The sequence below is a fragment of the Poecile atricapillus genome, chromosome 16 (genome assembly GCF_030490865.1).
Source record: "Poecile atricapillus isolate bPoeAtr1 chromosome 16, bPoeAtr1.hap1, whole genome shotgun sequence".
NCBI lineage: Eukaryota > Metazoa > Chordata > Aves > Passeriformes > Paridae > Poecile > Poecile atricapillus.
The window spans coordinates 9,894,230-10,135,855 of NC_081264.1; the positions used below are offsets into that span (position 1 = coordinate 9,894,230).

Sequence of the window (241,626 nt, forward strand, 5' to 3'; positions counted from 1 at the left end):
AGTGGGAGCGGGCGGCGGAGCAGAAAGGGATAGAGGGGATGGCACTGCATCCCAATTGGAAAGAGCCAGTGGCCACTGCCCAAGTAAAATTCCAACTTTATGACATAATGGGCTTTTTCTAACCAGCGCTCGCTATTAACTTCAGCACTGGCTTAAACCCCTTGGCCTCAGGCACAAGCAAAGCAGAGCTCACACACTGTAAATGTTAATACTGCTTTAGCACTGTAATAAGCTAAAAGGTGGATGCAAGATCTGGCACATTAATTCCTTTTTTCATCTTTTTAGCACATTTCAGGGTAATATGAATAATAAATATTTGAGCTCATGAAGGTTAACGGATGGATAACCCTGGAGACTGGGACTCCCCAGGTAGGAAGGCAGCAGTTCCTTTCCACATGTCAGTGTTTCCAGCAGCGAGCCAGGGAATTTGCCTCCTCCTGAGAAGTCAGAGTTTCTTCTTGGCAGGGAAGTGTTTGACATTAAAACTTATTGCCTGGCACACTTGTGCACACTTTAAATGTTTGGGCTGGGGGGTGAGTAGAGGTGGATGTTTCCAAGCATCACAGGGCAAATTTGTGGAGAGGGAAACCTTCTCCATCCCAGCACAAGCTCAGTTCCCACTGAATGAGAGCCAGATTTGGTCAGTAAAGGGCTCACAAAGCTTTGTGGGCATCTAATTCCTTAATGCAGCCAGCTCTGGGTTCACCTGGCCTGAGGCTTGGTGGCAGGGCAAGGGAGCTGAGCATGCACCTCCAGAGTTTGAAACTCCAGCTTTGGGAATGTCCTAAAGGCAGAGCACCGCATGGACCTGACCCAGCTGCCACCATCAGCCCCAGGGCTGCTGGCCTGGCCTTGTTCTGCAGGTTCTGGGTCTAAATTAGAAGGCTTTGATGTCTGTCACACAGCGCCCTAAGGAAAGCAGCTGGGTGAAAAGCTCTGCTGGAGCTGGCACAGCCCTGCACATCACCCCTGGATTACAGAAATGTGGAGAACAGGGCTCTGGGAGAAACTCACACTGCTTTGGCACCCAGACAGGTGCCACAGGAGTGCCCCAGCTCATCCCTGAGCCATGTGTGAGCCTCCAGGGAAACAGCCTAGAATGGATGAGGAAAATCTTCTAATCCCAAACAAGGACCACGTCAGGAGAGAAAGGACAGGTCTGGTGGCCCAGGGAAGGGTTGAAACTTGTGCTTAGAGAGCAAATGCTGGAATGTGAGAATTCCCATTGCTTATCTATCAACAGAGACCTGGCAGGTAGGAGCACCTCCTGGGAGAAAAGGGCTGGGGATGAACAGGAGTGTGATCCCTCGGGATGGAGGATGTGGGGCTTTCCCAGATTCCATCTGCTCTTGCAGCTTTGTCTTCTTGACCCTCACGGTACAGACAATGCCCGAGGTGCCATGTCTGACAAGCCACCTTGCTGGGAAGGCCCCAATATTCCAGCAGAAATCCTACTGCCACTTTCCTCTGTGCTGCCAGTGGGTGGGCAGGGACACTGTGGGACACTGTGGGACACTGGGCACAAACCCTTCCCGGCAGCCAGGGGTGTCAGGACGTGTCACCGGCGGTGAAGGTGCAGGAGGAAGGTCCTGGCTGTGCAACAAACGCGGTGCAGGGATGAAATCCCATCCTGCTGCAGGGGCTGCTGGGGACAGAGACCCTGCACCCTCCGCTCAGATCCCGGCTATTCCCATCCCCACCAGCGCCCCAGGAAACGGGGATAGGCAGAGAGGGCTGGGCTGGTGCTGCCCAGGGAGGAGAGCCGGGGGCTGGCAGGGCTGGAGGAGCCTCGCTGGATGGACAGGAGAGAGCCGGGAGGGCACTGGGGTGATCCGGGACCCTCGGCAGGGAGCAGCCCCTCGCAGAGCGCGGCTGGGGAGCAGGGATGGGGAGCAGGGCTGGGCTGGGGCAGGGCAGGGCTGGGGAGCAGGGCTGGGGAGCAGGGCTGGGGAGCAGGACTGGCCGAAGCAGGGCTGGCAGGAGCAGGGCTGGCAGGAGCAGGAGCAGGGCTGGCCGGGGCAGGGGCAGGGCTGGCAGGAGCAGGGCTGGCCGGAGCAGGGCAGGACTGGCAGGAGCAGGGCTGGGAGCAGGGCTGGCCGAAGCAGGGCTGGCCGAAGCAGGGCTGGCCGGAGCAGGGCAGGGCTGGCAGAAGCAGGGCTGGCCGGAGCAGGGGCAGGGCTGGCCGGGGCAGGGGCAGGGATGGCAGGAACAGGGCTGGGCTGGCCGGAGCAGGATGGCCGGAGCTGCGGTCCCTGCCCAGCCCGCTCCGTGCCCTCCGCCGGGCGCGCTCGCATTTGCGCGCTCGGCGCTCGCCAGCCACGGCTGCGCATCCGCATGCAGCGAGCCCGGAGCCGGGGAGGGGGAGCTGCCCCCGCCCTTTGGGGGTGCGTGCCTGGATGCTGTGCGAGGGCAGCCCCCCACACACACACACACCCCCCCCCGGTTTGCCTTTCGTTTTGCTCAGTGTTGCGTGACCGCCGAGCCCCCCTCCCCTGGCAATCCTTGGGGGATATCAAGGGCAAGGAAGAGAAGGGTTACCTGGAGGAAAGGGTTGCTAAGCAACCCCTCCCCCCCGACCCCCCCCAAAGCACCGCAAACCCAAAACTCGTTCCAGGCCTGCAACCAGATTAGCATATTAATGAGGCTGTAATTTCCCCGGAATTGTCTGCACGTCTATGCCCGCTCACAGCACACTGGCCCAGGAGTTTGCTATGCAAATAAACTGGTTTTACAGGCTGTGGCTTAATTAACTCATCAAGTTCATCTTCCTAACAAAAAAGGCAGACTAACTGCGGATTAATGGACCTGTGTTTGCTCTTCTTTCTCTCCCCCTCTCACCCACTCCCTCCCGGAGGCACTGCCTCCCTGCAGATCCTTCCATCCCCGGCCACTCCAGCCTCAGAGCTGGGGAGATCCTCCAGCCTCACAAGGAGATAAATCCTGGGAAAAGAGATGGGGAGGGGGGAAGGAATCTTAATACCGCTTCCAGCAGAGTCGGGGAGGTTTCCTCATCGACTTCAAGGGGAATAAGATGGATCAGGCCTCAAGGATGGTAATTACGCCTTCAGTCGGAGCTGGCAGGTGACCACTTATGAGAAGGAGGTGGCACATCGTGACACTGCCTCTTTAAAATGGTTGTCTCTGCGCGGATCAGGGGTCGGGGATTTTGGGGAGGTGGATTAAGGTGCCATTTCTAGGGGAGCTCTGGCAATCCTGCTCCTTCCCTAACGGTGCAGGGTCAGAGCAGGCGAGAGGGATGCTCTCCCTCCTGGGTTAATTAGAAAGGCCCTTCCCGCCCGCATCCCACGCTCAGAGGCAAGATGTCTTTTGAAATCGACGCCCAAAAAAAGCTAAGTATAAGGATTTGCAGAGTCACCGAGGGAAAGTTCACGTGGCCAAAAGTCTGCACTCAACAGCAAATCCCCGGGCTGGGGAGCTTCCTTTGAACATCAACATCGTTATGGTTCCACCTCCCCTTCCCTGCTTCTCTGTCACCCTCTTCCTTCCCTGGGAGGAAGGAAGGAGTTTCCTGTGGAACCTGGATGGGGCACAGATGTGTCCCCGTCACTGGCAGCCGGGCTGGAAGCAGGAGGAGCTGGCTGGGAGTGCTCAGCCCCCAGGCTGTGTGAGAAGTGACTCCAGTAGGAGATGAAATGTCTGAGCGGATCTTTTCCCTTTTAATTCCGGCTGTATTGTTAGTTAATTGTAGTTTGACCTCCAGGGAGGTTTTCCACGGCTCAGAAGGTGGCCTGGGATACTGAATTCAGAGCCTGGGGTGGGAATGGCTGCTTTGCCATTCATAGCATGGATTGTGCCAGCCCGATGCACAGAGCCCTGAGGAGTGCAGAGCCCCAGCTCTCGAAACGGGAAACAGAGGAGCACTCCAATATCTGCAGGGAGGGGTCTGAGCATGGAGCAGGCTCCTCTTGGAACTGCCAAGCAAGAGCTCAGGAGGAACGGGCAGGAACTGATGCCCAGGGAGCTCCAGCTGAACATGAGGAAGAGCTTCTTTCCAGTCACCAAACACTGGAACAGGCTGCCCAGGGAGGCTGTGGAGTTTCGCTCACTGGAGGTTCCAGAACCATCTGGACACAATCCTGTGCCCTGTGCTCTGGGATGACCCTGCTGGAGCAGAGAGCCTGGACCCCATGTCCTGACTGGTCCCTTCCAGCCTGACCCATCCTGTGGCTCTGTGGTGACCCCACGGCCACCCTGTGGTGGTCACAGCAGATCTCTGCCTTGTAGCCACACTCTCCCAGCCCTTCCCTCACTGGAATCTCCCCCAGGGCTCTGTGGGGTGGGAAGGGGCTGGTTTCCAGCCAGCTGAGCTGCCAAACACCTTCTGGCTGCTCCAGGCACTCAGCTCTGCAGCTTCTCCTCAGGAGAGCTCTGCAGAGCTCCACACCTCCCTTGAAAGTTTTGGAGCACTCAGAGGACACTCAGCTGAAGACCATCCCTCTCCCAGCCCCAGCCCTTTTAGAATGGATTTAAGTTGAAGCTTTTTTGCTAAATTTGGCTTAGACCGGACAAAGTCCTTGAAAAAATCTAACTGTACTCAGAAGCTTCTCTGCATTCACAGGAAAATGGACTGGCTGACCTAAGAGGTCTTTTCCATCTCTAATTTCTGTGGTTGTATGATTCATCCCCTCTTCTTTGAAACTGTTTCTTACACGAAACATCTCATCAGAGGGAAAAAAAAATTATACTAAATAATCTTTTTTTATTTCCTCTCCTCATTGTCAGAGCCTGGGAGAGGTGAGGGATGTGTCTGCCCCCACATGAACCGAGGAAGGGAAGGCAAAAGGGAAACCAGGATTCAGCCTAGCAGCCGAGAAGGAAGCTGTTCATGCTGGCTGGGGTAGGAGGAGTTATGCTGGAGACATCCTTCCCTGGAGCACAGCTGTTCCTCACTTCCTCAGATCAGGAGAAAACGCTGAGCTGGAGAGCATCAGCCATCTCCCAAGGACTGAGCAATGGGCACGTCCCCAGCGAGGAGAGGACATCCCTCAGACCGCTGCTCCCAGGAGATAAAATCACAGCTCCTCTGGATGCTCCTGGGAATCAGCTGTGGGCTCAGCCTTCTCAGCATCCCCCAGGAATTTCTCTCCTAAGAGCTTGCCCAGTTTCCTCTGGATCCATTTGGCTCCTGCAGCCAGGAGTTCTAGAGATAACTGCTTGCAAGGAGCACAGTTTGTGTTAAATCTTGTTTCTGCCACCTTCACCCGAGGGCACGAAATGGGGTTTGGTCCCCCACTGGCTGTTTGGAAATGCTGCCAAAGACATCCCATAACCTCAGAAAGGAAGCACAAAACCCCTGAGGTCAGCCAAGACCTTCCCCAGGAATGCACAAGTGCATCTTTCCATCCTACAGCAGCCCTACAGCATCCTACAGCATGGGCAGGGAACTGGGAATTACCCTTGGTGGGCACCAAGCCAGCCCCTGAGGCACCCCCCAGTCCTGTCCAAGCCCAGGGAAGTTGTCCCATCCCTGTATCCCTCTGTCCTCTGGATTTCTGGGGGTGTCTCTTCTCCCATGGTTCTCAGGTGACTCCATTCTCATGTGGGACAAACTGAAGATCACCAAGTTATCCCTATTTTTCCGCTGGATAATGCCTTTCAACCCAAGCCATGGCCTAATCATTCCTTTCCCACACTTTCAGCAGTAGACACCAGGTGATATTCCTGGAAAACATCTACTTTCAACTGGTTTCTGCTTTAAAATTTGAGTGCCAAGTGGGATGCAAGCTGACATCAGGTGATTTCCAGAAGGGCTGGGGAGCTGCTGTGTTTTGGGGCTGGCACCCACTGGAAGCCGCTCATCCCATGGCATCAGGATGGGGGACAGAGCTGCTGTCCCCAAAATGAGGGGCAGAGGGGAAAACAAAAGGGACAAACCCCTGCAGGAAGGCGAGCTCAGCATCTGATCCTGGCTCACTTTTCAGTGAGGTTTTGCCAGGGATTTGGGGATCAGAGGTGGTTTGAATGATAATTACCCATCTTCGGCTGTCACCCAGGACGTGTTTATGTGAAGAATTGTTGTGACCATAATATAGGACTTTCAGCTCTTTTTATTTCATTGATTTAGTGGATTTTCATTCTCTCTTTTCTTTCATTTTCTGGAAGCACTATAAACCCAAAGTCCTCCAGCATCAGCCCTCTCTGCAAAATGCAGATTTATTTTTCTTAAACAAAGAGTAAAGCTGAAGCACTTACAGTCAGGGAATCACCCAAAATTTGAACACTTGCCAGGTACCATTTCCACCCTTAAGAAGTACCAATCCTTTTTCCAGATGACATTCCAGGACATTGATTTTTTTTTTTTTCTAATTTTTTTTTTCTTTTCTCCAACATCGCTGCTACTTCAACAAAAGGGGGGAAAATGGGTTTTTTTATACAGATGAAGCAATCCAAGAGGTGGTGGAAAGCTGGACCTACACGAGCCGAGCTTTGAAATGAAAATCTGCCCTTTTTAGGATTAACGAGGAGAGTGATAAAACAAGGGAACAAATTTACAGAGGGAGACATCAACCCTCAGCTGGCAGGCGGCCGCAGGGGAGGCTGCTGCCTGCCCACAAGTTGTGGGGCAGGATGCAAAAATCACCCCCAGCTCACACTCCGTGGGAGGTCAGACTCCACGCTCGCCAGGGTCCCTTCTGGCCCTAAAATCTATGAATCTATTGATGCTCTGAGGCTTAAAAAGCAGCAGCTGCTCCTACGCAGCACCTAGTTCTCATAAGCATTTGGAATAATGGATCCATATTGTGCCAATGCATACTAATGTTAATATACATTTGCAGCACACAATGTGATGGCTTTGGAGACACCCAGGTGTCAGATGGAATCAGTGTCACTGACACACCGTACCCAGGACTCCACCACAGGTCCCTCTTGGCTTCTCCAGCGGGAAGCTTTCGCTCCTTGGAAATTATTGTGTTTATCCCTTATGTTTCTGTAGGGAAAAACAATGAAATTTATAAAGGAATTGTACCAGGCTCACCAGGGCAGGATTGGTGGCTGTGGTTTGTGCAGGGTTTGGGGTGGGGATGTGAGGGAAAACAAAGAGAGGAGCAGCACGAGGTGCAGCCTTCTGCTCTCCCCGGTGATCTCCTCTCCTGCACCCAGGGGCTGCTCCCAGCTCTGTCCCTGATGAAGTCTGGAGAAGTTGTACAGAGCCTCTGCCGGGTTTAACCCCCTCAGCTTTCAAGTGCAGGCTCAGGTTCAGACCCTGCAAAGGGAAAATGGATGTGCTTCAGGATTGTGGGGACACAGGAGGAACAGGCTCCCCCCTCCAGCCCCACTCCCTCCACAAACCATGTGTGGGTGTGCAAGTGGAGAGAAACACTCCGGGTGTCAGGGGAAGGTTTGCACCCCAGAGCTGCCCTGGGTGCTTTGAGAGGGTTTAGAGCACGTGTGGAGCACCTTCACACTCATATATGTACACACAGATACCTCATCTTCTCATAATTAGCATCAGCCTGGACTAAAATCCTTTCCCAGACTCCCCTGTCATGCTGATATGAGCCCATTTCTTTACAGGAATTTGGGACAGCAGCACAGCGCCCAGCAAGCTCTGAGCTGTTTGAATGTTCATTATTCCAGCTGTCCAATCAATCCCAGTGCTTGGGACAAGGGGATTTTGCCATCACCCAGGCTGACCCTGCTGGGGACTCACTCAGGCTGGGCTGATCCTTGCCCATCCCTGTCTCCCTTTGTGGAGAGTTACTTCCAATGGAAAAGCTAAACTTATCTTCTTCTCCTGCTGTTTTTTGCCCCTTGCTATTAAAAATAATAATAATAATAAATTAAAGCCTATTATAAATATTAAAAGAAAATAAAGAAAATAAAGAAACCAACAGCTGCCCAAGTCCCCAGGGACTCTGATCCCCTTTAAACCCTGCACGGCCCCACAGAGTTCCCTGCTTCTGGAACTCCTCTCCTGTCTTCCAGACACCCTGGCAAGCCCAAGATACCCAGATATCATTGGGATACCCCTCAATCAGAGCAGGTGGAGCTGTTTCCGCGGTCCCGACTGTGATTTAGGGAGGCAGGTGTGCATTTCCAGTGAGGACTTGTCAGCAGAAGGAAGCGGGGATGGAGGAGAGGGGACTGCGGGAGGGAGACAGCAGCGTGGCCCTGTGCCCGGGTGACAGTGACAGTCCGAGCACAGCCAGCACAAGCGCACATTAGGCAGCTGATGAGGTTAGAGAGGTCCCGTGCAGCCTTTCCCATTCCCTGAGGCAATGGAGGAATTATCCCGTCCCTGCCCAACGCGAGGCGCTTCTGCCCCGGCTTCTCACCCGGCAGTGAAGCCGCTGTTGGAGCGTTCTAGGCCAAACTCTCAGCCCCATCCCCGGTCCCAGAGCAAGCCCAGAAAGGGCTCTCTCCTCCGACCTGCACGGAGAGAAAAACCTCATCCCCTGGTAGAAGAAGACGGGGCTGAGGGCTGGTTCAGCTCCCCCGGAGCCTGGGTACGTCAGAGAAGGCAGGGCCAGGAGATGGGTGTTGCAGGGGGAATGTGCGTGTGCAGGGCTCGGTTTTGTGTGTAACGTGGCACAGGGATGTGCTCCGAGCCGCGGGGATGTGGGCAGCGGGGACTGGGGGCTGGCAGGGAGCGTGGGGCCGCGCACACGCTCGGAGGAACGCGGGGATGGGAGATGCGGGAGAGGATGAGGCAGACAAAGAGCTCAGCGGGCAGGCAGGGGACACCCCAAACCCTCCCACGGGCCTGCCCTGGTGGGGACACCCCGCAGGTGACCCCGCTCGCTGTCGCGGGGGTGCTTTGAGTGTGTAAGGACAGGAGCGTTTGCACAAATGCCCGAGCGTCGCCTCCCCCCGACACTCGGGGTTCACAGCTTCCTTTACCCCGTGGGGCTCCCCCCCAGCCCCGGCACCGCTCACGGGCTTTTTGGGGGTCGCTTTTAATCGCAGCCGCTGTGAACTGAAGAGAAAAACCGCGGCAGGGCCGATGCCATCAGCCCCAGCGGGGTCCTGGGCAGCGCAGCCCCGATCCCCCCGGGATGAAGGACCTGGGGGGGCATTGCGGGGGTCCAGGGGTGTCTGGAAATTCTATGGCGGTGCTGGCAAAATTTCCAGTCTTTATGGCCCAGGTGATTTTCTGTGGGAGAAGGGAAACGGGAAGTAATGGAAAAGCAGAGAGGGACTGAGAGATGGGAAGGGAATGTGTGGGAAATGAGAGGGGGAAACGAAAAATAGAGCAGCAGAGGGTGTGGGGAGAGAGAAAGGAAGGGAGAGAGTGGGAGAAAGAGTCGAGAGAGGAAAAGAGAAAGAATTGGGGGAGGAAAAAGAAAAGGAGTAAAATAAAAAAGAAAATGAGGGGAAACGGGGAGGAAAACAAAAGGAGAGAAACAGAAAAAATAAAATGAGAAAAACATAGGAAAAATTATGAGCGAAGTTGGTGGGAAAAAAAAGAGAAACGCAGCAACAACAACAAAAAAGAAATAAAAGAAAAAAACGGGTAAAAACACAGGCAAACAGAGAAATACGAAAAACCAGGAAAAAATAAAGAGAGAAGGGAGAAAACAAAAAGGAAAAAAGGAAAACAGATAAAAAAAAAAAAAAAAAAAGCGAAAACGGGGAGATGGAGGTGGGGAGGACGAAGGCGGTGGAGAATTGGGCAGGGTGGCGGGGGCAGCCGTGTCCGCAGGGCGAGGGGAGGGAGGGCCGGGCCCGGTGGGGCTGCGCTCTTCAGAACCCTGGAGAGCTCCGCGGCTCCGGCGGGACAGCGGGGACACCGCGGGGGACACGGCGGGGGACACGGCGGGACCGCGATCCCCGCGGGTTCCTCCATCCCGAGCCTCAGCCCTGCCGAGGGCATCGCTGTCAGATCCGTCCTGGCGCGGGACTCCTCTTCCGTGGAAGAGAACGTGGAAGGAGAGGAGCGGCGCTCCTGCTCCACTTTCTGGCTGAAAACCTCCCCCTCGCCCCTCCCGTGGAGCTGCCCCCCTCCCTTGGTGGCCCCTTTGGCTCCGCGTGGTTTGGGGTGCGCTGGGTCCCCCCGTGTGTCCCCCCGTGCCCGTCAGCAGCGAGCTGGGAGCTCTGCGCTCCCCTCATCCCTCCCGCGGTGCGGGCCCAGCGCTCCCCCCTCCCTGTTTCCCAAACAAACCCGAGGGAGGGAGGAGGACCCAGAGGGGCGCAGCCTCTGGGGGTCACCCCACGCCCCACAGCTTTGGGGGTCCCGTGTGCGGGGGGTACCCGGGGTGAGACCCCTGCCAGCTCCCTGCTCTGCCTCGACCCCCGACGGGAGCACAGGGACGAGCTCCCTTCCTCTCCCTGCCTCACCAGCAGCTCCTCGGCCCCAGCTCCAGCCCTGCCCCCCCGGGTGCCCCCCGAACCCCCCCGCTCCGGGGGCTTCTGCCCCACCAGGGCGGGCTCCCCACGCACCGGCTCGCTCCGTCCCGCCGCTGCTATGCGGAGCTCCGCGGTTGCCGCCGGCTTTTCTCATGCAGATTCCCTCTTTCACACCTCCCAAACAAAAGCAAACGGGGGCATCGCCTCGCCGTGTCAACACACACGCTCATTAGCGGGGAGGCGGCGGGGGGAGCGGCTGGGAACGGCTCGAGCAGCCCCTCCGGGGGGGCGGTCGCATCGACGGGAGCTTGTAGCGGGCCGGGGATCACCCGGGGAAATTTGGAGCGAGTTCTTAGCCGCATCCCCTCTCAAGTCACTAAGTTTCCGAAGGTCTGGGCTTGTCTCCGGCTCGTTTCTAGCAGCACACGCTGCTCACAGGCAGGCTTTGCCCACCCGCGGTTCGGCAGCTCCGCGCAGAGCGGGACCCCGAGCCAGGGCCGGCTCAGCCCCGGGGAACCTTCGGGGAGCTGGGAATGGGGGTCCCGGCATCGTGCTGGAGCCAGGAAGGGCTGGGGTGCAATTAAAGCTTCGCCAATTACCGCAACCCGCGGGGGGGAAAAAACCAGGGGCTGGTTAAAATGGCTGTGGAGAAGGTGGGGGTGACTGTGGGGAGGTCGAGGGGAGCAGGGAGAAGCGGAACCTCGCTTGGCGCTGGCTGCCCCCGGAGCCGGGAGCGGCAGCCCCGGCCGGGGTCCCGCGGGGTCTCGGGGCGCTCCGGGCACCGCGCTGAGCACCGAGCTCTCACCGACGGCTCTCCGAGCTCCGCGACCGCCGGCGGCACCCGCTTCCCTGCCCCCGCTCGAGATTTTTGTGTCTTCTCTTTGATTTGGAATTAATTTTCCTTTTTTTTTAATTTTTTTATTTTTTTTTTAAGTGGTGTGGTTTTGTTTCGCTTTTTTCCCGTTAAACCGCCTCAACAGAGCCCGCTCCACCTCTCCCGGGGCTTCTCCCTGCCGCCGGCACCGCCGCCCGTTTCGTGCCTTTTCCTCCACCGAAACCCCGTGCCGGAGCTCGGGAAGAGGGAAACAAAAATTCGTTAAAATGAAGTAAAAGGAGTAAAAACCCGAATTAAAAATGCCCCGGCTGTTGGTTTGTATTTAGGCTGAGGTGCGGCAGGAGGCTTTGGTTTGTTTGTTTTCTTTTTCACACCCCCCGGCGATTCCAGCAACACCCGTGGGGAGCGGAGAGCTGGGGCATCTCCTCTTGCCGGCGCCTTCCTCGGGCCCCTTTTGCGGGATGAGGAGGAGGAGGAGAAGGAGCCGGGGGTGGGGGGGCCCGGTTGGAGGCGTGGGGGCTGCGTGGGGCTTTGTGCGGGGCGGGGGGCCGCATTGTTCTCTGGAGCTGTGCACGCTCACACTCACACTCACACTCACACACTCACACTCACACTCACACTCACCTCGTGTGTCCCCCCCCGCCCCAATAATACGGAAATTTCCATGTCCCAGCTGCCTTCCCCTTTTAACCTTGGTATTAATTTAGGACGGATCTTTTTAAACAGCCCTATAATGCATTCAGACGCTGCTGGAGGTTTATCTTTTTTTTTTCTCCCCCCCCCCTTTTTTTTTTTTTTTTGTACCGTGGGTTATATTTACACCCAAAACAAAATAATTACACTTTTGTTGGCGAGAGAAAGCTGGTGATTAGACTGTGGCTCTTTGCAGCAAACCCTTTCTCAGTGGTACACCAGGACAATTTTTCACGGCTGGGTGAAATCAGACGCGGGAGGTAATGAATCCTGTGAGCTATTTAAATTTACAATTTGTAACGCAGTCACTCAGAAACGCCTATGGCCCGGCGAGGAGATGCTTGCTGGGTTTGTTTAATGTTAAAACCTGCCCCGTCCCCCCTCTTACCGGGGGAAAGGAGGGGAGCGCGGGGGGAGCGGCCCCGCGGAGGAGCGCGGAGCGGAGCGGAGCCGCCGCCTCCCACCGCGCCCGGGCTCCGCATCCTCGGGCCGGCCGGAGCCGCCGAGCCCGGCCCCGCTCCGCGCTCCGAGCCCGGCCTGATCGCCGCTTCCAAGCCCCAAAATAGTTGGTAATATCTACAAACTCGGCGGCGGAGCATCCGAACAGATAGATAATTAATTACAAAACACAGGGGGAATATGCAAACCGCGTATTACAAATTCTACAGGGCTTAACTGATTGGAAACAGATTATTATCTTGTTTGTCTTTTGTCTGTTTCACTTATCCCTCTGCCGTCTGTTGTGTTGTAAGTTGATACACTTTATTCTTGAAAGGGGATTTTTTTTTTCCTTTAATAATATAGTAAATTCCATCAACATCTTGTATAAGCGACGCTGCTTCTCCACGCATTACCCTGTTAAAACACAAAAGGTTTATTAGTTACATATAGGCAGTCTTATGGGCCCTGAATTACCATCTGTTACCATGGGGGAATGTGGCTGGGGGGAGTTTCTTGGGGCTCGGGGTGGTTTTTCCCCTCCTCCCTTCTTCCCCTCGGATTTATTTATTCCTTGACTTTCAAACGAAAAAGGCGAGGGCGGCGGCGGGGAGCAGGGGACGGGGCGGGGGTCCCCAGCTGGGGACAGAGGGTGGCCGGGAGGGGACCTGCGGGGGTGTGCGAGGCCACGGGAGAGCAGCGAGGCCGCGTGGGGCACAAAAACCAGCGCGGGGGCCGCTCCCGCACCTCGCACGGACCATCCCTACGGCCCAGATTATCCATAGGTTTATCCATAGGTTTATCCATAGGGTGTTTATCCATAGGTTTATCCATAGGCGCGGGACGGCGCTGAGCAGCCTGCGGTGGCTCGGGCCCCGCGTGTGCGAGCGCTCATCCCTAGGAGGGGACACGCGTGGATCTCCAGCCCCTCTCCATCCCCGCCTTCCTCCGCCGTGCCGGGGAGGCTCGGGGATCCATGCTCCCGATGCTCCGGCCCCGCTCGAGTGCTGGATCCTGCCCGAAATCCCTGGAGGCTGCGGTGGGAGCGGGCCCCGCACGTCCCCGCACCGCTCCGCGCCTCCCAAATTCCTCCCAAGCGCCCAGGGAATGCCGCAAACTTGGGCAGAGCCCTGCGGGAGCGCGGCCGCGATCGGCGGTGTCCCTCCTCTTTCCCGTGCCTTCGCCTTTCCTGCCCGTTTCTCCCCTTTTTAACTCGCTGCAGTTTTCGTTTCCTTTCTTCTCTCTTCCCTGGCTTTTTTTTTCCTTCCGTCTTTGTTTCCTTTTCTTCCTCCTCCACTTCCTTGTTCCCTCGCTCTGGGTCTTTTCCTTCACCCTTCCCTTTTGGTTTCCATTCTCTTCTATTCTCGCCGTTCTTTTTGTCTTTTTATTTCTTTCCTCCGATTTTCTTTTCCTTTTCTCTTCTTTTTCCTTCATTGTTTTCCCCGTCTTCTTCCTTGCCTTCTTTATTTCTGTGTATTTTTTCCTTTCGTTCATTTATTTCTTCTTTCTTTACTTCTTTGTATTTCTCTTATTTTTTCTTCGTTTTTCTGTGGTTTTCCTGTCTCTTCTTAGTTTCTTCCTTTTTCGTTTCCCTTAATTTATTTTTACTCACTCTCTCCCTCTTTTCCCTTTCTCTCTTTTTTTCCAGCATACATTTTCTCTTTTTCTTCCTCCGCTTTTTCTGGTTTTAGTTTCTTTTTCCTACTTTTTTATTTTTCCTCCCTGATCCTCTTAAATTTCCTTATTTCGATTCTCCCTCTTTCCACAAACATCCCTACACACAAAACTCCACTTCCCGCCGATGCCCTCGTGCCGTGGTGGGTTTGTTGGGATTTTGAGCTGGGGGGTTTTTTGATTTTTTTTGTTTTGGTTTGGATTTTTTTTTTTTGCCACTACCAGGAGCATTTCCCAGCGCCAAAATGCTCCACAGCCACGGGTTACTTCGGGCTGGAGCGAGGGAAAATAGAAAAAAAAAAGATAAATGTAATTCTTTAATATAAAAATTCAGGGATTTTGGCTAGAGGAAACGACGGGGAATGGGAAGGAAGGTTCGGCCTTCACCTGCTCCACCGCTTTCCTCCTCCCCGCACGGCCAGACCCCAGGGCCGCCTCATCCCCTCCCGAAATCTCCGGGGAACGGAGGGAGAGCCCCCGACCCCGCTGGAGCGGCAGCCCCCGGCCCCAGGCTGGATCTTCCTCCCCAAAACCCTCCCCGAGCCCAGGCCGGGGCCGCTCCTTCCCCCGCCCCTCCCGCGGGGTCTCAGCTCCGCCGCACCTGGAATTAAAGAGAAAACTCAGTGCGGGAGGGGGGAGCGGCCGCCGCCCCCGGGACGCCCCGGGCCCGCTCCCCCCGCTGGGAGCGCAGAGCGGGGAAGGGCCGAGGGGCGGCGGGGCCGGGGGACAAAAGCCGGGGGGGCTCGGGGGGGTCGCATAGCTCCGGGGGAACTTTTCATCCCGCTCCGCTGCGGGAAGGAGCCCCCGGCCTCCTCCCCATCCCCAGCAACCCCTCCCCCCTCCCAAATACACCCCCTCCCTTCTTTTTCCCACTTGTTGCTCTTCCAGACAAAAGCGTCTCTTCCCCTTGCGCAAAACAAATATAAAGCCCCCAAAAACCAGGTGATGCTGTCGCCCAGAGCAACTCGGGACCCCCCGACTCCTCCCCGAGCATCCCTTGAAAAGAAACAAACGCCAATTAAAATAAAAACGAAAGGAAAAACGGTGGGCCAGCGGTTTCTTGGCCGTGCCCCCCCGGCCCCCCAGCCAGGTGCGTACTCACTTCGCGGCCCAGGTACAAGCCACCCTCAACAATAGAGGCGCGTTGTTTTTTTCCCTCTGTGCCAAGCACAAGGCTGGAGCCAATTTAGATATGCTATAAATTAAGAGGTTGCCATGGTTACCGCCCTCCCATTGGCCGCATCCCGGGTGACGCTGCCCTCGGCGTCACCAAATCTGAATAAGGATGCGCGAATTACTAAGGCGGGGGACAAAGCTGGCGATGGGGACAGCATGAGAGTGGCGGCGCGGCGGCGGCGGAGCACAGCGAGGCACCGGGGCTGCCGGCTGCAGGGGGGGGTTCATGCACCCCTCCCGCCGCGCCCGCTGCCGCAGAGCCCGCCAGCAGCGCGGCCGCCGCTCCGCCGGCTCCCGGGCCGCTCCGCAGCCACCGGAGGGAGATTTGGGGGGGTCTTTAGTATTATTGTTATTATTATTTCTCGGGGGTGGTTTGGATTATTTTGGGGGGGGGCATCGTTTTTTCCCTCCCGTCGTCGAGGCTCCGGAGAGAAGAAGGGGAAGAACTTGACAGCCGCCCCGCCGCCCTCCCCTGAATTTTTTGTTATTCCTTCTTCTATATTTTGTTAGTTTTTGTTTTATTTCATTCGATTTTATTTTCTTTCTTTGGTTTTTATTTTTAGTTTTATTCTCCTTTCTTTTCTTCCATTTTAATTTATTTAATTTCCTTTCATTTAATTTCATTTGATTTTGTATTATTATTTTTCCTTCTTTTTTTTTTTTTTTAATTTTATTTTTGCATTATTTTTCGCTGATTTTTTTTTTTTTGTTTGGTTGTTTGGTTGGTTTTGATTTTGTTTTGGGTTTTTTTTGGTTGGGTTTTTTTGTTGTTGTTTTTTTCTCTTTTATTTTTTTTTTTTTTTTGCCGCCGCCGTGTGCCGGCGCGGGGCTGGCTTCTCCTTTTGAGCGTCTCCATCCCCCGGCGGAGGTTATGATGGTGCATTGTGCGGGCTGCGAGAGGCCGATTTTGGACCGGTTCCTACTGAACGTCTTGGACAGGGCATGGCACATCAAATGCGTCCAGTGCTGCGAGTGCAAGTGCAACCTGACCGAGAAATGCTTCTCCAGGGAAGGGAAACTCTACTGCAAAAATGACTTTTTCAGGTGAGTCCTCACCCCCACCCCGGAGGGGAGCGGAGGGTGCGGAGCTCTTCACCCCTGCCCGCCTGGGGTGTCCCCCGGGGCTTTGGGGGGCTCAAGGGGGTCCCCTCCTATTTCCCCGCTCGGGAGCCCGGGGGGGACGCGGTGGCCGCGCTGCAGCCTGAGGTGGGGGCTGTGCCCCCCTCCCACCTCCCCATCACCTTCCCCGCCAGCCCCGGGCCCCGCTCCGCCGGTGCCGCCGCCCTCCCATGGCCTCAGGCCCCGGGGGGCACCGGGGACCCCCGAGCGCCGCTCTCCGGGCCCGGCACCCCCAGCTCCCCTCCCCGCACCGCAGGCCCCGGTGAGAACGGAGCCCAAAACCTCCCCCGCACCTCAACAGCCCCTAATGAGCACCACAAAGTGCCGGGAGGAAAGCGGGGGCAAAGGGGGGGCCGTGACTTATGACTCCTAATGCTCGCACTACATCAACGTCACGGGGAGCAGCGAGGGAGGCACGAGTTGTGCCGCGGCCCGAGGGGAAAAAGGGGGGGACCCTGCGTGGGTGCCCCGGGGCCTGGCAGCCCCCAGGAACCTCGGGGACCCGGCTGCGACAGCCCCCGCTCCTTGTTCTGGGAGCAGATTTTTTTGTTTTGTGGGAATTTTTTTTGTTTTGTTTTGGACGTTGAGGGGCTTGGTTTTATTTTTGTTTGTTTTTTTTTTTCTTGTATTATTTTCTTTTTTGTTTGTTCCGTTGGTTTGGGAGGGTTTGTTGGAATTTTTTTGTTGTTGTTTTATTCTGCTGTGGGCTTTATGTTTTCTTCTTGTTGCTTTTTTGTGGGGATTTGGGTTTTGTTTTGTGGGGTTTTGTGGCAGGTTTTGGTTGTTTGGTTTTGTTTCTTTTCCTTTCTTTTTCTTTTTTTTTTTCTTTTTTTCTTTTTCTTTTTTTCCCTCCCCTTGGGAGATCGTTCCCAGCCGATTCAGATTCCCTGGATTTTTATTTTTTTTTTCTTTTAAAAAAACCAAAAGATCTCCCGGGGAAACAAAAACAAAAACTCACCTAAACCCAGACGTTCTCTGTGAAGGAAAGGAAAACGGGAAATTTACAAAGCACTCTTCCTGACCTGGAAAAATTCCCCTCGGGAGAGCGAGACGGGCTTGGGACCACGGGGAGCTTTGGGGAGCGCAGCCCCTCCTCTGCCGCCCGTTGTTCTGATCCCCGCACCCTCCGCTCCCTTTTCCCGTCTCTCTGGCCGCGATCAGCCCGGTTTTCCTCACGGGATTTTCGGGCCGGAGCCCCGCGTTCCCCTCCCGGGGGAAAAACGAAATCCTGCCCCGCCGAGTGCCGAGGGGACCCCCGGGCGCTCTCCCCTCCCTCCCGTCCCTTCTGGGGCCAAATCCGGGCGAGGATGCTCGTGTGTGACGCCCGCGGGTGGGGACACCCCAAACGCCAGGGCTGCGCGGGGATGAAGGCTCTCCTCATCCTCGCCCCGAAGGTGCGGTTCGCCCTCGGGAGATGCTGAGGAATCAGGATTTGAGGAGGGGGGTTCGGTCCAGCGCACACACACAGCCCCTGCCTCAGCCCATCTTTGCCGGGGCTCCAGCTCTCGCTTTTCTCCCCTTTCCCAGGAGGTTTGGTACCAAATGCGCCGGCTGCTCCCAAGGGATCTCTCCCAGCGACCTCGTCCGGAAAGCCCGGAATAAAGTCTTTCACCTGAACTGTTTCACCTGCATGGTCTGCAACAAGCAGCTCTCCACGGGCGAGGAACTCTATATCATCGACGAAAACAAATTTGTTTGCAAAGAGGATTATTTGAACTCTCCCAGTTTGAAGGAAGGCAGCCTCAACTCAGGTACGAGCTGCTCAGCCCGCCCACCGCTCCGTCGGTTCCTCCCGGCGGCACCTCCCGGCCGGGCAGGAGGTTCGGATTTGGGGTGAGGGGCTGCACCCCGCGGCCAGCCCGACCCCCCCGGTAATCCGTGCCACCGGCACCGGCAGGAGCGGGCAGCGCCGAGAGCGCCGGGCACGGGCCCCGAGCCGCCGGTGCCTCCCTGCGGAGGAACCTCCCGGCCGGGCAGGAGGTTCGGATTTGTGGGATGAGGGGCTGCACCCCGCAGCCAGCCGATCCGTCGGGGGAGGGAGTGATCTGGGGAGAAAGGCTTCGAACCGTGCGGAAGCCTCCGTGACACCCCCCCGCGGGACGCGGACACGCGTGGGATGAGCTCCCCGCTCCAGCCTTGGCTCCTGCTCCGCTCACGGCCCCTCCGGCAGCGGGGATGCGGGGCGGGGGGAGCCAGGATCCCCCCAAGGGCCGCCTCGGGAGCCCCTCACTCCCCAGAGCCCCCCCCGTGTGTGCCCGGTCCCCCCGCGCCGCGGGCCTGATCCTTCGCCTCCTTTCACCCAGAGGCAAAGCTCCCATTTGACTTCCTTGGAAGCTGTCTCTGCGTCAGGAGAGCAGGGCCAGGCCCCCTCCTGCTGTCCCAGCCATGCCGGGCGCCCCTGCTCACCCCCTTCCGTGGGCTCTCTCTCCGTCCAGCACCCGGGGCCGGATCCTGCCACGCCAGTCAGTGGGGCCGCTGCTGTGAGCGAGGCGAGTAGAGCTTGGCCTTGGGGGGGTGCTGGCTGCAGGGTCCCCGGGGGGAACACGGTGCCTGGGGGCGGGGGGCGAGCCAGGCTGGAGCCAGTGACCGGGGACTCCCCAGAACCCCCGACAGGGACCGGTTGCATTTTTTCCCAATGGCGCATCCCGCTTCCCGGCACGGGGGGTAGAGGGGGCCCGTGGGGGGCAGCGGCGGGGCTGGGGGATCGCCCCCTCCCCAGCTCCCCCTCACGGTGCGCAGGGCTGGAGCGGGCGGCGCTTGCCCGCAGCTCCGCGCGGTGTTGGGGGGGTGATGCTTCAGGGGAACCAGGGGGGCAGAGGCCGTCTGCACCCCTTGCTGCTCTCCAGCACCCCCCAACCCCTCTCCTGGAAAGCAGGCGGGCCGGGTGGGCCGGGGAGGACAGAGGAGAGGGGGGTCAATCTCTCCCCTAAGTCATCCACCCCCCACTTTCCTCTCTGGGTCTCCTTTACAGTGTCCTCATGTACAGACAGGAGTTTGTCCCCGGATCTCCAGGACCCCATGCAGGACGACACCAAGGAAACGGACAACTCCACCTCCTCGGACAAGGAGACCACCAACAACGAGAACGAGGAGCAGAACTCGGGCACCAAGCGGAGGGGTCCCCGCACCACCATTAAAGCCAAGCAGCTGGAGACCCTCAAAGCTGCCTTCGCCGCCACCCCCAAGCCCACCCGCCACATCCGGGAGCAGCTGGCCCAGGAGACCGGCCTCAACATGAGAGTCATCCAGGTAGGACAGGAGAAGGGGCGCCGCTAGGAGCCCAGACAGCTGGAGGCTGTGAGAGTCTCCCCCCGGTGCCGGGAAGGGGTTGGGACACCGGGGCTGGTCCCTCAGGGAACGGGAACGGGCGAACCCCGCTTGTCCCCTGCCAGCGCCACCTCAGGCCCAGCCCCGCAGCCACCCCACGCTCTGGTGGGTGAGCGGGGATCCCCCAGCCCACGGAAGGGGTGGAAATCATTCCCAAAAGGTGAGGCAGCGCGGTTCTGCGCGGCCGAGCAGGATCCCCGGCGTGCCAGGAGATGGATGCTGCAGCCTTGCGGAAGCGAGGAGCATCCGTCCGCTCTGCAGGCAGCCGGCGCTTCCTCACCGCACTGCCCCCGTGAAGAAAATCCCTGCGGAAATGCGGGGATTAATAGGCTTTAATAGAGGCATTAATAGGGGAGGACTCTCCGGCTTTGCCGGTAGCGGAGCTGCGGTTCCCGGCTCCTGGCAGAGGGAGCACAAGTCCCGCAGGAGAGTGCTGTGCTCGTACCCCTGAGCTGCCCCATCCCTGAGGGAGTGAGACAATAATCCAGACGCCCCAAGAAGCTGCTGAGGCGTGCGGCTCGGAAAAGGCAATGCCCGTGGAGAGGCGGCCACATCTCCCCTTTCCCTTTTATTCCCATCCCTAACGCCGGCTGTTCTGACTCCCTGCCTGATGCCTCAGGTGCTCATCCCCCTGCTCCCCGCTTTTTGCCTGCCATGATCCAGATTCCTATCCCCTTTTTCCTTCCCACGTCTCCTCCCTTCCTTCCCCTATCCATAGGGGAAATTTCCCCCTCCTGCATTTTCCAGCTGCAGGGACAGAGAAGCTGAGGATGTGGGGATGCAGACGGGGGAAGGAGGGGCAGGATTTTAAATAACCTGGTTATTTGTGGGCTGCGGTGTCCCCATGTACTTTTTGAGGCAGCAGCAGTAAGAAGGCGGGTCGGTGTCGGTAAAAAAAAAATTAAAAAAAATACCCAGATATCGGAAAACCCGTGCGGGTGCAAGATTTCCCCGTACAGCCTTTGGGGGACGGGATGTCGCTGACCCCGAGGGGTCCGTGCGGGCCCTTCCGCGGTGGGCGCTGACAGCAGCCCGGCCACAGGTGTGGTTCCAGAACCGTCGGTCGAAGGAGCGGCGGATGAAGCAGCTGAGCGCGCTGGGCGCCCGCCGGCACGCGTTCTTCCGCAGCCCCCGCAGGATGCGGCCCCTCGGCGGCCGCCTCGACGAGTCCGAGATGCTCGGCTCCACGCCCTACACGTACTACGGAGGTGAGGGACGACCCGCGGGGTCCCTGCCCCGTCCCCCCCTCTTCTCCTTTGTTCCTCCCATCCCGTTCTCCGCGGCTTTCCCCCTCTCCCCCCGCCCGTGCTCACACGCGTGCCCGCAGCCGCGCACACGCAGAGCCGGCTCCACGCACCCCCACGCCCCCCCCGGCATTGCGGGGCCCCTCTCCCGCGAACAAAGCCCCAGCTGCGGGGCTTTTGTCCCCCTTTCAGGCCGCATTTGTTCCCATTACCTCCCGGGCCCGCAGCATATGGAAGGTCAGCGCGGCCCGGCCGCCCCCCCTGCCCCGACGGGACGGGATGGGCGCAGCGGGGCGGCCCCGAGCGCCCCCTCCTCCCCCAGCTCCCCCCAGAGCCCCCCCAAAAAGCTGCGCTTTCAAAGCTTCCCATCTGACCAAGGGCTTTCCAGGCACCCCTTGTTGCCCTGCACTTCGTTTTTAGATCCCTTCCAAGCTGCTTTAACACATATATTAATTCCACAATATTTATATATATATTATGTATTTTCCCTATTATATATAATTCCCCCAATGTACATATATATTTTCCCATTATATAACTTTTCCCCGTTATAAATTTATTTTTGCCCATTCTTTTTATAGCTATCTTTTCCCCATTCCCTTTTCATATACGTATATGTAAATATATGCATGTTAATTTCCCCCCCATTAATTAAGCACTAAAAAGAGCCCATTTTCGCGGCCCCCTCACCCCTCCCAGCGCGGATTTCCCTCCCTCCCTCCCTCCAGGCTGGGTAAAGAGAGGGTGATGGGTACTGCAGCGCCTTTTTCTCGGGTTGGGCTCAGATCCCACCCGCCCTTTGGGAGCCAGCGGAGCGTTTTGGAGGGGACAGCGCAGGGCTGCTTTGGGGAGCAGCGGGATTTCGGGAGGTTTTTATCCCCGGCAGACCCGATCCATCCTTTTTTCTCCCCTCCCCGCAGATTACCAAGGTGACTACTACGGGCCGGGAGGCAACTATGACTTTTTTCCCCACGGGCCGCCCTCCCAAGCCCAGTCCCCGGCCGACTCCAGCTACCTTCAGAACTCAGGACCCGGCTCCACACCCCTGGGACCCTTGGAGCCCCCCCTAAGCGGACACCACTCCTCAGAAAACCAAAGGTACACGGATATGATCTCGCACCCCGACACCCCGAGCCCCGAGCCGGGGATGACGGGCTCTCTGCACCCCATCCCGGGGGAGGTTTTCAGCGGGGGGCCCAGCCCTCCCTTCTCCATGTCCAGCAATAGCGGCTACAGCGGGGCTCTGTCGCACCCCAACCCGGAGCTCAGCGAGGCGGCGGTGTGGTAGGCCCGGCGTGGGCACGCGTGTGAGTGTGTGCAGGGGAAAAAACCCCCCCTGGTCCCCCCCAGCCCACGCGTGTCCCCCCCCCCTGGCCCCACAGCAGGGCCGGATAAAGCCCCCCCCGCCCGATGCCGAACCGCATCCCGGCGTCCGCCCGTCCTCCCCATCCCCGCTCCTCCCGGGACCTCGGGGCCACCCCGCTACCTCCCCCCTGCCGCCACCTTCCCCCCGACACTTTTTGGGGGGCAATGAAAGGTGCCCAGCCCTGCGGAGCCCGCCGGAGTCGGGACCAGCGCCTCTCGGACCAAAGCTGAACTCGCCGGGACACAGGTCCCACCGGGGGAGGGGGGCTGCGGCAGGGCTCCCCCCTGCTAATTAGCATCCTTTTTAATTATCCCCTACCGCAGGAAGGGGGGGGGGATGGGGAATAGCAGGAATAATCCCCCCCCGCCACCCCGTGCCCCTCCCTGCCCTGATTTTTATTGTTCCCGTTTTACCCCCGAGGAGAGGATGGGTTTGGGCCCGGATTTTGGCGGTGGGGAGGAGGGGGCTGTGCGGGAGCCAGGGGCTGCCCCAGTGAGTGGCTGAGATTGGGCTCCCACGTGGTGGAACTGACACCAGAAAGAGGCAGAAACAGGAAAAACACAACAACAACAACAACGACAAAATAAAACCCCAAACAAACAATAAACCCCAGAACGAAACCAACCCAACCACAACAGCAGAAATTTCACCCGAGCCTCGACGCCGAGTCCCACCCCAGCGATTCCCAGAGGCTCCGCCAATTTAAGGATGTATTATAGTTTTTGCTTCTAGTTTCTTTATTTTGTATAAAGGAGAAACAAATAAAGTATGTTTTTGTGTTTACTGATTATTTATTGTACTTTAGTCATCGGAGGCTCCGAATTTTTCTATTTTGAAGGCAGGGAGGGGATGGCACCGGGGAGGGGGTGAGAGCATAGAGAAGGGGGGGAAATAAAAGGAAGGAGAATGGAAAAGGAAAGGAAAAAAAAGTTGTTTTCTGAAAGCGTCGTGGGTTTCCTGTCCCCGCTGCCTCTTGCGGAGGCTGTTAGTGTGAATGGCTCTTGTTGTTCAATGTGAATAAAAAACCTTTTAGTTACCTACTGTTCCGTCACCTGGTCCCTTTCATTTTATTTTATTTTAATTTGTTTTAACACAAGCCCGTGAGAAATGCTGGCCGGGCTCCCCCACTGTCCCCCAGCCCTGCGTGGGGTCTGGGGGAGCAGCTCCCAGCGCTGGGTGAGTGATGTGCTGCATCCCCCAGCCCAGCGCTCCCATTTCCCCCCAGTCCCGCAGCTCTGTGGCACTGGGAAAGGGGCACATTACCCAGCTCAGCCCCTTCCCCCACAATTCACATGCACAATTCCTGTCTCCTGGGTCCCAAGACCCTCCCAGAGCAGCCCGGCGGGGACCTGCAGCCCTGCTGGCAGAGCAGCCCCAAGGGGCAGCCTGGGGGGGACACCCCAAGATGGGTTCAGCAATGCCAGCAGCAGCTTTTGCCCCGTTCTCCCTGGCCTCACTGGTGGCAGGAGCGGGGGGTCTCCTCCCAGAACCCCAACTCGCTCCCCTTCTCTCTCCTGCTTTCTATTCCTTGAGACAGAAAAATAAAAAGTCCCAGGCAGGCTGCAGCTCTGAACTAATATTTAAAATGCAAAATCATGGCAGAGTTTTCATCCCCACCCCCCCACCCGCTCCTTGTCTTGCAGTAAAACGATATAAACAGAATAAATTACCTTCCCTTGCTGGCTTACGAGAGTCCCTCTCTCCTGACCTGAATTTTAAGTCCTGGCTCGGTTGTAGCACGGAGCACCGATGATTTATGGAAAGCCAGCCACTTCTCTGCATATTTTCTCTGTTCAGCCAAGTGGTGGAATTTATCCTTCCTATACCATTACTGGCATTAATAACGGGGTGGCCAACGAGGCAGGCTGAGCCCCGAGGGAGCCCTCAGCCGGGAGCCAGCAGGGACACACTGGTGTCCCCTCACCCCCCAGAAAAAACACCTTCTCCCCTTCTCACAAATGGGGAAACTGAGGCTGGAGCACAGCCGGCTGCTCCCCTGGGCTGCAGCACTTCCAGGCTGTCGGTGTTAGCAGGTGATGGGGACTTCCTATAAGGACAGGATGGTGAGCTGGTAAATAGCCCACTCACAGCATCATTTTGAGGAGAATGAAATGCTCAGTCACTGGGTGAGCACTGGTTGCTATTATTATTATTATCATCATTATTATTAATTCAAAATCCAAGGCATAGAGCTGGGGGTTGTTTTTAGGCTGCTGGGACACCCCCATGTCGGGGACCTGGGCAGAAGAGGCTGCAGGAGGGATTGGGGATGGTGCTCCAAGCTGCCACCTCGCAGGAGGATGGGGCTCAGCAGGAACAGCCATCACAGCAGGGATGATCCCAAGGAATAATCCCCTGGCACAGAGGAGCTCTGCAGCTCCGGGCTGGCTGCAGGAGCCAAACCCGGGGTGCTCATCACCCCAAAGGTCCCGGCCAGGCAGCAGCACTCAGGATTCCTGCTTGTCTCCAGCTGCAGAGCGACCAGAGGTCACCAGCTGGGGCCGTGCCACCTCCCAGGGGTGTCCCCAGCCACCCCACACCTCACATCCCTGCCGGGGACATGAGCCCAATACCCCCAGCTGGCACCCGAAGGCCTCATGAGGGCAGGGAGGGGAAAAGCTCCCTGTTGGGGCGCTTGGGGGAGTCACCCCAAACCCCACAGTCACGCCCATGTCACCACCAGCACTGACCCTTGTGTGGGACCGTGCTGAGGAATCACCATCGTGAGCTCCTGGCCCACCCCTGAGCAGAATCGCGGGAATAAATTCCTTTTTAAAAGCTGTTGGGCAAACACCAGCGCTATTCCTTTTTTTGTTTGCTGGCTTTTTTTGTTTTTTCTTTTCCTGACCTTCTTGCCTTTTTATTTTTCCAGAATGGGAAGGTCTGCAGAAGGTGGAAAGTAATCAGGTTTTGGACCTGGGATAAAAAATAGCTGGAGTAGGCTGGGCTGACTCCTTATAATTAATAGTGTGCCTCGTAATAGGATTCTCCAGCCTTCGGTGCTCCCTGGAAACACCTTTTTACATAAGGTATTGCTCACGATGGAGTGGCAGAGTTTTGATTTATGGGGGTTTGGCCTCCTCCAAGCACCTGGGGAGGGGGCCTGGCCGGTGGGGGGCTTAGGGCAGGGAGAGGTTCCAGCCAGCTCAGGGAAAGGGTTTTGTGCAGGGATGGGGGTGAGCTGGTCCTGGGGCTGACGCCCTTCTGCTCAAAAAAAGAGGCTGAGAGGGGTTTGGGGACAGCAAGGGGCTTCTCTCCCTGCGCACAGGCTCACAGGGGAACCGGGTGGGGCTGGGGAGCACCAGCAGGAGCAAAACCCCGCATCACCCGGAGTGGGAGGAAGGAGAGGGGAGAAATGTTGGGAGGATACAGAAAAACCCCAGGAGGCGCCACAGCAAAGGGCTAAAAGCAAACACAGAGCTGCAGAATGGAAATGTAGGAGAGCAGGAAAGCCTGGGGGAAAGGGAGAATGGGGAAAAGAGTGGGATGGGGGCCGAAAAAAAGGGATCCTCGGGGGTCTGGGAAGGGGTAGCACCTCGGAGCCCGCAGGTGCTAAACCCGGCCGGGGATCCCCGCGGATAAATCACTGTAACAAGAGTGGTGTTCTCGTCTGGCCACAGCCAATGTGGCAGGAACGGGAGAAGATTGTATTAATTAATAATCATTACAATAATAATGCATAAAGCCAGTAGTAAAGTAATTAGTCAGAGAGGGAGCGTTTGCTAATTGAGGTGGGGAGCTGCAGCCCAAACAGCCCGGGGAGGAGCAGGGGGAGGGAGGAGAGGGGGGGCGGATGGTTGTAGGGAGGATAAAAGTGGGACGTGTGGACCCCAGTCCCGCCCTCAGCACGGGCACCACCCTGCCTCAGTTTCCCCATCCCTGCATGGGTGCCTTGTGCTGGAAAAGGCTGCGTGAGGAGCCCGGCCCCGCGTCCCCGGGCTTTATTTCTGTTCTTTGGGAAGGAAAGCGAGCAGAGCGCGGCAGCCGGGCTCTGTCACATCCCGTGCCCGGGCCGGGTGTCACTGCATCCCCAGCTGGCTCTTCAGGTCCCGCAGCTGGCCAGTGTGGATGTTGCTGCCGCCGCACACCACGAGCAGCACGGAGCCCAGCGGGGTCCGCAGCCTCCCCTGGCTCTGCAGCCGCTGCAGCCGGCCCGAGTAGAGCACGGCCAGCGGGGCCCCGCACGCCGGCTCCACCAGCATCCTCTCGTCATCTGCGGGGACCGCGCACGCACTGAGAGCTCGCCCCGCAGCCCCAGAGAGCCCCAAGGTCACCCCCGCTCACCCAGGAACTGCTCCACGGCCCGCACAGCCTCCGTGTCCTCCACCACCTGCGAGATCACCTGGCACTCCCGGGCACACTCCAGCGCCCGCGCCGCCACCGTCTTGGCTCCCAGGCAGGTGGCCACGCTGGCACAGGAGGGGACGGGGCGGTCAGGGCGAGCACGGCTCCGTGAGCCCTGCCAGCTCGCCGCTCGCCCGGCTGCTCACCTGGTGATGTCGGGCAGGGTGACGAGCCGGCCGGCTTTGAGCGCCTCGTGGAAGCTGTGAGCTCCCTGGGTCTCGGCGGCGATGATGGGGACATCCTGCCAGCCCACCTGCTGCAGGCCGGCCACGACACCGGCCAGCAGCCCCCCGCCACCCACCGCCACCACGATGGCGCCTGGTTTGGCCTCCAGAGAGTCCTTCAGCTCCCGGACCAGGCTGGCGTGGCCCTCCCTGCAGGGTGAGGGGCAGCGGGATGCAGCCTGGGGGGGCTCCCCGGGCCAGCCTGGATCCCGGGGATGGGGACCGGGGGCAGGAGCCGAGTCCTGGCTGCACTCACCACACCAAGGGGTGATCGAAGGGGTGGATGCTGACCCAGCCCTCTGTCTCAGCCAGCTCCTGGGCTCGCCTGTTGGCATCATCCCACACCTGCGTGGGGACGAGGGGGGGCTCGGCAGGGCTCCACAGAGCCCTCAGAACCCCGGGATGGGTCCCTTGTCACTGCGGGGGACACCAGAACGGGTGAGGGCTCCCAGGGTAACCCTGCCGCGCAGGGGATGCGGGAGAGGGGACGTTTCGGGATGGGGTTTTTGCCAAGCACCAATGAGCAGGTGAGGTCAGGCTCAGCCTCCTCTGGACCCCCTAGACCCCACTTTTGGGGGTACCTTGCCATAGACCTCGACTGTGGCCCCCAGTTGCTCCAGTTTGCGGGCGGGGGTGGGGCCGCTGCTGCTGGGGAGCACCACGGTGATGGGCAGCCCCAGCTGCCGGGCCGCGTACGCTGCCGCCAGACCCGCGTTTCCTCCTGCCGAAAGTGGGGGGTCAGGCAGGGCTCGAGCCCCTGTACATCCCCAGATTCCTCAGGAGCATCCCCCAGCTCGCGATGGATTTACCTGAGGAGATGACGAAGCGGCGGCAGCCCTTCCTGGCAGCCTGAAAGGCAGGAGAGAAAGAGGGGAGGGGGCGGCCGTGTCCCCCCCACTGTGACCCCCCCAGGAGAGCAGGAGCAGCCCCCTGCGCACACCGTGCCCACACTCACATCCTGGCACCGATGCCCGATGCCCCGGATCTTGAAGGATCCCGAGGGCTGGACGTTCTCCAGTTTCATGAAGACCTTGGTGCCCACGGCCTTGGAGAGGGGCAGGCTCTCCAGCACGGGCGAAACGACGTGGAAGGGCTTCTGGCCCCCGACAGGCTGGGCTGCCATGACCTGACCAGGATGTTCTGCTGGGGAGAGGCGCTGGAGTCAGCAGCTGCTCCCCACGGGTCCCTCCGCAGCCCCGATGCCCTCCCCGGGCTCGGTGCGGAGCACAGGAGGCTCTCGGGAGGGACAGGGCTGTCCCCAGTGTCCCCTCCCATCTCTAAGATGCAGCAGATGGAAGATCCCAGGACAGGCCACCCCCTCCTCCATCGCCACAGCCGCCCCTGGTGTCGCCAGGTGTCCGGTGCTCACCCTGTCCTGTGTCCCGGGGTGGCGATTACCTGCTGTCCCCCGGGACCTCGCTGCGTGTCCTCACCCACCGCCGAGCCTGCGGGACACGAGGGGGAGAGCGAGGGGCAGTGCCGGTGTCCCCAGCTCCCCCGGGTCACGGAGCAGGACAAGGGGCAGGGCTCAGACATTGCCCCGGCGCCGCTGTTTGCTCAGCCCTGGGCGGCTTTTACAGGCACTGGAGCGGTGCCGAAGGCATGGCCGGGCACGATCCCGGGTGACACGGCGGGGACAAACACGTGTGGCCCCGCCAGCCAGATCCCGGCAGCTTTCACATGCCCGGGAGATGGGCTGTGGGCTCCCAGGAGATGGGGGAAGAGGAAAGGCGACTCGTAAATTGTTCAAGGGTTTGCTCCGGGTATTATCAGGTCTGGGCAGAAACACGGAGCAGCAGACTTTAGGATTTTGCCCCTGAACCCCTGGTGGAGCCAGGGCAGCCTGCACATCCCAACCCCCCAGCCGAGACACCTCTCATTGCCTCCAAACGAGCCATCACGCCCCTCTGCTCACCCTGCCAAGCCCCCACCCCACAGCAGCCCTTGAATCGTCTCCAAGCTTCACATCCCAGGGGGGCTCAGCCACATCCAGCCCGGGATGAGCCCCCCCAGCTCCAGCTGGCCGTGCCAGGCACCCCATGGACCAGGATCACCCCTTAGAGAGGGACTGGCCCAGCCCCAAGGTCCAGCAGCCCCCAGACAAAGCAGGGAGAGCCCCCTCCTTTCCTCTGGGAGCCCTCCTTGTCATCCAGCCCCGGTGACACCCCCAGGGTAAAAGTCCTACCTCTGCTTTGAGGGGCTGGTTGTGTCCACAGCAAGCAAGGAGGAGGAAGTTGGGATCTGGAGGAAGGCCCAGCCCTGGCCCGCAGCCCCGCAGCCGCAGAAGGTTCCTCTGCTCCTCTGGCCAAGCTGAAGCGGCCTGGAAGCAAAGGGCACAAGGAGTCCCGAGGGGGGGACACTGCATTGGAACAAACACACCCCAAACAGGGTGCACTGGGAACCCCACACCGTGCCCGGTTCTGCCCCAGTGCCAGGCAGACAGCAGTGAAACCAGAACATGGGATTTTGGTCCCCTGACCCAAACTGTGCCCCAAACCCCCACAGCTGGAAGGCAGCGAGCAGGGGGAGAGCTCTGGAGCAGCCCTGCTCCTGGTGGAGCTAAGCTTTGGTGCTAACAAAACATCCCTGCTTCCCACACCACCCTTGGGCTCCCGAGTGACCAACACAGAGCACAGCCCTGCACCAGAGCCACGCTGCTTCTGGGACACGGGGGCCTGGGAAGGAGGGGAATGAGGAGGGTTTCTTGAACGGGGGCATCACAGGGAGGCACAGCTTCAGTCCCTCTGGGGGGGGCCCTTTGGAGTGATCCCCCCATCACCTCACAGTAGCCAGAGACTGCAGCCACTCCCACAAGGGTGGGACAGGAGCAGGAGCTGGGAAAGGGGTGCAAGAAGCCTCACAGGGCTGAGGTTGGAGACCCCCTTGGGGAAGACACCACATTTCAGCTCAGGGGTCCCTTTCCACCCCATACCCCCCTCCCTGTCCCTCTTCTGCTCCCCTTTGGCTCCATCCCTGCCGTGAGGAAGGCATGCCAGGCTGGCACCTGGTCATTTCCCTTGGCCAGGGTCCCTGGCTGACACTGTGCCAGCAGCTGGGATGATATTTAACAACTTTTTGTTTTTCCACTTTCAAGGAAACAAAACAAGGGAACCAGCAACACTGCGGTATTTCCAGCGTGCCCTGCTCCTTCTTGCTGCTCCCTCACACAGTGACAGTGATCTGCCAGGGGAAACTGAGGCACGGGGGCCCCAAAATCAGCCCTCCCCCCTTCCACAGTAGCCCACATACCATGGGGGCACAAGGAGACACAGGCTCTGCCATCCCCAACTTACCTGCAGTGTGTACAGACACCCCACCTTCCCCAGAGCACCCATCCCAACTTTTGGGGTGTCAGCACCCCAACAGCCCAGCCCTGCTCCCTCCCACCCCTCCACAGCCTCCAGAGGCCCCTAGTCCCGGTGGGAACCTGGCACCTTCAAAGCGCTGCCGAGCCGCAGCTCATTAATCCCCCGGTAATGACCTCGTTATTCCTAACGAGGCAGAGCGGATCAAGAGAGCTGCCTAAGAGGATTTTGCACCGCGGGTTTTGGGGACGGGGGGCACACAGGTGCCAGAGGAAAGGAAGACAAAAGGCATGAGGATGGTCTCCCACTCCCAGGGGCTGAGCGGTGGGGCTCCCCCATTCCAGCAGCAGAGAACCCATCACAGCCTGCACCCCAAAAGCCCCGGCCTCACTGGCCACACACCCTCCCACCTGCAGAGATGCAGCTCGTCCTGTTAATGGGGAGGGGGCGAGACCCCTGCATGAGCCCAACCCTAACAGAAGCCACCAGAGAACCTCAGCAGAGAGCAAAGCACAGCCACCAGCACAGAACACTTTATTTACCACAGCCAAACCAGCTCACTGCCCTCCTGTCTGCGCCGAGGTGAGCCCCAGCCTCCCAGGACACCCCTTTTCTGGGAAAAGCCCCCCCAAACCAGGCATCAGCACCCAGGGAAAGGTGCAGGGATTGGAGAGCCCCACGGCAGGGAGGGGACACGCTGGGCTCAGCCCCTTGTGCAGCACAGCCAGGACCCTGAGAAGCAGGAAGAACAGGGAGGGTGTACTCCAGAGCTGAGACCCCCCCACACCCCACTGCCCCCACAGAGGGATCCCCCATGGGACAGACGCCCACGGATGGACAGATGGACAGACAGGACCAACGCCTGCTCAGTCCCAGTGGACCTTGACTGGGGGGAAGGTCCAGAGGTCGGGATGGCCCATGTGGAGCAGGGAGCTGCAGGGGGATGTGCTCCAGCGGAAGGGGGGCACATCGTCCCAGGCGGGGCCGCTGACTGCCACCAGCCCGAAGGTGGGGACCATGCCCGAGGAGGTGACCTGCAGGTAGGGACACAAAACAGCGAGTCAGCCCCGGGGATGGGCTGCACAGCCTGAGAGCTGCTGGGGGAGCACCCCAAGGAGGGAGGAGCCCCTCCAGGGCTGCCTGCTCCCACACCTTCATGTCGATGCCGCCGTGGCAACGCTGGCGCAGGGCAGGGAAGGGGTAGGTGCCGTTGGAAGGGTTGAGGTCGGAGCGGGCGGAGATGGCGTTCTCGGCGTTCTGGGGGGGGTCGCAGCCCCTGCACCGCGACAGGGGGTCCTGCAGGTAGTTGTTGGACCTGCAGAAGGGCCAGGAGAGAGCCACAGTGAAGACAAGGAAAAAGCCCCTGGATGACAGAAAATTCCTCAGAGGAACAGGCGGGTTTGGGAGTTCCTGGCACACACCGCATCAGGCGGATCATGGAGTCCAGGTCGTGCACCAGCGACTGGTTCCGGCGGAAGATCTGGGCACGCGGGTTCTTGTCATAGGTGAACCAGTCACCGTATTTCCTCACCAGCTCCTGGTTCCCACTGGCGTTGAAGATCTCCTCAAAGTACCTGGGGTGGGGGAACCCAGCACGTTGGCAACTGCTGCCCCTCTTTCCAGGGCAGGCCATGGGGAAGGGATGGCACTCACGGCACGTTGTAGCTGGCCCAGTAGCCCTGCTGGTACAGCAGCTCTGTCTGATCAGCCACCACCACCAGGCCCCTGTGCTGGGAGGAAGAACACTGGTCAGAGCAGAAGGGGAAAAAGCCACTGGGGATAGTGGGGGACATACTGGGCTGTGGGGAACCCACACTGGGGTCCCCATTGGGGTTCCCACCCCAGCCAGAGGCGCTGGGCACCCATCACCTCACTACCAGCATCCCCAGAGCCACAGACACACCCCACCGCCCTGTGACCACCCACTGGGCTGGGCAGGCACCACCCTCAGGGCTTTCCCAAAGCCACAGGGATGGGAGAGGAGACAGCAGGGGCTCAGGGAGGAATGGAGCCACTCACGGGATCTGCTCCAGCACCGTCAGCAGGCCCAGCGCCGGGCTCGCCCTGCCCGGTGTGAAGGCGTTGTAGTCCACCACCATCCACTGGTTGTTGTACCTGGCACAGAGAGCAAGGAACGCGTCCCTCTGGCAGCCTGGGCACCCTCCATCCGATCCCACAGCTCCAGGGCCAATTCCCAGGCCCCATCCCACCCCACTCACGTGCCGCTGTTGAAGCGTCGGAAGACCGTGGCCCACTCGGGCCCGCTGCGGGCCAGCCGGTTGGCCACAATGTTCCTCAGCCACTCCAGGACACTCCCCCGGGGCTCCAGGTACTTCCACAGGGCCGGGTTGTTGTTCCCAATGGTGGTTTCCAGCGCGACCTGCAGGGCAGGGAGTGAAGGGGAGGGCAGCAGGGCCGGGGAGAGGTCCCTGAGGACCAGACCCACTCACCAACCCACTGCTGAGGATGTAGAAGTCATCCACGGAGAAGATGGTGCCAGGGTAGGAGGAGAACACCTGGACGCTCCCAGGGATCTGAGACTTGCCTGGAGGGGGGGATGCAGAGCATCAGAAGGGGGGTGTGAGGCGCAGCCCCCCCAGCCCAGCGCACGCACCGCCGGCCGAGGTGCGGAAGGGCAGCGTGTATTTCTTGATGATGCGCAGCATGGCCTGGTAGGAGCTCCAGGTGTCGTGGGCCACCAGCAGGTCCCGGTGGCCTGGCAGCAGCTTCACGAGAGCCGAGCAGGAGCCCGAGCCCAGGACACGCTGCGGGGAGGAGCGGTTCAGGGCAGACTCCAGGTCCTCCAGGTCACCCCCCAGCTGCAGCAGCCTGGGGGGAAGCAAGGCGTAAGATGTCAGGTGAGGGATGCCCCAGCCAAGCTGAGCTGGCTCAGAGCTCTCTGTCTGTCTGTCCATCTCTACCACACCCCAGTGCAGGCACTTGTGCTGGGAGCACCCTGGTGGCATGAGCAGGGAGGAAAAGGGGAGCACAGCAGTGGGGAAACTGAGGCAGGGGCTGTAGGGGGGAACCCACCACCCAGCCCATGGGGTGGGGAAGAGGACAACCTGCCTTGGCTCCGTCCTGCCCCAGCAGAAGAAGACAAGAGGCCAGAAAAGGTGGACAAAGTGGGCTGGGAGTAGAACTGGCTGTTCCTGGACAAGCAGGGATTGCCCCCAAACCCTGGGATTACCATCCCCCAATCCCCAGCACCTCTGAGAAGGAGCTTACAGGAAGCCAAAGGGTGCCAGGTTGATCCTGTCCCTGGGGAAGTCCAGGTGCTTGTTGTAGCTGTCCTCCAGCCCCTTCAGCTGCAGCAGGGCCAGGCGCACCTGGGGACAGGGGACACAGCTGGCACCTGGCTCTTGTGAGGAGGTGGGCTGAGAAGTTTTGGGGGACAGGCTCCCTCATTCCCCCAGGGGACAGAGCAGATCAGCTGGGTCTCAGTGCTGCTGCAGAGGCACAGGGGGGAAGTGTCACTGCCAGCAAGGTCATGACTCAGCACCCATGGTGAGGGTGACAAAGCCACTTCCTGTGCACCCCAGCTGCAGCACGCGAGGCTCTGGCAAGGAGAAGCCACCAGTCGCCTCTACTCACCCCAGGAAGGAGTGAGCACATCCCTGTCATCCTGCCCGGAGCTCAGCCAGGACAGCTCGCTGCCCAGCACTGACCTCTGGATTAAAGGCCCAGGAGGATCCAGGACGGGTCCCTGGGTGGGGGGTCCCTATCCTCACCTGGTGCCAGTACTCGGGGTCCTGCCCTTTCGCCATCTGCTCCTCCATCCAGGCCAGGTTGGCCTCCAGGTAGTTGCGCAGTTTCTGGCAGTACTCGCTCTCGTACTTGAAGGGGCCGCAGTAGCCCACCATGGTGTTCATCCAGTGCATGTACATCAGCTGGGGGACAGGGCCGCGCTGTCACCGCCGGGGGACAGCCCGGGGAGGGAGCACGGCACGCATTTCTGGAGGGGTCCCTCCTTACCTGCTCGGTGACGGCAGCCTCGGCCAGCCCAGCAGCGTAGGCCTGCAGGCTGTCATTGTACGAGGCGTTGGTGGTCACCTCCAGGAAGGCCCAGCTGTGGGGACACGGTCACGGTGGGTCACGGACGAGTCACTCCCCCGCGGCCACCGTGTCCCGGCTCGGCTGCATGAGGCGCCCGTCCCGTCCCACCCGCGCCGTACCCGACGTGAGGGATGCGGTCATCGAGGCTGGCCCAGGCGACGGCGGCGGGGTGGCGGCCGGGGAGGACGCGCAGCCGCTCGGAGCCGGGCTCCAGCAGCACGGAGACATTGCGGGGCACCGGGGACGCGGCTGTGCCGGCCGGGACGGCGGAGAGGAGCGGGGACAGCAGCGGGGACAGGAGCGCAGCCACCAGCAGCGCCCGCGGGGCCGCCATGGCGGGGACACCGAGGGGCGGGGCTAGGCCAGGGCCACGCCCCCATTGGCGCCTGCGCGCGTGAGTGGGCGGGGTTTGGGCGGGGCTTCATTGTGGCCACGCCCCAAGGCGCCCTGTTGCATTAATGGGGCGGGGCACATTGAGGGCGGAGCGTGTGTGAGACCACGCCCCCAGTGGAGCTGCGTATACCAATGGGATGAGCCCTGCCTGGGGGCGGGGCGTGCGTTGGCCACGCCCCCACAGGCTGCCTGTGTTAACGCCTCACATGGGGCGGGGCTTTGGCGTGGCCACGCCCCCCGCTCTGTGGCCGTGGGGACCCCTCGGGCCCCCCCACATCAGCCCCCGTCCCCCATGTGCTGCCCCACCGCCCCACGCTCATATCCACGCTCCCATCCCGCCTCTCCCAGCGCCACGCCCGCAGGAGATGTGCGCAGCTTCCCTCGCCCTGCCCCAGCCGTGCCCCGCTTTTGGGGGAACACGCGGGGACCCCTCGCGGGAGCAGCCCGGCCCCCGGCGTGTCCCCGTGTTCGGGGCAGGGGGAGCACGGCGGGTGCTGCCGCTTCCCTTGCGCCCCACAGCCGCGGCAGCCCCGGCCTTGTGCACCTCCTTTCACCTCTCTCCGGGGAGAGGGGCAGAATGCAGCTCCAGCAAGGAACTGGCCAGGGTGGGAAATGGATCTCTGAATCCCATTAGGATCCTGCGGCTCCGGCCAGGGGGGCCGACCGGCACCCCACAAACAGGACATGGCGCCTGCACGGGGCACGGTTGAGGCTGGGCTGTCCTGGAGCTGGGGGCACGCGTGCGGAGAGGGGGACCGGCTCCTCCGTGGGGTGTCGGGCCACCGGCACGGGGGTCTGTACAGCCCCCGAGGCCGCCCCATCACGGGACACCATCCCCGGGCACGCCGGCGCTGGGCCCGCTGGTTCTCAGAGGGTCACCCCAAAGCGGGGCTGTGGGTGGGCGCAGCACGCAGGGTGGGTGTCCCGGCCTGAAGGGACGGCACGGGGCAGAGAGCCGCGTGTGTCCCCTCTCCGCCGCCAGCCGCGTGGGAAAGCGTGGCTGTCGCTTTAAGGGCGGAGGGTGGCGGCCCCTTTAAGGCGGGGGGGCGCTGGGGATCAGCTGCCCGCGCACGGCAGCGGGGCCGCGCCGACACGGTGGGGCCGCGCCGCGGCTGGGGTCCCCGGGTACCCCCATCCATCCCCGCACCCCCGCCCGGGATCCCCCACACCCTCCCCGGGGTCCCCGTCCCCACCCGCACCGCCGCCCCTCTGTCCCCGCTCTGCCCTCGGGGGTGCCCCCGGGTCCCCCGCTCCTTCTCCGTGGGGTGCGGGTGCCATTCCCCCTCCCTGCCATCGGGGTGGTCCCGGGCTGAACCCCCCGGCGGGGACGCGGCGCGGCGGCCGGGGCTCAACCTGCCCGCTGGGGGCTTTGCTTTTTATCCGTTTTATTATTTTTAGCATTAATTATAATTTCCAATTTTATTATTAATTTTTAACCCCTCCTCGCCCCGGCCGGGGAGCGCGGGATGGGGGCCCGGGGACAGCCCCCGCTCTCGGCCCCCGGGGACCGCTGCCGGTGGTAGGTGTCCCCCGGGGCTGTCCCCGCCAGGGCCAGGGGACCATGGGGCAGGGGGCCACGGGGCTGGCCGGGATGCTCAGCCTGGCCGGGGCACTGCCAGCCGGGCCCCCGCTGCTGCTGGACGTGGGGCACACGATTCCTCCCGGGGGGGATGCTCTGAGCCACGGACGGGGCCTGGATGTAAGTCTGGGGGCTGCGGTGGGATTTGGGGGGGACGCCGGGAGGGATTTGGGTGCTGCCGGGGTGCTGCTGTCCCGTCCCGTCCCTGCTTCCACGACCCCGCCATCGCAGCAGGGATCTCACCAGGATTTCCTCCGCTGCTGGTTTTCTCTTCCAAAAACCTCACTGCTTGCCAGGCCGGCGCCTTCCCATGGCCCGGGGTGGGTGTGGGCTGTGTGGGGACAAGGACAGGGTGGGGACAAAGGTTTCCACCTCTGCTGGCCCTGGCACAGCCCTCGACCCACGCACATGTAGCACAGGTGGGGAAACTGAGGCAGGGTTAACAGTGACCTGCCAAAAGCAGCCCCGTCCGGCCCTTGTGGGGGCGGTGGGAGCTCGGGGAGGGCGGTGGGAGCTCGGGGGCCCGGCCAAGCAGCGTCCCCTGTGCCCCGCAGTGCTGGGAGGTTCGGAAGCACAACAGCTCCGAGTGGTGCCACTTCATCCGGAGCAACCCCGACTGCCGGCTGGACGGGGGCTTCCTCGACTACCTCGATGGGGTCTTCTGTGTCTTCCCGCCCCGGCTGCTGCCCCTGGCTGTCACCCTCTATGTAAGGACGGGAAAGGGCGGTGCTGGGGATGCTTTGCTGTGGGGGGTGTGCTGGGGACCCCAGTGACCCCTCTCTGTGCCACCCCTGACCCCACAGGCTCTCTGGCTCCTGTACCTGTTCATCATCCTCGGCGTGACGGCAGAGAAATTGTGAGTGGCCCAGCAGAGGAGGGGACTGTCCCCAGAGTGACCAGGAGCCCCGTGGTCCCCAAGCAGCCCCATCACCTCTCTCTGTCTCCTCTGCCCTTCCAGCTTCTGCCCCAATTTATCAGCCATCTCCACCAACCTGAAGCTGTCCCACAACGTGGCAGTATCCTTGGCAAATCACAGGGGCTCTCAGCCAGGAGGGATGTGGGGACAGGGCAGGGGAGGTGGCCGTGACAGGGCCACTTTGAGTCCCCTCAGCATCATGCCAGGGGCAACCAGTTCTGAGGGTGAGCTGGAGGTGACAGCGGGACAAGTGGTCATGTGCTGGCACTGGACAGGAGTACACGGGGAGGAGGACACCAGGCCTTTTCCTTGACATCCCCTCTCCATGGTGTCACATTCCTGGCCTTTGGAAACGGGGCACCTGATGTCTTCAGTGCTATGGTGGCCTTCTCCGACCCCCGGACAGCGGGGCTGGCCATCGGGGCCATCTTTGGTAAGGAGACCCCACTGCCATGTCCTCGTGGGGTGGCACTTGGGAGCTGTGGGATGTTCCCGTGTGCCCAGAGTCCCGCTGTGCTGGCAGGTGCCGGTGTGTTTGTGACCACGGTGGTGGCCGGGGGCATCGCCCTGGTCAAGCCCTTCACGGCTGCCTCCAGGCCCTTCCTCAGGGACGTCATCTTCTACATGGTGGCCGTCTTCCTCACCTTCGTGGTCCTCTACTTGGGCAGGATCAGGCTGGGAGAGGCTCTGGGTGAGCGCTGTGGGAGTTGGGGATGGTGGGAGCAGCCTGGGGGTGATGGGGGTGCCGTGACCCCCCCATGACTCCCCCATCTCAGGATACCTGGGGCTCTACGTGTTCTACGTGCTCACCGTGGTGCTCTGCACCTGGATCCACCGGCGGCAGCGGGGGGACGGGCTGGCCCCTCCCGGACCCTGGGAGCCAGGTAAGGCCTGCCCAGCTGGGATGGGACCCCTGGTGTGTTGGGGTCCCCTTCCAGTGCCCCTGCCCGCTCCTCTTCCCCACAGAGATGCCGACAGATGTGGAAGAGCCGGAGCCCTCGGGCACAAACAGTGGGGACTATGGTACGCTGTTCCCTGTGGGCTCAGGGCTGCCTCCGCTCAGTCCTCGGGGGTCCCAGAGCCCCCCAGGCTGCTGCAGGCGTGACAGAGCCTGTGGGGCAGGGGGAGCTCCCTGGGGACACACAGGGAACTGCAGCCCCATGCTGGAAGGGCTGGGGAGGACAGGGAGCCCCCACCCCGCTGAGTCCCCGTGGCCCCTCACAGGGGAGGAGTACCGGCCCCTGCTGCCCTCCCAGGAGACCTCCCTGCGCATCCTCACCACGGCCCTCAGCCCCTTGGACTACCGCAAGTGGAGGAGGAAGCCCTGGTACTGGAGGCTCTTCAAGGCTTTCAAGGTGAGCAGGGGGGAACACGAGCCAGGAGGAGCCCCCCAAGGGGCATCCCCATCCCTGCTGGCCCCTGGGGGCTCTGTCCCCCTGGGGATTTGCAGTGGGGATGGTGGCACAGGGGCAGTGGGGTCGGGAGCAGGTCATGGGGCACCTCGCAGGGTGTCCCAGATGGGTGTCCCCTGTGCCAGGTGCCCGTGGAGCTGGTGCTGCTGCTCACCGTTCCCGTTGTGGACCCCGACAAGGATGACCTGAACTGGAGGAGACCCCTCAACTGCCTGCACATCCTCACCAGCCCTCTGCTCTGCGTCCTCACCCTGAAGTCAGGCGCCTGTAAGAGCCTGGGGCAGTCCCAGCTTCCAGAAGGGGACAGGGCTGAGATGGCCACCAAAGCCCTGGGGACTGCAGGAGCCTGTCAGAGCTGGCTCCCATTGTGGGGAGGAGGGATGGGCAGGGAAGAGCCAAGCTGTGTTTGCAGCTGGATATACCCTCACAAGGGTGGGGGGCTGGGACCCCCCAGCACCCTGGGGGAAAATGGAGCAGGCCTGGCCTGCCTAGGGAAAGCCTCAAGCCTGGTGGGATTGATCATGTCCCAGCCTCTCTGATGCCTCCTCTCCCCACCCTGTGCAGATGGGCTGTACCAGATCCAGGGCATCTTCCCAGTCTGGGGACTGGTCACACTGGTTGCCTCTGCCCTGGCCCTCATCGTCTTCATCACCACAAGCAATGAGGAGCCACCCAAGTATCACTGTGTAAGGTGTCCCCCTGCCCTGAATACCCACCAGGGACCAGCACAGCCTGCTCCAGACTGGGCTGAGGGTGCTGGGGCACAGCAGGAAGCTGGACCTCTCTCCCAGTTGCCAAGTCTCCAAGAGGGATGCCAGGAGGGGTGCAGGGTCCTGGGTGATGCACACAGGGACCAGCCTGTTCCTCTTCTTGTCAGGTGTTTGCCTTCCTTGGGTTTTTGGCCAGTGCCATGTGGATCAACGCCGCAGCCACAGAGCTGGTGAACATCCTGCGAACCCTGGGCATCATCTTCCAGCTCAGCAACACCGTGCTGGGCCTGACACTGCTGGCCTGGGGCAACAGCATCGGTGGTGAGAGGGCTCTGCTGCTCCCCAGTGCCCCCCTGGCACACCCTGGGGTCCCCCTGCCATCCTCAAGGTCTCCTTTTCTCCCTCCACAGACACCTTCTCCGACCTCACCATGGCCCGGCAGGGCTATCCCCGCATGGCCTTCTCCGCCTGCTTCGGGGGCATCATCTTCAGTATCCTGAGCATGCCCGGGTGGTGGCACATGGGGCAGGAGCAGCCTGAGTTTCCCTGCCTACAGCCCAGGAAGAGCTCCTCATGCTGCAGAATCCCTGGGGAGGAGCTGGGCAGGACCATCCCGGAGTGCCCCCAGCACTGGCACACCCCGCAGTGTTCCCACAGTGCAAGGGGACACTGAGGGATTTGGGGGTGGCAGGGACAGAGCCAGCAGCATCCCCCTGTCCCCACAGCTGCCCCAGCAGGGCAGGAGTTTGGGATGGAGGTTTGGGATGTGCCAAAGGGAAGGAGGGGAGGGGGCCGTGCCTCGCTCCAGTGGGTTTTGGGTGGTGCTCAGAGCGGGCTGAAGCCTCTCCTGGAGTGCTCAGGGTTGTATTCAGCACAGAGAGAGAACGCTTTAGCCATGAGGTGCAGGAAGGAGGAGGATGTGGGGCAGAGGGCTGTGCTCCCTGGAGCTCTGCTGTGCTGTGTGTCCATCCTGAACGTGCTCCAGACATCCTGGTGGGCGTGGGCCTGGGCTGCCTGCTGCAGATGACCAGCAGCCAGCCGCTGGTGAAGGTAGGGCTGCGGTGACACGGTGACACAGGCGGGGCTGGCAGCAGGACACCGGTGTCACCCCACATCACCCTCATCTCCCCACAGCTGGAGCCTGACAGCCCCCTGGTGTGGGTGCTGGCCGGGGCGCTGGGGCTGAGCCTGGTGTTCTCCTTCGTGACGGTGCCAGCGCAGTGCTTCCAGCTGGGAAAGGCCTATGGCGTCTGCCTCATCGCCTACTACCTGCTGTTCCTGTGCGTGGCCCTGCTCACCGAGTTCAGGGTGATCCACTTCTCCACGCCGTGAGCTGCCCCGGCAGATCCAGCCCTGGATCTGCCTCCCCACCCCACTGGGGTCGCGCTGTCCCCTCCCGGCCCTGGCAGGGGGACAAGGGCACCTCACCGTGCTGGAGGTGCCAGCCCAGCCCTCGGCCCCTGCTGTCCTTTGGGGAAGGAGCTGTTGGTGCCCACAGCCTCTCCTCGCTCTCTAATCCCTGTAGTTTAAGGAACTCTGGGTGGGAGCCACGTCAAAACCTCAGCTGTGTCTGGTGGCAGTGGCAGGAGCAGAGGGTGGGGAGGCTCCAGCTCAGGGGCACAGCAGCAGTTTTGCCTCCTCAGCTGCTCCACCTTCCCCTGGTGAGCTCCACGCCGTGCTGTGGGACACAGCTGGGGCAGCTGTGCTGCACAGGGGACTGCCAAGGTCCAGGCACACTTTTGTCCTTGGGAAGGACTGTCCCCGTTGGCACCGTGGCCTGGAACAGCAGACAGGGCACAGCCAGACAGGGTTAAGGGCACACAGTGCTCCAGGGCCACACTGGGTTCAGTGCAAGCAAAGCCTGAGGGAAAAACAAACACCAAACCAAGGGAGGCTGGTTTCCCCTGCCTTTTTTAGTCATGTTTTTAAACCTGAGTTTCAGATCCTACTTTTCACCTCCTTCTGGGGTGGGCAGAGCTGTAGGAAAGGATTTGGAGGTTTCCACACATAGTGTTGACCTCTGGCAGGACTAGATTTAGGCACTGTAAAAAAGTTGCAATAAAAAAATAAATAAAAAACCCCCACAAACCCAACCTTGACTTTTGCCTGCTGCAAGGGCTGTTCCTCCTGCTCTGTGCTGGTGTGACACAGCCCTTACTCAGCACAGACCCTTTGGAGGGGAGAGGGAACAGCCAGGAGCCTGGGACACCCAGAGCTGTTTTTCCCGAGGGGGTGGGAAGTGGTTTCCAGTAGCTGATGTCCCAAGAGCAGTCACATGTTGTCACACTGGGAACGGCCACAGCACGGGCTCAGTCCCTGGGGACAGGGAATCCTGCACAGTGCCAGGACAATGGAATGGGTGGGATGGTTCTGCTCCCAGCTGGAGGGTTCACAGGACACAGGCTGGAAAGCAAATTGTCACTCCAGAGGGACAGCCACATCCCTGCCCCATGGGAGAGGGGGGTGTTGGGCAAGCACCACAACTGTTAGACCTGGTTCCTCCTCCTCCTTTCCTCCTGGGCCTGGAGCATTTCTCCTTTTTCTAACAGATACCAGCAGCTTTCACAAAAAATAACACTCCCTTGTGCCTGCAGCCATTGGCTCTGTCCAGAACTTGCTCCGGGCCACAACGCCCACTTCCTGCCACAAGTAGGGCTAAAGCAATCAAAAAACCCTGGCCCATGTCCCAGGACAGAGGTACAGGGTCAAACACCCCTTGTGGCCTCAACACTGCACCGGGGCAGCTCTAGAAAACACAACTTTGAAAGTGTTTTCTTGATGTTTCCCCCTGGCAGGGGGAAGGCAGAAGGGAAGGCTCTGTAATGTCCTGGGACAGGAATGCAGAGCAGCTCAGCAGGGCATGCAGGCAAAATATTCCCAACACAAGCACTTGCCACCGGAGAGGGCGGGCAGGCTCCTCTTCAAACACTGGAAATGCTCCAGCCTGGCCAAACCCCACCTCTGGAACAACACGGGAAGGAGGAAAGGAAGCCGCTGCCTTTACGAAGCCGAGGATGCTCTTTATTAGTGCGCCTGAAAAAAATCTAGAGAACATCTGACAGACACATCCATAAAATTGGGGTTTTTTTTATAAACAAAACACCAGCATACAAAATCCTGCAGTGCTTCCTCCCGTGCTCCCTACAAAATGATTGTCTCCATCGTCAGTCTGTGTGTCGGGGGAGGGAGAGGAGGATAAATAGAAGGGGATGCCCCGTACTCAAACTTTAGTTTCCTTCCAAAGTCATATGGAAGAAGCTAACTCCTGCCACCCTCCTTGGTTTTACAAAAATAATGAACAGAGTGGGTATGTGGGGGAGGATCAACACCTTGGAGGCAGCACCCTGACCCCCAGCCCTCCAGGGAGCCCTTTATTGCGTGATCAGCAGCCAGTGCCCTCCTCACCACAGCTTAAAGCCACAGCTCCTTTCACACCCAGAAAACACCCAAAACAAAAATGAAAATGTCACTGACAGCTCTGCCAGCAGAAGATGGCTGTAGGGGAATGTGGAGATTAAACACAGCCACATTTTTTTCCCCCCACTGACCTTCATAATGCTCATTCTTCCTGCCCACAACTTAAAGCACAATAAACACCATCTCCTGCAGCCCCAGGACTAATCTGGATCAACCTCCCGGGCTGCGACTCCACGCAGAGCAACTGCAAGAGCAACAACTGCACTGCTTGTTAACCTGTGGGTGAATTTATGGTTTGGAAAACAGCCCTTTAAAGTCCTTCACGGGTCAGCTCAGAAGTAGTTTCATACCTGTAAGTATCCAGAAAGGAAACAACGAGTTACCCATGAGGAACCCAGGGAATTTGGCAAAGGTTGGGAGCAGCCACTGGTGCGTGTGTGCTGCCTGGAAAGCTTCCAAGTGCTCCCACCGTGCCATGGAGAGAGAGATTTCCAGAAGCAGCTCTGTCTTGCCTCCCTCTGAAAGTCTCACCCACCCAGGAAATGCTCCTGAGCTGCCCAGGTAGGATCAGCCCTCTCCTGCTGTCCTTGTGCCATGAGGTGAGGCCACCAAGGAGAAGACAGGCATGAGGGACAAAGGGAATGGGGACACATCTCCCACTGCCTGGTGCACCTGGAGGAGGGAGGAAGCCTTCCCAGGAAGCTCCACTCTTAGTCTGAACCCGAGGGAAGATCAAACAGCAAGAGGTGAGGGAACCTGCCAGCTGCCAGGGACTTCCAGCCCTCAGACCTTCCAGTGCTGACAGGGAAAAGAGGGACCTGGAGAGACAAATGTTAATGATTGATGACACGAGTGCCACAATCCCACAAACATGGCACAGCTGGGAAGGGATCCCTTTTACCTCCCTTCCTCCTCATCCCTCAGCTCTCAGGTGCAGAAAAGCAGACAGGTGAGAAGAATCCTTGTCTTCCACACTTCTCCTGCATCCAAAATCCAGGGGAAGAGCAGAGCTCTTCAGTGGATCTTCCCAAGATCTGACTGAGAAACATCCCTGCAAGGGAGGAGCCCCACTCTGAGCTGGGACTCGCTCAGCTGGACTGAGGACTGACCAGCAGGACTGTGCAATGCCCAGGAGCTCTCCTTAACCCAGAGCCAGCCAGAAAAAAAGCCAAACTTGGAGCTGCAAAACCTTCCACTATTCCCAGCCATTTATCCAAGCTAAGGACCAGCCAGGGAGGTTTTACAGGGCAGGTGGCAGAGCCCAACAGCCACGTCACCCTGCAGAATCCCCCTCCCTGAACACAGCCAGGAGCTCTGGGGTTTGCAGAGGTGACCCCAAGCCCAGGCAGTGCCACGGGCAGGGCTGACCAGCAGCGATGCAGATACAGCAGAGAGAGTCTCCAAAGCCCTGTCCCACCTGTGGTCATAACATGAGGTGCTGGCCCTCAGTTCTGCCTCAGAACTGCTCCGGGACAGCAAAATTCACTAATCAGAGCTGCAGCTACTACGGGGAGTACATCTAGGTGTGCCAAAAAGGAGGGGGAGGGCAGGCTGCCCTTCCAAAGTGCTGAGATCTCACACCACCTCCCCTTTCTTTGCGTAAGGAAGGTGGAGAAGAAACAAAAACTCACTCCCTGATCTTTTGTCCCTAGGTTAATGGTACCCTTTGAGCAGCAGGGGTCTTCCAAAAGGGCCGAAGTTTTACTGTTAAGCAGGTGACTTCAGCGAACTCCCTGCTGTTAATGGATTACACATCCCTTTCCCCAAGGTCTGTTAGTGGTAAGACAAGCAGCAGGAGCTGGAGCCTGGGAAAGGGCTCACAGGGACAAGGGCTCTGTTCTGCCCAGATGTGCTGAGCATGGCATCACGCTCCATCTGTGTGCAGCAGCCTTCCCCAGAGCCCCCCAGGCCTCTGGCTTCTCAGCAACCACTGCTGGGGGCGAGATTTGATCCCTACACTGGTACACTGACAGATCTATATACACCCTCCCAAAATACAGCCTAGGGAGGAATACTCTAGGTTATTGCATAGAAGGTGGCTCGCGTTAGCTAGGCCTAAATGACAGTCTGGGAGCGTTGTCGGAGGCTCAGGGGCTTCAGAGAGCTGCTGGAAGCAGATGCAGGCTCTTGCAGTGGTGTTTGAGATTCCTCTTTCCTGGAGTGCTCCTCGTACCACTCCTGCAGCAGGGGAGTAAACAGGCAGGGATCAGGCTGTGCCTCACACACCCCAAAAGGGCAGAGCCTCCTGTCTCTGCCATGTGAGGGCACCTGTTTTCAGGCACAGACGGCTCTTTCCAAAGCCCTGGATAGATCCTGAACTCCTGGAACAACCCAGCTAACTGCAGCATGGCTGTGGTGGGTGCACCGAGACCTCGCCACCCACAGCCCAAGCAAGCATCCCTCCCCTCAGGATGTCCCTCCTGAACACACAGGGCTTGAGTACAGCTGCTCCCATGATGTCTGGGACTGCTCCTGATGCTGGGCAGCACCAGGGTGTGCCAGGATGTCCCATCCCTCAGGACCAGACCAAGCAGAACAGGCAGGGAGTTTCTCTGCAGGTGACCCAGTAAATAATGTAAATGGTAAATAATGTAAATGGTAAATAATGTAAATGGTAAATAATGTAAATGGTAAGTAATGTGCATTTTCCTCAGGGGGGCTCAAGACTCATCCCCAATCTGTTTGCTCTGGGAACAAAGGGCAGACTCAAATGGTTACAAGGCTGATTCTTTCAGCACTGATCATTACATTAGCCCATGACCTTCAACTGCCTTTGGCAGGACAGTGACCAAACCCATGGCAGGAAGCTCCTGACCACGGATGGCACTGGCAGGAAGGTGCTAAAAATCCAGGGAATCTGCTGATTTACTTGTCTCCCATCTTGCTCAGTCTGCAAACCAGGCAGCCCTGCCTGGGACAAGCCCTGGTTTCTGTGTCAGACTGACACACCCAAGCTCAAGCACATTCCAGAGGTTTAAGAGCTCTGTGCTCAGCAGCCCTGCCCCAGCAGACACCCGGGGAGCCCAGGGCAGCTCAGCAAAGCACAAGTGCCTGTGCACACCCCCAGCATGGTTACTGTGCCTGGCCTGACACACCTGCACACACTGAGGAGCTCTGATGTGCTCTGTGGTTTCACAAACCCCTGGCCTCAGAGGAAAGCAGTCCCCAGTGCTTGAAAGGATGGGTTGTTATTCCAGGGAATGTTCTCACCACAGACTTGGTGGCACAGCTCCAGCTCAGGCTCACATACCTGTATCTCCTCCTCATACATCTTCATACTCAGATCACTCTTGGTCCTCGACCTGCGTCCCAGAAACACCATTGACATTTGCTAAAGAGTTGGGACAAGAAGGAGGAAACACCAAAAAAGACATTCAGCAGCTGGATCTGTCCTGGAACTTCAGGCATGCTTCCTCTGGACACCCATCACCCATTGATGAGCTCAGACTACCCCAGGCTCCTCCTGTTGTCACCTGAGAGGCTGCAGCACCTCCCTGCGTCATGGTGACACAGGGGTACAATGGTCATTATTAAAACAACCACTTCAGCTCCTCCCAGATGCATGAGACAACAGTTCTGAGACAAGAGCTCATTTCCCATGTTTTAGAATGGAAGCATAAACAGTGCCATGGAGAAAGGAAAGACCTGGGATCAATGCCATCATGCTGCTGCATAATGCCTCAGGACTGTCCAAGCCTCAGTGCATGATGGCACAGAGAGAGGCAGGAGAATTATGAGATAGTGGCTTCCTTAGAGGAAAAATAAATATGCTTTTTTTCAGTCAGCATGGGGCCAGGACAGCTCTAAGGGAAGTTTGTAGGCAGCAGGGATGAGCCTTTGTCAAGGCTAAGCAAGGAGCAGCTGCTGCTTTTCTAGAGCAGCAACATTTTGTGGTGCTGCAGAGTCACTCCAGCAACTCAGCCCTCAACACTGCAGAGGCAGGTGGATCTTCTGCCTCCAGACAGACAAAGTGGCCTGGCACACCTCCCTCTCCTGAAGGTGAGACCTTGCAGTGCTCTTACCCCATATTTGTCCATCTGCAACACGATCTTCTGCAGCTGAGCTGTTTCAGTGGCAGCTGAAGTCCTCTTGTACAGCTCAATTATGCCAATCACCTCCTCCTTGGAGATCTCCTTCTCCAGCACAATGCCATTATCTTCTGGAGTGGGAAGAAACAGAGAGACAAAAAAAAAAGTCTCCAAGATGAGCATTGCTTCAACAGCTGCTGCAATAACCTTGGAAGGCAAAGCCTAAAGCACACAGGGCCAAGCCAGAGGTCAGGTACAGTCTGTACCTGCTTTTGGGACTGGAACATGGATATGCTCAACCCCCAATAAGGCAGGGAGAAAGTTAACTGGTGTGTAGGGCTAGAAGACCTTCTGACTCAAACTATTCTCATCAGGCTCCTTGGTATCTTAAAAAAAACCCCAAACTTGTAGCTTTTTGCTAACCTGTAAATTAAGAAATCAAATAATCACACAAGAGTTGCTGCCTTTTGACTTTCACCTGCCTAAGAGGGCTTGGGAGTCCAGGGCTGACCAATGCCCTTCACTGCTCCCTTCAAACTGGGTGCAGGAAGGATCACAAGTGTTTCCCTAATTAACAGCTCCTGGGCCACACAGATTTGATCTTCTGGCACCTGAAAAAATGGGGGGTTGTGGCCTTCAGGTGAAGGAATAGCAGGAGAAGGGCTGTAAGCCATTAGTGTGGCATTGGCACCTGAATTAGCAGGTCAGGAAGGTACCTGCAGTTCCAGACCCCCCAGCTCAGGAGAAAAAGGACAGTGAGTGATGAGGGGGATGGAGAGCCCAGTCACTGCCAGTTCCTAGAGGAGAAGGCATGTCCAAAACCAGCACAGAGTCAGCAGCCTAAGTACAATCAGAAAATGTGGGAAGAATGGACAGGCAGTGTCTGTAGTCCTCCAGGTCATGGCAAAAAGTCCAAATCACCTTGGAGACACATCCTGCCATCAGTGACTGTATTAGTGAGGAAGGGAAATTGGTTTAAAAAATATTATTGAGCTTTGCTACATCATTGTTGCAAGGTTTCCTAGAAATCTTGCATGAAATGCACACAGACTTCCTATTTTCAAAGAATTTGGTTGAAATGGCTCAAGTGGTTTAAGTTTGTATGTGTGTGCATACAAACATATGGACATATATAAAACCCACATAAATACACCCACACATGCTTTTTGGGGAACTCTGGGGGAGAGATGAGGGGCAGAGCAGAGAGACCAGACAGGAATATCACACAAAAGCAAAAGAATTAGCTCAGAATGTCAGGCTTAAAAGGAAAAAAAAAAATTAAAAATCTGTTTTTTCCTGGCCAATCCCATTCTCTCCTAGAGACCAAGTTCCAGGGAGAGAAGACACAACGTTGTAGGTCGGCCAGGCCTCAGTTCTGACCTTCTGAATCCTGGTTCTTCCGAGTGTAGTTCATGCGGAAGACAAAAGCGTCCAGGATGAAAGCCACGATGATTGTCATCACCACCATGGTCACAATGTAGAAGATCATGAAGTACAGACGGCTCCAGTGAGTGGTTTGGGATGTCACCCCTTCCTAAAGAGGAGAGGGAAGAAGTGAGCAGTGCACAAAAGAAGGGAGAGGCACTGTTACCTGCTTGTCAACAGGCACAAAGCAGCACAAACACTCGGGCCCAAGGGACTGCTTGTGCAATTCTCAATTCCCAAACAGGTCCTTGCAGCTAAAAAGAGATGTTCCTACAGGCAAACACACAGAACATCCAAAGCTGGTGGCTGTAAGAGCCACTGTGCTACGAGAACACAGCTTGGACAGCAGGGTGACAAACTGGAGCACAGGGTGACTTCGTTTGTCCAGCCTGTGAAGGCTGAAAAGGTGCCCAGCAGCATGGCAGGGGCCAAATGCCTCCCAACAGCCAGGACCAAAAGTCACCATGGGAAGAAAAGCAGTGGTGGTGTGGAAGGTGTGCCTGAGCTGACAGTCTGTGCTGCCTGCAGGGCTCACTCACCATGATGATGTACCAGTCATTGACCACCGTCAGCTCAAACAGTGTCACTGCACAGAAGAGGGAGAAAACACACACAGCTAATTGTTTTATCCATCCTGACCTGTTTCACAGTGACTTTTAGATAAAGTGTCTAACAGGGAAGACTGAAACAAGACAGCAAAGTCTGAATAAAGAGAGCAAATCCAGAGAGAACGCAGACCCTCCCCACTGCAATTACTTCAGACAAAGGGGGTCAGACCCACGGAACCTGCAGCACGGCTTCATCTCTGTTTCTTAAAGAAACCAGACCTGACTCTTCACCAGAGAGCTCTGAAATCTCCAGGAGATAAGCATTCTGCTCACACATTAAGAAAAATCATGGAGAGTAATCAACACATTCAAACTATTCCTCATCAGAGGGTTTACAGAGAGGCACTGCTGCTGGTTCTTAAGAAGGGCAGTGATTTAATGCCCTCCTTACACACCTCAGGTCTGACCAGCAGCCAGAACAGATCTGCTGGCTTCCAGCTGGCTCTGAGAGACCTCTGCTTACCCTGCAGAGCAGGGCTGGCACAATCAGTCAGCTGGAGCTCTCCAGACAGAAGGAGCAGGATGCTGAGTGAGGTGCATTAGCAGGACTCCCTGGGAGAGTCCCGGGCTCACATCAGCATTACAGCATTACAGAGCCATCCAGCTCTGCAGGAACACAGGATAAGCTTTCCTAGGGACAAAAGTGCCCTTACCAAAGCTGTTCAGAATGTTGTCAAAGTTGTTGAGATAGTAATAACCTTCTTCCACAACTGTTTTGTTGCCAACTGTGTGGTTCACCCAGCGGTAGGAGTCTGCGACTGTGCTTGTGCTGGTCAGAGAAAACAGGCCAAAGAATCAGCAGAGACTGGAAAAGCAAGGGAAATCTAAAAAGATATAAATACCAGCCCCTCTAGAAGGTGGAAATAAGACTGGCAATTTCTGCAATTTCTGCCTCTTGGCCAACACTCGTCCTGTCCTCTGGAAGGAATCCTCGCTCTTTCACAGCTCAGGGAGCACATGGAGTCTTTCAAATCATTCAGCAAGTGTTATACCAGAGAAACTGCAAGTTTGAGCTCCTGGGCTCACACCCTTCAAGCTTGGCATTTCCAAGTGGCCTGCCATCATTAAAAGTGAAAAGGGAACAGGACAGCTCAGAGTCCAGGACCAGGTGAATTTATTCTGGGTGAATTTGTTGCTGGACAAGCAACTCTGGCATTATAGAAACAGAATGGTTTGGGTAGGAAAGGGCCTTAAAGCTCATCCAGCTCCACCCCCTGCCACGGGCAGGGACACCTCCCACCATTCCAGGTTGCTCCAAGCCCCATCCAACCTGGCCTTGGACACTTCCAGTCATGGGGCAAGAGAAATGAAGTATCCCCTGGATTTTTGCCACGTGTTGCCTTAGCTACAAAACCCCATTCAGTCCCATCCTCTGGCCACTTCTCCACAGAGAAATGGAGCTGCCAGAGCTCCCTGCTGCTGGCTGAGCACCAAAAGTGCTGTTGAGGAGCTGGATTTGAGCTACTCACTTGCAGCAGTTCGGGTAGACCACGCCAGCAAAGAACTCCATGCCAACGATGGCAAAGCAGTAGTAGAAGATCAGCAGGGTTAAACCCAGGCTGGAGGCAGAAACAGAAAGAGCACTGTGCTGCTGGAGAGTTGCTTAGGCAGGGAAACACAAAATCCTAGGCTGGTTGCTCTGGGAGGAACTTCCAAGGGATGGGAAGCAGCACTGGAAACCCCAGCCCACCCTCCCTGCTGCTGTGGCTCTGCAGCTCTTGGCCTGCTCTCATTCAGGGAGCCCTTGGACAAGGAGCTTGCCACTCGCTGAAGAGAAACCAAAGAGCAGCCTGGACTCCCTCCCAGCCTGTCCTTTGCTGTTAAATAAACTTTTCTCCACAGCTCCTTTCATAAAGAACACCACACACTGTTTCTGCCCTCTCCACATCCTTGGACTTGGCAGGGACTGTGCCAAGAGCAGGGCTCTGCAGCCAACTCGGGCCTCCTGCAAGGGCAGCAGGGCTGAGGAGGCCTCACTCCAGCCCCAGGCTCCCTCTGCCCCACCATTTCACAATACTGCTCCCCAGGGGCCCTGCTGAGCACAGGGGAACACCTGGGGCCGAGGGGATTCGTTCTTCCCACATGGGCTTCATGTCTCAGCAAGAGCTGGGATGGGGGAGATAAATTAAAACAAGCAGGGACTCGGTTATCCTCCCAACACAAAAGCAGGAGGAGGCCCAGGGTGCTGGGGTGTTGCTGCTCCAAGGAATTGGAGGATGAGCACTCCACTGGTTAAGAAGAATCAGTAACTACCCACTGACAGATCAGAGCAAAAATCCCTTCAAGCAGGTTGGCCAGGTCCCTATCCTGACCCCAAACCTTCACTCCCCTCTCCCTGCCATCACCCAAAGAGCAGAAGTTGGTACCTGGCCATGCGAGGGAACAACTCAAACATGGTGTCCAGGACGTTCCTGTAGCGTTTCTTCAGTTTAAACAGCCTGAAAGGAGAGGCCAGGAGTTACCCACACCCTGCAGCATTCCTGGTGTTGGGGAAAGAGCTAAAAGGAGAATCCCAGCTCTCTCTACCTCCCAGGTCAATGGCAGTGAGGTTTCCTGACAGCTCACTGCTCTTGCTCAAGTGGTCTCTGCTCACCTTCCTGCTGTCCCACTGGAATGTTCCTGACACATTCAACTGTTCACAGGACTGAGGATCCCAGGGGGGAAAAGGCTGTCATTTTACATGGCATGATGCAAAAACAGCTATTTAAAACTCCTAAAAACTGTAAGAACTTACACTAGTCCCATGTACAGGGTCAGGATTCATTCCTGCTTCCCCCAGACAGAAGCTTTTCTGTGTTTCCACCATGACCCAATAAAAATTGATGAAAGAAAAGTACACTGTGCCTGCTAATTTAAGATTTGGCAACCCCATCAGCCTTTACAGAGAAACACAGCTGCCAAACAGGCTTTGGCAGGGGAGGAACAGAGAAAACATTATTTTTTTTTTCCCCTCTTGAGTGTCATGAAGTGTTTTTAAAATCCTCAGTGAAGAGCTAAATTACATTAGCTTGTTTTTAATGAAACATTTTGCCTCAAATCCCTTCCCCCTGTGGCTCTGGAGGTGTTTGTGAAGGGGAGTGTACCTCGACATGAGAGGGTTAATCAGCCCCAGCTCCCTGAACTGCAGAGAGGCTACAGGCCATGGTCCTGCTCTGAGTGTGAGATGCAGCTAGAGCAGGGCAGTACTTCACCCTAGAAAGCAGCATCCTTTGAAAACTGTAATTTCTGGTAATTCAATGGAAATTATTAAACTGGCTCAGACCATCTCACCCTGACAGAAAAAGCTTTTCTCTGAACAGCATCAGACAATTTAGAGGAGGTGTAAGAACCCCACGAAGGCAGGCACAGGATAATCTGCCCCCAGTAAATCCCTTGATCTCTATTAGAGATCAGCTTAAGCTCCAAAGCACGGGGTTTTCATATCCCATCCCAAGTTTTTGTTATCGTTCGTTTTGATAACTCGGGCTAATCTCATTACCCCACGCAATTCCTGTTTGCCACGGTCACATTCCCACAGAGCAGTCCTTGCCCTCTCCTGCTGAGGAGCTCAGTCCCCAGTGGGACTGATGGAAAACAAGGCTGTTTCCTCCCACCTGCTCTCTGGAATCCCCCCCTTCCCAGCCCTTCCCACCTCACCTCAGCAGCTGGAGGGGTCGCAGGACCACGATGAAGTAAAAGGGCTCCATGTCAAAGGCCAGTGCCATGAGCCCCAAAAATGCAAACAGGGTGACTGAGAAGTCAAAGCTGGAAAGAAAAATGAAATAAAATAGATGTAAGCAATGATTCAGCAGCAGTGCTTCGGCAGAGAAGAGGGATCGGTGCTGCTCCAGCCTGAGAAGATGCACGAGGCCAGGGGCAGAAGAATTGTAAGAGCTGGCTGATGGCCTTCTCTCTACAGGCTTGGCTCAGAAGTTGGTGTTTCCAGCCCAAAAAGATGAGTGTGTACTCACAGATTCCAGCCTGAGGACAGGTACTCCACAGGCCCCAGCCCAGTGGTCTTCAGGAGCAGCTCCACGCCATAGACTGCAAACCAAGAGGGATCAGGAATGAGCAGCACCACAGGAAAGGCTCATGGAAAGGTCTGTCCTTGTAAATGTGTGGGGATTTTAAAGGATTTCTGAACAGGGGTTTAACAGACCCCACCCATCCTCCTCATTCTCAGTGAGGTGCCAAAGAGACTTTTCCCCTCCCAATCAACACATTTTCCTGTGTTCACAGAGATTTCTCTCCAATAAAGTCTACAAAGCAATGCCTGCCAGGCACACCATTGTTCTGGATGGAGGCTCTACAGCCATGGTTAAGTTACAACTTCAACTCCCTTCCCAGCTCCTCAGGAAATGACACAGCTCTGTTGGGAGGCATCAGCTTACTTGTGAGGAAGACTATGTAGCTCCACGGGACATTCCTGGAGAAGAAATTCCCTCCTGCAAGACACAAGAACAGCTTTCTCAAGCCTTCCCTTTTTTACAATCCCCCAGCACCACAGTCAAGGAACAAGCTGTGATGTTTCCTACCTTGCAACATGAAGGTTTCAACAAGAATCCAAATTCCATTGACAGCCACCACAGTGTCTGGAAAACAAATACCCATAGCAAAATCACTCCTGGATATCTATTTCTTAAGCTAACAAAAAGAATACAATATAGGACAAGTGGGCGGGGTCACTGGTTCCAACTCAATGAATAAATTGAACTCATAAATTGGGAGTCTTCCCCCATGTCTTTCTCCAGGCCTTTAACAGATGCAGTGCCCTTATGTTAAAAAAGAACCAAAACTAAAAAAATCCAAACCCAATCCCAAATTACTGAGTTGGAATAGATGATTTAGAAGCCAGCAGGTAGCACCAGGAGGAAGCACTTTCTCCTCTAGAGAAGAGAAGCACAGACTCCTCACAGGCAGCTCTGTTGCCAAACAATCCCTCCAGCAGTGAGGACGCTCACAGCTCCTCAAGAGCAAACAGAATGTGGCTGAGTGGCAAGGCCCTTCCTTATCCAGCATCCTTCAGCTGCAAGATAAACCCCCCAAGGTTTGGGAAAGCTGATCACCAACCCACCTAAATGCAACAAGCTGACTCCTCCAGCACCAGCCCCACAGGGCATTGTGCAGTGAGCCAGGGAGCCTCTCCAGAATGAGAGCTGAGAGCCCAGGCTGCTGGTACAATGAAGAACTTCCCTCCCTCTCCACCAAAACTCCAAAATTTGTCCATGAACCACGGCTCAGGCCACACCAAGTCCTTGGAGGGCTGGCAGGCACAGCACACCAGACCCACATGAGCAAGGGAGCCAGGCAGAGACGTTGCTCCTACTCACACATAGTGTACTGGAACACACGGGACTTCACCAGGATGTTGATGCCTGTGTGAAGGAAAGGATGACCAAAATGTTTACACCACCCTCCACACCACAGATCCCTCTATCTTCTCCTTAGAGACATTTTCCATACCAATCCTCAGCACAGAAGCTAAACAGATCAGCAGATGATTAACTTCCACTTTTTGGGAACATATATCCTTAATCCTTATATCATATATCCTTATCCATAGATCATATAAATTCTTAAATATCCTTTAGAATTTTAGCAGCAATGAAGTAATTCTCCTTAGCCCCCAGGATGTTTGGTGTCTATGTGCTAACTGTGGGGTGTGGACAGAAGTAAATGCTCTGACTGTGTTTGGAACAACAGGGAGGGTTGGGAGCATCAGCAAAGCTCTGAGGGCTCCCTGTGGCAGCTGGGTTTGGATCACAAGGTGTCAACTGCTCCCCAGGAGCACAAAACACCTCAGAAGAGCTGCAGGTTCTTAATTCTGAATGGCTGCATCCAGTCAGGAGACTTGGGACACAGGAGGTAAATTGGCAAGGCATTACTCTGATGGGGGCTCCAGGCCTCTTTTCCTTTCCCAAACTGCAGTTCTTGAACTGGATGGAAGCTGCAACTATATCCTGGGACCAGGCAGCCTAACAGCTTTTGTGACAACCCAAATCCCAGTCCACAGTCACTGCAGGAATATTTACAGGACAGAAATCTTCCCTGGAGACTCTGAATCCAAGTCTCTGGCCTCGGAGGCTCTGGACACACAGGGAGTTGGTTAGAAGGCCTTCCCTCAGGTGTTTGCCAGGGACATAAGAGGAAGTCCCTTCAGAGTGTCCTGCCTTCGTAAAGAAATACTCCTCCTGCCAGCTGAACACAGGCTGCCATGAAAACAGTGTGTTACCTTTAAAAATAAGGAAGGCAGTCCGTGGAAGGTCATCAAACCAGTGCTCGCGGTTCCGTTTCGCCTGCGAGCAGAACAGCCACGGTCAGCAGCAGCCAGAGCCACATCCATGCAGACAAAAGGGCAGGCATGGACACCCACCTTACCCCCATCACCTCCTTCTCTTGGGCTGCCTTTGTTTCTTACCCAGCTCCTCTCTAACAGCTCCTTTTCTCTCCCTCCCACACAGAGCTCCCTTCTTCTCCACCCAACAAACTCTTACCTTCCATTTTAAGCCAACAACTTCATAGAAATTGTAAAAATCCTTTAGACTGCAAAACAGAAAGAAAGATCTGATCAGAGCCTTGAGGGTGACCGGATCTTTAATTGTCCTTGTCAGACATCACTGGTGGAGAGCCCCTGGAAGTGATTAACTCCTTATCAGAACTGCAGCCACAGCCGACAGAACTCAACAGTGACCTCTTCCCAGCCTGGCCAAAGGCTCCTGACTGACAATAGCCAGCATCTCCTCTCTGTAATGCTTCAGCCCTTAGGGGAAACTCTGACTCTACTGAACTCCAGAATTTTACCACTGAGAGGAAAGACCTGAGGCTTAGATGCCAACCCCAAGGGATGGAGATTGCACTGCTCTTCATGAAGAAGTCCTGGACTGGCTTAATTACTCATATGGTTCTTTTCTAACATCTTTGCACATTTTCTTTTCAAGCTAAAAATGAAGTTTGAAAAAGGACATGAAAGCAAAGAAACTCATAGGACATGAGTGCCTGGTTAGGTGCTCGGGGTCAGGCCTGTAACAGCTTTTATGTGTCTGAAAGTGAGGACACTGAACTTCTCAGACTCTTACTGGTGACATCGGTGCCTGAATTTCACAACTCAGTCTTTCTCCCTGTGCCATTTTCAATACTTCTCTGTGGCACTTGACTTCAAGGAGAAGCATCAGCACCAGTTTCATAGGAGAGTCACTTGGAACCTGTCTGTGGCCAGAACAAAGGAAAAGGAAGAGAAGATCTCCTGCTCTAATTCCCTCTGCTCCCTTGCTGGTTGGAGTTAGCTGCACCCACCCCCAACAGAATGGCAATTCTCTGCCTCATAACACAGGATGGCAGCCCTGAAAGCACCAGCAGAACCAAATTTTAATTAACAAAACCCTGGGGGTAAGGGGAACGACAGCCAGCTGCTGGAAAAAAGCAGAAACTTGCTAAGCTGTGAGGCTGCAGCGTGTGAGGAAATGCCCCTCACAGGCCCCAGCGCTGCTCCCCAGCTCCTGGCTCTGTTCTGGCAGGGGAGTGGGAAGCAGATCCTGCCTGTGAGTGCCAGCACAGCGCTGTATCCACAAGAGGGCATGCAGGAACTCCAGCACCTCCCAAGGAAAACCTCAGCTCTCAGGGTACCCACCGCTCCCAGCTTCCCAGAAAAACCCTTCCTATTCCCACCTGTCACACAAGGCTGGTCCCATAAACCCAGCCATCCTCTCCAAAGCACAGCCCCAGCTGCAGGGAGTGCAGCAGCAGGACCATCCTACCTGACTAAAGGGGTATTGCTCTGATTCAGTGCTTTGAAGGTGAGATATCTCTCCCTGGCACACATCCGAGGCTTGTAGAACCGCAGCAGCCCTTCGAAGTGCTTGAAGGAAATTCCAGACGGCCTCTGGCAACAAAGGAATGCTGTTAGAAGCAGCAGGATCAGGCAGGAACGCACAGAGGCTTTTAATTCTCACTCTGGATTTGTTTTAAGCAGGATTTCATACATTATAATTGAGCCCCCTAAGTACCCTGAGCTATTACTTGAACACAGCAAGCTCATCCCAGGACACAGAGATCAGAAAGCCTTCCTGGCAATCGGTCCCTCCAGCAAATGCAGAACTGCTCCCTGTTGCCCCATCACCTGAAAATTGTCAAACCAGAAACCCCAAGCAGAGTTCAACCCCTCTTCTTGGGAAATTAACAGGCAGCCTAACAGATCCCATCATGGCACTTCTTTAAAACCATCTAAACATGAATTAATTTACTAGAAGTGGGTTAGTTATTTTTGGGTCTTATTTCTCTTGCTGCTCTGACAAATTAAGCAAGAAATCAACCTTCTCCCCACAGCTCTTGTCCCTGTAAAAAGTTGTTTGTAGGTGAATTCCTTCCGTTTCTGCACTGTTCATTTGTGCAGGATCTAGAAAATGGATTCTACCTTCAATTGTATGACCCATCCCTCCTCTCAATAGTGATGCTTGGCAAGCCAAACAAGTCCTCAAGTGACCCAAACTCAATCAGAGAGGAATCAATGATCACATGCACTCCAGAACAAATTTCCCTCATTTTACCAAGCCATAACCTCACGCAGGGCTGAACTTCAGAGCACTCTGCTTTTTCTCCAGAAACAGAGGTGAACAAGTTACCTGAATGAAAAACCCACCAGCCCGTGGTGAGTCTGATAACAATCAAGAGTGATAAATGCCCTTTATTTGGAGGTGCTGTTTAGGCAGCCCAGCCCAGGGTGCTGCTGCCACAGCCGTACCTGCTTGGTGACCAGCAGCCGGTACGCGTGCTGGATGGCCGTGCGCTTGTGCAGCAGCAGGGACTTGAACTTCCTCTTCTCAATGTCATTGAAAGTGTCAAACACAACAGCCAGAAGCTGAGGAGACAGGGGAAAAAAGTGCTGTTTTGACCTTTACACTCTGCAGGGTTTCAGGGAAGCAGGGAGAGGCACTGCCTGCAGCAGGAACGCTGATGGAGGCGGGATGGAGTGGGTGAGATCCCACAAAGGGATCCCCAAGCTCACAGCTCTGATCCACTTTTTGGAGGAGGTCCAAATGTTTCTGGCCTCTCAACACTTGCTAGTGAGTTTTAACAGCCACAGCTAAACCACACAAATGCCAACAGAAAACCGTATCAAAAGATTAATTCAAATGCCCTGATCTGTTCCTGGAAAGCAGGGTTGGAGGGCTGCTCTCTGGATTCACCCTTCCTGGGAGCTTTGGCTAACACACTGCAAAGCTAACCCTCCATCTGGGAAGGCAGTGGAATCCAACCACAAGCATCAAATCCCTCACCTTGGGCTGCAGAATTCCTCAGCTCCTTCAGCAAGCCCTTTTCCAGCACTCACATCCTCCCCTGGGCAGCCGTGCTCTCACTCTGCAGTGATCAGCACTGCAGTCCTGCCATACTGAGTAATTCCATCCCCTTCAAACTGATTTACAAAGTATTTCGGGCAAGTCCAGATAATAAAATGCCATTTTATGATAAATAATTAAGACAGAGAAGGATAATAAATTTCATGCAACCGAGTGTGTCACTCCAAGCAGGATATTAATGGGAAAGTAGTTGAAAGATGCTCATATAATTTGGTTTTCTGTGATTTAGTTCAATTCCTCATGGTTAGACATTAAAAGAGTTCTATCTGTAGCCAAGCTGCCACTTTTAGAAGTGTTCTGCCAAAGGGTCTGAGCTGATTGCAGAGCAGTTCTGGGAATGGGGAAGGCTCTGCTGAGCAATGAGCTCCAAACCCAGGCAGAGGGAAGCCAAGTGCTCCCCTGGGGACTCACCAAGTTCATGATGAAGTAGAGCTCAATGGAGAGGTACACGATGAAGAAGACGCAGGACCAGGGGTTCCGGGCGTAGGACGGCATCATCACATCAGGGAAACTGCATCCCAAAGGACACCAGGGTAAACACCAAATAACTCATGGTACCCATCCCACTGCACAGGCAAGAGCCACAGGGGATGTGTGTGTGTGTACAAACTCACATCTAAAGATCTGCACAGTTGTACAAAACTCGTGGAAAAAAAGAAATCAACACGGCAAGCACACTGCTGACACATCCCAAACTCCAAATGGGGTTTGTGATGTGGTTAAGGGCTATGCTTTGATACTTCACAACAGCAGTACAGCCTCGGTGCAGGTGTTACAACCTCAGATTTATTCCACCCTTTGCTAATTTCCTAATCCTCAGGGCTCTCCCTGACAGCAGATCAATATTTACTCACTGCTGTTATCCCAATTTCCTAGCAGGCAGGTGAACTGCAGCACAGGAATAGGAAGTTACTTCTCAACAGCAAGCTGTTGGCTGACAAAGAAGCACAAACACAAATTTTCCCTTCTTGGAACAAGGCCTGACAAAGCTGTTTCCTCCCCTCACTGCCCTCACAGTGATGAAGATGTCTGGGTCCTTAGAGATAACTCTACAGCTGAGGTCACAGTGTCCTAAAGTAAAATGAAATACCAATTCTTCCCATGCAGGCTGACCCTGGACATCTCTCAGGCAGAGGGAAGGGGTCACCCATTTGGAGACACAGCATTTCTGCAGATAAACTCTTGGCTCTGCCAGACTCCTTTGGGACAAAGGGAAAGACTGAGATAGAAGAGCATGAACTTACTTTGAAGTGGTCAAAAGCACAAAGAGATTCACCAGGCTGTTCTCTAAGGTATTGAAGTACTGCAATAAAAAAAATCCCATGACAAAATGCAAGCAGGAACTCATAGGGACATTTTGTTCAAAGAAACAACCAGTCCCCCCACCCCTCTGGATACAGGCACTCCCACAAATCCCTGATGCCTTCCCTAGGGAGAAGAACTTCAGCACTGCTCCTTTTTAAAGCTCCCTGAGAAATGGTGTGTGAAGGGTTAAACCAAAAGCACATTTTTCTGAGTACTTTCTCCCAGCCAGCCACAGCCTGGGCAGCAGCAGGAACCAGTGGCTGCTGGACTCTGACCACAGCACTGGAAGTGGCCGAGCTTTGCCCCAACACCTCCTCCCCTGGGGACAGAGGAAGATGGCTCTTTTGGCTGAATGAAGGCATCAAGAACAAGGAACAACTCTGAGAATGTTCCTTTGGGACATCCTGTCTCAGAGGAAGTTCCTTCCACACTCTTCCTCCCCAGCAGAGGGTAAAGCAGGGTGACACTGCCAGGCCTGTGCGTGGTCTCACATGGAATAAACTGTGACTGCACTGTAATGTTGGACTCTCAATGAAAGAATCAAGGTACTCACCGGATCCGAGTGGTTAGGAGAAAACAAGTAAAAACCTAAAGAAGCAGCAGAGAAAATAGAGGAGGAGAGAAAGGAGAAAGAACAAACAAAAAGAAAGTCAGTTCAATGTCGAGCAGTGGAGCAGTTCCCAAAGGAAGGTCCCACTGACAGTAAATCCTCTCTGACACCCTGAAGATGGACTATCGAGAAGACTTTCTCCACAGAGATTTGCCAAGAGATGCCATTGGCATTTCACTGCTCCTTTTGGAAAATAAAATTTCTGGGGATGGTTTGGACTGCAGCAGGAACACTCCAGACACATTTGTGGGGATGCAGATTAAACTGTCAATGTTGAGGAAGGGCTGGTGGAAGCAGAGCTTGAAAACACAGGCCACTGATTGTGGTCTGGCAGAGGTCAAAAGGACTTTTGTCTCAAAATCAAATACCCAGATTTCAGATTTTTTGGATGTTTTAACTCTGCATTCCAGATGACTGCAGATGAAATGGGATAACTGGAAGATCCTGGCAACACTTTGAATCTGATCAGCTTTACATTCATCCAGGCTGTTCATGTTGCTTTTGGACAATCACTGGTTAAGAGCATCACTTCTCCATCCATAAATACAACTCACCCAGAATAGCAAATATCACCATGAAAAAAAGCAGGAGGAGAAGGATGTCAATAAATGGTGGGAGGGACTGGAAGATCTGTCGCAGATTTCTGAAAAAAAAGGAAAACATTAATAAACTAAAATTTGCACATTTACTCCTCCGGGTTGTCAGGGGAAAGAAAAAAACCCACCACCAAAACCCCACACTCGAGGGCTCTCTTCCCACTCCCTCCAAGGATTAAAAGTAGAAAGCTTGCTAAATTAAGATCATTTCCAAGCTACCCATCTGTCCCTTGCAGTCAGCTCTCAGGTACTGCAAACAACACTAATGTCACGTTGTCAACTCTCCTTCCCCAAAGACCAGCTCTGATTCACTGTGCAGTTTCCAGGCAAGGCAAGAAGCAGAACCAATGCAGCCACACCCCTGTGCTGGTTTATACACCCAAGCCCTGTGTACCAACAGCACATCCACACTTAGGTCACAACGGAACCATCTCCAACACAAATGCCACTGAAAGACGCTGATTTTCCCAGGATGCCTGTAGGAGATTTGAGTGTTTTCCCTCCAGCCCAGCCCTAGGAATGAGGGCAGAACCCCCAGGCAGCCCAGCATCACCTTCTGACGGCCCCACAGTAGCGACAGTCCACGAGGAAGATGCAGCGCAGGGCGCGGGTGATGCGCACATGCGAGGTCTGGCGCACCAGCACCACGATGGCCTCGATGAACTGCACCAACAGCACACATGTCTGCAAGAAAGGGGGGAATCAGAGGCAGAGCTCTGGCTGACCACCTGTTTATTTGGACATTTGAAGGATGGGAGGTGTCCCTGAGAGTTCAGGGATTTAGCATGAATCATTTGGCAGCTGGGATGTAGTGGCTGCATCATCCCTGCTGCGGTGCTGGCCGATGTTTAACCTGGCTCTTTGGTTCTTGGAGGTGCTAAAGGAGAAACCCTGACAATCAAGCAGACAACTCACCTTGACCATAGTCCTTTTGTGCCTGATAAAGGTTTGGAAGCCCAGCCACCTCATCTTCATTGAGAGTTCAAAGACGACCACGATTAACGCGAACAGCTCCAGGGTTGCGTGGACCTGCCACAGCACGGGTTTGGTGAGAACAGCGGTCCAGGAGAGCCCACACTCCTGCCCCTCCTTTTTCAAGGAGCAGGTGGGTTTGACAGCAGTCTTAGCATCACCTTGAGGCATGCAGGAAAACCCCAAGGCACTCTTTTGCAGCTAACATCGCACTGTTTTTCAAAATTTCTATATCTAATGCTTTGTACGGTGTCCTCTAAGCAGTAGCAGGTCAGAATTTCCTGAAATCCATGTCCCTTCTGGGCTTGAGCAATACAGAAACAAACTTACTGATACATTTGAAACAAAAGGTCAAGATATCAACAACTTGAGCAGAAACACTTAGAAAAAGGATTGAGACTGCAATTTTTTTTGGTGAAACACGGGAAGGAGAGCTGCTGGCCAGAGAGGTTTTACACAGAGAAGGGTTTTCTCTTGAATTAGACATTCTGGACAATCACAGGAAAGGTCCTGATCTGTGTTCTAGGAACCAGTGGTGGTGCTGGGGTAATGGCATCAGCCCTGACAACAACTTTGAAACCACTGCATCAAAGCACATAGATTGCTGAGTTATCTCATGAAAAAGGGAAAAAAACACCCATTTCTGTTACAAAATGAAGAACTGCACAAATCTATAACACCAAATGAGTGCCACTTTCACTGTGCTCTGCCTAGATCAGATGGAAAAAGGAAGTTTTGCTGTCTGGCCTATCTGCTGTCAACCATTTACAGAAGAAGCCAGGTGGATTTTTTTTCCTCTTACTGCCTCCTCCTTCCTCTCTGTCTGGCCATCGTTTTCCTCTTACCCACACTGCAGAGCAAGCAGCCTGTCTCACTGAGCCCCCAGGTACTTACAAAGATGCCCAGACGGAGCATGGGGACCGCTGGAGCCTCGCAGAGGGACAGCAGCAGGAGCAGCAGGGCTGTGCTCAGCTCCATCAGGTAGAAAAGGTGGTTGTGTGCAAAGAGGTAGGCAGCGAGTGCTTTGGCATTTTTGGGGTGAGTGAAGAACTTGTCATTATTTTCTCCTTCCTAGGGCAGCAGGAATAAAGAAGGGAATAGTATTAGTCATTCTTAGTACTATAAAAGAGTGAAGAATGTAGACTTTGATAGGGATTAGATACAATTCCCAACAGACTGTTCCCATTTCCAGCCTGCTGTTGACGTGTTTATTGAGGAATGGACTCTACACACACGGGACATCCCCTTCTGTTCATAACCACATCTCAGTAATGAAACTCCTTAATATCCACAAACCCCTGAGCCTTTTCACAATGAGGCAGAGAGCTGGGAGAATTTATAAAGGCAGGCAAAGAAACTTCAGAAACGTTCAGAAACATCCCAACATAAACACAGCCCCTCATTTACTTGCAACCACTTCCACATGTTTACAGGCTTATTTGATTAAACTTCTCTAGGACAGAACACGAAAACACCCAGATAAGCTCCAGGGCACCTGGCTGACAGTTGTTCCTCCTTATCTTGGCCTTGCAAAATGTCTGGGAGAAAACATTGGAGCACACACAGTGTTTTCTGCTTCAGGAATGTAAGACAGACTCCATGAAAAATTAACAAGTCTCTATGCTGATCTGTTACTCCCTCTTAACTAGAAAGCTTAATTAACATTAAAAGGTCAGATACTCCATCTTAACACTTTGCCTACAACTGATTTTCAAACAGCTACATCGTGACTATTTTTACTTCTAGGATGAAACTTAGTTTGGGGAGATTTTAGAGGGTTTTCATGCAGAACCACCCAACAGCTTCTTCTCTTTCTCAAGTCAACAGTTTTGGCAAGGGAGCTTTTGTCACTCATAGGAAACTTGCAGCCTCTTGGGAACTGTCATAAGAGATCACTTTTCCCCAGCAGGGCCACATGAATGTACGAGAAGCGGTGAGGTTTTATTTAAATTAACATCTTTCCAGGCAGGCAATTACTGCAAGGACAGTCAAGCTATTACTATCAAAGCAGAATAGCTGTGTTTGCAGATGGGTAACGAGGTCAGGGAACTCTCTCTCCTTTAGGAAGTGAAGCATTCTCCAGACTCGCTCAGGAGAGGGCTCCCAGTGTTTCTCACTTAGTGCAGCTCACGCTGGGTTTCAGAACAAACCCTGCTGGGTTGGTGAGCCAGGCTGGAGCAGCACAGAGCCAGCCCTGCAAAGAGCCCAGGCTGAGATCAGCAGGGTCATTCCCATCCACGCCTGGCAGAGCACACTTGTGGAATTACAAACAGCCTAAATCCTGCCTCTTGGGAGCCAAACAATTCCAAACCTGGCTGGACAGCAAAGCCCTCTTATCCAGACCTGACAGCTGCCTGCAGCCACTGCTCACAAAACTCTCTTGAAGTGATTCTACCTCATCTCAAGGACAGTGTCATCGTGGGCATTGGTCAAGGCAGCAGCAGCAATCATCCCCATCTGAAGGGCCAGGCCTGCTGTGCCCATTACCATCAGAGCTGCAGCAGCCCAATGACCCTTTCCAGAGCTGCTCCAATAATCAGGAGTTTAAACAAAAGCCTGGGAGGGAGGCTGGAGCCACCCTGCCATTGCCAGGGCTGCTCCAGCACACCACAGAGCGCTCAAGTGTTGCCGAGGTCCAACCTACACTGTTTTAAATATCTGAGAAGTGAGATTTCTCTGTCCTGTGGGGTCAAAGCAGGGAGGAACAGTTTTTGTCACCTTGCAGTGGCTTAAACAAAAAAAAAAAAAAGCCCAACTGGGTCCAAAGCACCTCAGAGTTTTGAAAGGGAAAGAAGAGAAGGAAGGACAGACAGTAATGGAACCAGCAACTATTTCAGACTGGACAGCTCTGGGAGAAGCTCAGTTTCGGTGGCTAATTCCTCACACCAGATTACAGCAACCTTAAAAAACACCAACTGCAAACCTTGTTGCAGTCAGGATGGTGTTTCTGGTTGCTGAAGCATGGGTGGGGTTTCATTCTCTGTTTTTTTAAGTATTATAAATTTTGCTCCTGGGCTGATCCTAATCCAAACATCCCTTAATCCTGTAGAAATCAAGACCTCTGCTTTCTCTCCTGCCTCACATCTCCTGCAGGACTTGACTGACACTAGCTGGGCCACACACCCACCCCATGGCCAAGGCAGGACTGGGAGCTGCACTTCCAGAACAGGAGACACCCCCAGGGGTCTCTGGTCATGCTGGCCACTGACCATTCTCCCCGGAGTGACTGTAGAGATGGGATGACAATCTGTGACCAGCTACAAAAATTTCCATTTGCCAAGCTGGCAGAACTGTGCATGTGCTGAACCCCCCAACCCCTGCAGTCCTTGGGAGAGGGTGGGTATTTTGTTGTCCAGATGCTCCAAATGATTTCCAAAGCCTATCTGGAGGTGCCTCCAGCACCGCCTCACTCCTGAAGCAGAATCCTCGGCAAAACACCAAATTTCCAGCCTCAAAACGGAAGCTGTTTGCTTCCCACAAGCAAGAACCACTGTAGCTCCTGCAGACCATTCCCCCAGCTCCAGCAGGGCTCACCTGGAGGTAGATGGCTGCCTCTTGGTAGTTCATCTCCCAGTTGTGCCGGGCAGAGCTCTGCTGGGCGCAGCACTCCCTGGCCGCGGGGCTGGAGGCATCGTTGACAACGTCGTAGCTGCCTCCATCTGCATCAGAGAAACAGGGATTGACCATTAGGATAGCTGGGATGGAGCAGGAGGCTCTGGGATCAACAGGGATTGACCATTAGGGAAGCTGGGATGGAGCAGGAGGCTCTGGGATCACAGACAGGCAGAGTAGCCAGGAAAGTGGCAGCTTGTACACTGACAAATGGACTCTTGGCAGGTAAGAGCTTAAAAGAGACACTCAAACCCAGCACTTCCACACGGGAATGCTCCTGGAAGATCATCAAAAGAGACAGTTTCTTATTCCATACAGCAAGCAGCTCTCCTGGCTCAGAGGTGTGTGCTGTCATGCCTGAAGCTGGCTATCAGCATCAGGAACTATAACCAGGCAGGTAACAGCCAGCAGCCTCCCAGGACAGCCAGCCCAGGGAAGAAAAGAGGGTTTGCTGAAGGAGAAAGAAGTTTTTGCACATGTCCATGGAGCAGAGGCTGTGGAAGGATGGACACAGCACTGCCCCTGCCACGAGGCACCAGTGTGAGGAGAGAAGCTGTCAGCTCTTTGTGTGGAAGGCCCCATTTCTCACAGCACTTCAGAGTCACTAAATAACACATTTTATTTAACACTAAATAACTAAATTTCACAACGCTCTGAGGTGCTGCTAAGTACCGACACCCCCAAGATGCAAACAAACTGCAAGATGAATTTTCTGTTCACACTCCACCCATTAATTCTGACATTTCTGAGCACCTGTCCTTCTCACCAGCAAAGAGCTATAAACAAGGCCATATTGAGCATTTGAATCAGATTTTGTAAATAAAGATTTAGTTAAAAAAAAAACCCAAAACAATTCAATTGTAAAAAAGCAACTCCCAAGCAGAGTTACACATGCACAGTGCCCTTACCATGGGAGAGTTATACAGGGCATGTATATAAACTCCAAAATAATTGCCACTTTTGCATTCTGCAGCCTCAGTATGAAAACTAAGCAAGAAAATAATTACTGCACAAAAAGGGAATGACTCTTGGTCTCTTCTTCTGGGACTGGGGGTTTTATTTTACCTTTGACAAAGAATACTGAGCAGAGAACCCACAGCAATGAGACCTGCTTAGGGCCTGTGGTGGAGCTAGCCACACTCTCAGTTCTCCAGAGTTTCAAACATTTCCCACATCACATGGCTGTTCCTGCTCTCAGAAGAGACTTCCCTCCTCCAGTGCCTCATGTTCCTGAAGTGGGTACATGTAAAATTGAGCTTGCCAGCACAGCAGTGCTGATTTCCCCCTTTTTTTATGAGCACAGGAGCTGTGGTGTGGCAGCTCGTTCTCTCTGTGTTCGAAGTTGTTATCTGAGAGTGGGCAAAAAAGCACCACGAGGTTCTTTTCCCCTCTCATGACAGCCTGCTGAAGATTTGCTGTGACAAAATAATCCTCGATGAATTACTGATTCAGTCTCTCCAGAACACCCTCTGGAGTGGAGAGGGAGCCCATGCCAAAAACTCTACACCTGCCAAGAGAAATGGCACCATGTGCTCCTGGCAGAGGCAGGGAGTGGGAAGGAATCAGAACCCCTTCACCAGTGCACAGCCACAGCTGCCTCTCCCACCCCCAAATCAAATTAAGATAACATTTCTCTGGTTTGTGAAGACCTTCCAGATTGCACACTCAGGTTGCTGAGCATTCAGCAGCACGAAGCCTGTTTCTCTTCCTTGCTTCCCCCACACCCTTAAAATACCACTCAAAATCTGGACAAATGTTTGAATGAGGCCGGTTCCTCCCCCGCACCCCTTGATTTAGCACAGCTCTTGAAAAAAAACTGAATGATGGAGTTTTTATTTATCCACGGAGCTGGAATGGCAGCCTTCTGGTTTGTCTGCTTTTTAACTAAGAGATGACAGCCATATGCAAAAATCAGAAGCGTTATATTGCAAGCTCTAAAAAGTTCTTAAATCTTGTTATTTACAAAGCTTTTGCTGGGGATGTGTCTCAAAAAAGACAGACTCCCTCAAACTGCAGCCTGAGAGCAAAACCTTTTCATATTTGATGCTTAGCAAAGGAGGAGCATACCTTCATCAGAACCTGGACTTTACGTTACAGAATATACAAAATTTAAGAGGATCAAAACACGCTGTGGCCAAACCAGCAAAGGTTTGTAGCATTAACCTAAACACCATCACACTGCACTCTGCCAAAAGATGCCAAAATCACCTTTAACCCTGAAGCAGCTCTTTTGCAAACATTAACCTCTCAGGGAAGGATCGACACTAGGAAAAGACACATCCCAGCAAAAACCCCAGGACAGGAGCCTGCTCTGTGCTTCCCACAGAAGCTGAAAACAGAAGAGCTGTCCCAGCTCTGAGACCAAGGCTGCAAATACAAAACAGTGCTCAGAGATGCAAATCAGAACCGAAAAGCAGCTCTAGAAATCAAGATGCTTTCCTGCTGTCTACAGCAGGCACAGACAACAGAAAATGCACTGAAGTGTTCCGGTGGGGAGCTGCATTTTGTGGATCAGCTCCTTTCCCATCAGGTACCAGAAGGTTGATCTAGCATCCCCGAGGCAACAGCATCATCTGGGTCATAAATAATAATAAAAATAATAATAAATTTGAAGAGCAGCCCTCTGACTGAGTGCTTGGCAGCCCTCCAGCGAGCTAATTTCCTCAGCTGCTCCCAAGATAACAATGACACAGACTAATGCAAGCTCGGCTCCGCTCGTGCTGCACAACATCCCCGACGGCGTTTACCATCAGTATGGAGCTGAATGAGATAGGAGGATCTCTCCACAGGGCTCCCGGAATCCTCGAAGTAGATGGCAGGCAGCTCTCTCCACTGCATGGCAGCCGCTGGTGCTCGCACAGCCCCAGTTCCTCCCTCCCTGCCGAAAGCTGCTCCTCGATTTCGCAGCTTCCTCAAGGGAAAGCTCCGCACAAAAGATTCTGCTCTGCTGCCTGCAGAACTGAACGGTTTCTCCCCTCCCCTCTGAGGAAGGTGGCTCAGACCTCAGTGAGATCCTTTCCCTGGGTGTTTCCGAGGGCGAGATTTTGGAAGGCTTGGCTGCAGGACGAAGAGCTGCCAGGCACAAGCGTGCTGGCGGAGCGGGGATTTGTGTGCTGCGCTCTCGTGTTTTGGCATTTAGCACAACTTGCTCACCAGCAAGCACGATGAGCTAACGGGAGAGGAGTCAAAGTGATGAGCAGGCACAGCAAGGAATCTCCAGACAAAAAAAAAAAAAGAAAACAGGTATTTTGTGAAGTTATCAGCGCAAGGGCCGCGCCAGAGGAAGTGAACTGAGCTGGTCACAGGTGGCAAAGCTTCCTTCCTTACACTTGTGTAACTTATCCCAGTTGTTCCCTGAAAAGAGAGAGAGGGAGGGGAAAAAAAGAAAAGACGGGGGGGGAAAAAAAAGCCCACAAAAAGGAAAAGCAAAACCAGCTGGCTGCTTACACAAGGCATCCGGAACGAGACTGCCGGGACTCCAGCATTTCCATTCAGTGCAGCCGAGCATGCTCCTGTGTAAATAGTTTCCATATGTCATCATTACAATAAAAAACAAAAAAACAAGGAAGAAAGAGAAGGAGCATAAACTTTCCAGAGCCCAAACCTCTCCCTCTGCAAAACAAATTCCCTGCTTAGGGGAAGGAAAAACTCTCCATGGGCTGAGAGCAAACAAACTTTTCTCATTCAGAGGAGCTCATGCAGCCATGGGGGATCTCCAGGGCAGAGCTGAGAGGGGAATAAGGGACAGAAAACATCCACGGGAGGCTGGGATAAATCATCCTTCCCAGCCAGCTATTATATACCAAACTGAAGTCACTCTGGAATTCCATGGTCTTTGGTGTCTGCACTTCTTTAAATAAATAGTAATTTTTTTTTAAATTCCAACAAACTAGTAACCTCCTACAAATTCAAAGAGTTATAAACCAACCCTACAGGGCAGCTCTTCCATTTGCCTTGGAGCTCCCCTCATCTGGATCTCATTAGCCAGTTTGCCAGATGTTCTGCTTTCCAGATAGCACACATTTTTTATGGCCTTGCACTGAAACAGAGATTCCCTAACTGGCTCGCTGCCTGGCTCCCAAAGCCTTTACTCCACTTATCAGGACTTTCTCCTAAGTGGCTGAGGATGGTTTGGATGCTAGTTTCCATCCTGTCCAGATATTGCTATTTTAGCAAGTACACCTGTGATGACAGAACATCTGAAGGCAGAAGTGACTTAAATCAGCAAAAAATATCCTTATTCTGTCATTCATACTGCTCACACATCACGTGTGCAGTCAATGTAAGATGCAATATGTGAGTCTCTCCAGTGAGTTCCATGAATGAGTAACATTTCTCTTGACAGGCAAAAAGAAGAAATGCCAAGGACACAACTTCAGAGACAGGACACACCTTCATTCACGTGGCCTTGCAAGGTCCCTGATTCAGCAAAGGAGGGAAGAGGAAGGAAGGCATCACCTCCTGCAGCTGGGAAAGGTCAGACTGTCCAGGGCACGTGGTCTGGGCAGCTCCAGTCACCAGTGTGTTCAAGGCTGGATGGGGCTTGGAGCAGCCTGTCCTGGTGGAATGTGTCTGTTCCTTCCAATCCAAAGTATTCTATGATTTCACCATTCTACCATTCAGTTGGAGCCATTTCTTTTCAGGCTGTGCATTCCTCACTGCCATAACCCCCCCTCCATTCCTCACACCCTCCATCTTCACTGGACCTGTAATTCCCAAACTCAGCCACAGAGCCCAAACTTTTTGTTTAATACAAACGTAACCAGGCATCCCACAGCACTCAACATGAGCCCATGGAAAGAGGCAGATCCCAGCAGGATCTAAGGTTCTCTTGGTGCTCCTGGATCTCCTGAGCTCGCATCCAAGACCTGTCCCAGTGCAGGATCCCTGTGCTGGCAGAGGATTCTGGCTCTCTCAGTGACATTGCTCCCTGAGGCTGTGCTGAGGATGGACAAGGAGAAGGAGAGCACTCCAGAAGCACTCCTCTCTTCTGGAAAGCTCTCATCAGCTGAGCCACAGGGAACACTCACTACAGCAGGTGAAAAATCCATAAAAAAACATGGAAACAAGCTAGATGCCCACCCTTCCCCAACACAATCTGTGCAGGCATCTTCAGTCCCAAGGCCAAGATTTTAGTCAAGTATTGGAGTTGCCCCAGCACCAATGATGGCATTTTCCATTCCAAGGGCTCACAGGACACACAGCTTCACCTCCAGAGGATTAATCTTCCCTCCTTGGTAAGAAACTGCTCGTTCCAAGCACTGAGGCACAAACACACGTGAGCTCATCTCTTCAAGGCCAGGCTCACCTACCCGGGAGAAGAAAAGCTGGAAGCTGCCTGGAAAGCACAGCTGGTCTGGCACTTGGCCACACATCTCAGAGGTGAACCAGCCAGCCAGGGAAATCACTGCCTGATTGCCAGTTCAGCACCGTGCCAACAGGAGCATCGCAGGACTGGTCTTCGGGGCCCAAAATGTCTTAGTGCCTGTCCCTGTTTCAGGGGACATTGTGGCAAGGAATAGAACAGCCATGGGGAAGTCTAAACAATTTGCTGTCAGTTTGTTGCCTAGGAAAAAAAGGGCATCTCCAACAGAGAGCAGCGCCAAGCCCTTCTGCTACAAGAGAAATAATCTACTTCAGAATATTTTGAGCCAGTGTAACTGAGTCATGCTCCTCCTTGGAGACAACAGCACAGCAGAAACAAATGCAAAGGCCTCGGGGCTTACTGTATTCTCACAGCACTCACCTGCTGTGCAGCTCAACAAATAAAGTCATTTCAGTTTCCTATTTAACACAGGAACGTTTCTTAAAAAAATACGGATGTTGCCACTTCCTGTTAGTGGTAAAAGGCGACTCGAGCCGACTGTCCTCGCCTTGACTCGAGGATGCAGCGAGTTCCTCCAGCACCAACACAAGCTCACATCGTGCCTTCATCACCACAGGGAGCTGAATCCTCGTGAAGGAGGAGCAGATGTCCCTCAGCATGGTAAGTCACATTTTATATATCATTGCCTCTTCTCAGTCGTGCTGCCGAGCTTCTTCTACGGAAGACAGCTTATGCCCAGCACTGTTTAATTAGGGGACCGCTGTATCCTTGCTAACATCTGCACTGCACACATGTAAAACCCCTGGTGCACAAGCTGAACACCATGCCAGAAGAGCTAAAGCATGGTAGGAAATGGTTTAGTCCCAGCAGAAACCTCAGCTCCATCCAGCTCCTGCTCTGAGTGAGGCAGAGCCAGTTAACTCTTTGCTCTGTGGCTCGGGAGAAGAGCCATGATGATTCACTTGGATATTCACTTCCTGCACCACCCTCCTGGGAACAGAGACATTTGTAAAGAAGAATAAAAAAAAATAAAAAAAAAATAAAATAAATTAAAGACTTCCAGGAAAATAAGGATGAGGATAATTTTACCCATCTACAGCAGCCAAGCTCGGTTGGTTGGAGATCCTCATCTGTGCAGTTCACTGCCTCATCTCCCCAGGACACCTGCTCTCCTCTGATCTCATCCCTGAGTCACTCTGACTTATTTTTTTTCCTCTTGAAATGTTATGTGGGAAGTTTTAGCCAGGAACTGTTTGATCCTGGGACAACTTTCACTCCTGAATACATAGCAGCAAGAGGCAGAGGGGCAGAGCCCTTCCTTTTGGGGTGTTTGGGATCCATAATTAGGTGAGCAAGACTTCAGCAGCTGAAGATGAACTGACAGATGCAAACCACCCCCAGTCTAAGCCCTGTTCCACAAAGCTGCCTCCTGACAGATGTGGGATTAAATGCTCCTCCATCTGAGAGTCCATGAAATATCACAGGGAGACCTGGAACCAGGCACTCCTTCAATATCAAACTGAAACACAGGAGTTCCTGCTTCTTAACAGAGCTGCAAAGTCAAATCCAAAGCATTTTTATTCAGTAAAAGTCCCACAAAATAAAAGGTTGCATTAGGAAGCTGTAATTAAGAATCTCACCTGCGTCAAGCCAAATTGCTGGTGGTTTCATATCCTTTCTTATCTTAACAAATGAACCACAAAAAGGAGAAGCCAAAGCCACAACAGAAGGATCACCTACAACTCACATTATCCATCCTTTCAGCAGCCAATATGCTCCATAATCTCATCAGTCTGATCGTATCACAGCAACAAAGGCTTTACACACACTGAGATAAAATTATACCATAACTGGAATTAAATATCTGAGTCATTGAGGGGCTCTTAGGAACAACTAATGAATGGAAAAAACAATTGGAAATAGTTAAGCTTTTGCTGAACCGAACCAAAAGGGAAAAATAGAAGTGACAACTCTGCCTAAGGCAGAGAGAGAGGCCAGACGTGAAATACACACACACACATTTCCAATTCATGATTTTTGAGGAAGTAAGGGAAAGAGACAATATCAGAGTCCCTCAGCTATAGCATTGCTTTAACATATCCTGTTACATGAAGGAATTTCCTCTTTTTGTTCCAAAAAGGGAAACCAGTATCTACTGCTTTAAACACATTAAAGATCTGCTTTGGCTTTGGTAACAGCACAATGTCAGCAGTTTAAGAGCACGTTCCTCATTCCAATTCTCCAAAGCAGAGCCTTTGGATTTCCCTGATGCAGTTTGGAAAGATGTTTGATTAAGCTGCAATCTGGCCTTTTTAACGAGAGCAGTGTGCTGCCAGGACTGACTGCCAGCTCCAGCGGCTCTCCAGGGAAGTCACAAAGTTAGCAGGGGGAAGCAGAGAGGAAGCTCTTCCTTCCCTTTGGGAGAAGCCAGGATTAATCTGGGTAACAAACCCCCAGCATGGCCAAAGCAGCACTAGAGTGAAGAAAGCAGTAATAAGGTATGTGCCTTACTGACCTTTTCTCCCTGAAGAAAGAGGGATAGCAGGAAAAATAAATTTAAACATAAATTTAAAAGTTAAGTAACAAACTCTCAACATCTTAGCGTGACAGGTGGAGACCAATTACAGTTATTTGTTGTGGTGCAGCAATGATAAGGAGGTAATTGTGTTTTGTAGTGTTAAAACATGACTCCTCCACACTGATGCCTTTGAAATACAACACTGCCACATCTCCTCTGCCTTGTCCTTCAGACAGGCAAGAGAAGCTGCCAACTTCAGAGGAAGACAGAAGTAAAGGAGCAGGGAAAACCCCAGCCCCAGGTGCTGGAGAACTGTTCTCCATTAAGAAAAAAGGTTTCTGCACATTTGGTGGAAACTACTGCTGGCAGGAACTGGAGGTTGCATTTAATGGCAGGAGAGGAAGGAAGGAGTTCAACCATTAATGTGACATCTGCTAAGCAGCTGATTTTCCTTCAACTGGTCCTTACTTCAAGTCCCTCACACAGAACCACATCTTCAGCAAATAGACAGCTTTGACTTCAAAAGTCTTCCACACACAAAAAAACAACATATCCTTTGAATACAGATTTTAGAAGAGCTGCTGGTGGTTTCCCAGTGTTTTGCCTGGGAAATCTTGGCTGGCTGGCCTGCAGCCTCCTGCCTGGTGCAAAACACCTTCACTCTCACAGCAATGTACAGACTGCCTCAGCTGCAGCCTTAGAAATCAAAAGTCATCTGCTGATTTTTAAATGCCAACCTTTAGAATCAGCTGTTTAATCTCTATTTACTGTGGGGATGGAAGAATAGGTCATAACAATGACTGTGTCATCTGGCTTTTCAGCAAATATAGAATACATTCAGTATTTCTTGAGATTCCCTGTAGCACTACTGGAGTGTTAAACCCTGAACTCCTGACAGGCTGGAATCATTCAATATGCTTTTTTATTTCTCAGGTCCTTTAGAGCACCTTAAACTCTGCTGACCACATTTGTCTTCAGGATTTTCTTCCACTCCCAGGTGCTATTTCTTCATTTGATATACATTTATCTACATATCTGTATATCTTCTGTGTTAGCCAGCCCAGGCATGCTGGTACTGTGACTTTTTGCTGCCTCTCCAACAGCTTTAAAGCTCCCATGAACATTTCTGTTCTCTATGCATTGAATGCAAACAGTTTTGAATGTTTAAGTCTTCTCCTTTGCAATCACTAGAGATAAGGTCCTGCCACCAGCCTTGTATTTGAAAGGAAAGGGCTTTGACTTGGTCACTTCACCCCCCTGACCCAAAAGTCAAAATTTCCCTCAGCACTCCCACTTCCAGGATTGATCACTGAGTCTTAATTCTACAGGCATTTCTTCATTTGGTTAACGAAGACCAGGAACATATTTGCACATTGTAGTGAAATCCACTTTGCTTTTGTGCCATAAACTTTCCCAGCTCTGTGGAGGACAGTGAAACCGCTCTCTGTCTGCAAAACAGTTATAGCTGGAATAAAACACAGGAATTCCCACGTGGCAATACAGAAACACACATGTTATGTGGGAAACACAAGTGCTGCTGAGATGTCCAGCCCCACAGAATCAGGGGGTTTAACATGGCTGTGCAAAGAGATACATCCTAAATCTTCTTCCCCCACGCATAAGCAGGACAAGAAAATCCTTTTGTTCCAAACAGACATCACCAGATCGTGATGGTAAAAGCAGCACAGGATGGAAAACCAGCACAGCATGATTCAAACCACATCAGTGTCCTCTTGCCACGCTCAGGATCTGTCCCCAAGGGCTGAACAGCAGCTCACCTCTGTGTCCCCCAGGTGAGGCACAGGTGCCCCAGCTTCCCATGGAGCCGCTCACCAGATGGCCCAAACCCTAACGCTGCTCCTGCAGCTCCCCATAATCAAAGCAGCCATGTGGAAAGCAGCCTTCTTCTCCACATGCAAGAAGCAATTATGTTAAAGACACAGAGAGAGCCCTGCGAGGTCCAGATCAAAAGCCAGAGACACGGGAGGCAGGAGAAAAGACCGATCAAATTCGCTGCACTTTTCCCAGCTTAAGGATCAGAAATGGAGCGTTCTGGCTCATAAATTCTACTTCCAGCAAATTCAAGCCTAAATCCCCTGAAGGCAATAAGGAAAAGGCAATCAACAACAACTCTAACCACTTCACAGATGCTCCTGTTTAGTTTATACAGCACTTCTTACAGCATTGAAATGGGTAAAATGGGATTTCAACGCAGGGGGGCTGACGGCAGCAGGCAGGATTCCTCAGTGAAGATACCAAGGGCAAAGGAAGTTCTGAGAAGCATCATATTGGTTATGATGAGTGAACTCAGCGTGCTCAGCCTTTGCTCATTTTAATCTGCCAGTACGCAGGCTTGGCTAAACTGAGCATCCTGCATCTACAGTGCCTTAAAAATCCACAGGAACCACAAAATGAGGGGGGAAACGAACAAACTGATGCGTTCCCTGGGAAGCCATGAAAAAACTAATCGCTATTTGTTTCCAACTGTTGTTCCGCTTCCTGAGCCAAATGTTTCCAAGTCAGCTGTGGTGGCTGAGGAGTGACCGGTTCGAGCCGGAAAGTTGTCAGTTTAAAATTGCAGCTCCAACACTTTCAAACTCCTGAACATCTTTTATAATTCCAGGACCACCTGTTCAAAAACAGCAGAGCCCTCTGATGACACGACACATGCCCTTAGCCCACATTTTCCAAAGAAAGCAATCAGCTCAGGGGGGAAACACCTAAGAGTACAGTGTTCTTCTGCTCTCACCCCAAAAAGATGGGAGCTGTGCTGGAGAAGAGCCACACAAAGGGCAGGGACTCCTTCCCTCAAAGCATCAAGGTCATCACTCCCATCTTCAAGAAGGGAGTGTGGAGCTTCCAGACTCCTTGTCCCCCTCTGCAGCATCCCCTCTGGATTTACAGTGTGAGGTGATCTCCATCCCCAGTGCTCCAGGAGATGACAAAGGAGAAAGAGCCATTTGACTCCAGGATAATGGAACACTAACCCAAGTCTTCTCTACCTTGTAGATGCAGCCACCAGCTCAGATTTGAACAGCATGGGGCATTCAAGACAAAAATCACTGGGATTTTTATTTTTTTATTTTTTTTTCGCTGTGTGAAAGAGTCAACAGTGCAGAGATTCTGTTTGACAGAGCATCCTACTGTGAGACACAACGTGTGCTTTGTGCAAACCGCTCTCCTGCAGAGCTCAGAAAACAAGGAAGGCTTGGAAAAAATACCCACAATGACTGTAGCCCTCGATACCTCCTGGTACATTACTGTGCTGGGGGTTCTTCCTCTGCAGGCACCACAGTGAGAATGTCTCCACACAAATGCTTTTGAGTTTTGGACAGCACAGGGCTCTTTCTCATGAAAGAAAGGCACCAGCTCTATCCAAGTATTTAAGCACAGCCTTAAAACCTGAATTGTCAGGACAAGTGAGATTCCAGAGGATGGTTCAGGGCAGAAATGTATTTTTCACTATTTCTAACATCATAGCAAAAGATCCCAAACATCTTCTAAAATGCAGCATTTCCCTCCTTCCTCTGAGCTTACAGAGCTCATCACCCAGGGAAACGAATTGTACTGAAGGAGAAAACAATAATCTCCTTATGGTTTGGGTGTTCGTTTCCCTTTCCAAGTTTTTCACCCCTCACTCATCTCAGAGGCAATTTTGCTTCGCTTTGCTTGCTTAAAACATTCATTTTAAGTCATCTAGGCCAGGAAAGGATTAGAGGAGCCCTGGCAGAAGTTGCAGAATGCAAGGCTGTTAGGTCAGAGAAATGAGACTTTCAGAGGCATAACCAACAATCCACCACAAAACCACCACTCATGCTTTGGAAAGAATTCCTCTCTATATAAACTTAAAGCAGGTGCAAATTAAGAAAAATGAATCATGCACAGCAATGCAAAACAGCAACTCCTCATAACAAAGAAATGAAGCCTACCTGTCCACTCCCACCCCAGGTATAATCAGCACTTTCCAGGTGAGATTTCGACCCACAGTGGCATCACCTGACTTACCCTAGTGCAAGGAGGAGCTGCTCCAGCAGCAGAACCAGACTGCTTCCCAAAATGAGATCCCAGTCCTGTGCTCTGGCCATGTTTCACCTCTAAAGGCAGCAGCAGCAGAAGCGCTGCTGCTGGAACTAATTAAAGGCAAATTGGTAGAACTAGGGGCCATGACGTGAGAAAATATCCTGCATTGCATCCAAGAAAGCCACCAGATAATCCAAAAGGCTGTTTTAGAGTCTGGCTGTCAGAAATCTTGGAGTCTGCCAGGTCCAGTGCAAGCAGTTGCTTGTCCCCTCATCCCCTTCATTCCTTCACCTTAATTAGCTACAGCATTTCATTCCCAGTGCCTCAGCCCAGCCAGCCTCTGAAACCCTTGCTTCCACACAAGGATCAAAACCTACAGATCCTAAAGGATTTATTAAATCCACCAGGTGGCTGACATTTGAAATGCCTCTTTTCCTCCAAAGCCAGAATGCCTCCACAGCAGTTCAAGTGATTCCACAAGAAGCAAGAGCTTCCCAAGAGTTTGCGTGGTTGCAGCATTTTCCCAAAGGTCAGGTGTTTATTCTCTGCTTCCTCTGCCCTCTAGGAATTGTTTTACACCTGGAAATCTCACCCATGGCAGGATGGTGGAACTGAAGTTTTGGGGCCCCTTCAACCCAAACCACTCTGGGATTCTCTGAGATGATTCCATGACCAGATGGGCTGAAGCTGTGGACTACATGGACAGACTTAACTCTCTCACTGCCAACACAAACGTGCTCTGGAACCAGACCCAACACAGAAGAGATTTCTTGTCACTTCAGGCTGCATTGGCTACCAAACACATCAAAATCTAGGTAATTCACATGCCTCAAAAAGAACATTAACTGCCCCAAATCCCAGGCATCTACCTGGGGCTTAGTAAAGGATTTTTTTATTTTTTTTAAAGACAGGTTTGGTGTCTACAACATCCATTAATGCTGTAATTGGACTCTGTGTTCAGAACCACCACCTGAGTCTCCACCAGCCAGTTACAAAAGGAACAGATTTGCTGAAAGCCCCTTCCCACATTTCACCAGGGAGCTGTCCCAGTGCAAGGACAGAGGGTCCCTTCCAGCCCTCTGGGAACACCCACACACTGTTCTAGAGGCACAAACAACAAGGCTTTCCTTACCCACATCCCTCACCAAGCATGCCTGCGACAGCCCCTCCAACCTCACCAACACAGAAATCTCATTTTCTTCACACACCTCGGGCCACCTGCTCTTTCCCAGCAGTGCCAGGCATATATTCACCTTCCCAAATAATTCATCTTCCCAAAAGGTCAGGCTGGCTCTGGTTTTCCTGACAACTCACTTCTCAGGCAGCAGAAAGTGAGATCGCAAAGGCACCTCACTCAAAGTTATAACTTCCTATTTTCCAACAATCTTTCTAGAAAACACCACTCTTGGCTGTTGCAGTTGCTCCCCCACCTCCCTAATAATTAGTTTTTACCTCAATAGCAGATGCAGCTGCCTTCTTGTAAAAACCCAGAGTTGAAAGATGACTTTTTTCCCCCCTGCCATCACCCACTGTGTGGGAAAACAGACAATATCCCATTGTTCCGTGTACAACACTCCGAGCTGTACTTTCTGCTCTGAACACACTGAAACTCTACTTGAGGCTACAGCAATTTCCATGCAGGAGGCAAAGGAGAATCTCCTATCTGATCTAATACAGGATAAATCAATGTGCACTCATTTATTGTTTATAGCTCCCATCAGCTCAAGAAGAGACACTGTCCCAGAGTTTCAAGGCTATCCACACTGCCTTTGTGGATGGAAAACAGACACTGCACTTAGGGGATATTTCGAGAGCCTTGTTCAAACATTTCCCAGGAGTTCAGGAGGGATGGGAAACCACTAAACCCTGGCAGGTTCTCATCACTCTCAGGACAGGATTTTGGGAAAGGCCAGGCCAGGTTCACATCTCCCTTCTTGCCTTCTGTAGAAATCCAGTTTCCTATTAGTCATTGCCCTCAGGCAGGGGCTGGGGAGCTTAAGTGCAGTTTGTGTGGAGATGCTCAGATAAGATGTGCCAGGGAAGGGCAGCATCACATTCCTTACTGTGGATCCAGGTGATGCAAAAGCTTCTCCTTGTCTCCTTCAGCTGCTGAAGCTGCAAAGAAAAATTATCCAGCCCCCACACGGTGCAGACAGAAAACCACCAGCACCACAGGGACCACATTTTTTCTGGATCTGGTCTGAATTCCCGTCAGCTTTGCAGGATTCTGACCCTCTGTGGTGGCTGCAGATGGGAGCTCCCTGGAAGCCCTGCATCCCAGCACAAGCCAAGCAAGGCAGAGTTTAATATTCCTCCCCATGCAAGTATTTTCTCTCATTAAATGCTTAAGAGCTGGAGGATTTGGGAGATTAATTTTTGCAGCTGGACATTTTCTTTAAGAATGCAATTTTCCACACAATTTTCTCCTTTAGCTTTCTTTTATTCTAATCCCAAGACACCCACTTCCCCAGGAGAGGACCCTCCTGCAAGGTTTGGAAAGGAATTCACCCCTGCACTTCAATCCTTTCTTTTTACATCTGCTACTGGCTTGCTTTCAGAAAACCCTGTTTCTATTTATTTCAACCCAGAAACTTGTCTCCAGATCCAGGCAATCAACACCAAGAATCCACAACTACAAATTCATTTATCCAAAGACCTGACTGGAACAAAGCCAGACCACAGATAGGATTTTTTTTAATTTAAAAGCACAAGAAGTTCCTTAAAAAACACGAGAGCTGATACACTGAAGCACACAGGTAGACAGCACTCAGTGACATGGTTGTGACAGGCTGGAGAATGGACTAACATTTAGAGGAGTTTGTGCACACAGGAACACAAAGCAAGAGTGAGATTTAATTATCAGCAACCTCAAACATGGGATTGAACAAGGGGCAGCTACACCACTTTGTCTTTCCCCAAGTGTCACCTGGAAGAGGATGGTGGGTCCTTCACTGCAAACAGTCCCAGCCTGGAGACACAGCTCAGTAAAGCTTTGTGTTTAACCTGTCATTGAATCCCCTGGAGCTGATGATGGCCAGGAACAGTAACAAGGGAGCTGTTCCTCCAAATTCTGGCTGAATACTCAATTATGAGAGTTTAGGCAAAGAGAAGACAAAGCCAGAAGGGAAGAGCCTGCTGACCTTCCCTGTCCCCATGTCCTCACCTTCACCCTGGCAGGCTCCCTCTCCCCTGACAAGGACTTCTGACACATTTTTTCCCCTGGAAAAGAAAAGCTTCTGACTGAAGAAGTGACATCTCACAGTTCTGTTAATGCCATTTCAGTCCTCAGCAGCCAAGGACAGGCAGAGCAGAGGGGCCACATTGGATTCCTCACAGCCTCCACGAGACAACTTTGCTGCATTTCACAGCAGATTTTCTGTGTAGGCAAAGAGCAAAAGCTGGACTGCACGTCCTGGTTTTTAAACAAGCTTACTTTTGCCAGGGCTGGTGTCAGTGTGCTCACTCCCTGATTTAAGCTTCCCACTTCCCAAAGATAAAGGTGCCTTTCAAGTTGTTGATGCCAGCCTTCCCTCTTAATCCTTCATCCCAGCCTGACTTCAGAAGGCTCTGTATCATTCCCTATCACTCCCATAGCATGAGCTTTATATTTCTGCAGCAAATCCAACTTTAACAGTGATTAAAACATACAAATAAGAGACATTTCATTTGAAGGATCCCAGGAAATGAGTTCTCAAAAACCACACAGCGATCCTGTAAGAAGCACAAAATTGGTCCCTAAAGAATTTCCCTGTATTTCAACGTGGAGAATTTTATTTATTAATACATTCATTCTCATGCCTGTGCTTTAACACAGTCATGCTGGCTTCAAGCAATTGTTAAGCCTCACACAACTTCTTCTTTGAAGGGATGGGAGGCGGGGGAAAGAAAGAGGGAAGAGTGATTAAAATTAGTCACAAGGAATCCTATAAATACACCCGTGGACGGAGGAAGAAATCTCTCTTCTATTTAACTTAAAAATAGAGGGCTAAACTTTAAAAGACACACAGATGGGATGAAGCAAGGATAAAAGAGAGCTTAGAGAAAGTCAACTGGGCAATTTAGTCAGGGATCTGTATTGTGGGGTGGCAGAGGAGGAGGAGGATGGAGGAAGAATCTTGATTATCCAAAATTAATTCCTGAGTTGGAAAGTCAAGAATGAGAAAATTAAAGGAACCCATCTTATTGCAAGAGGAATCAAATCTCAGAGGCAGTAAGGCACAGAGGTATAATGTGGAAAATAAAGGAATGCCTGGCCAGGAAATGATGCATTTGTTCAGCCTGTGGCAGGAACAAGATCACGAGACCCGTGTGTGTGCACCTGCCACTGGAAATCCCAGGAATGTACTGGACAGAACTGCACAGATACATGCAGTGAGGTGTAACACCAACCAGAAACTCTCTGAACACACATCTGCTGGCCACATCCAACCTGCTGCACGGTGAGGGCTTTAATAAAGACACACTGAGGAGAAAAGCAATGCTTCTGAGGGATGGTGGCTGTTGTTTTCCCCCCTCCCAGTGCTCACAGGCTGGCTATGCCCCACTAAACAGCCAGGGCCAACATGAATGTATTGTCTAAAAGTACTCCAAGTTCTTTGATAAGAACACAATAAAGATGTGTAAGGGATTTAGCAACACTTCCCTTCCTGGAAAAATCAGAATGTAAACTAGAAACAGACAAAACAAGCCTCACAAAGCGCAGATGTTTGTGGCACTAGGAAAACACCACATGGGAACTGCAGTGGGACAGTGCCAAGGGAAGGAAGGAGATGCTCTGGGACAACGTGCAGGAAAGGGTTTGAGATCACGGCTTGCTACGGGAAAGCCACAGAACTGCGTGTGAGGAACAGCAGCGGCAGGTCCTGCCCGGCCCCCGCGGTGTCACACGGAGCTGAGAGCCAGCAGCAGCACAAGGAGCAGCTCCTGACCTGCTGCTGAGCGCAGACACCGAGCGACAGCCCCGGGAGCTGAGCGGGAAGAGACCCGCAGGGACGAACACCGGGCAGGCAATGCCAAAGGGCTCTTACTTTCGTTCGGCAGCTCCTCCCGGTCCAGCTCATCCAGAGGGGCTGAGGCGCTGCTCCCGCTGTCGTCCAGGGTGAGGATCAGGGGAACATCATCGTCCATGCTCACCGCCATGCCGTCCCTTCTGCTCACGGAGCTTTCAAGAAGGCTTTTTGCAGTTCCACTGGGGAAGCGCTTGTGTCAGAAGCTCTGCCGGGACAGTCCTCCCCCGGGGCTGTGTGCTGGACACCGGGACACAGCAGGGCGCGCACCCATCTCCGGACAGCACCGAGCCGCTCGCTTCCCAAAGCGGCGCAGGACACGGGACTCGATGGATTTGTGCCAAGGGCCGGCTCACAAGGCCAGGCCGGGCCCGCCTATCCCGGCCGGGGCACGGCTCGCAGGGCAGCGGGGCCGCAGCACGGAGCGCTCCTCGGCCAACTCTCCGGGAGCAGCGGCCGGGGCGCAGCCGGGGCCGGCATGGCTCACGTGTGCCGCTCACACATGGCTCTGTCCCCCGCCGTGCCCGCACCGCAGCCGGGGCAGCGAACGCGGGAGCGCCGGAGGCCGCCTGGAGCCCGCACGCATCAACTTCCCGGAGGGCTTGCTTTCTTTTTTTTAAACTGCGCGATGCCACAAGGTCACGGATTTCTCTAAAAGGTGATGGAAAAGGGAAATGAAGCGGGCCCAGGACAGCGCCACGGGGACGATTCGCAGCCGCCGTCCCTGTCCAGCCAGAGGGACACCGCCACGGCGCTGTCACCGCGCTGGGGAGGCCCGGCCCGGCGCCCTCCCCGCGCCCTCCCCACAGCCCTGGGTGATCCTGCTCCTCACCAGCCCCCCGTGCCCGCGGCCCCGGAACTCCCCGGACCCTCCAAACCCTCCCGGGACCGCCCGGCCCGTCCCGAGACCCCCCGCGCCCCCCGGCCCGGCCCGGCCCCTCCGAACCGGCGCCCGCAGCGACGCCGCTCCTCCGCGCCCCGCCCCTCGCCTCCCATTGGCTGCTACAGAGAGGGCCCCGCCCCAAAAGGCGGGGCCACCCCGCTCCCGCCAATCCGCGCGCCGTGCCTGCCCCCACCCTCTGCCAGAGGCTCCGCGTTATTCCCGCCTCCCCACCCCACCTCACGCACTTCGCCTCGCCATTGGATAGGAGCGCTGTCACTCAAGGCAGACAGGGGTGCTGATTGGCCCGAGCTGGCGGGGGTGGGCTCTGGGGAGGGGAAAGAAGAAGCGCGAGTTGTCATTGGCTGCGCCGAGGCCCCGCCCCCGGGTCAGGGAGGAGAGGAGCGGTCACCGGGTAACGGCGGAACGCGGGCGGGAGCGGCTCCGGGCCCTGAGGGGACCAGGCCCGGGACCCCGACCCGGGACCCCGACCCGCTCCCGGGCTGGGACACCCGCCCGTCCCCGCTCCCAATGGACACGTCCCTGTTCGCAGGCCCCGCTGGCCGAGGAAAGAGTCGGGCCCTGAGTGCAGCCCAGGGCAATAGGTGCTGTGAGGGGTATCCAGGAGCACTGGCCCTCAAAAAGGTCCTGCAGGAGATGAGGCCTGTTAAGGGCAGGCTGCTGCCTCTGTCCGTCAAGTTATCACCTGGCTCCTGCCAGCTATGGGTTTTGGAGTGTACCTGCTCCGTCCCAATGCTCTGCTGATTTCAGTGGAAAGCAGCCCTGCAGCAACACAACTTCAACCCCCGGGTAAGCAACAAGGCAAGGATCAGGGTGGAGTCAAAGGTGGAGAGTGAGATTTATGTCAGTGCTGAGCAGGCAGAAAAATGAGAGCAGCAGCAGCAGGGAGGATCCCCAGCTTGACTGAGGCCTCTGTATCAACAACCCTGGCCTGAGCTGAGCACCAGTGACACCAGACAGGCTGGATCTGGAGGGAGGAAACAACTGAACATTTCCCCCACCTCATTTTATTCAGATTTAATGTGGGTTTTTTCCATGTGAGCACTAGTTCCAGCAGTAACAGAGCACGTTTTGCTCTCATGCTTGGGCTGCACAGCTCTGGCAGAATGACAGGGCAACAGTAAAGCACCAATGTGAGTGACAATCATGGAACAAAATGCAAATAACTCATTTATACTTAACCAACATTGTCCTCATGTGTAAATAGCAAGGAAGTGTCAGTTCTGACCTCCTGGAAGCCCTTGGTGACAACGGGGGCCAGTGTGGGACAGGAAGTGCGGCTGATGAGATGGGCTCTAGTTTCCCCCACTGATTCCTTGGACCGTGAGCAATGGCCAATCCTGGCCACACAGGCCACTGCCAACTTGATTTTCAGATAAAATCTCTCCTTATTTTAAGAGGCTTCATCTTTCAAGGACTCCAGCTCTCCAAGATTGCACTGGTTGAGCTCTCTGCTTAGATTCCAGGGCAGTTCCCCCATTTGCTGACGACTTGCCTCGCTGGATCTCCCAGCTGCTGCTGGGGAACAGCGTTCCTGCTCCTCTGTCAATCCTCAACCCTCTTGTCTCCATCTAGTGTCCAAATCACATCTGGATTCTCTCCCAGCCCAGTGAGACCTGCAGCCTTCACAGCTTGCAAGTCACTGTGCCCACATCCAAAACACAGCTGATCAGGCTTGGATTGAAACCAGCACTCCCAACCCCTGCTCTGAGAAGGCCACAATTGTTCCATGTCCCTCCAATTTCATCCCAGGTGGAGAAGAGCTGCTGGGAAGCATAGGGAGAGATCCAAGAGCGTGGAGCTAATCAAAAGGATCCTCACTCACCTTCTCAGGCTTTAATAGCATCAGGTTTTTCTTGCTTCCTATCAGGCCAAAAAATGAGCATAAATTCCACTCAGTGCAGGCTCTTGGCCGGCTCCAGCTCCATGTGCTGGAGTGCGTCATGGCCCTATCCTGCTGCTGCTCAAGGTGAAATAAAATCTTTTCTGAGGGCAGAATGATGCTCTTAACCTGGCTTGGTGTGTCCTTGGGTGAATTTGAGTGCTTCCCTTGGCATGGGAGTTACCAAAGTGCCAGCAAACCTCAGCAGCTCCTCACCACAGCCTCCCTCCCCAGGGAGCAGTGACTGCAAACCCCAAGTCACCCACCCCGTGTCCTTTATCCACCTCCATACAGACAGAGCTGCTCATTCCCAGCTCAGCAAAGGAAGTGGAGGAGCTTTGGAGGTGCCCAGATCACTCAGCAGCATCCCACAGATCCCAGATTTGTCTCAAGAGCGCCGACTTGGTGACACCCTGGCACTGCTGTGAGCACCTCACAAGCCTCGGCACCAGCCACACCATTATGGATCTACTCAGCACCTCCTCATCACCACAAGCTGCAAAAATCCCTGCGTGGATCCTTCTCTGTCACAAACCCCATCCAGTGTGGGACCACCCCACTGCCAGCAGGATGCAGGACAATGCTTTCCTCACCTCTGTGCTCATCCTCCCTCGTCCTGCTTTGTCAGAGGAGTCCATCAGGCATTGGCGACACAAAGCAAGGACAGCAGGGAGACACCAAGGCACATCCTGTGCACAGAGGCAGAAGCTCACTTCCTGGAGAAGGGAACCTCTTGGGGTGCCTCAGAGCAGCCTCTCAGCACCTGCAAAGAGGAGGTGGCTATGAGGGTTGGGCCAAGGTTTGTGCTCAGGTGCAGAATGAGAACAGACACAAAATCAAACTAGAAAGGCTCTGACTGGATAAAGGGAGAATTTTCACCCTGAGGACAGTGAGCAGTGAGAAGGAGGCCAGAGAGGCTGTGCAGCCTCTATTCCTAATGGTTTCCACCACCTGACTGGACCTGCCTTGAGCAGGTCGGACTAGGGACGTCCTGCATTCCCACAGGGGGGATGGAGCAGGATTCCTCTGACCATACGTGGTGAGCAAAGGTCCCTCTAAGGGCTCTCAGACCTCAAGTGCCCCAGCTGGACTCACCTGGGACCCCACCCCAGCAGCACACCCTGTTCTGGGAGCTCCACAGAGCTCATCCCCTGCCTGTCCCCACTACATTTTCCATGTACCTGTGCCTGGACAGGCCCTGGACTGCACTGTGGGCACTCCTGTCTCCTGCTGCTCCAACCTCCCAGCTGGATTTCCCAGACAGCAGGAACCTCCTCTGACAGCCACTGGACATCACGGGAAGCAGCTGTTCCCACCAAGGCTATCCTGCTCTGGTGCCGTGGGGTTGTGCCCTGAACAAGGAGGTCACTGCTCCCAGCACTGTGGTCACCTCTGGCTCCTGGTTTGTCTTCCAGCACGGAACAGCCCCATCCTTCCCTTCCAGCCACAGAAAAGCCCAGGGTCCTCATGGGCTTGATCACAGGGAGGCCTCAGTTAGACTAAGGCTGAATGTGCATCCAGAGACGCTTGGCATCACTTCCAGGGGGGTCTGGCTTTGCAGCCACCTGCTGCCTTGGCACTCTTGAGCACAGGAGATCCGGACACGCTGTTGGACCGACCCCTCACCAGAGGGCTCTGGGGGGCAGCCGGGGTTGTTGGAGCGCTCTGGTTCTTCCACCTTTCTGTGCCGAGGTTGGAAGACAGGCGAATCCCGTCCGGGGCTGTGCTCAGCCGGCTGACAGACTGGGAACGTCCCCTGCCAGGAGCAGCCCAGCCTTTGGAGCAAGCATCGCTCCTGGGATGCCTCCAGCCACACAACTTCTCCTGGTGGCCGGGCTCAGAGGGGGCCGGAGGCGCGGAGGCCGGTGGGTGGACAGCTCGCAGGGGAGTCCCCCTGCAGTGCGGGGAAAGGCCAGGCTGGTTTCGGGGGGCAGGCGGGGGGCTCCAGAGCAGCGAATGGAGCTTGGCCACATCTTCTTTCCTCATGCGCGGAGCTGCCCAGGCAGCACCCTGCGGCTTGGCACCAAACAGGGACTCATCACAGAAGGACGGAGCGTGGCTTCGGGACCTTGGAGGGCGACAAGCGGAGAAACACGTGTTGGTTACAGCGGGGGAAACCAGAGGGGGAGTGACCGAGAGCCGGCGGGGCACCCGAGCCGGGCTGGGGGAGTCGAGGGGCTCCGCAGGGCGCCCCGGGGATACCGACGCGGAGCGAGCCCCGAAACCCGGGGCGGCGGAGATCCGATGGAGAGCCCCGAGCTCACCTGCACTGACTCCCGGGCCGGGAGCCGCCGGCTGAGGGAACCGCCGGAGCCGCCCAGGGCGGCGGGAAGGCGGGCGGCGGCGGGCGGGCCCCCGCGGGGCGGCCGAACAGCGACTCGTCCACGAAGGACGGCCGCACCCGGCGGCGGCCCCGGGGACCCCGCGGAGGGCGGGCGGCGGTGGCAGCGCAGCCACCGGACGGGGCCGGAGCCGCCGCCCGCATGGCCGCGGCCCCGGGGCGGGCACGGCACCGCCCCGCCCCTTCCGGGCCCGCCCCGACACGTGGATCCGCCGCCGGGACCGACATGGCGCCGCGCGCCCGCCGCCAGCCCCGGGCCGCGCCGGTACGGGAACGGGGGACGGGAACGGGAGCGGGAACGGGATGGGTACGGGAACGGATCGGAACGGAAGGGAAACGGAGCGGAACGGGAACGGGAGGGGAGCGGGGCGGCCCGATCCCGACCCGAGCGAGGCGTGTCCCTGCACCCCCTGCCGCCGCGCCCGGTACTGGGGCCTCAGTCTCCATGTACCCGTGCCCACAGTACCGCTGTCCTTAGTGCCCATGTCCCCAGTGCCCGTACTCCTGGCACGTGTGTCCCCTGTATCCGTGTCCCCAGTGCCCGTGTCCCCAGAGCCCGTGTCCCCAGTGCCAGTGTCCCCAGTGCCCCTGTCCCCAGTGCCAGTGTCCCCAGTGCCCCTGTCCCCAGTGCCCGTGTCCCCAGTACCCCTGTCCCCAGTGCCCGTGTCCCCAGTGCCAGTGTCCCCAGTGCCAGTGTCCCCAGTACCCGTGTCCCCAGTGCCAGTGTCCCCAGTGCCAGTGTCCCCAGTACCCGTGTCCCCTATACCCACAGTCACCAGCACTGCTGCAGAGCTGCAGTGACCCTGACACCCATGACCACAGCTCCCCCACTGTCCCCAGGTCCCTGTGACCCCACTGCCTGCCTTCCCTACCGCCACCGAGGAGGACGATGGCGCTGAAGCTGAGCTGGACACTCAGGCCATGGTGCGGGCCCAGAACCAGAAGAAGAAGAAATCAGGGGGCTTCCAGTCCATGGGTGCGTATGAGGCAGGGGACAACTATCTTTGGGACAGGGATTGTCCCCTCCTGCCCATACTCCCTCACTTGTCCCTGTTTCCCTAGGCCTCAGCTACCCTGTCTTCAAGGGTATCATGAAGAAGGGCTACAAGGTGCCCACGCCCATCCAGAGGAAGGTGAGCATGGGGAGCAGTGGCTCCCTGCCCCAGGGGGTGGCAGTGGGACAGTGATAGTGATGGTGATGGTGGTGTCCCACAGACCATCCCCGCCATCCTGCGTGGCCGGGACGTGGTGGCGATGGCACGGACGGGCAGTGGGAAGACAGCCTGTTTCCTCATCCCCATGTTCGAGCGGCTGAAGGCACCCAGCCAGGCCGGGGCACGCGCCCTCATCCTCTCACCCACCCGGGAGCTGGCCCTGCAGACCCTCAAGTTCACCAAGGAGGTACAGGGGACATGGGGGTGAGTGGGAACAACAGGGGCAGTGGGTTTGGTTCTATATTGCACCAATATGTTTCTTCCTTACCCTGCAGCTGGGCAAGTTCACCGGTTTGAAGACAGCCGTGATCCTGGGAGGAGACAAGTAAGCTGTCCCTATGTCCCCTCCAGTCCCTGCTTCCCTGAGCCTCCTCAAAACCTGGTGAGGGGCTGAGCTGCCCAGTGCCACCCCAGTCTCTCCCCTCTCTCACAGGATGGAGGACCAGTTTGCTGCTCTGCATGAGAACCCCGACATGTGAGTTGGGCACAGGAAGGGGACCCAGTGGGGAAATGGCCACCGGCCATCTGGAGCCATCACTGGTGTTTAGAGCCAGTGTGCCTGATGGGCATTCCTGGAGTTCCCTTGGAGCAGCTTCCCGTGGGACAACAGGGCCTCTGTTCTGTCACCTTTGGGTTGGATTTGTAACTTGCTCCCAGGATGGCGTGGGGACACTGTCTCCCCCTCAGCCTGGTCCTGTCACCACCTCTGTCCCCACAGAATCATAGCCACCCCTGGGCGCCTGGTGCACGTGGCAGTGGAGATGAAGCTGAAGCTGCACACCGTGGAGTACGTGGTGTTCGACGAGGCCGACAGGTCAGCAGGGCACGGGACACCCCCAGGGCTGGCAGTGTCCCCACGTGTGTGAGAGGCCCAGGGAGGGACCTGCCATGTCCCATATCCCCTCCCCTGCAGGCTCTTTGAGATGGGCTTTGCTGAGCAGCTCCAGGAGATCATTGCCCGGCTCCCAGATGGCCACCAGACCGTGCTGTTCTCTGCCACGCTGCCCAAGCTGCTCGTCGAGTTTGCCCGGGCTGGTGAGGAGCTGGGGGCAGGTGGCACTGGGGACGGGGACATGGCACAGTCCCGCAGCCAGGCCAAGCCCAGCACTGGGAAAACCAAGCTGGATTAGTGCTGGGCCGGGTGGGTGTTCCCGTCAGCATGTCCCCTGTGTGACCCATGTCCTGTGTGCCACCACAGGCCTCACTGAGCCGATGCTGATCCGCCTGGATGTGGAGTCCAAGCTGAGTGAGCAGCTCAAGGTGAGATGGGCTGGGGGAGTTCAGGATGGGCTTTGTGCCCCCTACCCCCTGCAAGCCACCTGCTCCTGAGGAGGGGACAAGGGTGGCAGTGGTGGCACAGGGCTGAGCACTGTCCCCGTGCTGCAGCTGGTGTTCTTCCACGTGCGCGGGGACGACAAACCGGCCGTGCTGCTCCACCTGCTGCGCAGCGTGGTGAAGCCCCAGGACCAGACAGTTGTCTTTGTGGCCACCAAGCACCACACAGAGTATCTGAGGGAGGTAAGTGGCATTTGGGGGATGCCCATGTGGGGCCTGCAGCTGTGGCAGGTCCCTGATGGAATCTCTCCCTCTGTTTCGCTGGGTTGAAGGAGAAATCCCAGAATATGTGATCATGGAGGTGATGTATCCCATTCACCCCTCAGAGAGAGGAGGGAGCACAGTGGGGTTTGGAGGCCCAGGTGGCCACTCTGGAGTTTCTGGCACTGTCTCTCTGCTGAAGCTACATCCATCCAATCTCTTTTTCTCCCCTTCCCAGCTGCTGACAGCACAGGGCATCCACTGTACCCACATCTACAGCTCTCTGGACCAGACTGCCCGCAAGATCAACATTGCCAAGTTCTCCCAGGGCAAGTGCCCAGTGCTGCTGGTCACTGACGTGGCTGCCCGGGGGCTGGACATCCCCATGCTGGACAACGTCATCAACTTCAGCTTCCCCGCCAAGGGCAAGCTGTTCCTGCATCGTGTCGGTGGGTGCCAGCACCCTCACTCTGATGTCCCAGCAGGACTGTAGGGCTTCCCCTTGCCCCTTCCCCAGCCACCCACAGCCCCTTGCCAGCCATGCCCCAGTGGTAAATGTCATGTGTGTAGACTGCCAAGGACACCAGGGAGTCCCTTGCCAGGCTGGGGCCAGGCTGGGCTGGCTGGGTATGGTTTCCCATTCTCCTCTTGCCCTTGCCAGGCCGCGTGGCCCGAGCTGGCCGGAGTGGCACTGCCTACTCGCTGGTGGCTCCTGATGAGATGCCCTACGTGTTTGACCTCCACCTCTTCCTGGGGCGCCCGCTCGTCCTCGCTGGAGCACAGGAGATGCCTGCTGGTGAGCGGTGGCTGTGTGGCCACTGGGGTGTTATCCTTGGCCAGTGCTGCAGTTTGTGGACTTGTGGGCCCTCACACAGAGGGGTGATGGGGAAAATGGGGTGTTGGTGGCTATAATACACCCTGTGTATCATACACCCTGTGTGTGGGGGATGCCGGCTGGGTGCCGAGCTCCCTGGAGCTGTCAGCTCTGCTCTGGTAAATCCAGGATGGGTGCTGGGGAGGTGACACGGTGTCCCCTGGGCTGCAGATGCTGGCGGGGTCCTGGGCCGTGTCCCCCAGAGCCTGGTGGATGATGAGGAATGCCTGCTGCTGACGGACCACGAGGGCTCCCTGGAGCTGCGCAGCCTCCGCCGCATCGCGGACAACGCCCACAAGCAGTACCTGCGCTCCCGGCCCGGCCCCTCGCCAGAGTCCATCAAGAGGGCCAAGGACCTGGATGTGTCCCAGCTGGGCATGCACCCCCTCTTCAGTGAGTGCTGAGGGGCTGCTGAGGGAGGGGACCCCACTGCCCTCCCCAGGAAACTGATCTGTGCCCCTCTCCCTGCCTGCCTTCCCCAGGAGCTCGCTTCGAAGACACCGAGCTGCAGAGGCTGAAGTTGGTGGATAGCATTAAAACCTACAAGTCCAAGGCAGTGAGTTGAGACTCCTGGGGTGGGGTGGAATGGGATGGGATGGGCCCATGTGGCTCAGTGGGAATCATGCTCCTGCCCTGGGAACAGACCATCTTTGAGATCAACGCCACATCCCGGACACCGGCCAGCACCGTGATGCGATCGAAGCGGCGCCACGACCGTGCCCTGATCGAGAAGTTCCAGCGTGGGCAGCAGGAGAAGCGGGCAGCAGCACTTAAAGGGCAGGGGCTGTGCCCGGCCCCTCCTGAGCCCCAGGATGGGGAAGGAGAGCAGGAGGACCTCCAGGTAATGGGGTCATGGATGCAGGAACTGCTGCAGAGCTGCCTTGGCCCAGTGCTGGCTGCACCAGGCCCCCAGATTTTGCTTGGGGGTTGATGCAGAGACTTGGGGGGATGTGGCTCCCAAACCCCTTCACTGTCCCCATCCAGGATGTGTTCTCCAATGTGGGGGGCCAGAAGCGAAAACGGGGCAATGGAGAAGAGGGTCCTAGGAAAAAGCCACAGCAGCCAGCACAGCAGGATGAGGACTTCTACATCCCATACCGGCCCAAGGACTTTGAGAGTGAGCGGGGGTAAGTCTGGGGGAGTTCCTGCTGCTGTCCCATCCCTGCTGTGTGGGGGCTGCTCTCATCACCCCCCTTTGCAGGCTGAGCGTGGGCGGCGAGGGCAGCGCCTTCGAGCAGCAGGCGGCCGGGGCCGTGCTGGATCTCATGGGCGACGAAAACCACAACCTCAACAAGAGCAAGCAGCTGCTCAAGTGGTGAGCGGGGTTTGCCCATGGGCTGGAGGGAGAATCAGGGCTGGGGGTGGCACTGCTCGATCCCACCCTTGTGTGTCTTTGCAGGGACCGCAAGAAGAAGCGGTTTGTGGGGCAGACGGGCCAGGAGGACAAGAAGAAAGTGCGGACAGAGAGCGGGCGCTACATCAGCAGCTCCTACAAGAACAACCTGTATCCTACCACGGGCACTGCGGGAGCAGGGCTGGACCCATGTGCCAGGGCTCCATCCCCAGCCAGGGGGAGGGAGCACAGTCAGACAGAGTACAGGGTCAAGTGAGGAGTCCCCACCTGTTCCCTTAACCCGCCCGTCCCAGCTATGAGAAGTGGAAGCAGAAGTACAAGGTTGACGAGCGGGATGAGGATGAGGAAGGGCCACGCAGCAGGGAGCAGTTCAGAGGGAAGCACAGGCGTGGGCACGGTGAGTACCTGAAGCGAGCAGCAGAGCCCTGCGTTGTTCCCCTCAGCCTGGCCCTGTCCCCTGCCCTGAGCACAGCCGTGTCCCCGTGCAGGGCCCACGCAGCCCCCGGCGCAGGGCAGGGTGCGCTCGGAGCTGAGGAACAAGCAGCAGATCCTGAAGCAGCGCAAGAAGGCGGCCAAGCAGCGCTTCCTGCAGAGCGGGGGCCTGAAGCGCCTCAAGGCACGGAACCGACAGCGGGTGCAGGAGCTGCGGCAAATGGCCTTTGGGCGCCGGGCGGGCCCTGCCAAGAAGGGCAAGCTGAGGAAGAGGATGTAAAGGACACATCCCCTAAGCCTGGGCTGGGAGATGGAAAAGGGGACAGTAAACGTTGGCTGGTTTTGCATCCCAGCTCCTCTCTGTCCTTGCTCCAAGCATCGTGCCCCTGTGCCTGGGGTAATTCTTTCCCTAGAGACACAAGAACAAGCAGGTGCTGCAGCTGCAGTGGGATGTATTTTGATGTGAAATACCTTCAGAGATGCCAACAGCAGCTCCCTCCTCCTCCTCCCTCTGCCTCAAGTGCTCTGTGCAGGAGGGAACCTCAGGAGTGCCCTGGCCCTGCCTGGGTGTGGTGCCTCTCCAGTGTGCCTGTGCCACTGCCATCCGTGTTGCCTCTTGACATGGGCTTTCCAGACTTGCAGGGAATTACCTCCATCCCCAGGGGTCCTGTGGCACCGTGCTGGCCCTGGCAGGTTCTCCCCAGCCCCAGGAGCAGGCAGGTGTCCCCAGGGGCTATCCCTGGTCCTGAAGCAGCCTGGCAGTGGTGTGGTGCTGTGGGTGTGTGCTAGTGGCACAGATGTCAGCCAGGCCCTGCATGCAGAGCAGCACCTGTGGAGACAGGAGTCTGATGCCACAGCCAGCCATGGATGTAAATGTCCCCGTGTCCCCAGCCTCACTGTCCCGAGGAGACAGTTGTGCAGACCATGTCCAGCTGGGCCTTCGTGTCTTCCTGGCCTTGATCCATGGGGATCTTGAGCTCTGCAGTGATTTGCTGGAAGAGGTTCAGCACAGCCAGCCTGATCTGCCCCAGTAGCAGGGTCTTCTGCATGGCTGTGCTCTGGATGTGGGTCCAGCAGGACTCCTGAGGGACAGAGTGAACCCCTGGCCACTGCCCTGTGTCCTTTTGCACCCCAGGCCAGGCCAGGGGGACCCAGGAATCCTGGCTGTGTATACTCCCCATTGCAGAGCTGTTGTTTCTTGGGCATGTGGGGATCCTCAGCTCAGCCCAGAGGCTGCAGCCCAACCCGGTCCCTCTGCCTGGGGCTCTTTGGGCACCCCACATCCCCCTTACCCACTGCAGCACGTCTTGGCGGGCAGCCTCCAGGCGTGTGTGGAGCCGGGCCAGCTCATCCCTGGTGCTCTGGAGCTGGGTGCTGGCCTCCTGACGGTACCGCTGGAGCCGTGCCCTGCCCTGGGCCAGCAGCTCCTGCCCGGCTTCTGCCTCCCGTGCCAGGGCTGCCCGCACCCCCGCCAGCACCCCAAAATGCTCCAGCATGGCCGGCACGTCCTGGAACTGGGCAGTGGGTGACAGCTGAGAGGCCGCAGGGCCGGAGGAACGACCCTTCCAAGGGGCTCTTGGGGACACGCAGGGTGCGCAGGACCCCACGCTCACCTGCCCCATCGTGGCCAGCACGTCCCGCAGGTAGTCCCCGAAGGGCCGGAGGCTCCGCAGTCGGCGGGCCAGGCGCTCCCTGCGCCGCAGCAGCTGCTCCAGCTCCCGCCGCAGCCGGGCAGCCTCAGCCCGCTCCGCCGCCGCCCGCTCCCGCTCCTCGCCCGCCCGGCGCTCCGCCCGCTCCCGCCTGGCCGCCACCGCCTGCGCCGCGGGCACGGGCTCAGCGGCCACCCTGCGGCCAGCCCGGGCCCGGGCCCGGGCCCCAGCCCCGCACCTTGAGCAAGGACTCAAAGCTGAGCACGGCGTCGCGGTGCTGCTCTCGCCTCCGGGCCAGCTGCTGCCGGCGCTGCGCCAGGCGCTGCATCCGCTGCTCGAACTCCTGTGGGATGGATTGCAGGGTGCCCAGAGCATCGCCCCACGCTCGGGCAGCCCGGGTTGCGGCCCGTGGGTAGCTGGGGACGGCCCTGCCGGCAGCCTTGTCCCCGTGGCACACCTGCAGCGCCCGGGGAGGGGACGCTCGGGGGGCTGGGGCCGCCCTCACCTGCCGCTGGTTCTGCAGCTCCCGCTCCGCCTTCGCCACCTCCCGTCTCTTGAGGAGCACACGAGTGGAGGGCGGGAGCGTGGCGGGCTCCCGTGTCCTGCCACGGGCTGCCTGCAGCTCGGCGGGGCTGGGGAGAGAAAGCCTGGGCAGAGCATCCACCACGGGCAGGACTCCCACGGGCCACCGCTGCCCCCGGGGCTCGGCCCGGGGAGCCCGACCCGCTCCCCCGTGTGTGCAGGGATTGTCAGGAGCCACACAGCGTTACCCTGCCTGCATTCATGTTCTTGTGCCCACCCTCGTTCCTGCCCACCCCTCCCACTTCAGCCTCCCCCACTTGGAGACCCCCAGCATCAGTGCTGGTCCCCAGGGAAGGACAAGTCACACCACAATCTCAGCTTTCCTCTTAGAACCCGGGGAATCCCCCTGCCTCCCCCCAGCCCATGGCTGAAGTGCCCTCTCCTCCCTGGGAGCCTCAGATGGGGAAGGACACTGTTCCCACCCACTGGGGACAGTGACACCCATCCTGGCAGTGGCGCCCGGAGGTGGGAACACAAAGGAGATCACGGGGCACGCAGGACATGGTTGCCAACCCTTCGGTCACTTGCCGGGGGAGGGCAGAGGGGTCTCACTCACAGCAGCCGCAGCTTGTCCCGAAAAGCCACTCGGAACCGCTCCTCCAGCTCCGAGTCCATCTCGGCCGGTGCCTCCTCCCCACCCAGGGGCCTGCGGAGGAGCTGGGAGCGGGACAGCCGAGCTGCTGGCAGCACAACAGAGTTGCCAGGGGCAGCCAGAGGCTCCCGCAGCTCCCTGGGGTTTTCCTGGCTGGGCTCCGAGCGCCGCTGCGAGGGCGCGGTGCTGGGCACAGGGAACGCACCAGTGCTGCTTGCAGGGAGGCTCCCACTCTCAGCCCTCAAGCCATCCCATCCTTCCACCCACACTCCGTTCCCTCCAGCCCTCAGACCCAGCTCCAGCCCCTCAGAACCCTCCATTCAAGCTCCATGGCCCTTCAGAGACCGCTGTCCCCACCCCTCCCTGTCCCACTCAGCCTGCCCCAGCTCCCCCTGTTCTGACACCCCAGGGATGGCTCAGCCCCCCAGACTTCACCCACAGTGCAGATCCTGTTTCTCTCTGTGTATCCCAGGAGTGCTTCCCTTCCACTGCATGGGCCATCAGGCCCCCCTGCCACCCCCTGTGTGCTGGCAGGTCCCCTTTGTCCCCCCACATGTGTGCTCATGACCCCATTACCCTACACCCACACTTGACAAGGAACAGATTTAACTCCTGACTTGGACACACAGCAACATCGCATAAGGAATAGGGGAAAAATATTTATAATACAAATAATTCAGCCTCTCCAGAGTGAGTGTCACTCATGTCCTGCCCACACACCCCTTGCTTCTTCCCTTGCCCCAGGACCACTGCAGCCCCATGGTGATTTTCTCCATCCCACAGCTGCTCATGGGGACTGAGCCAGAATCCCACATGGGAACTCGAGTTCATCACAGGCATAAAGTGAGGGGGGTTCCCATTCTGCCTGTGCTGGGTGTCACCTTGTTTTAGGGACACCAACGACAAGAAGGAAAATGGAAGAGGAGAGAAAAATGGAGAAACATGGCTGGGGAAGGATGGAGTGAAACTGTGGAAGGGGCAGGTGGAGAGAGAGGTGGGAAGGCTCTGCCTGAAGTGTCCTGGGACAGGACACTGACAGCCTGTGCTCAGCCACACACAGTGAGGGGCCTGCTTGATGCTGGATTCCAGCTGGAGCTCCGTGTGCTTCCTCAAGGAGGAATAGAAGCTACGAGCCTCGTGTCTCTTGTCTCACTTCCTATGGAGAGACCCCGCCATGGAGCTCGTCATCGTCACCTACACAGGGGACAGAGCAGCAGCATCTCAGCTACAACAGCCATCAGGAATTCCTCCCTCCCTGGCAGCTGCTCTGGGAAAACCCACAGCTCAGCAGGGAGCAGGTGGCTCCTCACCTTCCATGAGGTGGTTCAGGTGAGCAGCCGGGGCCCTGCTCCCACCGACCAGTGCCATGGCCTCGTGCTCGGTGCAGCTGCTCAGGGCCTCCTCAGAGCCCTTCCCCTCCTCATCATCTTCAGAGTCCACCAGCACTAGGACATCCCCTGAGTCTGCATTCCTGGGAACAGCAGAGCAAGCTGGATGAAAGGCTGAGGGGAGCCTGTTCCCTGCCCTACAGCAAGACTGAGTAGTGATGCCATAAGGGACTGGGCTGAGGAATGTCAACTCACCTGAATGCAGCACCTGAACAGGAGAGAAAAGAGAGACAGCATTAGAAACTGCCCCTCTGGGAGTGCCACTGGTTTTACTGGATTGGACAACCCCTGCCAATCCTGCCTCCACCACATCTGTGCCTCCCCTAGACGGTCACTGGCAGTCCCATGCAGAGGCACAGACACGGAGATGACCTGCCCAGACACGGCACAGGCAACCCTGGCTGACTCCAGCACAGGGTTAGGGATAAAGCTCCAGGAAGGAAGAACCAATCCCTACCTCTGAGGCACAGGAGGGGATTGTAGTACAACACAACCCCAGTGATGGTGAGAACAGCCAGGAGGGACAGGACCACCACAGCACCCACGACCCCAACGATGTTCACTGGCTCTGCAGAGAGGGGACACAGCTGGATGAGGAATTCTCAGTGCAAGCCAAAGAGCAGGTGTGCTGTGTCCCCAGGCCCTCCTGCCACTGCCCCACTCACGCTTCACCGTGAGGCAGACGAAGAGCTCCCTGAGCCCCACGGGGTTCTGGGCCTTGCAGACGTAGCAGCCGCCGTCAGTGGCCTGGGAGCAGTTCTGGATGGTGAGCCAGGACACGTTGCCCTCCTGGGCGATGAGGAACCTCCCCCCAGGCTGGATCTCCACCTCGGGCTGGCTGATGTCCCGGAGCCAGCTGAGCCGAGCTGCCGGGGTGCTCTCGGTCACCCGGCACGTCAGGGTCACATTGTCACCCACAAAGCAGGTCTGGGGGGGCTCAGATTCCAGGGAAGGGAGTTCTGAACAGCCCCGGGGGAAAAGAAAACAAAAACAGCAGTCAAGGAGGGAATGGAGGCAATTAACATAACGAGCAATCAAGCTTCTGGCTGATTAATAATCATTAACAGAAGGGAGGCAGGCAGGAGTCTGGGAGTTGAGCTCCATGGGTTTGGCATTTGGCTCACTCAGGAGCCTCCCAAGGAGTGACCTGAGCAGCTTTCATGGTGCTCAGTCCCTTCTGACACCTGCCTTCATATCCCCAGGGAAAAATGGTCTGAGGGCAGCCAGCAGGCAGAGAGAAGAGCAGCCCAGGCATTATTTTCCTTGGGATCAGCAGAGCTCTTGTGAAGTCTTGACAAGCCTTGGAGGATAAATACAGCCCAGATTTTCATCACCCACTCAGATGCCTGAATGGAACACACAACCCTTAAACCCAACCCTACCAAACCTCATCTGCCCACAGCCCCCAAACCACCTCTCACTTTCACACTGGAGTGTGGAAGCTTTCCACAGGTGAAAACACTGCTGGGGTGAAATTTGTTGGGTCCTGAAGATGGGCCCAAAACACAGCTCACATAAAACTCTGCTGTGATGGGTCTCAGCTGCAGGTCATCTGTGCCTCGTGCTGCACATGTGCCCTGCCATGCTACCCCCTGGTTTCCTTGACCTCCTCAGTGCTCTGGAGAGCAGGGAATGACCAGGGTACCCACCTGCCCCATGTTCACCAGCTTCATTAACAGTTTATGGGGCAGCAAATCCACTCACTTATCTCCACAGTGCAGGCAGGCTGCTCCTGCTTCACCACGTGGCTGCCCACACACTTGAAGACCTTTCGGTGGGAGAGGTGGGAGCTGTTCAGCGTCTCCACGTGGGTGTCCGAGGAGCTAGTGGAGCTGATGACCCAGCTGGAGTTCTCCAAATCCTGCCCCTCTTCTCTCCAGTGCAGGGTGGGGTGGGGGTACCCCCCAGGCCAGCTGCAGAACAGCTGCAGCATCAGCCCCGATGAGGAGGTCTCAGCCCAGCACTTTGGGGCTGCCTGTGGTGGATCTGCCAGCAAGGACAGCACGAGGTCAGAAACACTTGCAGGGCTGGAATTCATTTGTCATCATTCCCCTTGAAAAATCTTCCCTGTTTCCCTGCAAGTCTTGCTCCCTGACCTGCATCCCACAGGCGTGCACAGCTGTAAGTGACAGCCAGCAGGGACCAAGAGGGGCTGTCACAGTCCCCATAGCCAAGCCTTGAGGGAGGGAAAATATTATTGCCACAGCTTTATCCAATGAAAATGAGAAAAACACAGCGGGAGAATGAAATCCCACTGCCCTGGTCCTTATGGCACAGTTCAGGGAGGGACACTGAGTCATCACTTGAGAACAAGGCACAGTCCTGGCTCTCTCCCAGCTGCTCTTTCCACACACGTGCTGATTTAACAGCCAGAGGGATTCTGGACTCTGATCCAGGCAGAATTAACAGGCCATGCCCCTGTGTGTGCCTAATGCTGAACAAGACCCCACCAGGAGATCAAACCAAAGCAAGCCCCACACCAGAGGTGTCAGAGGGATGTCTTAGGCTTATTTGGGGGAGCATTTATTCAGGGGACTTTGAAATCACTTGAATTAATTAAAGAAACATCATGGCAAACTCTCATGTGAGCTGCAAGAACACACCTTCCTTCCCAGGGCTTGGCTCTCCAGAAACTGTACACACACCTCAGGTGATCTTTGAAACCACCCAGCTCTGGCAAGAAAGCTCTCTGCAACACTCCCTGTGTCCCACCTCTGGGGAGGATCAAACTGCTCCCAAATCCTGCCTGTGGTTAATAGGGCATCCTGTCAGCCTGAACCGGCAGAAACTGCCCCACGTGGATGGGGCACAGCCCCTGCAGGATGGCCAGCCAGAGCTGTGCTTTCTGTGCTGACCTCAGGAACCGTCTCCTGAAGCCATCAGCTTTACATCCTGAACTCCCAGGCTCTCCCAGCACAACTCTGCCTAAATAAATCTGCTCCCACAAAGTTAACAAACCAAAAGCCTAAGAATGTCCACCCTCCCAACCTCACAAACAACAGCAAAAAGGACCTGTTGTGGTTTGACCCACAGAAGAGCCAACAGTGCTTGCATCAATCCACACACAGATGTGCCAAGGAACCCCTGGAGGTGTGGAACTGCAGTCTCCTTCACAGGTGCTTCCCATCCAAAACAAACACAGAATCACAGCCCAAGGCAGGGCTGCACCTTTGTCCTGTCACTAGAATGTTTACTCTACTGCTTGTGGGGTTTTCAAAGTGCACTTTTGCAAACAAAAAGAGAACTTTTTGGTACCACCCATGGGATGCGTTGAAGACTGTCAGCTGGTTATCCCCACACAAAACCTCTACACATCCTGGGAGGCTCTTCCACAGCAGTGCCAAGTCTGTGTCCAAAATTTGCCCCAGGATTAAATGTTCCACCAACAGAGACTGGTGAAAAAACAGGGCCCTGCTACAGGTCAGAGGTTAAACTTCTAACATTTGCTGATGCTCCTCCTGCTGACCTAAAGCATTTCCAGAAGTCTCCTTCTCACCTATCAAAGGGTATGCCCACATCACCTTTGTCGTATTTAGAAATTAGTTGACACAATTAATTCCAGACTAACAAATGAAGTTCAGAGTGCAGCACCAACACTTGGCACCCTGAGTGTTCTGCCCCAGTGCCCCAGATTTGGGGCTCCCCACTCCTGAGCCCAGTGCCTACATATCTATTCCCTGAAGCAGCCCGGGGTTCAATCCTTCCACACCCCATCTGCACATTCCTTGCTGCAGGAAAAGAATTTTTATTCCTGTAAACTTTGAAGAGGTTAATCTGTACAAAACAGGTGCAGTGTTTACACACAGGTAGAAGGAAGGAACACCCTGAAGGCAAACAGGTCTCATACATGGGAAGAGCAGCAAGGAAGGAAGGGGCCAAGGGAGTACCGAGGGTTAAAATGGAAAAAGCAGCGGATTGTCCCTCTTCTCAGTCCTGAAGGAACCAAGAGTGGCACCAAGCACAGGACCTGTGCTCCCTGCTAATCTGGAGGGAGCTGTTCCCATGGAATACATGAGGCATCAGGGCAAATAATGGTGCAGCAGGAAGGATTAATTGGCTTGAGCAGTTTCCAGCCCAAACTTCCACCTGTGTTCTGAACATTTCTAAGGGAATGAATGGATTAAATAGGGATGGAGAAAGCACCAGAAGACACAGAAGGGCTAAAAGAAGTGGCCTGTGCTGATAGCAGGTGTGCTCTCAGGACACTGCTCCCACATAAAGCTGAGGAATTCCATGCTTCCATCAGTGTAAGACTCCTCAGCTGGTAAGAGTTCTCCCACTAAAAGGATGGCACCGAAGAATAGCACAGCACATCTATCCCATCATCCAAGGGAAAGCAGACAGTGAGCAGCAGCCCCTACCCCAAGGTTTATGGAGACTCTAATCAGCCAGATTTTGAGGCAAAGGGTTCCCATGGAATAGCTACAGAGAATGGAAGATGTGCCCAAAAACTTGTTTATCACCAGCAATGAGGAAGAGACACAGCAAAGACTTGACAGCTGGTAAAAGCTCAGATCTTTTTCCCCTGCAAAAGCCAGATCTGCAACAGACCATTCGGACACACACTGTGGTGCTTGTGAGCAGATGTGAGAGAGATTCCGCACAATAGAGCCGTTTTCACTTTCTAAATATTATTTTTCCACCGAATGAATCTGGGGATGTGGAAGGCTGAGAGGAGGAAGCTCAGCTGTGGGGATGACTTACTGGCCACCACGAGCTGCACCCTGTGCTCGTGGTCCGTCCTGTTCAGCACTTCTCTGCAGGTGTAGTTGCCCTGGTCCTGCACACGCAGCTCCGTGATGCTCAGGGAGCTGTTGTCCACCAGGGAGAAGCGAACGTCCGGGGGGAAGGAGACCCTCGAGGAGAAGAGAGGTGGGAAGAAATGTGGATCCCCTTGGTACCAGACCACCTCGGTGGCTTCCTTGGACACGTTGCGGCATAAAAGGAGGATGCTTCCTCCCACCTGCCCAAAGACCACTTCATCTGTTCCTGGAAGAGAGAAAGGACGGCGTTAGGGATGTAGGGAATGGGCAAAGCCGCCTTCTGCCAGCAAAGACCTGGATATCTGATCTATATCAGCCTTCTGAAGTGCTTGTTAGGGGGCTGCTGAGGGATCTCTGAGATGATTAAAAACATCCAGCGCAGACCAGGATCAGGAAAAGGGACACAGCTCCCTGCTCCCCTCCCCTCAGCCCGCGCTACCTGCGGCCTCCCGGCGCGGCACCAGCCTCCAGACGCACAGGGCGAGGAAGAGCCGCGCGGGCGGCATCCCGCCGCGGAGCTGCATGGCTGTGCGCCGCCGCCACAGCCCCGCGGAGGCGGTACTGCCCGGCCGCCGCCCCGGCGAGAGGCCTGGGGAGGGCGGGCGTGCCCGGCCGGGGGAACCCGCCCGCCGGCGCCGTGAGGGGCCCGTGATGGGGTCGTCCAGCGGGTCCCGCCGCCCCAGAGCCGCCGTCTGGGGCCGCCGCCATCTTGGGACCCCCCCCACCCGCCATCTTGGGGTCACCTCACTCCCCCCTCGGCCGTGTGGGGCAGAGCGGGGCCGGCGCTGCCGCCCGGTGCCAACCATGGATCGGGAGCGTTTGACACCGCTTGAGGAGAGCGGTGTCCCCTGAGCGGTGTCCCCTGAGTGGTGACCCCCACGTCCAGAGAGCTGCTCTAACCCACCCACTTAGAGACACCCCACAAGCAGCGCAGCGAGAAGAGCAGAGATAAAGGGTTATTCCTCTGTGTGACCCCGCAGCAAGAGCCGTAACCACGCAACTATCCTCGGGTTTCTCCAGTACACCTTACACACGGCAGCTTGCAAGCACCAAGCCGTGCGTGAAGCAGAGCGCTGGGACCCACAGGGCTGCCCCACTGGGCCCTGACACATGAATTATTAATTAACCTAATTAGGTAGGGGCGACAGTGCTGGCCCAGGTAACCGGAGCTCGGCCGGCCCCCCTCGGCTCCGCCTGGGGGCGCCATAGTGCTGGCGCAGGGGAGGCCAGCGGTGCGTCTCGGCCAATGGGAGAGGAGCATAGCGGCGTCTCCACCAATGGGAGCGGAGCATAGCGGCGTCTCCACCAATGGGAGCGGAGCGGGGCGGTGCCTCCGCCAAGGGGTACGGAGAGAGAGGCAGCCCCGAGCCGCCGCCGCAGCCACAAGCGTCGCCATGCCGGTGGACCTGGCGAAATGGGACGGGCCGCTGAGCCTCGCCGAGGTGGAGCAGAAGCCGGCGCACCCACTGAGGGTCAAGTATGGCTCCGTGGAGATCGACGAGCTGGGCAAAGTGCTCACGCCCACTCAGGTGAGCAGCGCCCGGCCCTGCGCGCGGGGCTTGGCGCGGCAAAATGGCGGGATGCGGTCGGGCCTCTTGCGCTGTCGCTCCGGCAGCCGCCGCCGCAGCTTCACCCGGTGCGGGGACAGAGAGGAGCGGAGCTTTGGGGGCAGCCTTGCTGCGGGGGCGGCCGTGCCGGAGGAGAGAAGGCCCGTGGCTCTCGCAGCCAGGGCGAGCTGGCACGAATGGCCTTGAACCCGTCGGGTGTCGCTGGCAGCGCGGGTCATGCTGGCCCTGTGTGCAGGGCAGTGGCTGGCGCTGACAGCGGGGCCGGTGCTAACGCGGTCACCCCTGCAGGTCCAGCATCGCCCCACCAGCATCGAGTGGGACGGCTGCGATCCCCAGAAGCTTTACACCCTGGTTCTGACAGACCCTGATGCGCCCAGTCGGAAGGACCCAAAGTTCAGGTAATGGGGATGGACAGCTCCGTGTCTTGTGCGGGGAAAAAGGAGCATCTCTCCTGGGCTGAGGAGCTGGGACTGTGTTCTGCCTAAGGTGCAGCTGTGGGGCTGTGGCTTGTCACAGAAATTGTGTCCCTGCATCTCTCCTTGAGCCAGGGACAGCATGGGGAGGAGCAGCTGCTCTTATTAGGGGTATTCAAAGATCTGTTGTAACTGGAGCAGTGCAGCATTTACTGCTTGCTCTAATTTAGCACATATGTGAGTTGGAATTAGGTCTTGCTGGTGGCAGAATCTTAAATCTGGGACCAGCTCGCCTTCCTCAAGTCAGCCTCAGCAGTGTGTGGAATGAATACCCACTCTCAGAGGTCAGGCTCTGGGTTTCCTGCAGCCACATGGAGCTGGTTTTGGCAGGCTGTGTATCCCAATGAAGCAGTGCCTGCTCTGGGACTGGTGCTGTTTGGGTTTTACAAACCAGCAGTGGCAGCTGTTTGTTTACCCCATGCTGGCAGCCTCATGGAAGAAGCAGCAGCTTGTTATAACAAGGGTCTTGTTATCTGCAGTTCTGCCAGTCTGATTGTTCTTTGCCCTCTCCTTTCAGGGAGTGGCATCACTTCCTGGTGACCAACATGAAAGGCAACAATGTGGGCAGCGGGACCGTGATGTCGGATTATGTTGGCTCCGGTCCTCCCAAGGGAACAGGTCGGTACCTGCAGCAATTCCTCCGTGATGCTGCACGGATCACACCCAGTGCAGAAGGGTGGGGAGGGAAGCCTGCAGGAGCAGGGATCAAGCTTATCCTTCCCTAAGCTCATCATCCTTGTCCAGCTGCGGGGGTCAGCTGGGGGCGCAGGTGGTGACGCTGTCCCTCCCCGCAGGGCTGCACCGCTACGTGTGGCTGGTGTACGAGCAGCCCCAGCAGCTGGCCTGCAACGAGCCCGTCCTGTCCAACCGCTCCGGGGACAAGCGTGGCAAGTTCAAGGTGGCCGCCTTCCGCAGCAAGTACGGGCTGGGGGCGCCGGTGGCGGGCACCTGCTACCAGGCTGAGTGGGATGACTACGTGCCCAAGCTGTACGAGCAGCTCTCGGGGAAGTAGGGCTGGGGCCCGTGGGGCACTGCAGCACCCGTGGCTGGGGCTGGCACAGCGCTGTAGTTCTGTTTTGTTAATGAGTTGAACCCAACTGTCCCGCTCTGACCGCTGGAAATGTCGCTCTGTCGCTGTCCCTGCTGTGTCCAGGCCTGTGCTGATGCCCGTGGGATCCTAGCTAGAGAGCTGCTGATGGGTGTCCCTGGAAGGGCTGCTCCCTCCAAACTGACCTGCTTAAGGGAATCAAAAGCCTTTGTGAAGTAGTGTCAATTCAGGGGGTCTCTGCTGTCTTGGGAGGGCTTGAGGTGGCAGGGCTGTGGGTACACAACCACTTTGGGGTGGGTGCTGGCTGTGGAGACTCCCTTTACCAAGAGAGGAAAGGGCAGTCAAAGGGAAACTTCCTCCCCTTTTGTTTTCTTTCCCCCTTCTACCTTTGGCCAGTGCCTCCACATCACCACTACAGTAGTGAAGGTGCAGCTCTGGGGGGAGGCAGGAGCTGGCCTAGAACACTTCCTTCTGTTCTCTGCTGCCACTCAAAGCTGAGACCACTTTGTTTTGTTCAGTCCTGTGGTGCCCTGCCCTGTGCTCACAGTGCAATTAAAAGCTTCCCAAGGTACTTGGTGTGCTTGGTTGTCTTCTTGGGGGGACGAGGGCAGTGCTCAAGGAGCAGTGGGGTGGTGTTGTGTTCCTGGGATGGGGCTGGACCCTGTGCCTGCAGCTCTCCTGGGACTCCCTGATGCTGGAGGGACACAGCTCAAAGCCATCTTATCTATGTTAAAAACATTCCCACCCTTAGCTCCTTCCCAAGGAATCTCCCCATATTCCCAGACCCATGGAGGCTCCTTCCTTCCAGAGGAGCCCTCATGTAACCCCAGCAGTCAGTCTGGGCACCACCAGCTTTACTGACCTGAAGCCATTTCCCAGCCCAGCTGCAGGTCCCAGGTGTTTCCTGCTCCTCCAGCAGCTCTGCAGTGTGGCCTGGGGGTGCTTCCTAAGTGCCTAGAGCAGAAATGAGCCTTTGGCTGAACCTGATGGCTATAAAAAGGTAAAAAAGGTGAAGCCAATGCATTTCAACTTCATGGAATCAGGAGCCTTCCCTCTGTTTTTTTAAGCTTCTGTATCAAAGTTCTGCAGTGATGTGGTCTGACAAACAGGAATCAGCAACATCCCTGTGAAAACTGGGGATTCCAGAACTCAGGTGGATGCTGCTCCCCCAGGGCAGTTTTATCAGCCCAGCAGTTAAACCATTTCAACAGGATCAATGTTTTTCCAGGAAAACATCTCCAGCTCCTCCAGACCAAGGCCCAGCAGAGTTAAGGTTGGAGCAGTGCTCACAAGGCTGATCCATCCTGGGACTGCTCAGGCTGGGAGGAAGATGTAAAGTAAAAAAATCCATTTCCTGAAAAACCTGCAGTGTCAGGAAACCAAGCCCTGAGCTTCCTGAGGGACACCTGTGGAATGGGACACCTGTGGAATATGTCCCCTCCCCATCCCCACCCTGCACCTGTGCTGGGCCACGAGCCTCCCCTCCCACAATGACACAGCCAGGCATTGTGATGAACACTTTTATTTACAAATATAATTAAAAGCTCTGACAGTTATTCATGCTCTTCCCTGGAACCTGAAAAATGTTTTTGTTGTTTTGTTGGTTTTTTTGTCCTTTTTTTTTTTGTTGGTTTTTTTTTTTAAAGTGCATGCAAAAGAAGTAAAGCCTTTTTTTTTCCTCTTTTTATTGTAAGAAAATACACAGTTTGAAAGTGTGAATAATGCAATATTTATGACCAAGATCATGGGGTTGGGGGTGGACTTGGGGGAGGAACAAAACAAAAAAAAAAACAAACCCCAAAAAACAAATAAAAAGAAAAACTGAAAAGGGCTGGGATGATCTAACAGACAGTGTTGAGCTCCGGAACGGAACTGGAGAGTGGGGGGTGGCTGGAGCAGGGAGGGACGGGGGGAAAGAAGTAAAAAAATTTTTGATCAGAGAAACAGTTAAAATACAATATGAAAATAAGTAAAAGCTCTCCTTAAATTCCTTCTATACACAAAATACACGATTTGACAAAGCCCAATTTGTGCTACTGGGATCCTGTGGGCTCATTTAAGTGTATTCACATTCTCTGCGACAGCAGAAAATGATTTATGATACAATCAAGAATATGCCCAGGGGCCAGGGCTCGTCCCTGCTGCCCCTGGCATGGTTCTCCTAAAAATCACCACGTCGTCGCCCGCCCCTCCCCACCCCCAAAAAAGTAATAATATGTCACCACTGATATGTACAGCACGATTAAGTTCTTTTTTTTTTTCTGTAAAATGTATCAAATTTTTTTTTTTCAATCTTTAATAAAATTTTTTTTTATTATTTAATTATTCCTGATGAATAAATACCAAAAAAATAAAAATAAAATAAAATTATGCAGCAGCTAGTTAAGGTAAGGCTGCGGATTCAGTCTCTCTCCCCCTGGGATCGTAGATATCTTTTAATTATTAATATTTTTTTGCTTGTACTTTCATTGATTGGTGGTAAAATGAATGATTGCTCAGAAGCAACATACATCCACTTGGTGGTTTTTTTATGTTTTTTTTTTTTTGTTTTTTTTTTTCTCCATTAAAATTGTCTCCAAAGTTTTCACTGAAACATTTTTAATCATTGCACAGAGACATCAATACTGTGACATACTATGAAAAGACTGCCAGGAGCTGTCCTGCACCGGGACGTGACGGGGGAAAGGGGCCCCTGATGGATAAGAATATACAGGCACTGGTCCGACACGATGTCAGTAAGAGAGACAGAAAGAGAGAGAGCACGCCCGTCAACATGGGGAATGTTGGGTTTGCAAGTTTTATCCTTACTTTGTTTGCTTTTTGTGGTTTTGTTTTTTTTTTTTTAAATGGCAAAGAAATTTAACCTCATCTATAGTCCTCCTTGGGATATTCTAATGTGACCAAATTCCCAAAGCCCATCCGCAGGCTCTCCATGTCAAATGTCTCAATCTCTCGCTCCTGCCTTTCCAACAGAAACTTGATCCTCTCGCTGCGTTCCTTCTGGAGGGCGGCGAGCTCCTCTTCGATCTGCAACGAGCACAGTCAGCACCCCCAGCACAGCCCCACCCTGCCCGCCTGCCCAGATCCCTCTGGAATGTACCTTCTGTTCCAGGTGTGCCCTGCGCAGCGACACCCGTTGCTCCAGCTTCTGGAGCTCCCTTTCGTGCTGTGCTTCTGTCTGCATCTTAATTTTGCTCTGGTACGCGTTGAGCAGCTCCATCTCCTGCTGGAGTTGCAGTCTCAGGGCTTGGCATTCTGCTTCCTGGGCCTCGTCCAGCCGGAGCTGTGAGAGCATCGGGAAAACAACACTCAGATCCCTGCTGGGAATTCCTCTGCTCCCACACAAGTCACACATGACTCTTTCTTCCCAAAGCTGCTGGTGTTGGTGGCAGAGGGAGAAAGCAGGAAAGGCTTCATCAACAGCAGCTCTGCTCACACTGAGGCAGAGCCTCAGAGATCCAGTCCTAAACCCCAGCACGCGAGGGGAGCAGGGGAAGGACATGTGTTCTGCAGCTCACTTATTCCAAGAGGAGAAGTGCCACCTGATGTGTTACTTGAACAGTTTTTGTAACTCAGGGGCTGGAGAACTCCCCCCAGGGTAATGCCAGGCCCCAGAGCCCCCTGCACGTACCGCCTGCGAGGCCATCATCTCATTGATGCTCTGCTCGTACTGCTCGGCCAGGATGGCGAGCTTCCGTGTCTGCTCGTCCTTCAGGCTCTTCAGAATTGTCTTGTGCTCACTCTTTGGAGTTACTTCCAGCTGGTGATTCTTCAGTGCTTTGTACTGCTTAGTTTGCACTTTGCATGTGTCCTGGAACTGCTTTTTGATCTGCATTTCCATAGCCTGCCAAGGAAGGAACGACGTGAAGAGCGTGAAGGCTTTGGGAATGGAGAGGCTGTGGTACGTCCACATGGGTGGGGTGGTGGGAACCACAGCTCCCCTGTGCAGGCTTCCCACAGGGATTAACCAGCAGCAGCAGCTCAGGCCCTGCTGCAGCCTGGCCAGGAACAGCATCCACTGAGCCCTCCTAGCCCAGGGCACTTCCATCCTCTGTCCCTGCTTCCTGCAGATCACCCAGGCCATCACCTGCCTCCCAAAACACATTTGCTTTTTCACAGCATCATTCCCCTTCCACATCCTTTCCACCTCAACCTTTCACTATGTGGAGGCTACAGATCTGAGAACTAGCAAGGGTGTGACAGTGACAGCAATGTCCCCTCTGGTGACCAGTGACCACAGGGAAAGGCTGGAGCTGTGCCAACCAGGGAGGCTGAAGTTTGGTATCATAAAAATAAATATTTTTATTATTTTTATAATTTTATTATTATTTTATTTTTAGGAAAATAAATACTCTTTCCCCCAGAGGTGCTGGCACTGCCCAGGCTCCCCAGGGAATGGCACCAAGGCTACGAGAGCTCCAGGGGCATTTGGTCAACGCTCCCAGGGATGCCCAGGGTGGGATTGCTGGGGTGTCTGTGCAGGAACAGGGGCTGGACCCCATGATCCCTGTGGGGCCCTTCCCACTCAGGATATTCTGTGACAGTGGGAGAAGGAACATGCCTTTTCCACAGAGAGCAGCTCAGAGGTCTATAAGCACACTGGGGGTGTGCACAGAGCTCACTCAGAGCGCTCTGTGCACTCTCGGGACTCTGAAAGCACCACCCAACCCCTCTCCTCGTCATTCTAAGCTGACACCAGCGAGGGCCTGAACAACACACAGCTCATCAGAAACAAGTTCTGTAACACTTTGCTTAGGACTGGACTATTTTACTTAATAGCTTCAATTAGCACAGCACTTCAAAAACCCTCTGTGAGCTCTGGGCTATCCCAGCCCACAGCTGCCCTTAGCCAGAGCTGCTCTGTGCAAAGCAGGGGATGCAAGGGAGAACACAGGGTGTGGAGAGCAGCGGTCCCACAGCACAGGTGCTGTGTGGAGGAGGCACAGACAGGACAGAGGCTGGAGGAGGAGGAGGAAGGAAAGCTTGCAGCACCTTCAGATTCTTTGGTTGCTGCCGGAGCTCCATGAAATGCTTCCTGTGCAGCTCCCGCTCGCGCCGCTTGTTGTATTCCAGCTGGTTCTCGAGCTCAGTCTGGTGCTGCAGCCGGATGAGGTCCATGCGCAGCTTCTGCAACGTGTGCAGCTGCCGGTACTCCAGCTCCCGCGTGGACTCGTCGTGCCGGATCAGCATCGCGTGCTCCATCTCCTTCTGCGTCCGCTTCTTGTTCAGCTCCTGCACACACACACACGCGGCTCAGCGGGGGAATCCTGGCTGCACAGCCCCAGCTCACGAGGCTGAGGCTCCTGCTCACTGCTCTACACAACAGAGGGACTTCACGTGTCACAGGAAAACACAAACCCAGCAGCACCATGGGGATGCTAAGAGTGACCACCTAATGACCGACCATCCATCCATCCATCCATCCATCCATCCATCCATCCATCCATCCATCATCCATCCATCCATCCATCATCCATCCCTCCCTCCATCCCTCCCTCCATCCCCAGGAGTCCCCAGCAGGTGGCACCAGGACCCCACACAAGCCCTCTGTGCCTGCAGAAATTCTCAGCAGCTTTCAATGAACACATCCCAGGGTGCTCAGGGCTGGGGTGACAGAATTGAGGCTCCTGTCTGCTTTAAATTTCCCTGTGCCCCTGGTGGGTACTGGGAATAAGCTCCCCTCCCCATCACCTGCACTAGAGTGGCCAAAGCAGAGGTCAATGGCTCTAACACCACCTCAGGTGAGAAAATGAACTGCCCAGGTGGGATTTGGCCCAAGGTGCAGCAGGTTTTTAGAATGAGGCTGGAGCCCAAGGCTCAGGGGGTTGTGCAGTGTTCACCAAGAGCTCCTGCACAGGGTGTCCACAGTCCGGGGTTACCTTCCCCAGTCTACAAGCCCAGGAAGGGGAAGACACCAGTTCCCTCCCTGATTCCTGCCAGAATCTGTGTCTGGAGGTGTCAGCCACGCTGTGCAGCACGGAGCTGCCTCCAGCTGTTCCCCTTCAGAGCTGCAGGTGCATCCCTGCTGCAGGCTCAGGTTCCAGCCTCAGCGCTGTGCTGCATCAGCACAGCAGGGCTGCCCCACCCCACACCGTGCCCAGCACAGGAGAGCCCAGTGCTGCCTCAGCCTCACCAGTTTCTGCAGGAGAAGCAAAACCAGGTAATTATTCTGAGCTGCTGCTCACACGTGCTAATCCTGTTGTAACTCTCAACGGGAGCACCTGCAAACCTCAGTCCCTGTGGCTGCTACACCCAGCACAGGTTTGAGCTGAGAGGATGGGGAAGGAAACAGGGCCAGGGTTTCCCTCTGCCCTCTTGGCCCTAAGGGTGTAGCACGTGTTTACACTTAAGCAAAACTCGACCACTGACAGCCAAGATTTAAAATTACATTACAAAATTACTGGTGTGCCAAAATGCCTTCCCACTGGCACAAAGGCAGGTGGGGCACTGAGCAGGCAGGAGGGAGCTGTGGCACGTGTGCCTTCATCCCAGGACAGATCAGCCAACCTCTCCCAAGCCCATTCCACACCTGATTTCAGCTCACACAGCATAATCACACACTGTCCTTCCACTTCCCTCAAACACTTTCCCATTTGCACACAAACAACATCCATGGTTAGTTAAAATATGGAAAACACATTTTGGAAGTGTTATTTACTTCAGGTGATCCAGGTAGTTAGTAATGGCACATTTGAATTAGTAGGGATGTAATTTTCAGGGAATAAAAACTCAGACTATTCTGAAAGTTAGGTCTCTCATAAGAGCTTAAATGCAGGAGGTCAGAGGTGTGTTCCTGGTTAAATGCCATGCTAGGTAACTCAACTCTCTCATCCCTGCCCACAGAGCTGACATGACCTAATAAAGGTGCTCAGATCTGAATTTTTGGAGTCAATTGTTTTCAGGGTGCCTGGGTTGAGATACCTGGATCTCAGCAAAGCAGCTTAGCAGCTCCAGGCACATCTGGACCCAAGGGCAGCAAAGCTCTGAACAAGTACAAAATATACTGGAAAACCTGAGGGTAGCAGGCCAAGCACAACTGGAAACTTTTGACCACTCTTCAGTCAGTTCTCACTAAAACACCCTCTTCATCTGACAGTTTTTAATCCAAAAATAACATCAATGAAGAACTCAGATACCACAGTGATGGCCACAGGAACATCTCCAAGTGGAAATACTTTCTCCAAAGTGGTGTTTGACCACAGGCAGCCTTGAGGCAACGGGCAAAAACCAACGAGGGGAAGCAGGATGTGAAAAGTTGCTCCTTGACATCCCAAATATCCCCACCCCACAGCTCTCCCTGACCCTCCCCACAGCCCTGACTGGGGCAGGACCCCCAAACCCAACACTCAGGAGCTGGGATGAAGCATCAGGCACAGAGGAGGGGCCCACAGGGTGTTTCTGTCTGCAGTCAACACTGCCATCCCTCAACTGGGGATGACTTTGCAACTTTGACTGCATCAAAGCAGCCCCAGCTGCATGGAAAACCATTCCTAAAACTTTCTTACATTTTTCTCAGCTCTATTTAGCAGCTAGAAACATGAAGACCTAATTTCAGCCAAGACACAAAGCTAAGGCAGTTAAGGAAACGCTGGGAGAGAAGTGAGGAGTGCCATACTTCCCGAATGTTCTGCTGCTCCATCTCGTGCCTCTTGATCATCGTTTTTCTCTTGAAGAAACGGCAGTTTTTGTCGTAGTAGAGTCTCTGCTGGCTGAGAAGCTGGGCCTCCTCTTCAGCCTGTGTGTGCTGCAGGTTCTCTTTGTGTTTGGATATCCTTTCTTGCTTCTCTTTCTTGGGCGTGCTGTGGTCCTCATTCATTTCCTGCAGGGTCAAAACAAGGCTTCCCTTAGCACCACAGTGACACAGGACCTGGGGGACCTTCCTGGCTCCTCCTCTGCCATTCAGTTCATGGAAGGACACCAAAATCCTACTACAAAACCAACAGAACCAGACCTATCACCTGGCCATGCTCAGCCCTGCTGCCCCTACAGCTGTACCAGGACCCACACCGAGAGTAGGAGGAAAAGTGGCCACCAAGCTCCTTGATAAACATTTTCTGACCTTTACCTTGACAGCAAATTATTTTTGCAATGTGGTGGAGACACCATTTAAATAATGCATTTTGACACAAATAAGCTACATATGAAGTTACTTCTCTTCCTAATTTATGTAAGTGATCACAGGGCTTTTAGTCAAGGGACATTGAATGGCTGCTCTGATTACTTGGAAAAAAAAAAAAAAGATGAGGAGAAAGGGGAAGAAGAACTCACTGTGAAGTCCCATTTTCCCTCATCACCCTTGGTTTCAAAGATTCTGCTCTACAGCAAATTGTGAAGGCACCTGTAGCCACCCTCACAAATTGTTCTGGAAATGCTGCCAGATGCTCCCAGTTCCTGAAAATTCACTTGCTGAGAATCCAAATTTGCTTCCAAGCCTGACAATATCCCTTAAACCCGTGGGCTGGCCCAGGTCTATCAAAAGGAAAAGGTTTATCAAAAGGAAAGACTGGTTTGTGTTCATTCCACACCCCTTCAGCCCCAGAAATGAGGGTTTCTTGCCTCTTTAATCTTTTCCTTGCAAAGCTTGTATTGTTTCTTCTGACTTTCTAAAAAGGTCGCCAGGTCTTTCTTTTGCTGAGCCAAAATCTGTTGCTGGAATTTCTTTTCATCTGCTGCAGCTGCCTTTGCCTGCAATGTACAGAGAGGGGGGAAAAAAAAAAAAAAAAAAAAAAAAAATAGAGGTGAGTGAGCAGGTGCAGAACCCAGCACAAATCAGTGTTGTGGTTCTTGGTCAGTCATTTTGGTGACTGTGCTAGACAAAGCCACGAGTACTCAGCCACAGGAAAGCTGCTTGCACAGAAAATGCTCAGGTAAGTCTGAGGGCCTCCCTGTGCTCCTCATCTCCCCACCAAAACCACCCCAGAGGGCACAACCACATCAGTTTATTATGTGGATTAATGTGCTGTTTATAGACTGAGTGACAGTTTTGTCACCCCCTCAGCTGAGGTAAAGCTCCCCCCAAGGTCCCCACAGCCCCTTTTCTGCAGCTGTGGCACTGGTGGATGCCAACAGAGTGCCCATCAGCCAGAAAGGTGACTCAAGGCTGCTTCACTAGGGGCACAAGGTCACAGAATCACCAGCTTGGAAGAGATCTCCAAAATCATCGAGTCTAATCCATGCCCTAACACCCCACTGAGTACCACATCCAATCCTTTTTTAAACACATCCAGGGATGGTGACTCCACCACCTCCCTGGGCAGATCATTCCATTACTTTATCACCCTTTCTGTAAAAAACTTTTTCCTAATATCCAACCTAAATTTCCCTTGGCACAGCTTAAGCCTGTCCTCTCATTCTGCACCTCAGGCCACGCGTTTGAGCAGCAACTCCCACAGCCCCCTCTGGAGACCTGGATTCTCCTGTCCCTCAGATCCTCAGCTCCCTGCACTCACCTCCTTCTCCATCACAGCCACTTGCTTCTTGGCCAGCTTCTCCAGCTCAATGGACGAGTTGTTGGCGTGTGTCTCCACCTCCTTCTGCAGCTTGAGGCGGTGCTCGTCCATCTCGGCCTTCAACTTGTTCTCCAGGGCGATCAGCTGCTTCTGGTGCTGGCGCCGCATCCGCTTATATCCTGACATCTGTTCCCGCAGCTCGTTCTCCTGCTCATGCTCATGGATCTGTCTTGTAACCTGGGGTTGGGAACAGGGCAACAAATGCTCCATGGCCTTGCTTCCCACACAAGCTGCTGCCATGCTGGCTGCTCACTGGAACCCAGGCCCTGCTCTGCTGTGCTCTCAGAAATCAACAGGGTTCAGAGGTGCCACAAGGTTTCTCTCTCATAACTTTTAGCCCCTGTCTTTTCCTGAGACTTTTATGTGTTTTCAGTAACACAGCAGAAAATGCCATATTGCAAAAGAAGGAAGGGACTGGTTACTTATCACTCCAGGACACACTGGAGGAGATCTGGAAACAAAGGTGGCTGGTGGACAACGTTCTTCAGACACCAGGGACAACCTTATTGAGACACAGGGCTCAGAACCTGAGGGTGGCCTGGACTCCCAAGATACAGTCAGAAACCCCCCCAAGCCACCAGTTCTTTCCTTCCTCCTCAAGTCAACCCCATGCCAATTCAATCCTTCAACATCTATTTTCTGCTAGGAGGAGCCTCCTTCAAAATTTCCCCTTAAAATCCAAGATGATGACAGACTGAGCTCATTCCTTCCCAGAATTGAAAGTTTTCTAACAAGGGAATGCTGTTCTGGAACTGTGTGCTCTTAACAAGATTGATCAGATGGTCTAAGCAGATTTTAAACCCTGCTCAGCTGAAACAAACTCCCAAGTTCCACATTCATTTCCATGCCCAAGTGTATCCATGTGAAAGGAAGAAAAAAAACAAAACCCAACAGGCTGTGCCAAAAATGTTCAGAAGAAAATGCAAATGATGATGCTTCCATTTCAAAAGAAGAAAAGTGTCCAAGACTGGTTATTTTGTTGAAGACAGTCTCAGGAACTTCACTTATGAAAATCTGCTGATCGTTTATATGACCTGAGAACCAAAAACTTGGTATGTGTGTGGAACTGCAGCCCCTGATTCTGTACAAGGAGACCGAAGTGTGAAGAGCTCAGTCCTTTGAAGGTGATCACTGAAACTTTATGAACCAAGAGTCCCTCCTGCAGCCTGCCTTCCTGATGGATTCCTCCACAGCAGCCCAAAAAACTGGCCCCTACTACAGCGCTGTTGTCATTTGAAGGCAGTTTTGTGGAGGTTTCTGAAGTTCAGACAAAGGATGGGATACACCTAGAGAGCTGGGAAGGCTCACAAGGACAGAAGAGCAGCTGCTTCAGGGAGCTGCCATCCCAGTGCACTTGCTGGCTCCAGGGCTGGGAGGTGACAGGAAGCCACATCAGAGCTCCAAAATGAACAGGTGAACACCCTGACTGAGGTCACCCGAGGCAGGCAGCAAGTGCCACCTGTCTCACTTCAAGTGACTCCCAACACCTGGGAGGAGTGTGAAGAGGAACTTAGGAAGAGCCTCCCAAAGACTGCAGAGCCAGAGAACCAGCCTGAGCACAGCACTGTCAGACTCAGCTTGATCACTTCAGTGAGGCCGAGTATCCACCACGAGCTGATGATGATGGACAAACCACCTCCTTCCTACAGGAAATTACAGAATGCCATTTTGGAATGGGCTGGATTAAAAGTACACTGACACCTCAGCAACTGCTGTAACAGAGCAGCCTGTAAATGCTTGAGACCCAAACAGATCTAAGGCAGGCACCAGGATTAGGTGGGACTGTAGGAATGACCACAGAAACACAAACACCGTGTGAGCCCTGACTTCTGCTACAGCTCAAAAAGCTTTTGGTTTTTCCAAGTGTACCAAGGACAGCCACACTTGGAAGAAGTTGGGAAGTGTTCATAGGAACTTGCACATTTCAGTCAAGTCCAGCAAGAATAAGATCTCTGCCAGAAGCAGGTAAGGAAGATTTCTCTGAGAATCCAAGTTAAGGGGAAGAGGCAGATGCCAGGTAAGACAGGCAGACCACCAACACTTCACACATGCCACTGACAACGTTCAGTGACATCCAGCTGGGAGAGAACAGCCTTGGTCAGGCACTTGAAGAGAAACGGAGATCTGGGAGCCACCAGCAGTACAAGATCTTCCTGGATGTGCTATTTTTGGGGCCCAGCCCTTTTGTGAGCAATGGGAGGTTCTGCACGGCACACTCCGTTCCCAGACGTTGGCAGAACAAAGCAAGCAGCAAAAGCCTAAGAAAAAATGGATCTAAAGATCCTCCAGCAACTTTGCCAATCTCCTCTGGTCTGATCTCTAATGAGATGTAGAATGTGCACTTGTTTTATTTACAGAAAAACTCATTAACTTTCATCCTTCTTTTTTTCCCTGCTCCTCTGCACCCCATTTCCAATTTTGCTCAGCTTTATCATGACAAGAATTCCATCTTGGAAAGATTTCCCATGAAATCTAGGATATTTATCCCTAACAATAGGATGCAATTGCTAATTACAAGCCTAGCTGATAAAGCCTTCCAGTCACAACAGAAGATGAGACATTAAAAAGTCAGAAGAACACGAAAGCAGTGCCTCATGCTAAAGATGAGAGAGGAGAGCAGCAGACTTGGTGGACATCTCGTGGATTTAATGTCCCCATTCAGCAAGCTCATGACAGACTTCATTTATCACCTTCATCTCCAGTCAAGTCCAACACTCCTCAGGACACTCTTCAAAGACAAAGCCTGCACATGGTGATCTCAGGGATGGGAGAATGTGGAAGAAATGAACATGAGTTACTGTACATGCCCAGTTCAGTACCAGAGAAGTCCTTCAGACTATGAATGAATAAAGGATTATGGTTTTAAAGATTAAGCCCCTAATGAATGAACAGCTCCAGCAACCATTTTAACAAGAAAATTTGGGGATGTTCCAGTAATCACCTTTCTGGTGCTCTTAGACAAAGACTCTTGGGACTCCATGCACTATTTGGAATATCCTGAGTGGGAAGGGCCCCACAGGGATCATGGGGTCCAGCCCCTGTTCCTGCACAGACATCCCAGCAATCCCACCCTGGGCATCCCTGCCAGCGCTGTCCAAACACTCCTGGAGCTCTGGCAGCCTCGGGGCCATTCCCTGGGGAGCCTGGGCAGTGCCAGCACCCTCTGGGGAAGAACCTTTCCTGATATCCGAGCTCAACCTCCCTGGCACAGCCCCAGCCTTTCCCTGGGTCCTGTTCCTGCTCACAGGGAGCAGAGATTGGAGCTGCCCCTCAGGAAGAAGTCCACAAACATAACCCCACAGATTATCATGAGGCAAAAGGTGCTAACTACAAAATAAATTTGTTCTCCATATAACCAGGAAACATCAGGATGCTTCACACCAGAAAGCTGCAGTTTCCTGGAGCTCTCCCTGCAGCACACAACAATCAATCATGTCATCAGGAGAACCAATAACCTGTATAAACCAGAACAGCTTTTATTAAGGTATGACATTTTCTCAGTTTCTTATCACTCTGCATCTTTGGCACACACAGAACTGAGAACAGAGATGTCTTTTCCAACCTACTCCCACAGGCAGTTCATTTGCCATAAAATCCAAACTTTCTTTCACCCCTCCAAGATTTTAGCTTTACGTAAGGAAGTTGAGCTCACAACTTCTCCTCCAAACCAGCAGCTGTTTAGAGTTCCCTTTTCTACACTGTTTATCCAAGATAGTGAGCCCTCTCCTAAAGGACAGCAATTCTCACCTATCGACAACCAAAATTCTGAGCTCCTCAGTGCTGGAGGAAGCAGAGCTCTGAGTAAAACACTGCCAGCTGCTTCTCACAGCAAGAGGAGATGAGAAAGAACAAGTCCAAAATTTTAGAGGAAAGGTTTACAAAGGCAGCAGCCAGATGAGTCCATTGGGAGAAACTCAGCCCTTTGGAATAAAACATCAGTGCTTCAGCAGAAGAGGGTGCAAAGTACCTGGTTCTGGAGCCAGGCTGCCCTGGTGCCATTTTCCTGGCCACATCCAGGGAATCCTGCTCACATGGACACAGACACTTGGCTCTGCAGGCCTCAGATGAGATCACATCGTTCTTTTGCTGGCATTTGGATTTCAAAGAGAACACCAAGGCCCTTGATAGAGTCTTCACTGTCTGATCTTTCTATGAAATGAGATGTCAGATGTGAGGGAGGAATCCTTCCCTGAGAAGGTGGGCAGGCCCTGGCACAGGGTGCCCAGAGAAGCTGTGGCTGCCCCTGGATCCCTGGAAGTGCCCAGGGCCAGGCTGGATGGGGCTGGGAGCCACCTGGGATAGTGGGAGGTGTCCCTGGCCATGGCAGGGGTGGAATGAGATGAGCTTTAAGATCCTTTCCAACCCAACCCATTCTGGGATTCTATGAAGTTTTAACTACTTGATCATTGCCTTTGAAAACTGTAAAAGCAGCTGTTGAGGAGATGCACGAGGCAGGGAGGACCTAAGGGGTCAAGCTTAAAAGACACCCACAAGTGCAGATCAATGCATCTCTGAGAGATTCAAAAAACAGCTTTCCCTTGAAATGTGGAGAGGTGCAGTCTCATCAACATGCAGAACCTCTGCCCTTCTTTTCAAACAACAGCTTGCTGTGTTTCAAGAGATTTCTGGTTGTAACTTTTAATTTATGGATCACTGATAATCTGTGAAATAATATGGAGATGTAGGCACCCAGCCTCCATTTCAGATGGCAACTTCTACTCCAACAGCAGAAATATGCAGGTCATTTTCCACCACTGTTCCAGGTGAGTGATGGTTACTGTTACCACACAAAACTGATCAAAGAGAAAAGTGGTGCAGAAGAAAATGACTACTAAAATTGCTGATTGAATTATGACCGAAGTTAAGCTCCTTCATCTTTCTTACCCACATTTGCTCATTTTCATTATTTTCTTTAATCTGAGCAATATTAAAACACTACTGCAAGACTCAAAAGGGGATATCCACAGCCTGTTTCTTTGAGGACAGTTCATTTGACTATTTTCTCGGGAGGTCTGTCCAGTTTCCTTCATATGCACATGATGCTTTTGCAGAGTAACAGGGCAAGAGAATCATTCTTCAAACCACTGGGTCACCTGGAGTGTTGAGCTATCTAATACAAGTTCCTCTGTGACCTCTGCACTCCCTGAAACTGCTTCAGCTTGTTTTTGGAAAGAGATCCAACTTGTACACTGGAGTACTTTTAGGGATGCCAGTCTTACCTCCATCTGCAATACCTATGGGGAGAAATAGCAAGGACCTGAGGGCCTCAGATCCTGGACTGCACCAGCAGGAACAGCTGTGGAATGATCAGCCCCAGACTTGGTGCTTTTCTTCTAAAAACACTGCCCTGGTCTCATGTTCAGGGGTAGTTTTCAACAAATCCCATAAAAGGAAGTTTTTACACCCAAATATCATTCCACATCATTGAATTTGGGGCCAGAACTCCCGTTTTTGATTCTCTGCAATACAGGCAACCTGATGCTCCCAACTGCACAACCTGTGCCCAGGAAGATGTTCCCAGCTGCTGAGAAGTGGACAGCAGCCAGGAGGTAGGGAACCATCAAAGCTTGCTGGTTTGCTTGTTTTCAGCCACTGTGGGACCTTGAGCACCCATTCACACAGCAAAAATCTTTTCCAGCTGCCATTGAAAGAGTAAATTAACACAGAGAGATGACTAAAGCCTGAATTTCTGGGTTCACACTACAAATTCCAGGCATGTTTAGGTCTTTCTCCTTCTATCAGCTCCATGACTGACCTTGCCCTCCCCACAAATACTGGACAGGGAAGAAGGAAGAAGTTCTCCCTTGGCCAGAGGAGCAGCAGCATCCAGCACCTGTCCTCACTGACACCATCCAGGCACTGACTGGTCACAGTGGTAAAAAGTGCTCCAACACAAGCACTGGCACCCAGATTCTGTGCAAGGGGTTTAAACTTTTATTTTCTCACCCTGGATTTCCATTTTGGAACATGAAGAGGTGGGAATGGAAGATTATTAAAGGGAAAATTCATCACCATGAAATATTTCTGTGGCAAACACAAGGACAGTTCTGCCCCGCCACACAACCTCAGAAGTAAGGACACACCAACACCTCCTGGAGTGCCCAGGTGGTGTGTTGGGAACTTCCCTCTACACTGGGAACGGGAGATGTGTGTGTGAGAAGGGGACAACAGAGCATGTTCCACAGAAAACCCAAAAAAGAGAAGCTCTCCAAAAAAGTTTTCCATCTTCCCCACCCAAAATTAATTTTATCTTTATCATCATTTGGTCACCAAAGCAGAGAGATTCAGCAAATCTGAATTTCTGATGGAATTAAAAGGAATTTAGACAGACACAATCCCAGCCCCACAGGAGGCTGCCATGGGATTTAGGAATGACCTTGGGATATCAGCTGCCCTCCCCAGAGCTCAGGGATCTGGGAATTCCTCACAGCCCACATTTTCATTAGCTCCCAAAGGGAGCTATCCCATGCTATCCCTTCAAGCCACCCAGGTAGCCCAGGGGTGACATTTCCAAGGAAGACAGGAGTTGTGGGCTCTGCTGCTGAAGGCAGGCCACAAGGTGCAGCAGCTTTGCACAGGGAGTAAAAGAACATGAATATATTCATCACACATATCAATTTATCAATGAAATTGTATGTCTGGAGTATGATACATGAGTCATTCATCATTTCTGCCCTCCAGCCAACCTAACTGGGTCCTGCTTTTATCTGCTCAGTGCAGGCAGTAGAAGAGCTGGCACTACACTGGGTGCAAACACACACACACACAAAAAGGAAAAATTCCCAGGGCAGAGGGTCTCCAGGAGAGCAGGGATCCTGCCCCTGTCAGGTGTGCTGCATGAAGTCCTCTAACACAGTACACACACATTTCTAGGTCACTCTAAACTGGGGGGAGCAGGGGACACCAGCCTGGGGGGCACTCAGGGTATGGGCACCCAGAAATACACCTGCAAAAGATGGGATTCAGATGCTCCCAGGAAACACCTGGGCAGATGCCTGAACGCCACAGCATCATTTTAGGTTTAAACAGCAGCAACAATCACACAGAAAAATTTGGGCTGCTGGCTCTGCTGCTGCTTCCCACCTGTCACAATCTTTAGCTGTGGTCAGACACACACACACACACACACCCTGTGCCTTGTGCATGCAGGAATGGGAAGCGATTCTGGGGATCCAGAAATGGTGGTCTGGAAGGAGAACCCCCATGGTGGAGGCAGGAGAAAGCGGGAAGGGGAGGGCTCACTGGTGTAATTTCGGGGTTGGTCCAGGATGATGTCATAGCACTGAGCAAGTGCCATGGCCAAACCGTGGGGACTTTCTAATGCTTCCCGTCCATCTGACCTCTAATACCAGCGGGCTGAAATATTTAATAGGACATTCATTTTACCTCTGAAGGGCCATTTTTCAGTGCTTTCCCTGGAAAAGGCTGCTCCCAGCCCGGGTGGATGCGGGTGGGGGAGGCGGCACACAACTAACTCTTCCGGCACACACCCCTTTCCCTACTACAAAGGCATCCACAGCAATCACATTTGCAATAGTACAAATCTTGATGGATTCATCCCATCCCCCTCCCCTTTGTAAGCCCACAGCCCGCTGTAAGCCCTCTCTCCGTTATCGCAGCCCAGCAATCCTTCCAAGAGATCGGGCTGGAAAATGCAGTCACGGTACAGTTGTTTGAAATAAATGAATGAATGAAAAAAAAAACCAAAAAAAAAACAACAACCAGGCATCAGCTCAGGGCGGGCAGCAGCGATCTTATTGTTCCCAAAACCATCTGCATCTGCATCTCCACGGCGTTCCAGCAGCTCTCACACACCTCACACACACTTTATGCACAAGCAGATAAATATATTAACAAAAGGGACAGGTGGGAAATGGAGGCGGAGGGGGGAGAGGATGAGACGATATTAACTTCACCCGGGAAGCTGGGTTATCTCACACTGGAAATGCACACAGAAATTCAACATATTTCACATTTCCATCTCTCTCTCTCTCTCTCTCTCACACACACACACACAGAGGTAAAATCTCTTTCAGTGCAATATCCAGTTGCTATGCCAACAGCACCAGCAGCAGGGGAGGCGATGGCAGCGAGGGGAGTGGGGTGGGATGGGGTGGGGTGGGATGGGGGCTCTTACCAAAGATGCTGATTTGATTGTGGCAAAGCGCTCTCGGTTCCGGTAGTGGAGGGCCTGATTCTGCACTGACTGGGTAGGCCGCACCTCAGGCCTGCGATCCCTGTGGCCCACCTCATCCCTTATAAATACATGATCCTGCAGAAATGGATAAAAACAAGGAGAAAGTCCGGCTGTGCTCTTCCCGCGGCGGCTGCCTCTCTCTCACCCCTCTGTCTGCACAAGCGCGGCTGTAGGAGAGGCATAGTTCAGCTCTCTGCTTAGCCCCGGCAGCTCCCACCGTACAAAATGAATAAGCAACACATTGCAGCTCGGCGCGTCAGCTGATCGCTAGCAGGATGCCTCCGAATCCCTGGATCGGGCTGCCTTTTTTTTTTTTTTTTTTTTTTAAATCTCTTTTTTTTTTTTTTTTTAAACCTCCAGTATTACATATGTGCCAGAAAAAAGCCAGCCGGGAGCAGAAAGCAGAGCAGGGCGATCGGAGTCCTCGGGAAGGTCGGGTTCAAGCACTGCAACCCAGCGATCCTGGTGAAAACGTGATTCCCATGTCTAGCCACGGAGATCCTGTTCCCTTTTAACACCACAGCAACATTCTGCCTCATTCCCTTTGCCGAGCCGTGTGTCCTCGATAGGCTTTCTTTGTCCCTCGTTTGCTATCTGCTGTGGGGGACGAGCATCCTGGCTAAATCCACGGCAGGCTGGAGAGGACCAGGAAAGCCTCCGTGACCACTCAGGGATCCTGCTTTCCAGTCATGATCCTGCACAGTTCTAGCACTTTCTCTCCACAGCCCACAAAGGATTTTTTTTTTTTTTTTTTTTTTTTCCTCCTCTCTTCCCTTTTTAAAGCAACAGCTCCCAGGTTTTAGCAGGAATGGTTCCCGGTGCTGCTTCCCTCCTGCTCCCTGGCAAGGCTTCGCCAGGAGCAGCTGTGCCTTTTCCAAACGGCACGGGCAAATTTGGGAGTGGAACAAAGCTCCGGGAGAAACCCTCCTCAGAAAGACCAGCAAAAAACCCACACCACCACGGTTTTCCCAACTGGAATGGTGAGTGCCAAAATGAGCGCACCTGCAGGGATGTGCAGCACACCTCGGGGATGGAGCAGCCTTTGGACACAGCACACCCCACCAGCCTCGGCTCTGCAGGGCCACGCTGTCACCCACCAGGGTCATGACTCCCATCCTCAACCTCCAGCTCATAAAACCTCACCAGAGGACTGAGATTCTTCCTGAATTAAATCAGGTTTCCAGTTCTGTGGGGTGCAAAACAACGGCTGCCAGTGCCCAGGAAGCCCTTGCAGGGAAGAGCTGCCTCCAGGAGCAGGACCAGCTCTGCCACTGTGCCATGCCTCAGGGCAGCCCCAGAGTGAGACAGCAGCCACCATGGAATGGGGTCTCCATCAGGACACTGCTGTCATCCCCATGCTCCTTCCCCACCCCACAGACACCTGGTTTTCCCCTCTGCTGGCCTCCATTTCCAGCTGCTTCTCACCCAGACCCACACACCCTCAGACCTTTTCAACAGGATTCTGGAAATGAGCTCAAGCAAAAGCCAGTTAGGTGCAGAAATGCTGATACCAAGAGCTGAACATCGCATTGATTACAAGTGCTTTAGCCCCAAAACCTTTCCTTATCCTTCCTTTGGAGTGTTCCCAGTCCATGCTCACCTTTCCCCTGCCTTTGCACAGTGCCCAAGGCCACCACAGAGCCAAGTCTGCACCAACTCCTCTACACCCACACAAGGGTCACAGAATGAGCCAAAACAGCTAAAAAAGACAGTTCTCCACAGAGATACAGAGTGTTACAAAAAGTTGCAGTTTCATTTTGTTTTGCTCATCCTTATACCGGGCATTTGTGGCACTGTCTGACAGGAAAGGCAGTGAGACCACAGGAGAAATCACTGAGAATTGGGCTGATCACAGATCTCCAACTTGTGCATGTTGGTGTGATGGGCAGGGCTCTTGGACCTGCCCATATTCCTGAGAATGAGCCACATCTGAGGCTCTAGAACAGCCAACCCCAAAAAATCCTAATTCAACATTTTAAATCCAACAGCATCCCTCAGCTTCATCTGACCCACATCCTCACCAGAGTGATCTCAAAGCCTGTAGTGAAGATCCACACCAGACTCACCCACCTGAACCACAGACGAAACATCAGCACCCAGGAGCCACCAGGGCTGTATCCCAGCCACGAAATGAAGGTGGGGACAGGACAAACATCACCCCTGGTCACACACTGAGCCTGCAGCAGCACCTGTGAGTGCACAGGGTTCCCAGGGCCTGCTAAGCAATACCCCAATCCCTGGATCATCTCCCTTCTCTCCATTACGTTGGTATGGCAGGGGGAATGGGAAATATTAAATCCAGAGAAGCTGCAAATCGCTGAAAAAACCCTGACTTTTTAAATGGGCATTCAGACTTTTCAGAATGCTCCAAAACACCACCCAAAAAAACAAGTTTAAGGTGCAATTGCTTTTTATGATGGAAAATTAATCTGTAATTTACTTTTTGCTATCCAAGAGATGTATTTTTAGAGAGCAGAGTGTCACTCTGGCCTTGTTTTATGTGATCTCTGGTTACCTCAGTGCACACGAGAAGCTCAGAGCAGAATTAAACTGCGCTTCAGGAACGTGAATTAACCACATTCTGCATTTCAAACTCAGCTGGGCAAGGAATGGGAAAATTCCTTTGCAACTGAGCAAGCCAAAGGACCAATTTCAAGGGGACAAAAAACTCTGTGGTTGTTCTTAGCACCCTTTAATCAGGGGTGTGAGCATTCTGCAGCAGACAGACACCCACCAGCTCTCAGCTAAGTACAGGGAACCTTCATAGGCACAATATTTTTTTGGAAAAGCTGTCCCACTACCAAAAATAAAAACATTTGGCATGAAGAGTTACCAAATCTAACAGGTTCCACTGCCCTAGGGACAGCTGGTAAGAGAAATAAACCTAGGAGGAGCCACATCTCCACCAGCCTTCCTCAGATGAGGCGACTGATGGCAAAGACAAACACCTCCCTACAAACCCAGGAAAATAGAATTTTGCTACTTTTATTTTAAAATAGAATTCTTCTTCTCCCAAAAACTTGCTAAGAGATGCTGCAGTTGTAACTGTTGGCACAGATAAGGAAATTTTATTTCCACTTTTAGCTTCAGATGCATGGGAAACAAAGACCCAAAACTGTTACCTCAGCTCAAGGCACCCAGAAAGTAGAATCTGACTGAAAGCACCCCAGAAACTCATCAAGTTTGAGTCAGGGTACCTCTCAGCCCCAAATCTGCACTTCTAACCTTGGTTTGTTTTTAAAGTAACATATCTTCTGTATACACTTCATTTTCTACCTGTTTTCTTTGGTTTTTTGCAATATTTGCCTTAAAGATGCAACTTTGGGCATGCTCAGCTCACAACTCACTCATTAAAATCTTTTAATTCAGGGCCAACAATCCAGAATCTTCAACTTCCTACTCAAGGAAAAATTTGTTCTGACTGTATCATCCCCATAAACAGTTTTCAGGTTGACCAGAACAAAGAGGGGATTTGGCTGGGACATTGTCAGGCAAAAACCTTTCTCAAATATTCCCACAGCATTATCTGAGCAGAGCTGGTAGAATTTCCAGTGGTTTAAGTGGTGCTTCCAGCTGGATCTGAATGGCTGCTCCTGGTGTATTGCCTGAGCACCTCACAATGAGTTTGTGTCAAACCACGAGTTCAAAACCCACCACAGAGTGGATTTCCCTCTGAGTCCCACACCAGTTCTACCACACACTCTCTCTTCATCCTTCTCCTCACTGAAAAAAGGCCTTTACCATCCAAATTCTGCCCAGCCCAAAGCTGGGACACCTCCACCTTCTCCCTTTCACACGGGGGTGTTTTGCTATGCACACCAAATGAAACCTCCACAGACACAGGAGGACTCCAACTGCAAGGGCTGCCAGTCTCCTACACAAACAGGAAAGGCAATTTCCAAGCCACACTAAGGACTTCTATGGAATTGCAGCAAATCCCTGCTTTCTAGGAATTTAAAGAGCAAGGAAAAAAACAACAATGTGGCACCGTTTGTCTTAATGCACTGCATTAAGTGCCTCGATAATTGACAGACAGGTTTAAGCTCTCTCCATGCACAAAATTCCCCACAAATGCTGAAATTAATTGGAGCAGCAACAGGAGATGTGCACAGGTTACTTTCCAGGATCTGGGAAGTCACTCAAGTTGCAGCAGTTATTGCAAAGGCACTTTATTATTACAGACACTGGGTGAGAATTTGTGATGATCAACTACAAACATCCTCTTTTTCCTCTTTTTATTATAAATCAGATCTTAATCACAAGATTTCCCTGACATTTTACTGCCCAAATTTCAGAAAGCACCGAAGATTTTAAGATTGAAGCAAGAAACAGCTACAACTGATACTGCAGTTGAAACAAACCAATATTGTACTGGCTTTTTTTGTTTAGATTAAAAGATTACAATACCTTATTATAGTTTTGCAGAAATAAAATAATAATAAATGCATTGAGGACAATGAAATAATATTTCTGAGAAGCCACCTGTGCTCACACTGCCATTTACCAGCAGCTGAACAAAACAGGTGACAAAACATCTCTGATGCACCAGCTGATGCCTATACTCACTTTATTGTCTTCCTCTGGGAGCCAAAAATCTTTGCCCTCATTTTTAAGATGAATTAACTGATTTTTAAGATGAATTTATCTGATTTTAAAATCTGGGTTATGCATCTTTGAAGCACAATGCATTTGGAGTTTAACTCCCTGCCGTGTTTTGTTGTTTTTTGGGGCTCTCAGGTACAACTGTGTTTGTATCAGAGCTGTAATTTACTCTTCAGCTCTCAACCTGTGCAGCTGAACAACTCCTAAAGGGAGATGGATGTGAGAATGTGTATCCATGGGCAAGATGACCCTTGGATGGAGTAGCAGAGTTATTTAACCATTATCAGAAGAGACCCAGAGCTCTTACACTGAACATGCTGACATGCACATGGAGGAGCTCACCAACCTGCAAAAGGGCAAGGAAAACTTCCTCATCCAAACCAGACATCTGAATTTCCTGAACAGAATATGCTGGTGATCAAGGTGTCCTCCTGAGGGAGCAGGGTTTGATCCCAAGGATGGGTTTCCTGCCTGAGTAGCTCACATGATTGCCATTTTTTTTTCCTCCCAGGAGCTCAGGACACAGCTATAAACTAAATAACACAAAAAGCTCCACATTCAATTATGGCTTGTCATCATTTCCAATATTGATTCCTGTTTGGTGGTTTTTCTTCCAGCCTAACAGGTGTATTCTGCCAGGTGGGAGTCACCCTTGTTCTAAGCACAAGTGTGAAACCACAGAGCTCTGCTGTGTTGTGGAAGGGATAAGACTGTGCCTGTTTTCCACAGAGGATTCATCCCAAATGCAGCAAACCCCAAGCACCTTGGCTGCCGTGAACTAGCATAGCCAGTGACAATTAACCAGATCAGAGCAGGTCATTTCACTTACCCTGTGACCACAAAACATTTTTGGAAGTTACAGCCAACTAGCAGCTGTTAAAAAAAAGAAAGAGAATGAGTTGTTTACAAGTGCTTTTACTCCATCAGCCTCTTCCCTAAGCCTCTGCCTCAGGGTAGCTGGTCACAGGACAGATGCCAGGAGTGTTCCTTGGGATGCTGGTGGCTTCTCCCAGCCAAGCACCACACAGGGATGGGCTGCTCCTGATTTCCTCCAGGCCAAGGCCACCCCAGCCTGGCTCTCCACAGCAGGCAGCAGCTGGAAGCGCTGAAGGCTGAGAGCTGCATCTCACACCACCACAGACTCCTTTCCTCCATCCTACATTTTACTTGAACATGATGTTCTGGGGCTGTGGCCCAAAACACCAAAAGGCCTCTGGCACTTCAGAGCTTTGAGCCATAGCAAAACCCAACACTCCAGGCCATTCTGCCATCTTGGACCCCTTCCACAATCTGGAGGTCGTTAATTAACACTTTTGTGGAATACCACAATTTTACACAACACTTTTGACTTCACCCATGTCAAAGCCATCTCGTATGTGACCCTATACCCACAAAATGCTGCTTATGTTCATCAGTATTTTCTTTCTAGCCTTTAAAGGCTGATTAAATATTTGCAAAACAAGAGCTTAAATTAAACTTGAACCCAAGGTTCTTTCCATTGTGTCTGTGAGGGGCTCCAGAGTGATACCCAAAACTCAGCTTCATCCCAGTTTCCAGAAACACAGTTAAAGCACAAAGACAAACTGATATCTTGGCAGAACAAAGAACTTTACCTTGAAAATAAAGTAGGATGTATGTGGATGTAAACCCCCCTGAAATGTCCAACTCCAGTTTTAGTCTCTTCACATGTATTAATACACACATGAAGCAGTTTTCCATTTAAAACTGCATTCCCCAAAGTGACAAAGAATAAAAAAATAGTGTGCTAAATTAAAACAATGTATTTGCAGACTGGAGTATGTCCTGCTACACCAAGTCCAAATCTGCTTTATGAATTACATGCAGCAGAAAGGGAACATTTTCCAATGGAGAAGGAATCTACTCCAAGGATCAGCACTCCTAGCCAACCATTAACTGTTTTGTGAAGACCATTGGTGCAGACCTGGGCTTTCTGCTCCCAGAACTACCCTAAAACTCCTGTGTTAAGTGATCTAGAGATGATTTCTTTTGTAATACTTCAGGTGCAAGACACCCTGGGTTTTTTTCAAGCCAGATAAAAACTTTCATGTGGTGTCCTGTTTGTGCATCCTACTCAACTGAACAGCTACACACAAGTTTAAGAGGACTGAATTTACAGCATCAGAAATCCTGTATCTGTACTTCACAAGTGTCACACAGCCTTTATAAAACATAATATTAGTCTTGAAACAAGCAGGAATTCTACTCCCTTCACAAATGCCATTCATGTCTGGTGGGAGCAGCTCATGTTTTGTTTTTATCAACTCTGAGTAATGACTCTGAGCAGTCATTATAACCAGTGAACTCTGTGTAAAACAGTCCCTCAAACTTCCATCTTAATGCACAAGTAAATATGGCTATTTAACAACATGAAAGTTAAGTTAACACACATTTTGAATGCCCATACAAAATAAGAAAGAGCTCCAATCATAACCACCCAGAACATCCATCAGTGGTGCTGCTCTTCATGCAGGACATTTCCATGGGCTGGCATTTGGTACCTTACATCTTATTTTCATCTTTCTGAATAAACAATCTTCTCTAAAGATGCTGTCAAGTGTCTTTAGGAAAGAGGCAAACTCCTAAAACCTTTGCAACTTCTCTGCCAGTATCTTTAAATATGCAAGACCGTGTTTTGTTGAAAACAAAATTTTTCAATAGTTCTTAATGTTCAATGACACAAACCCTGCACTTCAGGAGGAAAAACTGCTTACAAATATTTAGTTAGCTACAACCAAGCTTTGCTGCAACCTTACAGACAAGAAACTCATACTTTTCATGCTGCTGCAATGTTTTAGCTCCTCTGGCAAAAAGCAAATGTACACTTTGAAGTTCCTTGCAAATGAAACCAACACAACCAACCTACATTTTGCTGCCCACTAGCAAATGACACTACTAAGGCCAAGCCAAAACTATTTTAGTCAGACAAACAGTGGAGATGAGATGCTGGCTTACAGCTAGACAATCTTAGCTTGATATCAGAAAATGAAAGGCATCGGATCACAGCATGCAGCAAAGGAGCAGGAAAGCATCAAGTGGAACCTGACTCCAAACGTACCTCGTGGGAAGGGTCCAAAGTTCTGCACATTTCCACTCCTCACAAGGGAAATCCAAGTGCAGGCAGGTTTTAATCACACACTGTGCCTGGCAGAGGGTTAGCTTGGCTGCCAGGACCAGCACAGGACAGGCATTCCCAAGGAAAGAAGGATGTCTCAAGCAGAGAGGAAGAGGTGCACGTGCAGGGCTGGGCATGCGGGGAGTCTGGGTAACCCTGCCTGGGTACTGACAGCTCCTTCTGTAGCAACCTCTTTTCATGGGCAGAGGTTCTTTAGATGCTTTTAAAGACAAAAACCCCACGGAACTTGACTCTGGCAAGCCCAGCAGCAGCTCCTGCTCTGAGCACAGAGCACCAGGGCACACGTACCTTCTTGTGAACAACGGAGGAGGTGGAATTAATGGTGCTCTCGTCACTATGCATCATGACCAGCTCAGGGCTGCTCTCATCCAGGACCTCCTGCATGCTGCTCACACTGCTGCTCTGGCTGCCTGTGCTCACAGACATGCTGGGGATGGAATGGTTGCTGCCCAGACTGTCCATCTTCCTACTCAGGTTTGATCCATGCTCACTGTCCTATAAAACAAGGGGCATCAGTTACAGATCCCGCAGGACATCACCTGCCTGGCACGCGCCTGCAACGCCCAGAGGCTGTTTTAAAGGTGACTCTGCAGACTTCAAGGGTCTCTGGGCATTCTTTTGCCAACTGCACATCTCAAAGGGCTGTTTGGATTCTGGAATGTTCCATATCGGGCAGACAGCTTCTGCCTTTTCCCCTGCAATCTGATTACATCAGGTTTCAAGCCAGTTTATTTCCGCATATCCTTAAGTTTAGGCATGGATCTTGGCTTGATAGGAGACATCCAGGAATACTGGACGGCTGGTGGAAGCAGCCTCATAATTTAGAGAAATGATCCAGGTTTGAATTAAAATGATGCTTCAAGTCAGGATCTGCTTTAACACATTTCCTGAATCAGAAAATATGTAAGACAATGAACCCGTTTATTATTTGAGATATTCCACATGGTGTAGAGGTTTTAACCTCCATGTCCCAAGCAGTCAGCAATTTGACTTTATCAAGCTAAAAACCCCTTGAACTTTGTGTTTTCAGCCAAGATAAAGGTGAGTGAAGAATCTGACTCAGACGAGCCTGCATTATTGTAGGGGTTAAAACTTGGATATACATAAAGATCCCTCATATAAGAGGTATTTTTGATTCTAAAGACAAATATCAGGAGTTAGCAGCCTTTTTTCTTCTTCAGTACCCATAGGAGTACAGTAATGCCAGAGTATGCACTTAGTCTGGACTGATTTCGAGAATTTATGGAGTCCTTTGTAATTAACTACTGGCACCAAAGAGGCTCACAAGGAGCTCACAATGAGGACAGAACTCTGAACATCCTTCAGCTCCTGGGGTGAAGCAGCCTTGACTCACTAAAATGAGCAGCCTGCTGCTGCATCCAGTTTGCCCTGGCCTCTGAAGGGAGCTTGGGGAGAATTCCATTACAAATCAATTAATGGGGAACTCATTTTGTTGGAGACCGACAGAAAGATAAAATTGAGACTTGACAGATTTGCCTTTGATTGTGTGATTATTTTTTAAGCAATCAGCAGATCATTCAGAGCCTGCATGAAAGCACTTAAAATCCAGAATAATACTATTTTACAGAGAACATAGGCACAGGGGAATTAAAATATTTTCAGGATGCTTATACAGAGCTGCAGAAGAAATCACATAATGAAGGATCTGAGGCTGTGTAATTAATGAATGTTTATGCAGGAAGAACAGAGGTGAGATTGCATATGCAACCTTAGCACTGACTTCAACTTTCACCTTTTTGGAAGGGCTCTGAGGAAAGCATTAGTAATATTTTGCATGTTAAAGATTTTTAAGGCTCATCTTCCACCTTAGAAAGGCCAAGGTAGAAGGAGGAAGTGCCTGGTGGCATTTCCATTGGGGCAGGTTCTGTCCCCGGTTCAGCAGGAACTGCAGCACGTGCTGGGCCTGCTTTCCCTGCCCAGTTAGTGACACACACGAGCAGTGACACCTCCTGTGGTGGGACAGGGCTCAGGGTCAGTGCAGAGCATGCTGTGCACATGCAGAGTGTCAGCTGCATCCCTGCCATCCCTGCAGGTACAACAGCTCTTCTCCCTGCTTTCTTCAGGAGCAGGGACAGGAGGAACAGAACACACCTTGGAGCCAAACACTACCACGTGTTTCCTGTTGAGCTTGGAAGTGGGAAACCCAATCCCTGGCTGACATTCTCTGCTGACAGCTTGTCACATATGGGGAGAGAAACTGGAAGGTTTCAGTGCACAGGTCTGACAATGCCCCAGTCCCCAGATAAGCTCCAGGTCTGGAAGCTGGAGGGGACCTTTAATCACAGCAATTGCTGCTCTTGCTCCTTTGGGGAATCTTCACAGAGAGGGAGGGGCACAAAGTGCCAGTCCCCTCCTCCTGCAGCTCCACCTGAGACCCACATGCCCATTTCATTAACCATTTAGCTTTAAAGGAGCATTTGACACTCCCAAATCTCAAACCCAAGGCCCTGAAGATCCTCTGAGCTTGGGCACCTTGCTGTGTTTTATTGCCTCACTCCACTGGAGCAAAAGGAGCACAGACATCAATTTGTCTGTCAGTGTTTTTCATTGGGAAGCAGTCACAGATTTATTTATGCATTGTGCCTGCACCAAGAGACATTAATTTCCACCTAAGCTCATCAATTGAAAAATGACTGGTTTCCTTCTCTCAACCACAGTTAGGGTCAATTATCATATGCTGATTAAGTGGGTTGTTTATTACAAGATTTAAACTGAAGCTGCATTTTAGGTCTTTAACCTTTTTCTTCTTTAACATTAAAGAATTTTAAAAAAATAAGTCTTACTAATTCAGTGATTTGCTTTTCAGCTCATGAGAGGCCAATTACTTTACAGTAAAGTTATGGTAATTGAAAAAATATTAACATTAATGGAGTTGTTTTGACTGTGCAGATGAGAAAGAAAAGCTTGGGCTGTCAAAGACCCTCCTCCACACAGGCTGGGAGCCACTTCTCATAGAGAACCTCCCTCAGAATGAGTTTCTTCCCTAAGGCTTCCAGAAGAAAGGGCAGTGCTGGAAAAAAATCCCAAGTTTCACATGTACAGTAATTGGCAGCTTTAACACTGAGCAAGGACTATCACTCATTATCCTGTCCTGTCTCCCTGCTGATGCAGATGATATTCCAACAACATTCCTCACCTGGGCTGTGCTTGTTCTGCCACCCTAAGGACAGGAACATCTCCCTGGCCCTAAAATTAAATTACTTGTAGCAGTGTAAACGGGGTAACAAATCCCCAGTACCTCCTCCTCCTCCTGGGACTCGTTCAGGGGGCCGTTGCGTGTCTCCTGGAACAGGATTTTCTTCATTTTCCGGTACTGCAGGTTGTCCAGCTCCCTCACTGCATCCTTGGTCCTCTGGATGAGGTCTATGAGCACCCTGGGCGGTCGGTCCCGGCGGACAAAATCGTGCTGGGTTAAAGGAAATAGAACACCTTGTTTCAGACTCTGGGGTTAAACCAGGGGCAGTGGGGGACTTCTCAGAGCCCTGAAGTGACAGCTCCCATTCTGCAGTTTATCTGTTCATATTCAATAACTGGTAACACCCTTTCTCAAAGACTCCAAACACACTGAGCTCGTGCTGGGGTCAGCTTTTCTGAGCTCTCCAGGCTACGCAGATGACTTGTCCCTTCCTGAGCTGGTTCACACTTCAAACCTTGGAGGCAAAGGAATGAACAAAATACATCCAGAACAAAGAAGAATCAACCTGCAAAGATTTATCCTGCATCCATCTATTCCAATTTGCACATAAAGCTAGCAAGGAGACCACAAAGTTTATTTATACCTAAAGCTTTTGTAGCCAGAGTTGAAATCAAATCAGGCTCTTGCCAACTCCTGCACAGGTTTTAAGTGCAGACTTAATAAATTCTTTAATGGTATTTAAGAACATGATTAAAGCCTCCTCTCTGATTTATCAGATACATTCTGCAGCTGGCAGTGGATATAGAAGTCTCCAGCTTTCCCATTTAACCTTGGCTAAAGCAGAAAACCTGAGTGTACACTTGCCAATGCTCTATATGGGATCCTACAGCTGCTTAGCAGTTCCCAAGGGGGATGGCTTTAGGGCACAAACATCCTCTGCATGCTTGTAGAAAAATCTACAGTGAAAACAGAAAAAATTGCAATGGAAAAAAAAAAAGAAATCTGGGTGAAAAAACATGAATTGCAAATGCCACAAGGGGCTTTTGTTAGAGCCTCAACAGCTGGACCCACCTGCAAGGAAATTCTCAGGAGGGTCACCTTTGCCTGCTTGGCCTCCCAGCTCTCCTGTGGGCTCAGCTCCAGAGTGAATTCATGCCCTGGAGCTGGAGTAACCAGCACATGGAGCCTCAGCCCGCTCTAAAATGAGAGCCTTCAACAAAAGAGCTGAAAGGATGAGCTAATCATCTTTTAATGATTTGTAAATAAACAAGGAAAGCACCATGCCACAAGCTAGTTTCTCGTTTTTAATTGAATTCAAACTGTTGTGCATTTGAGTTTTGCTAGTGGGGACAGCCAGTCATTTCAGTACCCATTTTTTGCTTGTAGTGATGGTGTTTATTTTTGAATCAGAGCTAAAAGTTCTCAACATCATTTCACACAGAAACAAAATGAATCATTTCTGCTCCTCAATGCAGATAACCACCATTTATTTCTCTGTGAACAGTAACAATCTGCAGCTTATTTATGATTAGGAAAAAAAGGAACCCATTTTTATCTCATTGTAGTTAATTTTTAGAAAGCAGCAAAGCATTTGGAACCATGATCCTGAACCTAAATCCATTCTATGTGTGCACTCAAATATTAAAACATGACCATGTGAAAAGTGTAGGGCAGAGAGAAATATGAATAAAACATAAATATAAAATATGGAATATACAGGATTTTGGGCTCAGATCTCAGCTCTAATTGTTTGTACAGACTCCAACCTAAGGTACTCCTGAAATCACATCCTTCAATGAACTCAGCCTGTTCCTAGAAAGCAGCAAGGCTGCCAATCCCCAGGAATGAATCACTCCAAAACCCACAACATAAACCTATTAGCTGGTCAGGGTGCTACAAGTAGAACCAGGGATCAAAACACTGATTATTTGCCACAGCACAAATGTACCACAGGAAATAAAAAAAATATACCAGGTGCCAAAGGGAGCACAAACAGCTCCTTCATCATTTACCTGGAGAGGTCATTGGCACCAGCAGCCAGAGGGAGAGCAGGGCTAATAATCAGTTTTAAAGAAAGGCAACACTTAAAAGAAAAGCCAAAGCCTGATGGAAAAGGGGCTGGACAGGATTTCACATCCCCCTACCTTCTAATAGAAGGCTGCTGCTGAATTTCCCAAAAGCAAAGCCCTTGGAGCTGTAAACAATTCCTGAATTTCCCAGGTAAACTGAACCCAAATGACTTAAACTGGAACTGATTTATGATTCACTGACAAAACCTTGGCAAACTCTACACACATCACTCCCAGGTCCCCCTCCTACAGGCTCTTGGCAATTGTGGACCTGTAAAAACCCCTTCCAAAATGATCCACTTATTTCCAAAACAAGTTTAATTAATTGGGTTCAGTACAGAAACCATGAAAGGGATTTAAACACCTTTTGGGTCTGGTGGTTTGGGTCTGCTACTTTTAACTGCTGAGTGTGATGCATGAATGGAGGGAAAAAGAAAACAAAAAAACCAACCAAAGAGTGGATTTTTGTAAGGGCAAATTTGTTCACCACCTTTAAAATTATTTTGGTAGACAAACAGATTTCCCCCAGATTTCTGGAGAGGATTTGATAAATTACCCGTAACAAATCTGTTGATGATGGCCTTTCCTGAGGTATTTTCTGTAAGCAGTAATCAACAAATCCCCTAAAGGAGTCTGACCTGAAAAAAAAAAAAAAAAAAAATTAAAATAAAATTTAAAAAAAAATTAAAAATCTAAAAGAAAAAAAAAACACCTCAGTATCTGGAATACATTCAAACTTAGCAGTGCAAAGCAAAACAAAAACGATGACTAATTTGTTCTTAAGTTCTAAGGAAGAGAAAGTAACTGGGTTTTTCCAAATTCCAAGTTGATCTCATCAATTCTTTCCCACTTAAAGGTTGTTGAAAGAACAGGGACACACAACTATCCCTCAGCACAAACTGAAAACCAAGTTACAACTACATGTACCAGTCACTATTTATGATTTTACTTCAACTGCTTAAAAACAAATGACAGTGGAATTATTGGGACTGATCTCTGGGAGGTTACAGAGGGAACCCTGCCTCACTAAAGCCCCTCAATGCTCAGTTCAACACTTGGGGCTTTTTATTTGAGGTTTTATCCCAAAAAAAAAGAAGGAAACTGATCTTTCTAGTGCCACTGGAGTTAAAAGGAGCACAAAAGGCACCTTGGTGACTCCAAGAGAGCAAACAGGGTGCTGTAAACAAGTGCTTGCAAGAACTCTGAGGTGGTGCTGTGTTTATCCACAGCTGTCTCTGCTCTGCAAATCCTGCACAGAACGTGGGGACCAGGCTGCAGGCAGCAGAGCAAGCTCCTGGAACCTTGAAAAATGGGCAAAACAGAGGATGAAAGAAGGAAACTGGATTGATAGAACAATCAGCAATTAAACAGTTGTGCTGCTCAAATGCCCAGCAGAGAAATGGGGGAACTTTACACCTCAGCAGGAGCTTTTGTTTCAAGCTTTCTGCAGACTCTGCCCAGCATCACCCCACAGCAACATTCCAATCTTGGGAACTTTGCTCCCACAGAATAACAAAGTGTTCTTGTGGCCAAGCTCAGACCCTGGAACTAGCCCGGAGCACAGGGAGTGTTCACTGGCCACAGAGCTCTGAGGGCTTTTGGAGTCACCCACTGCAAAAATATCCAATTACCTCCACATTCTCCTCCCTTTCTCCACATTTCAGCTGCACAGCAATGCTAACAACTCTTCTGCCAACAGGGATCTTTGGCAGCTGGAAACTTTGCTGATGCTGAGCCATGGCTGGTTTAACACATCTGAGAATATTTTAATTCCTGCAGCAGCTACACCCCAGAATTAACACCTCCACACTTTTAGATTGTAGAACAGCCAGAGTGACAGGTCAAAACTGAGCCAGCCTACACAAGATTTGAGAACACACACAGATCACTGCACTGCAACCAACACATTCATTGTCAGGCTTGAACTGTGCAGTGTCACAGGCATTTTCAGGGAAATAAACAACAAAAATCAGCTGTTAATGGTTCTCTTACCATTCATTTGATTGTAACCTAGGGGAATCGTTCTGGGCTATGTGATATAAGGCACTCATTGCATTCATGTTGAAAAGTGGAGGCTTCCTTTCAGCTGGAAAGAGAAAAGAACAGAAAGGTGTGATAAGGCTGTCTGGAAAAAAAGAAATGTATGGAAGTACGAGCAGGGTATCACTGCTAAATCAATACTCAGTGCTGTTGTAATCACACTTAGGCCAATTATTTTAATATTCCAAGTTAAACCCAGACACCCACCCAAGGAAAGCTGCAATTCACTTGGAGACGGATGACAAAATCCAGAGAGAGCAGGATAAAAGTTATAATGAAGAGTTTGCAGTAAATTTTACTTTCCCTGTAACATCTCACACCTGATCTGCTGTGGCAAAATCAGCTGAAACTGAATAAAACTAATCTTAAGCACGCTTCAGGGCCAGGACATGCTGTATCAGTCCCTACAGACCTTTGATGCACTGCTGGAACATGTGGATTGCAGGAAAAAGTGGCTGCCTGCCTCACCTGTCAGTCCAAGTGGGACACATCACCAAATTCACTTTCCAGATGTGCCATGAACTCCCTCTCACTGAAATGCTTCCCACTCCTTGCACCAAGAGGGCACCTGCCCAGCAGCCCCTGACCTCTCAGGAGGGCAGAACTCAGTTCTAGGGGAGGCTGGTTCTCACCAAGGTCATGGTGCCAGGATTTCTCAGCTCTTTCAGGCCAGAGCAGTCCCTTGCAAACCACATTTGCTTTTCCTTAATCACTACTTACTTCAGCTACACTAGGAATTAAGACATCAGCATTCAAAGAAAGCCAAGTGCTGCTCAACAGGAGATTTCCTCCCACTGCTGCCTAACCTCCTGTTCAGACAGGGAATCATGCAAAGTCTGAAGTTTAAAAAAGTTAAATGCTTCTCAAAAAGGTATTTTTAAAGAAAGCAAATCCATCATCTCTTTAAAGTGACTTTGAGGTTTCTGAGTAAAAAGCTCCACAGAAATTCTGGTACCACAGCCTCTCTCCTACTGCTGTGATTTACTCCTTGAGAAGCTGTGACACACCTGGACTCTATACAAACAAAAATCACTGGCCATGCACAACAACAGAAGGCTAAAACTTCCAGTTCTGGCATTCTTTGTATCAAAATACAGACTGTGTCAGCATGCTGGCACATGAAATACAGCCATGTTAGTTACTGGTTATCTACACCATCTCAATTCAGAGATAACATTTCTTCTGCACATCCCCCTCTTTGTTATCTCATACATTTCTGATGATTAAACATTCACCAATGACATTTTCAGTGAACTCACCCACACAAGTTATTAGTGCTGTTAAGCAGAATCCATATCAAGACTGATTTTTGAAAATAATCTACTCAGCACATGCAGTGTCAATACTCAAATTTGAAACACACACTTAGAGTCTGTTCTGTGTACCTGCCATCACATCCACCTCTCCTCCAGGCTCTGTGGATGTGTATCATCTGCCCTTTGCAGTGCAAACCCTTTTCTTCCTGTAAAGAACCTGTCCACGATGATTCATGGCACAAACTTTTCAGCTGAGACTGAAGATTTTTGTTTCAGAGAGCAGGGAAGTAAGAAGAATTGAAAATTAAATGTAGGTCCTTTCTGACACACAATCCTTAGGACACCAGTTCCCTTGACACGACAGCTGGGACAACTTTCTCAGAGTGCAGCTTTGAAAACACAGATGACAAACCATAGTTTCCTCTCACTCAAGAGCAAAATGCTCTGGTTCTCCAGGGAATAACTGAGCACACCAGACTAACATGAAAGCACAGTGCATTAGTGGCTTACTCTTGATTTGCCAGCAAAAAAAAAAAGATTTAACTCAATGTCAGTTTTCCAAGTCAGACATTTTAAAGGGGAAAACTGCTGAGGAATAATGATCTTCCCTTTCTGCAGGAGTTCCCAACACACTGCAGAGTTAATTAGCCACCTCAGCTGCTGTGTGTTCACTCACCTAACTCGATGCATGTGATCCCCAGAGACCAAACATCCACCTTCCCGTCGTACTGCCCCTCGTCCATAGCAAGGATCACCTCTGGTGCCATCCTGCCAACCACAGAGCAAAGGCTGCCTTAAGGGACACACAGGGTCACTCCAAGCACATCAGCTGAGCTGCTTTTCATCCCCTTTAGCAAAGCCACAGATCAGGAGAGACAGCAGGGAGCTGAGGAAAAGCGTGCTGGAATGGAACAGGGACTGACCACACCAGCAACTGCTCAGAGGAAGGGGGGAAAGCAAAAGAGGAAAGGGAAAGGGGAAAAAGAGAAAAGGGGAGAAGAGGAAAAAAGTGGAAAGGGGAGGAAGAGGAAAAAAGGGGAAAGGGGGGGAAGAGAAAAAAAGGGGAAAGGGGGGGAAGAGGAAAAAAGGGGAAAGGGGGGGAAGAGGAAAAAAGGGGAAAGGGGGGGAAGAGGAAAAAAGGGGAAAGGGGGGGAAGAGGAAAAAAGGGGAAAGGGGGGGAAGAGGAAAAAAAGGGGAAAGGGGGAAGGAAAAGGGTCAACCCAATCATCCTCCTGTTAGCAGAATATGCTGGCACATGGGAGACCCCCCTATTTCCAAGGGCATTGTAGCTGCAGGCTGACAAGGGCTGGGAGAGCCCTGAAGACACCCCTTGCACCCTCCCCCAGGCTTCCCCTTGGCACATGAGGAGCATTTCCAGCAGACAAATGCAGCCTGTGAGTGCAGCTATGAAAGGAACAGGGAAATCAGGAACAGCAGGGACACGTGGTGGTCCAGGCTAAAGGGATAGAGTGGGGACAGAGAAGCAGCAGGCTCAGCCTGCAAAAATTCAGCCTCTTAAATTGTGCTCTTCCAAAAAAAAGGCTTCCTGCCAAACGGCCTCATTCCAAGGCTGGGCCATGGTGACCTCCCAGCACTGCCTGGGGCCTCTGCCACAGAATCAGTGGAGCGGAGAGCTGTGCTGGTCCTCGGTGCTGGGAATGCCAAGGAACTCGGGTGACCCTTCAGCAATTCCTTCAAAACAGGATTTAAGTAGCTGTGTGACTTCCAGTCAGACTAACAGGATCCCCTTTCTCCGTGAATGTCTCAGTCCCATCACCTGTGGTAAGTGTGAGTTATTTTTAAGCCAATGGCATTGCAAGAGCATTTCCAAGCACTGCACAGCCTAAACCTCTCCTTTCATGACCCTTACGGACACTCTTCCTGAAGATCTGGACACGGGGACATCAGGAAAATTTCTTGGCTAATGAAGATTCTATCCAGGTATTATTAGTGTATTGTGAAGCACTGGAAAGGGAAGAGAGCAGTTTTATAAAGGACTAAAGCACTGCAGGCTTCACTCACCAGTAAGGCGTTCCCACAAAAGAGTTGGCAGGGGAGACTATAGATGCAGACCCAAAATCAGCGAGTTTCACTTGACCTGGTTCTGTTAGAAGAATATTTCCAGCTTTAATATCCCTTTAACAGAGAAAAAAAAAAGGAGAAACAAAAAAAGAAAGTAATTTAGCATGATGCAAACTCTGTGAGATGCCTTTGTCTGCAAAGGGCAAGCACGGGATATCCTGTCACACACATGGCAGGTAATGCTGGGACAGAGACACAGAGAGGAATTCACTGACAGTATTTCAGCAGCAAGTCCAGAGTAACCTCTGTCCCCTCATTCCCCACACAGCACTGCTTCAAAAGTAATACTATGGAATATTTCATCCACAAGTATTACTTGTACATCCCAACACTTCTGCTGCAGGACAAGTGCTGAAGTCTTGCCTGTGCAAGAATGAACACCTCGAAAGTACAAAGAGCACAGGCTGTCCCCTTCACTGTACAACAGCCAAAGGGATGGAGCACCTCTCCCTGAAATGAAAGGCTGAGAGAACTGGAATTGTTTAGCCTGGAAAAAAAAAAGGCTGCAGGATGACCTAACTGTGGCCTTCCAGTACCTGAAGGGAGCCTGCAATAAAGATGGAGAGGGATTTATTCCCGATTTACAAGGAATGGACTAACAGGACAAGAGGGAATGGCTTCCCACTGACAGAGAACAGGGTTAGATGGAAATTAGGAAGGAATATGACAAGGCACAGGTATCCAGAGAAGAGGTGGCTTTCCCTGGATCCCTGGGAGCGTCCCAGGCTTGGAGCCCCCTGGGATAGTGGAATATGTCCCTGTCCATGGCAGCGGGTGGCACTGGATGATCTTTACAGTCCCTTCCAAGCCGAACCACGCTGTGATTCTATAACCGCGGCTTAACAGCCACATCAGGTATCAGCAAAATATATCTGCCAGCATTGTGCCTGCAATTAAATAATAAAAACAAGAATTCCCTCCGTTTCCATCCGCAGCGCGACGCGGGACGGGCGGCGCGGGGCCTGCAGTGCCGCCCCCTCGCCACCAGGTGGCGGCCCCGAGCCAGGACCCCGCGCGGGGCCGGACACGCTCCAAAACTGGGTCCCCAACCCCAAAACTGGGACCCCAACCCCAAAACTGGGACCCTAACCCCAAAACTGGGACCCCAGCCCCAAAACTGTGACCCCCAGCCCCAAAACTGTGACCCTCAGCCCCAAAACTGGGACCCCAACCCCAAAACTGGGACCCTCAGCCCCAAAACTGGGACCCCAACCCCAAAACTGGGACCCTAACCCCAAAACTGGGACCCTCAGCCCCAAAACTGGGTCCCCAACCCCAAAACTGGGACCCTCAGCCCCAAAACTGGGACCCCAGCCCCAAAACTGCGACCCCAACCCCAAAACTGCGACCCCAACCCCAAAACTGCGACCCCCAGCCCCAAAACTGCGACCCCAACCCCAAAACTGCGACCCCAACCCCAAAACTGCGACCCCAACCCCAAAACTGCGACCCCAACCCCAAAACTGCGACCCCAACCCCAAAACTGCGACCCCAACCCCAAAACTGGGACCCTCAGCCCCAAAACTGGGACCCTCAGCCCCAAAACTGGGTCTCCCAGCCCCAAAACTGGGACCCCAACCCCAAAACTGGGACCCTCAGCCCCAAAACTGGGTCCCCAACCCCGAAACTGGGACCCTCAGCCCCGAAACTGGGACCCCAATCCCAAAACTGGGACCCCAACCCCAAAACTGCGACCCCCAGCCCCAAAACTGGGTCCCCAACCCCAAAACTGGGACCCTAACCCCAAAACTGGGACCCTCAGCCCCAAAACTGGGACCCCCAGCCCCAAAACTGGGACCCTCAGGCCCAAAACTGGGACCCCAACCCCAAAACTGGGACCCCAACCCCAAAACTGGGACCCTCAGCCCCAAAACTGGGACCCCAGCCCCAAAACTGGGACCCCAACCCCAAAACTGGGACCCCCAGCCCCAAAACTGGGACCCTCAGCCCCAAAACTGGGACCCCCAGCCCCAAAACTGGGACCCCAACCCCAAAACTGGGACCCTCAGCCCCAAAACTGGGACCCCAACCCCAAAACTGGGACCCTCAGCCCCAAAACTGGGACCCTCAGCCCCAAAACTGGGACCCTCAGCCCCAAAACTGCGACCCCCAGCCCCAAAACTGCGACCCCCAGCCCCAAAACTGCGACCCCCAGCCCCAAAACTGCGACCCCAACCCCAAAACTGGGACCCTCAGCCCCAAAACTTGGACCCTCAGCCCCAAAACTGGGACCCCCAACCCCAAAACTGCGACCCCAACCCCAAAACTGGGACCCCCAGCCCCAAAACTGGGACCCCAATCCCAAAACTGGGACCCCCAGCCCCAAAACTGGGACCCTCAGCCCCAAAACTGGGACCCCAGCCCCAAAACTGGGACCCTCAGCCCCAAAACTGGGACCCCAGCCCCAAAACTGGGTCCCCAACCCCAAAACTGGGACCCCAACCCCAAAACTGGGACCCTCAGCCCCAAAACTGGGACCCCAACCCCAAAACTGCGACCCCAACCCCAAAACTGGGACCCCAACCCCAAAACTGGGACCCCAACCCCAAAACTGGGACCCCAACCCCAAAACTGGGACCCCAACCCCAAAACTGCGACCCCAACCCCAAAACTGCGACCCCAACCCCAAAACTGCGACCCCCGGCCCCAAAACTGCGACCCCCGGCCCCAAAACTGCGACCCCCAACCCCAAAACTGGGTCTTCAGCCCCAAAAACTGGGACCCTCAGCCCCAAAACTGGGACCCTCAGCCCCAAAACTGGGACCCTCAGCCCCAAAAACTGGGACCTCAACCCCAAAACTGTCCCCCAGCCCTAAAACTGGGTCCCTCAGCCCCAAAACTGGGTCCCTCAGCCCCAAAATTCTGCCCCTTCTTCCCCTCAGCCTCGCCCCTGCCGCTGGCAGAGCATCTTCTCCCAGGGGCTGTGCCCAGCGGCACAGCTCAGCTCCCCGCCCAGGCAGGGCTCGCACTCTCGCCTCTCCTTTTCTGCCACAGCAGCCCCAAAACAGAAATGTGTCGCTGCTCCTCATTTCTGAGGGAGCAGAGTGGCCTTCCCACCTCAGCAGATAAAAGGTGGAATACCCCTTGGATGAATTCAGGTCACAGCAGCACAGGAGAGTTGGGGTTGGAAGGGAGCTCTGGAGATCACCCAGTCCAAGCCCCCTGGAGCAGTGACACAGGAACGCGTCCAGGTGGGTTTGGAATATCTCCAGAGAGGGAAAACCCACACCCTCCCTGGGCAGCTGCTCCAGTGCTCTGCCACCTTCTGTAGAAAAGTGCTTTGATTTGTCCTCAGGTAGTTTTATCCTTGACTTACACTTCCATCACCTGACTGTGATTCCATCTCATCTCTGTGGCCCCACTGCTCCCAAAAAGCAGGCTGTGCAAAACCAATACAGTTTTACCTATTCAGGTGTAAATATGAAAATATATCTAGCCTTAGAAATAGTCTAGCTCAGTGAACTCCAATTTATTTGGCACATTTAGAGTGATATTCTTCTATTAGTGTTTAGTGCAACATTCCTGCATAGCCTGTTACCAGGGTCAGCATAGAACAATCGTCAACAAGGCAGAGAAAATGTTGGCAGAATAACTTTTTCCAAAGCTGTTTACAGCCAGTGAAGAAGCTTTGAGACTCCAGGGAGCAGCAGGTGGAAGAGCAGCAGCTGCAGCCTCACCTGTGGATCCTACAGTGGGAGTGCAGGTAGGCCAGCCCCTGCAAGGCACCGTGGGTGATGGCAGCAATCTCCACTTCCTGGAGTGGTTTCTTGTGAACTACAGGGGAAAAAAAAATCAAGAAAATAAAACAAAACAGAAGAAAATAAATGGGATATTTTCCTGAGAAAGTGTTTCTTAAAGGAAGGAATCCCACCAATCTACTACTAAGAGAAATCAGGGAAGAATTCTTGTGAGGGTTTTAAGGTCCCTCCCAACCCAAACCACTCTGTGATCCTATGATCTTGGCCCCCAAGGAACACTAGTTTCTGTAAACTTTGGCTTTGATTCCCTGTTTTGACTTAGATTCCCCTATTTCTTTGCAGGTGCTGTTCCAGTCTTGAGGACCCATAATCCTCCTGTTCTAAAACCCATCTGTAATTATTCCTCCATGCTACAAGGCAAGGACAAAGGTGATGTCTGCAGGATTTTATTATGGCTACTCTGGAAACAGGCAGCCTAAGAAGGCACAGATTACAGGAACACACCTGTACACTTTTATACCTTCATTTGACAAAATTACAACATGCATGCCAACTATCTGTAGCACTGGAAAAGCCTTAAATTCTTCCTAGAGAATGGAGCAGGACAGGCAGACCACCTGCACCATCTGTAAAACCCCACTCTGTGAAACAGCCTCCCATCAAACTCAGGTGGGGGGTCCTGGTACTAGCAAAAAGAAAATCCAAAATATATCAAACTTACCTTCTAGCAAATCAGAAGCTGATCCTAAACAGTATTCCATAACCAACTGCAAAAAAAGAGAACATCATGCCTTCAAGTATCTCTGGAAGCATTTTGAAATTAGAAAACTTCTTTACATTCCAAATTTAAATCACATGGTGGCTTTAACGCCCTGATTAAGGGAAAAAAAAAAAAGTAAGTAGTAGGTTTTGTTAGTTTTCCATCAAAAGATGAAAAATTTGACTTTATTTTAGTACTGTTCACCACAAACCCAAAGCTATTTCAGTGCCTGTGCTGAGGATTTGAGTGCTGCAGTGTCCATTTGCTCTAAATGCCCCTCACTCACCCATGCTGTGTGCTCCTTCAGGTAACAGCCCTTGTATTCTATGGTGTTGGGGTGCTTCAGCTGTTGGAGAAACTTGACTTCTTTGATGATATCCTGCCATTTCTAACGAAAAAACAAAGCAAAAAGTATAAATACATTCCTCTTCTTTATTCTCTACATCCTTTCACGCACCACACACCGTAGGACAGTCTGAGAAGTGACCATAAAACTATTTTACAATAAGATGGAAAGTGCAGCAAAAGCACAGCTGTAAATCAGTTGCCTGGGTCCCTACTACACTGAGATACCCCCAAGATACATTTAACAGCTTGAGGACTGCCAAAATACTTTTTTCTTCATTTTAACTGCAATACATTTTACTTAAATGCTGCTGCTTTGCAAATTAAAGTGTTCAGTAGCCTCAAAGTTTGTAAGAAACTATAGAGAGTAGCAGTGAGCTGCTCAACAAAACCACTGACATTTGGGAGAGCAACAAGCAACCAAAGGAAAATGAGTTTAAACCACCCCTGCTGGCTCTTAACAAACAAATACACCCTGCACATCCACACACCTGTCCAAAGGAACAGTGGGTCCAAGTTCCACACAAAAATAAGAGGAACAATTAACAAGCAACAACTGAAATGAGACTGAGATTAGCAGGTCTTTGCAATTGGATAGATCCTCAAAAGTTTCAGAGATGTGCTCCAGTGGCCAGAGTGCTCTTAACACACTTTTTAATAAAATTATTTCTGAAACAAGCCCCATCCAGGCATTCTGAATCCCCACTCACCTCCTTAAACTGAACTATTTGTCAAAATTTGCATAAGCTCATTTTCTCTCCCCAAACCTCCACAGTTCCCATGGAAGGGAGCAGCAGCTCCTGCATTAAAAGCTGTTCTGGTGGGGTCAAACCAGAGCTGCAGCTCATTTCACTGCTCAGATTTCCACTGGAGCTGCCACAGCTCCTGAATGCACAATTGCCTTTATTCCTCTTACCTCATTCGTTTGCTTTCCACTATAGGACATCTTCTTGACTGCCACCACCTCATTAGTGTGGGAATTCGTAGCCTGGTGTAGGGAAAGAGAAACATTGACAAAAGCAAGAAATAGATTGAAAAACCTTCATTTTCCCCCCACTCCCCATGGAGTGAGCTGTGCCCGTGGCAAATGCAGCCTTTTTTCTCCTATATTCTTGCAAGCTCCTACACCTCAGAGACATCTTCCTCAGGATAAGATTTCTCACACAACTATTAGGACACTTCTCCCTGATTTTATCTGTCCATATCCACTGTTCCTCCCTCACACTTTGTGCTGCTTCTCTATTGATTTGTAAAAGGCCCAATATTGCACTTACTGAGACCCCACAAAATACAGTTTTATTGGTATTGCAGTAGAAACCATTTTAGATAAACCTTTGGCAAAGTGTTTGACAAAGCCACAAATAAAGAAGTGTATCAGAATCGCCATTCTTTCATCCCAAAACTCCATACAGCACTGACATTTTTAAGCAGCTATTTCAATTTCCAGCTTCAAGAAGATGATTCAACCTGGAATTTATCAAAATTAAAAAGCTTTCCTTTCACTGCACAAGATCTTAGTTTTGTGATGAAGATTATACAGCCATCAAAACTGTACTTTTCTGCAGCCTGGATGATGTAAGGATGGTAATTGGAGGCTAAAATCTCAGGTTTGGAAAGATCTCTCCTTGTCTGGACTGGCACTGCCCTCATTTCTGCATGTTAAGGGTAAAAAACATCAAGCTTTTGGTCTTAAAACAGTTGCTGAAATCTCTGTACCTCCAACCATTTTTGGGACAAAAAAAAAGAAAATTAGTGACAGTGAAAAGCTTAAACTATAATAGGAGCTAAATGTGGTAAATCTTCCTTTCAAGTAAAGTATTAACTAATGACATTTTTTGAGGCATGTGGGGACTTCAAAGAAAAACTGTGTTGAGTGAACCAGTGGAGCACAGGAATTACTGAAGGGAGGTGACACAAGCCACTCACAGCACACACTCCTCAAATGAGACAGAGAAAGCTGAAAATGAGTAACTGGGATAAGGCAAAGCCCTTCCCCACCACTTGCCACTCTGATTCAGCACCGAGACAATCAAGAGTGTTTTACTCAGATGTATTAATGCTTTCTGCCTGTCACATTAATTCCAAGCAGCTCCACCTGACCATGGTATCTGTCCTTCCAGCTGGGATTTGTCACTGAAGGACACACTGCCACATTCCCAGAGCTGTGGGGAAAGTTCTGGCTGCAGCAAGGGCTTGGGATGCTCTTGGCTGAGGCAAGTCCCAGGGCTCTATGAGCACACCTGGGGAAAAGCCACTTGCTGAAGCAGTTTTGGGCCTATTTGAGATGATACCTTGAGAAACTATATTGTTATCCTTCAAAATACATCTTAAATACTTATATGACATAAAATCTAAGGTTCCTCACCTTACAACAGTTCCACCAACACCTCCATCACTTCACACAACTCCAAACAGTGAATTGGAATGCTTAAAATAACTCATGCTACCTATGGCCAGCTAGAGGTGTCAGGGATCTTATCTTAATACTTTACTGTCTGATACCCAGAAACCCAGTCCCAGTGGACCTGATCCTCCTGAGTGGCTGACCATGGTTCCAAGCAGCTTTAATTTGGCTTTAACTGATTTGTTCAATATTGATTCTATTTCAGGCTCACTAATACCAACCAGATTATAATTATTTCCAATTGCAGTATTGTGGATTTGGCTTTGTTTGATACCAACTGTAAAAGCACCATTTTTCTCATTTCCAGATTAAATTCTCTTGCCTGTATCAATGAATGCCATACATCCTTCCTGCTTGAATGCCCATTCCTCTGAGGACTCTCTCTTTGCCATAAAGGAATTTGCAGTGATTTCCATGTGTATGAACTCCAAGTGTCTTGAAATTCCAGTTTGGCAAATTAAATTTTAGCTGTTTAAATTTAACTTTCAGCATCAAACAGCACAAAACACTGTATATTTGACCTGGATAGTTGGGTGCACTATTAAGAATACAGTAAACTGCTACTATAAATACTGCTGGAACATGGAAGAGATCAAGAGTGGTTTGGAAACACTTATTTTTGAGATGTATTATCACAAAACTAATGCAACACAAAGCACTGAAAATTCAAGGAACACCTCCTTCTACAATTGCTCAAAAACCTCCAAAACATCACCTGAAATGATTCCATTTTCCAAAACAAGAAAGAACTCTACTTACAAAGTAAACTGCTCCAAAACTTCCATGTCCAATTTCATGCAAACCCACGAATATTTCCTCAGGATCATCTTTGTAGAACAGGTCAGCTATTTCTGGGTCCTTTGGCACCCCTTTGCGCATGTTGAATCGTGTTAGGAACTGCTTTGTGCTCTCAAGTCCCAACCAATTTCTTCCTTCATCGACAAAGCCGTTTGCAGACAGCTCTCAGCACCTGGTGGGAAAGTTCATCTTTAATCTGCTTCCCTTGCACGTGTTTCTGTTCACACTTCTCTGGCAGCAAAATGAGAGGAAACACTTCCAGCAGCAATAGGCCTCACCATCGCTTCCTCCCTCCAGCTAATTCTTTTTAATTATTAGTCCTATTTAGATAGAGAGATTAAAATGCATTCAGGATACAACAGCTCTTTATCTCACACAGGAAGCAAGTGCTGCAGTGACACTGAAGTCCACTTGAATTCAAGAGTCCTGTTGCTATGCAAAACATCCTGTGACAGGAGTTTGTTATTCTTCACACTGGGCTCCCAATGTGACAGTTTTTAGTCTCTCTCTGTTGTTCCTCCTACTTTCCTGGGCTGTTTGCTTTCTCTACTCCTGATTGCCAGCTGGTGCTGGTGGAAAAGTCAGCTGCTATTCCACAGCAACACTTTGCAGCCATGTAATTGTTATTTCTCTATTTATTTGCTCAGAGCTGCATGACAGCCAGGGCTGCTGGATCATGATCACTCCCAGCACATGGAATTGCTTTTGAAGAATCCTAAACTCCACGATATAAGGCAGATCTTTGCCTCCTTAAACTCTTCCCTTAGCATAGAACTGAGCTGTATCTAAATGAAGACTTCCAGTATTGATCCCCAAAATTTTATTTGTGTGGAAAGGGAAAAAAAAAAAAGGAAGAAACATCCTAGTATCAGGAAGTTTTCCATTTCTTAACAAAACATCTTGAAAAATCTGCATGGACTCATTAAATACTGGTATGCAAAGCACTGATGGGGGCCTTTGCCCATCTGCTTTTGGCTTGTGAAATGCAGCAGAGGAGCTGCAGCTGAGTCACCTGGAGCAGTCTGGAGCAAGTCTCAGAGCTACTTTCACACCTGTGGTTCAGCACCTCATTTACTGAGGCCACATCTTGTCTGTGCCCAAGAGACTCCTGCAAACACACACCAGAACCTTCATCCTACACCATGATATAACCCATATAATTGGAGACCAGCTGAAATGTAGTAGTTGGATAAATTTTAAATTAAAACACACATAGAAAAGGCTTCAGAAGGTTTTGGACTTCAAGTGCCATCTGGATGAATGCAGAATTTTGGCCTGGTGTTGAGACAGCCTCGCTGGCTCAGGGTCAGTGATGGAGCAAGGAGAGGTGCAGTGAGAGGAGCCCACCTGGATAACTGTGGCACCAACCATGCTCTGTGGCTCATATTCCTTCCAGCAGCATTGTCCTGTGCTCCCAGCCCTCCAGACTCTCCTACTCTGCAAAGAAAAACAAGGAACTGTATTTAGAAAAATGATTCTGAAGTTTTACACCTTATTCTGACACACAAGAACACCACATCCAGTAAAGGCCAGTGACTACAGGGCCCTCCTGGCAAGCACAAGGAGAATTGGCTGAGAATGCTAATGGTGTGTCTCTGGGTGAGGATAAGCACTTCCTGTGCTCCAAAGCCCTTGGACCATATATCATTGCAAGACAGAAAACCAGGAAAAGAGGTTAAATGCCAAGTTCTTTGGCTTTTATAAAGACTTTTAAGCTTGCTAGGGCACATGTAGTTCCCTCTCAGACCCTGCTTTTTAGATCATCTCTAGAAAGGACAAAGCTCAGGAAAAAATCCCCATCCCTGGAAGTGTCCAAGGCCAGGCTGGACAGGGCTTGGAGCAACCTGGGACAGTGGAAGGTGTCCCTGGCCATGGCAGGGGAGTGGAACTGGCTGGGCTTTGAGGTCCCTTCCAACCCAAACCATTCCAGGACTCCATGGGAAGCTGACAGGGCTGCATCCATTACTTGACTCTGTGTTCTACCTGATGACACACAAGATTCCAGGGAAAGTCCTGAGTATTAGTAAGCCAAACACTCTTGAATTCCACCAGGGAGAGGATGAGCAATGAAAAGATGGAAAAGGAGTGGCAGCCAGTGAGCCCCATCAGGTCACAGTGAGAGATGGCACCCACTGCAGCCACCCACTCCCATGGATGTGGGAACACCCCCAAAGAGCCACTGCTGTCCCCTTGGGGGAGTGGGACACAGGGAGAGCTGAGAAACAGCCTGAACTCATGGAAAATATTATCATGTAGCTACATGCACAGCAGAAATGCTTCCAAGTTAAGCATAGTGCAGTTGTTACACTGCCAAAATCTGAATTAATAGGCACCTGATTTAATGACACACTAACTCATGCTCTCCTTTATTAGGGGAAAAAAATAAATGAGCAGAAATCTTCCTGCTAATAGCTAACATTACCAAAAATGTTATTTTTGCTACTTTATCTCACCACAGGCCAATACTACTGAGCTGTTAAAAGGCTATTTGAAGAGCACAAAAAAAGGTTCTGCAATGTTTTGCTTTTTTTAAAAAAAAATAAAAATCTCAAGTATAAACAAAAGCCAGATGAATGAAATGATTATTCATTTTCAGCTGATTTGCCTCACCCAAAGGTGCTATATTTACTACAGCCCTGCAGACAGGGAAAAGAATGCAGTATTTCAGGTCTGGCATTCTTCAGCCAACAGAAAAATCCATTTGGCTTTAAAAAAATAAAAACAAACTGATGGAGAAAACAATTTATCCATCTCCAGTCAAATGAACCTCTCTGCCATTAAGAAAGCCTGTGCAGCTCCAGTATTCAAGGTATTTAAAATGGGAGGCTAAATGTCAATACTTAGAGTTAAGTCCTAAGTAATAATGTAATTTTCCAATTAGAGCAGACATGAGTAGTGAGGCAAGTAAATCTTCCTGGTTAAGCTGCTCAGCAGGACTATTATTTCCCAGTAATGAATATAAAAAAACTTAGAATGGGAAGTGCATCAACAACAACCCGAGTCCTGTTGACTGAACATGATCACAGAGTGATCCACACGATCCCACAAATGCTGAGAGCCCCCTGCACTGACACCAGCACAGCACCACATCCACAGTTTGGGTCTTGGACAGTGTAAAACACCACAGATACAAATCACACCTCTTCTGTTTAGGCTGGCAAGATCACAAATCTTTAACATCACAACTCTCTTCTAGAGACATTGAAATAAAAATGGTTTCAATCAAGGCAGAGCACTGTAAGAGTTGAGCACCATTAATAGAAAAAACTTAAATTCCAGGTATGGGCGATTTGAGCAGGTTCTTTTCATTACCAAAGTGCTGAATTAACACACCAAGAAATAATTCCTATTAGAAGCCTGATTTCTGCTTTTCATCCTTGTTTTTCATCCACGTTTGAGACTCTGCACGTGCTGGAGACCTCAAAAGGAAACATCATTAATCACAGCAGCAGTGACTTAGGGGAGTGAAAAGTGACTCCAAATTTTGAGGGTTTGGGAGATCAGCATTTTGTTCAGACAGCAGAGTTTCCTCAATGCTAAGCAACCCTCCCATTTAAAAACCATGAATGAACTGCTTTTGCTACAGGTGGCTGCACAGAGGTTCTCTCCTACCACTTACAACTGTATTAATAACAACAGAAAACACCTTGACCTGAATATGAAGAACAAAGCACAACTGGAAGCACCTTTAAGAGGAGCTAAATCACCGATATTTCCAAATAATCCATGGATCTAAAATTACGTTTGTCAGTAAGATAAACTTGAGAACTCGAAGTGTGTGGCTTGTGAAAACACAGTTTGAATTGCATCTCAAAGCACCATAGGGCTGTTTCAAATGTGCTCAGAAACGCACAAAATTAATTTTAGTTCCTAACTACACCAGGGTACTTCCCAAAACAAGGACAAAGTTTTCCATTTCATGCAGAAAAACAAACTACAGGAAACAGGGTGGACCAGCAGCAGATTCCACTCAGAGGAGGAGCAGCATGACATGGCTCATGCACCCATTTTTAGATGCCTATTTTGAGGGGAATAAATTCACACCAGAATTATTTTCCCAAGAATGGCAAACACAGAGCCCCATTTCATCACTTCAGTCTCTCCAAAACCTGGAATACAATGTAAAGAAGGAAATTCTGAGATAAATTCAGCTGATAACTGTCCTGAGTAAGAAACCTTTTGAGTTTGAAATAAGGAAGGTGCCCAAGTTCCCCTGCAGTCCTCACACATAAACTGTTTTGTTGGTTTGATTTGGGCAGTTTTTGTGTTGTTTTTAAGAAGCTGGAGCTCTTCCCCTTTCCTTTAATTGGTACATATGGCTGGCTGGCCAGGCCAAACACAAACACTTCATCCTGGGCTGTCTCCCTCACATGAGGGCCACAGTCTTGGATGAACAGCCCATTATTTTAGAGAAGCCTTTTGGAGAACACTCTGGAACCTCAACGTTTTAAGCTGTTCAGTGTCATTTCTTTGATTGTTAAGAATTATTTTCCCAGCTAATTCAATGTAAGCGAATACAACACTCATGTTTTCTCCATGCACTTCACTCATTTTAATGCTTAAAGCAGTCAGATTCACATACCTGGCACAGAAACTCAAGCCACTGACAGGGCATATAAAAAGCACCTTGTCTACAACTATTGTTTGCTTAAATTAATCACCAATTCCAAGACACTCAGGAAAGATTTCTCTCTGGTCTAGAAGCAGCAAGTCCTCTCACGTCCTTCCCTCAGATTTCTCTGAAGCGAAATGATTCACTCGGCATGGAACCCGAACAGAAGGTACCCAGTGACCTTCAGCAGGAAACACAAATATTCCTGAGCATTTGGGGCTCTGCAGATATCAGGGCAGTGTTCCTGAGGGCACACAGCAGGAGGAGCAGACTCGGGAAATCGGGATACAGTCTGCCAGGAGAGCTGGATAACGTGAACAGAACCACACAGTGGTACCAGCAGCAGCTCCCCAAACACCACCTCTATTGCTCAGCTTTCTCAAGGAATAACTTCTCCCAGAACATCCATGTCAATGTCACACACCATTCCTTATCAACATCTGGGTGCAACCACAGCTCTTCATCACCTTCACTTCTGAGGAGAGGTGCAGGAATTTCCCTTTGGAGAGTTTGGCTCCACAGTGTACCTGGAATTCCATCCTGGCCCCGGGCTCGGGGGTCAGGGCTGTCCAGAGCTCGCGTGTGCACCAGGTCATGTGGAGTTCACACATTACTCATGCTAATAAAACCCTGAATCACAACTCTTCTGACCCAGGCCATCGCTGCACACTGCCCCTGGGGTATGAAATCCAGCTAATAACTTGCAGGGCTTGTTGTAGAGAAATATCTTCACAAAAACAGCTTTTTTTCCTGATGAGGAACAGTAGTTTTAAAGGAAATATTCAATTTATAACTCACCCTACGACCGCTATGTATGCAGCAAAAGACAATAAATTTATTAAAAAATTAAAATATAAGACAACCTTATTAAAAAAAAAATAAAATCAGTGGGCTTAAAGTCAAGAAACAATCAGTTTTAGTCATCGGGAATGTTTCAACAAATATGAAATGAAGCCACAGGCCAGCCCTCCCCAAAGGAATAGTCCCAGTTGTGCTCTAGAATTCCACTGCTTTGCTAAATATGTATAATCACAGCTACCCAAAATCATGGGGTACAGCCTGGGCTGTAGTGTAAAAGTCAAACAGCATCATTCTCACAATAGATATGTAATGAAAAAGCAAGAGGCACTGGGTGTAGCTTCCCAATAGTTCTCCTGTTGAATTTAAAACAATTTAATGAAAAATGTATGCCCTTGTTAAGTTTAAGGGTAATTAACATGTCTTGGATTAGAACCTTTATTTTACCATAAAATCTAGAGAGCGTTGTTAGAGCTTCTCACATTTATTTAACAAGATTAAACACTTTCAGTCATGAAATAAACCTTGCCTAATTAAAAATAAAGGGAAGAAAAAAGGCTTCCTGCTCCCAGCAACAACATTTCGTAATATTTCATCATGGCACACTTGAAATAATTCAGCAGTACATCTGGAAGGGATGAAAGATCCGTGAATCATTTTAAGCCCAAATAGCATCATACACAGAAATACAGATTTCATCAGATCCTCTCACCAAAACATCTCTAAAAAGCATCACAGATGGGTCATGAAATTGAGAAAACTGCCTCCCCATTTTCAGCATTTTTTTCTTCTCTTTAGTGTTTTTATCAGGCTCTTCATCATGTTGCTTAAAACTCCAGACCATTATAAATTGATGAGTATTATGCTGCGTGTGCTACTCAGAGGCACAAATAAGTCATCGGATTTGTTTGTGGAAGCCTCAAGAGACACCAGCTCACTCAGAGTTTCCTACCTATTAATGTAATGGCTTCCAAAGAGCTGGATCCATTTTGTGGTTAAAAGCTATTTTTAGGTACTTTTTACAAAGAGTTTATATTTTGACCATCACATAATCAAGAAAAACAAAACAAAACAAAGTCCAGCAACTGACAAATCTATTCCCAGAGTTTTCCAGAGTGTCCAGGGTGATGCTGCAGCGAGATCTGAGCTGCTCCTGCCCACCTGCATTACAACTCAGAGCTGTAGGATCCCCAAGGGGGACACTGAAGCCACCACAGTGGCCACCAGAGGTCATTTAAATAGCAAACGAGGCTGAAACCTCATCTCCAGCTCAAGTTTTCCTGAAGTGTAAGAAGTGACTGCCACAATAATTCTGAACACAACAAAATTCTTTGTATTTTAGAAGTAGTTTCCTTACCATGACTTAGATGGCCTGACTTCTGATTTGTCCATTAAAGCCAGAAACTGCAGGGACTGTTAGATTTAACTACTGGAGGTCAACAAATAATTGTGTTACTGGACAGTTTCTGTGTGCTAGTCAAGGAAAACGTGTGTTTTAGGAGAGGCACGTGAACATATTCATGTAAGTAAATCCTGTGATGCCATTTGGGGCAAAATGTGATTTCATGATGTAAGTGCAGGGCAGTGAGTGACAGTTCTGGTGTAGCTACATGGATTTTGTCATAACATTAGCTGACTTTGAAAAAGGAGTTTTCTATTTAAAAATCCTGTTTATTCTCTTTGTGCAAGAAAACGTAAACTCAGGTACTGATTTTCTGGAAGCTGCATCACAGTAAAACTGGCCAGAAGGAATCATGCAGGAGGTCCTTACACAAAGTAAGGAAACAGATACAGGCTGTGTGCATGAAGGAGGAAAAGACAAGACATTCCCTGGTCCTGCAGGGTGAGAGCACCTCTCATGACAACACAAATTGCAGGGTTTGAACTTTTTTCTTCTCTTTGAAGGGGAAGGTATGTGTGAAGCATGTGCTTCTTCATTCTAAGAAAATCCAGGAATCTTCACCATGACTGACTGTTAATAAAACAACCCCAAACAGGAATTTTACAGAAGCTGAGTTGCACTGTTCTGTGTATGTTGTTCCTTCTCTCCATGGATAAAAAGGGGAAAGTTTCTCATCCTGACCTCTTGTACTGCTGCTGGTTTATGAAGCACAGAAAGCCACAGCACTCCAACACATTTCCACAACATTCCCAACCTGCCTTTCCAGGTGGATGTCTCCCAAGACACCTCGTTTGTGTTGTACTTCCTCCTTTCTTTGCCCCCTGAATCTCTCCCTGCTACAACTTCTCCTTTGGCAACCCTCCTTCCTTCCTGCCTGCTCGGTGCCAGCCAGAGATAAGACTTTAGGAAACAGCCTTTTGGACTGCTTCAGTTTATAATTTCTGCTCTGCCTGTGCCTCCAGCACATCCAGCTCTCCTCCTGACCTATTTATAGGCACAACTGCAACCATTAACATAAATAACAGGAATTTGTTCCATGCTGGTACCATTAGAAATGGCTACACCTGTTTCATTCCGGTGCCAAAGTCTGCTTCAGGAGTGGAGTTAAAGGAGAAAAAGCTTATTTGGGAAAACCCAAAAACCTCCAGTTCACTTGGGAATATTATTATTAAAGGATGATAGACTTAGTACAGCAGGTACCAGCCAAGGAAATATCAGTCATTAATATTATGTGACTTACCCACTGGCTTTGTAAGTTTATTCTTTTGTAACCTCCAATTTTTATGGCCATTAGTAAAAGACACAGATAGAAGTGAAACATGAGTGGCTAACATCCAAAATCTCATTATTATCATCTAATAACTGTGTCCAGGAAGAGAGTGTTTATTCTCTATGAAAAGAGCACTGGATGGCTGAAAGTCTGGAAAGAAGAAAGATCACGTGCAGCTTTTATTCACAAAGAATTCACAAAGTTTGCTGCATCAGTCATCATATGGTTTTTTAATCCAGCCCCCTCAAGGATCCCTCTTCTTCAGATCATTTTAACACCCTCATGACAATTACAGCTCCTAACTGCACACACAAGTTAGCACAGCTATCATGAAAATACCAAAGTATCATAATTAAGAAAGTAATAAATAGATTTTTTTCCTGCCACAATACAGCAAACCACCCCTGAACAGCATGACAGAGACTGTTGAGATGGAAAAAAAACCCCACAGTGAACGATGCCAGTTTTCAGGCAGGGGTATAACATGGAAAAATGAATGGTTCCTTCCAGGTAGGAGGCTATAATGGGGATCACACGTGATGGGGGGGGAGGGAAAGAAAATTTAAAAAGAAAATTAAGGAAAAAAAAAAAAAAAGAAGAAAAACTTATTATATTGTCAAATATACCCACTACAAGTTCCAAAATAAAGCTAAGAAAGAATATCAACAAAAAAAATCTCAAAGAACCCCAAAACCACAAACAAACAAACAAAAAAAACCCAAACCAAAATCCTGCAGAATTCTAAACTGAAACAACTACTCTGCTTTAGCAGATAAAAAAATTCTGAGTTAAGACTGAAATTGCAGCTACCACACCATGTCATTATTCCCATTAAATGAGAATATACAGCACCCAGAGACTCTTTAAATAACTGGATAACTGAGAGGTCTAGGTCTGTGATTTCAGCCTGAAGTTTTGTCATCGTGGGTTTCATCAGGTCAGAAAAGCCCCTTAATGTTGCTTTAATGCAGAAAAATTACAATTTTAAATAAGAACTGGAAGGCAAACAAAAATTTGCTTCACTGAGCACTAGAATCAGATGTGTAAAATGAACTAAAATTTGCAGCTCAAGTCAGAGCCTTCCTCAGGCAAATACAGGGTTTTTTTTCCACCAAAGAGAGGTTGGTAGAAGCAGGGACAAGGAGAAAGTCACCTGGATTAGGATGTGTCACCTGGCAGGTACCTGTCCCCTCAGCATTCTCTCTTCCCTATTTTTTTAATTAGAATTGCAGCACTGAAGAATCTCTACACAGTTTTAACTGTGACTTTAATTCTCATTTTAAATAATCTATGCTTAAATTTCATTTTTCCACTCGAAATTCCAAATGCAAGTTTCAGCGCTGCATCCTCGTGCACAGGGGCATCCTCAGATGAGCTTTAATGTGCTGAGATTTAATATTTCAGAATGTTAAAGGCAGAGAAAAAAAAAAGGATCAGTAAACTCAAACTACTTGGTGTAAAGAAAACAAGGCAGAGCTAAGGGGAAAATAAGGGATGTGACTAATCTTCTCACAGGCAAAGAAAGTAGTCTGTCTCCCAGGACCTAGTGGGTCCTTTTAGGAAAAGTGGAAGGTAAATCACCATGGAAACAGAGAATTTTATGAGGTACTTCAGCAGAGCAATTTGCTATGATATGAACATAAGCAGGCAAGCAGCATTTCCCTTCCAACCAACTAGAAAAGCTTTTAGCACAAACAGTGAGTGCATTCCTGTCTGCTGGAATTCCCAAAAAATGAAAAACGGATGCTGCAAAAGACACCGCAGATATCACTTGGAGAAAACATTATCAAAGCTTCAGTTGAATTTTCTGGTCACTGATGGAGACATCTGAAGAGTCACAGAGCCCAGGAGAGGAAGCCATCAGGAGGGGAGGGTCAAACTTCCTCACTGCTGGCCCAGCTTCTGTGTCAAGTCCCCAAATCACATCAGATGGCTGCACAAAAATACCAAGTGACAGCGTTTGGGAGGGGGGCTGTGGGCACAACAGGACCTTCTGTGGGTGCCAGGGATGGACACTTATGGCATTTGAGGGCAAGAGACATTCAGGTCAGAAACATCATTAAAACAAGAAAATCTAATGAAAAGGATAGCAAAGCAAAATGAAAGGCCACCATAATTTAGAAACATTTCTATTTCTGCATGAGAAGCCAAGGAACTGGCAGCTGATGTTGGAATGTGTGTCCAATGGCTAACAAAAATCCAGGCTTATTGGCAAACACTGCACAGGAAGAACCATGTGGAGATTGCTCTAAGATATGACTGAGCTTTATTTTTGCTCTAATGATAATTTACTATATTGAATCACCACCAAGAAAGCCATTGAGCAGTTTTCTATTTTTGAGGCGGCTGCTGGAGTAATGACACAGATTTGTGTATATTGAATTAGCACCACCAAAAGGGTTTCAGTCACTTATCTTGTAGATAATATTAATTCATAGCAGTGGGGATCAATCATTATGTTAAAAACATACACAGCCAGGTCCACCTTGAGTGGCTGAGACTTGAGAGACCTCAGCAGCAGAACAGGGGCTGCTGAAATGCATTTGATACAAAAATAGGCTAACAGACAGCAGTAGTAATATTTTCAGCTACTCTACACATTGCTGAATTTTAAATTAATTGTAACCACATAGGAAAAAGACCTGGGGGTTGCTGCAGACAGCTCTCTGAAAACATCTGCTCAGCAGGCAGAGGCAGTCAAAAATAGGCAAATGGAGTGTTGGGAAAAACGCAATGACAAGAAGCCACGGCCAAAAGCATGGATGGACATAAAAATGTTACATGTTTCTATGCTGATTATAGCAACAAAACCTTCTCAATCAATGAATTCACCCATTTGCAATACTGAGTGCAAGGCTCAGAATGAAGAGCTCACTGATAACTGAGCCCACACGGGCTGCCCCAGCCCAGGACCGACCATGGCAGAATCCCAGCAGCTCCTCCCGGGGTTTTGTCCCCATCCCTCAGGAGATCCAGTTCAGCATCCTCCTCAATCACACACAGGTGCAGCACACACCATTTCCCTTTGCATTTACTTCAGGAGTTCTCTCTCGATCCAGAATTTCACAGTAAATCCCTGGCAGACTCCCACAGCAATCCAGCACGTTCCCTCCTCACTTCCCTCTTTTCTCTCCTTCCCATACACCTGCTCAAACCATCTGACTCCAAACCTGCTGATACCCTGACAAGTAACAAAAATCCTGTTTTAAGCCATGTTTATTGTTCCTGGAAAAAAATTATCCTTGCCAAATATTATAGTTCTACTTGAAATGGCACTTCAGTGTATTCTAATGTCTAGAGTGACAGCTGAAGATAATGAATAAAAACTCTTGATCTATTTCATATCTCTGTGGCAATTTTCTGCAGCAAGGAAAGGAAAAACCTCTTTTTCCTCTCTGTAGATTTGTTTTCATCTAACAGACAAATTCCAGTTATAATTTCTAGGGCTCCCTGGAACTGTCAAACTTATTCCAAGGATGTTCTGGGAATCAGAGCCATTTGAAGTATGGTTACTGTAGATAAAACACTGATCAAAACCTCAAGCAGTATTCCCTGGATCCTGCCACCACCAAGGCTGGCTCAGGAGTGGTCCCCGCTGACAAACAACTACATTTGACCATGGCCAGAGGTAAAACATTACAAATACTGCCACGAAGCATCCCAGTGTCCCACAATTTCCTAATTTGATCTAAACAACTTTCTCAGAGCCACTTGAGCAGCTAAAGCCCAGTGCTTTCCATAGAGAGACGTTCAGGCATCACTTGACCACTTAAAGCTTTGTTTATTTGGACAGATATGGAGATAAAATAGCTCCAAGCCACCATGACTGTGTGAGCAAGGCCCTGGTTACACAAGTTCTTATTTACATCCTCTGCTCTAGCAAGGCTGTCTTTGCAGGGGAAAAACCCAGAGCTCAAGACCACCAGATAAGGCTGGGCATCCTTGATTTTCAGTCTTGACTTTTGACAAAAATTCCCCATTTTCTATTAAAAAAAACAAAGCTCCACTGCATTTCTTTCCTGCAAACCTTGCCTTGAAAGCAATGCTAAACAAAGCAGGCTTTGAAGGCTGCAGTAGAATTTCAGTATCATAATCTTATATCTCATGCAATTAAGCAATTAAACTTTTCTAAGAGAAACCAAAATGGTCTTTTGGCTGAATAAAACATCTACAGTGTTCATTCATTGATATGATCTTGATGCCCTACTTGTTACCTTTTTAACCAGGGGAAAAAAAAAAAAAAAAAAAGCCTGAATGGATATTAAATAAAACATGAGGTTTTTGTCTAAAGACAACTAATCTTAACTGCTACAGTAAAGCTTTCATCACCGGGAATGCCTCTGCCAACAGTGTTTTCCCCTGCAGGCAATGTTGTTGGACTTAAATCAGAAAAAAATCAGTCATTTACGTCAGTCTATTCCAGTTCTGCTTTCTATTAAGATAGACTGATGTCCCTCCCCAGCAGCAGGGCTGGATAAATCTCCTGTATTCCCAATTTTCATTCCCCTCTCAGTTCATGGTGAGAACCTCACCTGTTCAGGGGATGGATACTCAGCTTTAATTCCTCTAAGGAATGTATTTATGTGAGATACAGGGTTCTAAACCACAAAAATTCACCCTTCAGAGCATTAAAGGCAAATTCTTCTGAAATAATCCAACTTTCCCCCCCCCGGTTAAAAATATACAAAGATCTAATCAACCATTACTGCCTTGTGATTACAGTTTCTTTTCCATTTACCTTTTGTAACTTAGATTTTGGGGAAGTGTGTGTTGAGGAAGAAGAGCAGGGAAATGAGGTTTGAGGGGTTTGATGCCTTTGTTAAACAACATATCAATAGATGAAGCCAATTTTCTCCTGATAAAAAATATCACCCAACCCCACAGTAGCCCCAGAAGCACCAGACATGCCCATAGGATAAAGGTTTTCTGCTGTTTGATGATGATATTCTACACGGCCCTGAAGATATTTGTGCAGGGACATGTCAGTGCTTATGAGAAAATACTCATTTTTGGATCCATAACAAGTTTATGTACAAGAAAAAGATGTGCAGTTTCCCAGTGAAATGGTCCCCTCACTTGACCCTTCAGAGAATATAAATATTTTTTTTCTGCAGATGGGAGAAATTAAAGTGTTTTGCCTGACAGTGAACATTTTCAGAACCATTTTATCAGGCTTAGCCATCCTCATACCATAGAAAAGAGCCTTCTTTTTTGTGACAGTTATGTACTTTAAGTAAGGCCATTCTGGTTTGTTTTTTTATAACCTAGAATTGCTTTTAAATATCTAAAACAAAGTCCATGTGAAGGATTCTGTATACACACCTGTCAATTCAACACCACAAATAACGGTAATTCTCTACAAACTGCAGAAAGGGTATTTTTAAGTGAGAGAATAGACAGAAACTTACTCAAATGCTGGTACAATCCTTTGGCTTCAGGGAGTGGGAAGGCAAATTCCCACCTGCCTCCCCATGCTCCCTCAGAAGAGCTTCCCTTTTCATGACATGTTCTGTACAAGAGTCTTAAACATTAATTAAGCCTAACAGTCCTCAGAGATGTTAGCACAGCTATAAAAAGGTTTCTGGATCGAGTGGCTACTGAAGGAACTGGCATCTGATCAAAATTTCAAGAGTTATGCTCCCTGCTTTATGAATAAATTAAGGAATTACCAGTTTTTGAAAGTCTCCAGCACTACACTTGGTGCCTCGTATACATATTAACAGCCTTATTTTATGGATTCAGCATCCAAGGCATAATGAGCCTAAGGGGATATTTGTAGTAAAACTATGAAAGAATCCAATCCCATCGTCTAAGTGAGGAATATTTTTAGTTGGGGACAGCTTCTCAATTGCAGGGCTCATTATTTTGTTCTGGTTAATTTTAAGCACAGCTGAGACACTCTGTGAATGAAATATGTTTTTCTGCAGACTGAAGCGTATTGCCACTAATCAAAGGAATGAAAAATTCTAGTATTAACTAATGAATTCATGACAATTTTCAGTCTTTTTACTTTATGGTCATGTCAACTGAAAATGCTGAAGGAGCTCAGGGGACTTTGGAAAATCACCTGGCTCAGGGTCATTACTGTACAGGAGCTTCTAGGCTCCTAGAAAAGAATATTCTAGACAGGAAGAATAGGGAAAAAACTCCTTTATGAGTCTTCCTAACTAACCAGTACCTAGTACAAATGCATAACCAAATCTAATATGACAACAAGAATGGTCTTAGAAGAGCTACCTCGAGTTTTACACATATAATTTTAAAGCTGCTGCCTCCAAGGATGGAAAGCCCTTAGGGGAAGCTGCACTGAACTCTTCTGCTAAAGCTTTTTGTACTAAATAACTATACATTTTGGTGATCTTTCTTTATAATGCTGAAAAGAATCAACACCTTCAAAAGCATAACTACAGGGGAAAACCATTGAATATTTGTATACAAACAAAACACACCAGATATGAATGCTTCTCACCCAGCCAAATTTAAGCATTATGTGATTTTGGAAAAAATAAATATCAGAAAAAAACCACAGAATTTATCTTGCAAACTCAAACACAGAAACTTCCAACCATTTTAGGGGATGCTGTTGGAAAAACTCAGTTCCTTTGGTGAGAAGCAAACTTTCCCAGAGAATATGAGGAGTACAGCAAGGTTACAGAGCAAGCCTATACTGTGCTTAAGCTCTCCATTAATCATAGATGAAGCCCAGCAGAGGAACTGCCTCTCCTCATCTTGCTCTCTAGGGAAGTGCAGCTCGGTGAGATTCAGCTCCAGGCTTCCTCTTTTCCAGGCTGGGGCAGGGAACCATCAGCTGGGCCTGGCTTTGCAGAACCAGCTCCTTGGCCAAAGTGGCTCCAGTGCTGCAGTTTCCCACTGGGAGCTGCTGCTGGCTCCTGCACCACTACAGCAAAAACCCATTTCTGCAATCCAGAGCAGGCACTGCTCCCTGTGATCCCGAATAAGAAAAGCATTCAAGGACTCACCCTTCTGCCAGGAAAACCTCAAGTAACAATGTAATTCCATCCTTTCTCAGATATTTCACTGCTTGCCCAGGAAGATAAGGCACACATTGCCCATTTCGTGTTTCTGAACAAAGGAACTGCCACCCAAAATCCAGGGCTGAGAAACCAGGCCAGCGTTTTTCTGTTCAGTTCCAGATTAGCTCCCAACACCATGATGGGAGACCTCCCCAACCTGATGAGCCCCACCTTAAAATAGAGTCATAAGACTGTATTTTAAAATTTTGATTAAGAAATTTTAATTAAGACTATATTTTAAATTTTTCACCAAGGAAGGGACTGCAAAGAGGGTCACAAGCCCTGGGTTTGAGGACAAAAAACTCTGCTATCCCAATAAAGGGATAAATCCAGAAGCGAGAGTTTGATTTTACTGAGAATGACTCCCCAAGACTCCTAAGACACATCAGGAAGATAAATACTACACATCCTGGGCAGCCAAAGGAGTAAATTCAGGGAATATTCCCCAAGCATGAGATGATCCTGTGTTTCCAGGTCCTACAGCTTCTACACAAAGGACGTGGGTAAGGGCATCCCACAGAGCCCTGTACACGAACAGCCTGGCATTCCACTGCTTCCCAAAGCTTTACACTTTATTCTCAGCAAGCCAGCCCTCACTTGGCTATGGAAAAGGACAAACCATAAGGATCTTTGGATTTTGAAGTCTTTGGGTCTGGACACGACAGCACTCCACTGACGCTCTGGGGCTCCTCTGGAGCACCATGTGCCTCCAGGCAAGATCCATCCCTGCGTGGGAATCCACACTTCCACACGGGAAGAAACAGGCACATCAGCTGCTGAAGCAGCAGGTTGGGTTTATTTGGATAATGCTGAAATGAGAACTGATCCTGAGACTCCACCAGCCAGAGCTGGGTATCTCATCTGGCACGTTCAGCTTGCAGGAGAGCCACTCCCTTCCATATCCCTTCAAACCGCCTCTGTCCTCGCCTCCTCCACCCTCCTCATGGCAGGAGGGAGCTGTGTTCCATGCCAGGCACCTCCAGCCCAGCAGCTCCTTGTCTCTTCAATCCCCAGCACGCTGGACATCCCAGCAGGGCAGTTCTAATGTTTAATCCCATCCTCCTTGTGCTGCTGCACATCCCAGTGTGACCCCACTGAAGGCAAACCCACGAGGCCCATGTGAGCCTGCTGGCTGTGGCACAGCATCCCACACTCATCTCCATATCTGGGATCAGCAGGTACCCAACAACTCCCCAGCAGCACAGACCCACCACCAGCAACACAATCTGCTGCTGCTCAGGGACTGGAACTGCTTGTGAGTGACATGTGGCTCAGAGGTCACTTTCAAGAGCGTAAAAACAAAAAAAAAAAAAAAGAAAAAATATGGGGAAGGTTTCTTGGAATTATAAAATACTAAAAACAGAGTCACCCCTCAGTAACAGCAGGGTAAAACTGAAATTTCAAAGCAGAAACACGTTTTCAAATGCAGTGCCACAGGACAGAAAGGGAAGAAAGCACTATCACCTTTATAAAGATTCTGCTTAAGCATCCTCATTAAAAAGGGATAAATAGTAGCAGTGTGTAATCATTACAGTAATCCAATATATTTTTGTGTCCCCAACACTCAATTAAATTTATTGAGACTCCAGAGCTACCATACACAGCTTGAGAGCGTGCAGCATCTGCTACTTCCAAGATGAGTCATGGTAGGAAATTCCCCTGTATTTTCTAGGAACCAGTCAGGCAGCCAGTGATTGAAACAGTGATGTGACTGTATATAACACCCACACAAATAAGAAATAACTTCCATCAATAAATGTACATTATATTTAACCTACTAGCTGCAGATTTCAAGTAAGAGATTACAATTAGAAAGATGGTTTTGGGAAAATATTCCCCAGCTTAATTTGAATGCAACGTAAATTTTGCCAGGAAACATTAAAGGTCAGAACAGACTGGAAGAAGAGAAACTAATTCAAATAAGTTGCAGGAATTTGAGGACATTTTAAAGAAAATAAGTAAATATGCAACAAAGCAACACCCCACAGCACTTGCCTCCATTTTCAAGTGCTGCATCATTAACTCTACAATCTCTTATCACATCTGTCCCTCCCCAAACCTTAAATAATCTCAACTGTCCCCCTGCACCTTCTGTTTTAGACAGAACTACAGAGGACCAAACTCCTTCTCACCCTCTGACTTCACTCCAAAACACCAGACTAGAATTGCCTCATTTCCAACAGCCACGCTGTTTCCTGCATCCCCAGATGTTCCCAATCACAGAGGTGCTTTGTGTCACTCTGCCAACAGCTGGATCTGTCGCTGTCCCCTCACTCAGATGTGTGGCAGCCCCACAAAAGCCTCTCAGAGGACACATCCACAGCAGTGCTGCCTCTAAACTGGCCTCTGGAGTAAACCCTCAACTTAAAAGCATCCTGGTCATGTCCACCTCTCACTTCCAAACAAGTTACTATTGCGATGTGAAAAATTTAAACTTACCTGAGGTTTGAGGTAAGCCAGAATAATCTGGATTTTGAGCGTCAGGTCATGTTACCACATGGCCTCCAAGGAAGGAATGCAGCCTCACTGACAGCACAGAACAAGTTCCTACTTAGCAGGTACTGAGTCTTTTGCTAGGCCAAAAAAATTCAAGGTCCAACACAAATTTAGGAAGTTATTTTGTACTGTGTTGATCAATTTCAGTATTTTTCGTCCATGATCAAAACAGCTGCAAAGAAAGTGAATGGATGTAGGACTGCAATTCAGGTGGTTTTGGAGCACTGGTTATGTATTTCAAGCTAAAGACAAATTTTTGGGTTTGACTTCTAATCTGATGAGAGCTCGGACATTTGTGTGCAAGCAGCCAACTAATAACCCTTCCAGATAAGGCCTGGGGCTCCTAGAATTACCAAACAGCAGCAGTCTCACCTTCAGAGAGTACACCATGGCCTTCTTGAGTTACCAGGACTCTTGATAAAAATCCAGTAGGACAAAAGAGAAATTCCACCTCACTTTTGAATACCTGAAAGTCACATCCTCATTCATCAATGGAGAGAGCCTAAAACAAATCCACCACAAACCAGAAACTGGAAGGATATCTGCTTACACAAGACCATGGACACAGAACAGCAAGAGTCACTAATTTTCACCAAGGAAGGGACTGCAAAGAGGGTCACAAGCCCTGGGTTTGAGGACAAAAAACTATTTGCTATTCCAATAAAGGGATAAATCCAGAAGTGAGAGTTTGGTTTTACTGAGAATGAATCCCCAAACTCATGCAGGCTCCCTCTGCAACCCTAGCCCAGTCCTCAGCTCTCTAAAGACAAAACTTTAGGTGAATTGTGACACCACCCAATTATCTGCAATATTTATACTGACAATCAATTTCTCCAAGCATGAACCTAAATCCACATTTCCACCTAGGTTAGCTAAATGTGGCACCTGTTTCTGCCATGTTATTATAATGAATTAGCAGCAGTATGTCAAGAGAAGAGAATTACTAATACACAGTTTTCCCCAGCACTCACAGAACCCTTTCCCCTTGCCAGCATCAGACATCACCTAAACTCAATTTTTTTCCCCAGACATTGAATTTTCTTTAGAAGAGTTCTGGTCAAGGGCTTTTCAGAAAACACCTGGTATAAAGTAAAGCTGGATTCTTTGCAAATATTTACACTAAATTAATGGTTTGTTCTGAAGTATCAGATCATTCCATTTAGCAGCAATAAAGTAAGGCACAGACCAGGCTGCAAGAATCCATAGCTGGTTTTAGTTCTGCAGGAAAGTATCAATTTTATCAGAATGTGTTGCTTTTCAGACTGGCCTTCAATTGCACAGCAGCACTCATCCAGTACCGAATTCACAGACGTGGATCCACACAATCATATTAATATAGTGTCTTGTTTCTATCTGCAATCAGTGCTACAAAGAGGAGATGAAGATACAAAATCAGAGTATTATAACCAAAACTTCTATGTTCACAAGTCTACTCAATTCCCAGGTCCCTCCTGCTTTCCCAAAAACACAAACCCAAATTCCCTGAAGCAACAGGAAAGAGCATAGACAGACCTGTGCATACAATGGCCTCCATTTGCCCTTATGCATTTTAAGTTATCCTACAGGAAGCGCTACTGAAACACAAACCAAACCAGATTTGTCAGAGACCTCCAGGAGTCTGAAGAGCAGCTCATGGGCAGCTGTTACAGGAAACCTGCTCAGCAAAATGGCCATAACCCATTTGTCATGTGTCATCTTTCTGGGGAAGTGCCAGCTGCATGCCCAGGAGTTGGTACCAGTACGAGGAGTGTGGGTAATGTCAGTAATTATGTGCATTATATAAGGTGTGCTTGCAACACTCCCATTTCCTTCTCCATAAAGATTAAAACTGTGGCTTCTAAATAGCTTAACTGTTTGATGGAGACAAGCACAGCAGTGCTGCTCCCAAGAACTGCAGGAACTGATGTTCCAAACCAAGGTTAAGATCCAGCAGTGTCTCCAAGCAATAAGGGCTGCTGGGCACACGAGGTCAGTCGTGGCCAGAAGCTCCACCTTGGGAACATCTGCAGAATCCGTGCAGTGACCTGGCTGCCCCAGTTTGAGTTTCAGCTGCCAGTGCCCATGAAGCACAGCATCCCTGAGGGGCCCTGATGGGATGCAGGAACAGCTCAGTTCTCAGCACAGCATTGCACAGCCTGAATTATTCTCACAGGAATCCTACATTGCACCTCGGCACTCACCTAGCCTGGATAAAAGGAGGACCCAAAGATTTTACCTGTGCTGGCGCTGAATGAATACATAGATTTAAAATGCTCTTTTCCACAGAGTATGATTCAGCTACCCCACTATACACACACAAAACATGTACAGCTTCAAAATGCTTCTTAAACACCACAGCAGCCCACCCAGAAATGCATCTGCATGAACCCTTCAATGTACAGACCACCAGCTCTCAGCACTGCATCATTCATAGCTCTGGTAAAGAACTGAATGTGAGCACTGCCACTTCTATATTGTGTTTTAAAACCCATTTTATGTCCATTACTGCTGTGTGAGTGTTATTCAGGAAGACACAACAATTCCCACAGCGTGTGCAGAATAGCACACAGGCAAACACCCCCCAGCCTGCCATGGGGATATGAACCAACCACTACACTGTAAATATGACCTCTGACTTCTGTGTCTGCAGTGTGAAACAACTTCCAAACCGGGAAGTGAAATGTCAATATCAAGCTTAAAAATTAATAAATGAGCTGAGGAAGCCCCTTTGCCATGCAAGGGCAGGACAAGGAGTGTTTTGTCACCAAAGATTAGCCAATACACAGGAACACATAGGGAAGTACAAGCAGAAAGGACATTTCACATCTCAATGATTAAGACATTTAAGCATTTCATTCATTTCCACCATCACAGTACCTTTACAGCTCTTTCAATCATAGAATCTACTCCAAGGCTAAGGAAAAGAATCCAAGCATGCACCCTGAAGCACAGCACTCCGAACATAGGCTCCCAGAACTTCCTCATCCTCCCCTCCTATCACCCATGGCCAGAAGAGACTGGACTTACTGAGAAAGTGAGATAAAGTAACAGTCAAAACAAATACAAACCACCCTGTAAATCTCTCGAAGGGTAACCCAAGGCAAACACTCAACAAACCCGAGAGATTTTAAAGGCGGCACAGAAAATGTGTCCTTCAAAAGGCTGCACTATCTTCCCTAACAGGGACACACAGAGCCCAGGCACTTTAAGGACAAAGAACAAGATGACCAGCACATAAAGAGAAGGGCACTGTATTCATCTGAAGCACGTTTTTGACAGCAAATTAAAATGTATCATCATTAAAATTAAATACAAGCCAGGAAAAGCTTTTCAAACTAATTCCACAGCAAAATTTGATTTGTGTTCTGGTATGGGATCTGGGTTTAAGTCAGGCCCAACACAGGCAGCAGAGCTCTTTCACTCCGAGTTCCACACCTCAGCAGATAAATTTGGCAGCCTTACACATGGGCTCAAGATTTCCATTTGAACCATCAGAGGTTTCTTGCTTCAATTCAGTAAATGCATTATTTGGCATCTAATTTAGGAGGGAGGATAGCATTTTAAAGCTGCTTCTGAAAACAGTGGAATATTCCCCAATTACTGTAGAAATATCCTGGAAAAGCTACAAGAAATTCAGAAGGTTGAAGGTACATCTGCCACAATCAGCCTGGAAATGCCTTTTAGCCCTGTCCTTCCTCCCAGCATGGATTTATTGAAGCCATAATTAAAAGCATTTACCATCAGGTCTGTCTGATTTCAGATCAGATACTCTAGACTTCATTGCAGCTTCTTCAACAGAAAATGTGAAAGGACCACCATCAACACTGGCAAAGAGACTGATCCCAAAGCTCAGCAAGTGAAATGGTATTTGAGGAAAGCAGATCCTTCAAAATCAACATAAAAAAAATGTTCTGGTCATAGAGAAAAACTGATCTCCAGCACACACCAGTTCTACCAGCAGGAAAAAAAAACTTCCTCTAGATGACAAGACTTCAGCCTTTTACAGCCAAACTGAGTCAGCATGAGACAGTTTAAAGCAGTATGAAAATAACCTCAAAATTCTATACCTTGGTACATAAACTGCTTGTGTGGTACTTAGTATGGCAAGCAGAAGACTTCCATTTAGGAACACACCTTTAACTTTCTTTGAGGAAAATGGAATAACCACTATTAATGCTACAACAAATGCACGTGGCTATGCACTCGACCTAAGGATTGCTGAGTTTTGGTGGCATTTAATCACATCAATATGGGGGGGAAGAGGCAGAGAGCCAGGAAAACATCATAGTTAGCCTTCAGAAAACTTGTTATTTTTAACAGTAAAGTTTAAGATCAGCAACCCTGAAGCAAAATGGTCAGAACATTTTCTTCCACCGATGTTGACAGCACACCAAGAGCTTTCAGAGGGTGAGTATTTTAGGCCAGCACAGCAAAACAGAGATCCCAGGAAGGAAAGTTCACCCACTGTGGTAAAAACCAGCCTAGGAAGGGTGAATTTATTCATCCATTATGCTGAAGAGCTTAAAATAGAAACATTCTATATGTCTCACCTCAGGCCAGGATGAACAACTGAACAGAAGTGAATCACTGTTACAGCAAATGACTGGAAAATACTGATGGAAACTGAGGCTATCTTCTGCCTCTCCCTCCAACACAGGAAAAAGTCCTTATTGCTGCATGTTTTTACAAGGGGAGAACAAAATCAGATGTGTTATTTTTCCTTTTTTTTTCTTTAATTAAACTGGAGAAACAGAGGTTGATCTATAAAGCCTCACCTCTCCCTGCAATCCCTCTTATGCCTCTGTCCTTACCCATGGATGCACAGCTGCAAAAACCAACAGAAAATAGAGACACTTGGGAAATATATCACACCCAGTCCTGCAGCTTTGGAGGTTTAAAAAAACCTTCAAATCTTTAATGAATAAAATTGGGGTGAAGAACTCACGTGTTTAGTGTATTTTGGTACGAAAAAAACCCCAAAACTCTTTAAAACAGTAACTGAGAGCTTAATTTACCAAACACTCTGATTAACAAGAAAAAAACCAAAATTCACATTCAAAATTAGGTATTCCAAAGCCAAAAATACCCAGCTAGCTGCAATTCCCACCTTATGCAGGCAGGCAGGAGTGCTTTGCACTCCCCTCCCCAAGCAGACACACGTTCACTTCCTTCTTCATTGCAACATCAGAAGCTCAACCCGATGCTAACAAGCCACAAGGTTCTGCCCAGAACTTAAAGTCACGCCCCAGTAATTACATAAAATAAGCTCTAAGTACAAGTGGTTAAAAAAAAAAAAAAATCAATTTACTCAGCTTCTGTTTTGCTTTTAATTTCAAAATATTTTGACTGTAGTAAAACAGAAAAGCAATTTTCATTTGAGGTTTGCTCCCTCCACCCAGATCTCTCATTAACTCTTTTTTTATCCAATCTCACTTTAGAATATTAGCACATTCATTTGTCTTAATGCTATGCCAATACAGGGATCAAACCCCTGAATATGGAACCTCTTTAGGAGGACATTTTAAGGCATAGCTGATCTTTACTTTTAGTACATAGAACACAAAGGATGATAGCAATAGTGGGGGGAGGAGAGGAAAAAAAAAAGGAAATGTAGGATAATGTAAAACTAAAACTCAGTTGTGCGGATGTCCCACTCAAAGGTGGTCCAAGACATTAGAGTAACCTACAAAAGCAGCAAAGATCCCCCAAAATCTTTGCAAGCTCCCAATAAAAAGGCAAAGTGTTCTCCCCTGACCTGACCAAAAAACAAGGCAGCACACAAATGCCTGGACAAGAAAACCCCTGTTTGGCATAAAGATAATCCCCCGAGAAGGCACAACACACCACGTAACAGTTTATGGAATCAAAATTTTAAAACCAGTCATTTTTGTTCTACTGATGCCCTGACACCAAAAAGTCCAACAAACCCCCACACAGCCCAGGAGAAGGATCCAGGTCACGGAGCCGGCACCATCCTGCTCCAGAGGGAACGGTACCTGCTGGGCACAGCAGCCTGGGCAGGGTGTGGACATCCCCAAACAGGAACCAAAACCTTCCCCACTGCACACACAGCTCCCTGGCCACCTCCTAGCACCAGCCTTTGCCCTTTGCTGGTTAAATCCCCTGCTTTTTAGCTCAGTTGGTCAGAGCATGGTGCTAATATCATTAAGAAAATGAGCTTTGGGAGGTTTCTTCACTCACTGCTCAACTGGGGGGGCAGATTTTGCCCCACATCCCCCTGCTACAAACACAGCAGCAAACCCTGGTGCTTCTGTGGCATCAGCACTGGGAAGTTCCTCCTGCCAGGGTGAGTGGGAACTCCTCACCTCCACAATCCCATCTCCCAAACAATTTCCAAGCTGCTGGAATACAAAGGCACAGGACACAGAGGGGGTTTCACCCTGCCCCTCAGCCTTTCAGCTCTGCTCTGCAAGAGTTCCTAATTTATGAATGATGACACCAATTAAGCGTCCCCTTTGTTCAGAGACAGAGATCATAAACATGAAAGTTTTCTGACTTCCTCTCTCCACGCCCTCGAGGCTCTCACCCACAGCTTCACTGACAGGCAGCTGCAAACGCTCTCTGGATGGGGAGGCCCTGTCACCAGGAGCCAAACGCTTTTTAAACTGAAATCTTTTCTTTTTTAAACACCCACCACAAATTCCCTGGATGGCTTTGGAAGCCAGGTGCTCAGAAAGGCTTCTCTTGTGCTGCTCTGTTTACTCAAAATAATGATCTTCCTGAAGAAAAAAACAAACAAACTCTCCTCCATTTGTGTTAATGAAACAGTCTATTTGTAGACAATGAATATAAACTGGTGCTTCCTTTTCTAACTTTAGGATCTTGGTTATACCCTGCAAGTAATTCTCACACTTAAACAATAAACAAGATTTCATATTATGAAGTAACTTTTTACCTTCACGTGATTTCTGTCATATGGGGCCATGGCCTAACATTTAAAAAATCCACTGTATACCTGAAATATGAAACACCATTTTATGTTTCGGAATACCTATATCATCATCTAGTCAATATTGTCAGTGCCTCAATACAAACCTTCTGCTTGGGATTTTCCCCCACTTTTTAAGGCAGGGATACTTATCCATGTAGATTATAAAACACTGAACAATGAACATACAGCAAATTGTGTCAGCCTTTTAGAAAAGCCTTTCCTCAGTTAAATCTGAATACAAAACCTTAAAAAAAAAATAAAAATTGTTCCATTTACAAAGAAAAAGCAGGGCAAATTCCGAGTTAGGCAGACACACAGGAAAAACTCAGCTGATTATATAGCATTTCTTTTGGCATGAAGGTGCTAAGGGCTCACTAGTGGCAGAATAAGTCATCATCAAGATGCTGAACTGCCAAAATTCACTGAGGCTACGGCATGACCTGCATGCAAAGCCAGCCGTGAAATCGCAGCGAACGCTCAAGGCAGGCTCGAACATCCCTGCATATGCTCCAGTTCTGCTCCAGACCACTCCAGAGCTCTGGAATTGCAGCAGCATGGATCTACCCAGGGTAATTGCAGGTGAAGCCAGGGAACAGCCACTATCAGAGCTGTTAAGGCTCCCTAATGAATGGTCTAACAATAACCCAGGCTTAACCAGTTCTCTCACTGCAGGACCTTAACCATAATAAGCCCCTTGAAAATTCCTACAGTGTTTTCCAAAGATCTTACAGCATGAGGCTGCTAACTGTGCTCTCACAGCCTGTGAGGCAAGTATTAGTCAAGCTTTATTTTTTTTTTTTGTTTAAGTAGAGATAAAAAAGTGAGGCAGAAAGCTGGCAAACAACTTCCCTGTGGATACACAGTGACTAGAGGCATACAGAATCCAGATCTTCCAGATTCCAGCCCTGTCATCAACCAAAAGGCCATCATTAGGAGGAAAGAAATTAGTCTGGTCTTATAAATAGCATTTGAATATAAGCCTTGCTAAAATATTTGCAAGGAGTTGACCTTAAACACCAGCAGAGCTGCACTGGTAGCCTGGGGCTCTGAGCACCAGCTTGCACAGCACTGGGACTGAGATCCCATCCCTCTGCCTCCCTGATGTCCCCAGAGCCTGGATCCAGCACAAACTGCCCAACAGATCAGTCTCGTTCTACCTCCTCTGGTTTGGGCTCAGCATATCAAAAAATATGAGACTGCTCTAAAAATATAAACAGCATTGCTGTAAAATACTCAGGTAGGCAGGAAAAAGTAAATTAACAACAAGCCTGAGTCAGCAACTTTCTGCTGCTTTAAGGTACCAAGTGAGACTGGCAGAAATCTCCCTGTGACACAAGAACTGTAATGTAGAAAAGGTGCCCAACACACCTAAAATCTGGAGCATTTGTCCAAGTTAATCATTCAAACTGCTCAGACTGTATTATCACCCATTTACCTACAGGTAATTTCTGCAGGTCTCAAATGCCTAAGTGAGATATATTTTGATTTATGGCATTTCCATATGGCACTACAAAGCAGCAGATCTTTTTCTGCACTACAGTTTCAATACCTGCAGCAGATCTAACTCCTGGGCTACAATTCCTGCCACAGAATACTAAGGCAAATACTGACTTTTGCAACAAAAACTCCTCTTATTCTGTCTCATTCTGTAAGAGTCTAAATTAATTTGAAGTAATGTACTTCTAGTAAGGCAACCCTATGATACTAAGTGGAAAACTACAAAAGCAGAGTTAAAGCAAACACAAGAAAAATAAGACTTTGTGTAGCACAATAAGTACTCATTTATTCTGGTTTAGGTGCCTGTGCTTCTCCCTCCCACCCATGTGGGCCATGCCCAAGTGCTGAACACACAACCTCTAAACCACAACAGGAGCTCTCAGTCCAAGGGAAGAGCTGGAAATGGAAAACTTGTTATCTTCTGTGGGGATCCTCCACAGAGGAAAAACACCACAGATAAAAAGCACACAAGAAATTTTGAGAAAAAGCTGCCTGGGCGGAACAACAAATTGGAATGTTTTTTATTTCTATTCCTCACTTTAGCAGCTAACTGTTGTTACAGGCAGGAGAGCCATAAAATCCTATTTTTGGCTGTCTGTTTCCCAAATGACAGCAAACTCCTGACTCTGGGAACGTGAACATCCCACACTGCAACTAAAGGCTCGTGTCTCTTAATGAAAAAGCAGCAGAGATAAAATTCTCTGTGTCCTGCCCAGGAAGACCAAACTCCCTGGATTATTATGCATTAAAGCACCACTGGACTGTGGCACAGCGGATGAGACCTGACTCTCAACAGAGCCTGTTTCCATCCCAGCTCACATTTAGGGCTCAATTATCTTATCTGCTCTGCCACTCGCATACTTTCCAGATAAGAAATGTTTTTCCCCTCTTCTGAAGAGCTAAAACTGACAGCACTACCAGTGTTGAGATTAGAAATGCTAGAAATTAGAATTCATTTGGGCTAATGCTTTTTAAAAAATATTTCATGTGCAGGCTAAGGCTGGGAATTGGAGCTAATTGAGATGCTGTGTGAGGTTTAACACCAGCAGGATGTTCCACAAGGGGAAAGGGAGTGTGGTCCCCACTTCAGTGTCCTCACAGGGTTTAGGTCAACCATCAGTTCATCTCCAGTTGAGAAACTGCTCAAGAGCTGGGAGGGAGGGAAAAAAGCCTGTTTTCCTCTTCCAATCTATGACTAAGGATGAGGCAAGCGAAGGGAGGATCTAAGATCCTGAAGGCGATGGTTAACAAGAGGTCATTAGTTAATTCCCTCAAGGGTAGATATGACTTCCTTTTATTAAATAACAGCAGTTTTTAATGATGTCAAATACTTGTTGCCATTCTAAAGGACACAGCATATTCAAACTTTACCTGAACCAGGAAGAATAAGCAGAGACACACAAACCCTGAACTGAGAGGCAGATTGTCACTAATCAAGGAGGAAAAAAGGTTCCTCTGATTTTTACCCCAAAAATTTACAATATATATTCTTTCTTAATTATGTACTTTTGGCCTAACAAAAGCAAATTTAGCATAAAATCTGTTTGAATCAGTACTTTAAGACGTACAAATAAATTGAATCATTAGAAAAAAAGACAACCACAAGCACCATTCTAAGGTTTAAATGAAGACTCTTGCTTAAATAATTTCTGAAAAAGCTTAATCAATGAACATTTATGACTAGCCATTAATTACCTGTATGACCACAGTACCTGGGAGCTTCAGTTACCCTGCAGCAAAGCCCTACAGAGCCAGAGCAGAAGCAATGCCTGCTCTGGAGAGATTACAATCATCCAAATATGAATAGTTAAGAAACACAGGTGAGCACAAGGAAATAGGTGACTGGAATTTATGTTCTCTGCAGCTGCACCTTAGTCCACTTTCCCTTGTGCACTGCAAGGACGAAGGTGTGTGTTTGTTTCCTCTCCCTGACTCAGTAAAAAAAAAAAAACAACAAAACAACCCTGCAGAAGTCACATAAAGACAAAAAAAACCTCCTAAAAAGACACAGAAAGAAGGTGTTTTGGCTAGTAAGACTGGAAGAAAACTATTTACACATTTTAATACCTCTGCTTCCCATCTGAGAGAAAAAGGATTTTTAATATTTTTTCTGTTTTTTTTAAGCTGTCATCCCACAGGGCAAGACTGTACCATAGTAAAAGGGCAGACACACAACTTTTGAAAGCATTCTGCTGCCATTTAAAAGAATCCTTTGAAATTACCACACAACACAGTAGTGCACCCAATACAAACCAACAGCCAGAGCTGTTTACAAGTTTTCTGCTCAGTGTTAGACTGAAAACCCCAACCCTTTTTGCTGTGTAATAAATCAATGCTCCACGTTTAACAATTTTCAGTGGTACCATATGCTACGTAGTCCCATATGTTCCATTACAAGGGAGAAAAACATCATCTCAACATGAATCATCACTGACTGTGTTCCTGTAAATCTGGCTTAAATGCTCACAATGTTCAAGGGCAACCCTAAATAAATCTGCTCAATATTATGCCAGATTCTGTGCAACAGAATCACAGCTCACATATAAAAATTAGAGGAGAATGAGGTTTAATGTAGGAAGTGAACACAGTCTGCATCTCTCTAAAAACAGACTTGCCACAACGTTTGGCACACATTCACCAGTTCCAGTCTAATAATGACATCCTGCTCACAAAATGTTGATGGTATCTGGTAGTCCCAACCCCTTTCATCCTAAACTGCTTGATATATGTGGAAATACATGCATTGAATACAAGATTCATTCCTCCCAGTGCCAGGTCCTGCACCACAGCATCCTGGGGAGTAGTTTGTAGAAAAGTAAGAAATACAAAACAAACGCATGTACGTGTTTTAGACTCCAGGGGAATGCAGCTGGAAGTGGATGGTTTATCCAGGATTTTGGGTTAACATCTCCACTCTCACAGTGACAATTTTCTTAGGGAGGTACCAACAGCTTTTTCTCTCTCTTCCCAAAGACTGTCACCTGCAGCACAAAACCTGCTCATCCCAAATCAAACTCGTGGAACACCAAGGTCATCATTTGCCCTTCTTTTGAGGAATTTCTTGGGCTCTCATTAATCCAGCATCATAATTAACAGTGACAGCAGGAAGAGGTGCAAATGGAGGCCATGCTGGGAGAATGTCCCTATTTGAAAGCCTTTAGTAGCCAAGGAGGGACCACAAGTGACCACACGCTCCCATGGAATGACTGGCTTCATTAAATTCTAAATCAACCAGAGTCCAGTTTGACCTAATATTCAGGGTGGGGAAAAAAAGTAATTACATCAACATCAAGCTATTACCTGTCCAAGGGCATAAGTGCCTAGTTCATTAGCAACTCAGACAAACTTGTTTTGTAAGCTCCCTATATTAAATTTGAAATTTCCCTGCCCTTACAAATTAAACTAACGATTTGTGACACAAACATGAGTATATAAACAAGGAATCTTCCAACCTACTCAAATCCAACATGCTCATTGCCATCCTGAATAAGAACAAACTTATTAGCCAGACTAATTTCAGTATTTAATTCATTTAAATAAATTAAAAAATAATTTAAAAACAAATATTAGCAGTACTCCAGATTTCTTGAATCTTAGAGCAAAATCTACTGATCCTTAAAAATACGTATTTTTCATATTTCCAACAGGATGTTAGAAGTGAATTCTCATGGTTTAGTTCTACAGAATAAGGGCAACATGTCATGTTAGGAACACTGCTCTTTAATGCTGGAAGTGGGGCTTTAGAACAATTGAGAAGCTGCCACAGTGCCATTAATAATGCAGATATCCAACATCCTTCAGTAGCTCAAGAGATGGATGACCACACCCAATTAATTTAATTTCTATTTCAACTTTCCTCCTCATTAATGAGGAGCTGAGGCTCTCACAGATGAGAGTTCCCAGCACACAATTCCAGTGATGACTTTCAAGTGATGCCCACTACATCATCACAATGAAGTCACAACCTGTGCTACCCACGTAAAAACCAGAGGGGAGACTTCCTTCTTCTTACCCAGAGAGAACCTTAAATTTACCAGATCAATACCTTCCAAAACACACTTCACTCAGAAAATCAAAGCTGCCAAAGTGATTTCAGGGAGTGATAAAAAGACTGTCAGGGAAACTCACTGAGCTGCCCCTGGAAGAACTGATGACCAAGCAGGCACCAGGCAATTGCATCACATTTATTACACAGCCAAGGGCAATCAGATCCTTCTGGCTTAATCAATGGCCTTCAAATGAGGAAGTAGATTGAAAATAATAAGCATAAAACAAAATACTCTTTTGGGTTCACTTTTTGAATTTTTTTCTGATGCGTGAAAGCACGTCTATTAACAAAGCTGAGTACATGCTGAAACAGAATTTTATAGAAATCTACTTTTTCAATACCTTTGATGCTAAAATTGCACTTTTACTCCAAGTTAGTTTGCTGTAAATGCTGTGACTGAACTGTAGAGGGGTCCTGTTAAAAGACTTTGAGCTCTGTCTTAAAACATGTATTTTCTATTAAAAAACATTAACCTTCGACACCTTTTTTTGTGCAAAAAGCAACAAATAAATAAAATTTAAAGTGTTCCACAAACACCTCGTTCCCTGGCATTTCTCATAACCTGGATGTTGCAGCATCTCACAAGGCTGCAGAACAACCTGGAACAAAAACCTGTAAGAGGAGAAAACAACGAGTCTGTGTTCCTGGTCCAAACTCACTGACCACTGCCCTGTCCCTGCTCCTCCTCTGCTCCCTAGCAGTCCAGTAAACTCCAGCCCTGATCCATACAAACAGGGTTTTTCCTTTAAAAGAAGACAGCAGGTTACTCAGAAGGAACAGAACTCATTTCTGCTGAAAGTTTCCCCCATCCAGCAACACATTACGGAAAAGAAATCTAACAGTAAAACCCTGTTGATGCAAGAGCCACATTTAGAATGCACACAAGTAGAAATATCTCATCTTTAAAAGCTTTGACTTGCTAAGATCCTTTTTAACTGATAATGATGCAACAATGGAAAAGGGAAGCACTTACAGAGAATCAGTGTAAGGAATGCACACACACGAACAAGAATTAGTTTGCAATCTGAAAGGCCTCGTACAGAAAAGGGTGGATGGAAACAACCCAGCTCAAGGTTTCCTCAAATCAGATGCCAGAGGAAGTTATATGATGAGCTGGACAGCAAATAAGAAATCTGGATTTGATAAATGAGGCATTTATCTAGACAGGAACAGTTTGCAGCCTCACTGTGGGTGCATGAAAGAATCATCCAACATCTGTACGAAGCTCAGTGTTAAAAGAGATTGCAGAGAGGTGTTTACATTTAAAACATGCCCTATATTGTTATACTAGCCCTGAGAATGCAAAAATAGCTACCTACCAGAAATAGCCCAATTTTAAGCTCATAGAGAGGACTAGCATGGTGTATTATCTCTCTTCACAAACAATCCACTCTCAACACAGAAACAACAACACGTGTCCTCTGGTAAATCTGGTATGGGATGCATCAAAATAATGACCACTGGCAAAACAAGCTGCATCACTCCCAGCACTGCAGCATTTTAAACATTTGCTAAAATATGTCAACAGACCTTGGGGAACAGACTGGAGCCCACTTATTCTCAAAAAACATAAGCACCACAAACCACGGCCAGCACTGCTGTACCCAGTAACTTTAAATCACCCTGTGTTCTGCGGAACAGTATCCACATGGATCCAGAACCCTGACTGCTTCCACCTTCTTATGTGGATCACCAGCCACAAAGATGGGCAGGGGGATTCAAAATCCTTCTGGCACAACCAGGGCCAGAATCAGCACCGCCTGCTTTGCTGTTTTTAAACAAACACGGAGCTGCTGCTGGACTGTGTAAGCCCAGCATTCCACACACCTCCCAGAGCAGTGTCCCACCGGCTTCTCCTCCATCCTGGGGAGAACAGCCCAGCTGGGGACAGCAAACCCAGCACAGAGCTGCTCAATTCTGCCCAGGCTCAGGAAGTGACCAGGGAAAACCAGGATGCGACCAGGGCTGCTCGGTGGCTACTGAAGTTTAGAACTGCCACAGTTGTAGGATTAGGGAATACATTCCACTCACGTTCCTGGGGAAGGGGGGTGAGGAGACACGAGGAGATGTATTTATAAAACAAAATTCTGAAGGCTTAGTACTTGCCTCGTGTCCTCCTTCCTTCTCCTTCCCACGCAAGTACGAGTGCTGCTCGATGGCATCCAGCACCTACAGCAAATCATTTCCCCGTGTCATTAAAAGGACAGAGACATCTGCTCGCACCAGACCTACGTCATTGCTTCCAACTCCGCTCAAAGCTGACAGAAACGCAGCTCCCTGTTCTCCTGAATTCCCCAGGTCACATTCCAGCTCACAGAGGGATCTCGGGGTAATCCCAGCGGAGCAGCGCCCGAGCCGTGCCCGGCTCCAGGTGACGGCGGGCGGCCGCTCTCCCTCCTCTCCTCACGCTCCAGCCGGGGCGTTCCCGTCCGCTCGGGGCTGCTCTGCCGGAGCTCCGACTTCCAGAGAGCTCGCGGGGACAGCTCCCGGCACACGGGAGAGAGGCAAGGAACGAGGGAGCGAAGGAAGAAGGGCAAGAAGGAGCGGCTGTTCCCGGTCCCCCGGCACGAGGTGCGGGGCAGCTGCCCTCGTCCTGCCCCCGGCCGGGCTCTCTCAGACCCCTACACCCCACACTCGCAGCCCCGCGGGAGCTGCCCCGACCCCGAGCAGCCCTGGGCGGACCCCCCATGAGACACCCCGGGACACCCGGCACCGAGCGCTCCGCAAAGTGCCTCTTTTAGCCCCAAACGCGCTGCCAGCCCCAGCGCTGCCCCCTGCCCTCCGCGCCCCGGCGGGACCCGCCTGTCAGCGGCGCCGCTCCCACTGCCGGTGCCTCACCTGGTGCCGGCCGGCGGCAACGAGCCACGTCCGCGGGGCCCGGGCGGGGAGGGACGAGGAGAGGAGGAGAAGAAGGAGGAGGAGAAGGAGAGGGGGACGGAGCGTGTCCGCCGGGCCGTGCCCGTCACCGTCGCTTCCTGCCCGGCCCCGCTCGGCGCTCGGCTACTCCGCCTGGCAGCTCAGGCCGGGCCGCTGAGCGGCGCCGCCTCACGGAGCGCGCCGCCCGCGCCATCGGCGCTCGATTGAGCCGGCTGCGCGGCCCCGCGGCGGGAGCGGGGGCTCTGAGGGAGGGGGAATGGCGGGATCGCGGTGTGGGGTCGGCGAGATCAGGGTGTGCGTGTGGGGCTGTTAGCGGCTGCAGCTGCCTCGGCTGGGGGTGTTTGTGTCGGGGCTCAGGTGTGCGTGAGGGGTGTTAGGGCCCATAGTGCTCTCAGGTGTGTATGGGGGTGGTTGGGCCCACAGCGGGTTCAGGTGTGTGTGTGAGGGACTTGCGGACCAACAGTGGTTTCAGGGGGCCGAGGGACCGAGCGCTGTAGTAACCTCAGGTGTAGGGAGGGGAGCGGGATGATGAGGTCTACAGTGGTCTCAAGTATGAGGAATGGATGTTGGGGTCCATATCAGGCTCAGGTGTGTGTGTGTAGAGGGGTGTCAGGGGCCATAATTAGTTCTGAGGTGTTTGTGTACACTGTTAGGGTCTGTAGTGGTCTCAGATGTTCGTGTGTTGGGGCCCACAACCAGCTCCTGTGCGAGGGGACAATGTTTGGGCGCAGTAAAAAGGCAGCTCTGGGTCTTCAATCTGGTGCTGAGGTGCTGGGGGAGCCCTGACAGGGACTGTGTGTCCTGTGGCACGTCCCAGCAGGAAGAGGCCCCTGGTACCCAAACAGGAGCAGCTGTGATTTGGCAGCAAAACCCCAAAGGAAAAGGAACTGTAGCAGGGGTTGAGAGCTCTGGGTTAGGAGTTGCTCAGAGCAGAGGCAGGGTAAGGTGAGTTCATGCTGTTTCTGCCACGCTTGGTGGTTCCCCACAGCCTCTAAACCTAAGCACTTCATAGCTGTAGAGGCTTATTTGACGGGGGGGGTTAATTACTTTATTTTTGTAAATAAAACTGAAGGAGCAGAGCTTTATCTGCCAGTACCTGGTGCAGCCTCATTCTGCCAACCTGCTCCTGACAGCTGTTCCCCTTCTTGGGCTTCTAGAAGCATCCTCAGAGAGCTGTGTGAAACCACAGATACAGAAACCTGAGAGCCCCGAGTCCCAGGTGAGGGGTGTTGGTGTGTCCTGTGCCTCAGAGGCCAAGGTACAATACCAGCTGTCCTCATTGTAGTCGAATAATTTCACACAGTGAGTTTCCTGTTTATAAGCTGAGCTTCACAATCTCATTTTTGCCCTCCGTTTCTTAAAAGTGGAAAGAAGAGCACAGTGAGCACGACTCATCTGTCAGCAGCTCTGTGAAAAGCTGATGCTGAGCAAGCAGGAGGCAGAGATCTCTCCCCAAACCCAGCGCGTACAAAGCACTGAGTGAGTTGTGACGAGAACAACAGCTCCGATGGAAGCACGAGCCAAGAACAACAGCTCGACAGGGAACTTTACACTTTCCCTGACAGCTCCTTGGGGCGGAGACAGTTAAGTTTCTGCGTTTGTAAGGGAAACATAGCATTCCTTAAAGCTGAGCCTCCTCCCTCGGGTTCCCACTGAATGCCTGAGAGATGACAGCAGAGGGTGTCTCCAGCAGGCTCCTATTAAACAGGAGGAATTAGCACGGACGGAGCAAGAGCGAGATCCCAGTTTTGACCACAGAGTGAGCAAAAAAGCTTTGCATCAGCAGCAGTTTGCAGTTTTTTTACCCACTGACTGTACACAGCTCCTCTTCAGGGGGTTCCTGTGCCCTCGTGTTGGTGCCTGCACCTGTCCGATGTGCGAAGGGCTGTGCTGGGAGGGCAGATCAGCTCCAAACAGAAAGTGCTGAGGCAGCAGTGAGGCAGGACAGATGATCCTTGGGAGGGCAGTTGTGGTTCAGACATACTGGGAACTGGTTTGATATCCCCAGCAGCACAAACCCGGCTGGCCGGGGAGCTGGTGAGCCGAGTATGTGGACAGATGGAATAGATACAGACAGGAAATGGGGGGGAAAGGGGAAATATTAGTGTTTGTACAGCTCCGAGGAGGCTCTGGTTAGTTCTGGAGTCCTGCAGTCCCATTTATATTTTTAGCTCAGTAACTGGATGGCTTTTGGGGAGTGACTGGAGGAGCTCGAGCCAGGTGTGAGTGTGGGGAGAGGACAAACCTCTGGGCACCAGGCAGCTCATGCGATGTGGCAGCCGCCACCACGCCCTTTCCTGTTCACCCCGGGGCCCCGGGCAGCCGTGCCAGCCACACTGCCTGAGTGGGGAGAAGGGAAAAGGAGGGGTTTCCAAAGTGCTGATAACCCGCAGCATTCCTCGGGAAAGGAGAGGTGGCGAGCAGCTCTGGTGGTGTCTCTCCCCTGAAACAAAAGCTCACAGAAGTTCTGGAAGCTGCTTTGGGCGGGGGTGCCGACTTCTGGCCGAGCCTCAGCCTCGTGCCCTGTTAGAGGCAATATTGACTTAAAGAAAGAGGCATGGAGCATGCTTGGCATGGGTGTTCCGAGTTAAAAATTGTCAGTCTGGGCAAACAGACCTTTGGGGTGATCGGCAGGAAAGCCGAGTGGCTGCGCTGCATTATTACTGCTCCTTTCAGAGCACGGGGTGACCTGGTGCTGCTCTGGGCGCTGAGCACCCGGCTCGGCGGGTTTGGAGAAGCGCTGCAGGTTTTGGAGCTCAGTGCTTCAGATCAAACCCATTTCCTTCCCCTCGGTGAGGTGTTTGTACTGCCTCAGTGAGTCAATAAGCATGTGAGGAATGCATCTCACAGCTGAAGGTGAGCGATTAGTGTGGCTGTGCTGGAGGTGATGAGATTAATTAGTCCTTCCCAGGTGAATCGGAGCTGCAGAAATAAGATATATGAGATATTTAGTCTGAAATACCACTGTGAGGCATTTTCAGAGGGAAGTGGGATCCTGCATATGACTCTCACCACAGGATATTTATCTTGATCCTTAATTTTGTAGCAGTGCCTCGTCAGGAGAAGAACCAGTACCTGGCAGATGGGAGGCACGTGTTCTAAAAGCTGCTGTTCAGTGGCAGGAGGCACCTGATTCTCTGGGTGAGATCACAGTGCTGTCTGCGGTGGGGCTCTGCTGAGATTGTGAAGGAACAGGGAAGTAATTTCTCTATTAAATATAAGAAAAATCGAAACAGTATAAATGTCCTCATGAGTCCATCCCCACCGAGGCCCTGTCTGGGGAACAGCTCTGCTCTATGTATCACAGAATTGTAGAACGGGCCAGGTTGGAAGGGATCACAGTAGCATCATCTACTCCAGCAAGGTCTCCCCAGAGCATGTGGCACAGGATTGTGTCCAGACGGACTCTGGAATATCCCCAGTGAGGGAGACTCCACAGCCTCTCTGGTCTCAGTTCCGCTGCTGAGTGACTGCACAGTGAAGAAGCTCTTCCTCATCTCTAGGTGGAACTTCCTGTCCGTGTTTCTGCCCGTTGCTCTTGTCTTGTCTCTTGGCACCTCTGAGCAGAGCCTGGTCCACGCACAGGAGCCCAGGTGGCCACAACCGGCTGAGGAGTTAAACCCCACGTCCAGCACAGTATCCCCGTGCACCGCACTGGGCAGGGCCGGGGCTCGAACCCGCAACCCTCTGAGCGCAGGGCCCGCGTTGGCCGGACGGGGGCGCGGCGGCCCCGGCGCCGCCCGGAAGCGGAAGCGCGGCCGCGGTTCCCGCCGCGGTTGCCGAGCGGCGGCCGCTCCGTCCCGTCCCGCCCGCGGCCATGAGCGCGGCCGGGCTCGTGTCCGCGCCGCCCGCAGCCCCGCCGGGGCCGCCCGCCCCCGCCATGGCCCCCGCGCCCGACTACTACGAGGAGGAGGAGCTGGAGAGCGCCGAGGAGGAGGACGGCGAGCGGAGCGCCCGGGCCCGCGACTCCGATGAGGGTGTGTGCGAAGGGGGCGGGTTGGTGCCCGGGGGCGGGGTGGGACGGGGACATGGAGCGGGGGCTCTCCCGGGGCTGTGGGGTGGAGGGGACCGCTCCGCACGGGGTTTGGGGAAGGGTTGGGGGCTTAAAGGGTTCGGAGCGGCGAGAAGAGGCGAAGGAAACGAGGAGCTGTCAGGTTGCAGCGGTTCCCGCTGGAGAGGTGGAGTTGTGGCTTTCCAGGTGAGCGGGAGGCGGTGGGACACGGGAGACCGCTGAGCAGGGGGGTTGAGTGGGACAGCCGAGTGGAAACGGTGGAGAAATCCAGTGTATTGGTTCTATTTCCGTGGTGTGAAGGGGGAAGAACGCAGCTGAGGGAGGAGAAGGTGTGGACAGAAGTGTGGCAGTGCAGGAGGATGTGACAGTACAACGACCAGGGAGCAGGGGAGAAGAGGAGATTCAGTAAAACCCAGAGTAGCCAGGAGTGTAGAGAACACACAATTATTGATGAGGGAAATCTAGAAGGACTCTGGGAGAGTGGCTGTTGCTGGCAGCAGAGCCCTCTATCCCCTCTGTCCTGGTTTTACATGGGATGATGTTAAAGATGCAGAGGGTGACAGGGTCACTGAGGGCTCTCCCAACAGACTATGGAAGTCCTTCATTTAAGTATATTTTTAGCAGTTAAAAAACCTTTTGGTTTATCTTTGGTATGTTAAATTTTATCTTAAGTTTAAACTGTAGTTTAAGAAAAAAATCTGAGAAGGGTTTGATTTAAGACACGTGGGCCCCTCTTCCGCGTGTAGGGAATTAGCTGTGGTTTAGGTTTCTCAGCTGTACCCTGTAAAGTCTGGAGGCACTGAGCCTTCTTTGGACACCTAATGGCTTCTTGGCTACCCATGTGTTACAAATAGAACCCTGAAAAGTCTTAGCAGAAAACTAGCCATCCCACAGTGATTTATTTACAGCTTATACTGTTTATAAAATGCAGCTGTCTTTATGGCAGTGCTGGTATTTGAACATTGAAGCACTAAGTGAAATATAGCTGAGAAGTTCAGATCCCAGCCAGTCACTGCTCTCTTTACTGAGACCTTTGTGGTCAACCCCAGCGGCACCGAGTGGATGGAACACCAGTAACAAGTTTGGAAATGTCTTTCAGAGTCTTTAGGCTGTTTGTGTCTCACCTGTGTGTGAATATTAATGTAGAGCCCCTTGTTCTTACACGGGAAGAAATTCCCAGGCTCTCTGAAGTTGTTCATGTAAAGCTGCACTGCAAAACTCAGAGTTGCAGGAAGATGTTTCATTTTCCTCCTGAATTCATCTCTCGGGTTGTCTTTGATGCTAAATTGCCTGAGGTTTGGGGATTTCTTTTTTGTTTGCCTGTTTGTTTTTAAATAATTTACTACTTAGTTTGAGGTGTTTTTATAAATACTTCTTTAAATTTAGCAAGTTGTTTTTTGCCTCATTTAGACACTGAGGATGCCAGTGAAACAGACCTGGCAAAGCATGAGGAGGAGGACTTTGTAGAAATGAAAGAACAGTAAGTAACCCATTCCAAATACAAGTAAGGTGATGTTCTATTTATTTGTGGGTTTAGGGGTGTTTATTGCCTAAAACTTGTCAAAGTTTTGGACCAAGATTGGGAGTTTTAAGTGCTTACCCCAATGGACTAGCTCGTGAGTCCATACACTTGTATTTCTGCTCTCCCCAGTTACTTTCTCTGTTCTATATAAATTTAAGGAACTAAGGGCTGCTGCTGTTTTGTGCAAAGAAATAATTTTGAGTTCTGTGAGCAGCTGCAAATGGATCCTGCTGCAGGCAGATTCTTCAAATAAAATAAAGGCTCTGCTTTAGATAAGCTAAGGAAAAGTAAGATGCCTATTGAAATGCCTTAAACATTTGAATTCTAGTCCTGAACTAGAAATGGACTTTTGGGAGACTTGAAATAGTTTCCCCGTGGTGTTTAGGAGCATTTGCAGTGAGTTGTCTACTGGCAGAGATGTGTTTTAATAGAGGTCAAGAAGACTTGGCCAGTCTTAAACCACAGATGTATGGTAAAAGAAAAGCAGGTTTGTAGCAGCACCAGGAATAGACTTTGATGGGTTTTTAAAATAATGTGGGGAGCTAATACACAGCTAATAAAACTTGACATAGTGGAAGAATGATTCTGCTGTAAAGTTTCTGATGTTTGTAGATCTAAATGTCATTTTAGATTTTAAAATTAAAAAAAAAAAATCCTATTTTATCCCAGATTTTAAACCCATTGTAGGACCAAAGAAGTGCCAAGAGTTTTTAAGGCAGAATAAGAACCTTTAATTGGAATAAAAGTATTTTAGTTTGTAGTTCATTTGTTGAAGTTCTAAAAAGTTTTTGGTTCTGTGTGAACATGTAACTTCAAGAGATGGTGGAATAAACTATGTGTGCTTGGTGTTTAAAGTTTCCTTCTGTGTTTGCAGGATGTATCAGGACAAACTGGCATCTCTGAAGAGGCAGTTACAGCAGTTGCAGGAAGGTAATCTTTGAAGAGTACCTTTGGTTCTTATTTTCAGCACTTTTCGGTGAAGTCAGAGAAGGATGAAGATTTTGAAAGATGGGAGCAGCATCTTCCACTGTGTGCTGGCTCTCAGCTGTGCTGCAGAGTTAAAAATGTCAGCTGCTTCCCATCTTTCCTCCATCTTAACTCCATTTGTAGTTAAGCCTGTCTGCTAAAACACTTCTTAAAAGGAGTAATCCACTTTTTACAAAAGCAGGGAATGTGCTTTGAGTGGTGTATGATTCCTTGAGGAAAAAAACCACAATGGGAATCTACAATTTATTTCCACTAGGTACTCTTCAGGAATATCAGAAAAGGATGAAAAAGTTGGACCAGCAGTACAAAGAAAGGATACGAAATGCAGGTAAGTGGAATTTCTCTCTAAGACACTGCAAATAACTTAATTGTGTGTTTTGTATAACACCCAAAGTAGAAAAGAAGTAATTATGTCCTTTAAAGAAAAGGAACTTGCTGGAGGAAAGGGATCTTTGGGTACATTGTAAGGTTTTTTTCAGAGTCCACCAAACATGACAGGATCTACCTTGATTATGTTGTCCCTTTGATCAGCACTGTTTCCTGACTAATAAACAGTTTTAGTCTTCATTTGTATGAAGCAGAACAAGTAAAAAGATGATTTCATTTATATCTGCCTAAAACACAGTGTCCCACTTCAGTTTTTGTTTTGTGGCCCTTGCTGAAGCCTTTGGGTGCTCTGTCCCGTTCAGTTTGCAGGAGTGGGAGGTTAGGAGCACATTTTTGCTTTCCCAAAGATCTGTTTGTGAACAATAAATACAGAGGATTTGCTGCTGGAACTGTTGTTCTGCATGGCTGTGGCATGGAATGGGCTGCCTGGACTTTGTGTACTGCTCTGTTTCAAGAAGCAGAAGCCCAAGTTAATTTTTAAAGTGCCCAGTGCTCTTCCTTCTGGGTGGTTTTTCTGTGTTGCTGCAGAGGAAGGGCCTGGTAATCAGATCCAGCTGCTTGCCTTCCCTCTCTTTCGTTCCCTTTCAAGTAGTTTCTTACCCTGGATATTAAAGCAGGGCTTTTAATAGAAGGTATTATGTGGATGTAGGAAATACATCCAGTCTCCTCCTCCTTTAGCAAAAGAAAGCAATTCTGTATTTCTGAAAGTGCTTGGGAAGGTAAAGGATTTGCTTGAGGAACTGAAGTGGTTTGAAAAACTTATTTTTAACAGGAATCTGTCTTCTGAGATGAATTTCACTAATGGTTTAGGTTGGAAAAGACCTCCAGAAAGACCTTTCACATGCACTAGAGCTGCATTCTGGCAATCCTGGACTGTTTGATAAAGTTAAGCCTGAGTGCAAACTGGCATTGCTGGCTGGCCACGAGCAGGGCTGCAGCAGCAGAGTTCTTCCACAGGAGGGCAGGTGGTGATCACTTGGAATTTTATGATTAAAATCCAACTGCCTTGTACTACAGGAATAAGGGTCTTTTATGTTTGTCCTTGCCATGCTGAGGTTTATTAAAACAAAAGTTTAGATTTACCTGCATTTGATTATCCACATAATGCTGCTTTCATGCTTTGCAAATAGCAAGTTTGATTTTTATTGCAGCATTCTTATATTTGGTGTATATCTATTACTGTTTTTTAAATTTTTGTTAAATAACAGAGTGGTACAGTGTTGCTACTACAGCCTTCTTCAAACTGAACTGAATAGTGTGGAATAGTGGAAGATTTTCAGTGAGGTGACAACCTGTAAAAAAACCTCTAGTAACAGTGTGTTTTTGTGGAACTTTTTCATAGTCACTTTATTTTCAGCATAAAGCTGTGAAGTCAGAGCAGAGGTTGGATAAGTACATGCATTATTTGCTTCACTGCCTGTCTTGGCTGCAGTATTCAATGGCTTAAAATGTTAAGGAGGCAATTTTGTGCAGCTTTGAAGGTAGTAAATTAAGTCTTTTCTTGTGTTTCAGAGCTGTTCCTGCAGTTGGAAGTAAGTACTCTTAATTTATCAAAAATATGCATTAATTAGTTGGAAGAGGCATAAACCTTGTTTCATCAGCCAGTATTTGGGCTTGTTTTCCCAGAAGGCTTAAAAGAAATTTTCTTCCTCTAGCTGGCTTATTACACTTGAGGTGTAGTAGAGCTTACTCTGGTTACCTCAAGTAACTTCTGCACTTTGTTATTAAAATAGAATTAACTGTTTGCTATTGGTCTCTTGTATCTGTCTGTGCACTGGGCTGGTCAAAAAAGGGTGTTTAAGGTGATAAGTGCTGTTTATAAGTCAGCAGAGCTCTCTGCTAAGGACTTGATTTGTTATGCAACATTATAATGTCTTTTTACAAATAATTTTTTTGCCAATATAATAGCACTAAGTCATATTTAGATGTTTTTCTGTAGATTGTGAATATTGATAATCTTTAGAACTTGGACCAGTGGTGAACTGAAAAGCTGATCAATAAAGCATTTGAAAAGCTGTTGTGATATCATTAACTGGAGTCATTAATTAACCTTCTTGTTCCTTGGGTTTGCATTAGACAGATCAGGTGGAGAAAAATTATGTGAAGGAAAAGAAAGCAGCAGCAAAGGAGTTTGAAGATAAGAAAATTGAGCTTAAGGAAAATCTGATAGCAGAGTTGGAAGAGAAGAAGAAGATGATTGAGAATGAAAAGCTAACCATGGAATTAACAGGAGGTAAAGAAGATAAGCACCTGTCATTTGTGTTATCCACTGTGCTCCTGCTTAGGGAAGGAGCTGTAAAGGTGGCAGTGCTGGTTTACACAGACAGCTGGTGGGAAATGCCAACAGGGCAGAGCACAAACTGATGGCCTTTTAATGGAAAAAGCAGCTTAAAATTCAGTGAATTGTAAACAGGTGAATCAAGCAGTGCCAGTGGAGCAGCAGAGAGGATTATGGGCTTGCTTATATGCAGGGGAAGAGGCTGCTTTGGTTCCTTGATCTAGCAGTGAAACCACTGAGAAATGTCACAATATTGACCTAACCAGCAATGCCAGGATGTAAAGCTGTGTCCTTTTCTTTCTGCAGGAGTGGCTGGTCAAGTAGTTGAAGAAAGCCAAACAATAAAAGGTTTTCTGGCTTAAAGCCAGAAAAAAAATATATTTGTGGGTTATGCTTGTGCCCAGGCTCTAGGAAATTTATATTAAATGGACAGATTTTTTGGACAGTTGGTACCCCTGGTGCCTTGCAGTGCTCTGTGGTAATGGACACAGGGGAGCTAAGTCAGGGCTTAATTATTCCTGCAGAATTCTGTTGCTGTGGTACTGAACCAAAAGTCTGATTTGATGCTCTTTCTGAGAGCAGCTCCCTCACTTCATGGACTGATAGTGTGGTTTTGTTGCTGAGGCTGTCCATAAGTTACACCCTTCATATATTTTTTGCATAGCATCTGCAGGTTTTATATAAACTAATAATTTAATTAATACTCAGAAGTGAGAAATAAGCCCTGGGTTTGGTGTTCTTAGTACAACTCCTAGGCCTGATGTGGACTGGGAAGCATCTTGAATTAAGCAACATGCCTTCATGAATTAAGGAATGGGTTGTGAGAGTTTCAGTGGAGTTGTTCAGTAAAGGTTACCTCTATGCATTTGGACAAACTAAGTTCAGATAATTACTTGGTGATGAGACTGGTGTTTCAGTTTTTAACAGACTTTATTCTTTTTCCCCAGTGCATATGCTGCAGTTTACTTCCTGTCAACTGCTGCTCTGTGTGTTATTAATTAGGCTCATTTCATTAATCATTTTTAGATAATCTGAATTTAAATACTGTTTGTTTGAAATCACTCCAGCAGACTTGTATCAGTCTTCAATGCAGAAATTTCCTCTAATCTTTTGACAAAGCTGTTTTTCTGCCTTGAAGATGAGAGAGCAATTGATTTGTAGCTGATGTTTTACATGCTATTAATGATCCCAGTTGGGTTGGGAAAGAACTCCATGAGCTTGGCCTTTTAAATCTGCTCCCAAGCAGATAGCATGAGCATGAAAGGAATTTGCCTTGAATCCTTGTAGCATCATTGTGCAGCTTATCTGTACCTGGAGCAGCTGTAACCATGGCATTGCAGCACTGGCACTGAACAGTGACCTGATGGGAGAGAGAACTTGGATTCACTGTCAGCACTTCCATGCTGGAAGCTAGCACACACACACACACACACACACAAAAAAAAAAAAAATCCAATTTGCTGTATGAAAGAGGAAAGATTATTTTCCTTGTGCCTTGTGTAGAAAGCTGCTGCTGCTTGCTCCTTTCTCTCTGGTCTTATCAGCTCTCCAACTTCATTATTCTACAGATTCAATGGAAGTGAAGCCTATTATGACAAGGAAGCTGAGACGGCGACCAAATGATCCAGTTCCTATCCCAGACAAGAGGAGGAAACCTGCCCCTGATATCCTTTCATGGAGTCACTGTTGGGTTTGCAGCCCCTGTGCTACCCACACCTTTGTTGTTTTATACAGCAAGGAAAAGGAAATTAAATGCCAGCATCAGATTTTAACCTGGGAAATGCTGAAGCACAATTGTCATGTATAATGTGTGCTAAAGCAATACAGCAGTTACACAATGCATATATAGAAACCAGTGTTTGGAGTTCCCTTGGTGTCCTAACTTAATCCTTACATGGGATAAGTTTTTTTTTTTGGTCAGTGAGAATAGTTTGAATTCTACAGGCAATTTATTTCACAAAATAAAAACTTTAAAAGAACATTATATATATATATACACACCAAGATAATTGATTCCATAGATAGTAAATGGCTTTTTACATGAGCCAGAGCTTTTCTCATTTCAAGACGTGACAAAGCATTTACCAGAAAGATCATATTTGTCATATCAAAATAGTTTTTCCATTTCCGATAAAAGCTTCTGATCTCTAATCCAGAGATGCATAGCAAAAGCAAGGATGGTAGATTTGTTCTTTGAATAAGAAAAGATGAAGATTCATCTTATTTTCATGTCTCACAAGAGACAGAAAAACTTGTCTGTGTAATCCTTAGGATCTGCCTTGCTGCATGTCTAGGAATTAAAATGTTCCTTGGCTTCTGGAAATATGTTTTTGGCTCCTTTGTGATGATAGGCACTTTTTCTATTTGTGTATTAAATTCACCTGGAGAGGAAGGCAAGGATATTTGATTTGCAAGGGCTTCTTATTAGATTCTAAACTTGTATGTCTTTAGATTTAAAAAACGTACCTGAGTGATTCTCATTTTCTGAAGGCAATATCAAACCTTGAACTTTTGGAGTTCATGCAGGATGGTCATGAGCATCTCCAGTTTCAATTAACCTCTTTCTGATTGGAGATTCTGTCCACTCTTTCAGGAAAAAAAAAAAGTCATTTATTAGTGCCCCTATCTCATCCAAAATAAATTAGTTTCATAGTGAACATGACCTGCTAATTGAGCATGATACAGCAACCACACCATGAAAACCTCTGCCTTTGCTCGCTGGGAGAGGATTAAAGTCCATCAGAACCAAAATCCTTGAAATGCAGCCCAGCAATTGTTAACTTTAGTTTAATACTTTGAATACTTTTGGCTAAACACTTGTTATGCAGAAACAAAGTACAGCAGAGCTCTAATAAGACTGTAATGCACTAATTTCTGTTTTCAAAGGATTTGGGGTTGTTTTCAGGTGCATTGTAGGCTCTTAATTATCCCCAGCCACGCAGGTTTTATTTAACTAGGTGTAGGTGGGATTTAGCTTCATGGTAAAAAACCTGAAGTGAGTCTGTTGGTTCAGCTCACAGATTCTTCTCCACACAAATAGAAGATGAAAAACACTGAAAATGCTGCTGCTTGATGCTTCCATGAAGTAATTTTCAGTGCACTAAAGGTTTTTCATTGATGGTCGTGTCTGAATAAGTTAAAATGATTTTGCACTCTGCTGCTAAGATGCTGGGGACGGACTTGTATTAATTCCTCTGACCACAAAAAAACTCAAGTAAGACATTTATTGAAATCCTGGAAACCTTTTGGCTTACATTTACTCAAGTGAAATGTTATTGACCTTTAATTGTTAGCCTTGCTTGTCAAGAGCTTATGGAAACCTTAATTCCAGATACCTCAGCTAAATTATTTGTTGACTGATGAGCAAATAATGGAGGACCTAAGAACGCTGAATAAGGTAGGGATTGTTGCTTGACTGTATTTCTTCATTTTAAAGAGAAGGTAAATGCTTTCTCCTGAGGAGAACAGAGCTCTCTTTCATGTTAATTTTTGAGATGTGGGACTGTTTCATCCCTGTAGGCTTTCTGAAGTAGCACAATAAAAGATTTAGCAAGATGGTATCTCCTCTTTTTTATTGAGGTTTAATTAACCTCATTTGAATGACTGTCATCTAAAAATGTTACCTTTTGTGTGAACCAAGGGATGAGCTATGTTAAGGAGTTTCTTCCTCATGGCTGAACAGATGTCAGTGTGTTTTTTGGGAGATCACAGGCTGCCTTTGGTTTAGGCCTTAGTGTGGGGTAGGATTTTTTTATAATTTTTTTTTTTTTTCTCCCTGCTGTTACAAGGTTTCAGCAAGCTGGATGGTGGGGGGGAAAGGCAGTGTACATGTTTATAGTTTTTTAGTTTTGATTAGCATACTGTTTTCTTGCTGAACACTTGAAGGCTTATCTAACTTCTTAGAATATAAGCTGCTCATTAAGGCATCTTAAGGATGGTAGTGGAACACTGGTTTTGTGCCAGCTGTTGAGGTTTCTCTAATGATTTATCTCCTGTATTTTGTGTACCCTGAGAAATGTTGTATCACATCAAAAAATAGCATGTGAGATGGGTTTGACTCATTGGAATGGGTCATCTGAGTGCTCTCAAGTTCAGTTTTTTGGCCTTTTGGATCATTATACTGATCCACACCTTTGGCTGTTTAGAGCACACTGCTCTGGTTATGTGTTATGCCACTTAACAGAGCATTTAAAATAGAAATATTCAGAGTGTGGAGAGTAAGATACCTGAAGGTATCACTGCAGCTTCTGTGGCTCCTGTCAGATCTCTAACACTGCTTTGCTCTTTTCCCATGTAGCTTAAATCACCCAAGAGACCAGGTGAGTTACAGATGCGTGCTGTTCTGAACAGAGGATGGTACTGTGGATGCTTGGCTGTACAATTTGGCTGTGGAATTGCTGTTCTTTGTGTGGTGTTGATGTTTGTCAGGGATGGGAAGGGGGGCATGAGCATCTTTGTAATTCTGAAACACTTGGGCATGGGACAATCCAACTGGGCAATGAGGTTTTTCATTTTATTTATGTGTCTGCTTGCCAGCTCCACAGAGGGATTGACCACTTATTGACCAGTTTTATGCCTCCAGCTCTCTGGATGTGCCTATGCACTTCCTTTCAAGACAGAGTGGGACTAACTTGCCTCAGTAATTTTAACCATATTTAACTAATTAACTGTGGATTATAACTAAAACAAAATCAAGGACATATTGTCCATCACTTACCCATGAATGTTTTTTCAGATAAATGCTGTATTTCAGTGAATATTTTAATTCAAGGCAGAGGTCGAGTTACTCATCACAATATATATTTTCCTGATGGATATTTGAGCTTGCAGCTTTCTCTGCTTGTTATTTCTGACCTTATGAGCTGCATTTTTGCAGTCAGATGTGCTGCTGTGAGATGGGCACGTGCTGGTCTTTAACCAGAGTGTCTCTCCTGTCCCCAGCCTCCCCCTCCTCTCCCGAGCACCTCCCAGCTACACCAGCAGAGTCTCCGGCACAGCGATTTGAAGCTCGGATAGAAGATGGCAAACTCTACTATGACAAGAGATGGTGAGGCCTGGGGAATTTCTGTTTCCATCAGTCTGTGTGTTGGGTAGTGAGGAGGCAGAGGCTGCAGAGAGAAATGGCTTTGATCAAAGAATTGGTGGACAAAAGGCTTTTGGGCAGAGGTTTGCTGCTCCCTCCACAAGCTTATCATGGATCCAGTGTAGCAGGGGTGATGATGGAATGTTCACAGCCTGTAGGCTTTCAGAGATAACTGGTGGCTCCAATAAAGGGAGACTCAAATATTTTCCGTGGCCCACTGTGGCACTTAGGAAGTCAAACCTAATATGAGGTAAGAGAGGCAGCAGCAGCCACAGGGGATGTGGCTGAAGCTGCCCTGGATACAGACACTCCATGATTTGCTGTCAGCAACACTCCCATTCCTGAGGTTCAGTTTTGTGGAACACGAGCCCAGCATTCCACAAGGTGGCAGAAGAAATGTCGTCCACCAGCTGCTCAGGATGAAAAATGCTTCTAATAAATCCAAATAACCTTTAAAGATCAAACCCACATGGGAGAGGCAACTTCAGAATTGCTGATTGGATTTATCTCTGTTGAGTTTTATGGCCATACAGCTGTACAAGCCTCACAAAACACAAGGAAAATATTAAATTCTGCAGAGTAGATCTTAATCCACAAGACTTGCAATCCTGGATAATCAAGGGGGAAATCTTGAACTCCTTGAGCATAAAACACTTTGCTTTCAAAAAGACATCTGCTTATTTGTAGCCTACTAGAGTGTTCTGGTGGCTCAAAACAACAAGTGATGAGGCTGTAATTTTATCACAAAAGTAGGTGTGAAGCTGTTTTTTTTACACAGCAATCCCCTTGGCCAGTTGGTCAATTTTTCCTTCTGACTGAAGTTTAATTGAGAGTTCAGTGTACACTTCTCTCATAAAAGCTGCTCCCCCAGTAAACGTCCATGAAGTGTAAAACAGGTAAGAACTGAACAGGCTACTTATTTCACAGATCCGTGAAGTTTTGTTTTTTCTTTTTGGCTTTCATAGTTTTTTTTTGTATGTGTAAAGTGACTATCCCCAGGATATATTTGGATGAATAAACTCTACTTCAGAATTTTGAAGCATATGGAGTACTTTGAAAAGTGTTCATGAGTAAAAAAAGAAAGAAAATAAAAAAAAAAAGGCATCTGAAGTAATCTGTCAGTAAAGCTCAAAACTTCCCATTAAATTTAAACCTGGAAGAGCTTCAGTGAGCCCAGAATCTCACCAAAGCACCAGCTCTCTCTGAAGGGTGAAGCTGTGGCATAAAGAACTTAACAGATATTTTCATCTTGCTGTCAGGAATTGCAGCTGTTGTCTTTCCTGGCTGCCTTGTTCTTATGTTGTTTTAAGATCAGTATTTTATTTTTTTTTTTGGTTGTAATAATCCTGCTTACTTTTTTTTGATTGATAGTCATGGTACTTGTGCAAAGTAGCTGGTGTTCTAAAATAATGAAGTAACTCCTGGTAGTGGGAGGGTAATTCTTCCTAAGGTGCATAAAGAGTGCTGGCATGCACAGAAATCCTAAACCTGACAGCCCAGGAATGACTTCTCTGTTTCCTGATGCAGCCCTGCATGACAATTACCTGAAAACAGGAAATTTTTAAGGCCAGTAATGAACCCCCTGAAGTCTTGAAGAGACATTTCACAGAGTGGAGTGTCTCAGATGAAAGTGGAATTAGACTCCGCTTTTTATCCTCAGAGCTCTGTGCTTCCCCCATCAAATCCTAAACCACAGTTCACTATAAAGCAACCATCTTTTTGCTCTTAGCTTTGCTGCATACAATAATGCAGAGGGATTTCTTTCAATCTTCTGATGGAGTTGCAGTTGGATCTTGGCCTTTCAGTAAAACATTTTGTAGCAGGAAATGGAATTATTTCTGCTTGCCTCACTTGGTGTGTTTTGCCTACTGCAACAGCAAGAGTTGTTTGGCTCTTTGCTTTCTTGAAAGCCAACTTAAAACCCCATTGCATTTTTCTTCAGAGGTAATTTCCTCAATCCTATCCCTCTCTGGATATATAAACTTGACAAAAGGGTGAGACATGAGCAGGTAACTGATGCACCAGGGTGCTGTGCCTTCAGCTGCCCTGTCTCTGCGAGCGTGGAGCGTGAGACAGCTGAGACAACTCTTCAGTGAAACACTGCTGACTTGGTTCTTTGCCTTTTCTGGGCACAATTAGCATTAATTTACTGATGGAGAGTCATTCATGATGTGAAATCTAAGGGCTGAATGAAGCCCCTGACACGTGTGTCATCAGCTTTGGCATTCACTGGGAATCAAAAATTGAAAGTGGGGAAAAAAATATTTCCTTGTCTGTGTGGGCACAGCTAACACTTGAGAGCTGCTGTTTGCGCTGGTATCTCCTGCACTCCTGCTGACTGTATCAAGATCAAAACTCTTGCCTAAGTACTCACAGCATGGCATGGTAGGGCACTGCTGGACTGAGATTTTTGTCTCATCAAGGCCTGGGGTTTGTAGTAGCTTACTGAGTTCCTTTGTAACATTTAATGACATCTCCACTCGCTAAACAGATTTTTTTAGCTCAAATCATTGTTGCTGTTGCACTGCCCTGGAACCCACTGACCTTGTTTGTGTCACAATGAAGGAGAAAGACACCTGTGCCCAGTCATTGTTTTAAAGGTTGCAGGATTTGGGGATTTTTGGGGGTTTTTTTTATTCCCTCACCCCCCCCCTCCATGGGTAATTAGTATGTTTGGAAGGCTCAAAGCTGACACTCATTCCAGTTACTGGCAAGCACTTTGAAAATTCTGAATGCATAAGCCAGTAGGAAGAGATTGTGGAATAAACCATTGGAAGACTTCCACATGTACAGTATGGTTACTGTAGAAATAACTGTAAAGTTTAAATAAATCCATGCATTTTGCAAATGGCAGTCAGGCTGCAGGGGTTTGCACTGGGTAGCTGCTGAGGGAATGTCTGTGCAGGGATTCTGCAGCTTGGATTGCCCAGATAAAATCATGATTAGGGGAAAGGTGGAAATACAGTCATGCTTTTATAACTGTAAAGTATTTTGGTGCTTGCTTGATTAAGATGATTTACTTACAAATCACCTGTTCCAGTGTAATTAGTTCTGCCTATGGAACAGAATGAGGCAGAATGAACAGAAGGTGGGGTTTTGGGGCTGGCACACTGCAGCACTTGGAGAAATGTGGGCTGTGAAAGAGGCGAGTCCACAGAACCAAACAATTCAGAGTTATGAATTTCAAAGCCTTTGTTTTATACACAACACATTAAGAACAATAGAGGGCTTAAAATATGATCTAAAATGGGATGAAATGGATATGTTTAGTCATGGCCTCCTTATGGCAGATATTTACAGCTCATTACAGAGTTAGTTACCCATTAATTACCATTTTGGGTATTTTGACAAAATATGGCAGCATTAGAAATTTGAGGTCTCATTAAACAATGCACAGACTGCATTGATTGAGGGTAATTCACTTCTGGTGGTGGTGGTGCTCTAGTAATTCTGTATTGGGGAATATCTTGAATATCTGTGATTTGCTTTATCATATTTTGTCAGGCAGAATAGGGAGTTGCCTTCTGAAATCCATCCTGTGTCTGAAATGGGAAAGGCTGCTTGAATTAACCCTTGGAGCCTGGGTGTGTTATCAATCACTGTTCCCCTGGGCTGTGGCTGGGGCTCTGCCTCTCCCCCTTGGAGTTGTGAAATCTGTTTTCAGTCACCTTCAGTGCAGGTGAATTCAGAATGTGAATTAAAACGTCCTGCATTTCAAAATATCATTTAAAGCAGAGTGTGTTTGTGAGATCAGATCGCCCACTACCTTGCAAAGATGGAGAAAGGAGTGTGGAAGGAAAGGCAGACTTCAAATTTACTCTCTCCAGCTTTATCAATAATGGATTCATGCATTTCCTTTTTTTTTTTTTTTTTCTTTTGGCAGGTACCACAAGAGCCAAGCTATTTACCTGGAGTCTAAAGAGAACACGAAGATCAGCTGTGTGATCAGTTCTGTGGGCGCCAACGAGGTTGTGGCTGCTTTTATTTTTCAGCAGAGGGGGGAAAGACATGGGTTTAGGAAGGGCTAAAGATGGATACTGTCTGGTGTGTAAAGAAGCTGAAGCCAAGATAAAACTGACTTGAGAAATCTCTTTTTGATAAGGGAAGAGACTTGCTCTGTTTCTGAAGGATAACCCTGTGTTTTGCAAGCTCCTGCAGCAGTTGGGCAAGGGGAGCACTTTGTTCTTTGCTTGCAGATTCCAGACACTTCAGGGAAAGAAATAATAGACTTGAGTGCACTTCTCCTCAATCAGCCAATAAAGGAACTTTAATTTGTTGTGGCAGCTAAGGGAAAACACTTTATTTTCCCCAGGATGAGTTGCATGTGGGATGTGTTTGTGTCACAGCTGTTCCCTTGCAGTGGCAGTTGTGGCACTCAGTTCTTCAACTAAAAGCAGTGGTAGTCAGCTCATGGATGCATTAAAATTTGTTGAAAGTTATTACTTTAATTTAGCAAAACTAATGTATCATTCCATCATACTGTGGTAGAATATAAAATTGTACATATTTGGTTCCTACAGTTGCTCAATGTTTATGGATTTTTGAATTCTTTTGGCAAGCAAAACAGGCCAAATCCTGGGAAATGTTGCAGTTGGGAGATGATTATCAATGAATGTTGATTTTAATTTCTCTGGAGAAATAGTTGAAGTAGAAATCCAGGCAGATACTAAATTTATTTTATATTGTGGGGTCCTGTTAATAAAGTTAATTTATAATTACCATAATAAAGTTAAATCAATTTACTTGCCAAGCCTGCAGCTCATATATGAAAAAACTCAAAAAGTTTAGGGTAAATCACAAGCCAACATAACTTCATAATCCTTTGCAGTAGGAGATACTGGACTTCCCTCCTGAAATACTACAGTACTAAGGAGTGGATAATTCTTCACATATTTATTTAAATATGTTGAAATGCCTTAGAAGGATCTAGTGCAGAGGAAATTGCTCAGATTTGATTTTTAAAGTACAGGTTTTTGGATCTAAACACCTTGAAGGTGATTTCAAAAACTCTGGAGTGACTGCCTCGGTGGCAGCAATTTGTCCTCTGGAGCACATGGAGTGAATCCTTCCATGCAGGTCTTTAAAATTTAGAGAGGCCCTTTTATCTCCAGACACAATTTCTGTGGTACATTGTGGGAAATGCTTCATGGAACAGAATCAGAATAAGCTTTTCATTTGACTAATAGTTACTTGTCTAGGCAAATCCCAGGACAGATAATTTTATGATCTGTGGATCTAGAGAGACTTAGTCTTGATTAGGCAAAGCTCAGTGCCACGGTTCTGTTGTGAATTGGCACAGGAGGAACCTGCTCTCCTCATGGTGCTTGAAAGAGTAATTTTTCTTGAGGACTGTTATGAGTAGGAAGTTAAGGAGGTGAAGTTAGACACCTTATTTCATTTTCTACTCAGGTTGCAAATGGCTCATGTGGGGAGGGAGAGAGGATTAACCTCATTGATCTGTGCCCCCTGAGGTGTTCAGCTCCAACACTAAGAAACAGTTGATTTGTCTGTGTATTGCTTGCTGTGAGTTTTCCCCTTTTCTCCCCTAATTCACCTCCCTGCCCCATTCTTTTTGCCCTTCCTCTCCTGCAGATCTGGGTGAGGAAAACCAGCGACAGCACCAAGATGAGGATCTACCTGGGGCAGCTGCAGCGGGGCGTGTTCGTGATCCGCCGGCGATCGGCCACCTGACTCTGCTCCGCCCTGTCCTGGTTTTTATCGCATCACCAAACTCTGCCAGGGGCTCACAGGCTGCTCACTCCCTCCAGCAGCAGGGAACAGTCCTGACCTCTGACGAGACACTTTGTGGCTGGCCACATAATCCCCAGTAGTCCTTAAACCTTTAGTGATGCCCAAGCACTGCCCTGGACTATTTCTGGATTTTGCATCAAGCTTCTGTACGCTCTCTTTGTATTTTGGGTGACTGTTTGAGACGACTTTGCCTCATCCTCCTTTTCATCGTTGTTTTGTGGTGCACAGACGGGACTCGTGTGTCAAAACCATCATCATCATGTTTCTGTTGGGAGTCAGACCAGTGGAAGAAGCTTTGCTTGTCGAGGCCTGAGGTTATTTGTGCTTTTTGGCCTTGTTTTACTGCAAGGCTTAGGATTTTGGACAAAAGATGAATCCTGCCAGGTTTCAGCCACAGCTGAGAGATGCCTCCAGAATACCTGGTGCACAACGTCAACTTTATTGGATGGACTGTTGAAAGACTGGGGACTTTTTTTAGGATGGTGTGAACAGCTCAAACTGCTGAAAATACAGTGATTTTAATGTAGCTCAGAGTCACGCGTGGTTAGTCAGAAGCTTCAGTTTCTCTTCACATTAAAAAACCCTTCAATGAACAAGCAGAGTATGTCTGTTTGCTGATACAATTACCTGGGATAGGTGAATGACTAAATTAAAGGAATAATTACCCGGATTTTGCAGATAGCAAGGCTGTATGAACTCTGTGTGTGGCTGTAATCACTCACAGATGTAGAAAGGCAAAAGATCAATTTCACTTTTCCCACTGATGCTCAGAATCACAGGTTATGGTGGGGTCCTGCTGCTAGGAGATCTGTAGTATCCTCCCAAGGAGCCTGGTACAGAGTAGGAAGTGGCCTTGACATGCTGTTAGCTGGAACTTTCATTCCCTGAAATGTTCTGCAAAGAGTTCTCCTTGAAGGCTGGTTTAATTGCTGGAAGTAACGCTGGCTTTCTACACTTGCCCTCCTGCAGCACAAGTGAAAATGCCCAAATAATTGCATTAAGGTGCTCCCCAGGTGTTTACAGATCTGCCTCTGGCATTCCTTTATTATTCCCAGTCATTTGTTGATGGCTGGAAGCACCAATGCCACGTGTGACTGCCTTGGCAGGAGCCACATGGTGCCCTGGCAGCGCTGTCACATCTCTGCCTTCTGCGCAGAACATCTTCGTGCTCCTTTTGATTAATAGTCAAAAAGTTGTAAATTCTGTCTTTCTCAATATCTGTCACTTGGAGGCATCTTCTGGTTTTGCTTTTGAGCTGCCTTCTTGTTAACATCCATCCAGCCTTTCTTTGGTGTCTGGATAAAAGGAGGCCAGGGAGGAGAGCTGCAATGGCTGTGCCCATTCCTTTCCTGCAGGTGGGTGGCAGTCACATCTCAAAAACTGATGCCTGTGTGTGGGTCTGGAGTGTGGTTGCCAAGTTCCTGATGTGACTGAGACACCTGACTTGATTTTTTGCTGTGTTTGGAGTTCTGAGTGGATCTGGAGCTCTGGCAAGGAAGGAGAGGGTGTTTCCCACCCCTTGACAATGTGCCATCTCTGCTGCAGCTTAGGCAGGCAGAACACAGCAGGCTGGATTTTGTCAAGTTAACAGCTTACTTAATATAACTTAACATTCTCTGCACATGTCACAGGTTTTTGATAAGGTGATGATGTACCAGACAGGATTTGTCACTGAGTCTTTAAATGAACATCGTTATAATAATAAAAAGTGCTAAGGAAGTAGCAGGATTTATTTCCTGTCTGTATCACTTTATCAATAGATATATTTGTGGGAATAGCAGATGACTTGTGTTCAGTCCATCTGCTGCTGTGATGTTCCCTGCTCTGGGGTAATTTTGGGAGTTCATACAAGTGTGGCTGGGTTTCAGTGTGTGTTGGACAGGGAGAGGGGGGTGCCATGAGCTGGTGGTGAATCAGGGCGCTGCATCCTCATGGAAGTTGGCAAACCCTGATCTCAAACTCTTCCACACCAATCTTCTGCCTCCAGGAAGGATGTGTGAGGTCTGTACATCTTCCTTCTGTCAGAATTCCTTGCCAGTTTCCCCAGTGCCCCTGGGTCAGCCTTGGAACTGTTCATTTCTGCTTTTGGCAGCCCTGAGTAGGGGTTGTACTGCTGTAAATGGCTCAAACTGCTACATTGAAGGAATTTTGTTTATAGGCTACTTCATCCTCAGTTTGTAAATGAAATGAAAGTCTGCCTTGCCTCTGTCGATCACCATAAAGAGTAGATGTGTCTCACAGAGTACATGAATATTGTATCCTGTTTTTTTTTTTATCCTGGCAGGCTGTTCTGTAATGGCCTGAGCCATTTGTGAGGCTGGAAGTGATAAAGTGCAGTGCCTTGCTGTGCACTCAGGGAAGCAAATGCATTTTTTTCATTTTATTTTTTTAATCCTAAAAGGATGCACAAGTAGTTCTGTGGTGAGGATGAGGCATGTGGAGATCAGGAGTGGAGACATCAGCTGTAGAACTGAAGATTTCCTGCCATGGGTTGGAAAAATAGAGACAAGTTACTCAAGGAGATGGACAAGGTCTTGCTTGAATCCTAGGAGAAAATTGGCTTTTCTGTCTGCTCTTTGCCTGCTTATCATCAGTCTTGAAGGATCCCAACCCTCTGAACAGAAACAGCTTTGCTGCAGGTATGAAACAATTTAATCCTCATTATGAACAGCATTCAGAGTAAATTTAGGAAATGGCTTTAACTCATCGTCACAGTAATTTTAAAGAAAGGTGAACCTTCTGCCAAAAACAGACTTTTATTGAGGGTTAAATTACAGTTGGCTGAGTCATATTAAGCATTTTTTTTTTTATTGCCTTGAGAAATGAACTGTGATGTTGATATGTGTAAAATAAAAAAGACATTTCTCCCCCCCACAGCCATTAGATGTTCCAATGGAAGGGAGCCAACTTCCAGGGGTTTTTTGACATCCTTCTCAACACAAAGATTTCCAAAGAGGCTTTTTCCAAGGACAAATGCTAATACACAAAATTGGCTTTTTTTAATTGATGTGCTCTGCCTGGAATTTTGTAAAGAGACAAAGGGATTTAATGACAGACATTTTTAATTGTTTGCCTTGGGTTTTTTTTGTAAATTTTTGGGGAACTTAAAGAAAATAAAGCCTAAAAGAACAAGAAACAGCTTTGTGAATAAGTGAGGTTCTTCTTCAGATAAAAGAAAAAGCAGCATTTGTGTTCTTGTTCCACAGAAACAAACACTGAAATATTCAGAAAATCTGAATGGGTGTTTAAGGTTTGCTGTTACTATTTTTAGCTTGCCCGATTCTAAAACTTAAGAATTTAATATACAGTGGCGTATTTCGAAAACAAAATGCACATTTCTGTTTTTCTATGATTTATTGAAAACCTGTTGTCACTGTAATTTCAAATTTCATAGACTTAAAGAATTCCGCCATTTTAATGTTTTGCTGGATGTGGAGAACCCCTTTAATATTTAACATCAGCTCAAACTTTGGGGATGCCAAAACATAATTAAATGCCTATCACTTTAGAGTGGAGTAATTCTGTTTATTTAGATTCCTCCTTTTTATACAAGAATGTTTTTCTGTAAAATATTGGTTTTCATTTTTAAATAGGCATGAATAACAGCTTGTGTTTGTGAAAACCAGACTCCCCCACCCCAAAATATTTGGTGTTTTTTTCCCCTCCAATGTGATGCTAATAAATGAGCAGAAGGGGAAGAGTGGCTCAAAGAAGCCTCAGGACCAACATTTAAATAACATATAGGTGACAAAAGAAATGCAAAATATTCTCTGTGGTGTATATCTAAACAGGATGGGTGCCTCAACTCCCCTCACATAATTAAAATGCTGAACAGCAGCACAGGAAGAGTTACTTGAGCCTTTGGTTCTAAAATAGCAATGCTCTGAGCAAAGCCAGGCATTTGTAGGGCTTTGGAACTGAGAGCTGTAACCCACGGGAAGCAGCTGCTGATTTATTCCATCAATCTCACATTTGAAAGCTATCAGTTCTCTGGATGCCTCAGGTAGCTTTGTCATATTTCATTTGGTTCTAATTTGCATCCCCATGTTCTGCCCCGAATCTGGAGAGGGGGAAAAAAGGCAGAATAGAGATGAAATGTACGTTTTTTTCATTTCACTTTATTAACACTCCTTATTTTTATTGAGTTTAGGATTCTTTGGAGGGTGGTCACTGCCTGCAGATCTCTGCAGGTTTAATGGCCAGCCCAGGTCATGAGAGCAAACAATCTTTAACCAAAAATAAATACAAATGCAAATCCAGGGGGAAAATTGGTGTCTTCAGTCAAGGTTTCTGCTTGATGGTTTCCATCCTGTCTGGAATTGGTGGCTGAAGGGTTTTAAAGTGAACAGACTGGTGGCACTGGCTGCCATAGGTTTGGAGGACAGACTCAGGACACATGGATGGAGCTCCACATCTGCTTCCATCATTAAATGGGGAGGTAAGTCAAGTTTTTTTTTGTTTGTTTTGGGCTTTTTCCTTTTTTTTTTTCCTCAGGGTGTCTGATAAACAGTTAATTTATTTCTGTCAGACAGTTGAAGCTGATCATGTCAAGTTGCTGTTAACACTGAATAACTACTCATTTTGGAGAAGAAATAGCCTTTTGCCCATGATCTAAACTTTAGTTACACTGCCTAATGGCCACAGGAATATTTTTCTTTTGTGGTGTGATTAGAGAATAAACATTCCAAACCTTGCACATCATGAGGCATCACGTAATGAGGAAGGCTCTGAATACTGATGATACTAAATCATGTAAAGCAGTTGTAGAAAATGAGCAGAAAAGCAGGAGGCAGAGATTCTGTTGGAAAGGATTTCTGGGGTGGTAAAAATCTCCTCCATTGGAATTGGGAATTGCTAAAACAATTGCTTCAAGACTGTCTGGAAAGCTGAGACATGAAGGAGAGTTTGACCTGGAGCCTGGGATGCTCAGTCTGTGAAGGGATCTCAGCTTTAGAATATTGATTAGGTCTCCTTTTGGGCCAAGCCTGGAGTTTTGCAGTTCAGGACAGGGAAATAAAACATGGCAGGGTTGTTACCAGCCCTGCCTCAGCCTCTTGGTCTCATTCTCCCCTGAGAGAATTCAAAACTATTGATTTTTTTCCTCTTCCATTGAAATAATGATTTTGGGAAGAGCTTTCAAAGTCTGGATGAAATACAGAAATGCAGTGTCTGTCCCCTGAAGATGGATAAACCCTGTTCCAAGGAAGGGACAATTGGTGGCAATCCTGCTCTGCCACAGCTGGGCTTTGCTCCTGGAGGATTTCATCCATCTGAGTGTGCTGCTCTGCCATTTCCAGGTGCTGTGGAGTATTTAGCAGTTATTTTGGGCTGCAAAGCCGCAGTGCTGGTGCTCTGGTACCTGGGCTGCCTGTGTGGTGTGTCTGGGAAAGGGAGGTGGGGTGTGGAAGGCAGATCCTGGATTACCCTTGGGGAGAATCATGGAATCACAGAATGGGTGGGGTTGGAAGGGACCCTAAAGATCATCTCCCACTCCCTGCCACGGGCAGGGACACGTTCCACTATCCAGGGTGCTCCAAGCCCTGTCCAACCTGGCCTGGGACACTGCCAGGGATCCAGGGGCAGCCACAGCTGCTCTGGGCACCTCTGCCAGGGCACAGTGAGGAGTCCCTGGAGCAGTGAGCAAGGCTGGGCACCTCTCAGTGCTAATCTGGCTTTCTCAGAGAAGTCTGAAGGTTCTGTTTGCTCTGAAATCCCACAAGGGCCAAAGGGAGCATGAAGGATCCAGCAGGATGTGCTGGGCTGGCTCATGCCAGTGCCCAGTGCTTGAGGGCCTTGTGGGGAGCCTCATCCACGTGCCTTGTAATGGATGTGAACAGCCTCAAACACTGGCTGTGGCCTTCCTGAGGCCTGCAGTGCCTCTTTATCTTGTCACCCAACCAAAGGTATCAATAACCTGCACAGCCTCCCAGCAGAGGGGTTTCTCCCCATCCATCCTGCCTGGCAGGTGCTCCATCTCGATTATGCCTCAGCTCTGCTCTATCTGTCATGTTCCTGGGCTAAATGACAGAGCAGGAAGGTGCTGCTGGTGAGAGCATTTCCTGCCTTCCTAATGGGGATGTAATTAATGGATGCAGGCAGCCAGCCGAGCAGAGGCACGAGCCCTCTCCTTCAGCCACCCAACCGTGCCGTGTTACACACCCTGCTCAGGGCTGGTGTTGCATATTCACTTAAATTCTGAGGCATTGCTACATTTAATGAATGTGTTATTGTAAACCTTTTCAGTGCTTCTGCAGCCCTTTATTGCCAAGGAGCTGGCTGGATGGATGTGGTGCCTCAGATGAGGAGGAATGTGGTGCAGGGCCAGGCGGGCTCTGACTACGTGGTTTGTCACTGGGGTGATGCTTCTGACCCGGGAGGTGTCCCTGTCCTCGACCCTGCCTGTCACTTGTTCCCTCAGTGAGCTGAGTGTGCTGCAAAGGGGCTGCCAGGTCAATCACAAAAATGGGACTGCTCAAAGGGATTCTTTGGCTCTCACCCTGCTTCCCCCACGGTCTCCTTTAGGGAGCAGACGTGTCCCGAGTTCCTGCTGGAAGGGGCAGCTGAGAAGGCCAGCGGTGAGGGTGAGTTTTGCTGCCTGGGTGTTTAACCCAGCCATCATCATCATCAGAGCACATGGAGAGCCTTGCTGTTCATCCAAAAATGGGATTTTTACCTTCTGTGTTGTTTGGGATGTGCTGCCTGCTCTCACCCCCGGCACAGCTCAATGCCTGAGGTGTCCCTCTGTTCTCCAGCCAAATTCTCCAGCCCTTTGGGGCGTTGTTACAAATGGAATTCCACACCATGGTGTCAGTGCTGCTCCTGCACCATTAACTGGTTTAATGAGCCTCTCAGATGGTTTTTGGGGCTGAGCAGAGGCTCCTGCTCCACCTTCCTGCCCCTGTTTGCTGTCTGGTTACACGTCTGGGCTGACAGTGGGGTTGGAACTCCAGCACTGGGGTCTTATTTGGGGAAGGTCATTGTAGGCCAGCCCTGTGGTGGAGTCTGGGGACAGAGGGGGTGAGCAGCCACAGCTCTGTGTGCATTAGGGACAAGGTTTCCCGAGTGCTGAGGCTCCACAGGCCTCTGGATCCACACCTGGCTCAGGTGTTCCATCCCCTCACCCCCCCATTGCTCACCGAGCCAAACTCCGCTCACGTTTCCAATTTCACACCGACCTGCTCTTGACATTTACAAACAAACTCTCCTATGTTCATCCACTTAAAAGCAACCGAATCCGTTCTGGAGAAATACTTTTCTCCTCTTTCCCGTTGCTGTGGCGATGGTGGCTGCTGAGCAGAGGAGGAGCCAGCCCAGCAGCAGCGCAGAGCATCCTCCCTTCCTGCTTGGGCACTGCTGTGAAGGGCATCCAGTGCCTGCTGCTGCCTGTCTCGCCACTCATTTTACCCCCAGAGTGGTGTTGAAACACAAAATCTCAAAGGTTTCTACAGAGAGAAGTAAATGAGAACCAACTTGATGACTCAGGCTGAGAGCAATGATCAGCCAAAGGCTGAGAGCTGGCTCTGTAACTCAGCTAGAAGTTACTTTCTCCTTCCTCAACATAGCTTTTACTCTGGGTTGAGGGCAATTTAACTTTCTTTAAGGGTTTGCTGTAGGTTTTTGGCTATGTCAGAACTTCACCTACACCTCTGAGCTCATCATCTCTTCAGTGTCACGCTCTTGCCCCTCCTCACCCAGTCGGACAGGCCAAGGCTCCCTCTGGAGCAGGTGACTGGCTGATTTCTGGATTCCCAGCCACCTTTGGTAGCTGGGTGTGAGAAGCTGCTTGCACAGACCATGGGAAGAGAGCACATTTCCCTTGGCAGTGGGTGGAGATCACGGGGATGTTCTGTTAATCAGATCCATCCGCAGATGCCTGGGGATAATTAATCATTTGTTTATTAATAATTTTATAATTAATTTGTTTATTAATAATTTGATAATTAATCATTTGTTTATTAATAATTTGATAATTAATCATTTGTTTGTCCAGGATGCTGAGTGTGGAATGGCAATGTCCATACAGATTCTAGGTGATGCTCAGAGAGGATCTGTGGCCTCTGGAAAGGAAGATCTTGCTCTCCAAGGTGGAACTCATTAGCTAAAGACAATAAAAGTCATCCTGAAGGGATCATGGGATTTCTCCTTGCCACTTTTGGCTCCCCCAGGGCAGGATCGAGCAGCTGAAGGATAGCAAAAGGAGAGGAAGGGAAAACTATCTGATATCTGTGGGCTTTGATCTGCTGTGGAAGATTTCTCCCCTCAGCTTGGGGAGAGAGGAGAATGTATCCAAAACCAGAAAGCAAATGCTCCTAGGTGGGGTCTGTAAGGAGCAATACCCTCAGTGGAATTTTCTCCTGGGGAAGGAGCAGCAGCAGAGTGACAAAGCTCTGCTGGTCATTGTCACAGGGGAGCTGAGCATCCTCTGCCACAGGCCCTGCCAGGGGGACACGTGGCACAGGTGCCATTTACAGACAGCATTGCTCTCCCAGCACACCTCCAGCCCCAGCAGGGAGGGGAGAGGTCAGGCAACCTCCCTGTCCTGTGGGGGCTCTTGTGGCCTTTTTCATTGTTGTTTTTTGTTTGTTTTGTTTTGTTTTTGGAAGGCTTTCCTCTGGGTATCTTCTCCAAATCCTCTTTTCCAAAGGCAGCTGTCCCAGCAGGGAGCTGGAAGCACAGGCAGGATGGGGATGATCAATGAGGGGAACCCCCTCCCTTCCTCTGAACTCTGAGGCCTCTGTGTGCAATTTAAAGTGGGGAAAGGAAGAAATCTGTACCAAACATTTGTCAGGCTTGCTCCTGGCAGATAAGCTGGTCTTACTGAGTGGCTTGACATGTAATTCCACACAGCGTGTAGATGTTTGTCTTATGTTTACCTAGAAGAAGAGATTTTCTATCAATCCTAAAAAAATTAACCTTGTGTAATGGTGCATTTCCTTGGTGAAGAGGAGTGTGGAGATCTGTCAAAATGTCCAGCTTGCCTGGAATGAGGGTCCTGCAGAAGACAAGTGGCATTAATGTCTTTGAAGATGTTTCATTTAGGAGTAATGAAGTCCCCAGGCTTTTGGGGGCCCATTAATTGAACTGAAGAGGCTATAAAGCCTGGAAGGGAAATGCTGTTCAGAGCTGGGCAGGCAGAGACACTTTCAGAGGGAGAGGGTCAGATAGGTTATTTCTGCTGTAAAACAGCATCAGAAGGATGAGAAGAATTGTTCTTAAATTACACTCCTCTGCCTGGATCATTTTAGGGAAGTCAGTAAGACCTGGAGGTCTGCTTCTAAGGGAAAGAAGGGCTCGGGTCTGAGTTTTAGTTTAATAGTGTTCATGGAAAGAAACACAGCCCTCCCTTTGCTTTCTGAATCATCAGGCAGGTTTGCAGGACCACAGGAATGAGTAATAATAAAAAAGTCAGGAAACTTCTTGAAGCTTCCATGTTTGTAATGCTGCAAGTCAGCACACAGCGTCTCCCCTCTGAGGAAAAACTCATGTTCAGAAAGTGCCTCCTTTCAGAACCTGAAAATGGATTTTTACAATGAATATTTTTCCCACCAAGGACAGAGTGTTTGGATGGAGATGTGTTTTCTGCCTGAGACACTGAGCAGAGTGTTCCTCTTGACAACTTCCTGTCTGTTTTAAGATGTATTTTGAAATAATGCCCTTTCTCTTCTGAAGGCTCTCAAGCTCTCACAAAAGTGGGTAAATTACCCTGTTTGTGAGGAAACAGGCCCAGAGCTGTGGTGCCTGCACTGCTGGCAGGTTCTCGCTGTTTGCCCCAACTTGCCAATTACCAAATAAAACAACATCTGCTAATTGCCCTTTCTTTGTAAAAGCCACTTATTTAATAAGCACCAGGGACTGGGAGGGTGAGTCTGTGTTGCTCACGTTGAGGTTTGACCTTGTAAAAATCCAGGTTTCTCGCTGGGGACCTGCTGCTGGTGCCAGGGGTCAGTGCAAACACGGTTTAGAGTTTGCTGTTTCTTGGGAGGAGCCTGCTGCTGTTGGAGATGTTATTTTGGCCTTGGACACCTCCTCTTAACAAGCTCCTTTGTCCTTCTCCAGGGAAGCTTTCAAACTTGCCTGAGGTTTGGAATTGGCTCTGAATAAAAGGTGTTGTGTGTCTCAAGTGCCCTCTGAAGTGGCCGGCCCAAGGGCTCTCCAGCAGCCCAAACAGCCAGCACACAAAGCCATTAAACATCAAGAGCCTGCCCATGGTTACCTGGAGATGGTTTGCAGCTGAGTCCCGCAGGAACCGGCTTTGTCTGAAAAACCACCCCCGGCAGGTGGGAAAAGTCCAGGTAGGTCTTGTTGATTCATCAGGGTGGGTGGTTCAGTCCTTCAGCTCAAGGTGAGTGGGGAGGAGCAGAAATGAGGTGTGGGAGATGTTGCAAAGGGAGTTCTGTGCTCTGCCCCTCTGCTGAGCCCCTGGGTGTCCAGCTCACAGGAATAATGACCCTGGAGTCTCATGTCCTGAAAGCAGAGCCAGGCCTGACCTCCTCAGCTCCATTTGAACACCAGAAGTTCAACTCCTGAACTGCCCTGGAGCTCCTGCCACCTCTTCCAGGAGGAACATGCAGCTTTATTTTACCTCTTGGTAATAAAGTCCTGTGTACACCCAGTGCTGAGCCCTGTGCTGGGCCAGGAGACTGCTTGGAGCTGAACTGGAGCTTCCCTCCTGTGGCTCAGAAGGCTCTATCTACATTTTTTGGGATTTTTTTCCCCCCCTCCAACTTATTGAGGTATGAAGGGAAGATTATGGCACTTGATGATTTAATCAACATAATCTCTAGATAAAACATGCTTATGTTATACTACTGGGAGATATTAATTTATGCTGGTGTGCTTCTCCAGAGGTAAATTAAATCATTAGTTTTAAGACTGGATTAGCTGCACATGTGCCCTGCCTCTTAAAAAGGCAGTTCAGGAGTTCTTAAAAGCTTCTTGTGTTGGCATTTCTCAGGAGTCATCAAATCCCTCCAGTGCAGCTGCCATGAAAAGTGGAACTGTGGTGCAGCCCCTGAAGGTGGGACACGGCTCTTGCCCAGGAGCAGAATTTTACCATCATTAATTCAGAGAGAAGGCTTTGCCCCAGCTCTGGGAAAGCAGAACTGCTCCCCAACTCAACCCTTGAGCACCTGAGCTGGTTCAGGGGGTGCCTGGAGCAGTGTCCACACCCATCTCCCACTGGGGAGAGGCTGGGACACCCAGGGTGTGTCAAGGAGCCAAGGCCAGGTTGGGTGGCTTGGAGCACCCTGGTCTGGTGGAAGGTGTCCCTGGAACGAGAGGAGCTCTAAGGTGCCTCCCAACCCAAACCATTCTGGGTTGATGTGCTTGGCTGACCTTGGAAATTCAGTCAGCACCTCTGAACACCCTGAAAATCCTCCCAAATGTATCACCGAAGCTCCAGGACAAGAATTAAGAGCAGGAGATACCCACCGAGGTGAGTGGAAGGTGTCACAGCTCTTCTGTACAGGCAGGGAAACTGAGGCAGAGGGCAGCAGCAGCGTGCAGCAGTAGAATCTGGGTGCTTGGTGCCAGCGGCTCCTCCCGGAATCATTGGATGTGGAGCAGATGAGCTGAGCCAGTGCCGCTCCCTTGGGAATGCCCCTGTGGAGGTGCCCTGACAAGGGCTCCCCCCGACCCAGAGGGAGGAGAGCTGCCAGAGGCCCTCACAGCAATTTCAGGGCTATTAAGGATGTGCTAATGAGCTTTCTGCATCATTTCCCAGCACTTCACTCCCCCAGCTCTGCCCATGCATTAACACCTCCATCCCGGGAGGATGGCGAACACTCCGCTGATGCTCTAACTCCATTTCTCATGGATCTGGGCATCGGCAGGGCTGGAGGAGCTGAGGAGAGGACTTCTCTCAGCCCTCCATCAACAGAGAGAGCAGGTGCTGTCAGAGGAGCAGTTCCTGGTCCCCCAGATCTGGGGCAAAGAGCTCAGTGAGTTAATGAGCTGGTGAAATCCGGGTGAAGGGAGAGGCAGAAGGTGCTGCTGCAGGATGCTCTCAGCCATGCTCGGGCTCTGTGCTTGTGGAGGATCCTGTGTGGGATGGTCTCCATGCACCCAGGAAAGGCCACATCCATATGCTGTTTGCCATGAGTTCCTGGTGCTATTTTCCCTGGAACACTCAGTCCTTGGGGCTGGCTCTGCTCGGCGCATCCCTGCGATGCTGGGAGCTTCCCCCACGCTGCTCTGCCTCTCTAGAGCCCGGGGCCATCTGCTCCTGGCTGGGGTGGGTGTGCTGGGGGCTGCTCCAAATGTGGGGTTTTGGCTCTGGCACAGCCAGGATTGCTGTTCCCTATGGGACAGAGCCAGAGCTGGGGGAAGGAAACTTCCATGTCTCCATGGAGGTCAGGATAGGGATGAATTCACGAGGTTATCCATCACACAAAGGGTGGGCAGCAGGTGTGGAGCTTCCCTGAAGCTTTTCCTGCTTCTGAGGCTCTCCCCATTGTGCTGCTGGGCCTGGGGTGCCTGAGCAAAGAGCACAGAGGGCCCTTCTTGCTTCACAACCTCATTTTTCCCATTTGAATGTTCAGAGGCATTTTTTCTGCTTGACTGTTTAGAGACTCCTGTGCATGGTACTTTTGCACCTGATTTATTGTGGGATGCTGTGGGATTAATTGTTAATACAGGAGGGTTGATCCAACCTGCTCTGACCTGGGCACCTCCTGGAGCTCCAGAGGTATTTTGGGACTGAAATCAGCCAATATGGCCCTTTGCCACCCTAGAGATGTGCCTGGTGGTGTGTTCAGCTCTTCTCCAGCCCCACCCTGGCCACAGGCACCTTTGAGAAGCATCCCTGGGGCTGAGCTCTTGCCCTACACGTGGAGTCCCCTCTGTTCCTGTGTGATTGTGTGTGTGTGTTCAGCTCCTCAGGGGCTGAGCTCTGGGGCTCTGCCTTTCCCCTGGGTGATGCCCAGGCAGGGAATGCCCACAGGAGGTGGGAATCACCTCCCTGCTGCCACATGGGTGGCTGTCTTACCAGGAGAGGAGATGGAAAGGTGCCCAGCTGGTCCTTGTCACTTGTGACTGCAGGCATCAAGGATGTGTCACCGGCAGAGCAAAAGGGGAGCAATGTTATTTTTTGTCTGGATCAGGCAGTTTCCTCTCTCCAAGTACCACAGGCTGACACGAGGTGCTGCTGAACACTCACTCTGCTTTATCTTTGCCTAGGTAAACAAGGGGAAAAGTACTTTTTCTAATTATAAAGAAAATATTTGTAGTCTTTCATGCTGGCAGAGCCTTGGCAACAAAGCTGGTGTGCAAGGTGTGTTTTGGTTTAATGTCTCTTTCAGGCTGCTGATCTCCCTGCATCTCCCATCCAGCCATCCAAGACTTGTCCTGCAGCCACAGAGGATCCCGGCCAGTGTTGGGGGGCAGGGACTGCACTGCCACAGGGATCTCCAGACCTCAGTCCTGGGAGAGAGACAGAGCCAAGAAGAGCAGGAGCGGAGGGAATTCCTGGCTCCCAGGAGGGCAGGCCCAGGGAAGCAGGAGAGGGGGGATCCCACTGATGCTGAACCACCCGTGCCACCACCTGACACAGAGAGATCAAACCTGAGACAGAGGGATTACTTATTGAGGTGTTTGTTTGAATGGACAGGAATCACATCTCAAAACCGTAAAGAATGAGCTTTTTAGCCCTTTTCCTTTCCACAAAACAGCAGCAACGTCTCGGCAGGGATGTCAGGGCGAATCTGTTTCACTGACAACAAGATTGTTCTGTCTAGACGGGGAAGCGCCGCCAAACCGAGGGAGGCTGCGGAATAATTTAAAGCCAAAATACTTTACAGACATTAAATTCAAAAATAAAAGCTGGCTTGACACAGACGATGCTTGATGGATAGCTGGTGTGAGGGTGGGCTGGCGGCTGGCTCTGACACGGAGCGTGGTGGCAGGGATTGGCAGCGTCACTCGGGGTGAGCCGGTGCCTGCTGACCCATCACCTTTCCCAGATAAGTTTCCACCAGAATTGGGCCATGGAGGCATCTGAGTGGCCTGTGGAGCTCAGTGCAGGGATTCTGTGCAATATCTTGAATTCTGAGGCAGCTGGCCAGCCCTCCCTGCCCCCTCAGTGCCACCTCCCGACTGGCACCAGGGAATGTCAGAGCAGAAAGGTTTGGGTGGGTGGGAGATGAGCCTTGCACTCCCCGTCTGCCTGGAGGGGCTGGCAGCCAGGGCTGGCTGAGGCTCAGGGCTGTGCTGGTGAGGTTGCAGCCCAGCCAGCATAAGGAATTTCCTTTCTTCTGACAGAAAAAGATGAAATATTAAAAGCATGGCTCAAAGGCTGCTGTATATATATATATATATGTATATATATAATCTTTTCTGCTCAGCACTGCTTTGGTGTTGCTCAGAGACAGCAGCCAGTCAGAGCAGGAGGGATGCCAGACTTCAGGAGAGAGCAGGGAGTGGGGCTGAAGCAAGGGAGAAAGAGGAGGATTGTCTCAGGTGGGTTGATTTCAGGGCTCAGGGTGAATGCTGACACTTCAACTCCACCACAGCCTTTAGGACTTTAGTTTTCTGTTCAGCATCAGGAAACAAAACCTGTTTTTTTTGTCTCTGTCTGTACAGGTGAGGGCAGTGCCCTCTGAAGCAGGAGGACACATCCATGTGGGCCACTGTCCTTGGATGTGGGAGGATGGGAGGAGAAGAGGGCCAAGGCATCTGCCTTGGAGATGGAGAAGTGCTGCAGGCTCCCAGCTTGCCATTTGTGCCATCCTGGTGAGTTGAAGGGCCCCTGATGACTTTCTGGAGTGCTGGTGGTGTGAGGTTGATGTGAGGTTTCTCCCAGGGCCAGGCTATTCCATTTGCTTCTGCTGCTGGCCTTGGGACCCGGCTGTGGGGTGTGTGACCTGTGCTGTGTCCTGCACTCGGGAAAAGCTTCCCAAGCAATCCCAGAGACTCAGCTGCTGCCTGGGAGCAGGAGCCAGCACCCAAAGAGCTTTCACAGGAGTGCAGTGAAGAGAAGGAGAGGCTGCAGGAGGGAGAGCTCAGGGCTGTTGTCTGCCAAGGGAGGAGTTGGAGGGATCCAATTCAGGGTGTTGAAAGCTCTTCTTTCCTCCTCTGCTCCTGCTCTGTGGCAGCAGGTCTTGGTCCTCAGGAATGTGGGAAAGGGAAGATGCAGGGAGGGAGTGGGCTTGGAGCAGGATTAACTTCACACCTCTGCAGGCACTGGCAGCAAGGGCTGTTTATTTGCTGATCAAGGATGAAGCAGGCTGGGGCAGTCACTGCCCAGAGCTCACAGATTGGGATGAGCTGTGGAACAGAGCCTGACCTCGACTCCAGCTGCTGCCTGCCCTCAGCTCCTCTGTCGCCTCTGGCAGGGCAGGGTGGGGACACGCAGGAGAGGGGGGACCTGATGTCCCTTTTCCCACAGCCTTGTGCATTCCCCTGCCTCCTGCTGCCTGTAAAACACCCTGTGATTAATTACACCACTCTGCAGCCGCCGAAAATTTATTTAGAGTGTTGTGTTTGCTGCTGCTGCCACTTACACAATGGCAAATGTGCCGTGGCTGCTAATGGGTCACTGAAGGGGATCACAGCACTGGAGCTGCTCTGAGAGCAGGGCAGGGACAGGGAACACTGCCAGGAAGGTGAGACAGATCTGTTCTAGTAGAATGGGCTATGGTGCTTGCAGGAAATTGCTTGCTTCCCTGATAGCATCCAACTATTTAATAAATCAATTTTTCCACTAGTTTGTTTAGCCTAAGCTTTCTCCTCCCTGCATCCTAAAAATTAGTCTAATAGGACTTTTTTTTAATCTCTGAGAGGTTTGGCAATTATTTTCCTTCAAGGATTTTGCTTTCCTTGGGGTGCTCAGAAAAAGAGGGGCTGAGGGAGTTGTCAGCTGAATAAAAAAGCCTCAGAAAAAACCTCCCTAAAAATGCTACCTAAAGGCATGCAGAAATCAGTCCAGCCTGAACCAGCTGACATCCCTGCTGTTGAATTTTAATGTTTCTGTGGGGCTGGCTTGTGTGAACTGAAGCAGGCTGTGTTTATTCTATAGAACTCTGTGGGTATCATGCACTGCATGTCACTCCCCCAGTGCACTGAGAGCAATTCAGCTCGAGGAACCATCAGCAACACAGTTATCTTTTCTGCCAGTCCTGCCTGATAAATCTGCTCCCTCCAGGATGGCTGAGCCCAGTGAGTAGCCCAGACCTGTGTGTGTGTTCAGGAGAAAGCAAAGCTCGTGCTCAGGAGCTGCTTGCAGGGATCCCACCAGCAGGCGCTTCACACAGCCCCAAGGGCTGCTCTAAAACCATGGCATTTGCAGAGCTCTGCACAAGCAGTCCCTGGGTTTTTCCAGCATGTTGGGATTCAGGTGGGTCTCAGCTTGGAGGGGCAGAAATGTGCTGTAATTCCATGAGCCCTGCTGTCCTTCCCAACCTTACACTGCAGATCCATTGCAAAACTCAGCCTGGAGTCAGTGACTTGTGCTGGGCTTTGGCTTTCTGAGCCCAGGGCTGCCTTGCTGAGCTGTGTCCCAAGTGTCTGGCATTTGATGTCCTGCAGGGCAGAGCCCCTGGCCCAGGGTGAAGCTGGGCTGGGAGCCTCGGTTCCCAGATCCCTGTCCATGGTGGCAATTTCCCTGGATCTCAGCTGGCTGTGGGAGCCAGGAGCTCTTGTCTCACCCATGCCAGCGTCCTGGCTGCCTGTGCCATTCCCTTCCCTCCTGCTGAACTGCTGGTACCACTTTTCCCCTCCATTTCAGCCTTCACAAGGACATCCCCAACTCTGGGAGCCACTGGATCACAGCTGGCTCCAGCAGCTCCCCTGGATTTTCTCTGCCCTGCCTGAGCTGTCCAGAGCCACCCTGGTGCCGTGGATGCAGCTGGGAAAGGGAGCACTCCTGGCCTGGAGCATCTGAGGAGAAACAAGTGGGATGACTTGTCTTCAATGACTGCACCTGCGGCTCTGGCTCTTGCTGGGGGATGGAAGCTGTTGGAGAAGGTCCCCCTTTGTCCCCCTCTCTGGGCAGAAGGGGCTGGAGGAGCCTGGCAGGGGCAGAGGAGCTCTCTGGGGAGCTGGGGTGTCCCTGAGCTCCTGGCCCTGCCCCAGCAGTGCCCTGGAGCAGAGGGGCACAGGGCAGGCACTGGGGAATGCAGAGAGCTGCCTCCCTGCTCCCTGCTGAGGCCAGGGGATGTGGGAGAGAAAAGTGACTTTTACAGAAATAAAGGAGACTTCCTTTTGGGTCAAGTGCTCTGGAAGGGAGCGATTTTGAGATGAAAGGCTTTTTGCTCTGGTAATACAGATTCACATTGCCTAGAGGGAAGTCTGCCTTATGCCGGGGTGTTTTTCCCTCTGGGGGCATTGCCATTGCAATTGAAGATGAATTTTCAACATACAAAAGAGAAGAAGAAAGCTGAGAGAAGGCTTTAAAACATATCAGGGATTCTCGTGGTCTGTTTTAATTTGTCAGCTTGTCTCTCTTGCTTGTAACATCCCTGTTGGGTGCAGGGATTGTTCCTCCTCTTCCCTTTGTGACTTTGCTCCTTCCCTCTGGCATCTTCATCAATCCCAGGCTCTGCTTTTAATATTTTTCAGGTTTTTTCTTTTTTTCTTTTTCTTTTTTTTTTCCTTTTCTTGCACTCAGGGCTGGTTGACAGAGCAGCAGGAGCTCCTGTGTGCTGCCCTGGGTGATCCCTGGGCTGGAAGAGGTCAGAGAATCACAGGATGGTTGGGATTGACCTTAAAAGCCATTTAGTTCCAACCCCCTGCCACGGGCAGGAACGTCACCCACTGGATCAGGGTCTTGGTTAGCAGGGCTGAGGAGAGACCAGCCCTCAGCCTCAGGAGCAGCCAGGTGAAGCCCCCTGAGAGGTCTGCCAGGGACCCTTTCCCTTCAGTTTATAATCTGAATGGTCTCTTTTGAAAACATGTTACATTTGGCTTTGGTAAGGCCATGGGAAGCATCAGAGTGTTTAATTTCTCTGCTTTCTGCTGGTTTCTGCCCCCCTGCCCTGCAGGGATGAGGCACACGCTGGGCTCTGCTGCTGCTTAGTGTGAAGTGCTGTAAAACCCCAGCATTGATTTCTCAATCAAAGGTGTCTGTTTGCTCCTCGGTCTGTGCTTTAATGCCTGAAAATCCATTTTTCACTCCCCAACAGTTTGCTGTAAGGTTTTTAAATCAACTGTTGTGCTTCAGGGCTCTGGGAAGGGAACGGATTCAGTCGAGCTGGCTCACCAGTGAGTTTTGAACCAGACAGAAAACAGCCAGAGCCTGTGGGGGCTCTCCAGTCTCAGGTGAGACCTTTGCCTGTGCATCACTGTGCTTGGTGCAGGACAGTGTTCTCCTTGTTCATCTTTCTCTCTTTGGGAAGCTGTGGGTCTCCCTCCTGCCCCAGCAGTTCAGCAGCTCTCTGCTCCCCAGCCTTTGGGGGTTGAGGTTTCAGGGTGTCCTGGAAACAGACGCCAGAAAAGCCTCCAGACTTTGATATGAGATTAAAAAGGAACACCATGTTCCCACCTGCACTTCCCATATTGTCCTGGCAATCCCAGCTCTTGCTCACTGTTTCCAGAGCGCTGTGCTCTGCTGCTCTTCAGGGCTGCACAGCTGCCCCAAGCCTTGCTGAAATCCAGCTGCTGTGGGGAGGAACAGAGCGGCCTGGGGGGCAGCAGGGAATGCTCCTGCAGGAATTGCAGCTGGGAAAGCTGCAGCAGCTCCTGCCGTGGCCTCTGCCCCCTCCATCAGCTCTCCTTGATTACAGTGAGGTAGTAAAGATCTTTAACCCCATCTTTCCCCTTGCTAGAGGAGGGCAAATGCCATGGAAAATCCTTTCCAAAGGTGGGAGTGGGGTTGCTCTGCAGCCCTGGGAGGTGCTGGGGGAGGCTGGTGAAATGCAGGTGACTCCTGGTGCTAATTGTATGCAGCAGATTTATCTGGAAGGAGCTGAAGGATGTGCATCAAGGATGTCTCAGCTATTCAAGTGAGAAATCAAATTAAACTTTGCATCAAACAGTGGAGCTGCTCTGTGCTGGGAGTTGTGTCGGATCCATTAAGGTTTCTCTGTGCTGGGCCCCCAGGAGTTAGTGGAGAGGAAAACCTCAGTGTCAGGGGTGTGTTTGCTGCTCACCTGGATGTGCTAATGATGTGGGCAGGAGAAAAGGGGATTGGTGCTTTAACCTTCAGGATACCTGTGTGAGGAGAGGGACGGTGGCTCCACAGCAATGCCTGTTCTGTGTGCCCATCAGCAGGCACTGAGGGATCCTCAGGGATCAGCCCAGGGAGATGGAGGTCTGGAAAATGCTCTTGTCCCAGTTACCAGCCTCCTGATCTCCCAGAAATAGGCCGGGACACGGAGCCCCTTGGGAAGGATGGGGTGTCTGGGAGGCAGCCAGGAGAAATTTGAAGGAAAGCAAAACTATCAGCATCACACACAAGTGCAGCTCTGATTTGCTTCTCGTCAGGCTCAAGTCCACGTGTGCTGCAGGCAAGGGAAAGATCTGGACAGCACATTGCTGCCTGCACAGGGACAGATTGCTGGGAGGCTGGATGGAGCAGACTTGGCATGGGAGAGGTGGCAGCCCAGAGGAAGCTGCCAGCCTGGTGCCAGGGGAATCGTCTGCTGGGAATCTGTGCAGGATTTTGGCTGCAAAATGATTTCCCCACACAGCACCAGAGGCTCTGAGTGCTCCCAGGTAACCAAAGCTCATGCAGCTCTCACCATGGTGATGGTGGGATGCACCAAAGAGCTGGCAGGAGGAGGAGAGGAACACTGAGCTTCCTCCAGTGCAAATGCAGAACGCCAAAGGCTTCTCTGCCTCATGTACAAAGGCCCAGCTTGGCAGCTGCTCTCTGGTTTGGTCTCTCTTCATCCCTGATGCTCTGACCTGGAAGCTCTAGCTTGGTATTTAAAAGCCATTTGCAGCACTGCTGCTCTGGAGCCAGGAGTTAAATTGGTCTGGGTAAAGTTGGTAAAACTGGACCTGGGATGTACGGACAAACCCTGGTGCTGGAGCACAACAACCCCTGACAGGCAGGGCTGAGTCTCCTTGGGGGTCCTGCCTACTGCTGGGGCTGGATTAGGGCTCTCCAGCCAAGTGAATATCTTCCTGTCTTCCTTTTCTGTCATCTTACAAGGATTTTCAGGAATTTAAGATGCTAAACCCCAATTAGGCAACGCTTATTAATTTCCGAGATGTAATTTATTTACAGAGCGTTGCCGTTCGCAGCAGCAAGAGCCGGTAATTGCTGCAGTTTGCTTTCCAGGCTGGGATCTGAGAGGCTTGAAAAGCCTGAGTGTGGCAGCCAGGGCTGGCTCTGGGTGGATTCTGCCTTCCAGGGATACAAGGAGCTGAGGAAGGAGCTGATTCTCACCCAGACACCCCAGTTTTTGCTCAAGGCAGCCCTGTCCTGGGGCATGGAAGCAGGCCAGGGGCAGGAATGCCATCCTCTCCTCATGGCTGTGTTACCCACGGTGCCTTTGCTGTCTCAGCTGTTCTCTTTGGTTTGTCCTGGAAGGATGTGAGTGTCCTCATCCTGCTCCTGAGCTCCTGCAAGGCCGGATGAGCCACCTCACTGTGGGTCTGAGGGCAGAGCTGCAGGAAATCAGTGAGGCCAAAGCACGTGAGGCCCCACACGCTCGTCCTTCAGGCCAGGGGATGGCATCAGGCAGCGTGATGGCTTCAGGATGTGCTTCTCCCTCCTCTCCCTGCCACAGGCTGCTGCTCAGAGGCTGCACCAAAGCTCTGCTGCCATAGCCCTGTGACCAGTTCCTCTAGAGCTGCCTGAGCTCTTTGTCTGGCTCCTCTGGGATGAGCTGGGATGTGGGGCAGAGCCCTCCAGCCCCTTCCAATTCTATCTTCATTTTTTCTCCAGCTGGGGCCGGGTTGAGAGAAGGGAGCAGCCTCCTGTGTTTTGGGTGTGGAGAAGCTCTCCCTTCTCCAGGACCACTGGGCTGTGTCTGGCCATCTACACCAGCAGCACCTTCAGGAGAGTCTCCCCGATGGCTCTTTAGGGGAAATAAGCTGAGGGTTCATCAAAGCACCAAACCACTGCCTCCACCTTGCTGTGCCTGCCAAGGACCACTGGAAAATGGGGAAACAGAGCTGCTCCCCTTCCCCTCACAGGGGATGGGGTCTGCTGGGGGTGAGTGTGTGTGTGTACCACTGTGAGGTCCTGGTTTTGGTTTGGCTCCAGAGGCACTGCCAAAACTCCACTATTTCCTGCAGACTGTGACAAATAATTGCAAAATATTCTGGTTTTATCTTCTGGCATCCTCCTGAGAGGCTCCTCCTCCTCTTCCTCAGCCCCGCTGAGCCTGCCAAGGAAGCAGTTGTACCCAGCCACCATCCTATTCCTGTTTGTGGGCACAGGAAGTTTTGCAGGCTCTCAGGAGCGGGTAGGGATGGAAGCCTGGATGGATTGGCCATCTGGAATGCTCCTGGGCCATTTGGTACGGAGGATCTTGGAGGAAGAGCCTCTGGTGCTGCAGTGAGCTCTGTGCTGTTGGGATAATTTCTGGAAGCTCATGCAGGCAAGTCCTGGCTTCTGAAACGCCTGAACCCAGTGAGTTTGGACCACTGCCTGCTGCTGTGATGATCCTCTTTAATATCCTTGTCCAAGTATCCATGGAGAAGCGTGACCTGCTTCTCCCTGGGCTGAGCATGCCAGGATGCTGCCAGAGGGTTTCTGGTTCTGTTTCTTGATCCTCACCTCTTCCTTGTGCACTTGGTGATGCCTCACGATGTGGTGAGCAGGGGCTGCAGGGAGCATGCCTTCTCTGCACGGCTGACCTGCAGGAATCTGGCCCTGGAGCATCCCCTGCCCTTTGTAGGGCTTGAGTTCGGCAGTCCCAGACTTACAATGCAAATGAAATGGAAATCCGAGGGGCAAAGGGGCTGCTGGCTCCTCCACTGCTGGGCTCTGCTGCCTGCAGGAGAGTGTTGCTCGTGTTCTCCTTCCCCAGCTAGCCTGGCCAAGGACTGGCAGGATCGAGGGAGGCAATTTCCTCAGCTCGTGCTGAGATCTTATCGTGCGTTTCCATTGAGGCAGAGAAGAGGAGGCAGCAACCCAAGCTTTCTGGAGCTGTGGAGTTGTGCAGCACCACAGCCCTGCCAGCCCTGGGGGAGGCTGGAGTGGGCTGAGGAAGGGTTAGCCAGTCACAAGGAATCAGGTTAATGTCTTGGAGCCGGGATCTTGGCTCTCTGCCGGCTCCTGGAGCGTGCGGGCAGCTGAGGAGCAGAGGCTGTGGATGCAGATGAGTTGGTGGGGAGATCAGGTCAGACAGGGTCTGCACAGGGCTGGAGAGCAGGGTTTTCTCTTCCTTCTCCCTGGATTGAGTTGTTTTCAGTGTCTTCTGAAGGGCAGGGTCTCCTGAAGGGTGGCAGTGAGGGGTGATGAAGGTGGATGCTGCCAAGGGGTGACAGGGGAAAATGTCTGTGTTCCCATGCTCCAGGGCTTTTTTCAGAGAGCCTTGGAGGTGGCTGGATAAGGTCTGTACTGTCCCTTAGGTGGAGATCTACCCAACTCCCTCTCCATCACCCCCCTCCATCCCAGCCTCACCTGATCCCAAATCCTTCAGCCCAGTTTTGTCCTGACCTCAGTCCCTGCTACATCTCCCAGCCCTGAGAGCTGCTTTTGGGCTCCAGGATCCTCTGGAATCATGCAGGAATAACTTCAGCCAGGAGCTGTTTCCTGGCTGGGGCTGAGGGTTGTGCTGCCTGTTCCAGTGAGGGGATATTTCCCTGGCAAAGAGCTGATCACGGAGCTCGGTTTTGCTGTGCTGCTTTGGAGCTCAGCTTTAAATGTGGGTCACTAATGAAAAAGCTCTTCTGCATCTCATTGCACTTTACAGGAGAAAATGCCTGTGCTGTTGGGGTGGCTTTTACAGCCTCTGACCATTGTGACCATTGTGTTCTTCAGCAGCTTGAGCCACAGGCATGGTAAACCCCTGAAATTGAGTCGGGCTCTTGGGATAACAGGGAAGGGTGAGGTTGGAACAGACTGAGATGGGAGATGCTGGGGGGCTGGTTCCTCCCAGTGCTGACAGAGTGGTTCTTTCCCCAGGCAGATGGGCTGGTGGGAGCTCTTGGCTTGGCTAAAGAGTGAGGGCTGGGGTGGGGGTGATTCGTGTTTTACAGCTGTGACCTTATCCTGGGGCTGGTCAATGGGAATGTCAGTCTGATCTGAAATGATTCCAAGTGCCCAGAGACCTCTGGCACTGGCCAATGAGGACAAGTCCATCATTTCTGCTGTGGGGCACACGGATGCATGAGGCAGCAGATTCCATGGATGCCACCCCCAGTGCCCACCTCCCTTCGCACTGTGCCAGGAGATCAGAAGGGATGTGTGGCTGGAGAGCTGGTCACTCCCTGGCAGACCCATGGAGACATTCCTGGCCTTCAGCAAGGCATGGACAGGCAAGGCAGACCCTTCCCTGGGCACATCCCTGGCAGCATCCGAGGCCCAGGTGGCCCTGGATATTTCTTTTTCCTCTGCACTAATCCCATTCAGGCCTTGTCCTGCACTTCCCCCCGACAAGGCTGCAGCTGGCAGAGAGTGACTGCTTCGTTTGGGGCTGCCTAGATTAGCCCTGGCCCTGGGAGCAGTGCCTCAGCTTGCTCTGGAGATAAAGGATGCTGTGTCCTGCCAGCTCCTCACCTGCAGGGCTGGGATTGCCCTCAGCCCATTCAGGCTGGGAACCAAGCACCTGCAAGGACCAGGAATGGTGATACCGTGGGATTTTTGCAAGCAAATAGCCCTGTTGTGCTACACAGAGAATGCTGTCCTTTTTTTCTGTTGTGTGTGGTGCCTCAGAGCTCTGAGGCATCTCCAGACCCTGTGGAATGTGTCGGGCTTGCAGCCAGAGGTGCTGCTGTGACTCCAATACCATGAACTGTTCATGCAGCTCTGGGCACGAGCACGCTTGGACTCTGGGGCTGCTGCTCGAGCTGACAACTTCTAAACCTGTTCAGCTCTTATTTCTTTCTCTGCTGCTCGTGTTCTCTGCAGCTCACCCCTGATGTGCTGCAGCAGAGTCCCAGGTACAGGCAGCAGTGCCACGGGGGCACCGCGACGTCGAGACCTGTCAGAGGGTTAAAAAAGGAATAAACACAGAGGAAAGGAAACCCTGCTCTGCCAGAGACATTGTTGGAGAAGCTTATCTAATTAACCTCGGATTGCCCACAGTGTGGTGGTGTGCCTGCAAAGAAGGCAGGAATTGTCTCCATTGGGTGTCTGTCCCCTTGGAAGTGCTGGCCAGACCTGCAGACAAGAAGGGCTGGAGCAGAGCAAGGCTGTGGGGGCATTCCCCATCCAGATTCTGACTCAAACTGCAGAGAAGCTCTTGCACGGCTCCAGGTCCCTTTCCTGAGTTTGCAAAGCCTCCTCACAACTCCCTCAAAGTGCTTCTTCAATGGATCCAAGCGCCTCAGCTTCTCCAGACCCCTGATCCCTGCCCTCTGTGGGTTTGTGTGAGGAGCCCCAGGCAGGGCTGTGGGGCTCTGGCTGGCTCCTCTTGCAGGTGATCCCTGCTGTGGCTGCCAGAGCAAACACCTGCTGTGTGTGAGCATCTCCAGCCCAGCTCTGCAGCGAGGAACAAAGGGCTTCTGTGTCCCAGCCGATGAAGGAGAGATGTGGCTGCACATCCCACACGTGGCTGTGCCCAGGGACAGCACTGCTGGGCCATGGTCCTCACCAGCATCCTCCCTTCCCACAGAGCACCCTCCCAGCCCCAGCTGCTGACAGGAGCAGGATTCTCCTCTGCAGAGCTCAATGGAAACACCCAGCCTCAAGGATTTCTGGAGGGAAAATCATCTGGGCTCATGATAAGGCTTTTTTTTTTTCCTTTCTTCTGAGGTGTAGCAATTACATTAAATAAGGAGCTGTCACTGCAATGCCTGTCTTGCCTTCTGACAACCTGCTCTTCTCAGGAGCTTAGGTGGAAAAAACACATACATCAGATGTGCTTTTCCTCTTGTTTACACTCCTGCCTCGCCTTGACTCACCTGAAGGGAAGACTCCAGGTTCATCCCACTGCTGAGGGTTCCCTGGAGCTGTCAGGTGCATCCCCAGCAGCTCCCCATTTCCACACACCCTCGGGTGGCTTCTGCAGGGAAACACTTCTGATTAAATCTTGCTTGTCCGAGGGAGAAAACCAGGGAGAAATGGGTTGGGAAGCCTGTTGTGACAGAGAGCTGTCAGAGAAGGGAATGGCATTCCGAGGCTGCTGCTCTGCCCCGTGGGAGGAAAGGCTTCAAACAGCAATTAGCCTGCGCTGCCATTTCCAGGGAAACAGCTCTTGGTGCGCCGGACAATGGGCTGCAGGAGGCAGGCAGGTTAAAAGCTCTAATTCTAGGAGGATATATTTAGGTGGGCTTTTTTCCTTTCAAAGGAAGGTGGGTTAGAAAGGCTCTGACTCCTTTAAATAGACGCTCCTGCCATAAGCAGCTCGGAGCTGCGTCAGCGGCACTGGCTGTTCCCTTCCAGCCCAGCTGGGGTGTCTGGGAACCTGCCCTGGCTCACAGCACAGGGGCTGAAGGAAAAGGGTCTGGGTTCCCTCGGCAGCTGTCACAGGGAGAGGTTCTCTGCTGCCGCTCACCAGCTGTGTTATTTATTCTGTTAGCTGGAAAAGAGCGGTGTAAATGATAATTTAGTCTGGGGGAGTGCAGCACAGCGCAAAACTCGGCACCCAAGCCAGAGCTGTGTCCTGCTGCTGCTGTCCCTGGATCCCTGAATGTCCCTGATCCCCTCTGGGGGCATGTGCTGGGGTATGGGGACAGCTGAGGGCCTGCAGAGGGGAGCTCATGGCAATAGGGCAGGTCTGTTTGACCCAAAGGAGCTTCCTCTGGCATGCAGACGTGCCTGGGTGAGCATGGGGAGTCCAGCAGGAGCAGGGCTGCTCCGTCATGCTGAGAAGCTCAAGGAATTCGCTCCAGCTCTAGGAGGTTGTTCCTCAGGGCAGGTTGGCCTGGTTGTCTGGGAGCTGTCCTGGTGGTGTTTGGGCTGTCACCCTCGGAGCCACAAGCTGCTGACACACTTTGCTGGACGTGCTGTGCTTTCCCAGAAATGTGTTTTCCCCCGTGTGGCTGGGCAGGCTGTGATCCCAGACAAGGAGCTCCCAGACTGGTGTTTACAGAGGGTAAGAGGAGCTGACAGAAGCTTTTTCCCCTCCTTTGCTTTACCTGAGCCTGCTCATTTCCCCAAATATTGCTGCTCTTGGTTAACTTGTGGTGTCCCTGCTCGTGATGGGGGCGTTGGAAGTAGATGATCCTTAAGGTCCCTTCCCAGCCAATCCATTGTTTTTGTGAACTCCTGGCAGTCCCTTCTGTCTCCCTCAAGTGCTCCTTCCTCCAGACTCCTTCCACTGATGCTTGTGTCCATTCCCTGCTGCTGTGCTTGGCCCGTTGTGCTCCCTCAGGTGTCTCCAGCTCAGCCATCCTCTCCCCAGCTCTCCTGGCCAGCACAGCTCGTTCCCAAGCTGGGCAGCTTCTCCTGGAGCAGAGTTCCAGGCTCTGTGCCCGGCTGTGGGGGCTCTGTGTTCATCCCCCTTCCCCAGAGCAGTGGGAAGGGCAGATGCTGTGCAGGGGAGGCTGAGGTGGGAGGTGGCACCAAGGTCCCTGTGACTCAGGAATTGCCATCAGCTGCCTGCTGTGCACTGCCTTTTTCCAGTGGTCCTGCTGAGGAGCTGCATCCTCTCTGCCTTCCCAGGGGGGCTCAGAGCAGGCTCCTGCACACCTGCCCTGCCCTTTGAAGGGTGGGGACAATTTACTGAGGTTATTCACGTGGGTTTTGTGGTGTTTAGTCTGACAAGAAGACGGCTGTCGCTGCTTGGCTGTTGTTTGCTCCTGTCTGTGCCCCCACAGCATCAGTGAGGCTCTTGCTGCCCTCCAAACCCCCTTTGCCAAACTGCTGCAGGGACAGAGTGAGCTTTGGCTGGCAGAAAGGAGCCTCTGGCACTGGGTCCTTCCCCCCAGGGCTCCTCTTGGCCGTGTCCAGCACGAGTGGTGTTTGTTGGCAGGGATCCCTCCCTGCACTGCTGCCTGCCTCGTGCTCGCTCCTGAGAGGAACCAGCAGCACGTGGTGGTTTCAGAGACAAATCGGGCTCCCAGGTGTCAGGGCAGAAGTTAAAGCATCTGGAAATCTGACCTTCACCTGCCTGCAACTCATTCTGCTCACAGGTGGGAGCAAACCTTGGCAAATAACCGTGCTCCTCCTGGGGAAGCAGCACGGGCTGGGAAAACGCTGGGGCATGGCAGGGCTGGGCTGCAGGGCTGGGAGGTGCTGCCATGGCTGTCCAGGAGCTGTTCCTGTCCCCTGTGTCCCTGGAGGAGTGGGGGACAGGCAGGTTCAAACCCCAGCCCTGGGCAGCAGGGCCGGCAGTGCTGAGCGCTCCAGCGCTGGCCAGCTCCGAGCTGCCACGGGCTGAGCCATCACCAGGGGCTCTGGCCAGCCCTGGGGCCAGTGAGGTCCCTTGGAGAGGGGACAGCCTCCCCTTGCTCCCTGCCCCACAGCCCCTCTCACCCTGCTGGCTGGATTTGTCCGCGTTGGCCGAGGATGAAGCCCCAGATGTCTCTGGGCAGCGATAGGATCTGGCCAGCCAGCTCTGCTTTAACGAGATCCCAGGCACTGGAGCTGCCCCCTGCCCTTATCCCCCCTGTGCAGATGCACAGTGCCCCCCTCTCCCTCCAGGAGGAAGAGCTGGACCCCTGCCACAGCCCCTTCCCTACCCATAAATAACAGCGGGGGTGGATGCCAAAGGAAGGCACCAACACAGCGCTGCCCAAGTGGCTCCCAGGGCTTCCTGGAGGCTGGCTGATGAAAAGAGAACGCTCCTAGCCAGGGAAATGAGTGCCAGAGCATGTCTCCTGGCCAGAGTGGCCACCAAGAGCCAAAAATGTGGAAAAATAAGTAGAAAGAGGATATAGACAACACCCAGTACAGAGCCTGGAAAATGCAGAAATTGGGAGGGGAACAATGGGATGAGGAACTTCAGTGGAATTACTGGCAGTGAGGAGGAGGAATTGATTTTCAGCATATGGAGAAAAAAAGAGGGGGGGGAAGAAAAAAAAGCTCTCAGCAATGCTACTGGACTTGGAAAAGCTGAGTGTGTGGTGTTCTCTGTGGAGAAGGGATGATGCCTTCAGCTCATTTAACAGTGACCCTGTGGGAATCTGTCCCTGTTCCTGCCCTGGCCCACGTTTGGGAGTGTGGGGGGCTCAGGGCACCTGAATCACCATTTTTGAAGAGTTAAGATTTTAGCTAAGAGTTAGAAGCAACTTAAAATGATCAAGATGTAAGTCAGATAAGCCAATGGTATGTAAATGATTACTAGATGCTTAAGCCAGAGCTAATTGTTGTGTTGTTTGCTGTTATGAGCTTGTTTATAGGAGAAAGTGAAGTGAATAAGAACAGATTGAAACCAGTGAGAACAATGACCTGGACTCTGCAGCAATCAATCACCAAGCCTTGGATCGTGCCAAAGGGTCACAGAGACCTGATGAAGACCTCCTGACTTCTAACTTTGAAGACCACTGACCCAATTCGAGACCACCGACTCAAACCAAGAGAAGAATTGTGCACACATGAAGGACTAACAGCCTCATGTTAATACTGAATGGGGATGGGAGGTGCTGGGGTTATGCATATGGATTGTATGGAAGATCTTGGGAAATAAATAGAAGGAAAAGAACCTCGTTCAGGGCGGTCACACCTTTTGGGAATGACCCCTGTGCTGCCCACTGGTGAATAAACACATCACTTTTTAACTTTCATTAGTTAGAGGGTCTTTGTCCGTGATCATATTGGGGTTTTTAATGATTCACAGGCAGGTTCCCCAGCTCCTGCTGGGCTGGAGCAGAGAGGAGTGAGGAACAGCTCTCTGGATGAGCCCAGAGCCTGGCTGCTCTGCGGGCTGGGCTCCTGGGAAGCGCTGGATGCAGGTTTGGTGGGAGGTTCTGCAATGACTGACCCGGCAGGAGCGGGTCTGATTGAGGCAAGGAGCCAGCTCAGCTCCCAGCCGGGCCAGCCCGTGGTGCTGATACCATCAGTGCTTAGAAATGGAGTTTTCTTTCATCAGCAAGTCCTGAACGTGGCACCCTGCTGTGGAACGTGGTTGGGGTCATCCCCAGTGCCCAGGCCAGGCTGAGCTGCTGGAACAGCAGCTGCATTTGGGGTTTGCCCACTCGTGTCAGACAGTGCCACCTGCTGTGAACCAGAGGAGCCCCTGGTCCCCAGGTCCCTCGGGGGGCTGTGCAGATGAGCCCACACCCAATTGCTGTTAGAATTCCCTGTTGCTATGGTGACTCCCCAAGAGTGATGCTCTCTCCCCTGCCAGGTCTTGCATCCCCAGCAGAGAGCTGTGTGTGCACCTCAGGCCATCCACGTGCTTTATCCCAGCTTTCTGAGGTGCTTCCTAATCCCCCTGGAGCGTGAGCAGAGTCCTGAGCTGGTGAAGGGTTTATTTGTGAGGTCTGATAAGAAGGTTAAGGAGAGGCCAGCAGTGCTCACCCCACTGCTGAGAGCTCCACAGCTAAACTTAGCCCCTGAGTCACTCATGAATCAGCAATTCGGGGGCAGGGAATCTTAATTTCTCTTTTCTTCCCTTTTTTATTTTCCCTTTAACAATGATGCACCCAAGGTAGGCTCCAGATTGGATTGATTTTGTTCCTAATCCAGCAGGTTGCCTGCCTGCATCCCTGAGCCGCTCCAGAAGAGTGAGCTCCATCCTCAGATGCCGCCCATGGCCATGGTCTGTCTGCAGCTGAGCAGCTCCTTGCCCATCATTAGTGGCCCCAGATGTGGAAAGCTCTGCCTGGCCAGCCAGCTCTCGTGCTGGGAAAGCTGGCCCAGGCTGTGGGCAAGGAGAGCATCATTGGAGCTGCTTGGAAGCACCAAGAGCAGCTGCTCTTATCCCAGCGTGGTGCACGAGCACTGCAGCACTGCCAGCAGTGGCAGAAGTGCTCTGAAAAACCCACCTGAGGGTTAAATTAAGGAGCACACCGGGGGATGCAGATGTGCTGGGCCTCCAGAGCTGCTCTGTGCCATGCTCAAGCCTCCTCCAGACCAGTCTGTCCCTGAGCTGTGCGTGCCAGCAGCCAGCCCTCCCCAGAGGAGCTCCCTGGGGGCTGTGATGGAGCAGAGCTCTGTGCTGAACACCCTTTCCCAGGATGGAACAGGCTGGCCAGGCAGCTTCTCAGAGTGCCCAGGAAGTAAATCCTGGGAGCAGAGTCCCCACTGTCAGCCGCTGTATCCATTAGTGCCAGATCCCACTGAGTGTGTTTTGCATAATTTGTTTCCCAGAATGAAGTGTTTTACAAGTGCAGCGTTTAATCACCTTGCAAAAAGGGGATGAAAAACCATCCCCGTGCCTGGGGCTGGGGAATCGCTGGAGAGGAACCTGGAGAAGGGACCATGTGCTCACCCCACCAGAGGACTGGGTGTGTGCAGGCAGAGAGCCCGGGGCTGGGCAGGAGAGCTGGAAACACCAGAGAGATCTGCAAGGAGCCAAGCCCCAGCATCCTGCCCAGGAGCTGGATCTGCTCCCCAGCCCGCCGTGCCTGCCCTCCTGGCTGGAGGAGGGGGTGCTGTGGATGCTGTGCACCCCAATGGAGCAAACCAGCTCCATTTCAGCTCCTGAAACACAGCTCTGCCCTGGGGCCCTGGCACTCCTCCACTTCTGTTCTCAGTAGAGACACCCCAAAACTTGGCAACCCCTGTATCTTCTCAGCTGAGTGTTGCGTTTCTGGCAACAAGGTGAATCCAAGCAAGGCTGACAACACCTGAGCCAGGAAACTGCTTCTGGTTCCTGCACAGAACCTGCCTCTTCCTCGAGGCCAATCTATTTTGATTAAGGATTGCTGGCCAGCTTCCTTGGTTTTGGCACCTGGGGATGAATAGAAGCCTGTTGGACCGTGTAGGGCACGGTGAGCAGTGGGTGCTCCTGGCCCTGCCCGGGGGTGACGGTGGGTGGGTGTTGGTCTGGGGGCTGCTGCTCTCACTGTCAGTTTTTCTTTCATTCACAGCAGGTGAAGGGTGAAAAATCAAAGTAATGGCCAAGGATCCAGCATCCACTTGACTTCTCTTGCCCATGGCAGAGCGATAAATCCAGTGAAGGCGTTGCAGCGGGCGAGACCTCAAGGTTACCCCGCACGGAGCCCCCGCGCTGCAGGAGCTGAGGATGATGCTGGCCCAGCAGCCTCAAGGTGTGCTCCCCCTGCCTGTCCCTGCCTCACCAGCGGTCCTCTGCTGCTGGGGGAGTGGTTCAGCTGGGCTGGCAGAGCAGCAGGAGCCTCCCTGTGACCAGTGAGCCGTGGTGGGGGCTCTGGTGCTGATAAACCCAGTGCCTGCAGGCCTGTCCCCATTCCCTCCCATCCAAAGGATCTCTCCTCTGAGCTCTGCTCCTGCCTCTTCCACAGCAAGCAAGCTGCTGAGGTCTGGTCCTGCTGCTGGGCACTGGAAACTGGGGGTGGATCTGAGCTCAGAGCAGGGCAAGGGGCTCCAGGAGGCTTCTGGCCCACCCTGTGGCAAAGGCTGTGGCTGTCAGCTTTGTGGAGAGGCTCTGAGCTTTGAACCTCAGTTCAAAGGGAAGGAAAGGAAGGAAGCCTTGGGAACACAACCTCCTGTCCCTCAGCCATGTGTGTGGAGATGACATGCAGGCAGGAAAGCTGCAGGGCTGTGGGAGCCCCACGAGCAGCGGGGTGCAGAGGGGATGGGTGCCTGCCTCTCCCCCCTTATTTACTGTGCCATAAAATCCAAGGCAAGGAGCAGCAGTGAAGGGTTCCACAGGAGCCAGCTCTGTGTGTGTGATGGAGAAGATGCTCCTCCGAGCCCAGGGGCTCTGTGAGTGATGGGGCAGCCTTCAGCTGCCTGTGCTGGGACAGCAGGGACCCTTCAGGGGCAGTGAGGGCAGCTCTGTGGCTGGTGCCATCCCAGGGAGGCAGGGACCTCTGGGGGGTTTTCTTTGAGGAGCCGAGGCTCCCACTGGCTGATTTCCCAGGAAACAAGAGGTGTGCCATGGCACTCTGTCCATGGGACATCTCCTGAGCCCCTCAGACATTCCCAGGAGCTGTCACTGGTGCTGGCAGCAGCTGCTCCTGCATGGAGCTGCTCCTGTGGAACTGCAGCCAGCTGGGACAGGGAGAGCACACAAACCCCAGGGCCACCCGTGGGTGAAAGCCTGAGCAGGCACTGACAAGCTGGACATCAAACCTGGGTCAGCCAGGAGACATAAATCCTGGCATTTGGGATTAGTGCAGGTAATTTGTTTTAAAGACAGACAAATCCCTTCCCTGGAGGTGCCTGCTTGTCACGGGAGACGTTCCTTGTCTCCAGAAGAGTTACTCCAGTTGAACAGCTCCTGCTCTTTGAAGGGAAATGGACTCTGGAGTTGCTAATCACTGGGCTGGAGGATTTTTTTCCCCTAACACTTGTTGGTGATTGCTTCCTCCTCCTCCCTTTTGTGTTTCTGCAACACCCCAGGATTGGGAAGAACCATCTGCTGATTTGATTAATGGCCCTTTTCTGAAAAAGCAACAGAGACAAATGTCCTCCTGAACATGGCAGAGAGAAATGGAGAAACAGGCTGGCTAATTTTCAGCCATTATTTTGGAACCCAAACTCCTTCCCAGTATCAATTTAGCTATTATTTCAAAAACTAATTAATCTTTACTCAGGCAGCTCCAAGAGACCTCAGTTTAGATAATTAACAGCCCAGAGATTATAAAAATTCCTTCTTTTGGATCCCACTGCAATGCTTGCCTTCAACAACACTCCCGCTATCGTCCTGCTTACCAACTCCTTTCATCAATCCATCTTTTTTTTTCTTTTTGACAATCAAGAGTAAATAATTACCTATGATGGATTTTGCTTGCTTTCTTGCAGCTCCATTCCATTTTTATTTTTTTTAGTCCTTAAATGTTCCTCAACCAGGCAATTCTTGAGGTGGTTTTGCAGCTAATTACAGCCAAGCAGAGCAAATTGCTGCTGCTGCCTGGAAGAGCTGGAGATAGGTTGGATTTGGCTTATGGAAAAGCTGGGAGATGAGGTATGAGAAAGGAGATCCTAAAAAGTTAGGGATAAGATTATTTTTCCCTTTTTCAGTCTTACATGACGTAACCTGAACTGGAAACATGAATTTCTGGGCTGGGGCTGGGCTGACCTCCCACCCTGGCCTCTCGCTTGCAGTCACAGCTCTGATCCTCGTGGACACCCAGTCCCTGGGAGATTTATCTCACCTTTCCAGGGTAAGAGGGATCTATTTCCCAGGCATTCCCCTGGAAGTGTGCCACGGGGAGAGGGCTTTGGGTGTGGTGAGGGCAGAGGTGAGGCTGTGAGAGGGGAGGATGCTTCTCCCTCACCCTCCTCCCGGGTTTAACAAGGCCCTGCCTAGGGGAGATGGCTAACGATTCCATTTCCAGCGTGCTGTCAATCAGGAGCCAGCCTGCACAACAACGCCGAGCAGGAACAGCTAATTACTGTCCCCACGCTGCTGCCCGGGCCCCTAATTGCTCCCTGTCCTGATTGCATTTCGCTGCTGCTGGTGGCTCATCCACAGCTCTTGCCTGGCTCTCAGCGGCGGCTGCTGCTCGCTCTGCCTGCCCCCACCTCCGTCAAGTTTATTAATGAAAACCTTATCTGTCTGCACAGATAATGCTGGGAATAATTAGTACTCAGTGAGCTCTGTCGGGCTCCTCAGCTCTGCCACCCCCCTGCCCTCATCTCCTTCCTCTTTGTGGCTTCCCAGGTGCTTGGTTAGTGCTGGGGATGGTTTGGGGGGGTTTTGTTGGAGGGGGGAAGAGTTCAGATCTTCCTCACCCTGTGCAGTTTTCAGTTTTCCTGGCTGCATCCACAATCCCTGCTTGAAATCTGTGACAGTGGGACTGGTGTTCCCCACCCAGTGCACCCGGGACCTTAAGCAAAAGCAGCCCCATGGTGGGGTGGAATTGGGTGATCCTTTGGGTCCTTTCCAACCCATTCTGTGATTCTGTGAAAATCATCTGAGTTTTTCTCGCTCAGGGCACGCCTGGTGCATGTGAGGAGCTGCAGCTGGATGGGTTCAGTCCCAAGAGACCTGGCTGGGTTACAGCTCCCCCCGAGTCCCATCCCTGCAGGGAACCAAAGGGGACAGCTCCACCTCTGCATCGGGGTCCTGTCCCAGCTCTGCTCCAGCTCTTTTTATTTTTTATTACTGTGTTTATATTCGTTGTTTCTTGGCTCAAATCTTTCAGCCTGATAAAGGATGACAGCGCTTCTCGAGTGCCTGGGATGGCATAAATAATTCCAGTGCTGAGAGCGAGATTTACAGTGATATAAATGTCAGGAGCGAGCCCACTTTGTATTAATGGCCTTATTAGTTATGTTGCTGTAAAATACTGATACTCCAGTTGTTAAGCAGCCATGGCTTTGCTCTGCAGCATTAATTCAATAAATTGGGCCTTTTTGATATAAATCTTAGAGTCTGCTGAGCCCCATTAGAAAATCCTTCATGACGTGTCAGAGATCTTCAAATGGCTTTGGCTGAGGCACACCTGGGAATAAAAAAGCTGCTTGGTGTGCAGGTGTGGGGTGAAGACACTGAACTCTGTGCCTGGGCCGCAGCTCAGCACCTGCTGTGGGCTGGGGATGTGGCACAGGGTGTCACACAAGCACCTCGGGGGCAGCCCCGGAGGTTTTCAGCCATCTCCAGCTGCATCCCAGAGGTCAGGGCTGGGCGACTCCTGACAGCCAAAGAGTGACTCGGAGCTCTGGCTCAGCCAGGCATTGAGAGCAGGTCCCTGGAGGAAAGGAGAGGAGGCTGGGGCTGGCAGGGTGACACTAGAGGGAGGAGATGCCCCTGGCACTGCTCTCATCCCTCTTTGTGCCCTCCCTTGCCATGTCACTGTCACCTCCTGCGTTAGTCCAGAGGTGACACCTCTCCTGGTCTGACCCCCAGCCCCGAGGTGGCCCTCCTGCCCTGCCTCCTCCTGGCCCCTGGCAGAGGTGCCAGTGCTGTCCCCATCCTGTCTGTCCCTTCTGGAGCCGCTGCTCCTGCCAAGGCTCCTCTGTAACTCCACAAACTTTCCACCAGCGAGATGCGCAGGGGAGAGCGCCACGATAATTGAAAATAAATGATGCATTCTGTGAAATAAATGTTCTGGTGCAGCCAGCTTGCTGCAGAGGGTTGTTTGTTTGTTTGTTTATGTAGTTAGATAGTTAGTTTGTTTTTCTTCCTAGAGTTCAGAGGTGCCTGGGAGAAGGGGCTTGGTAGGAAAGGAATGGCACTGCCAGGCTGGTGGGGATTGGCTTCCACTTGTGGTTTGGGCTGTGGGCTGCAGTGAGGGCCTCTGGAGTGGGATGGGAGAGTCAGGTGGGGGCTCCAGAGCAGGAAAGACGTCGTTCTGGGCCGTGGCAGAGGTGCCTGGGCTCAGTGCCCACATCAGGATGAGGGAATGGCTGTCCTTTCTTCTCTTGCCACTGTGAGGATGTCCCAGGTCTGGCACAGTGTCCCTCCCTCTGTTTAATGTCCATCCTCAGGCCATGGCCACACCTCTGCTGAGCCTCCTGCAGCTCTGAGCCACCAGGATCTGTCCTCTGGTGGGAATTTGGGCTGGCCCTCAGTGACCAGAGCCCTGCTGCTGCCCTGCTGAGGCTAACACAGGTGAAGCAAACAGCCCCTCTGCCCCAGGTGAGTTTGCTTTGAAACGTTCCTCTGGTGAGGATTGACTCTTGACACAGCTGTTTGTTATGGGAAGAGGCTGCATTTTCCTGGGAGATGTTGGATTTAACCAGGAACATGAAACTTTCTCCTGCCTTGGATCCCACACATCACTGGCTGACCATCTCGTGGTTCTCATGCCTTGATAAGACTTATCCTGGATTATTATTTAGCTGCTAATTAATCTTGAGAGTGATGTAAAGGCTTTGAACTGCTGTTTGAAGATTTGAGCGGATGGTTTTTGCTCTTGTCAGAGAAGGAGGGATTTGGAGCTGAGATCCCAGCTCTGAATGACATTAAGATGCTGTGCCCTGACAGGTCGGAACAGCTCCTGCCTGCCTCTCCTGCCAGCACCTGCGGGGGCCCTGCAGGACAAATCCCCTCGGGAATCAGGAGCACAATGGTGCGTGGGGAGGGACACCAGCCAGGTGACACTGCCTGGGGACGGGACACCAGCCAGGTGACACTGCCTGGGGAGGGACACCAGCCAGGTGGCACTGCCTGGGGACCGGACACCAGCCAGGTGACACTGCCTAGGGATGGGACACCAGCCAGGTGACACTGCCTGGGGATGGGACACCAGCCAGGTGACACTGCCTGGGGAGGGACACCAGCCAGGTGACACTGCCTGGGGAGGGACACCAGCCAGGTGACACTGCCTGGGGATGGGAACACTCCCTGTCCCAGAGTCAGACACCAACAGGAGCCTCTGGGTGAGGTTTGGAGTTACCAGCCCAGCCCATTCCTTCTCCCACAGGCATTTTCCCTGATACCCCCTGGTGCTGAAGGACAGCTCAGACGTCTCATCAATCACTGCTGATGATGGAGCTGTGGCACCAAGCTCCCCGTGGCTGCTGCTTCCCCAGCCAGGGATATTTTTCCGATGCTGCTCCCTGAAAACTGGGAAAAAATTGTGTCCCCCTCGGAGCTGTAGCTTGTGAAAGATGCTCCTTCTCTGTTCCAGCCTCCCATTCCTGCCCATGTGGCACACACTGAGCTGTGCCCCCGCAAACCTGCACCTTTTTAAAATACATTTTTCCTTTCTCCGTGCTTGTCAGGACCGAGGGCAGCTCCATGGTGGGTTGATCTGCTGCTGCATTGATCCGGCAGAGGCTGGGGGTGAAAACCCCACAGCCTCCAGACGAGGCCATAGAGCTTTTAGGATGCAGTTTTCCCAAACTCTTGTCCATCACAAAGCAAACAAACACCCCCAGCCGGGAGGCAGCTGGCTCAGGGGTGAGCATCGATCTCTGGCTGCTGGGTGAGACCCAGCCAGAGCCCCAGCAGTGTCAGGAGGCAGCTCCAGCCCTCCCAGTTTCCAGTCACGGGGCTGGGAAGGAAACTCAGCCTGCTCAGGAATCAATCGTTTGACATCTGCTGTCAGCCTTCTGACACCCAGCCCCGCCGGTGAGGACCCCAGCAGGAAGCCTGGTGGATCTCAGCTTGTTTTGGTCTTAATCTGACCTGGTTTTGTGATAATGTCATCATCCATCACTGCCTGGGGTTGTGGGGAGGGGAGGTTAAACTCCTCCCTCACGCTCCACCGCTCCCCTGCCACTGCTTTATCTCTGCAGAAGCTGCATTCCAGTGCAATTCACTTTGTTATTAATTTCTTTTACACAGAGGCTTTTCAAGTGCCTGGGAGCGGGGCTGGTGTCACGGGAGAGGCTGCACAGCCCGGCAGCAGCAGTGCTCGAGTGCAGTTTGAACAGCCAGCTCCTCCAAGGGCAGCAGGCAGGGAGCTGAGAGCCTGCACGGTGAAACAGCCCCGTGGAGATGGCTCTGGGCTGCAGGACTTCTTCCTCAGCAGCTGCCAGGGCTGGATCAGGGATGGGATTGCACCCCACGGAGATGTGCTGCCCCAGGGACTCGGTGCAGCCTGCTCCAGCTCGGTGGTGGCAGCTCAGGGCTGGGTGTCCCTTCAGCAGGTGATGTGGTGTGAGCCCAGCACTGGAGGAGCACCCGCAATGCTGTGCTGGCCCTTTCTCAGCTGAAATCCCCAGGGAATCCACCCACACGGGGCTGGAGAAAAGCTGGTGGAGAGCCAGCAGCCTGGGGGGGCCTGGGAGGGGGTCCTGAGGTACCCCAAGGTACCACTGTCCCCCCAAGCCCACCCTGCCATGGCTGGTGCCAGCTCTGGGTGTGCTGGGACCCTTCCTGTGGGTTTTACGTGCTTTTAATCTGCTAGCAAAACTAGATTGCAAAACGTAATAAATGGGAGGTTTAATCAAACCCAGCCAGCCAGCACTGATGGAAACTTGGTGGTGGAAGAAAATATCGCATTTTTGTTTGTTTATCTCCCCCTGTGCTCCTGGGGTGATATCCTGACTCTCCTGGGGGGGCTCCTCGTGCTTGGTGGCACCAGGGGGCACAGGCTGGATGTGGGGCCACTGCAGTGGGGTCACTGCCAGCCACCGGCCCCCAGCCCCAGCCCTCGGCCAGGATTCCCAGCAGTGGGATCTTCCTGCTGCCCCTGTTCTCCTCAGGAGGAGGGTCTCACATGGTTCCCCAGTTCCAGGAGCTGGTGTGGGGCTCAAGCCCTCCATCCCACATTTCCTATCACCAATGAAAGCACCAGGATCTGGTCTTAGGGTGTCTCCAGGTCCTGTCTGCCTGAATCTTGGGCATCACGTGGGAAGGTTGAGCATCTCCCCAGGCTGGGAACAGCCCTGCCAAGGGTGGGAGTGAGGATAAAACCACCAGTTTTCACTGGCTCTGGATGAGGGGCAAAGCATTCCAGTGTCCAGCTGGTTGATGTGGCTGGGAATGAGGAGAGACTCCGCATTTTCCCCGTGCATCAAAGCCCTGGGAAGGCACTGGATCAGCAGCAGGGCCAGCTGCTCCCGGAGCTGCAGCTCCGCTGCCGCCTCTCTCCAGATGGCTTTTCTCAATGAAACCTCTCCCAGAAATAGCTGCGCACTCGGCTCTGCAAATAGCTCCTCTCCTGAGCAGAGGAGCAGCGTCCTCCGTGTCCCTTCCACCCTCCCGAGTGCCTCGGCACTGACTCTGCTTCCCCCGGAGCTCCTCTGCCTCCAGGGAAACGGGGATGCGCTGCCTTTGAGGAGCTGGCAGGCTGCTCTGGCAGCCCCACCGGCAGGGATGGCTGGTGGCTTCCAGGGCAGGGCAGGTGGCCCGGGGGACACAGCACATGGCCCCTCTGCCACGCTGGCCAGGCATCACCACCCGCAGCTGCTGTGCTGCCTTAAGGCCCTTTTTATATGCTTGTTGTGCCATCGTAAAATGGGGGAATACAATCTTCTCTGTAGGTTTAACCGATTTATTAATAGTCTGTAATGTCAGTAATAGCTCATCCATAAATCTGATCTTAAGAATTTATGGGGCAAATATTCCGGCGCCGTATTAAAGACACAATTCATAAATGCCTGTAAGTACCAGCTCGGCGGCAGCAGGAGAGAGTTATCCTGGGGGAGGGAAAGGTGGTGAGCTCAGCCCGCCACACAGAGCCTCCACAATCTTTGGGAAGTAAATTACGTGAAGGACGGGCTCCTCCAGCCGGGAGATGCCCGTGGTCCCCGAGGGTCCCATCCCTGCAGGCTCCCGGCCCCCCCAGCCCTCTCCCCGGGGACCCCAAAATCTGCCATCACCTCGTGCCCAGCCCAGGGTGAAGGTATTTGCCTCTGGAGTGCGCCGGGTGTAATTGCTAATCAGATACAGGCAATCAATCCACGCCGCTGGGGAGGGGCTGCTTCCCTGCTGAAGGTGACTCCTGCGGGAATTCAGATTTAAAAATAAAGGCGATAGTCATCAGCGGTTCATTAAATTGGCATCAGGCTCATTTGCACTCAGTGAGGGGATGAGGAAGAGGTGGCTCTGTCGCCTCCCCTGCCCTCGCTCTGGGGTGTCCGCAGGAGACGCTTCCAGTGGGATGAGGCTCCTGGGAGCCCTCCCTGATTTATTCCTCCTGTCCCGGTGTTGCTGCAGTCATGAGTCAACAGTGCGGTGCATTTAAATGCAGACCATCCTTATCCGTCATTAAAGCTCTGTCGGCAGCCGGGCTGCCCGGAGAGTCAGGGTGCCATCCCGGGACACACGGGACATCCTGGCACATCTCTGGGCCAGGCGCTGACAGCCCATTGTCCCTCGGGGTGGCCTCAGAGCTGGGAGGGGAGCGCAGGAGGAGCAGGCCTGGAGGGCACGGGGGTGCAGCCGGGATGCGGGGACAGGAACCACACGTGCCAAGGATGCTCGAGGGCGGGCTGAGATCCCGGAGCCTGCAGGGATCCTTTATGGACTCACAGCCCATCGTTCCCAAAGATGGACCATCCCAGCAGGGCACAAGTGCTGCTCCCAGCAGGGTTTCCCATCCCTGGGAGTGGGCAGTGATGCCTCTCCAGCTGCCCCATGTCCTCCATCACATGCCAGGCACAAGAGTGGCTGTAAAATCATCCCACAACACCTCTCCCTGCTCCACACCCG

At 50.8% G+C, this 241,626-nt stretch overlaps 12 protein-coding genes across 26 annotated transcripts; 5 read left to right on the forward strand and 7 right to left on the reverse strand.

Annotated features, from left to right (window-relative positions):
- Positions 1-15,995: 15,995 nt before the first annotated feature.
- LHX5 (LIM homeobox 5) lies at positions 15,996-22,102 on the forward strand. Its single transcript, XM_058851974.1, has 5 exons — positions 15,996-16,168; positions 17,771-17,994; positions 19,215-19,492; positions 20,613-20,778; positions 21,735-22,102. Exons 1-5 carry the CDS (start codon positions 15,996-15,998, stop codon positions 22,100-22,102), a joined length of 1,209 nt encoding a protein of 402 aa, XP_058707957.1.
- Positions 22,103-23,810: 1,708 nt separating this feature from the next.
- SDSL (serine dehydratase like) lies at positions 23,811-29,035 on the reverse strand. Of its 3 annotated transcripts, none has more exons than XM_058851977.1 (9): positions 28,934-29,035; positions 28,118-28,193; positions 27,704-27,888; positions 27,558-27,597; positions 27,330-27,469; positions 27,005-27,093; positions 26,671-26,898; positions 26,465-26,589; positions 23,811-26,393 (listed from the first exon to the last, which is right to left on the reverse strand). In XM_058851977.1, the coding sequence occupies exons 3-9, from the start codon at positions 27,869-27,871 to the stop codon at positions 26,200-26,202; spliced, it is 984 nt and encodes a 327-aa protein (XP_058707960.1). In that variant the 5' UTR covers positions 27,872-27,888; positions 28,118-28,193; positions 28,934-29,035; the 3' UTR covers positions 23,811-26,199. The 3 variants fall into 3 exon arrangements, with proteins under 3 accessions (XP_058707960.1, XP_058707962.1, XP_058707961.1); XM_058851979.1 differs by having other exon boundaries at positions 28,147-28,193; positions 28,934-28,951; XM_058851978.1 differs by lacking the exon at positions 28,934-29,035 and having other exon boundaries at positions 28,147-28,632.
- A 1,535-nt stretch (positions 29,036-30,570) lies between these two features.
- On the reverse strand, positions 30,571-34,480 carry PLBD2 (phospholipase B domain containing 2). The gene is made up of 12 exons (XM_058851972.1): positions 34,229-34,480; positions 34,029-34,122; positions 33,785-33,943; positions 33,282-33,382; positions 32,668-32,882; positions 32,504-32,598; positions 32,273-32,433; positions 32,073-32,168; positions 31,707-31,778; positions 31,475-31,627; positions 31,206-31,368; positions 30,571-31,087 (listed from the first exon to the last, which is right to left on the reverse strand). The coding sequence occupies exons 1-12, from the start codon at positions 34,441-34,443 to the stop codon at positions 30,920-30,922; spliced, it is 1,692 nt and encodes a 563-aa protein (XP_058707955.1). The 5' UTR covers positions 34,444-34,480; the 3' UTR covers positions 30,571-30,919.
- Positions 34,481-35,616: 1,136 nt separating this feature from the next.
- SLC8B1 (solute carrier family 8 member B1) lies at positions 35,617-41,226 on the forward strand. Its single transcript, XM_058851982.1, has 15 exons — positions 35,617-36,201; positions 36,636-36,788; positions 36,885-36,937; positions 37,040-37,097; positions 37,298-37,430; positions 37,521-37,688; positions 37,774-37,881; positions 37,964-38,020; positions 38,222-38,352; positions 38,535-38,676; positions 38,974-39,095; positions 39,287-39,440; positions 39,530-39,610; positions 40,105-40,169; positions 40,254-41,226. The coding sequence occupies exons 1-15, from the start codon at positions 36,064-36,066 to the stop codon at positions 40,449-40,451; spliced, it is 1,761 nt and encodes a 586-aa protein (XP_058707965.1). The 5' UTR covers positions 35,617-36,063; the 3' UTR covers positions 40,452-41,226.
- An 888-nt stretch (positions 41,227-42,114) lies between these two features.
- On the reverse strand, positions 42,115-86,210 carry TPCN1 (two pore segment channel 1). 6 transcript variants are annotated; one of them, XM_058851966.1, is made up of 28 exons: positions 86,068-86,210; positions 83,014-85,440; positions 81,916-82,545; positions 64,947-65,071; positions 62,307-62,483; positions 61,356-61,469; positions 60,994-61,124; positions 60,399-60,487; positions 59,788-59,822; positions 59,174-59,232; positions 58,341-58,440; positions 57,314-57,430; positions 56,331-56,455; positions 55,071-55,119; positions 54,809-54,872; positions 53,907-53,951; positions 53,112-53,168; positions 52,968-53,021; positions 52,548-52,620; positions 52,234-52,341; positions 50,964-51,035; positions 50,067-50,156; positions 49,251-49,366; positions 48,529-48,575; positions 47,945-48,098; positions 46,559-46,695; positions 45,787-45,867; positions 42,115-44,714 (listed from the first exon to the last, which is right to left on the reverse strand). In XM_058851966.1, exons 3-28 carry the CDS (start codon positions 82,025-82,027, stop codon positions 44,592-44,594), a joined length of 2,454 nt encoding a protein of 817 aa, XP_058707949.1. In that variant the 5' UTR covers positions 82,028-82,545; positions 83,014-85,440; positions 86,068-86,210; the 3' UTR covers positions 42,115-44,591. The 6 variants fall into 6 exon arrangements, with proteins under 6 accessions (XP_058707949.1, XP_058707948.1, XP_058707951.1 ...); XM_058851965.1 differs by having other exon boundaries at positions 85,859-86,210; XM_058851968.1 differs by lacking the exons at positions 83,014-85,440; positions 86,068-86,210 and adding an exon at positions 82,841-82,902.
- Positions 86,211-87,162, reverse strand: RITA1 (RBPJ interacting and tubulin associated 1). The gene is made up of 2 exons (XM_058851779.1): positions 86,942-87,162; positions 86,211-86,745 (listed from the first exon to the last, which is right to left on the reverse strand). Exons 1-2 carry the CDS (start codon positions 87,160-87,162, stop codon positions 86,211-86,213), a joined length of 756 nt encoding a protein of 251 aa, XP_058707762.1.
- On the forward strand, positions 87,014-92,780 carry DDX54 (DEAD-box helicase 54). The gene is made up of 20 exons (XM_058851964.1): positions 87,014-87,283; positions 87,859-87,994; positions 88,081-88,151; positions 88,234-88,419; positions 88,508-88,557; positions 88,666-88,707; positions 88,951-89,046; positions 89,146-89,267; positions 89,431-89,492; positions 89,619-89,750; positions 90,007-90,217; positions 90,430-90,564; positions 90,814-91,035; positions 91,125-91,198; positions 91,286-91,483; positions 91,627-91,769; positions 91,844-91,957; positions 92,042-92,146; positions 92,290-92,393; positions 92,485-92,780. The coding sequence occupies exons 1-20, from the start codon at positions 87,161-87,163 to the stop codon at positions 92,706-92,708; spliced, it is 2,550 nt and encodes an 849-aa protein (XP_058707947.1). The 5' UTR covers positions 87,014-87,160; the 3' UTR covers positions 92,709-92,780.
- A 144-nt stretch (positions 92,781-92,924) lies between these two features.
- Positions 92,925-95,638, reverse strand: CFAP73 (cilia and flagella associated protein 73). The gene is made up of 7 exons (XM_058851780.1): positions 95,216-95,638; positions 94,583-94,709; positions 94,316-94,420; positions 94,042-94,242; positions 93,721-93,942; positions 93,352-93,510; positions 92,925-93,257 (listed from the first exon to the last, which is right to left on the reverse strand). The coding sequence occupies exons 1-7, from the start codon at positions 95,569-95,571 to the stop codon at positions 93,162-93,164; spliced, it is 1,266 nt and encodes a 421-aa protein (XP_058707763.1). The 5' UTR covers positions 95,572-95,638; the 3' UTR covers positions 92,925-93,161.
- On the reverse strand, positions 95,633-102,223 carry VSIG10 (V-set and immunoglobulin domain containing 10). Its single transcript, XM_058851973.1, has 8 exons — positions 101,842-102,223; positions 101,344-101,628; positions 98,344-98,625; positions 97,305-97,598; positions 97,097-97,207; positions 96,835-96,847; positions 96,562-96,722; positions 95,633-96,445 (listed from the first exon to the last, which is right to left on the reverse strand). Exons 1-8 carry the CDS (start codon positions 102,206-102,208, stop codon positions 96,408-96,410), a joined length of 1,551 nt encoding a protein of 516 aa, XP_058707956.1. The 5' UTR covers positions 102,209-102,223; the 3' UTR covers positions 95,633-96,407.
- Positions 102,224-102,727: 504 nt separating this feature from the next.
- PEBP1 (phosphatidylethanolamine binding protein 1) lies at positions 102,728-105,062 on the forward strand. The gene is made up of 4 exons (XM_058851981.1): positions 102,728-102,931; positions 103,259-103,368; positions 103,961-104,061; positions 104,238-105,062. Exons 1-4 carry the CDS (start codon positions 102,797-102,799, stop codon positions 104,453-104,455), a joined length of 564 nt encoding a protein of 187 aa, XP_058707964.1. The 5' UTR covers positions 102,728-102,796; the 3' UTR covers positions 104,456-105,062.
- Positions 105,063-105,997: 935 nt separating this feature from the next.
- Positions 105,998-181,647, reverse strand: TAOK3 (TAO kinase 3). 7 transcript variants are annotated; one of them, XM_058851956.1, is made up of 21 exons: positions 181,489-181,647; positions 149,910-149,999; positions 148,524-148,734; positions 146,277-146,348; positions 145,302-145,403; positions 144,977-145,022; positions 144,235-144,331; positions 140,498-140,611; positions 139,152-139,243; positions 137,172-137,265; positions 135,736-135,817; positions 133,213-133,380; positions 130,242-130,448; positions 122,138-122,272; positions 113,941-114,177; positions 113,048-113,176; positions 112,107-112,310; positions 109,484-109,723; positions 108,123-108,335; positions 107,592-107,774; positions 105,998-107,518 (listed from the first exon to the last, which is right to left on the reverse strand). In XM_058851956.1, exons 3-21 carry the CDS (start codon positions 148,641-148,643, stop codon positions 107,357-107,359), a joined length of 2,697 nt encoding a protein of 898 aa, XP_058707939.1. In that variant the 5' UTR covers positions 148,644-148,734; positions 149,910-149,999; positions 181,489-181,647; the 3' UTR covers positions 105,998-107,356. The 7 variants fall into 7 exon arrangements, with proteins under 7 accessions (XP_058707939.1, XP_058707942.1, XP_058707940.1 ...); XM_058851959.1 differs by lacking the exon at positions 181,489-181,647 and adding an exon at positions 171,261-171,275; XM_058851957.1 differs by lacking the exon at positions 181,489-181,647 and adding an exon at positions 170,704-170,823.
- A 3,609-nt stretch (positions 181,648-185,256) lies between these two features.
- SUDS3 (SDS3 homolog, SIN3A corepressor complex component) lies at positions 185,257-202,140 on the forward strand. Of its 2 annotated transcripts, none has more exons than XM_058851975.1 (12): positions 185,257-185,504; positions 186,950-187,019; positions 187,936-187,991; positions 188,305-188,376; positions 189,948-189,967; positions 190,512-190,668; positions 192,282-192,377; positions 194,049-194,110; positions 195,011-195,032; positions 195,655-195,760; positions 199,680-199,764; positions 201,389-202,140. In XM_058851975.1, exons 1-12 carry the CDS (start codon positions 185,345-185,347, stop codon positions 201,485-201,487), a joined length of 1,005 nt encoding a protein of 334 aa, XP_058707958.1. In that variant the 5' UTR covers positions 185,257-185,344; the 3' UTR covers positions 201,488-202,140. The 2 variants fall into 2 exon arrangements, with proteins under 2 accessions (XP_058707958.1, XP_058707959.1); XM_058851976.1 differs by lacking the exon at positions 185,257-185,504 and adding an exon at positions 185,644-185,705.
- The last annotated feature ends 39,486 nt before the right edge of the window (positions 202,141-241,626 follow it).

Coding starts and splice junctions, on each gene's coding strand:
- LHX5 (XM_058851974.1), top strand. CDS start 15,996: ATGATGGTGCATTGTGCGGGCTGCGAGAGGCCGATTTTGGACCGGTTC. Junction 19,493..20,612: donor TCAACATGAGAGTCATCCAG/GTAGGACAGGAG, acceptor GCCCGGCCACAG/GTGTGGTTCCAGAACCGTCG. Junction 20,779..21,734: donor GCCCTACACGTACTACGGAG/GTGAGGGACGAC, acceptor CCCTCCCCGCAG/ATTACCAAGGTGACTACTAC.
- SDSL (XM_058851977.1), bottom strand. CDS start 27,871: ATGGCAGCCCAGCCTGTCGGGGGCCAGAAGCCCTTCCACGTCGTTTCG. Junction 26,899..27,004: donor TTCGATCACCCCTTGGTGTG/GTGAGTGCAGCC, acceptor CTCACCCTGCAG/GGAGGGCCACGCCAGCCTGG. Junction 26,394..26,464: donor GGCCGTGGAGCAGTTCCTGG/GTGAGCGGGGGT, acceptor CGGTCCCCGCAG/ATGACGAGAGGATGCTGGTG.
- PLBD2 (XM_058851972.1), bottom strand. CDS start 34,443: ATGGCGGCCCCGCGGGCGCTGCTGGTGGCTGCGCTCCTGTCCCCGCTG. Junction 33,944..34,028: donor AGGCTGCCGTCACCGAGCAG/GTAAGGAGGGAC, acceptor CCTGTCCCCCAG/CTGATGTACATGCACTGGAT. Junction 31,628..31,706: donor TGGGCCAGCTACAACGTGCC/GTGAGTGCCATC, acceptor CCCCCACCCCAG/GTACTTTGAGGAGATCTTCA.
- SLC8B1 (XM_058851982.1), top strand. CDS start 36,064: ATGGGGCAGGGGGCCACGGGGCTGGCCGGGATGCTCAGCCTGGCCGGG. Junction 36,202..36,635: donor GCCACGGACGGGGCCTGGAT/GTAAGTCTGGGG, acceptor TGTGCCCCGCAG/TGCTGGGAGGTTCGGAAGCA. Junction 38,021..38,221: donor CACAAACAGTGGGGACTATG/GTACGCTGTTCC, acceptor GGCCCCTCACAG/GGGAGGAGTACCGGCCCCTG.
- TPCN1 (XM_058851966.1), bottom strand. CDS start 82,027: ATGGCGGTGAGCATGGACGATGATGTTCCCCTGATCCTCACCCTGGAC. Junction 53,022..53,111: donor TGAAACCTTCATGTTGCAAG/GTAGGAAACATC, acceptor TGTGTCTTGCAG/GAGGGAATTTCTTCTCCAGG. Junction 49,367..50,066: donor GTCTACCCGAACTGCTGCAA/GTGAGTAGCTCA, acceptor TTCTCTGACCAG/CACAAGCACAGTCGCAGACT.
- DDX54 (XM_058851964.1), top strand. CDS start 87,161: ATGGCCGCGGCCCCGGGGCGGGCACGGCACCGCCCCGCCCCTTCCGGG. Junction 88,420..88,507: donor CCCTCAAGTTCACCAAGGAG/GTACAGGGGACA, acceptor CTTACCCTGCAG/CTGGGCAAGTTCACCGGTTT. Junction 91,484..91,626: donor GAGAGCAGGAGGACCTCCAG/GTAATGGGGTCA, acceptor GTCCCCATCCAG/GATGTGTTCTCCAATGTGGG.
- RITA1 (XM_058851779.1), bottom strand. CDS start 87,162: ATGCGGGCGGCGGCTCCGGCCCCGTCCGGTGGCTGCGCTGCCACCGCC. Junction 86,746..86,941: donor CGGCCCGGGAGTCAGTGCAG/GTGAGCTCGGGG, acceptor TCGCCCTCCAAG/GTCCCGAAGCCACGCTCCGT.
- CFAP73 (XM_058851780.1), bottom strand. CDS start 95,571: ATGGAGGGTTCTGAGGGGCTGGAGCTGGGTCTGAGGGCTGGAGGGAAC. Junction 94,710..95,215: donor CGGGACAAGCTGCGGCTGCT/GTGAGTGAGACC, acceptor TTCTCTCCCCAG/CCCCGCCGAGCTGCAGGCAG. Junction 94,243..94,315: donor GCTTTGAGTCCTTGCTCAAG/GTGCGGGGCTGG, acceptor CCCGCGGCGCAG/GCGGTGGCGGCCAGGCGGGA.
- VSIG10 (XM_058851973.1), bottom strand. CDS start 102,208: ATGGTTGGCACCGGGCGGCAGCGCCGGCCCCGCTCTGCCCCACACGGC. Junction 98,626..101,343: donor GGTGCAGCTCGTGGTGGCCA/GTAAGTCATCCC, acceptor CCTTGCTGGCAG/ATCCACCACAGGCAGCCCCA. Junction 97,599..98,343: donor TGCCTGCACTGTGGAGATAA/GTGAGTGGATTT, acceptor GGGGCTGTTCAG/AACTCCCTTCCCTGGAATCT.
- PEBP1 (XM_058851981.1), top strand. CDS start 102,797: ATGCCGGTGGACCTGGCGAAATGGGACGGGCCGCTGAGCCTCGCCGAG. Junction 102,932..103,258: donor AAGTGCTCACGCCCACTCAG/GTGAGCAGCGCC, acceptor TCACCCCTGCAG/GTCCAGCATCGCCCCACCAG. Junction 104,062..104,237: donor CGGTCCTCCCAAGGGAACAG/GTCGGTACCTGC, acceptor CCCTCCCCGCAG/GGCTGCACCGCTACGTGTGG.
- TAOK3 (XM_058851956.1), bottom strand. CDS start 148,643: ATGCGCAAAGGGGTGCCAAAGGACCCAGAAATAGCTGACCTGTTCTAC. Junction 144,332..144,976: donor AGCTTCTGATTTGCTAGAAG/GTAAGTTTGATA, acceptor TTTCCCCTGTAG/TTCACAAGAAACCACTCCAG. Junction 140,612..144,234: donor TCCCACTGTAGGATCCACAG/GTGAGGCTGCAG, acceptor TCTCTGTTAAAG/GGATATTAAAGCTGGAAATA.
- SUDS3 (XM_058851975.1), top strand. CDS start 185,345: ATGAGCGCGGCCGGGCTCGTGTCCGCGCCGCCCGCAGCCCCGCCGGGG. Junction 189,968..190,511: donor AGCTGTTCCTGCAGTTGGAA/GTAAGTACTCTT, acceptor GGTTTGCATTAG/ACAGATCAGGTGGAGAAAAA. Junction 192,378..194,048: donor GAGGAGGAAACCTGCCCCTG/ATATCCTTTCAT, acceptor AATTCCAGATAC/CTCAGCTAAATTATTTGTTG.